The sequence below is a fragment of the Copidosoma floridanum genome, unplaced genomic scaffold (assembly GCF_036245765.1).
Source record: "Copidosoma floridanum isolate Cflo_tuat_1 unplaced genomic scaffold, Cflo_Japanese_pri ptg000012l, whole genome shotgun sequence".
NCBI classification, from domain to species: domain Eukaryota; kingdom Metazoa; phylum Arthropoda; class Insecta; order Hymenoptera; family Encyrtidae; genus Copidosoma; species Copidosoma floridanum.
In genome coordinates, this window is record NW_028321889.1 from 3,372,346 (window position 1) to 3,611,418 (window position 239,073).

At 37.5% G+C, this 239,073-nt stretch overlaps 6 protein-coding genes and 1 non-coding gene across 12 annotated transcripts; 3 read left to right on the forward strand and 4 right to left on the reverse strand.

Annotated features, from left to right (window-relative positions):
• Nucleotides 1-94,434: 94,434 nt before the first annotated feature.
• Nucleotides 94,435-100,246, forward strand: Non2 (upstream activation factor subunit spp27 homolog Non2). Its single transcript, XM_014361121.3, has 5 exons — nt 94,435-94,669; nt 97,226-97,316; nt 97,909-98,210; nt 98,495-98,739; nt 98,836-100,246. The coding sequence occupies exons 1-5, from the start codon at nt 94,627-94,629 to the stop codon at nt 98,950-98,952; spliced, it is 798 nt and encodes a 265-aa protein (XP_014216607.1). The 5' UTR covers nt 94,435-94,626; the 3' UTR covers nt 98,953-100,246.
• A 2,014-nt stretch (nt 100,247-102,260) lies between these two features.
• On the reverse strand, nt 102,261-110,165 carry LOC106645281 (cilia- and flagella-associated protein 206). Its single transcript, XM_089590396.1, has 14 exons — nt 110,073-110,165; nt 109,789-109,836; nt 109,611-109,734; nt 107,682-107,862; nt 106,592-106,761; nt 104,352-104,589; nt 104,151-104,280; nt 103,971-104,078; nt 103,795-103,897; nt 103,329-103,396; nt 103,057-103,205; nt 102,838-102,936; nt 102,615-102,750; nt 102,261-102,557 (listed from the first exon to the last, which is right to left on the reverse strand). Exons 1-14 carry the CDS (start codon nt 110,163-110,165, stop codon nt 102,342-102,344), a joined length of 1,863 nt encoding a protein of 620 aa, XP_089446522.1. The 3' UTR covers nt 102,261-102,341.
• A 1,369-nt stretch (nt 110,166-111,534) lies between these two features.
• On the forward strand, nt 111,535-221,607 carry Meltrin (disintegrin and metalloproteinase domain-containing protein meltrin). Of its 2 annotated transcripts, XM_089590624.1 has the most exons (14): nt 111,535-111,907; nt 112,086-112,225; nt 188,723-188,814; nt 202,767-202,922; nt 205,608-205,797; nt 209,699-209,778; nt 210,812-210,979; nt 212,175-212,344; nt 212,658-212,849; nt 213,473-214,069; nt 214,145-214,346; nt 214,579-214,786; nt 214,905-215,055; nt 217,628-221,607. In XM_089590624.1, the coding sequence occupies exons 2-14, from the start codon at nt 112,138-112,140 to the stop codon at nt 219,957-219,959; spliced, it is 4,626 nt and encodes a 1,541-aa protein (XP_089446750.1). In that variant the 5' UTR covers nt 111,535-111,907; nt 112,086-112,137; the 3' UTR covers nt 219,960-221,607. The 2 variants fall into 2 exon arrangements, with proteins under 2 accessions (XP_089446750.1, XP_089446749.1); XM_089590623.1 differs by having other exon boundaries at nt 111,535-112,225.
• TRNAI-GAU (transfer RNA isoleucine (anticodon GAU)) lies at nt 179,253-179,325 on the reverse strand. The gene has a single exon. It is a non-coding gene; the product is annotated as a tRNA-Ile (tRNA).
• Nucleotides 221,608-223,905: 2,298 nt separating the features above from the next.
• On the reverse strand, nt 223,906-226,803 carry LOC106645044 (mitotic spindle assembly checkpoint protein MAD2A). Of its 5 annotated transcripts, none has more exons than XM_089590117.1 (4): nt 226,493-226,803; nt 225,061-225,143; nt 224,610-224,972; nt 223,906-224,484 (listed from the first exon to the last, which is right to left on the reverse strand). In XM_089590117.1, exons 2-4 carry the CDS (start codon nt 225,128-225,130, stop codon nt 224,354-224,356), a joined length of 564 nt encoding a protein of 187 aa, XP_089446243.1. In that variant the 5' UTR covers nt 225,131-225,143; nt 226,493-226,803; the 3' UTR covers nt 223,906-224,353. The 5 variants fall into 5 exon arrangements, with proteins under 5 accessions (XP_089446243.1, XP_089446242.1, XP_089446244.1 ...); XM_089590116.1 differs by having other exon boundaries at nt 226,485-226,803; XM_089590118.1 differs by lacking the exon at nt 226,493-226,803 and adding an exon at nt 226,087-226,105.
• Nucleotides 226,265-232,914, forward strand: LOC106645037 (uncharacterized). The gene is made up of 4 exons (XM_014360788.2): nt 226,265-226,868; nt 227,912-229,256; nt 229,588-230,961; nt 231,038-232,914. The coding sequence occupies exons 1-4, from the start codon at nt 226,734-226,736 to the stop codon at nt 231,583-231,585; spliced, it is 3,402 nt and encodes a 1,133-aa protein (XP_014216274.2). The 5' UTR covers nt 226,265-226,733; the 3' UTR covers nt 231,586-232,914.
• Nucleotides 232,915-232,923: 9 nt separating this feature from the next.
• SNRPG (small nuclear ribonucleoprotein G) lies at nt 232,924-233,811 on the reverse strand. The gene is made up of 4 exons (XM_014360789.2): nt 233,612-233,811; nt 233,436-233,458; nt 233,225-233,349; nt 232,924-233,127 (listed from the first exon to the last, which is right to left on the reverse strand). Exons 1-4 carry the CDS (start codon nt 233,641-233,643, stop codon nt 233,077-233,079), a joined length of 231 nt encoding a protein of 76 aa, XP_014216275.1. The 5' UTR covers nt 233,644-233,811; the 3' UTR covers nt 232,924-233,076.
• Between the last annotated feature and the right edge of the window lie 5,262 nt (nt 233,812-239,073).

The window sequence follows — 239,073 nt, forward strand, 5'->3', positions numbered from 1 at the left end:
TTCGTGTGAAGATCACACAAGATTCTTTGACACAAAGTTTTCGGGTTATCCGATTGTCCCGGTTTCAGGCTAAACGAATAAAAGGGCATAAATATGGTCTATCAATTAAGTAGAAATCTTTGTAAGGGTCTGTCACCATACGATTCATTACTTGTGAGCCATCATTAACTTCCATCTCGTAACACCAAGCCCATTCTTTATTATTTTTCTTTCAATTGCACAATTTTGTCACCAACCAACTTTTTTTGAATAATCCATCAGTTGTGATAAAAAACCCAGTAGACTAATCTAATTTTTTTTTTTTTTTACTGTTTCCATGACTGCGTGGAACCTTGAGTCCCTAGTCGATCAAATCAATTTTATTCCCATTTCCTTTCCTATTAACACGTGGGTAGAGATAGACTTGGTACTGTTTTTTCATAATGTTTGCGAGCCGTCGGTATGAGGCGCAGCCACAGGTCCATCGTCAATCTGTGGAGAACCCTGTAGAGACTGTTTACAATCTTTATCATTTTAATATTTAAATCATATTAATAAATATGGTATCATAGGCTCCTGAAATATATATATATATTTGTTTGAAACAGATGACTGCTCAAGTTTTATTTTTAAACCCTCTGGTAAAGGGTTATTGGTTGTATTTCACCTCGAAACCCCCGAACAGTGAGCCATGTCACCCAGAGCAAAACTGTAAAAACATGTTTACGCAAATTTACAACTACTATTGTTGTCACAAAGAAGAGCAAAAACGCATATTCTCAAATGGAACCATCTCACACTTGGAAGAAAAATCAGTTGGTAGAAAAGTGTGACTGACTTGAGAGAGTAGGAGGCAATGGCAACATGAGCGAGAGCCCTGGGATTTGAGCTTCTGAGAGGATTGTCGAGGGCTCACTGAATATTTTTCTGGGTGGGAGTGAAGGAATGAGAGAGACAAAAATCACGACTGCAATAAAAGACAGAAAATGTCTCTGTGTGCCGGTGGATAGGATGCAAGAACGTGTGTATATTAAATATAAAAAAAAAAAAAAAAAAAAAAAAATGAAGAGGTCTACCTTTTTTTAATACACACGCGAGCCTTCTTCTCATTTCCATGAGGTTAGTGATGAGCCATACACGTAACACGTGCATACGTGCGATAGCAACGACGTATAGGCCTGTTCGTATATGCACTGAGGGAGAGGGTAAGCCAGAGGGAGAGAGATGCTCTGCACTGCATCGCCACTGGGTGGAGCAAAATCCACGCCCCCGTTGGCAGGCTCTGCAAAACATAGGCCTATACCGAGAAACTCACTTGAGGTGTTCACGTATAAGCAAGGGGATGCCGAGTTAGAGGGAAAGAAAGTGTGTGTGTACGTATGATACAGGGTGGGATGGGTAGGGAGGTTTTCATAAAACCTGGCCGTGCGTACGTGCGTGCGCGCGCGCCCACGTTTTCCTAGCCTATGGCCACCCCCGGCATGCTGACTCGAGAGTAGGCTCTTGCGGGGGCGTGCCACTGCGAGTGAAGGAAACGAGAGCTGCACGCGCACCTCTGCAGCGGAGAGGGAAGAGGGAGTGAGATTTTGGATTTTGCTTGCCACGTGTCCTGCTACACATTTATACACTGCTGCTAACCCCTTTTTTCTTCTCCTTATTGATCCTGGACTCTGGGATTCAGTCCCATTGGAGGGGCTTTTTCAAAAATAATTAGGCAACGTGTGCCGGTTGTACTGCGAAGAAATTGAACATTTATTGTTTGGTATATAAGTTACACCCTTCTCAGAAGTTTGCTGTTTTATCAGTATGACTCGGTAGGTTTTCTTAGAGATTATCCGTACTTGTTATGTGTACCTATATATGTCTGAAGGAAAAGTTGCCAACTGGCATGGAAAAATTGATGCCTCGATTTTTCAAATCATTGAACTTATACTATGAGGACAACCTAACTTATCATCCGAATGGTTTGTGAAGGTGAAGTTGTATAAAAGAACAGATTTTGAATGCTTCTTGGTTAAAATCTCAATATTGTTTGGTCGTGCGCTGAAAAAGTTTTCCAGTATAAAGTCAACTGTTTTTGATGAGATTTATTGTTCAGAGTGAAATGATATTGAAGTCAAGGGGAAAAAAAACCATTTGAAATTTACATTACAGATATTGAATCAATACATATTAAATTCTCAAAAAACATATATTGCGACGCATACCGTGTACTTCACTTTTCTTTGTCTTTTTAAAGAAAACTGCTCCACCACAAAATTAAAAACAATTTGTAATACCAAATACAGAGCTTGCTTCCCCAGACAGTTGCAGATAAACTCCGAAGAAAGTTACAACTCGATGCTTCGTTACCGGCGTGAATCTAGTAATTTAATCAAGCACCATTCGACTAACTACTGTCTCGTTCTCTCGTGTTAGTCAAATCAGTGTCGATCACGCATGAATAATTATTATTTCTCTGCTTCTGCAACGACTCGCCGAGACGATCAATTGCTCAGAGTTTTGATTTCAAGTCGATCCCATACGCATGGTGAGATTTTTTACCTTTTTGAATTAAATTAAGACAGTTTAGTCGATCAAAGGATAAAACAACATCAAAGAGAAATAGCTTTTGGTCAACGAAAATGGTCCCCCCCCCCGCGTATTTTTCAGCGTCATCTCTTCACCGTTTGTCCACCAGTTTCTTGTAGAACTCCGTCACCGCCCACTTCCTTCCACCACATTTGACTTCGCAACAGTTTACAACCAAACACGCCGACCGTAGTAGAAGCATCAGCCAAGAGAACCACTCATCCAAAGATGCACACGCGCGCGCGAGTCAACGCACCTCATAGTGTATACGTTGCGTGGCCAGTGCTTGTTATATTTTTATAAGCGTCGGCACGGTAGGTTAAATTCTTCCTCGACCGTATTTATGTACAGCACCATCATCCTCGGCGTTTTCCCTTTCTTTCATGGCTTGTTAACGCACGCGAAATTTCATGGCGTGGCGCCTACGGCGTTTTTCCTTTGACAACGCCAGCGCGCCCCGATGCAGGTGACTATATTTAAAATAAGGTAGCATCATACACGCTAAAGACCTGATATGTTTCCGCTTCTGTGGTGCGATAGACCCTCTCTGCCGGTGGCTACTTCCGCTGGAAAGAACATGTATGCGCTCGTTGTGGCTGTACGTTGTAGAACTGCGGATGATGATCGTGCTAGGCTGGTGGGATGGGCGAATGAAACGGGGAGGGGAGCCTATGAAAATGACACCGTTCGTTCGAGTGCCGCACTTGTGGTATTACTTGCCACGCGGTTGTTTTGTACCTTGAGTATTTTCCTGGTCCTTAATTTGTCCTCGATCCGTCTGTTTCTTTTGCTTTGCGCTTGCTGGCGTTTGTACCTCTTTCTGGTGACAATATCTGGGTACGGTGGGAATTAAGAGAGAAGGAAAAATATCAACAGTAGGTACAGGTGAGCATGATTTTTTTTTTATCTTTCATTATGGGATCGAGTGGATTTTGCAAGTATTTATTCAAATAAGCTCTCTTGGACCAATTTTGCGATAGATTTTAGACCACTTTTCGATGTCTTGTAAAAAATCTATAATTTTGTACACGACTTTGGTTTCAAAGATAATTTGATCCCAATGAACCAAACATTCTTTTAGATACTTCAAGCTTTGATTATACGTACCTGCTAACTGTTACTCATAAAAAATTACGTAGGTGATGGAGATTTCTAAATTTTGACGTTACCAAAGTTTCGTTACATTATAATAATAATTTATCTTGGTGCAATCGCAAAAGCCAATATTTTTTTTTTTTTTTTTAATAATTTGTCCAGCCACGTCTATTATTCTAAAAAACTGTATATTTAATGATTATTTTTAAATGTTCTTTATTTCAAAATCCAATAAGACTTTTTATAAAGCAATTTCAGTGAAAAAACTAATGATTGAATCATAAATTTTCTATGGCTAAATACAGCTTGCTTGAATACGGAACATCATAAAGACTATACGTATGTGAACAATGAAATTAAAATATTACATAATGGAATAAGAAAAGATAATATGGTATGGATTTTAATCATTTGGAAATCTTATCAATATCATTAAATTTTAGATTCGTACAAGAAACCCTGAAAGAGAAATGGAGGTATGATACGTTCGCGAAGATGCATATAACATAATGTCCAAATTTAACATGTGAGAGAGAAAACGAAAACGTGCAGGTTTGTATTATCAATAATTGGATAGCTCCAAGTAAGCTGAATCCGAGTTAGTCAATTATTCACCACATCGGGTCATGTATTCGGAGGATCTTATTGGGTCACATTCGTTTGTTTTAATAAAGTCTCGAGTTTCCGGTGTTGGCACACGTGTGTTCTTATTTTTGATGTGAAATTTTCGAATGGAATTGTAATCATATTTGAAATATTAAACAGGAAATGACTATCATAATTTTCATAAATGCATTGAATTATAATGAATTGAACGCAGTTAGACATACAATTAAAATCTACCGACCTAGCTTATATTATGTACGTACAAACTAAGGGAGAAGGAGCTAAAGAAAATACGAAAGTAAAGTAACGATTTTTTTTCTTTTGGACATTTACAGAACTATTTTTATAATAATAGTTCGAGCATCTCCTTTATTAATAAATGTTTATAATATCGTATAAAGTTAAAGGTAAGTGCATGAAAATAGAAATACAGTGCTAAAAATGTAAAAACGATATCTTTTTGATCAATGGTATCAGTGGAAATATACAAACGACATATTAAAGTTAGTCTTCAATAACATCTAGTTGGTGCGACGACATTGTAGTACTGTTCAGATTCATTTTTTCAGTACCCTCCCACTTCTATTTCACACTTTGACATCACATTTTTCTTCTAAGAAATTCTTCTGTTTGCATTCACGATCTTCTCAGCACGAGATGACCAAATTTTCATTTGATCAAAACGAGGGGCTGCGCAACTCTTAAAGTCATTAAAAAAGACTTGATATAAGTCACTCAAAGTCTTACAAAGACTGCAGAGTGCGCAGGCTCTTGGATTAAAAATCTGAATGTTGAAAAGTTGATACCCAAAAAAGAATCAAAGTACGAGTAATGAAATTTGACGTGAAAATTTGATAAAAGTCCTTGTATGGAGAACACCACTAGACATCTCTACCATAATCATAAACATAAAATTTGGTACCGTTATAAGGAAGAAAAAAAATTTTGTTCAACAGCACGCTGCGTATCGGTAGATTGTTTTTTTCGTAACATCGAGAAAAAAAAGCCTCTCATCTTCTGCTCACTACTGACAACATACAAAGAGCCCAGCCATCTAAAGTACATTACGACGTAACAAGTAACTCACATCGCAGCGATACACCTCGAAATCTCGCCAAGTCATAGTCGCACAGGCGATATTAAAGCCTCGGCTACACATAGGCGAAAAGCGCCCGAGGGAGCGAGTATCATACCGGCTTGCATTAGCCCCGGTCTAAGCAGTCGGTGGTTAATACACGCCGCGCACATACATGCGTAACCGCTCGCTTACTCGGGGCTCTTCCACCGAATGTTCGATTAGACACGAGCCGCTGACCATCTTGCCGCTCGTTATTAATCCAACGGTATCTCCGAGCACTTTTCTCTCCATCCAAGCCCCTTGTACCTCTTCCTCTCCTTCTTCTTCATTTTTTGCACCCGGAAATCGGTGCGGGTTTCGTTGTTGAATTCGCTCTCTCTCTCTCTCCCCCTCCATCTCGTTGCTGTTTTTTGCCAAGATTTCTCCGAGTTTGTTCTTCTCGTTGCCGGGAGGGAAATGGAAGGAAACTTGGGCTGCTGGTGCGTGATTCCTTAGATTGCTGGGTGGTTTTAGGGATTTTTACGTACCGAGGATAATGAGCCGGTGAGCATTTTGTGCACGATTGGATGGGTTTGAAATTATCGCTTACGTGTATACATACACTTGCACGTATCTCGTTTCGTGCTATGTTCATTTGTACAATGGGTCCATAAAATTGCGTCTAGCTTATTATCATTGCTGCATTGTAAGGTTCTGATGAATTGCGAGAAAATTCTAATTAAAAAGAAACATTAACTTTAATTTTCTGTCATAATACTATGCAATGATCTTGGGTATACTAAAATGTTAAAAATTACTGGCCTTTATGGATTATTATTCCAATTGTAGTGTAAGCAGACTATCAAAGTAAATTACAATTGTAGAAGACCGTTAGTGCAAAGATTTGTTCCGTTTTTAACAAATCAATGGAGTGACCTATTTGTTTCTACATACTTGATCATTTTTTAACAATATGCTCCTTTCGTTTGATTTCCATTGTCAACGTATGTTTCCAATCTCTTTGGTTTCAAATCTTTATTATTGTAGAGCTATGAGTCCTTTGATGGAATAAGTCATAAATAAAATAGAATCGTAACATAAAGAAGTGGTGATATGCGTATGGTCCAGTATCGAGGTATGTTCAGAGATCAGTACAGTTTTCTTGTACATGAATTATAAATTTCTTCACGACCAATAAACAGTGCTACACATAAATCTCAGCAGCTAATTCCTTTCATTCAATTTGCTACAAAATGAAAAAAAAAAAAAAAAAAAAAAAACTTTGTTTCATCCACTAGGAGCAGATCAAGTCCACAAGGTTTCTTCCTTTCCACCGAATCTACTTGCAGCTTTCACGTTTCGATAGCCTACCTCCCCATAGTATATCATTCCTGTAGTCCGTCAGTTCCAGTTGTCTTGAATTTCTTGCCCTCGACCCATCATCGTCGAACACGACGCTTCTCTCCCTCTCTCTCCTAATGGCTGGCCAGAAAGTTTAAGGCCGCGACCACAGCCACTTTAAAAATGGGAGTGTAGCTGCCACTTTGCCAAGGTAGTCATGCGTCTCTACCATCGGCAACAGTACGGTTGTAGTTGCAGCAGAAGCACGAGCAGTAGTGGTAATAGTACGGCCAACGACCATGTACTCTCTCTCTCTCTCTCTCTCTCCAGTGGTTGAAATAAAGAGAGAATGCACTCCCTACTGACCGGACACCTGGCCCTACGTATACGCACGTGCGTACATATGCATGTACGTTTCCTTTCCTGAGTCTTCAAGACTCGATTTCTAGAGGCTAGTGCACACACACACACACACACACACACACACACACACACACACACAACTTTGCCTACTGCAACGTGCATAAAGACTTTATCCAGCCCTCGGATCTCGAGGGATTGGGAAAAAATAAAGGCTCGTTTCCTTTTTGGCAGACGTGCGTGTGCGTACGAGAGTTCTGTACGGGAAATATCATAATGTTGTTCTTCGATGTACGAGCGAGCCTTGCCCGGGTATAGGGAACGCGATGGGAATTAATTTTGAATATTCTCTCTTTGAAAGAGAGCAATGGGAGGAAGGAGGGACAGGCGGCCATCCGCACCTGTCTTCCGCGACCTCTCAAATGGACGTTATCGAACGACGCGTACTTGGATACGCGAAATTTATTCCGCAAACGTAATTTGGTGCACTTGTTGGCACATTTATGTACTCTAATGAAATTCTTCACAGCGATCGTTGCGTGTGGTACCATTACAAATAAATTTCAGATCACCCGCACCATATCTTTGTACATACAAGCTTTGCATCAATAATTGTTTTAAACTCAACTAGGACATCGTTGCCTATATGGTTTTCCACAACCGAGGAGTATAGGTCATGGCTTTTAATAAAACTGTGGAGCATATGAGATCTCGTGCCGAAACTTAAAAAAAGCCACCGCCTATTCTGGCAAACTGTTATTAGGTACCGCTATTGTGCAGTTCTGAAAACCAAACTATTCCAGTAATTTTAACAAGAATTTGTTTAGGGTTGTTACAACATCGCAAACGGTCACAGGCACGAAAAACTCATACTAGCATAGTTGAATAAATGCTTATCTGGTTGTTTTTACTACAATCATTGCAACAGCCCTAACCATATTGGCTGATTTGTGTGGGCTCAAACATTTTGTTTTGAAAATCATAAACCACTATTCAAATACACAAAAATGTTTCAAATTTACTTCCGGTCTCTTACTTCCTAACGTAACCTAATTTTTCTTTTATTTCGAGGGTGTTACTTTAGCTTTCCTCCATGTCTTTCTAAAATATCATACAAATTCGGGTGGTTGAGGTGAAAGTGCTAAAAAAATAGGTATTACCACTATTTTTTAGACATTTTTACAACTTTATAATTGTTAGTAGGCAAGTGTCCCGTTTATGTGTTGCCTAGCATTGCTAAATTAGTAAAAAAAATTGTTGTAGGACTCAATTGTCTGTTGAAAATTTAATGAACAAATAAACGATTTGAAGACAAAAGACTCAAGTCTGTTGCTTCTCTTGATTTGAGAAAACTTATTCGAAAGATCCAATGAAATTCGTGACCCTAACCAAAGTAAATTTGATTCTGTTAACAGGTAGTACAGATAACGCACGCGTTCCAAAATCTTGGGAAATCAATACTTGCGTAATGACAGAGAAGAAAGGAGAAGCTCAAACTAAAGGGAAACGCCAAAGAGCCCGAAGCAACGAGCAAACCCGCAAGACCAAGTCCTAAGAAAATTGTCGAGGCGTGTGTTGCCAACGTGAACAGGTAAGCTCACCGTAGACGTTAAAAAATTTTTCCAATTGCGCCAATTCACCAAAAAAAAAAAAAAAAATAGGCCAACGAAACTGGCGTCCTCGCGAGCGCACGTTTGGAAAGACAGTACGAATGAAAGACGTCGCAAGATCGATAACTGATGTGATAGTGCCCGAGCTACCCTTGGGGCTGACTCTCGGTTCGTTCACCCCCACGAGCGCCAGTTCTCTAGCTCTCCGCTCTTCGTTTACGAGCCCCAAACGGCGCTCCCGAGGCCCCCCTTCATCCCTTCGTTTTTTAAACTCACCAGCGCTCCCGTCATTTTTTCTACCTTTTGCATTATTCCATCTACTATTGGCACAACGTGCGGTAAACTTTTGTTTTTCAATTCCTATTATTGGTAATCTATTTTGTAATTACTTTACCAATACCTCTAATACATCCTCATAGTTTTGTGTTCCATTCCACAGTTACTTACCATCATGCTCTGTGTGTATGTTGCCACGTAAATGAGTTAATTTCATACGCGTTAGTAGATCAGTAAGAGTAAATTTGATGAGGACAGTTGTATTTGTTATAGTAATTAAGTAACTCGTGCCTTTTTTTCATCATTCTACACTAGCAGTATATGTTATTAGATTCTATTTAAAAGTCAACAGACCATTTAAAAATAAGGATTGTTAAAATGGACACCACATCTTTAGACAAAAAAAGACATATACTACTAGGTACACTGTAAGTTGCGTTGATGAGAATTTTTAAAACAATTAAGTCTATGGTGCACCATCTACTGAAACAATTACACTGAATTTGATATTTTTAACGGGAAAATCAATGTAGAAAGGCTGTAGAGTTTAAAACTTGACCGTCACGCATATAATCCGCAGACAAGTGTATGAAATCTGTGATGAGAATCTTTTACTATCTGCAGACTTATTGTATCAATCGTTGAAGGAAAAAATTGTTTGGTTCATTAAAGTGAAATAATTTACAAAGTATCGATTTGTTTGGTTTTTTTTTTTTTTTTTTTTTATCTCTTATCAAATTGACACATCCAAAAAATGTCCATATTTACAAGTATAAGAGTCTACCATTTTCAGTTTAAATGGAAAGCTTTTTTCGAAGCTACACGACGTCTTCGTAGTCTTTTTACGTTGGTGATGATTTTTCTTAACAAAAAGTGCCCATGAAAATAAAGCTTGCAATTTTCCGTGTAAAAATTTTAAAAACAATGGGCACTTTTATTTATTTCATCTACACTTACCTCAAAACTGTTGAAACTTTTGGTTTTTGAGATCCAATGCCTTTACTACCTCAAGTTAAGTTGAATAATATCAGCTTCTTTGTTTTGCTCATTTTTCTTACTTTGGTAGTACAAAAACGATCGAATTCCTTTAATTTTCTACGCGCACACGTACCACTTATCTCTGTAACGTGTAAAGTTCCATCTAGCTTACGAGAGGATTTTTAATGCCTTTTTCCAATACTTGAGAAAAAAATTTCACGATGTATTTTTATTGCGCCCTTTTTACGACCCTTTTTTACCTTCGACGCAGGACATTTGATTTCTGTGCCTTTGAAGCTCGACTTGTCAACTTGAGGGTGCCATGGCTGACTTTTATATCCAGCTCGTGTATTCCATGAATTTTTATTTGAAAGGCATTTCTTTCCTTCATAAAATTGGAAGTAAAAAAAAAAAAAAAAAGAAAAATCTGCGTTCCATCGATGGATAAGCCCAAAGGACATGCCGCGATCATCATTTTCCTACAAATCTTCGTCCCAACTAAAACACCTGCGAGGTAAGCCGCACGTAAGAAGCGACGGGGTGCTTCCGCAAAAGTGGCCACTTTGCCCCTAAATGGTTCGCTCGCGGCAATTTTCCGCCTCTCTGCGCATTTCTCCGTCCCTGTCGTCCCGAAAAAGGACGCGTCAGCAAAGGTTACGTATAATAATCTATGGGTAGAAATTTTTCCGAACGCTCGGAAGGAAAAATCAAGAGGGTGCCGCTATTTTTCGAAATTGCAGCCGGGTATGGACGTGGGGTCGTGCGAAATGGGGGTCGAAGGGGGAAAAAAGATTAGGGGTAATAAAGGGGTGACTAGTAGCTGAAAGGAGCGCCGAACGAGGAGCCGGAGGGGGAGGAGGATCGGCAGGAATGGATGCGAGTTTACGGGCGAAAGACCGTTTTTTCGTCCGCATGTGCTAGCTTGATTGAAGTGACTCGTAAGTTTTAGCACGGGCAATGAGATTATCGGACGGTGGGTCGACGATGATGTATTGTGATGTAGTTTTTATCGAGGAATCCGATAAACTTCTCACTCGCTCATTTGTGGAAGGATCATTCGCTGGTCAAAAAAAAAAAAAAAAGAAAAAAAAAAAGAAAAGGAAAGTTTGTACCAATGAAATATTTTACGGAGCCACTTATACATCGTTGATTCAAGTATATCGTTTAAATGTTCACTTACCCAAAGTTGATTAACAGCAGGAAATATGGGGAAACAATTCGGTTGCGAAGAGAAATATTAGTTGCGCGGAGAAACTCCCCGAGTACAGCGAGCAGCCGCGTATATGCAAACTTACGCATCAGGAAGAGGAAAGAAAAGGGATCGGTCGCGCGTGAAATTTTCGCGAGTGGCACTGTTTTCTGTACATGCGCGCATATTTCTGCTAATGTGGCTGTGAACACAATGCGAGAAGTAGTAAGTATAGACACGGGTAAACGAAAGACTCGCGATTGGGTACGGCAGACGTGCTTACGTATAGATACACACACACACACATATATATGTACATATATGTAGAGGCATAGGCGAATAATATGGTGAGCGAGCATCTGCCATGTGTATATTATGCGCTCATATAAGTGTTACCGTGAGCACCGTGCGCTTACCCCTCTATGCACCCGATGTTATAAAAGTGCCTGGGCTACGGGTCCCATGTCGCCAAGTTTTTTTTTTTCGTTTTTTTTTTTTTTTTTCTCTCAACATCCACGAGCACACCTTTACATTTCTCCCCTACCCCAACCCTCTTGTTTTCTGTTTGCGAACGTGTGTAGAAGGAAAAAAAAAAAAAAATACATGTATTTCGAGACGCGCGACTCCTCTCGAGGCTCAGCCCTACCCCTTTCGACTCTTCGTCCTCGCTTCCTTTTTCCGGTCTCTTTATTTTTAGGCGCCACGAGACGTCTGCGCTGGATGGATTTTTCGAGGCCTCGCCCTTCTTTTCGTCGTTGGACTTCAGATGGTGTATTATTACTAAAGAGATGAAGAACGATTTTTCAGGCGGAAACGATTCCAACTCGAGAGGATGATTACTGCGCGATGGAGAAAAGACCGAGCTTTCACGTGGTTGTTAAAGAAGGTGGCGCGGAAGCCAGTTTTTTTTTTTTTTTTTTTTTTTTCGCCTGCTAGTCGGATTTTTGGGAATTAGCTTCTCGACGCCGGAATAATGCTGAGGATGGAAAAATTGGCGGAAATTTAATCTCGGGGCTCGTAATGAATTCCGAGGGCGGATTTTGAGATAGCGAGGGATTAGGCACGACTTAAACTGTATGGATTCTGGCTACGTTGCGTTTTTACATCCCGAAATGAATGGGGTGGTTGGCAAAAAAATTTTTTAATTAGATGTACGGAAAGTTACCAGTTACGTGGAGTCACAATGATAACTTCAACCTGATCGTCTTCTGCACCCGCAATCAGTATAATCAAACATCAAAATATTCCCAACTTATTATTTGATCGTCCAATAAATTATTCCAACAAGTGCCATACATCTATTTTGAGAACCAGCAGTGCTGAGGAAGAGCGAAATTCGTTGGAAACTTACAATCGATTCTTAAAAATTAGGGCTAGTACAATACGATGAATAAACGATGAATCTAAGGAATCGAACAAGCAAGGCAAACTAAAGCCAACCTCGAAGTAAAAAAAAAAGGCAGCTTTGCCTAAGATGCAAACGTATATATTTGTATATATGAGTAAATCCACAAAACACATCTCAATAATATCTTTCACTTTTTAAGAATAATAATTCATTACGAAAAAAAAATCGTCTATACGAACAGTCTACCTGAAATATTATTTTTAATTTTTTTTAAGAACAATTTACTACAATTTTTTTAAAGAAAGTTATAAGGTTATGCTTAAAAATCAAAAAGCTATGAAATTATATTTTTCGTTCAAAATAATCGTCGTAGCTTACTTCATCAAGGAAACCGATTTTAATCCAACAAACTTCAAGTAAAGCTTATTCAGGCCCTGTAATTTCCTTTTTGATGCTTTTCAACAGCTTATTTAGAAACAAAGTTATGGATAAAAGAAAAAGGTGTGATTTAATCTATCACTTTAGTCTTTAAAACCAATCATACATGGAATAAAATGAGACCGGTCCCGAAGGTGTGCGTCAAAAAAACATATGCTTGAAGAATGGGGTAGATTTTTGGGATATTTTGTGCGGATTCACTCGTATACACATAGTCCATATGCTCGATGCAGGGAAGAGGTCAATATACCATATATACACACCGCTACCGTGTGAGCGACGGATGAAGTGGGGTTTGTTGTAGGCAAGCGAAGTTGTACTAGAGCCACTGCCGCGGCGTGCCGTGCATCAGGAAAAACGCTTCGAGCGAATTTTTTACCTTGTTTCGAAAAGCACAGCTCATTGAACTTCGTCTTGTGTGCTTTCGAAGCACAAATGATCTTACTGTTTTTTACATCCCTTACTCCTTTTTTGGTGTACACATCTCAGTACGTGTACACAAGGGGAACGTAAGGGTCTGTTATGGAATATGATGAAATCGATTTGTTTTCTCTGAGAGCTTTCGAGTGCTCTTTCGTTAAAAATGGTGATGAAAAAGTGAAGTTCCACTTCAAAAAGTTATCCACCGTAAATTTACATTTTAAGTTTTGCATACACAACGAGAAGACAAGATCTTTGGGTAACGATTATTCATCGAACGATGAACACGAAATGGTAGACCATGACAATGGAAAAATGAAGTTTGATTTTAAATAATCCATGAAGTCGTTTTTAGTCTGAACCTCACAGTAGTTGGAACAAGTTATATCAAAAATCACAAAAAAAATTCAGCTTTTCTAACCTTTTTTTTTTTTTTTTTTTTAATTTTATCCAGCAAAAATCTTTGGTGCATACTAAAGTATATTTGTAGGGTGGGAGCGATAAATTTAGTTGGCTCATTAACCAAGTTAAACAAGCCTTGGACCGACACCAATGAAAAAGAGCGAAAGCTCGAGCTTGCCGTCCTTTCGGCCTTTAGTGGAATATTCAAATGAAGTTTTGACTCCGTAATGCACGCAACTTTTTGACTCTATTATTACGAACACGAAACTTTGATAAACTTCCAGAATTTTTCAGGCCAAAGCGAAGGGGCTAACTTTGAATGCTATTAACTCGGGGAAAAATCTTGGACGAGGAAAATATAAAAATTTTACCTTGACGTCGTTACTTTTACGAATCGTAGAGGAGTAATTACGGGAAGGTTGTTTCGTTGCTTGAAATGGGAATAATGTTGTTTGAAACGGCAACAAGCGAGTTTTACACTATTTTCACTCGCAAGTGCATAAACTTGTTCGTTTTGATTCCGGACAGTATACAGTCCTTTTTTAAAACACGAGCACTACGTGTAACATTGGATTACAATGCCAATTAATTATGCAAAAATTGTGCTTATCAACGAGTTCGATCGCGTAGTTCGCATGTAAAACAAAAGGGAAAAGCAAAGACGAAAGAGAAAGAGCGAGAAAGCGTAAAAAAACAAAAAGAAGCAGCAAAGAGGCAGAAGCAAGCAAGTATAGACAGACTGACACGTGTGTCACGAAGAATAAAGAAAAGTAAAGAAAAAGATGCGCGTGCGTGTACTTGAGTAACCCACACACAAGGGGCTCGCGCCGTGTGGGTGGGTGGATGTAGAAGGAGAGACACTTCCGGACTGTACATGCCTAAATTTAGGCGTAGTGGGGCTTCTTTGGCACACGCGTATACGCATCACGTACTTTTTTTTTTTTCAAGGCTCCAGACCTATCTCAATACTAAAGGCGCGTTTACACCGAACGCCAAAATGCGCGACCGTGACGTCACCCATGTTAAATTAAATGGTGTATGTGGAGGGGATGAAAAGCATCTCCTTGTTTGGCTGCTCCCCGCTGGTCCCGGCGTCACGCCAGAATTCGCCTTTATTGTTTCTTTGGCTCCTCTCCCCTTCTTCCCCACGTTCTTTTCAGACACGCACACACTCCGACTTCCCTACGTCAATTTGGTACTAACCCTCGCAACTTTTTACGCCACGCCACTGTTCCCCCTCTCCATTTCTTTGCTCGTCCGTACCCCTTGTAGGCCCCCCTTCTCCTTACATGCTCGCTCTCCCCCCCCCCTCACTTTGGCTCGCTTTTTCTGGCTGTACGTTTTCAACTCCCTCCGGTTTGCTGGTGTCTTTGGCTTTTATTTTACTGTGGCGGTAAGAAATTTTCATCATTAATTTTCATTATCCACAGCGAGTTTTTTCCTTGGATTTACACATTTTTACAAATATTTTTACAGCTTGAGATGTGATGTTTTTTACTCCTGAAGCTCAAGAGAAAAAAAAAAAAAAAACCATTGTAGTCATAGTTTTGATTTTAATTCAAGCTAAAGAATACTTCATATTGAATAAATTGTGTATAACGTGTGCTTTGCAGACGCATATAAGTGAAAATTGTTTATCATGATTCGATGCAGATCCAGTCAAGAATCAATAAATGATAGCATTAACTTGAATCAAAAATGTTTGCTGCTCGAAACCGGAAATTAATTACGTAAAAAAACATTACATATCGTATGTCAGCGAGGGTAACTTACTTATGATAGAGAATACTTTGTATCCTTGCAATTTTTTTTTTTTATCTTAGGTGGGTATGTATACGTGTACGACAGCAGCGAAACCCCATTTTCGTTAGATAGCTGCCTTTTCCCACCAAAAATTGAGATAGTTCTTGATTATCCTATCTTGGTCATGGGTGTATTGTTTCTCATATCTTCGTATACTCTACTCCATTATCCGAGAGCACATTCAGAAGTAGACATATAGAATACGGCCATCTCAGATCGGCCCTAATAGACAAAGCAGACGGGGGAGGAGAAAGAGAGCACATTGTACATATAAATATAATATACATCGTCCAGCAGCTCTGTATATATACGCATCGCGCTATCATATATATACGCGGGAGAGTCTCTCTCTTTCCATCTCTCGGCGCGTGCATGTGTACACAAACACGCGTGCGTGTGTCACCCCGCGTCCGCTTCTCGTGGTCCCTCACTCCCCCCGTGCACACATATATATGCAATGCGCCCTTCCCTCCTGCCTCTCCACGGCGGAGCCGTTGCCCCCGTCGTCGTCGTCGCCAGTCGCCTCTGCTGCCGGCGTTTTCTACCTCACTCCCCTCTACTGACTTGACTCTCTCTCTCTCTCTCTCTCTGTACAAATACACAAATGCATATATCTATATGTACGGGCGAATGCGAGGCACCACGAGGGGTAAACGAACCTACTAAATGACGGCCATGAAAACAGCCGAAGCTCGCTCCGAAAGAAAGAAAGAGAGGAGCAGCTCGCGAATACGTATATGCACGTGTATGTGTGTGTGCAGGTGGTAGCAAGGGCAGGGGGGGAGGAGGGACCCTCTTTTTTTTTTTTCCTTTCGCGGGCGCTCTCGCTCCCTCTCCCTCTTTGGGGGCCGGACCACACTGCAACTATGGCTTTTCAGGGCCTGGTGCATTGGTGCCGATGCTTGGCTTTTGCTTCTTCGCCGCGTAACGCGTGCGTTTGATTTTTTTTTTTTTTTTGCTTTTGCTTGAAAATGATTTTCATGTTTTACAATACTTTGCTAATGGGTGTAGGTCTTCCGGATTTTCTAAATTAATTGAAAAATAAAAGAAAATTATCACCTCTTTTTTACTTAAGATTGGACAGTTGTGCGATGTTTTTAACGATTAACTATAACTGTAACACCGAAATTTCAGGCTTACACGCCATCACAATATTTTTATTACATCAATAAAATACAATAATTTGAGATTATTCAAGCTTGGCAAAGGATATTGTAATCTTACTACTTTTTTTAGGAGTTAATAATTATTAAAAAATAATTTACACTACTTAAATTGACATTGTATATTTAAAGTTTTTTTGATTTATATAACATTTAGTTTTTCCTTATGGTTTGTGGACAAAAACTTTGTCAATAGATTTCTTATTAAAATTGAACGTCGAGTTCGATAGAATCAAACGAGCTTTGCGTTTTAACATTTTTTTTTTATTTCCACCAACCTTCAACGTGTTCGGTAAAAAAATTTCTATTAATTTTCCAGATGTAATTCAGCCGATAATCGTATTAGTGCAGCTTTCATTTAGTAAAATCGATGTAAGAATGAAAATATTAATCACACTTAGGATGTATACACATGATGCAAAAGAAGTTACCGTGACACCGTTGAACTGGAGTGCACTATTATATTCAAGAGAAAAATTTAAAAATCGATTCCACACTTCTGGTGACTTGTTTCATTACGAAATCTTTCACATGTCATTTCATACGCACTAGATCAATGACACACACGCGGAAAATCGACGAAACGGGTCATGAAATTGCATTATTTCAACAATAAAAGTCAACGTCCGATTATTTTGACGCGCGCGCAGCTCCCTATCTCATTCTTATCTGGCAGTCGCATCTCAATCTCCATCTCTTGCAATTAGGCATGTATGATGTACTTTCGAATATAGATAGAAAAAAAAAAAAAAAAAAAAAAAAAAAAGTAGAAAGAATGACGAAGATTACTACGTGTGCTGCAAGCTCTACTTGGACACGCGCACATGGACATCGCGCGAAGGAATCTGATTAAACGATACGATCTCAGCGGTGCTGCAGTCAATCACATTAAATCGTTCCCATTCCGTGCGCGCGTAATTTTTCTTTCTCCTTCGGTTTGTCATAATTTTCTTCGAGCCAAGGCCGACATCAAATTACTTCATTCTGCTGTTGCACACCCCACCCGTCGAATAAAAATAAATCCACACCAACCAAAGCTAAGAAGGTAGTAAATGTAGGTATTGATGATTAGGTGGAAATATAAAATAATATTAAAATGCAATTGGACTGTTTGCGACGACGTCACCGACTGTCACGCGAAAATCGATGAGTGCAGTTAGGACGCGCAATTTGCCATTTCAGCGTCATCATCAACAGACTGTACAGCAAAACGACGTAGGCACGTCACGTATATATATGCACGCCTCCGATAACATCTCTCTGTTTTACTTTCTCCCCTTGGCTCCGACTACAACTAATTCTACCTTTATTCCACGGTCTCTTTTCTCCTCTTTTATTCATTTCGCTCGATCGCGTGCTCTGTTTTTTTTTCCTCGCTCCCTTTTGTGTCCCTCTCTCTCTCTCTCTTGTTTTCTCGTCTGCCAAGACCGGAGGGCCTATCTTTCCTCCTTTTTTCTTCCATCGTCTTTATCCCTACCTTCATCTCTGCACCAAATATCGGTCCGCTTTCACTCTCCGGTTCAAAAGTTTGATCTGTTACAGAATGAAGAGATGCTGCCGCGATGGGATGCAAGTCGAAAATCACTCGTGTCATCGTACCTTCGGAAACAAGGTATTTCATTGGTTTTAATGACAATCAGTTTAATATGCTATCAACCTTATCTTCCCATTTTTACTTGAATTTTTCCTCCTAGATATTAAATTGTGATCTCTAATATATATAGATTATTATTAAAATTTGACCAAATTTTAGTAAAAAATGAGTACAAGATGTAAATATTGTACAAAAATATTTCTAAATAATTTTAATACTACTACAATATAAGTTTTATTTATAAATATTTCCACGAATATCAAATTTAGTCGCCTTCCTGTTGCTTTATAACGAATATCTATGGTTTCAATGATTCCAAAATTGAATGACAAGATCTCAAGACATGACCAAGACAATACAAGACTTCATGTGCCAAGACCAAGACAATAATTAATGTTGTTAAGATTTCTCAAGAACAATACAATAATTGTCCAAATATTGTCTTGTCTCGACTCTCGTAAAGCCTTAAATCAAATACTATGGACCGTTTGATGCCACTGAAATACTTTAATGGGTTCTTTGAGGGAGCTTCGAAGAATGTACTGTCGATGTCCCCGAAATTTGTCGTTGATAGACACTCAAAATGCCTAGTTTCCCTGGTATATGCAGTCAAAACTCCACCACACAATGTAATTTATAGATTCATACTCTTAAAGTATACTGATTACATCGCCAATGATTAATTGACTCCTACATGTAAAATTATCACTTCTATTGTCCCAGAGTCCGAAAAACCGAGCGAAAAACAGTGGTATGGAAGGTCCATGTCATTGAGCAGCAGGTCATATTTTAAAAGTATTTGCGTGCCCTTTGAGAAATCTATAAAAGACTTGCCAGTAACTCAGAGTTCGGATAAACCTGTTAATACGGGTGTCACTAAATTTTTTGCTTGGAGTCCAAATAAACCAGTTTGGATTAAAAAATACTTCCCAACATGGAATCCTGCCCAGAGAATTTGCATTTTATTTCCCTGCACATTATATTTAATTAGAAAGGGAATTCATTCTTAGGTTAATCCTACATTTATCAAGTTTTATGTATACAACTCTGAGGAGTTAGAGAATTTATGGGTACTTTTCGTGTATTGCTTATCCTACGTCACAGTTACACTAGCCTAGTCATTTTCATCAGAAACGTAAGTTTCTACTTGACAGATTAAATGGAAGAAACAAAAATTTTGCGAGTGCATACTTCAGAAAAATAATTTTTCTCTTGTAAATCCTTCAATTTCCTGTTTAAATAGCAAGTAACTCCCTTTTTCATTAGTGACCGCTCAAAACTACTCGGACCAAGCCAACACTTGTAAGAAAAAAGAAAAAAAATAACGTTTTTCATTTAAAACCATGTAGTACTTAATCTCTCTTCTGACGTGAAAAACTGTTGTTTGCATAAATTCATACAAACGCTAGTGCAAAACAAAAGCATACGAAACGCAAACCTGAACCCACGTTACATCACGGAGCAAAGAAGTCAAGTAGATGTGTACGCGGGGCCGATTCGGAGTAATGAAAGAAAAAATAAAGGAGCTGATTAAATATTTTCATTGCTCCATAAGGTCTGTTTGGATTCGCGTGCAAGCTCAATGTTTGTAGCTAGAAAGGAGGAAAAAAGGGCTTCCCCCGCGAGGGGCCGAGGATACATTAGTGCTCCAGCAATGTGCGCCTCTCCCTATCCTTCATGCACTTCTATGCGATATCCTACGTCTCTTTTTTTTTTTTTTTTTTTCTTTTTCCTATCTCCGATCTCAAGCCTTGCTTTTTCGTATTAATTATACCCGTGTTTGCGAACTCGGGGAAAAAATCTACGAGCGCGCCTTTCAAGGATGCGCGTTTTTTAGATTCGTGGAAAATTTTATAAAAGGAGATTACATTTTAATTAGCAGTCCAGAAAAATAATACGTTTTCTTTATGAAGCGATTATGTGAATCGCAAGATTTAGTTTTCACAAGGCAGTACAAACATTATACATTCCATAAAGTTATTCCCAGCTATGTAAAAGAAGTTGGATACCATACGAAAATAAAAATGTAACTATCATCCTTTAGTTCAATTCATGTGGACTATTTCATTCATCGATGAAATTTCAAAATTTATCTCAATCCATTATGTATTTCTTCTTTTATTCTAGTACAAATTGATTCGTACTAGGATAAAAACTATTTATTCAAATTCTGTTTTTGTCGTTTCTGTAACTGACAGTTTGAAATATAAAACTATTATTCATGAGCTATTTAACAATACTATATTGAATTTAAAAGTATGAAGAATGCGAATAAAGTGATGCTTAAATTCCAAAGTCAATGGCCAAGTTTCTCTCGTGCAGGCTTTAAAAGTACCAATAAAAAAATCAATCATCTTATATGAAATTATTGGTGACTCCGTGCTTACAGCTGCTTTGAAAGTCTGTCTGATTATGTTTTGTGAGCATTTGAACAGTCCCAAAACACTCAAGCATGTCTTCTGCATTTTTTAACTGCGAGGAGGACAAAAGTTTTACAGAAGTTTCAATGTCTGGTCCAACGCGGCCGACAAGGGTAAGGGGTTGCTATTCAGGTTTTGGGTAAACACATTCCACTCGGAGATGACAAAGGGCACTCGTTAAAGTATAACGTATGGGTAGGACAAATACAATTTTTTTTTTTTTTTTTTTAATACAGCGGAAATACAAAAAAAAGCTAATTGATAAAATTTTACAAAATTACCACGGTAATCCGGAAGGGCCTGCGTGATTCTGGAAGAATTTTCCATTAAAATACCATCCGGAACAGCAAAGGCCACGTAATTACGGGATTAGCAGTTAACGCGCGTTCCAATTCAACGTCGAGAGCGTTCGTTCCTTTTCTCTTCGCTCGTTCGCCAAACCGTTTTCAAATTCACACACACTCTTGGATAAAAGCCACGAAAAAGCCTCTCCCTCGGAAAAAAGAGCGAGTGAGCGAGAGAGACAAAAATTCTCACAGTGTTGGAGTGGGTGGTTATAAAACAAAGTACCTGCGCGAAGTGAGAAGGAAAAGAGAGCAGGCGAAAATGAGCGAAAGAGCTGGCGCCGGATGAGAGGACGGCGGGCATGTTTCCCTTCAGTTTTCCTATGCTCCTTTTTGCCCCCGGTTTTTTTTTTTTTTTTTTTTTCCTAGCTTTTCGGCGATTCAAAGCTCGCACGATTTTTCGACCCCGAGTTCCAACGACCGACCGAGTGTTAATTCAGACACGCCGAACCGTTCGTTCTCGGTTTTACTTGCTTTTATTCCTCGCTTTGTTACCACCATCACCGCTGCGATGAGCTGATTGCTGTTAGATCTCGGAAAAAGGGAGGCGCGGCTAATGCAAATAATGTTATTATACGATGGTAAGTAGCTCTAATTGTAAGTTGATTGAGCGCGCGTGCAGAGCGTAGTTTTAATTCACCATTCTGATTCAAAATTTACTGCACTTTTACCACCAATTTTACCCCACGGTGGTGGGCGTTGATGCTATTTCAATTTCAACCAGATCCGCGAAATTTAATTCGATCTTGCGTATGATTGCGCTTAACGTTACAACTTTGCCATTACTTTGTTTATTAATCATTTATCCCTTCCTCACAATTAGCCATGAAATGCTATTGTGTGCCATTTTCCACTCGAGAGAGGAAAAACCTAATTTTTGTTGCCACAGATGACCCATATCATCTTGGTCGGATTGTTTGAGGTACCATTGGCTGAAAGTATCGAGTAGTTGAAAATCTGTTGAACTGCGCTGCGTTCAATTTAACGCAAAATAGATCAAGTATTTACAAATTCCTTTGAGTCCTTCGACTAACAGATAAGTACGCATTGTCCTTAAACAAATGGTAAACTCGATAGATTAAAAAACTTACGAGTTCGACTCGTGATTTGTTTGTAGCGACATCATTCGATTTTATCAGCTTTTTTGTCTCACCATGATCACACTGCATCAAATCGTTTTTCAGAAACTACCGATTTTACACATTTGCTTAGTTTGCTTGGAATTGATTTTCTTCTCTTTTCTTTTACCACACATTACAATCGATTAAAAAATAAAAATACTTGCGTAATTATACACTCAACATTCGTATCTTGAATATTCCATCGAGAACCCACCAACAACAATAATAATAATAATGATATTTTCATGCTGACCTTAATTACGAAACACACATCACGCAGCGATTTGAGCCACACGCACAATGTGATGTTTGTGCATTTACAACATCTATCTTGAAAATGCAAATTTTTCCGGTCACGAGGCAAGTATTTTCGCTCGAGACCACCTCAACGTACCCACGATCTTTCGACAATCTAAAGGTATAGGCCCGCGAGCTATACGAAACGAAACAAAATTGGGTTAACGACTCGTCAGAAAGAGAGAGAGAGAGAGAGACGGAGCCTCGAGCCGCGAGCACCGCGAAAACCGATTAAACCGCGTGGCATAACTCAACAGCCCGCCTGCCGATCAATTATTTACGCTGATATTTTTCAGCAACCCCTTATTCCAGCCGCGCCTCTTAGCTTTTAGGCGTTCGTCAATCACCTCCTAATTAATCGCCCGCGTTTTTTCGCTCCTTCGCTTTTTAAAATCACTTTACATACCCTTTCGAGTAGGGATAATGGAAAAAAAAAATTTTTCATTATTTACGATCCGTTGGCGCACACAAGTGTGTACGTAGTTATACTTCATTCGAGCGTTGGGATCATGAAAGCCATAGCGGGTCGGCACGTGATGTGTAATTCATTGGATTTTAAGTCGGTGTTTCCACGCACGGGCATTCGGCCCATAAATTTTCATCCCATTCAATCATCCGCAATCGGTAATTATTTATACGATGACGCGTACGGCGATTCGTTGCGTTGTCATATTGTTAATCGAGATCGCACCCAACGCTTATTCGTATGTATACTCTAAACCCATCACGGCAATTTTAAAAAGGATGTGCAAGCATGTATTTCGGCCGAAAGGGAAAACAAAAAGTGTACCTCGAGAGGTCTCCGGACGCGCAGTGATTCAAGTGCCACGCGGATTCGGTCCCAACCGAAAGGAGGAGATACTCAAAAGATCGTAAAAATACACGGCGGCAGTGGAAACGTCGTACTTTATCTTGTGATCAATAAGTATCCGTATGCGCGCACACTGTGGCCACGATTCTCCGTATGTCCCTCGAACCGACGATAGCAACGAGCTATTAGCCTGTCACCTTGGGAGCACAGTCGCGCCGTTATTGTATGGATATACGCCTCCGCCGTCCCTCCATTGTCTTTCGTTCGTCTTCTCATGGTAACCCCCCTTGTTAACGGACCTGACGGCTCGTGTACCATGCACGCACGTTTGAACGTTCCTCATTCAGCGAGGAGTTGAAAAAAAAAAAAAAATCGGAGTCTCATTTCGAATCTTCAAAAGGATCGACTCAGAAGTGCGGAAATAAGGAGAAGAAACACCAGAGTGCAAAAATACGAGAAAATGTGGAAGAGGGTTGGGATAAAAGTCCTCGGCTCATCTTCGCGCGCCCGGGGGTACGTGTTTATTATACCTGATACACGTACCGTGCCATCAAGGTGGGATAACAAGCTCCGTACTTCTTTTCTCTCGGCGGGTGGTGGACGCGCTTCTACGGGATCACTCGAGATCAATACACGTGTGTACACTGTGGTAGCCATCCCCCCCCTACCCCGAGTCGGGGCAATTTCGAAGCGAAAAAATTTAGACACGTGCGCACTGGCTCTTGTATCTTTTATTTCCTCCTCTTGAAATGGGCCGGCTCTCGATTTTCAGGCGCTCAAGTGAGCCTTACTTTGCGACTTATCGCGTGCCAGAAAGACTGTACACGTGTATATTGAACTGTCTCGCGAGTGAAGGTGTATAAGATGGGGGTGGGATTTTTTTTTTTTTTTTTTTTTTTTTTTTCTCTTACTTTTGATGGAAAATTCGTTCCTTTGAGAAGTTGTCGGGATCGCAAGCAAATGGGTGATCCAATGAATTGAATTTGTTTCTCTTTGCATCTGATTGACCCGATACCTAATTCGAATGGGTGTAAGTTTCGCAATCACAAAGGGAATTCTCGTGTTCTCGCGTCGTAATGTATACTGCACAAGGACTCTTTTGTTGTCTATACGTGAGCGATACCAGAATGCATCAGCTTAACCATTCCTTTCGACTGTAGTTGATCTGCTGAGATTGAGATGCCGTTCCTTTGTTGGCTTGTGTTATAATCGTCCATTAATTTGACTGCATTCGTTGTACTTTGGTGTTGTATAATCTTCATGCATTAACGCGATTATTACAATTAATTTCTAACAATGGCGATTATTACTGCAGGGTACATATTTTGAAGTAGTTATACCTTTTTTTTTTTTTTTTTTTTTTTTTTTAATGTACGTCGTGCCGATTGCCATAATTTTTGGAGTATGTTTTTTTGGTAATCTCTTCAGGATGCAAGGTGCAAGTGGACAATATATTTTATGCTTTCATTGATTTACTAGCCTCAATTTAGTAGATTTTGAAACACATTTTTAAACGTCAGCAGTCGCAGTAGATAGTTACATATCCTTAGTTCACCGCGTTTTGGCTTTTTTTTTTATTCTTATACGTATTCATTATTTTGTTTAGAAAAGGATTTAAAAAGATCATATTTAACCTTTTCGTACGGATTAATCATTTTTTTTTTTTTTTCTACTCTTCAAATTCGGTAGTCATCGCACGTAAAAGTCAGCATAATCGACAAAAACTTCGCTTGGACCTTGTAGCAACCAGTTAACAATCATAATGTATTCACGCCCACAGCATCACAATACTTTATTTCGAAATGAAGATAAGTTAAGAAAAAAATTCCTACTGCACGTCGTCAACGTGATAATACATTCAAAGCAATTTTTTTTGGCCATTCGCGATAAACGGATAAGCCATCCAATCAATCAAGAATAATGAGAAAAAAGTAAAGAAAGTATAGAAAATAATTTCGTCACTTACACCGTCGAGATGGTTAACTAGCGCCAGTGCAGGAAAGAGAGAACGGAGTGTCTGCTGGCAGCGAGCCATCCCAAAAAGGCCTCCACGAAATTCCTCCCGAAAGTTTGCAGCGGCAACAACTTGCTGCCGACGACGGCGAAAATCGCTATCGCATCTAGGTCAATGGCAGCGGTGAAACAAGTGTCCCATTCATTACGCCGGCGAGCTTTCTCTCTTTTTACCCGCCGCGCAAAGAGTATATACCCACCAAGTGCAATTCAGGGAGCCGAGACTCGCGAGGGCAACGCTCGAATTGGCGGACGGCCATGGGTTTTCCTTTTTCTCCTTCCTTGAGTGTTGCGCGCTGCCAAGGCGCCAATGCAGTCGAGGTGCTTTGTTCAGATTTAGTACTTACTAGTTTACTTATCTGTTTCAGTTTTTTTTTTTTTTAGATCCATGGATTTTCAGGTATTGTTTATTTTTCTCTCAGAGTACTCGACGGAATTTCGCGATATTACTTCACATCGCTAGCTAGAACTAATTACATCACAAATAAATCGACGCCATTTGACATTACAATTTTTTTTCTTTTTTTTTCGTAGTTTCCACCCCTTCTTTTTTTTTGTAGTTCATATCGTCATATCTCAAAAAAGGAAAATAACTTCGAATGAAGCCTTTTGTTCATTACGTTCGTACAGTTCAAGGTGAGATCACGCGGTGATATGATTCAGGTGAAATTCGCGAGCTGTGAGAAAATAAAATATTTTTGAATCATCAAATTTAACGATATTACAGTTCCATTGAATTAATTATTTGTTTCGTGGCTTTGCTATTATGTCATAATAAATAAAAAATGTGAAAAATACGTTTATCGGGTCGAAACAGTAAGTGCAAGGATTCTTTGTCATTTGCTTTCCATAAGATAGACTTGCTTACATTTTAACCTTCAATATTTAGATTTCCATTTATTTTTGCAATTCAATCGATATTCTGAAATGATAAACACGTCCGCAAAAAGTCAATTTTCATTATAAACTAGCACACTCTAATCTTTAAATTCACGGGGCAAAAAAAAAAAAAAAAATTCTTCAAAATCGCGATATCGTCAATTGAAAAAACGTCCAGTGTCGCACCATCAGCTATACGCACTTGTGTACGCGTAACAAAATAATCGAGGCTCTGATTCGATATTCGTTGCTGTTGGCACCGCTCTCTTCCATCCTACACCGCACACCCAGTTGCGAGATGTATCCTACTTTGGATTTCTCTTTGAGGTAATAAATTACTTCCTGTCTCGTCGACGTACTCCAACTTCACGCGTTACGTGTCTGTATGGGTGTTACATCGACTACGTCATACCCACGTATATATATACATCGTTATCTCGCGTCAGCCACCGCACCGAGGCAATAAGTACGTATATGTGTAGGTACTTGGGGGCGAGTAAAATTGTACTGCGTCTTGCCGCCGGAAATCGGGGACCTGCTTATACCTCGCGCCTTTCGCATCGGGCAAGCGCGTATACATACATACTCTTTTCGCTGTACTATATTGCTGCTGCCGCTGTTCCTCCTTACTTACTATACTGCTCCTGCGCTACACACCTTCTCCCCAGCTTTTTCCTCGAAAGACGAGTTTTTATTACTTCAAGCAGTCCATCATTAGGGCGTTCGGAAAATCAGGACATATATTATTTACCTTTAATGTATTTGTGTACCACTTGATCATCAGGATATCACACATTGTTCGGCTCATTAGACAAGTTTTTAATTTGAGCATTAAAATATTTAAAAAAAAATATAGGTAATCAAGGAAAAACCCCCAAAATCAGATCATTTTTTAAAAGCAAGATCGTTGTATATCGTCAAGTTTAGACTTTCATCAAAATGTATCCTAAATAATTTTATTTGGAATCTTCATCAATTTTATGAGTAGGTATCTGACAAACTAATTCACATTAAAAAAAAAAAAAGAAAAAAGAGGCGTATCGGAACAAGAAGTAAAAAAGGCCCATCGGAGTAAAAAAAATCAATGGTGGTAGAAACTGCCACACTGTCACAAGTGTAGCCTTGCACACCTATACCGCTTCCTTCCTCATCGAAACAAAAGGGAAAAGAGCCGCGTGCGAATACACGTATGTATATAAACATAAATATACACATACACCGACAGGCGAAGTGGCGCGAGCCCACGGAAAGAGAAACACACGCGGTAAAAGAGAAGAGAGAGAGAAAGAGAGAAAGGAAGAAGGTCGTGACTCTCGTAGCCTACATCCGTGCATGTATATATACATATATTCCTCCTCCTCCTCCGCGAGCTATCTCCATGGCTATCTCTTCTCCTCTTCGACTCGTCTTGTGTGTGGCTACGTGTTGCATTTGTACCGCACTTGTGTGTGTGTGTGTCTATATGTTTTATAGGTACACCCGTTTTAGAGCTCTATACCTACAACGCTGGTGTCCAAGTATTAGAGAGGAAAGCGTCTCCTTATATACTTACTCACTTACCTTACTCTCTTCCTCTTTTGCTCTGTGTACACACATAATGACGTATACACGACTGTTACGTAAAATGCCTTATCTAAACTGCTCGAGTAAGCATCGTGTGCATAATGTAGGTTACCAGATGTCTCGCATACTATATATAAACACATTATACAGTCGCAACTGCGTTTGAGGACAATCAAAAGGACAAGTTGCGAGATGATTGTGATGATTTTATAGGTTCACTGTTGCTTTTCAATTCCTTCAATGAATCCTTCTTTTTCGTAACCTAATAACGGGAGATGGCAATCCATACGCGTCGTCTCTTTACATCCAACCAAAGCTCCGGATCGAGGTGTGCATACCACCCCCGCAACTCGCAACAATTTTTTCAGCATCGCATTCATTATATTAAACGAATATAGAATGAAATAAAATGAAAAAAAAAAAAAAAAAAAAAAAAACACTTGGTGTGCATTGACAGAGCCGACAGTCCCGTCGAAAAGTCTCTACGGGCTGTAGCACTTTGTATTCGTCTGTTCTAATCACGCCCACTAAAAAAAAAAAAAAATAAAAAAAAAGCAAGACGAGCGTGGCCACTAGAGACCCAAAAACCAGTCTGGCCCCTCCCGCTGTTAACCAATCGCGCGTACGGCTCCATGTCTCTTTTTGAAAGCCTCGTTTTCGTAGAGATCACGAGAAGTGGGGATGAAAACTAGTCTCTTCCTACACGACGGGAGGAGGGAGAGCGGGCCCTGCCTCTTTGGAGCAAGTATATATATGACTTTTTTCCCTCAATTTATAATGGAGAGACCACGTAAAAATGGCCATCTTGCGGACAACCGTTTGGGAAACAATAGATAATTACATTCATCGCATCGCACACGAGTGCGTGTTTTCCCGTTGGCAGTAACGCTTCCCATGATTTCTCGGAATCCTTGACCCCGTAAGGGTTTATCTCACACACAATACGCAAACACGAGATTATACGACTTCCTTCTCCCACGCGTGACTCTCCTCTTCTCTCTCTCTCTCTCGATATAGTTGATCGCTGCATATATTATTACATATTACTTGTATTGTATATACACGGTACAAAACGTTAAGTCGTTCGTCACACGTATATACGTATAGCCCAACTAAAGTACAACTCGATACTTCGAGCGTAATATATACGCGTTGGCTTTTTCATGCACGTAATATATATATCCTTCTCCTTCTTTCTTCCGTGTGCAATGTGTGCATATTATGTGTGGTACGCACACTCGAGCCAGCACGCATTTTGTGTCTATGGGTATAAGTATACTCTCTCCACGCGTACACGCATGAACGCACTAGAGAGAAAAAAAAAAAAAAAAAAAAAAAAAAAAAAAAAAAAATACACACACACACGGAGTCAAAGAAGGAAAAAAAGGGGCTGGGGGGACGGGAAGAATGAACGGACGAGGAGTGAAAGAGAGAACGAAATAAGGCATAGGCCTATACGCACACGTACGCGTGAAGCGACCACTTGCGCGTCTGGACTATATATATATATATACATAAATATGTATACGTATATGTACTGCTCTTATAATATACGTGTGTACGTATACAGAAGAGGAGGAGGAGGAGAAAAAAAAAATAGGAGGCATCGTAATACACTGCGTGCGTGCCCGAGGTCCGGGTGTACAGTATATATATATAATATACAGTACAGTGCACATACGACGAAGAGCAGAATATAAGGAGGAGGAGGAGGTTGATGCAGGTCCAGGGGCCGCGCCGGCACGGGGAATTCCCGGCCGGCCGGCGTGGAGGTCAGCGACCGCGCGCTAAATATCCCTGGCCTGCGCAAAAAAGCCACTGCCGGCTCTGTATGTGTGTAAACACCCCCCTTCCTTTCTTCTTTTCCGTATCCATATGTATATATGTGCATTATGCGTGTGTATGCGCTACTACTGCTACTATGCCCTTGGACGTTGATGGCTCGTTAGCTCCGAGCTTCCTCTCTCTCTCTCTCTCTCCCCCCTGTCTGCATGTGCGTGTGTTGTTACTTGCGGAGTAAGTATACTCGAGTACGGGGCTCTTTTTTTCCGCACATTCGTGCGATCGTCCATTCGATATTTCCCCCCCCCCTTCCCCCCTTCATGATGAATCGATCACGTGTATGCGCGTTGTTTCGTTAATCTTGTTTTTCGACTTTTCGACGATGATCGGGTTTTATTTTGAGCTGCCGCTTCGTACACCCGTTGATCTTATTGTGCCAATTTCAATGCGCGGCCTCATTCCGCTCGGTGGTTGCATTTTTTTTTTTTTCTTCTTTTTTTTACCTTTTTGCTTTCTTACCGTACTTAGAGCCTGTCTGGCTCTCTGAATTCGAGTTTTTTTGCCGAGATGGCTCGGCCGATCGTTAGAGATTGCGGTTTTCCGTTTCGAGATGATAGCTGCGCAATCACGGAGAAGGATATTTTCTTCCGATATACCAGGGAAGGGGATACACGCGTTTTATTTTTCTCCATTTCTTTTTTTGGTCGTCTCTCTTCCTCCTCCATCGGGAATATTCGAGACTATGGATTTTCGCCCTACGATACACCACTCGAAATCATTATACATATTGCTTTAAAATGCAAAATATACACCGTATAAGGTTATATATCGGAGCGGAGTTTTTGTTTTCGAGAAAAAAAAGAGGGTAGCCTGTTCAGCTTCGAAAAGCAATCTCTGCGTGGCGTGCCGTCAGCTTCGCGGTGGCAATTTTCGCAACGCGCCGCGTCGCAAATTTTTCACGGAAGCGCTTAAGTGCGCCTGTGTATACGCACCGGTGGAGGAAAAAGGGAAAAATAGGAGCCAAGCAGCACTGCCAGCAGCGGTGGTAGGAAAAAACGGGCGCACACGCGCACCAACTCCACGAGCTTTGTTTGCTCTTTGCGAGGCAGGCTTGATATATATGCAGGAGTAAAAAAAAAAAAAAAAAGTGGAACGGGCTATAGCGGAGGGCACGGGGTAAGGAAGGAACGAGTCTGCGAATCACGGGGCTTCGTATTTCATTGATTAGTATTGGCTGACTCGCTTCTTTTTTCAAAAGTAAGGGAGAGGGCGCCTTTTTGTGTACGTTTCATTTGTACGTGGCACTGGTTATATATTATACACACGTCATAATATACAGAATGACTGTCCCTTGAGTGTATATTTATATTTATAAGCAACCGACCGGGGGGTCTGTCTTTTGTATTATTCTGTTTGCTCTCGCTGTCTCTGTCTCATTCTTTCGCGCTTTTCTCTCTCCACAAGTTTTTCGTGAAATGTGGCTGTGGCTGGCAGTATGTGTACCAATATACTTTGCTCTTGTTGTTTCCGGTCTTTCAAGAATCGTATTTTTCTTTGCGACTGTTGTTTTCGTTTGATTGACTCACGAGCAAACCATGCGCGGGAAAAAAAGATTTTTTTAGGTTACAAATTGTAAAATACGTCGTGTTACTATGTATCTGTAAAATTAAAAAATTATAAGATTTCTTGTACGTAGTTAAGGGTAAAAAAAAAAGTAACGACCAAACGATCAGCCAAGTTAATCAAGATTTTATTTTCATATGAGGAAACTCTCCTAATTTCGACAAAATTTTTATGTCCTTGGAACAAATAATTAAAAGTGTAGTTTATGATTAATCCTCCGAAACGATGATTTACAATTTCAACAGAATCCATAATCAACTCATTTGATCAAAAAAATAATAGCTTTACACCTATTATTTGAAGTTATTGGAATATTGGGGCACTTAAAACCAAACTTTTGGAATTTACTTAATCAATGCAGTTTCAATGAGTAAATTTAATAATATACGATTTTGAGAAATAAGGAAAGAAAATTCGAATTTTCAGTTAAATAAATATTACGATATTATTATGAAATTTTTATTTCAATCTTTTACAAATTTTATTCGAATCATGTTCGCATGATCACTGCACTTAAAATTGATTACATTGCATCTACATATCACTTCTCTTTTTAACTTATTCTTCTCTTTGTATAAAAATAATTTTTTAGTTACATAAGCTTTAGTATGGTTTAAGTGAAACTAGAATATAAGGATATTTAAAACTTAATTTTAATGATGCAGCAGTTCTGTAATTAGAAAGAAAAGTGAAAATAACTGGTTATTTTTTTAACAAATAGTAAAAGTGCTTATTGGCATCATGAAATTTCTATTAAAAAAGCTAATTAAAAATTTCATATGCTTTAAAGTACGTTCCTAACAGTGTTGTAGTGGAAAATAATTTCAACAGAGAAATGATAATGAAAATTGAAAAACCATCACCACCATCAAAACCATCGCAAAATTGCAAAACGAAGGATTTAATATAAATATTTTTTGAATAACTTGCCAATACTGAGTTGAGTCATACCACGAGAGACGTATTCAAAGTTCGGTGGTTCTAAGTTGACCCTGCGAGACTTGAATAATTTAAACTCAACAAACCTCGCGCTTTTTTTCGGATCATCAAGTTCGTACTAGTATAATACCAAATTATTGAGTATAGCCTTAGATGCTTCCGATACCTGCTTGCGCAAAAGTTTTAAGACTTTTAATATTTTTTCCATGTGGTGAAAACGTAGAGTCTACATATGAATCGGTCGTGACGAACAAGTTTTTAACCGAGAACCCTGATACTATACTGTATTATTGAAAATCAGGCAGCATAACAACATAATATATTCTCTTGCCATTCCCGAATCTGCATGTCTCTTTCTCCTCACCTTCGGTAACAATTCTTGCTTCAGCGCAGTGGTGCGCTCATACATTATTTTTATCATCCTTTTTCCCGTCCATCCCTCTCTGCCAGCTGGCTCCTCTTTCGCTTTGATTTTCCTCCGCCCGCACCTCCTCGGGGACCGCAATATTCTTCCAGGGTAAATCTACTGGTATGTATAATATACGTACGACGCAGCGTGCACACGCGTACACAGTGGAACGTACGAGGTGCCATTACTACATGCGACCATATTTTGTGACAAATGCGAATTTCCAAGTTTTCCCTTTGTTCAAGCTTTCGTTTGGTTTCCATGTGTAGGTGTGTATCACTGCTTGTCTATAATTGACTTGCTTGTCACGCGGACTCACGTCCTCTAAGATTTTAATGGATACTGGGATAATATATTGTTTGTCTTAGGTGCTTTGTGCAACACTGTTTTTCAAATTAAATTGTTATTATGCTTCGGGTACAATTGATTGAAAATTTTTTTCAAGTTATTATCAAGCTGCTTTCGAAGTGTCCGAAGTGCCCTGTTGTGATGATTATTGTGTGTTTCGTGAAGTTTCGAGTTTTTCACCCAGGAATGGAAAAAAAAAAAAAAATTCCAAATGAGGTAACATCGACAAGTGAATTCCGAAATAGCTCGTTGAAAAACCCCACGAGGAAGAAAAACGGAGAAATACGATAGCAAAGGGCGAGTTTCGACAGCGAGAAAAAGCACGATAAAATCGAATGAAGCTTGGAACTGAGAAACTAAGAGCTTTTTCTATCGCGAAGAGCAACGCGTCCCGAGGGACGGATAGGAATTGCAGCTCCGTTGTTTCCGATACCAGAGTCGAAAAATTAAAGTAATTACCAAAATGCGGTGATACATATACAAAGTGACCGATGAATGGATGTAGATAATAAGTAAAAAAGTGTGTCGTCGTGCCGAATCGTAAAAAAGCCCAATCGAAGCAGTCAAAAAGTCATCGTATCGTCAAAGTAGCTCGCGCAGAAAGGGAAGAGGGAAGTGGTATAGCCGGGGCGGCAAGTGTAAGTCCGCAGCTTGGCCTAACCCTTGTGGACTTTTGTATCGATTACCCATCGGCTGGGCGAGGCCCTCTCTCTTCCCCTCCCCTACTTCTTCGTTTCTTTTTCTCCTCGCCCGCTCTTCCCGTCGTGGGCGAAAAAGCTCCCCCCCCTCCCCACCTCTCTCTCTCTCACCCCCGGCTGTTCTTTCTTTCGCTCCGCTTTAATTCCCATCCCGGGCTTTTCTTTCCGCTCCCACCCCTCTTCTGATGCTGCCCCCCTTCATTATTTTTACTTGATTGGCGGGATTTCGTGCGCACGCAGACCCCCCCCCCCCCACGCGACCGCCTCTCTGTCTTTTCGTTTTTCTATTTTCGCTGCTGTGTTCTGTTGGGGGACTTTTTTTCGAAAGGCGCGCACAAGAAGAGGGGGCGAAAAGGTGACCCCTTGCGTGATTGGAATCGGCGCTGGATAAATTAAAATGTCAAAAGAGCTGGTGCCGCCGCCAGGGGATTTGATTAAAGTCCAGGGGCGGACTGATGAGGAGACGCTTTCTTGCCCGAGGAATCGTTAATGAGCGCTATTGGCTTGGCCGGCGTTTTTCTTTATCCCACCGAGTCGCGAGCACGCGTTTATTGATTTTGATCTTTTTTTTTTTTTTTTTTTTTTTTTTTTTTTCCTCCATTTGTCTCTTCGTTTTGGTCCTTTGCTCGGTCCTTTGGACAAACTTTGGATTCATTGCGTAGGTAAAAAAATAATCTTAGTGTTCAACTGAAGGGTTTGTCCGGTCACTCGGGTATACATGGAACGGGTGACATGTAACGGCTTAAAAAAAACGAATATGGAAAAGTTGAAAGCGCGTTTTCGAGGGATTTGACGTTCTTTGATGTCAATTTGTCGCCGATGAGAAAATGCACGGGGGGGGGTAGCGGATGGACTTTTGAAATGAATATGCGTTTTGAAGATTCAAAGGAAGCGTGTTGCAGCTGAAGATGGTTTGCATCGATGTATAATTAATTAATGTTATATTTTTTGTGGGCATCGATGTTTTTCCAAAACTTTTCAAAATGGAAATGATACATTGTTAGATTTTTTATTTTTTCTTATTACTATACTTGTAACACAGTACAAGCGGAATTAATACGTTGTATTTTCAAGGGGGAAAAATATTGAGAAGAAAAAAGTGTGAAGTTTTTTTTTTTAATTTTCTCAATTATTATGTTACATGTAACGAACGAAAAAAAATTATTTTGAATTAAGAAGAACATCACGTTTTAAAAAAACAATTTAATTTCCATGTATTAATAAACAGTATTGATGGAAAATTACTGGACTAAGCAAACAAAGAAAACGTTTGCTCTTGACGTGGCTATACTCTATCATTATAAACCACGTAAAATATCGATCGACGATCAAAGTCAAGCTGCCTCTTTGAACCCATATACATTTCGTACAAAAAGGTGCGTCAAACAAATATGTATGTACATATACACACAGCTGCCTGTAATTTTTTTTCTCAACCTGTCCATACCAGGCTCGTATGTATCATATACGTGTCCCGTCAAGCGTGAAACTTTCCGAACTCGACCTCGAGAAAACGCCGCACAGCCGGCCAGTGAAACGCTCGCCTTGGACATCCCTGAAACGGAATAATTCAAATTTCCGCGCGAAAATAAAGAATCGAGTGTGCGCTCGAGTCCTTTATCCAATTTGCCTCTTCTATCTTGCCATTTTTTTGTTTTCCTCGATGTAAGCAAATTCGGTCTTACAACACATCACACTATCCGAGTTCTTTATCAAGGAGGTTGTTTCTTTCCTTCGTTGTTTCGTACATCACGATATCTCATTTTTTCACGACCACTCGTTGGAAATTAATTTTTTACGACGCTTTTTTTCCATTCTTTTTTAGTTGCCAGTGTTGAAATGAGTATAATCGTACACGAGGAGCTAAAAACTGTTTGCTTATCAATTGCAACACGAACAGTTTGGAGACGTGATTTACACTTTGTGAGTGCGCATTAATTTTCTTATCGACTCATCTAAACTGGGCCTCGTTTCAACGCACATGTAACTAATACTTGCTGGATTCTCGTGGAAAATCGGCCAACGTGTTATTCCGGCATGCGCATGTTATAATTTTCGCGTATGCTCGTGCTTGTATATTTTTCAAAAAGGGGCTTTAAAAAGTGTACCGAGGAACGAGCTTACTCGCGTGTGCCACGAAAAAGAGGCACGAAAGATTTTTGCATATTATACACGTACGTGTTACGCTATCGAAAAGAAGTCATCTTTGGTTGTTGCCGGAAAGCAAATTTTTTTTTTTCCTCGCATTTTCTCAAAAAGCAAAACAAATCGCTTACGAAATAAACTATTTCCATGCATGCTGTGGGTAGATTACACATATTTCAACCTTTTTATGGGTACGGTGCACTATTATTTCACATTTTGGACAATGTAAAGTCACTCCACCAAAAAGTATTAGGTCTCAGGTAGTGTCCGCAAACTAGTAAACAGTAAAAAAAAAAAAAAAAAAAAAATGTATCAATTCAACTTATTTTTGAAGTAACATTTAAAAAACAGAAACAACAAAGTATACACCCAACAATTACAAAAACAACAACCGCAAAGATCCAAAAATAAAAACAAAAACAAAAGTAACAGCTGAAGTTGCAAGCTCATGCAGCTGTCATTATGTACACATAGCAACACGCACTGCCCACAACCACTTCGATAAGAATCAATCGAGCGCGCTCACGCACACATTATTGCGCATCCCCGTAATTTTCATCGGGGCAATAAAAGCTCGCTTCGATTCCGCGAATCGCTTTTTATCAGGCAACATCGCTGCGGCTGAAATTTCGCGCCTGCCATGCACTTCCCAGTATTTACATGCACGTACATACAGCTCTCAATTGGCACCGATGCTCCGTAGTCTGCGAATTTTCGACGTCCTTGGAACGGTCGATGTCTTCGGCCTGAAATTGGTCATTTTCGCGAGAGGCCCTCTTTGCGCGTGTGGCTTCGCACATTTGTGGTGTGAACGCGTGTGAGTGCATTCGTATTCCATGTGCGCGCGTGCACGAGCTCGTGGTGTTCGACGGAGTGTAGCAGACGAGGCGGCCGGCTAAGCCGATTACGGGCCACCTAAATACGAAGCCAGAGACGTGCATCATGCTGGCTTAAAATTGATGCGCCTCTCTCTCTCTTTTTTTTTGTCTCCGTGTACTGCTGGGTTTTCCAACTTCTTTGAATCTTCACTTTTTTTCCGTCCCAACGTACCGATCGTCGCTTCAATACAACCTTTTTTTTTTTTTTTTTTTCAACTCGTAACATTTACTCGATTCACTTTATTTCGTTTTATTCTTGCGAAATGAAAAGTGTACTCCCAAATGATTGTTCGCGCGCATCGTCGATGGTGCACGTTTTAATAATGATTTTAAAACAATTTCTTCTCGGCCATTAAAAATCGAAAACATGCGTCCAAACCTCTGTACATTACCTTACCTTGCAATCGTAAAAGATCGACCGGTTACAGCAATGGTAAGTTTCTCATCGATTCGTATTAAAAATGAGTTAGTTTCCGTTCTCCCGGCTTCATCTATCTCTTCATCTCCTTACATCGGTATCGACAACGCCACGAAAATCGCGATTGCGATCGTGGATTGTGCATAGATATTAATAGAATTGTAAGAAAAGAGTGAAAATTTTTGTAATTCTGGTAAAATCTTGGAATCATGGACCAGGTGACAGAAGTATATAGTTATCCCTACGAGTTTTAAACTATTTTTACTCTCCCCGTGTTATATATCATTCTAAGCGACTCGAGGTAGCCGGTACCACGTCATCTACAGTAGAATCCTTGCAGGCCTCTCCGAGCCCCTCCTCCAGTTGTATATATAGATCTCCGAGCCAAGCCACAACGGCAGAGGGAACAGGTTTCAAAATCCCGCCTACGGAACAAAAAAGTCCTAGACCAGCGCGCACCTGCTCCTCCTCCTTTATTCCCCTAGCCAAAACCGCTTCTCCTTTTTCCTTTTCCTCCGTCCTCTTATCCTTTTCGCCTCGTAGGTAGGTATCTCCTTTTCCGTTCGGCCGGGTCTCCTTTTCTTTTTCCATACCTCGTCTTCCTCCCTACTGCGGTTACGTGCCTCTCTCTACATCTGTGCGCGTATATGCGCGTGTTAACGTCGAGATGCGGATGCCCTCGAGGCCGCGAATTTCCTATTCGCGGGCACGCACGGCTTTACGGGCAACCGGGCGCTGCAGGTTGCTGTTGGGCCGCTTTTTTACCTCCGCTATATGAACGGAGGCTGGGGAGCGTACATATACACGCGGTACTTAAATTGCACGTGCAGGGATGTGGTTTCATCCTTCCTTGATGTCCGTAGGCATCATGGAAATTCATCGGTCCTCTTTCCCCCCCCCCCCTTTTTCTTCTTTCGACTCGGACGAAGGAGCGATAGAGGCGCAACGGGTGTTAGTACAACTACTGTTCGAGATATCAATGACTCTCAAAGCACCGTATCGGCCATTCTATTTTTCATTATTTCTCATCTCGACTTCTCTGTGCGACTCGACATTGACCAAAAATATTCTGTAAAAACGGTATGTTGGGTCATACACCCCATGGTAGCAGAACACTATAGCATCGTGAAAAAATATATGCGTACTAGACTACTAGTGCCTCGCAGTGAGGTCGGCAATTGGGTCACGTGCTGTTCCACAGCTTGGGTGTATGGAGAAAAAAAAAAAAAAAAAAAAAAAAGTACACAGTGGCACTGGCAACGTCGGCCACGGCACACCTTAATTAAAACGCTTTTGAAGGAATGGGAGAGGGAGCGGGGGGCAGAGAGTACGAGCGTGCACGTTTCTTTTTATTTTCCAGACTCTCGGCAGTAGACCCCAACAATCGGCACTTGCTTCGAGGATAATTAGCCACCCGGGCTGCAGCGCGCGCCTCGAGAGATTTTCAAGAGGTGACTACTTTTCGCGCTTCGGCTGCCGCTGCGCTCGCGTGTATCATGGCTGTGCTGCTCGTTTTTCTTCTCTGCTGCTTCTTTTACCACACTCTCGTTTTCTTGGCTCGTGAAATTTTTTTTTCTTTCTTTTTTTCCTTTTTTTTTTCATGAAGGAGGCTGTCAGTGGAAATCTTTGTAGTAAAGGGAGTTGGCTGGGCTCTTGCGTATTCAGTTGGGAGGACGTGTGTGATGGGGGTGGCAAGGAACGATTTTTTTTGGGACTAAAAGTTGATTGTTCTTTATGCAAAAAAGCTTGACAATTCCTTCTTTTTCATGTACACCTCCTTCCTCCTCTCTTGAAAATAATATACAATTTCCTTGTTTTTCCTGATATTTTTAAAGAAATTATTTTTAGAATGGCCCCTCATCACCTTTATACACCATTACCTTCCACAGCCTTTTTTTTTTTTTTTTTTTTTTTTTTGGCTAAAATTTCCAAAACTTATTACGTTCTAGAGTTGTTGCTAGGCTTTTGGTTTAACTGTAACCCAAAAATCGATAGCATTTACGACATAACTGAATTTATTGATACAACCCCAGCCCCTAGACTTGCAAGTGGGAACGTAATGTAATATGTGATTTTATCAAGTTGTTAAATTTTTATTGCTTTACTGCTGATGAGATGCTGATAAAGTGTTGTCTCTGATCGAATTGAGGGACCAGAAGTTTTAGTTTTAGTTTTGTTTTAGTCACTGAAAAGATCATGTTTTTGCTTACCAAAGTACGAAACAACCATGATTTTGGTCCACGTTCGTCTCTAAGTCTCTATGTGACTCAGCATTTTGGTATGTTTATCTTTTAAGTTTATGACTGTGCATCTCCATGGCTTTGAGATTTTATCGTCTCTGTGCCTTTACGTATCTGTTTCCTTACCCTTGCACATGTGCTTATATTTTTTCCAAATCTTTGTATGACTTTCCAACAAAAACACAAACTCTCTGCCCTTTCATTCCCTTTTTTTTCTTTCTGTACTTGTTTGATTTCATTTCAAACATGTCTTTTTTTTGTACATCAAATTTCTTGTTTCTGTCAGTAAATATCTATTTCAGTCTTCATCTCTTCATTCCTTTGTACATAACTTTTTTTTTAAATCTTTTTTTTTTATATCGCTTTTACTTGTACTCCCAGGCACTAAATTATTGTTTCAAAGTATCTGTATTTGCGATTTTTCTTCCATATTATGCCTTTACACGAATAAATTTCTAAATTTCTTTTCCTTTTCATCTAACTTTGATACTCTGTTATATTTATTTTTTGAAACTCATACCATTTAACAAAATGTATTTTGGAATAATTCATGGCTTTGCCTTTCTATTGATATTTCTACTTGAGTAAATTATTATTTATATTAACATTTCTAGTTTATTACTTGGTATGTATCTCTACTTCAAAGTTATTTTTCTCGTCCGAGTTTATATGTCTCTGTTTCTTTGTATTTTTACTCATCAGTCTCTGTACACATAGTAAGGCTTTATTTCTTTATCGACGACCCTCTGTATTCCTGATCATCTCTCTACATTTGAGTTTCCGAATGCTATGTCTTTATCTCCATACACGTGCACCTCTTCATGTTTTTTCTATCTCTTAATCCTTGAATATTGCAGTTGCTCTTAATTTTCCGCAATTTGTACGTCCAAGCTCCCGTAAATGCCTTTGTCTCTTTTTCTTTTTTTGCTATCCTTTTCTCGCTCCTCTTTTAAAATACCATACGTCATTTTAGTGCTTTGATTTGTTTTTGTTGATAATTGTTTTTATGTTTCAACAATACACAGAGAGTCAGTAAGGTAAGTGGCCCAGTAGTTGGCCACCAAAAAACTGGTCCCAATACTTGGCCACTGTATAAAATGCACAGATAAATCTGGTCGCCAACTATTAGGCAATGCATGTGTCCCAATAGTTGGCCACCAGCTTTTGCATATATTTAACGTGGAGGTGGCCAAGTACTGGGATACAACAGCCTTAAGGTGGCCAACTACTGGGCCAATTTACTTTAGTATCACGCGAATGGTAAGATATTTGTTTGGCAGTGCAAAAAGGGCACGTGATACGACGGCAATGATGATAAATGATAATCAATAATTTTAAATTGAAAGAGTAACCATCCAACTCGGTAGAAAATATCAGCACACCCACGCCTTTCCCTTCCTTCTCGTGCGTAAGGAAGAAAGGAAGGAACAAAGCCGGCAAAGCTCACGAGCACCGCACAACACCGTGGCACGTAATTACATAAGCGAGCCGCCGAAAGGCCCATAAATCAGCAGGCTGGTATCGTACATCCTCCCTTCTGAAATGGAGTTCACGGCCTTTGCGCGCACTGGGCGTGGGTGATGGGGTGGGGTGGCAAATTCCAGATGCTGTGCATCTTTTTATTATTCCCCTCCTCACGGCTGAACTTCCGCGTGCAAGCCACGTGTCCGTTGAAGCAGTTTGTGTCGGGTCAGCGTCACAGACCCTATTGTGACATATATATCTCTCTTAAACTCTGATATCCCTCGTTTGATCTGCCGCTCTAGCTGTTCCCGTGCAACTCATCTACAGAAGGAAGTTGCGTCACGTACACTTTTATGAGATGATAGTTACGGGTATATACTTAATGGTCGTGTACCTCTCAATTTTCATACTTTGTGTCGTCTCATCGATTCGGGTACGTGTATGAGTAAGTCGTACAATCGAATGCAAAACTTGAGGTGGACGCGCAGAGGATTAATAAAGTCTCGATCGCCGACAAACAAGGGCCTTTGTTTATTTCAACAATACTAAAGGGTGGGCTCTCCCACGGGATCGAGCTCTCGCGCGTCTTTGTAAAATTGATGAAATTCCGCATTAAAATGTTAATCGAGCGTCCACGAAGAGGATACCCGCCACTCGAGGATAACTGCTAATTAAGTTAAAACAAAGCAATCATCGTCTTCTTCTTTTTTTTTTTTTTTTTTTTTCATTTCCCCCATCTACCCCTTTGTTTCCGTCTCTTCATCCGTATTGTACACCGTGTGTGCGCTATATGGCTTTATTATTGAAAACAATATAGAGGAAAAAAAGGGGGGAAAAGGAAGCAAACGAACGAGAGACATGTACAACGGACGGAGTACTGGTCTCTTGCAGTATATAGGAAAAAGATGTCGAAGCCTCGGACGGGCTGCGTTTTTTTTTTTTTTTTTTTTTTCCTTCAAATCGATAAGTTTAAAATTGTACGTGAAGCCACCCCGCGCGAGGAAAAGAAAGACGGAAATGCAGAGATGACGATGTGTAGTATTGACGACTCTGCAATTTATTGCGGAGCGTGCAATTTTTTTCCTCTCTCTCTCTCTCTCTCCTCGTCCCTCCAGCTTGTATACGCCCGAAGACTAATTAAGGGTTGCGCGGCGCACCCCTCCCCGTACCACTTCTTGAATACGTTATGCCGTAATTACAGGCCTTTAAGGTTTTAGCCTTGCGCTTGCATCTTTTCTTCATCTCTCTCTTTCTTGCCTCTGCTGTCTGTCTGTCTTGTTCTGCATACTTGTCTTCCTTGCAGTCTGTTTTCCCTCTTTACGCCCTTTACCACTCGTACGGAATTTTCTTTCTTCGGAATACAGGTGCCGAGAAAAAAGAATCAATACGATACCTGCGATGATAGAAACTGTGATATTTTTTTACCCATAGATTGGATACCTTACCCGCAAGTTTGGGAGGTAAGAGCTTGTATTAAGTGGCGCTGCAACTGACCTAGACCTTATTTCTCTAAGCAAGTGTACCGATTGTTATGGGCTAAAACTTGTGCAAACCCTAAGAACACATGGTTTTGCAACATAAGCTGTCATGTTTACTCAAGGTACTAGACATACGCTTCAATCATGTTCGGTATAATAAATACCGCAAAGGTGGTTTTGGCGAAAGAAAGTCTATTTGTCCTATTGAATAACGCTCCCAATAACAGGTTTACTTGTATTTGCTTCAAGATCAGTTGGTTGAGCCAAAGTACTCCTAATCCGAATTATTATTTTCTTCCAAAAACTGACACCGATCTCTGATCCAAAATCAATTGTACAGACGCGACTACACCCTAATTTTGGGTCACAAGAACAACCCCCCTTCGTATGGTACCGTCCCATTCACGTGCTTATTCGCCTGGCGAAAATTCGTGGGCGCACATTGTTCACTCAACCATGCTATGGTGACTACAATCGGGAACGCATAGATAGAGGGTACACCCCAAAACAGACACGAAACTACTCATCCAAATGGGAGACTGAGCCTTTTACCGATCGATGAAGTCAATCATCACAATATATGGTAAACTTAAATATTGATAAAATATTATGCCCAATAATTTTCAAACTTGCTCAACAATGAAACGTTTTCCCTTCATGAAAGAGCCACGATCTATGAAATCAAGAAACCCAGGCCCCATCACAAGATAGGCTCACGAAAATCATTTTTTCAAATTATCAATGTTACCCTTGTATTTTCCGACGCACAATATAGTACGTGCAGTTGAAACGTCGGCAAGAAATTAAAACAAATAAAATACTGTTATCTTAAAACCAGTATGTTTATTTATTGCATGGGACTACGCATCAGGTGTATGTTTTAAAGAAAACATTTTACGCTCAACCTTTCTGTACGTTTTTTTTCGCTTGTTTTTTTTTTTAAATTTAATGATTCAATTTTTAATGCAGTGGTTTTGAAATGCTAAAAGTTTCGGGGGAACCTTAAATTACAGCCTGTCGCGGGCGGCTTTGGAGGAAACCTCAGGGGAATACGTACCGATGGCAGCAGCAGAGGCACACGCTATAGCGAGCGTACGCGTATATTTTAAATTAATAGTCATTACTTTAAAAGGAGCTTGCATATTTATGCGATTTCTTGGGGTGGGCGCGTGTAACCGATGGTGTGTGTGTGCGTGTGCACGTGAGTGTCTGAGTGAAATCGCATTAAATAAATTTTAAAATTTACCCACGGCAAGCCACGGTGAAGTTTTAAAGTTTTAAATTGCACCTGTTTTCGCGATTACACGAGTTTGTTGTTAGACATTTTGTTCGGGAGTATTGAAATTAGAGTTGTTGCGGTTGCGTACGCAATAATCGCACTGATGTGCGGTAATTAAAAAAAAAAAACTTCAATTGATTTTAATTACTTCAACAAAATTATACTGAATGTTATTTTTTTTTCTTTTTCCATCGTTACTTTTATTTTAACCGACTAATTCGAAGGAAGTTTGATTAATTACTTTTATTTCGAATAAAAATTATAAATGATTTATTTATAACTGCACGGCGTTCGAGTAATTAAATACTCAATTGCAATTATTTGAATATAGTAGTTACTGAAACTCCATATGGTGGCAATCATCTCAATTAAACTAATATACGACGAAAACCACACCCTCGGGCTCGTAAGACGAAATCACATGAATATTGCATCGCACAGAAAAAAAACTATTATAAGTCTCAGTCATCACGCATCTCCAGTTCATAGATAAAACTACTTTTAGTTGAAAGTGGCACTAAATTTTATTTAAATTTTTGGTTTTACTACAACGCAAATTGGAATTTTGCTAATAGTTTAACATGTCCAAGCTTTTTTTCCATGTATTTTAAGTAGTTGGGGAATAAAGTGCTCAAAATACTCAAAGTAACCTAATGTTAAATAATTCATATGATTTGTTTTTAAATGAATTACTTCCAGATTTACTTTCAATTTATTATAAATAAGTCCCTCCAGAAATTTGTGTTACTTGACAATTATTTCAGCATTTGAAGAAAAGATACATTTCGACACAAATCTATTAATAAGCTTTGAATCCCTACCAAGTACCAATATAATTGCAATTTTCATGTTAATAATGACTGTATTAATTCAATTCATTTCAATAGTTTACAACTACGGTATCGTTTAATTTGAATTGCTATTGAATGTCAACGTCGAGAATTTCGCTCAATTATAGAAGGTACAGTTTTTCTCATCACTGTCATTATTTATTTTATCTTAAAGATGTTAATTAGACCAAAATGCGATACTCATCTCATATTGCAAGTACAGGCTGTTCCATTGAGGTGTAGAATTGAATATCTACGTTTTGTCAACAAAATGTGATAACCACCCAGAAAACTGTTTATTATTAAGGATTATTGATGCAATGTGACGATGCAATGGGTAATTTAAAAATTTAAATACTAATTTTTCATTTCTGCTGCTCTCACTGTTCTCTGCGTGCAAATAAAATTTCCACGTTTGTGCACGTGTATCGATTGCATTTGCATGCTAACGGATTCTTTATATAAATGAGTATGTAAATCTTGTTGAATTCATGGGTTATTTTTCATTTATTGTCGTCCACGAAAAATGAAAAATTTCGTAAAACGCATACATTTTTCCATTTGCTTTATTAACGTTGTGGCACGTTTTCCATTAAGTTTCACGGGCATGTATGTTTGAATGAAAAAAATATGAGCTAAATTTTATTTACTGCCAATGAGGCGTTAACAACACTATAATGCCTAATAATGATATTACGAAACGAATGGCGTGACAAATAAAGCAGACTATACTTTGCTTTTGCCTAATAAGCTCCCCTACTACATTTTGTTATCAAACAAGAGAAAAGTTGTCACGCAGTAGACAACATTTCGACTGAATATGATGAGCTGTACATAAGATGATTTTTGCGGTTTGAAAATCGTTGCGTGTTTCAGAGTATTAATTTTTTTTTTTTTTTTGTAATTTTTACTAACAAATACTGTTAAGTGAATTTATTAAAAAAGTATTTATACAATTTATGAATATGTATTAATCACGTGAAAAAAACTTGTATACTATTTTTAAAAAGTAATAAAGATCATTAGGTGAAAAATTGTAAAAGCGTGATATTTTTTTAGGAAAAAAGGATATGGATATCCCAATTTTTTCTCGGCTATACTTATTACAATGTTTTACCAAACTTAAATTACTACAATTTACTAGGAAAGCTAAAAGAGACGTAGAAAAAAAAAATTTTGAGTAAAGTCAGGGTTTTATTGAAATAATAATTTTAATTTTTAAAAAAACGAAAGAAGAGATGAGCGTATGATAAAATATCATACAAAGAAAAGAAGAGTAGATGCAAATAAAAAATAAGTGAAACAAGTCCAGTAGTCCATCTTGTCATTTGTGCCTCATCGTGTTCAAAGCAGAGAATCTCGTGCTACTCGATTTCGTTTAGTGTAAGTTAAAAAAAAAAAAATGAGATGCGAAGAATGGGAGTCTATTGAAATAGGCACTGATATTCATTACCTTTCTGAAGTTTTTAATCATGTGAAATAAAAATAATATGTTTATACGTAAACATACGATAATTTTTTGAAGAATTTTACGAAACACTGGTTGGTACGTTTTACACATGAAACTCTTTTGGGTAGGAAATAATATTTCGATGGACAAAAAATGATATTGAATACTTTATCTACTTTTATGCCATGTTTCTGTGGTACTTTCAGTTTTTGTTCTGATTGTACGTATACACTCGGATTGCGTTGTAGGACGACACTTTTTACCAACATCGCGGTGAATTTTAACGATCTCGTGGCTGCGAGTGTGAAATCCAGCTTTTCACGGGTGCTTATCAAATTAAAACTGAAAACCATTACTACAAGCTTTCAACTAAGAGCACAGGGAGGAACTTTCATAACTTGAAATGAATAAAAAAAAAAAAAGAAAAAAATTAAAAGCGTTTTGTATAATCGTCGGACCCTCAAAAGAGTTAATTATTTTGGAGCTCGTTATTTTACTACACTGCGAGGGTCGGCTTTTTGTGGACGAGCTTTTCTGATTTTGTCATCGCACAGTTTTTTTACATGGAGTTGGTTTTAATTAGCTATGGATTACTTGTTTGCACAGAATTGTTTTTTCTGTTTGCAGTCACTACTTTTTGTATCCTGTTCTGTGACGTGGTATACTCTTCAATTATCTAACGAATTTCCTCAAATTACTTAACTACGAATTTAAGTACGCAGATTTTCACTTTAAAGCGTGTAATAAGCGTGTTGACCTATTATAACCAAACACATAAAAGTATAATGTTGAAAAGCGTTTGAAAACATAAAAAAAAAATTTGCAGCACAAGCTTTAATTAATTATACTGAAACTTATTGATCATAGCAATCGTACTTTATAATAATTATATTCTCTGTAAATTCAATTTTTCTTTTAAAACCCAAGTTTTCCAAGCTATTATTTAAACTAACATATATATATATATACATATATATATCTTGGAAAAATGTAATATTTTATATTTTCTCTAGTTTATGATAAGCTTTCTTAACGATACAGATTTTTTAAACCTTCACAACTTATGGAAACAGTTTGTCGTCCTGATATGACATCCACATGGCACACAAGACAAACCCTTTGATTAATTATTACCAATATAAATTAATTGTATTATCTGCGTCGTGCCTTATAATTTTATATCCATGTTGAAGGGGTTATACAAAAAAGTCACTCTACATTTTGTGGTGTGGTCATTTAGGATCTACCACATTTACACAGCAATACCGTAATATTAAATACACTAATTGCCTTATTGTACAGTTTTTTTTTTTTTTATATGTAAAAAATGCTCTGTTTTACAGAATGAATTAATAATAGTCATTTTAGTTATTTTTCAAACGTTTTATCAGCAGTACCATTATATATTATGTTTTTTAAATCTAATAATACGCCAAAAAAAAAAAAAAAAAAAACTTGGTCATTAACGCTTGTTAAGCAAAAATAAATCAAAAGAATATTATCACCAAAATTTAATGACACGAACGTCTGACGTTGCATGCAAAAGAAAATAAGAAAAAGAAAAAAAAAATTCTTGTTCCAGACACGCACGGCAGAAACAACCTCGAGATTGCCTGAAAATCCAAAAGACACTCGAGCCCCGAGCTGAAAAACTCGCGCCCTCGTGCAACGCGTGTATCAGTAGAAATTCAAGTAAGCCCCTTAAAAAAAAACGAGACCCGTGCACACGCAGCTACGTCGCCGGTCGGTGCTCCCTCTCGTGCACGTAAAAAAGTAATTCAAGGCCGTCTCGCATCACCAAAAAAAAAAAAAAAAAAAAAAAAAAGAGAGAGAGAGAGAGATAGAAAGGGAGGGAAGGAGGTGACAGTGGAGGGTCGAAGTTAAGATGAGCGAGAGGGGAGAGAGAGAGAGATAAGTGGCGTGCCCTCAACCACATATATATATATATATACACCTCTGCTGCCCCCTCTCTTTGGAGCCCAGACCTACCCCAAAATACTTACGCTTGCGTGTGCTCGAAAGGCACGATCGAACTTTCGCGATATCCTAACCTACCTCACGCTATAGCGTGACATACGTATATACACGTCACCATAATCGGCTGTCCTTGGGTTCGGCGCACTCTTCCTCTATATCGTCGCTCATCACCTCGGTCCCCCGAACAATTACTGTACTTCCTCTCTCTCTCTCTCTCTCTCCCCTTTTGCACCACTTATCACTCGCTCTATCTATCTCTGCACTTAGCTCCTTAATAATAAGTTCAATTCAATTCAATTCTCTCTTTCTCTTGCTGTTTTTCGTGTATACGCAGTTACAAACCGAAGCATCACCATCGCTATCTCCGCGCAATCGCTTTTGGATTCGCTTTTATTTCGACTCCCTTTTTGTACATTTTCAGCTTGATGCTTCTCCTCCTCTCCCTTTGTTGCTCTCTTTCTCTCTCTCGCTCGCTTTTATTGGGCAAAAGAGCGACTGCCTTTGTTTTTTGTCACGTGCTCGAATTGTCGAAACTCTTTGTTCTCCGAATATTAGCTCGTGCTCGGCAGGAACTGCATCTCTCTTTCTCTTTTCCAGCCGTCTATGTGTGTGTGCTTTTTGTGTACCCCTACTTGCATTTGCCGTTGTGCTCTTAAGTGTCTTGAGTGCAATAATACCCTCCCGCTCTCTATATATTTTCTTCTTTTTTTTTCTCGATCGCGGACAAGTTGTCACTTTCCGTATGAAAAAAACACAAATATTTTTCACTCTCAAGTGTACAAAAAGCTTCTGCAACGTTTTTTCACGCGTATGATTTACTTATGTGAGGATGTTGGGGAAATAATTTTTATAGGAAAAAAAAAAAAAAAGAATAAGTACGCCCACCACGTTGCTTTCTCATGTTGTTCGGTGCTCCGTCTCTTTCAGAAAGCACGACGCAAAGGTGTATGGAGACCGACCCAAAAACTCTCCCACTCCTACCAGTTGCTCCTCTCTCTCCCCTTGCGTTCTCCCCTTCTTTCTTCTCTCTCTTCTTTTTCCCTCTCTCCTTTTTCGCTCTCCCCCTTTTTTTTTCGCATTTTGCTGAGCTGGTCGATGCCCCCTGCGAACGGCTTGCCTCTGCGACTCTGTATATATGTATACCATATACACGAGCGATATACCAACGACGACGGCGACGACGACGTTTTCGAGATTTACGCAGGGTTTCATCGACGGTTTTACGAGTCTTTTCGCGCTCGCTGGCACTGCCTTCCTGTTTTATTTATTCATTTTTTTCTTTTTTTTTTTGTTTCCTTTCCCAACACTCCCCATCCTGGCTGCCTCTCGTTTCGTCTGGTGTCTGCAGGCGTCCCTGCGGAGAGGAAATGAAAATTCGCGCAATTGATCGATGACGTCTCGCAAAGCGCGAAATATCGACTTTTACCGCCCGATATATAGTTTGCAAGATATTACTTCTTTCTCTGCACGTGAAAAATTTTCCTCGCCCACGGCGCACCCGATTATTATGATAGTTTATTGTAAAATCCATCAATTTAACTACGTCTTTATACAACAGTTTGATTTGTACTGGCGAAAAAGTAAGGCAGGCAAGTTGGAGGTAAAAAAAAGAAGCTCGCACGCACGGACTTGGCGAAAAATAGGCCAACGAACTCGACGCCTGAAACCGATCGAGCGAGCGACTTTGGCGAGTACACACCGCGCGCTCGTGCAAGTATACGCGTTTACAGTTTACATAAACGCGAGAAAAGCCGAAAAAACAAGACACGCCATCTCTTTCTATACCTTTCGTACGCAGAGTTGTGCAGGTATATATATGGAAGAGGCGGAAGCCTCGCGAAAAAGACACGAGCCAAAGACGGCGGATACACGGAGAGGCGCGGAGAGGGAACGAACGGTAAATTTTTGCAGCGGCCTAAGCCTCGGCACTCGGCATGGCATTTAGGCGGTGGAGTCGTGCGAGTATCCGATTATTATTAATCCAGGGGAGTGATTAGTCTTGCCCGCTCGAGTGCGTCTTTTTTTTTCGCGGTTCCGATGGTACGAACGAGTTGAAATTAACCAAGTTCCTCGAACGGCATGATTATATGGAATGTACCGACACGCCAGGGATGTGGTTTGATGTAGCTTTTGTCTGCGGAGGAATCGAGGCGGGTATCGATGGGAACATAATCTGTTAATCCGATTCAGTACTGCGGTGATGTTATTCGCTCTTTTTAGACCATCTACTTGATTTTGGGGTGTGCGCCAATGAGTTACTTAAATTAAATTAAATAATTAAACGTATACCACAGTTTGTCCGTGACAAAATATATTTTTTAAGATTTTCTCAATTCTATCGATTCTAAAAAGCACCCATAAGTTGGATTCTTTGCACACTGAGTGTCGAAATATTCGGAATTTCATTGATGTTAGCAGTACAATGTAAGGTTTGGAGGGAAAAAAACCCACTGTTTTTCATTGGCATAATTTATACACTCAATAATATATCTATGTTAATGAGTACGAATGTGTGTCGTTTGTCTTACCACAATTGGCTTGTTCTACTAGATTGACAATTTTGACAAATATTTCCCATCATCGTTTGTACACGGTGCGACGACTACTTTTGATTGCTCTGTCAAGGTAAAACATTGAAAATAAAGTTGGGTAATGCTCGCCGACGGATCAATTGCTTGTATTATCAGTTGATATTTCGACTTTCCCCGCTTTTGACATTATAAGTACACCGTGGCCAGCGAAGTATCGAACCGATCGGGTCTCGTTAACTCGCTACTCCCCGCACTAGCCTTTGGCACAAAAACACGCACTCGCAGAAAACCACACTGATCGAAAGCTATGAGACCCAGTAAGTCGCATCTTACTGAGAGTACGATTCGGCATGATGTTTTTGCCCTCGTACTTGCACACACGGATAACTGCGAGCCACGTGTTGTGTCGTGTATTCGCAAGAAAGTCACGTTGACAGTACGGGAAATGATTGATTTCGGCTTCGCTGAAAATTACTATCTTGACATTTAATTTTACTATCCGGGAAAAATATTTTACGAACCGATAGTCAAATCCCTATGCTGAGCATAGGTCTTTACTTTACCTATGCTGAGCATAGTGATTTTACTACAGCATTTTTTACAGTGTGCCCTTTCACAAAACCTCCTTACTGTACTTACTATATAAATTGAAAGAAAAAAAAAAAAAAAAAAAAAAAACGCACCTTGCAGAATTAACACACAAATATGCGCTTGAGAAAAAAAGTAATTTTTACTCCCACAGAATCTCACGCGGTAATTAATTCACAAAGCTATACGTGGTAACTTGTGAATTTTTCCGTGTTGTTGTTGTTGTTGTTGTTGTTGTTGTTGTTGTTTTTTCCACCTCGCACACAGGCCGAATAACCCGAGAGTATAGTTGCGCGCTCTCGAGGGTCGAAGAACGGAAAACAGGTGCACGTAATATTACAGCCGGACACCGCCAACTTTTGCGCTCGTATCTGTCGTTTGTGGGCTTATCGCGAGTCGATCTTACGTACGTATATATATATATATTGTGCATACGCTTGTATACCCATCACGAAGGCCCCCGTATTATGCGACCCCCTCCCGAGTTTGTGTGCGTTTCCATTTGCCGAGTACAAAACAACGTAGTGGGTTACAACACCAAAAAGTACCGTGGCGTGTGTGCGTCACTTACCGGCTGGCGTGCAGAGAGACGTGTATACACTACGTGAAATTTTCGAATGCCTGCATTATTCTTTTATCGTGGTGGGATGCGACTCTCTCGTTTTGTTTCGTTTCCGCGCGAGCCCGTTTCGTATACGGTGCCGGTCGATTCGGAGCTGGTTTATTGATGCTTTCTGGCTATATTTGCCGTTTCTAGCTCGCGCGAGTCGCGAACGAACGAGTTTTTCCATTGAAAAAGGAACAAAAAAAATCTTTTTTTTTTTTTTTTTTTTTTTTTTTTTTTCCCATACACGACTTTTGACAAGATCCAAGATGATCCGAGGGAATCGGATTCGGTTAATCTACGGCGCGCTAATCCGATGGCTCGTCGTGTCAAGGCGCAGCGGAGAATCGAGATCTGCTCCGAAAAATCGCAAGTGTCTTCAACAGCTCGCACATGCATGAGTTTAACCCAATGCTGCTTCCCCGCAGAAAAGGCGCGTGTGTGTATGCACAAACGAGTGCACATGCGTTTCGTACGTGTGTGTCTATAAGGTCATTGACGCGGTACACTTTTATCGTTAAATATAGCCGGGCCGGTCGTGCTTGACAGGCTTTACGTTTCAGCTGTACACACACACACACTGCAACGTGATGCAAGGCTTTGCGTGTGTGTACGTGCAAGCGTGTACGTATACGCACGAAAGACCTTCGTATACGATGGGAGCGATCGCGTATACGATGCTCTTTCTTCCTTCCTCCCCCACCCCCTCCGCGCGGCGGCTCTCTTTCTCGATTGCACGTTTGTCATACCGATACGTTTCGCGCATCATCGTCGATAGCGGCGACTTTTTTTCTTTCTTTTTTTTTTTTTTTTTTTATCGTATAATTATATAAGAGTGCGTACACGCACGTCTCCTCTGCTGTGGTATGGTTTTTTTTGGAACAAACTTGGAAGACAATTAATAACGAGCATACGACATATGATTTTTTTTTTTTTTTTTTCCTTACAGCAATACATACACTTGTGATTGTTCTTTGTTTTGCGTTGTGCATGAACTTTGGTCTACTAATATATATCTACGTGCAAATGACTTTAAGTCTTTACTTTACAATGTTTGGCTAGACACGTGTTAATAAATCTTTTTTAATACTCTGTATGACACGACTTCAAGTGCATACGTATGAGGCAACACTTTACAATATAATTGGTACGAGATACCCTTTACAAGTGTATTTTTTCGTAGTCGGTAAGAAAACAAACTTGACGTAGAAAACAGAAAATTGGGTATACTTAAGATTTTCATCCGTCAAAAGACTGTTTCCACGTGGCTTGTGGACAACGGATCGATTCGTCCAAGCTGTGAATATTTCTGCGAAAACGGCTATCATCTTTCCCTCGCGCTCTAAGAAAACCCGTCGTACAACCTAAGCACCTGCGCGACAAAATTATTTTCGGCGAAACCGCGTGCAAGGAAAAAACGATTCAGTATCCGGGGGATGCATCACACACACACATACACACACACAGGTATCCAACGCGAAGCGACGCTCGAGCTGGTAATTGCGCGGCAGTGCGCACATTTGCGGCTAATTGCGAGGAATCCTTTCGACTATATATACTTACACGATAACGACCACGACGATGGTGGTGACGATCAAAGTCGCGAAGTTTGATTAAATGTTAGCTGGCCTATGCCGGGATCATCTTTTCTTTAACCCCCCCCCCCTTTTTTTGGTCCCGTCATGAGAGATACTGGTAGGTAGGCCATAACACATTACCAAAGAATATACAAGTATGAATGTACCGATTGATAATGTAAAATATGTAATGGTGGCTCATTGTGATGTATTGTGCTTATACATAACGAATTGATCTTTCGTCGTTGCTCGTTGACCATCGGCAGTGATGAATCACGCAAAGAACTGCTCCTTAATTAGCCCCAGAGGCTTAATTGTGAAGCGAGAATGAGAGGGCGAGGGAGAAAGAGAGGGTACAGCTTTATTAATCGGTCTAAAATGCGGTGCAACTATCGATCGAGGTACGTCTATTTCAACCTTGATTCGTCAATGCCCGATATAACAATATTTGTGTGTATAACGTGTGCGTAAAAACACAAAAAATAACCCTACACCCTTCGACTTACGGTTATACCACTAATGACGAAATTACGTTAGTTCAGCCGTGTTTTTACTCTGAACCACCTGATGTGTGTGCGTGAACACTCGTGCACATAATATCATGATGCTTGTGCAAGTAATATGTACCACAGCAAAATAGAGTATGAATGATCGCGAGTGCCATAAGCATGGGAGAGACTCGATCGGTCGTGACAAGTAAGACTGTGTGCATCGTATACCTATATGGAATAAAGGAGGGGGCTATAGAAGATAGCGTACAAGTAGCGAAAGACAAAAGGAGCATAAGTAAGAAAGAGAACGAAAAAAAAAAAAAAAAAAAAAAAAAAAAGAGGGAGAGGAGAGCGCCAACTCCCCTTTCGGGCTCGTATATGCACTTGTGTGTATACAGACATATTCGGTGAGTGACCTGCAGCTCTCTTTCTCTCTTTTTACCGGACGACACGAGACCTAGCTAGCGCGGGGACCGCCAACCAAACATCCGCACATGAGTGTCTACGTTTATGCTTATCACATGTATATGTATACGCGGATGGGTACGTGGGTATACTACCGCCCGACCTGAAAATACGAGCCACTGTATGGCCCTTTCTTTGAGCAGAGCATTTGGATGGTTCTGTGAAAAAAAGTTTTGGATTGTAAACGAGAATAGAGATTTTCTTTTTTTTTTTTTTTTTTTTCTTTTTGTTATTTCAAGTTAACTTTTGCTGATAAAATGTATAAAAGACATTTTTCGATTACTCATGTGTGACCAATTACATAAGCTTCCAACACTCATGTCTCTAGTACAAGTCATAGTACAAGAGGTACAATTTTTATTTGAAATTTAATGCTGATATGCTTTGCTCAAACTTTAATTTTCAATTCCATATGCTTATAATCTGGTAATGTCTTTGTCTTCGTTTTTGCGTATTTACATTTCATTTCTAATTTAATATTCAGGTTTATGTTCCCATGCATTTGTTTGATTGTGCTTCAAATCTTCATATACGTCTTATTTTTGTCTGTAATGCTGTTTCGTCCAACATTTGTCAAATTTTGTTTATGTACGAAATTCTTATCAATTCCTTTCACTATCTGAAATGTCTGCAACTAGATTATTTAATATACGTGTTTTTATCATTATACGTCAGTTTTTAAGTCTGTACACTTACTTCCTTGTTGGGTTAAAAAAATTAATTTTATTTTTTTTTACCTCTGGGGACTCATTTTTCTCTTTCCTATATTATTATGAAATATACATAAAACAATAGATTACAGTTTATCTTTGGACCATATCATTGATGATTTTTTGTGGAGTCGCTCATATGTATTTGTGTTTGAAACCATATCAAAACGCATGAAATGTGCGTTGTACTTGTACGTAATTGCAGCGATTGAAGCATATATTTGCTCATTAAGTGATAAGTTTAGGATCCTGAACTTAAATGGATATGAGAAAATCAGTTGCATCATTGTATATTTTCTCGATCACCTACGCGTTACAACACGTACGTGATTTTCGATAAAACTGAAGCATATTATACAATACTTACATTGAACGGGCTAATTTGTGCAATTATAACGTATTGTGATCTGTTTACTACCAACCATTAGTAATAATAATCCTTAATTATGATTTCTCCTTCTTTACTAAGAAAATCAGTCCTCGAGCTATACGTAAGTAGGAAACGTAGAAAATGGCCATCTAATTGGAAATGTGCGAAGCTAAAGAGGGAGAGACAACCTCCGGATCCGGACGGAAGCCAGAAATTAACTCTCGACTCTCATTGGCGTCACGCTAGCGTTCCGGAACACATCGAAACAGAATTTGCCGAGGGGAAAAAGCTCCACAGCTTTTGTCGAAGTTTTTGATTGTACTTTACATAATTGTACCTTAAATTTTTTTTAAATCACAAGGACTGTTCGAAGGAGCTAATTTATAATTTTCAATCCAATGTAAACTATCGGCCCATTTTATACCAAAGACTTAACTGTTTTCCTCTCTTTTTTTCCCGCTCAAATAATTTATTGATAAAACCCTCTATACTCTTAAAGTCGCACAGTTTGAAGTTTGAAAAAGACATTTTATACCAAATAAAAAAAATTTTGTACTCGCAACGAGTCACACCACGTTTCGCGACACCTTGTGAAAACACAACAATTTCGTTCGCTGTTTGTCATCCTACGGAATCCCAAACGCGTGTCTCGGCACCGAGGCTTTGGCGCCCCATGTGTAGCAACTTCGTGCCTAAATTCAAATCCACTGGACAATGCCTGGTTATTTTATATTTAGACTACCGTGGCCGTGGCTTGCCGTGGCTCGCATGCGCTTGCGGGGATTCGCGAACGTATACCTGTTTTTCTTTTTTTTTTTTTTTTTTTTTTTCGTAACAAAGCAAACGGAGCAGCTTGGAGTTTGTGTACACTGGCTCCCGTCCTTGTTTGTTCGATTTTGCGTGGAAAAAAAAAATCGGTGATTAAAATCACAATCCATCCGTGTTCATACAACACTCTAGAGAAACACAGTCTCATGCGGTTTTCTCACAATTTCGCGCTTAATCTAATTTCAAGTGCTGATTAATTATGAATTAGTCTCCAAAAAGGGACATTGTTTTCCATGGCTTGAAAATTCTCTAGAGTAATGAGAAACAAAATAAAATTGACTGATGGGGCCAACGTTCTCGAATCTTGTAGCTGGCGACGGTGTCTAGAAATTTGACGGTCGGGGCAACAGCGGAAAGAGGGGCTTAGTAGTATAGGGTAAGTTGGGAAGGATTATCAGTGACTGTAGGGAACTTTTCCAAAAAGTGATGAAAAATGCTTTATTTTTTGGACATAGGATCCGTGAAGAAAGAAAAAAGGGTGAGTAGTAAAAAAAGAAATTGTTGTTGCCACTTGTTTGTTCAGCCTGGAGGGTCTCGGCAGTTTTCCTCGCTACAACAACAAAATCAAGAGATCCCTGCATGCGCTACTGTTACACCGTCGCAATCCGAAAGACACCCACCCACGTATCTCTCCCATAAATTAAGCGCGACTATATCTCGTAGCGTTTTTCTTTTCTCAGCTCGCGTATGGGTACATATTCTAATTGTTGCACTCCCCCCCTGTATAATGTTTGTACGTTCTAAGCCGTATTTTCGCACGCGGTGCACAAAACAATGGAATACAGAGGAGGGGGTATTTTAAAGGAAAGAAACATACGTATATATGCTCGCGTGCGCGGGAGATGGAAAAACCGTGACCCAAAGCGATGGACCCTCCCACCAAGTAAATGCAAAACTCAAACCCTGTGTATCGCGCACGAATATCTTTCTCTGCGACGCAACCTTGGCCAACTACGTGTGCATTCAACGTATGTAGCCTGTAGCTGAGAAAGAGAATGAATCGAGGAGGGAGGGGATTTAGACGGAAAAAAAAGAATCGATCTATCGATCAATCGGCACGAATAAGCGAAGAATGCGGACTGCCGATTGGTTCGGCTGATGGCCTTAATTTTTTTTTTTTTTTTTTTTTCAACTACACTTAATGTGATGGTATGCACCTCAAATTCTCTGTTCATTGAAGCTGATGATTCTTTTGGTATATTCCTTTGCGTATGCGCGTGTAGAAGATGAAACAAAAATTGCCCACCTCTTTTTCTTTGTTTTTTTACGAGTCATCAGCTTCATACAGATTTTTTAAATAGATTGGCACTCTATTCTACATATACCTATAGCTCTGTTACCCCTTTTTTCTCTTATGAAAACAATAGTTTTATTTGTACTCAACGTCAAAATATTTTTTTCATTAAATCGCAATGCTCGGTCTGAACCAACTACAGAACCAATGAAAGCTTCAGTCACGTGATATTCTTTTTTTTTTAAGTTAGGCTTTACCTAAATCATTCTTTTTTTTCCCCACTGCTCCAAATCTGAGAGTCCCAAGCACACCCAGACTAATTATCAGGTTATTGAAAGAGATTAACCATCTACCTCACCGTACCGACTATTAAAACTGATAGTAACCTTACTGACGATCTGTTCGGGTGTAGATTTTTTTCGCAAGAAAACCTTTGGAGGTCCACACGTCATCCGGAAAATGCAATAAAACACGTGCGTTTGCACGAAATTCAAACGACAAGTTTAATCAACATGTATGCAGAATGTAACGAGTAAATCTTTGATTGCCTTTGTTTATCAAAAAGGTGGTTACTGAATATTCTTACACGAGACAGCTTTGATACGAAATTCATGCGAGACGCGTGTTATCAAGACGCATTTTAATTGCTCACGAACGTAGGCATACCGTGCGAATGAGCCGTTCCTGTTGCGTCACAGTCCACGAGAAGGGAATTCTCGAGGCATGAAAAACTCCAAGCTTGCTAAAATTCATAAAGCCTCTACGTAACGCAGTATCACACAAAAATCATTAGACGCAAACTGTTTTCACATGACCTCTACATATAATATTTATGCATTTACATTAATTCACACGCGAAAAAGAAACGATCCACGCAGAGGACATTAATAATAATAATAATTTTTAAAAAATACGTTTGCTTGAGCTCGTTACGTATACACGCGAATAAACGACGCGCACATTTTTAGGCTTACGGATGCTCTAATTATAGCATATATCGAGCTTTTTTCAAATTTTATGTTTAGGCTGTACGCGTGCGAGTTTGATCTGACTCTCAGTTGAACGAATGGTGAACACTAGGAATTGGTGTGTACATGCATGTCACCGCAGGAGCTTCCAGCTGTTTATCGTTGCTTTTTATCTAGACGACTGGTTTTTTTTTTTTTTTTTATTGATCCTTCACCATGAATGGTCGAATGAAACAAAACAAGGGTCTTTCTTTGCAACAGTCACTCGAAAGGTTCATATAAAATTAATGAAACACCAATTGTAGGGGTTAATCGATCAATACTACCCAAAATATTCATGATTTTGATACGTTTCCTATAATTTTCGGTCAATCTTTTGCTGTAGTCGTATTGTGTACTTTCATAGTATATATTTGTTCTGGATGTGAAATTTTTGGGTTCGTCAGTTAGTTCTGCTCGTGCCTCGAACGCTGACACTCGACGTTAAAGAATTTAAGAAGTACAATTCGACGCATACTGGTTTACCGTTTTTATCGTCCATGTAATTTCATGCGATGATTATGGGCAATCTATTACTTTACACATGTCTCGTCTGGACATTCAGTTGTGTTTTACACATGCTTGGTATTTCGGAGGAGCCATGTTTTGTAGAGCACCTAAATGAAGACTTGCAGGAAAAGCATTTCAAATACGTAGATGAAGAAATTCTTGCCGAGGCTTTGCTCGATTACACGGATACACTCGAGCAGCTTGAAAAGAATTGGGTGACGGAGGTCACTATTGGCTTGAAAGATTTGCCGAGTGGGAAAAAGATGATGTATCAAAAGGTGATATAAACGCTGTGACGTGACGAAATTCGTATGGCACGAGTCAAACTACTGGTGATTATGAATCTTCTTGTCTCATGTTCCGCTTTGTGAACGACAGTTGTAGAACGTAAGGTCTATGTCCCAATAGTCGATCATGAGGCTGAATTTTCAAAACATAGATAAATCGGGTAGTTATTCAGACACTAAACAATTACTCTTTCAATAAAAATTAACGTGTATACCCAATTGAAAATATATCGAAGGCTTGCAAAAGAAAAAAAGTGTATAACCAAGTGGAAATGCTCGATAGAGTAATCAAAATAAATGTGTGTGAATTAAATTAGGATTTGTACCAGTTCGATGATTTACTAGTTATATGTTATCATAGTTGTTTTACTTTACCGTAAAAATTGTAATTCATTGCTTGTGACGATATTATTATGTGATAGTTTTTTAAGTGCCTTGAACAAAACATTTATGTATTACTAGTTTACGATCAGTAAAAATGTTGTAAAGTACAAATTTTTTTTTTCAAGACACCTAATTCAAACGGCTTTCTTTATTTCATTTACACTGATCACAAATTGAAGAAGAAAAAAAAATTCGTTCGTAATTCACCAGCTCCCTCGGTCTCACAAAAGAGTCCGATGAAAAATTCATAAATCCACCATGCCAACTCATACGAATCTGTTTTTTAAACGGAACAAAAAAGGGAACTCCTTTAAAAAATTGAACTTGGTAAATAAATTACATTAAGAGAGCACGGCAATTAAAAATAAAAACCACCTGCCTGGAGGAGTACATTGAAACGATCAAGTGGAGTACACAATTCTCCGGCGTCGTCTAAGTAGCCTAACCACAGGCGCCGACTGGTGCTCTTAGTACACAACGTAGGTATACTCGAATGGGTCGAGTTTCATTGAACTTCGAAAGCGTAAATTTCAGTCTCTTTTCGGTGCTTACCTCCATAAACGCGTTCCGCTTCAAGTGATGTACGAAGTACATCATGAAGATTCGATGAACTGCTGTATATTCGTATGGGGATACGTCTGTCAATCATATACTTAAAGTCTCCTTAATCACCCCTGTTTACGGTATTGAAGTACATAGTTAAAAATTAAAAAAATATAAATATATAAACATATGTAGCTGGTACAAAACTTAGCAACTAAGTATTAAATTATCATCATTTATCGCCACCCCTCACCCACACGTAAAAAGCGTCACGTGGCGACACAAGTCCAACTTCTCCGATATAACTTTGCAATTACCGCACTTGCCTATAACAAGAGATAAATTGCTCTTACAGGCCGTAGACTCTATTTTTTCCTATAGCATTTATCGGAATGCCGATTCATCTTTCATACCGAGACATTTTCATACAATATGCACAACAACCAACATAGATTACCATTTTTATAATTATTGTTATTTATTTATTTATTCATTCATTTAATTATTGAACCAAGTGTATTGGGTTACATTTTATATACGGGATTAAAATACATAAAATCTGCAAGAGGTATTCAAAGAATCTAATTAAACTTATAAAGTATAAATATAAAACTTAAAAATCAAAAAAAATCAAAATACGCAAGAAAAATTAATTTAACAACTCTTGGCTGGAATTCAGCGTGTGACATGCTAAGAAGTTATGCCAAAAAGTCTAAATAAGTATAAGTTACTTGTACTTTTACAACTAAATTACATCATTTGCTCCTAACAAATCAATATTTATTTGTATTATTACTTATCCAGATTCAAGTATTATTATAGTATAATTTTTCTTATTTTCTAGTGTTTTAGTATTGAGATTAAGGGCATTATAAATTTTAACGGCCATAACCTTGTTACTTTTAAGTTTTATGTTTTATTTATTTTTGGCAATGTTATTGTACTTTTTCTTATGTTCTTTGTAAATAGTAGACTCTTGTAGAATTGTTTTCAGTAAAAAACCTCCTTTAACAGATAATGTCATCTCAACATTTGAATTATTATTATTATAATTACTCAACTAATGTATCAATACCTCCCATAACCCAATATTCTACCCCACCATAGCACCACGTGTCTTGAATAACCCGTTCGCCTTTCAGTTTATCCCTCCCATTATTATTATTATTATTTTTTTCATCCCTCACACCCTTATCGTTAGCATACAACGTCTCTATCTCTAGCGACAGCTCCGGTAATTGGCCGCAATTATAACACACCAAAGGGTCACAGACCCCACCCCTCTGAAGTCGTTCCTTCTCATCGTCTTGATCGAGGGTATAGCAAGCCCGGGAGAATTTTTAATCGACGAGCAGAGGGGGAGGGAGCGAAGGAGCGCGGACGGGCCGTGCCGATATTTGCAATTTTCCCTCCCCACCCTCTAGATCTGCCTCGCGGCTTTTTCTCCTCTCTTTAACGCGCAAAATAAACCGTCAACCGCAGACCCGCGCGCACACGACACTCGAAGCTCTCCTCTTCGGGCTTCTTATTTTCTTCCGCCTCCAGCACCGTGTCGGGGCGCGATCGATGAGAAGCGAGAAAAATTCTATGTTCCTCTCCACCCCTCCCCTTTTTTTCCGGCTTTTCCCTCGCTTTGCTCCTTCCCTACTTTTTTTTTTTCTCTTCGTTCCTCCCTTTATTCTACTTCATTGCTAAATACCAAGCCACGACTGCCGTGCGGGCGCATTTTATACTCGTATAGCTGAGCTTTTTCCACCCCATCCTTACACTCTCTGAATCCTCGATATGTATATGTGTAGATTCATCTTTGGCAGGTGAAATTTTCTACTTCGCCTCATTTGCTTTTCCTATACCTTACCAAAAACACACGCTTATGGTGTTTGTTTATTTTAATTATCCTGTAGTCTTGCAGCCTGTGTATATACTAGAGCTTTTTTTTTTTTTTTTTTTTTTTTGCAAGCGAAGCTGCAGATTTTTCCACTCCTCCATGGACACAGCGCCAACTTTTCAACCACAGAAACAAGAAAAAGCCTTGCTCGACCCTCCCGAATAATAATTATTTACTATACTAATATACAATACGTGTAAGCTTTTACTATTGTACATTGAAACAATGTATAACTTACCGCTCAGATGTTTACATGAGATTTTTGTACCGTGAGGTAGTGAGATAGGAGTTAATAATTTTTTTTTTTTGTAATAAATGTTAAGACCACAGTAAAATAAAATCACGCAATGGGTTTAGTTGTTTGTAGTCTTGAACAAATGTTTTATTCGTCGGAGGAGTATACTTGAGCACTTCGCAGCTTTCGCTGCTCATCGGTTGCCTAACTTTCGTTTCCTGCGCTTGGAGGATTGAGATGAATTTGAAGATGTTAGGGATGGCCGAGAGCTTGGGGCGAGGTGGGGGAATATTTGGGAGAAGGTGTAGAGTAGTGGCACATTCGGATGTTGACGATGCTCGAGGGAAATATGCTTGACGAAAATGTGGGGCGGTTTTGAATAATTTCCGACAAAATCAAAAAGAGTTTTGGATATGATGGTGGACAACTGTATCGGGATGTATGCACACTTTTACACGAATAATTCTCGTGGTAATTCATGTGGTCAACTAGAAAAGTACGAGACGAAATTAGAAGGAAAGGAAAAAAAGCAAGATAGGGATGAAAAGTGGCCAGAGAAGAGTACGAACTTTCAAGAGAGGAAGAGAGAGAGAGGGAAGATGATGAACGCAGGTCCTAGGGGCATTCGATTTGCCGCTTACAGGAGGAAATTGGAATTAAAAAAAAAAAGAAAAAAAAATATGCTCCGACTGTTTCTCCGTTTCTTCTCCGTGATTCATTTTTCTCTTTTGTCTCCCCCAACCTGTAACGAAGGATGCATCGAGGAGCTATCGGGTGATCTCTTCGTTCTGAAATTAATGAAAAAAGTTAAAGATTTTTGTAGCCAACTGGTTACTGACCCACACAAAAAAAATTTGAGGGAATTTAAAGTTGAAGACGTGTTTTATGAAAGTTGCGAGAAAAAAAAGCAAAAATCGGTATTGAAGTGTCCAATCGATGATGATCTTTAATGATGCAATGCAGTAATATTTACTTAGCTCAACTTCCAGGCACATAAAACAATAGAGACATAAGCAGTTTCGAGAACTGAAGCATCGAATGGCAACATGAAAGGAAAATAACGCTGCAGTGTGTATTTCTTACCACCGTGTCTCGAGATCATCTCTTTTTCTCCGCGAGGCAATAAGTACGAGTTGGAGGAACGAAACTTCACCATCTCGTAAAATTCGATTACTGCCTTACTTTTGCGGACTGCCGAGCAGTACCACGTATTATACAGTGGGATGGAGAAAAAATGGAACTGCGTTGTCTCGCGAACTTGTCAAGGGCATGCGCGCGTGCGTAGGCGAGAAAAACCGAGAGCAAAGGGCACATACGGAAAATTAGCCTATGTATTACGTGCGAGAGTCGCCGCCTTGAGTTTCCCTTCCCTGTTTTCTCCCTTTTTTTCCTCTCACTAATATCCTTCTTTTTTTTCTTCTTGCTGCTCGATATTTTGACAGCTTGGAAAGGAAAAAAATACATTGCAGAATCTTGAATAATACCTGTGTATAAGTATTAATGAACAATTCATCGAAAGCTATGCATGAATGACAGATGTAAATAACTCACAATGCTCAATTTGTTTAAAAATCTTGACTTTTTGACATGTATTAAATGTTGTATAAAAAATAATTATCAGCTTTGCTATTAAATTTCTAAAATTTTTTTTTTTTTTTTTTATCACACGTAAAAAAATATTTGGTGATGTCATTAAATGAGTATTTATACTAATTATTGATAGCGTAGAGAATCTTCTTTTTGTTCGTGGTCTTAACTGAGGTGAAGAAAATCTCTACAGATATCGAATTTTTTCTAGAAATCCAATCACTTCGTAATATAAGTAGTCATGGATTACTTTCCACCAAATTTAAATATTCTCGAATAGTTAAGTAAATTTCAATAAAAAATTAAACCATACATTCGAGAATTTTAAATTTGTAAATATGTGATCGAAAATACAAAATCTTGTCCTCAATCATGCGTTCATTTATTCAGTTGTGTATTTATTCATGTAATATGGAACATTACTTTCGTATTACGTAAGAAACTTATGCTGAAGATGTCTGAGATAGAAGTATAGTGAGTAACTAGAATTGATACTAAAAATTTAGAGAAAAAAAATTTAAAGTCAATGAAAAATAAACTGTACAGTGTTGGTATCTTCTTTCACGTGATAATCCGAGATTTCTTCGTCCAAGCCAGCTGGAAGACTCTCTGCCTCGTGCCATGGGGGAGTAACCTTTTTTATTCAATAAAGTAATGTGTACTCTTTTCCTACATGGTAGATTTATTTATTATATCGAGATACCTCGAAATCGCGGACGCAACGATGAGTTGTACTACATTTTACAATCCACGCCGATTAACAATAGCACACGTTTATTCCCAAAGGAGCTTTCGTCATGCGAGAACAATATTTTAAAATTAAAAAGTCGGAAAATTTCGAAAGCGCAAGCAACGGGAAATTCCTCAATTGTAATTTAATTATCGGACAAACTAATTACATATTCGCTTGGAATGAAGAAACAAAGCTTTTTCTGAGTTGGAAAAAAATTCAAACCATTTTTCCTCCATCCCACTCCGCTGTTTCCAAACTTTGTACCGAGGCAGCCTTTGGGATGTACTACGGCGGACTCCTGGAAGCCAGAGTTACGAAAAAGAAAAAAAAAAAAATCGCTCTCTCTTTTTCTTCTCACAGAAGCCTTCAATTACTCCCTCTTTCTTTCTCCCTCTACAATCATACGCAGAGAAAGAAACACCAGCTTCGGACGAGAAAAAGTTCCCTCGCAACGTAGAGAAAAACACTGCTTGCCCGTTTTCGCGAAACTCAAGCCCCTCGGACGATTTTTTTTATTTTTTTTTTTTATTTCTTCTTCCCCCTCTCACGCCCCTTAACATGCTCCCTCTCTCTGTGTTTGAATTTTCCTTAAAATCCCCGGGCCTGCGGCTTTTAAATTACGCTACAAAGGGCTGCTGTTTCTGTTAGCCAGCAGCAACAGCTGGCCTTGTGAGCTTTTGGCTTGTTACATTAATTAAATACTTGGTGTTTTTCGACTGCGCTTCGTGTTTTTGTTTTCACGGCAAATCTTACCTGGAACTCCGCTGTAATTATTGTAACGAGCTACTGTGCAATTTTGTACAAACGAACGCGAGAACAACAATGATGATGATGATATAGACCCAGAAAAATGTACGAGTATAATACACTAAAAATTTTGAGTAGTTGTGATAGTATGTCTATTTAATGGGAGATTAATCGTGCGGATCGTTAAAACAAGCCATCAGCATTAAAAGTTGCCGGGCTCTGATTAAGACGTATCGTCCTGTCGCGTGACCCCGAAGAATTACCATCTTTGACAAAATACGGCCACGTTGCGTATGCTACATATAGTACCGGTGGTTCGCATATACACCCTGCACGTGAACGTAACTTTGTTGTGCTCAACATAATCTTGGTAATAACTTCACGTGTCCGAGTTGCTTAATGGTTTTATTAGGCACAAAATTTCACGAATAAAAAAATCTAGATCATTAAGTTTTTTTTCTTCGTTAGTAGTCTGATGTTGTGGGGAAAAAAAAAAAATCTACATTATCACCAGCAGTGTGATGGCCACCTTTTCCAAACACAAGGAGAATAGGAGGAAAAGAAAGAGCGGAAGGGAGAAGAAAAAAAAATCTCCCAACTCGTTCATAAATCAAACAAGGGACGAGACACTCCTTGTAGGTAAGGTACACGAAAGGAAGGGTAGGTCAGTGCCAAGGGGGTAGGACGGCTATACACGAGGGTGGGCTAAAACTTTCAGAGTGAAAGGGGACGAGAGGTCTCGAGACGCGCACGCGAATTTAGGGTCGTCGACGTCTGCGAGCTCTCCACCACTTTCTTCTCCCGCGACATGCGTTACGTGTGGTTGGAAGCAAGACGCGCACGAGACGCATACGAACCCTGTTCATCCGCATCACTTGTTTACCTATACTCCCCCTTCTGTGTGTGTGTTTTCCCCCACTTTCATGCGTGTCCTGTTTATCCGTGCGCTGACCTTTTTCACGTTGTCTTGTGACAATGCACTTGAGTTGATGTCGAGGGGTGGTCATCAAGGTGTTCGCGAATGCCAAAGTTTATTGATTTACATGATTCGTGTGTTAATGTCATGGAAACTGGATTCAACATTTTTTTAAAAGCATCCGTCTAAAGAAAGTACACCTATTGTTGTTGTTTACTATATTATCGTCACTGATCTACGGTGGCATTTGAAAATAAATTTTTTTTTTTTTTTATGGTTATTGCAACACTTTAATTAATTTTCAATGATAAGATATATTTTTTTAACTCGTTTTTCAGGGAAGAAATCGACGATTTGTCAAATTCGTTTTTATCTTTCGATAACACTAATTCGTATATTTTTCGTGGTACACTAAAAATATTTTGAACTTAACTCGAACACAAACAACAACTTAAACGAAGATAAAATGAGTAATATTTCCAATATAGTTTTGTTGGTCAATCTTCCATCGGATCAGTTTGAACTTTAGTCAGGTTCCATTGCTGTGAAACAATTCAATGTTTTAATAAATTAACTTAAAAATAAACAAATAGAAACATTTTCTTTCGGTAACAACCGTCAACACTTTACTATAAAGAGGTAGCATGGCAGTGTAAATCAAAAAGAGCTCCAAGAGAGTGTTTTCTCTTTCACTCGGTACGACACCACCACTGCTCTTCCTACACTTGTTTGAATATGCAAATGTGACCTAAAATACCCCCTTGTTATTCGCACCCAGATCGCAAGCTGAACTAAACCACTTGGAACTATTCAAACGCGATAAAATAATTTTATAGCTGGAAAGGAAGAGAAAGGGGGAGGGTGGGTTTTAGAGCTATCTTCAACTCGGTACGTCGATTAGTTGCGTAATTAGGAAGTATTAGTTGCGTAATGTGGTTTTTGCGATTCTTGCAGTTTGTATTAATGCCTTAAAACTTTTGCCAGAGCTACGAAAAAAAAAAAAAAAACAATTTGAAAAAAAAGACATAGTAGAGCAATCGTGCTTCGTATACATACAAGTTAAGTTTATTCGACAACAATTAATAAAAACAGGAGTTATAATAAAATGCTGGGTTTTTGGGATTCAAAAACGTACTTGCATATTTTTTTATGTGATGTAACGATGTTGGTGACTTGGATTTTTATTACAGGTGACAATAGCTAGTTCCTATTATACTTTTTTTATCGATATTTTACGTTTTTAAATTTAAATTTTCCATTCGATATGCGTCCTTTGAGGTTCTCTTGTTAGCACCAAACGACGAATCCACCTTAAATATATTTTTGTAAGGTAAATATCAGAGGCTTTATGAGTTGATAAAACAAAGTAATATTGAACGAACCCAAGTTTTTATTGAAAAAAATATGCTGACACACAACTCCTCATGGTTGTTTAAAAACACAGTGATTTGCACGATTTCACAATCCATTGTTAATATGCCAAGCACTGCACCCTGGAAAAAGGCGATAAAAAAATGAAGACATAAATCGATTAAACGAGACGAAGAAAAAAAATTAACTTGGGCATCACGAGAATGGCTGTTTTACAAAAAAAAAAAGGGAGAAACAACAAGATAATTTCCACTTCTTGCACCAGGGAAAAAAGCAAAGAGATAACGATTTTTCAGTGCACGAGTAATAAAAAAAAAAAAAAAAGATCTACTTGAAAAAAAAATAAAAAAATAAAAAACTATGAAAGGTGGAGCTATAGTCGATGAGGAAAAAGGACAGAAGAGGTGTACAGTCATTGGAGCGGCGCCTAATGCAAAATGATAGAGAGAAAGAGAAAGGATAAAAGACGCGCGTGGAACGTCCGTGTATCGGTCGATCGTCAGGGGGTTGTCCGGAAGTAAGAAGACAAACGCGGGCACACGGTACATCGTATGCTGCTCGTCGTTTTGCTGCCTGGTTTGATGCTAAGTCAGGCATCGCTTTTTAGTTAATAAAACCTCGAGCTTGCACACACATACACACACACTCTATCTCCATTAGGGGTGCCTCGGGATCATCACTTTGCCAAGCAGTGCAGCGTATGTAAGCGGCTGCCGATCCCCACGCTCGTATAGTGAGCTAACGTGCTATGACTCTATTTTTATTTTTAGTCACTCGCGTGTGCGTATAACGCGCTTACTTGCTGAACGCGTATGCGCTAGAGAAGCTACGACGACACATTCCGCGGTTCGTTTTTCCTTTTATCTTCTCTCGCTCATCCCTTACGTGTATACTTGACTTTTTTTTTTTTTTTGCCTTTTGGCCCTTTTGAGTTTTCTTGAGTAATTTGAGGAAGCGATGGTTATTCATTGTATTTACAAATTGATAAAGAAAATACAAAATAAAAGTATGAATAAACAATTCAAGTAAACTACAAAGTTTATCTTATCTTTGATAAAATTCGAAATTTTCTCACGTAACTTTGAAATTCCAACAAACAGGGTACTTTTTTTTTAATTTTCTTCAGTCATAAAAAAGTAGAAAAAGCTACGTGGTTTTGCACAATATCCCGGTAAATCGGAGAAAATAAAGAATTCAGTGCTCGAATCCGTCATTATAAAGCCACGTGAAGACGAAACGAGGGAAAAAAGAAAAATCTCGACACTTGGAAGTACAAAAAAGCTCGTACGCACGCATAATTTAGCTCGAACCGCAACATCGCAAGAGATACATGTACGCAGGGAAGAGGAAGAAAGAAAAAAAATAGAGGCGCTTGGCATAAGATAAAGGAAAAAATTCCCGATGTGATTCTCCGTCCCGTCCCCATCGGGACTCGCAAGAAAAATCCGCAGTACCACCCCCTTTCCCCTGGATAGTGTCATTTTCTTGATAATAAAAAACGACCCCTCATTGTTGCACTGTAGAAAAGAATTCTTCTCGCCCCCCCCTGCTCACACGCCCTTTCATGCATATATAAGACGCAAGGCAGAGCCGAGGGGTAAATCGCCAACGAGCTGGATCATCTTGCTCTCACGTGCGCGGACTCGAGTTCATTCAACTCCGGAATCGTCAAATTTTCTAACCAAGGTACATTGCAACACCTGTCCATCGGGAACCATTTCACTCCGAAAATCAAGAAAAGCGCAAGCCAGGTAATGAGAACGAAACCCCGAGCGCCGTCGTGTATAGTTTATTTTTCGCGGGTATACCTGAAAAGTGGCAGGGACAGGGGCGGGGGAAACTCGAAAGACACAAGGAAAAAAGAGACAAGAACGAATTGTTGGCACTCGGTGAAGAGGGGGGGGGGGGAGGAAATACCCAAGGAAAAAGCTCTTTTTTCAAAATAGAAAAAAGACGGCAAGCTCTATACTCCACCAGCGCGCATAGAGATTGGTGCGATGAAAAAGGACAGGTTTAAAAAAAAAAAAAAAAGGGGGGGGATGCCGGCGCGCCCCCATATCAGCGGTGGGAGAGTGAGCGCATAGTGGGTTACGTAGGTAGAGATAGGTAGGTAAGTAGGTAGGGTATGGGTGGAAGTCCAGAGCAGTAGCAATACTTTTGCCGGTACGTATATATACAAGCAAGGAGGAGTAAAGGCAGGAGGATGAGAGGGGTCGTGCATGGTGGGGGGGTTGGAGGGCGCAGGGGTGGTGTCGTCGGCCTTGAGGGTTATAGTTGCTTCGCTCGTCGCTCCGTTAAGAGAAAGAGGGAAGACCATAACGCGAGCGCAGAGGGCAGGGGTTGAGAGAGAGAGCGACAGCAGAGCGTGTGCGTAACACGCGGGTCAACGACCGTCGTGCCAGTGCGCGGCCCAAGGGGTGGCTTCCCTTCGCTCCGCACCTACGGTTCGCGACGACGACGACGACGATGTCAGTTTTCCCTCTTTATCTCCGATTCCTATACCTATACCTACTCCTGCCCAGTACACCGGTTGTGGTGGTTGCGAAAGATGGGGTTGGGGGGGGGGGGTGGCGACAAGCTGACTGTACTACCGTGCTCGAGTGTGCGTGTAAGTATGTTGGGGCAGGTTAGGGGCTCGATATCGGCCAAAGAGTGCGCACACACACACACACACACACACACACACACACACACACACACATATATATATATATATATATATATATATATATATATATATATATATATATATATATATATATATATATATATATATACGTTCAGCTTAACAGTCGGGGGGCCTTTTATTTGATCGTCCGGGTTCTTACCATTTTCCTCTCTCTCTCTCTCTCTCTCTCTCTTGCAAGAATATTTAAAAATGTGTACATATATATACACGTGTATAGTCTTGTTTCCCTCTTACCCCAATGCTCTCTCTGCGCGTACGTGCGCGATGTGTGCTCTCCCATCCGCTCCACATGGTTTCTATTTCGCTTTCGTTTCGGTTTCATTGCTCCCTCTCTCTGACATGCTCGCGTGTGTTTGTTCTCTCTCTCTCTCTCTCTATACTTTCTTTGTACTTGAGAGAGCAAATTCATGGGAGTTGGAGGGAAAAAAAGGGCGGAGAAGAAGGATAAAGTGTATGTGTATGAATGAGTAGCAACTGCCTTAGGATTGTGTCTTATGCAACAGATTTGCTGAGAATAAAGTGAAGGTTCGATTGCTGAATCGGGGGTGTGGTCCATTTTTTTGGACTCGCAATCTATGAATGTAGATCACAGTAAAATTTTTGCGAAGTGTGAATTATATTTGTGTATTTATTAATCATACTTTAAGTAAAAAAAATACCCAAAATTTATATAATTTTGACATTTAATTTGTGTAATTTATTCAATTTTTTTTCTTCAAATTTTTAACTACAATTATATAGAAAAAAAAAAAAAAAAAAAAAACATCCTGACGAAGTATCGAGTTTCAAGAACAAGTCATTACATGGATTCGTCCCAAAACTCATGGATAAAGTCTCAAAAAATTTAATTCTGAAAAATATACCATAAAAAAAAAAATATCATTCACGTTAAAAAAAGGTGCATCGACACAATTTTATTGATATATTGTATAAAAGCGACCGAAAAAGAGAAGAAATAAAACGTGGGCAAATAAAAAAAATCCTATGATATTTCAAACGCGTGCACATATATCTATGAGTGATAATTAAAAAGGGGGTGAGAGTCGAATCGCTGACTGATTGACTGACTGTTAGCCCTTGCTTTTCCACATACGCGGGCACGTGTGTTTGCTCGTGCTCACACACACACTCGCAGGTACATGAAGGGAGTGAGAGAAAAAAGGGAAACAGAGGGAGGAAAGAAAGCTTATGAAAAAAAAGCAAAGCGAAACGGAAAGCAGAAAGGATACGTAGATGAAATGCCCGGGCACACACAACCCTATTTCCGACCATTACAAGCTGATGGATATGTTTTTCCTCCCTGTTGGTACAACCCGTTGGAAAAAAAATCACTTTGCGCTTCTTTGCCTGAATTATACTCGCTGCTTTACTGGCACTCTACATTTCTCTCGGACCATGTGGATGAGTGGGAAATTTTGCTTTCCATGAATTTAATGTGCCCTTAAAAAGTGTACTTCACGGTGCTCGAATGTTTGCAAAATAAAATTAAAAAAAAAAAAAAAAAAAAAAATGTTTATCATTCGCCCTTAAAATGTGGTAAATTGTGTGTGAAACTACCTTGACTCCCGTGCGTGTGAAAAAAAGCATATTATAATCAGGTGATTCTGAAATCATAAAAAAAATTGTAGAACCATTAAATCCTTATGTAAGATAAGAGTTTTCTCGAGTAAAGTTTAGCTTGGTATGTGCATGTGTCTATTTACTCGCGTAGGTAATATTTAGGACTGTAGTTAATTATCCACATTATATACCTTGTGGTATCAAATATTTGATCACGATACCCAAAAAAACACGTAAATAACCAACTTCAATTAACATGAAGGTGATGAATAACATGAACGTCATGCATAAATACAGTACTCACGAAGTTCAACTATCGTGAGTACTGAACTAAATTTTCTTATTTTTTATTTTATTCGTTTTTCAAGTTTTTGAATCAGTGAACTACATGAATGCAGTACTTATTTATATAGAGCTTCGTTCTTCCTATGGGTCTGGCGACCCCCTTGTTACCTGAGAAATTGTGTGTCTTTATACTTATGTCATGTTTAAAGAACTTCGTTCTTACCGTGGGTCCCATGACTCATTTATACCTCCTGGTTTGTTTCTTTTAATTTGTTTTTTTTTTTTATTTCTTGTTTTATTTATTTTTTTTTCATTTCTTGTTTTATTAAAATACAAATACCCGATAATCTGTTGTGCTTTAACCAACCTGAAAAAATATAAATTTCCGATATGAATTTTTTAGTCTTAGATCAGCATGATTCTACCAGCCAACGACTTTATTTACCAACATAATAACTGACGATACATTAGGCTTTTTAAAAATGGTAACAGTACAAAGTAGTTTAAAGTTACACGTATTAAAAAATCGCATTTTGTTTTTCTTAACAACTCAAATCAAATCAGTACTGAATTATTGCATTTTTATGCAATTTACGCTGTAGCCAAGTTTAACGTGTTCCTTATTTTAAATATATATATATTTTTTTTTAAATACATGAGTGATCCCAAGTATAACACCAAATCGAATTAAAAAATAAATTTATTTGTTATAATAACGTAACAGGAGTATAATTCGCATTAATGAAAAAAAAAAAACTTTTTTTTTCACTAATCGAATATACCTACTCCCATCTTAATAAAAGTAGGCGAGTACAATGAGCAGTTAGATGTACAGGTAAAAAATATTATATTCTAAAAAAGTCACACCACGTTATCATCAGAGCCATTAACTTTATATGCTTCTACTCTCGCTTCTACTAACGTGATGTGCGTAATTTATACTGACTAATTTTTAAATAAGTTGTTTGTTATCTTTGTTACTTGGAGCTAGAAAAAATCCATTAAACGATATCAAAGTACCAGCTCAAAAACTTTTGATTCTGATTTTATAATATGATGGAATTTATAAAAACGAAACAAAAACTTAACGATCATCCAACACCAGTACAGTTTTGATTTGTAGAAATAAAATAATGTTCTTAGTCAAGTAGAAGGATCTTGTGTTAAAGAAACACCTATAAATAAACTAGTTTTTTAAATTATTTTTTAAATTTTTTATTTATTCTATTAAAAACATTAAACACATTCGTGGAAAACCCAAGTTTTTAAAACGAATATTAATAAATTATAATAATATTGTTTTATGATGATGTTAGGTATCGGTAGTTGTGGCGGTCGTTTTCAATAAAAAACCTAACATCACGGTCAAGGAGTATTTTCCTCTCACTGTTATCTGGTTACAATCATAATCACACTGCAGCTAGCTTTGATTAAAATTCTACTGTTTAATCTAATAAACAGCAACCTTATTGTAATAACTACGTAAATAAAATGACACTGCATTCTTCAAATACAATCGTATTATTTTCTAGGCCAGGAATAATGAAGCACATAAATAATAGAAGATGTCAATAAGGGATGACTCATCTGATAAATACCCACAAAGTTTAATGGTAATTCAATGTTGTATTACGCAAAATGTGCCAAAAGGAGGTGATTTTTATACCAGTGGGAATATTAACGAAGCCATGGGTAATGTTATGTCTGAAAATTGCTTTACTTGAGCTCTTTCTTTAATATTATTTGTTCAAAGATTTTAATGTATTCGAGTGCATCAGCGTAAAAAATACATTACTTCGTATACAGAGCTGTTAGAGTACTTCACACCATAGGTAGCACGAAAAGTTGGGTATATTTTATCACCCAGTAAGTGTATAAACGTCAATAGGTATTGACCCAGCCGGGCGTGTGTATTTAATAAATCTAAATATACAAATATATATACGTTTGTGGTTTAACATGTAATCAGTGGGTGAGTGGAAGAAGCGAAAAAAAAGAAACAAAGATCATATACATATATACATGCATCCTTCCCTCTGTGTGTATTTATGTGAGAAAGTGTGAATATGGACTCGTGAACCCGCACGAGGAGTAGGAAAAGCGGCCAGGGATAAAAAGGTGCTCCAGCGTGGAGGAGAAAGAAAAACTAAGTTCACTCGGGGAGGCCAAAAGGCACGGGGGTCGCGTATGATAACGAAACGAGAACGAGGGAGGGGTTAAAGGGTAGGTACACGCGTACAGGACGAAAAGAAGGTGGGAAGGCCTCTCACTTTTTTTTTTTTTTTTTTTTTTTCATTTTAACGCGATGCAGTTATCGATCCCCCTTCCTCGTACACATACCCCACGATCTATACGTGCGGGATGGATGCGAGTGTGAAAGAAAGAGGAGGAAGAGGAGGGGGAGGGGGGAAAAAAAAAGTTAGAACGCGTCTGGCTTTATAACTAGCTTATCAAAAAATGGGCGTTGCCTCTCCTCCTTTTCTTACGCAGCAGCCGAGGCTTGTCTTCGCGCGCGCACACCTGAGAGCTCCCTCTACCTATCCTCTTACAGGCTAGCTGCAGCAAAAAGGAGCCAGGGGTAGGGAGCGCATCGGCTCCCTCTCTCTCTCTCCATTTACTTCCGCCACAGCTTTTTCACCCCCTCCGAGCTTTTATATAACCCAGAGACATAGGAGGAGGAGGAGAGGGCTGCGAAAAGAGATATCGGTTGGTGGGTGGGTAGGGCTCGCGCCTCCACCCTTTCTTGCCTCTCTGTCATCTTCTCCCCGTATCTTTCCGCTTAAAAGAAAGAAACGGTGTTCACTCGATATATCTTTCTCTCTCTCTCTCTCTCTCTCTCTCTTGCTTTCTCTCGGATTCGGACCTGAAGGTATATAGGAAATAAGGACCAATTCGTGTCCTCCTCGTCGTCCGGCGTGACGCGCTGGACAGTTTTTCTCACTTGTGCACGCAAGGGACACTCCCGATCGATGTCTCCGGCTCCATGCCCCCACCTCCGTGGGTCCCTTAATTACGCGAGCGGAGCTGCCCGTATCTCCCCCTTTTTTTTTCGCGCACTATCCGATGCCTCCGTCGTCCTCTTTCTCTGGCCATCGTTTTTTTTTTTTTTTTTTTTTTTTTTTCGCTTCCCGGGTTCGTTCGGCAGGAGTGTGGGTGCGCGCGCGCTACGCTCACCCCCAGTTTTTCGTCTTTCTCGGGGTGAAGAAAAAGAGGGATACTTATTGGTGCGTTTTACGTGAAAATTTTTACGATTTTTTACTCGAACATTGAAGGTTTTTCGACTCCAAGTACAGAAACTTCGGGGCCATTGTGTGGAAATGACACGAGTGTGACAATTACCGAACGTACGAGTTGCCGTATGCTATTTTTCCGTGAATTTAAATGATTTTTTTTTTGTTTTTTTTTTTTACTAGTGTTGAAAGTCTGCATTTAGCGCACTAGTGGGCAAAACAGTTTGCGAAGTGTAACTTCTTGGGTCCATACAACGCCTGATGATAGTTTTTCATACACCGTGCGAAGTAGTTATTAGTGATTTGCTCACTGATTGTCAAAAAGTTCTCCAAGTTGGAATTTTCGCACACTGAGTGTCAAAAATAGCAGACATCATTAGATCACCCAGTAATCGTCACACTCATTGAGATCGGAAGAAATAATTTGCATTGGCTTGCGCAATTATCTCGAAATATAATATTTTAACTCATGGAGTGAAGTTCAACTTCTAGTGCCCGCTCAGAGTGTATCATATTACGTTTAATAAGGAGTTATCTAAAATTAACTGTTTCATGGATTCCAACTTAAATCAACAATCAAATTAAATTGTTGATTGAAATAAGATTTAATTGAGAATTGAATTTTATTTTTTATGATTTAAATAAAATATTGAATCTTTTTCAACCCTGTAAAAAAACTCACTGTTATTGGAGTTTCAAAATGATAATCACCTGCTCTAGGCAAAAAAATTTTCTTAGTTGCAAACTCAGGATGAAATTAGGGATGAGTTTTCTGTACAATGTACTCGTTAAAGTTAGAAGAGCTATACAATATGTACCAGCGATCGATTGATTTTTTTATGCTTTTGTCATCAAAATCTCGTCCCCGAAAATGTTTATCGTCAAACATGAACACGTGAAACTCGCGTTTTCATCGCGAATGGCTATTGCCATGGACTTCAAGAGTCTTTCGGGGAATTTTCAAAATTTAATATCCGATCCGACACTTCTGTCACGATCCGTGGAAGAAGATCCATTTTCTCAGCGAAAATTTCAGAGGGGCCAAGGCACTGTCTCGAGCGAAAACGAAGTGTAAAAAATAGAGTAGGAAAGTCAAAGTGCAAACAGCTCAGGACTCCGAAGACCAAGATAGGAAATAAGAGAGAGACAGTGGATGAAAAGCTACGCTGCACCCGCATCGCATCATCGAACTGCGCCTCTCTCTGGCGACGTTGTTACCAACGCGATGGGAAATTAGCCACCCGATACCCAAACAATTTTTTTGGTGCAATGTTAGGCCATGGGTGTACAGGAATCGCACAACTAAACGTGTCATAAACTTGTACACTGTATTTTGAATTCACTGATTAATTTAGTGACAACAATTATAATTGCATTCAATTTAATGTGTCTCAAGTGTCTAAGTGTAAAGATGTTCTAGCACAGGTCTATTAGTATTTCTCTCGCCAAATCGCTATTCTTGAAATTTGGACGTAGGGAAAAATCTCTTTATCAGATTTAGGGTATAGGTACACAATCAAATAGAACAGAGAAGTTTTACAAAAGTTCGTGTGCATTGAATGACATGGAATAATGCTGCCAAAGACTCGAACACCATACTTCATTTTTTCAACCAAGTTTGTCTACGTAACAGTATAAAACACTCAAGTTTAAAAAGCAAACATTTATGACCGCACATTATAATCATTTATCTACTTAATTTATTGTCCATGCAAACGCAAGCTTCATTGTAATTTTCACAAATCACAGTGAGTAAAACTGTACCTACAGATGAGTCTTAAAATTATCACGATAGCCAAGACAATAGAATAGCATTGCTATTCGGACATTGTGGTATTTAGAGCTTATAATTGCTTTCAGCAATGACAAAATAAACGAAATCGAAAGCTAAAGAGACAAACTTGACTAGAGCAAAGGAAACCGAAAGAGATGCGAGTGAATCTCTTGGTCGGATAGCAACAGGCATCTGTTGAAGCGCCCAAAAGGGATAAAAAAAATGAGGAAGATGCCTCTGCTATACGTACTACGGCTCTCCTTTCTTTGCTAGAACTCCCTTTTCTTTTGCACCCTCCATACCCCTTCTGGCTGTCTATTTTCTCCTTATAAGCTTTTCTCCTTCGCTTGGCTTCAATCCCTTAACCTTTTTTCTTTGGTCCTTTTGTGATAAAGGTCCTTGATCGTGGTAAGTGCAACATACTATTTTTCTTCGTCTGTTTTTTGTCTTTAGGGTTTGTTTACATTCCAAACTTAATCGGATGGGTGATTTAACTATGTATGTAGGTGTAAAATATAATTTCTTAAATTTGAACAACAACATTTCATCATCTTAGACACAATCAGACACAAAAGGGCCAACTCGGGCAATCAGGTGAAACAGGACAATTGGCTTCAAAATCAATAATAACGCTAATATTTTAATAACCACTTTAAAAACAAATGGTAAGTTTGACGGGTAGCCATTCGTAATGCGAAGCAATTTTTTCATTAATGAGTATTCAGGTGAGAGGGCCATACAACGAAATCGAGTCTACTTTGACGCAAAGCCAAAGACGTACCGAAGCATGTTTTCTTGGATAATAATCATGCTCAACCATTAATCGTTAAGGGTAGTATAAAAACGTTTATTACATCAAACGTTTCGTACCTCTGAAAGGGTACATGAAATTTTAAAAAGCTGAACTCAATATTTGGATGTAATGAGAAAAACTTCTAGGAACACGCGTTAAATACACGAATATTGTTTGCACAAGCAAAAAGCTTATAGAGCTATGTAAACTTCCGAATAGTGGGTACGTGCTCCAGGAAACGAGGAAACGGAGGATACGGGCTCGCACATCCCAATACGCATGTATGTTCAGCACCACTCATACACGAGGACGGGACACGACCGGCTGTACAGTTTGCTGAATTACGTCGCACGATTCGACACCCTACGTGCATGTGCCTATGCGCACACAGCTCGCTTCACTCGGCAAGTTTTTTTTTTTTTTTTTACTCATAGAGGTGGAGAATTTGCGACACGAGCTTTTTTCGGAGGGCGGTGAGAACCCTACACTTTTTGGGAGGAAGAGGAGAGATGTATGCATGTGTGTATGTGATGGTTGGGATTTTGGCAAGCGCACTGGGACACCTGTTGGAGCAAAGCGAAAAAAGAGAGGTAAATTGAATTTTTTCGTATCTGTTTTTTCAGGGTTTGCGGGGTGGATCTCTTTTAGGAATATTTCAAGTGAGTGAGAACTTGGGAGAGGGTCATGTTTTATTTGAGGAAAATTAACTTCATTGATGATGGAATTGCGCGGCCGATTACTATTTTTTTTTTTTTTTTTTTAATTTGATTCGAATTAACAAAGTCGAGTGGCGAAGATGACTTGTGGCAATGGAATTTTTTTTTGTTCCAATCGAGTTGATAAATTTTACGGTTGGAAAAAGTAATCAATTCAGAAAACGACTATCAAAATTCAAAAAAAAAGCGTGTGCCGGATTATCTTCGTAGATATCATGTTGATCTCACATCACATCGACACGTACATGTGAATGCAAACTAAATTACCATTGAATAACACACACGAAGCCAGAGTCGAATTTCCAGCTCAAGATCGTATGCGCAAACATATTATGTACATATGTGTGCCCAACTACAGCGTATGGGACACGCTTACACCCCATGAAAGCCCTCCTGCCCACCCATTTATACCCAATGATCATCTCCACACATGAACTTTCAATTAATCTTCCACGTGCATACGGACATAGTGAGTATATATGACGTGTATGATGCAAAGATGAGTGTTCTTGACTATCAAGAAACTCTTGGATAATGGCACTTGTTGATCCACGAAAATCTCAACGCCTAATCTTCCAAGTATAATGAGGTAGCAGCGGGAGCTAATATTTCTGAATTCGTAATCTCAATATTCCGTGGGTACATGAAAACAAAATTTTTGTTAACTACAAGACTGAACGTTTGTAGAGCAAGAACAATTCAATCATTTGAAACTGACTGATATTATCCAGGTTATTACTAATTCCTCCGTGGTAATGATTCGTGGAGCTTTGGGCATTCGTAACTTCTAAATTGTGAATAAGACATCCCCGCTAACTCTGGAGTCATCATAGGTTACACAAGAACGGTAGCAATAGATTTTTGAAAAAATATTTCCAAATTTTTTGGGAAGTTAATGCTCCAAAGATTAGAGGTATATCGTTACCAAATCTTTTTGTATATGTAGTAATTTTCTTTTATTTCTTTTAGCTCCGTCTCGTTGACCCAGTTGTCTTTACGGAAAGCTTTTATTTTTTTCTCTGATGAAAGTCTCAAGTGAAGATAAAAATTAGAATCGGATTTACGAAAATCGTTTTTTTTTCGTTTCAACTAAGTTTATAATATTTCTAGAACGTTGGCTCATAAAGTCGAAACCACTTTAAAAAACTTTTAATGTAAGCTCTTGTGAAATTCAGTATGTTGTTACGTATAATTTTAGTTTGGGTAAAAACCTAATAATTTCATCAGCCATTGAATAAAATGCAATATTTTTATTTAGTTTTCCAACTTATAAACAATTTAGGATTGCTATTCCATTTTCACTCGTGCGAAATTTTTTACTCTTTCAGAGTTCAAACTAGATTTTATTTCAATTGGTTTCAATTACTTTTAAAAAAAATATTCTAAGTTGAATTACAACGTGAAGTGTAGAACCATGATTTGATCCAAAAATAGTATTAATACAAATTTTGTTAATTTCTAGAGATACGTTTCTTGTTGCCATATCTTTTTCGTGGTTAACAATAAAGGACAGGAGGTGAGATAAATCTAATTGGCTTGACTAACCTTAGAGTAATGATGACGCATAGGATATAGAACTTTGAGTTTGACGATGTACATCACAACATTTTTTTCCAATTATGGTTACCTCTGTTTCACGATTTTATGAAAATTTGAAGATCTACTTAGAACATAATCTTAATAGCTAAGTTTGCAAGCTGTAAATATATACTTTTATTCTACTTTGACACCATAATGTCTCTCTAGAATGATTTTTTTTTCAATTGTAACATTCATACGAGTAAAGCGACAGTTTTTTAAACTGAGAAACATACATCACGCGACATTCTCGGTGTAGCCACATTTTTATTTTTCTTTATAAGTAACTGATACATCATTTAAAAACACATTAGGATAATGAACTGTTGCTACATGACAAAGAAACTAGTGTAAACTGCTTTTAACCTGCTTAACGTCAATTTACACACTTTGTGGCTCATGTACATACTGACATACATATATTATAGAGAAATAAACTTTGTTCAACATTAAAAAGTTTCAATAAGCTAATATATTTTAAAGTTATCAACAAAAAACTATTTTTCTAAAAAGATATATTTATTCGAAATTATGTAATACATCCGAATGAAATTCTCACCAGATTTTTTAACACCTAGCTATGTCAATGTCTAGGTAACTGTTAAAACAACTTTATTTTTTCAAGGACTAAAATAAAAAGAATAAGTGTGAGGCTACGATTAGAGCGTAGAGTCAATTTTAAAAAATGGATATTTCGAAACTATAGTATTAAATCTGAGAGTTCAAATTAATGTTTGACTAAAGAATCTTCTTGATTACTCCGCACGTCACATATCATCATTTGATTGTGCGTTCGTGTCATCACGTCTAATTTTTACAAGTTTCTTTTAAGTTCATCAAGCTTATAAACAGTTAATTGAAGCTACAGTTATGATTAGTGACAAAATTTCAATTAATTTTGCTATAAGTTTCACTGACTCCGAGGTTAAGAAAATTTTTTTTTAATAAGTAATGGTTTAATAATCATATTGATTTTGTCTTGATACATATTTGAACGTGTTACTTTTGATTCTAGAATGATTTAAAAAACGATTATTAATAAACATCCTAAAGTCTAGTTAGCAATTCTTAATTTTTATAGGAAGATTATTTACGTAGGTATTGACTAATTCGTACAGTTTAAATGTCTATGACATATATTTCAAAACATATCATGTGATCCTCTTTAAAATTTCATTAAGTTCATGTACGAATAATATACATACTGTAATTAAACAACTGTTTTAGCTTTTTTTTCGTTTACAATTAAAAAATCATAATACTAGTCTCTGTGGAAAAAATTGCTAAAATTATCGTTAGTTTTTTTACTGAAATTGGACCCTGAGTAGTAAGTCATTATTTCTCAACACATTCGGTCTTATTTAAATGAAAATCATTCAGGTTTTATCACCGATTATTGTAACGATACAAAGTACGTACACATAATTTTTTATATATTTGAGGGTTATACAGATCAATATTATTCCTGATTGGTAGAAATGTTGGTTGGATAGTCGTAGAAGTTAGTATTATTGAGTCTGACGAAATCGACTTGAAAACTGGACCAGAACTTCAACCAAAATCTTAAAAATTCACCTGTCTCTTTCCTAATTTAATTAAATTCCAATTCGTAAATATTTCTAGAATTTCTTTCACGAAGTTTCTCCTTGTCAAAGTAGAAGAAATGTTAAATAAAGGCCTGATTAAAAGTACTTTTTTGAAGATTTTCTGCAAAGATATCGTAACCAAACTTAGGGAAGTGATTGTTTGTCAAAAAAATAATCGGAAGAATCCAATCGTTATAAAAAAGGCTTTGATTTCAAAAAAGACTTTAATTCCTTAGGTGCGCGTTCCTTATTTTAACCTATCCCAACTGCTTATTCAATAAAATTATTATTTGGGGACGAATTATATTTTGCCGTTACAGCAGAACAGTGGTGTAGGCTGCGATTCTTGTAGCTCTGAGACTTGGTAATACTCGCTCACCAGTTTGAGATCCAGCCTTTATTCACTTGTCTCGCACCTCTGGGAAACTAATGTGCAGATTTTAACTATGGTCCTATAAAACAATGATTGTTAGTGTTCTGGATGAACTGATCATAGTATCTCTGGAAGAAAACCATTATATTTAATTATAGAACTAATTCGGAACAAAGTTTTTTTTATTACATTTTGAACCTTGTTCACAAAACTAAATATTATTATTTGTTAATCAAAGCATTTGTGGAAATAACTCATGATAAAAAACTCATTACTTATCTGTATCGAGCTCGAAAGAAGTAGATAATATATATCAAAATGAGGTTCTTATCGTGGAATGTTTAAGGAATGATATAGTAAGCCACGAAAACTTTATTTTTTAGTATTGCAAATCTATTTGAAAATAATTGTTCTAATAAACTGAACAGTGCAACATTAATACCCTACAAAGTAAGTAGTACCATGAATTTAAGTTTTTATCACATATTGAACTTTGTATGCCTTAGCGTAGAGTAATCACAACCTCCTCTTAATAATAAGGTTAATTTTTTTCATAGTAGATTGATGATTCACAATGATTTATGATTAATAATCGGTTATTTATTGTATTTGGAACGTTTTATTTATTTTTTGAAAATTCAAATTGAAATGATCTAAAATAATCGATAACTAGATCATAATTTGCCATCCAAATAGGATTGTACATGGAGGCTCTTGCAAGTTCTAATTTTTTCATAAGAGCCTATTCTCATGTGGCCCATGAGCTTATCAACAAAGTAAGTTAATGCATTTAGTATGAAAAAAACAGGTGAGATTAACACTAGTGCCTAAGCGCCACCTAGCCAACTACCACGGAGCTAGCTACGTGAGTTTATTTCTGGCTAGTTATAATCGTATTTTAAGTATATATACACATAGTAGACTAGGCGTAGGACGCAAAACAATCCACGTTTGCTTTTTTTTTGATATTTTTTTAGATGTACATCAATTTTTACGTGAAAACCCAATAATGCTGAACAAATAAATAATTTTGTCGTCAAACGATATATATATATCGTTGGTTTTCATGTAAAAATTGATGTACATCTTTAAAATTATAAAAAAAAAAAAAAAAAAAAAAAAAGCAAACGTGGATTTTTTTGCGTCCTGCGCTTGGTATTCTATGTATATATATACTTACAATATGATTATAGCTAGCCAGTAGCGTCCGTAGTAGTTGGCTAGGTGGCGCTTAAGTGCTTTCGTAGGTAGAGAATCATATCGAAGTAGTATTGATATTTCCTCTTGGACTTCTCTACTTAGTTATTACTTCTCACAGTTAAACGTTGGAGTGGAACATCAAAGTGTATCCTAGTATAATTATCGACACTAACTCAAACATTAACATTCAAGTTTGTGTTATCAAAATACAAGAAATTCACGGCACACTATTTCAGTGTGTGTTATCTTGCTTTCTCCATCCCTGTCCCACTAATACTTTCTTCTTTTTTGAATTTGTATAAATACCCGAGCCAGTGACTAGCACGTTTCATTATACTCAGAGAGTGCAGAGTGTTTTCAACAGTAGTAAGAGTCTTACTCAAAAAGCATCCACTAAGTCTAAGACGAATTTGAAATAGCAATTCTTTAACCATGAGTCATCATCAGTCAAATATATACAGCAATATATATCAGAGTAATAATGAAAGAGAAACAGGAGTTCATTCTACTTCCACTTCATATTATGGATCGAAGTCATCCCTACATTCACAAGTCACAACTATCAAGAAGACATTACAAGTAGTCGCTGCTGCAAGAGCTTTTTCAGTAAAGTCACATTCAAATAAATGTAGTTGCAGACAGTAAGAATTTTATTACTACTTTTTCTAAGTCACTCAATTGTTCATCATGTCGATTCTTTTCTACATCAAAAATCTTGAATAGTTTTATTCACAATGTTGTTCAACCTCACTCAATGTGTATGGAGTAATTTTAATTTACGTCTATTGTTGTAGAGAATCATATCGAAACAGTACTGATAGTTCCTCTTAGCCTTCGCTACCTAGTTTTTACTTCTCACAGCCAAACGTTGATGCAATGGCATCAAAATTTTTCCTATTAAAATCATGGACACTAACTTCAACATCAGCATTTAAGTTTGTGTTATAAAAACAGAGAAATTTACGAGGCACAATTTCGGTGTATGTTATTTCGCTGTTCCCGTCTTTGTCACACCAATATTTTCTTCTTTCAACGTGTACATACATTCCCGAGCCAATCCTAGCTTATTTCATTATACTCAGAGAGTGTAGAGTTTTTTTCAACTATCTTATGAAGAAATAACAGTCGTAAGAGTATTACTCGAAATGCATTCACTAAGTCCAATTAATTCGACAAATTTGAAAAACAAGTCTTTAACCATAAGTTATCATCAGTCAAATATATACAGCAACATATATTAGAGTAACAATGGAGGAAAAACAGGAGTTCATTCTATTTCCACTTCACATTGTGGATCGATGTCATCCCTACATTCACAAGTCACGACCATCAAGAAGACGATACATAATCGCAGCTGCAAGAGCCTTTTCAATAAAGTCACGTTTTAGTAAATGTAGTAGGTACATAGTATGAATTTTATGACTACGTTTTTAAGTCACTAAATTTTTTATCCCGTCTATTATTTTCTGTATCAAAAAGTGAAACACAACATTCTAAACGTAAATTAAAGTGATTCACTTTTTGATTATTACAGATGTTCATTTGTGACTGATTAAACATAATATAATATTTCCAAACATGTTATTTATATTTTATATCGATTACGTATTGAATTAGATTGTTGTAAACTACTAATGATATAAAACCATTGAATTACATTCAATACATTTAATTTTTGAATTTCTCAGAGCAATATACAAATTTATTTACTCCTTTGTATATAATTCACAATCACATTTAGTTATGATGAACGACGTATAGTTACGTTTAATCATTAAAAAATTCATACTATTTATATTGTAAATAGATTCAGAAATGTACTTGAACTTTGTTAACTAATAATAATATTAAACTATTAAATTGCGTTTAATATTTGAAATGATAGATTAAACTAACCGGTTAATAAACTACAAATTAGAAACTATAATGAAAAAGGCTTTGTAGTAAAATTTTGCGTCTATGGTCTTTTATGTTTATGTATGATATTTACAATCAAATGTAATTGTTTTTACTTTTTTTTCAAGCAGATTAAATTTTTTTATATGTGCTATAAGAAATTCTATACTATTGATTAAATTTTAAATGTTCTACTCTTTGATAAACTTAAAGCTCTGACTTATTGTTTTAGTATGACTTATTTTATAGAGCAGTTATATATGTCGAGATGGTTTGAATGCAATTATGACATGTTCATTTAAAACATTGGAAATATTATAATTAACTTTTGCTTTACACAAAATTTCTACACTTTCTTAACTTTACAAACTTGAAATATTTTTTAGAATGTATTTATTTGTAACATCACTGTGATTAATTATTTTGCCTTTGTTTTCGTAAAATAAACAAAAACTATAAGTTAACCTGTCTCGTATTTATTATTCCCTTCCTTGCAGACGATGTCTTGTTTGTATGACGTAACAAAAATGATCGCAAAGGTAGAATCTTACGGTTGGACTCCGTCAAAATGTTGATACTAAAAAATAAACTACAGAATCAGTGAAATGCAAAAAGCGATCGAATCTATATCCACAGTGACAAAGTTCAACTACAGTTAGTTTTAGCATATCGAGCATTTTACTTTCATAACTAAATTATTTCTAATTTATGAGTAGATTTACGTTGAGAAACACCAAAAAGTTTTATCTCACGTACAAAATATACATACTAGTACATACACCGAAAAAAAAGGGTAGTAAAAGACAAAAAGACTGAAAGAGGGAGAGGACGATAGCTCCTTGAGGTTATCTTTAAAGTTGTTATACGATGTATCGGTGAGTTTCGTTGGTCGGCGAAAAATAATAAAGCAGTGAAATCTCGTAAACCAAAGTTGTTTATATTGCAAGCAACGCTAGCTCGCAAGTTGGGATGTAAAGAATGAAAGAAGAAGAAGCAAAGGTAAAAGATAAGAGTAAAAAGTTTCAGTAGCGAGAATGAAAAGATTGGATGTTGGACGGTGGTGAAAGTATTGGATTTTTTTTTTTTCCCCCCGGAAACTATAATTATTTTGTTTCCCTTTTACCTCACTTTATCTCCCTCTCTTACAACTCTCGACCTTATAACATAGATTTAATGTTAAGAACTTAAACGTAAATCACGTGATTCTTAAACATGGTCACATTTTTGTACAAGATACATCGTGCCTTGTAAGATAATTAAAATACAAAGTGACACAGCCCTAATTTTAAAATATCGGCTGATTATAAAAAGTACATCAGCCATATAAGAGGACCCTACTTTACGTGACTTCATTTGAGGGTGAATGAGAACCTCTAGTGATTCTCAACCTGTTAATCACAATTTTGTTAGTGATTGCCATAAGTAAACATTTAAATATCTTTAGGAACTATTGCATTACACAGCTGCAAAATAATAATGTAAGAAAACTTAAATCAAATGCAAAAGGTTAGAACAACTTTGTATTTATGTAAGCATATCAAGAGTGTAGAAAATTATTTTAAAATTAGGATATTTTTGGAATGACACGCTATAGCATTCTAATATTTTTTGAGTGGTAGATAGTAATAAGTCACGCATCACAATCGTTTTTAAAACAGTTGTAGAAAAGTTTTCGAAGTTACTAAGAAAAAAAAAATGTTTTTGAGCTAAATAGCCCATAAGGCTGTGCGTTGAAATAATCAAGTACACGGACACTTAAATCTTGTACAACGTCCAATTGTCTAATTAAGTAGTAACTTATGTAGGTTTAGTTTAAACACGTTTGTAAGAAAACAATTTGGGTATGAACTATCTGAAATTTTCAATAGTAGAAATCATCACGAGGGCAAAGAAATTTTGAATTTTTTATAAGTAATGCACGAATTCGGAACAGAGGGGGTAGATATTATTTAAAAAAAGTAAAATTATGAAAGTTATCACAAAGTGTAGAAAAAACGTCCAATCATTTTTTTTCAAATATCCATCTAAATGTAATGAACATCGCGTAGTAAGATAACTACTCATTTCCAGTATGTTTATCGATGTAATGATTGCGGTAATGTGTTTTTACTATCTTACAAACCGTTGTGGCATAATGGTTTTCATCAAATCCACGCTTTAGACACGAAAAACCTTGATTACATTTAATTTTTGTTTCTAATTAAAAAAACGATACAACTAGCATGTATGTGTGTCTCTCAAAAACAACGAATTGCCGAAACTCAAAACAGTACTCAAAATATTATTTTAACATGAGCCACTCATTGTGCAAAGTTTCTACCAAACGTTATTTTTCTTCTCGAGCTTGAAAAATTTGTTTTTGTTGGCTCGTGGATTGATTTGCAGCTGCTGCTAATTCGTGAATTCATGTTACTCGAAAATTCGATTGAGGCACTATTTGGTCGCATCGAGCGTACAATTAGTGATTTATTAATATATTATGATTCCGTGGTTGTCAGACGGATTAAAACTGTTGTGCTAGAGTTGGTGAGCTATCAAGTATAAATGGAATCGTATTATACTAATGCACTGACCTTTGATTTTGATAATCATTTACATGCAGCGAACATTAAGCTACAAGCTAATGAAAAATTATTGAAATAGCAGTTCATTCGTGAGATATTTTTAATCGTAAATAATGGAGATAAAAAAAAATGGAAAATTTCAGGTATTCTAATTTGTGTGTTCTAATAACACGACGAAAAAAAACGTTTTTCTCCAAATGGTCAACCAAACTATATTGAAATATTTAAAACCAAAGCATAGCCTAGCTATCTGCGAAAACAAGTTTTAATAAAAAAAATTTTAATGCTGTCATCAATTTCGTGTCGCTCAGTATGTCTCGTCGTTCGCACGCATCACTTCCATTCATACACGTGAGAGTAACAAAAAATATACTTAGTCCGGGTCGTAATCTGGAATTCGTGGGAGAAATTATTTGGATAGGATTTTTTTGCATGATCTTACGCAAAATGATCACCTAAAAACGAATTTGCATGTTGCCAGGCTTCAAAGTTGTAGGAAAAATGTTTAAACAAAATTTTTTAAACAAATTAAAAATATTGTTTATTTTGCCCTGGAAAAAATTTTTTTAGCTTTTTTGGACAATTCTAAACAAAAAAGATGTCTTGCAAATTTTCTCTAAAATCAATACTTTTCGAGATATTAATTGTACAAAGTTTAAAAAACCGTGAAAATCGCCACTTTCAAGTATGAAAAACAACAATAAAAATTAAAAATTTTGATGTTGCCAAAGTTCTCAAATATTCTTCAAACATCCCTTGACAAAATCCTAAGGCGTTTCCGGATGTTATTTTATTGAAAACCCTTCATTTTAAATTTACAATCAAAGCCAAATTTTTCATTCTTTATCTCAAATACATGCTCACTGTGACGGTGAGAAATAAATTCTTAAAAATATTTATATGCTTATATATATAATACATACAATACTTACTTTACTTGTGGAAAGCCCGACAGCAAACAACTATTTGAAGTCAACGTATATACCCACAGGGGCACTTGCAACAGTATCATTCACGATGTGCCGGTACACATGAACCCGATTGTAAAAAAGGAGGTTGTGGTACATAGAAATAGTTAAACATCTATCTATTGTAATACTTGTTGATAATCACAGTAGCATTATTTTATTGGTGTAACTGTTATAATCGTGATGTTTTTTATAGCTATAAGTAATGCAATTACGTTGGGTGAATGACGATTTTTAAAAATTGTTTGTAACAGCAAAAAATAATCATAAGTTCACGTGTGACATTCGCAGAATTGATTTATTAAAAATCAGATGTTTTCATCGTGTTTGATGTTATTATCGAAACTCTATAAAACCGAGCTTTGTTTATCCAATGTAATAATTGTCGAGTCTGATGTGCACGGTGTTGAAAAACAATCGCTAAAAGTAGGTTAATGCGCCATCTTTTGGATTTAACAAGCATCTGGTAGCTGCAGAGCTTGCTTGGTACAGCAACAATTGACTACTTATAATAAAATTTTACCAGCGCACACTAAGAACTAATATGTTGAATTCTACATATGATATCTTATTCGAATATCGGTGCTTGAGCGATTATAAAGGTATCTTTTCGATCACGCGCCGTGCAAAGCGGGGTTGACGGGATTGACGAGCGGTGCTCTGCACTCTGTGTTAATAAGGAAAATTTCTTTAATTTTTTCTTTTTTTCTTTTTTTTTTCTTTAACTTTAAAAAACTTTTTAGTTGATAATCAATTTTTCGGAAATTACATTTCTATCACTGTAGATCGACTTCAATTTTATTTATTATTCCGTGATGTTTATGTTGTTAACGTAATAATCCTAAAATTTAAATTTTTATGCAACAAATAAGACTACGTTTCATTATAGAACCTAAAAAAATGCTGTATGCAGTACCTCTTTTTTTTAAACATCCGTAAAGGAACTACCTCACATCTGGAATTCAAACGCACGGCGACAATTCGAGTCAAGAGTGCGACTTATCTCCACGAATAATCTCCTCAACACTGCAATCAAAAATCATCAGCAAAAACTTTTTCGTGATTTTTTTAAACAAAAAAAAGATTAATCTTCTGAACAAAGTTTTCGTAAGGACTTGCTACATATCCATCCAAAAATTTCAGCCTCGTTTGATCCACTGAGGAAATTCGTAAATTTACGATCTCCGACAAACGCTTTCATCGTTTTTACCAAAAGCTCTCGATACACCATGTAGTACGAACCCTTAGTTCACGTGATTATTGATTATTTAATTCACCATGACTGAAGTACATCACGGAACTGCAAACCCCCATGATACGTCTCGAACACGTGCACTACCCACGCGCTCGGCTGAGCCGCCATGCCCCCGCACGTACCTTAAAACATCATGCAGAAGCACTTGAAACAACCGATTCACGGTTTTCGTGTTTTTCTTTTTTTTTTTTTATAAATTCGGTTCTACAATCACCAGCAGCTCGAAAAGCTCGTCCTGCGATCATCTCGACTTAAAAAACAAATCCCCGTAGCTTCGTACCTCGGAGCTGTGCATGCGCCCGAAACAAGCGTACATTAGGCTCCAAAAATCCCGACCGAAAGTAACTCGATGCCGAGCCAACAGCGCCCCAGCGACGAAAATTCGAGGGAGGGGCGTCTAAAAAAAATTGCAGATCTCGAAAAACTGACACGAATTCGTGAATACAGTTTCCCGATTGGTCCAGCCCTTCTCGACTTATCGGCCTCACAAGGTTCCCCGGGGAAGCTCGCCAAAGCGCTTATTTTCCAAAAGGACTGTACCCGCGCGCACTGCCCGATATACTTATACCTACGGGTGCGACTCTGCTTGGCGCGTCGTTTTGCCCATCTGATCAGCGCCACGCTCGAATCCACTGCTGATGCGACGTTGTTAACGTATTTCTACTTTCTTTGCGTACAGATTTCACACATGTATACAACACGCACCCAATTGCGCGAAAGCTGCTTGCCCCGACGACGAGCAATCGATCTGTAACATTTTTTTATTTTTTTTTTTATGTTTTTAAACATCTGCCGCCTTTATTGTGCAGGGGTTTGAAAAAAAAATTTCGTCCACTATTGATCAATGAATTGTTTGTTGATTTTCCTATCCGAAGAGGTTAATCATTTTAATACATTTTTCATTTTAAATATTATTTAATGCCCACAGTGGCAAGAAATGGTACGAAAATGTTCAGTGACTAATCAATACAAGATTAAGCCCGTCCACTGTTGCTGATATACGTAAGTATGTGTGTTGTATTGATATGCAATGCGAACCGAAGCTTAATGCACACAAAAACAGGCACCTCCAAAAAATGTAACAGAAATGTTTTTTTTTTTTTTTTTTTTTTTTCTAGAAAACTCGGTAACTACGTGTTTTTTTTGCATTTTTATCCAATAAAATGTAAAACGGTAAAAAATATTGGCACATTTATTTCGGAATAAGGAACGTTCAAGCGGCATAATAGAGAGACGAGAGATGAAAAAACAGGAGTCTGGTAAGTAGAGGTCCAAATGACGAAAAGCGAGATGGTGGCTCGTAGCGGCCTTGGGACTAAAAATTACGCAAAGGGGCATCACAAGAAAAACGTCGGGAGCGAAAAGTTGGACGGACTTTGTGAGTCCGGATTTTCAATCCCAAGCGACCTTACCGAGATATTTTCTTGCAAAGCTCGTTTTTTTTTCAGCCCTCGGGAGCCGGCTACAACGACGCCCGCCGACTCGTAGCTATAGGTATCGAGGTGTATCGTGTATAAACAAGCCCAAGCGATACGATACAGACAGGGGCAAAAACTTTGCTCAGCTTCGACACTCGGTCATGAAAATCTGAGGCAAAGGGGACAATATCAAGGCCGGCGCATCATAAGAAAATTGCAGATCTTCGAATTGTGGGAGGACTTTGCGACATTGATTTTTCGATTTGACCCGTGTTTTCGGAGATATGATTTTTTAGGAGGATCCGACTTAACCTCACTTTTCCGGTGCTTTTGGTTCGGACTGTACTTGTGTAGCAACGGCCGCGACGGGAGAGCGCGGCAACGGTCTCTCCTCGTGCTCGTGTACTCGCCTGGCTTAGGCTACCGTTCACAATCATGGATGATTCATTCATCCGATTTACCAAGGCATATAGGATTGTATCAATACATCGAACGGTGTAACCGATGCCTTGTACATACGTACGTTGGCTGTGAATTTTTTGATTCAAATATTTTTTCAATCAACATGCTTTTTTTCTGTTATTTTATATATTTCACTGGAGTTATAACTTTTTTTTATGGACAAATATGGATTGGTAAGTACACTTTTTAAAGTTCTTTGAACTTGCAATGATTAATGGAATGCGTATATGGATCGATTAAATCTTTTTTTTTTAATTTTTAATAATACACAGGAATTATCTATATGTTAATTTCCACTTTACTACAGGACGTAGAAACTTAACAATGACTTACTGTATTACCTTCGCAAAAAAAAAAAAAAAAACAATATATTTTTAATCCTTAGAATGATGATTTGGTGAGGTATTTAATAGATTTTTATGGTTCACATGTAGGAGTCAAATCAAAATAGTTTATTCGTTATACTTTTATTTTTTGTATGATTCAGTTCAAAGTTAGTGTTTTTCATGTTAAACCGATTGTTTAAAAAATCACTGAGACCCATAAGTTACAATTTTTACAAATATCCAAAACTTCCGTTCATGAATACGTCACAATCTATTTATTTTATTTTTCACCTCCACAAGTTAAAGGTACTTACACACTAATGTACTTTTAAAAGTCAATCGCTACATGTATGATCCTGTACAAAAGAATGCATTTGTTTTTATTTCAAGAAGGGTGTGATATAATTTCTCCAACATTTTATTCTAGCGCAAAAAACTATTACATTCCTATTAGGAATATTTTTTTTTAGTATTATTGGTATTGCATCAGAATAAATACCAAATAATATAGTAACACAAACCAAGGTTTAAAAAAAATTGTTGCTTATCATAGTAAGAAGTTGAAAATAATTTTTTTTTTTCGACCGAGTCACTATACGTGACTAAATAAAATTTAGAAACGCCTAGGCTTCAAATATTTGTGTTATAATATAAGTATTGTAAATTATGTAAGAATCGTTGGTGCCATTTATTTATATTATTAGGAATTAATTATAGCGTTTACGAGGTACTGCTTCAGAGTATTCAGAGAGTAATTCTGTTTTTTCCATTAGTGTGGTCTTGAGAGAGAAAAAATTATTTCAGAGTAATCGCTCGAAAACCATGTTACTACAGACCACTATTATAAACAACATTTTTGCATGTACTTTTAATCATTTAAAAACACTATTTTATATATCAAAATCTGAAATAACTCATGCTACTCAGACAAAAAATATCGTAAAGTTCATGAAGATGATAATTTGATTATTACTTTCAAATATTATTATAATCAATGTAATCTATAATGAGGAAATTTAGGTAATCGATTCATGCAAAGTGCATAAATAATATTAATAGCATTATGTTTATTCAGAAAAGCATATATCACGTCAGAAGGGTCGTGCATAGAAAATCATGCATCACATCACTGTTATAGGACTCAAACAAACAACTTGGTAATTTACATGTACGATACGTTGTATTTTTGAATAGATTTTTATTTGACCAAATAAGTATAACACGATTCTATTACCAATGTTCAAAATTCCAAACCAGAATTCATTATAAACTGCACTAAATCTTACGACCTTAAAGATTGTAAATGCTACGTGCGATTTCACGTTTTCTTCAAGCAACTAATCCAACTTTCCAAATCCAAATCCCAAACTGTGTTCAATTCTACCGAAAATCTCGTTTTCTTTCAGATATGATTTATCCCATGTAATAACAAAAGCCTGCAATGTAGGTTTCACCACTATCTCTAGGGTGTCATCAATAGGGCTTGGTGATCGCCCTGGACAGATACGCATCTGTGGCGAATGTTATTGTTTCAATTTATGCTACTATTACTATACTACAAACATTACCAGATTCAAAGCTTAACATACGAGAGAAAAAATGTAATTGCATTTTTTTGTTCAAGTGACTATTTACAATATTATACGGAGTGTTGAACATAGTACGTTTAACACTTTTGTGTGATTTAAGTTATTGGGACTTCTTCAATGTGCACTGATAAGTGTGTTTAAATTGATATTGTATTGTTTAGTAAGTATAGCTGCGCTATTATTTTTTTGCTTATTTTTTGTCTTTTCAAACTTACATAATCTCACCTATACAATTTTTACATTACCGTTAATCATGTATATGCCTTTTTTTCACAAATAATTTTAATTTTAATGTCAACTATATTTTCATTCAAATGTATGTATCCAGTGTCTGAGACATTATTAAATTACAAAACATTGCGTACAAATTATTTTCACATCAACTTGTATACAGCTTCTTGTATTTTCATTTCTTTGTGAAGGATAAACAAATAAAAAAATTACTACAAATTGCTTATGCATTAAAAACTTATTTTATTTCAAATACTAGAATTTTATTTTTCATTATCGTTGGCAAACAAATCACATATGTTTTAAAAAATCACACAACAAATAAAAAGAATTAGGTCACGTGTCAATCAATCATATAAAATTGAAAATAAAATATACCATCTAAACTTCTAACCGAAAAAGCTTCACCTTTGATGAAAATGCAAATTGATCTTTTACTATTTTTATTTTAACAAATTTTATCATCTGTGATTTAGTCAACAAACCAACTTAATTCTAAGCCACACACACATATATGTATATGTACGCATGAAATTTTCAAAAAATTAAAAACATTTTCCCTCTCAATAAGCATCGATTTAACGTGCGTTCATTCGGTTTTATCCATTCCAACACTTTGTGTGTGGATACCCTAATAACTGCAAAAACGATATAACATAGAGCGGGACGATTCGTGGCGCGCAGCTCAGTTGGCAGAGGACCGTCGACGGGAAAAGTTGGTACGGTACACATAGTCGCCGCTCGTATAAATACACACATATATATACACACCTACATGTATATTTTATAAATACATATATACGTTATATATACACTTGAGCCTCACAAGCAGAGCAGAGAGAACACGTATAGAAGTACAGAGAGAGAGAGAGAGAGAGTATAATATCCGACATGGCCGATATCAGCAAGGACGAGCTCCGCAAGGAGATCACCGGTGAGTACCGATTAACTCTGTATTTACGCCATTCGAGGGCCTTGGAGTAACGCACTCGTGAGACTAGGATGTCGAAAGCGCGTGTTCTCGGAGCCGCTTGGCTGGGCGTTGCTTTCATTACCTTCCAAAATCACTCGGCGTCGCCTCACTCTGTCCATACACTCCGCGTTATCCCTATCTCCCTGTCAGCCATTTCGGAGTTCATATCATCATATCTATTCGAAACGTTTCTCGCCATCTATTTTCCCCTAATTAACAGTCCATTACAAGCTATGCCGTGGCAGTAACAAACATTACGCTCAATGGAGTTGTACATATACGTGCACGGCTATTAGTACGAGAAAGCGCACGGCCGGCTTATCTCTCGCGCACGCGATCTAAAGCAAAAGACAATTTACTGTCTTTTTCTTTTTTTTTATCTGTACTCAAAGTCGTGTCTTCATTGTCCAGCGTGATTTTTCTTATCTCTAACATAACAAAGAACAATAAAAGCAGTAGTACGATGGTATATAATGTGTGTGTGCCTATCAAAACTCGCGCGGGCTCCCCATGCATTGGGCGTCTTTCTGTCTTTCGCGGCATCTGCATCCGTTTTCTACTCTTGTTTTTTTTTTTCCTTTTGTACACCTCCAACCCTTTAGGCCTCTTTCCGCATTGTTATCGTAATTTTGGGCTGTCGGTGAATTCTTTGGGAAAACGCGAAATCCAGCTTCATCCACAGTAGTTGTTTTTTTTTTTTTTTTTTTTTTTTTTTTTTTTTTTTTTTTTCAATACAACTTATGTGCATCGACACAACTTCATTCTACGTCGTAAACAAATGAATTCTCTTTGTCAAGTTGCCAGTATTTGGATGGGGGTGCCGGTGTTTGGGTATACACACACCGCATGACGCTGTAGCAACGCCCTCTATCCCGCGACGTTAGTACGCGTGTAACGCGGGCATCTCGATTTTTGGTGAAATCATGACTTAAAATTCAAACCGAATCGGGTCAGCGTATCACCGGATCGATCGTCGTGCTTCGAACTATGTGCGGTATAACGACAAACCGGATTCTTGAGCTTCATTTTTAAGGAATAAAGTACTTAATGTACAACGGGTTTGTTGTTGGAATCGTGTAAAGGATATTGGGGTCGCTGAGGACGTCCGGTGTACGATTCGACAAAAAAAATTTTTGCTTTCAAACGGTAAAAAATACTCGTTGATTCATAATGACTAGAACACTGCAGTCGTTGTGGACGAAGCTGAAGATACTTGATTTTCAGCTATGAAGTTTAATTTTCGGCAAAATCTCAAAGCCTTGGGAACGATGTACAGAGGGACGTAAGAATAAGAGGGATGGTTGGCTTAGTTACAAGAGACGGCGGTGGTGTACGGAAGAACGAAAGAGAAAAGGGGAACCATAAGAGAAAGGGTAAAGCTGCCTTCATAACGGTCTTCTGATCTAGTTGTTGATGATACATATACACAATTGAGAATTCACTTCGAATTATCACAATGTAATAAATAAATTACACTTTTTTTATAGTAGAATACATAATTAAAATCCTTTACACTTGCCAAATTACTGGAACAAAGAGACAACCTTGTGAACGCAGCTTTAAGGGCGAGTATTGGCCAAAACGGCCGTAAGTCGATGTGCTGGTTGCTTATGCCGTCGGTTGCAGCAGGCAGAAGGGCTCCCAGCTTTTTTTTTTCTATTTCACATTCAGGAGAGAGCAAGAAAAGGAATGCCTATCGGAGGGACCTTCGACATTATTGAACTCCGGTTGGGGGAAAGTTTTGTCTCCATTTGAGTTTCTATACATTCTCGAGAAAAACACGATCACTAGCACGGTTTTAGTAATTCAAATTGATTTTTCTGGTAATACAATTTGCTTCACAACAATACATCTGTTTTTTAAAGTCTCGGCAATGTTGGAAAGGTCCTTGATTTTTACTAATATTCATTAATAAAGATAACTAAATTACGTAAAATATGTACTATAAAACAGAGGATATGGATGTAGTTGACGTTGTTGGGATTTTATTTTGTTTTTTTGTTTAATTTTAATATTGTTTTTTGCTCATTGAAATGAGTATGTAATTATTGACATTAAACTTGTGCTCGAGCTGTACATCAAACATTCGATTTCACATCACACTCACGTGCCTGTGTTCACAAACACATTTCAAGTATTTTCATGTAAAGTGCGCCCCTTACCGCCATGCCGTCTTCCTGCAAATGAAATGAAAATCGATTTTTTCCATTTCTCGTCTTGACAATGTATCTTTTTTTCCGAGTGGTAATGATTGTAATCTATTAAAGACTCGCTAATAACCAATCGTAAAGATGGTAATTGATTTTTGGAAAATTTTATTTAGTAAAAATAATTCACAAGACCAATAAATTTGTGAGTTTTTCCTAAACTTTATTAAAATAAATTGCTAACATTGTGTAAGAACAAAAAGTAAAATTTGCAAAAAAAAACAAAAAAATATTACTCTAAGAGCTTTAACCAAATCGATTAGAGTTGGTTTGTAATAGAAATCAATCAAATATTATTCTATTATTGCAGGTATATTGAAAGGTGCCGATTTGACATCCATGTCAGCAAAGAAGGTCAGGCAACAACTGGAAGAGAAATTAGGAGCCGACCTTACAGAAAGGTAAAGACGATATGAATGCGTTGTTTCTAAAATTCTTTATTTTTTGTAAGTATTGATTTTCACGTGAAAAAATCTCTAGTTATACTACTTGATTTGTATATCTCCTTTAAAAAAACAAACAAATAAACAAAAGTATTCGATTAAAGTTAATGTACCATAATAGTGTCATCTTCAGTGTGTGCTTTTAGTTTGCCACACTATGGTAAATGCTTGAAAATAATTATTCATAAATATGATGGCGTTTAATTTGACAATTATGTGAAAAAAAACTTTGACAAAATTTGTAGCAATCAGATGGAGTATGAATGTAACGTATGACATAACTATTATTGAGAAATGAGTAAAGTCATAAAAACGTACCTAAAATTATATGGACACTAAGCAAGTACTTGTGCACAAAAAAAACAATGTGCCTGAGCAAGTTTTCTCTATGTCCAAGATCAAACCGAAGGGTCTCTGCGTGCCACTGTAAAATATTAAACTGGCACCTCGTTCCCCCTCCCACAAACCGACGTGTTGTACTACCTTACGGAAAAATTGGCGATGTGACCATTTTTTGGATGTACAATTTTTCTTTTCTTCGAATTTTCAGAAAGAAGGAAATTGACGAATTAGTCATGGAATGTTTACAAGAGAAGCAGGACAGTCCAAAAAAGAACAACAAGAAGTCGAAGGCCGCCAGCGAGGAGTCCGAGGATGGTGAGGAAGAGGAAGAAGAGGAGGAAGAAGAGGAAGAAAAGTCCTCCGAAGAGGAAGAGAAAAAACCCGCCAAACGTGCCCCTAAGAAGAGCGTGAGTAACAAGCGCAAGAAGGGCTCGTCCGAGGAAGAGGAAAGTGCAAGTGACGAGGACGCAAGTGACGAAGAATACAGTCCCAAAAAGAAGCCCAAGAAAGGTTATTAACATACTTTCTCATTTACTTGAATACGTACATCAATCAGTAGAACGGATACAAAACTGGCGCTCGTGCATGTTGCTGATACATCAATGTACACAGAAAAAGTACTAGAGCTAGTTTTCGTATATCCAAGATCAAGCGAAGGGTCTCTGCGTGCCTTTGCGTTTTTTCCTAAATCGGCACCTCGTTCCCCCTTCGACATCAACACGTGTAAAAATAATGAAAAATGGCAAATGTGGGCAATGCTGTAAAAAATAATGGCCAACATATTTTAATATCAGGCAAACCTGGTAAGAAGGGCAAGAAGGGTAAGGGCGGCTCGGACGATTCTGACTCCGACTGGGCCAACAAGAGCAAGAAGTCCAGCGGTGGTGGTGGTGGTGCCAAAAAAGGTGGCAAGGGCGGTGGCTACACCAAGGCCCACAAACTGAGTCCCGAGCTGGCCGCCGTGGTTGGCAGCAAAGAGATGCCCAGGTACGAGGTCGTCAGGAAGATCTGGAGCATCATCAAGGAAAAAAATCTTTACGTAAGCGTTTACTTTGGTTTTTCGGAAGGAATATTTAATGAAAAGTGTGAGCGTGAATTCACGTCGTTTAATGGTTTGTCTTGGCACAATTTTCAGGATCCGAAGAATAAGCAGTACGCCATCTGCGACGATGATCTACTGAAGGTCTTTGGAGTCAAGCGCTTCAGAACCTTTGGCATGATGAAGTACCTTAAGGACCACTTTGTAGAATAAAATGTCCCTCCTCCTCCTCCTCCTCCTTCGCTCTATGTCCTAACACAAAAGTGATGAATACACAACGTGTGCACACAAACGCGTCTTACCATCTTCGTACGGTATAAAAAGACAAAAAAAAAAAAATACTAATAAAATTTAAAAATAAACTAAATTGGTCGTAGATTAACAAATACGACGCCACCTGTACGTAATAAACGCGTACTTTCGCGTTATCTTACACACGAAATACAAAGTACACTTTTATTTATCATTTGACACGTATACAGCGCATTGGATACTCTCCTTTTTTTATGTGAGACTAATTGTACATTCACAACAACTGCTTTGCTTTGAAGTGATACATCGTCGTTTTGATGACATTTCATTTATAAAGGCATTATTCACGTAATGATCATATCTATCAGCTTTTTGTAGCTCATATTTTTTGTAATGTAAACTTTTTTTTGATTCCTATTATACAATAATCACAGGCGATAAATTTCGTTGAAAGTGATATGCTAATGTAAAATGAGCTATAATTACGATTTTTTATTTATTTTTTTTTTTTTAACTAAGTATGGAATTTACACATATTGAAGTACTGTGCTGTACTGTGCTTATTATTGCTCAAACGTATCTCAAGTGCAGTGAAAAATATTTTGTACAATATTACTTACAATGAATTTTCTTTTTTAATTAGAAATTTTTAACATATACTATTCTGCGATCACTTATTGATACAATATATGTATACATAAAATATAAAATTTATTTCTTTATAATTTTTTTGATCGTTCATGTTTAATCCCAAATCAAATTGAAATCAGGTTTTACAAGCAGACCGGTGACATTAAAAAAGAATTGTTTTAAAATTGAGCTAAATCGTTGAATATATAATTTTCAAGAATTCATTTAATAAAAATTATAAGAACTAATGTGAATAAATTGTCATCTTTTCTTTAAAACAGATGAAAATAAATTAATGTAAAGGAACAACGGAAGCAAGTTTCAAGCGTAAGAATAGATTTTTGGTGTGAAAATTAAAGTAACTGTAACTGAATTTAACTGAGGTAAAAATTGAAATAAAAATAATGATTGACAATGCACTGCATGATGCTTAAAAGGATAGTAAGATTTGAAAAAAACCGGAGCATTTTGAACGATTGAAGAAACTTTTAAAAATACATCGTATTAGCTATTGAAGGAAGATGATTAAGGAGAATTTACGAATGGTAAGCCGAATAATAAGAATGTTGGATAAAAATTATAGAATTGTGTATTTGAACGTGTCTGATTAAAAGTATTACTTTAATTTTTTTTATAAAAAAGAAACGATGTTCTACTTTTTTCATACCTTCGGTTCCTTTATCCTTCATGTAAACAATAATACAAACTTTTTACTTAACTGAACGTTTACTTATCTCCAGAGTGTTATCATCATGCTCTACGTTACAAAAAAATTTTTTTTAATAGCAAAAAGTAATTTGACAGCTTATAACTATTTAAAATGCAATATTGCAAAATGCAACTAAGAGGTTGAAACTGTTTTTCTCTACAGTGCTGTCTTGATATTGTATAAGATCTATTTTGAAATGATAAACCATTTTGTTTATGGCATCTTACTCTACTCATTGGCGTATAATTAGAAAATAGTGTAAGAAAAATTATAAATCTTGATGAATTTAATTTTAACATTTTTACATGGTAGGTGACTTAAAAGCTACGTTTGACAAAAATTATTTTTAGATCCTTAATAAATGAGTATACTATTTACCTTTTCTGATATCAAGGGTATGAGGTTTACAATTCGTTCATATTTATTTGTAGTTGAGTATGACTAGAAACAGACTTATTTAGTACTTGCTCCTTGGTTTTTGGCGAAATTTCTTGTAAAAAAATTTTCTTGGATTTTGATACCTCTAGTATTTAAACGTACTGAGTTTCATAGAACTTATTCATATTATTCTGATTCAGCTAATTATAAAAATTAGTTTTATTTTGGTATCAAATGATGCCCAGTTTTTTTTAAATAGTTATTTTAATTTATATTATCAACGCCTCCTTCGTAAACTCCAAAAATATTGTCTGTCAACGTGAAACTAGGGATAATCTACTAAATTATCAACCTATTTCTCAAGTTAGTATGAAAAATATTTTAAAATCAATTTTTTTTTTTTTTTCATTTTTATTGAACGATACTGAACCAGTTTGATTATAATTTTGAAAGAACTGCTCTACTCAAAATGAGGGCTCAATATAAATTTTTATTCATTATTTCTATGATTATATATTTTTTAAATAACTAGACGTATTTAATAACTTTTTTAATAATAACGGCTTATCATGGTAGTATGACAATTGTTTTGTTATAATATGTGGTGTTATCCTCATTACATAAAAATTAACAGTTTTTAAGTTTCTCTAGCATCTACATCTTTAATAGAGCTTATATCACAAGACTTTAATGTTTTTTAAATATTCATATTTAACTAAAAAAAAAAAACACTTTTCGAAAAATCAATTTTTAACTTTAAAATTCGAAAAAATGGATGAACCTAACCTCAAAATTTTCAAAAATATTTTTATTGTATTCAGCCGAAAAACTGCTATCGGAAACATATTTTTTTTTTTACCATCCCAATTTTTTCTCTAAAATTTACATGCTGGAGGTCAAAGAAAAATTTGAAACGTCTGACCATTACTGACGACAGTGGTAATGGTCAAAAATCTGAAAAAATAACACAAATGCCCTCATAGATTACTATACATACATACCCAAAGTTTGAAGAAAAAAAAATTATTTTTTGTCTCGGTTAACGTGAAATACCTGGCATATAGTACGAAGTTAAAAACTTGCTGTAGTACATCCTTATTAAATTTTTAAGCAAGTTTATAAACTATTCTCATATTATCATTTGTGGTAAGGGATTATGTTATTTTTACTTTTGGCTTTCTTTTTAATTTCGTATATAACTCAAACTACGCCGCCATCCATGTGTAGCTTGTCCAAGATAAGCTTATCCACAGCATATTACCGTGCGAAGTAACGTTTCTTTTGACATTTTATCCCTGTACTCGTGTCACTCACAAAGTTGGCTTCTCAAAAAAATTATACTTCTATTAGACACACAAATGCCTCCTGCAAAGACCAACGCAATTTCTAAGTTTTTTTTTTTAAATAAGGCGGGCACAATTGATCAATTTTCATCTGCCTTTGTACTTTGTGTTGTTTTTCTTTATTTTATTTTATTTTTTTTTTTTGCTCTAGTAGGTGTTTCCTTTTTTTAACCAGAAAGCCGAGAAGCAGAGGTGCATCAGACGGTTGTACAAAATTGCGTACGAAAGATCACAAATTATTTTATTGATCGATTTGCAAAAAAACATGTAGACCACAATCGGTATCGGTACTATTCGTTGTTGCAACCGCAGTTAATAAGCTCTTCCACATTTGGTCGGCCTCGCGAGCCGTACAAATACTTTTTCGCCGTGATCGTGTTAGTGCTACTATCTTTCTTCGTTTGGGCTTCCTTGTCCTTTGGCATCAGCGTTTGCAAGTTCACGCCTGCCCGGAAATGCGACTTGAATGTCTGCGTACTTCGCGTAACACTTCGACATATGTCCGCCTGTGAGATCAATCAATCAAATGCCCCGTAACAATCGTGATGTTATTATGCGCTTACCAAATGCAAAGCTTGTTCACGAAGTTGCCAAAGGCTCGCCGAGTAATCCTTGTCAATGAACGTCGGAACTACGTGAGTGTCGGTCTGAACTTCCTGATGTTGACGAACCAGAAAATATGGGCCCTCGTCGGACGAGCTGAACAACAAGTGAACGGAAATCGTTGACTCGAAGATAAAAAAGAATAATAAAATTAAAAACAACAATAAAAAATCAAGCCGTTACCTGTTGTAAGAATTTGTGCTTTGCAAATCGTTGAACATCTGAAACAGGTATATGTACTCTTGCTTTTTCCTCACGATGTCCAAAGCTAACGAAAAAAACCTGAAAAAAAAAAATGTGAGTTCGGCAGTCTCGTTCTTTCTGGGTGCATGTACATCCGTTAAACACACTACTACACATAAGATGGACGTGCAGTGGCGACAGCAGCAATTACTGGCGTACCTGTCTGGCTGCTCTCCAAACTTCTTGGCCGCCTCGACGGAGCTGAACACGAAGCACTTGCCTCGCCATTCGGCTACGCCGATATTTGGATTGCCTGGGATCAGCGCGCCTCTGCCTACGACGAAGCTCCAGGCACAGAATCCGAGAAACTGGAAAAAAAAATGGAAAAATCGGTTTGATTCGATTGCAAAGCTGCCCAAAGGATAATTGGCAAACACCATTGTGCAGCTGATTTTTTTTTTTTTTTACACTTTTCGGAGGGACGAGCTCACCTGCAAGTTTATTTTGTCGAAATTCGTGTCACAGTTTGGGTAGAAAATTGAGCATTCGCCGCAATCAACTGCAATACATTTATTTTTTTTACAAAAATTAACAAAAAAAAATGATAATATAAATATTTTTGACTAACGGATTGGAAGTTTTTATTATAAAATGTGTACAGAAATAATTTTAAGATTTATTAACGCTTAAAAATGTAATTGTTTTCCAAAAACACAAAGCGTTGTTGTGGCTAGAAAATTTTGTCTCATCAATGGTTATAATACTTGCAGTACTCAATAACAATTTTTCTAAAAAAAACCAAGTGCGATATGGTTAAAAGAAAAAAATTTTATTGTCATCTTTAAATTTTTTATTCATTCATTAAAGTCGCAAAAGGTCTTGGTATCTCAACACGATTCGCACATACAGATATAAGTGAAGCTCCACTAGTATAAGCCTACTTAATGACGGCCTTACCTATTGACTTTCCCATTGTTCGTTCGAGTCTTTCGGCATCAGTTAGTACCTCGACGTCTGACAACATGGCCTTAAGGGCACTTTGGTAGCGCGGATGTATGTGCTGGACGAGGAAACATTTCACAATGAAATGATGATAGTTTTTTTTTTCATCCATAAAACGAACAATCGTATACCTTAGGAAATATATCTTGCAGCTCGAAGAGCATTTCGTTGACGCTACTCAAAACTATGACCTCGTTTTGCAGCCTCAACCAAATCTCGGCGATTTCCTTGAACGACGGCTACGATAAACACAATAGCGAACATCAATTCTATACAGTTACCGATCAGCAGTGCTTTTGCACGATACGCACGTAAACTTTGTTCGTAGGTACGGCAGTTCTAAACTTCACCGTCTCGTGAAGTTGAAGGAACGAGTGTCGCAAGCGATTGATCAGCAACTTGGTTTCCACCTGACAGACCTCCAAGTCCGACAGCAGCTTTCTGTTGAAGAAACAAGGTATCATTTCCAAAAAGCGTAAACGCATCCTTTCAACGGCAAAACTGGTATGTACCTCACGTAAATCTCGTACTGTCGAGTGGCGACGAGTTTTTCGGTGAACCATGTGATTTCTCGGAATCTCCTCTGCTTGTCATGTTTGGTCGCGTCGTTGTCGTTGTCACCGAAAGACCCGCTTTTCAGGGCCGCCTCGATGGCCGCGGTGAAGTTGTACACGTATTCCATCTGCGTCTCCAGCAGTTGAACGATTGACGAGTGCGTCGTATTGACACCCTGCTGTAAGACACTCGGCACTTTCGACACACGTGCTTTTTTTTTAATTCTGGTTAACTTAGAAATCTGTCTGTTATATGAGTGAAAAATTTCATGCAATAGTTTTAACAAAAATCACTGAAAAAATAAAACAATTGTTTAGGTACACCACATTGGGATGGAAACTTTTTTTTTATACTGCGCTTTTAAAAGTACGAGTAAACTTACAAACATGCATAAAATGAGTTTAAATTAATTTGTCTAATAATTGTTTTGATTACTAGAGTAAAGCAGTTTTATTATATTTTTTTGTGCTAACAAAAAGAAAAAAAAATTTGTTTTTTCAAAGTATAAGAAAATTTTAAAATATGCACGAAACGGAACAAGATTTATTTATCTAACAAATGTTTAATTATTAAAATGGAACAATTTATATTAAAATTTTTTGTAGTAACGACGTAGAATCATTTGTTATTATTTTGGTTAATTTTATAGTTTTTTGAGAAAAACACTGAAAAAGGGATATAAAAATAAAAAAAAAATAAAAAACTCGAAACAAGTGTTATATTCTATTTATATTGATTATAAATTCCCTCATCCCTCAGTGTCGTGCGGAAGAAAACAGTGAATCTACTGAATAGAGTAAATAAAGTCTCGGATGATCCGCGTACTGTGGGACCGTTTAAACGGATGATCCGAGGCTTCTTCACTTGTTAACCGTGGCGTGTATACGATTTTACGTGCCACTGCGGAATTGCGGATAGGAAGCATTTGCTTCATTTCCCAAAGTAGACAGAAAGTCACTGCTTTCTTGCTACAGCCACGTAAAAATCTTTATACCGGAAGGAACAAGAAAAACATTTTAATCGGTGGTTTTTTCTTTCTCTAGTGCACTTGCTTACAATCATTGTGAAAATACAGCTATTTAACGGCAGAAAAAACAAATTATTGTAAGAACTTGCATGAAGAGTGTAATACGTCTCCTTAAAGTAGAGCAGTCACCAATTGGCGAGGGACACGCGTAATTGACAGGTTGCCTATGAGAAGGCGCTCGTATTTTTCGCTGACAATGCATCACTTATATGAATATAGGCAGTATACTCTGCACGCGTCAGCAAAATTCTAATTCAGTAAGCAGTTCTCGACAAGTCACGATGAATACAAAACGAGTGCATAGTTCGACCTATGCTAAAGACTATACCGTTGCGGAAATGGCACAATCGTTACGACCAAAAAAATTTTTTTTTCCATACACATACTTATACGTTCACAGGAAATGAAATTTGTTAATGCTACATCTTAAGTCTTTTTCATACATTATTAAAAAAAATTTTAGCATCATATAGTTTTATTAAAATTCAAATAAATTAGGTACATGCTGCCATTTTAAGACCATCGTTTAATCGATTTTAGATCGATTTTAGGGGGCAAGGATGTGTTGATTAAGTGATATAACTTGTTGATTTACCAAGTCTACTATCCGAATCAAAATTTTAGAAACCACATTAGGATCAATTGAAAATCGCCTGAAAAAATTTCGTTGTAATTAAAATATATAATTTTCGAGTATTTTTCCCTAAATATTAGAGTGTCCGTAAAAGGTAGCAAAAAAATTACTCAACTACTTAGGGTTATACATGAAACGTTACCATATAGTATTATCAGATAATTGTAATTTTTTTCCTATTACATCAATATTAGTCTCAGTAAAAGTAGTAGTAGGAAAAAAACACTTGATTAACTTTGCTAAAATGGAAAAACGTTGCAAAAAAATATTGTCGGACAACTAGGACTCGATAAGTTTGATTCGATTATTCCGTGACACTATCGTGTCTAGAACTAAATGTAGCTGTTCATATGAATTTCAAGTATACCCTTGTAACGATAACTCCATTCTTAAATTTGATGATTCATAGAGTCAGAAATACACGTAGTCGGAAACGCCTGACTCAGAAGGCGGATGAAACGTATGCATGAAAAAAAAAAAAAAAGCATGCAACAATTGACTGTTTCGGTATGTATGTACAGTAATGGTGTTCTTACGGTCGTCGATGCCTTCACCACCGCTTTGACGGTCGCGGTTGAAGAGACGAATGCCCGCTACGATAAGAGCCAGCTCCGCCAATTGTTCTTCCTTCTCGGGCTCCGATAAAGCGACGAAGCGCGGAAGCTCCGAGGGCTGGATCACGCTCTGCAAGCCGATAGCGACTTCCCTACGGACGTTACACACACATGCATACATGCACTGCCGTCGCGAGCAAAAAAAGTTGTCAAGCTTTTTATACTGTTTGAATCAGTTTCTATTTATGTAGGGGGAACATAGATAATGTATGGTCGAGTGTGTCTTAAATCGATACACGGAGCCAAGTAAAGTATGTAAAAAGCCAAGTAAAAACGCTCCGTGATTCGCAGGTGACGCATTTTTACTCATGACGGTAGTACACGCATATAATGTGGGAATGGGTCGTTTTACGACACTTCAAGTTTTTTATTTTGCTGAATACTTTCATCATTGATAAAAAATATAAAAAGTTTTGGGGCCTTAAAGTTCGATGGTTCAAGTTAAAATATTCTTTGTGTGGTTTTTTAAATTTATCTTTTCCATACAAGAAATTGGAACAGTTAATAATTTCGTTGATTTATACATGATACTGTGGTAAATAACGAAAAATGTATCATGAGCTTACAAAAAGATAGTCGTAGCTATATCAAAAGTTGACGTAATTAATGTATACTAATTAAAATAAGACCAAAAAATTTTGACAATGAAGAAAAACAGTTGAAAAAATTGAGAAACGTAATGACTACTATTTCTCGCTTTTAAATCGCGGGAGTGCAGTACCTTCAGGGATTTGATGGGCGTCGATAAAGATTTTCTCGGCGATTGTTTTCCTTTTTTTTTTTTTTTTCTATCTCGGTATCGTAACAATGGGTTCCTTATCAATCCAAGCGATGCGATATCACAACTACTTACACGTTACACCCATCTATTGGTGAAAAAACCCTCACGATAAGATCCCTTTACTCCTCGCAATGCCCAAAATTCCCCGTTTTCTCGATCAAAACAACCTAATGAAACTTTTAACAAAACACGCGCAAAGTTGTAGGTACAAGTACTGGATTCTACGCGTACCTTAGTACAGGCGGCAGTGTAGGATCCCCAAGGCCGCTCAGCAAGGTAATAAAAACGAGTATTTTCTGATAAAGTCTCTCCATTTCCCGCGTACTATCCAGCTTAACCGTGTCGCAAATTTCCTTCGATAGCGGCGCGGTCTTGTGCGCCAGCCGGCTCCTGCACTTCTTAACGGCGTGGCCTGTGTGAGCACACGTGTAGGTATACGTGGATTATGGTACATTACACATATATACACATATATATGTATTTAGAGTGCATTGGAGATTATCAACGGGGTTGCTTTTTTACGTGAGCTTGTATAGGTATGGATAATGGAATATCGGCAAAACTTTGTGAGTTTATAGGGGCATATAAAACGTGATAAGTTTTTTTTTTTTTTTTTTTTTTTTTCCAACAAACTACATTGTTGACGAAAAATGTGATAAATGAAAAAAGTTAAAAGAGCTTTGAATAAAACTTACTAGTCCAACGATAATATGCAGGTAGAGACAAATATACTTAACGCTTTAAATACATTAATTTTCATCCGAATTAACAAGATCTATAGCATAATTCTATCAATTAATTTTCTTTACAATTTTATTTCCAGGTGCTGTCAATATATTGCAGGGAAATATTTTTTATTTATCCTTACTTGTCAGGGCAAAGCTGCAATCAACGAAAATGTTATTTCGAATCATAAACCTACTTTTCTTCAACTTTTCAACAAATTCAACTGTCCAATTTAAGAAAAAAAAATTGATTTCACAATATTAAAACGTTCCGATACAGTAAGTTGCAGTAGTTTTGTAGGTCAATCACAATTTTATTTGAGATATGTGTAGTGGTCCAAAAAAATTAGATATGTTTTAAAAGTGCATGAAAAACTTCATTTTTATCACAAAAAATCTACCTTGATTTTTAACACTTGTAAACAAAATTTTAAAAGTAGTCTATAAAAATACCATGCAGAATAAATTTATTCGTTTATCAACTTTGGTCGTACACGACAATTAATTTGGAACAACCCTTAATAAAAAATGTCTGAAACTTAAGACTTATTTTAGAATTTTTTGAGTCCTACTTTTTTTCAAGTTCAACATTATTTTATTTAATGTAAATTATACTTGTGAATTTTTTAAATTTATTTCTTAACAGTTATTTTTCAATGTTAGTTAGTGTCGATTAAAATTTTATTACAGTGTTTGTTAATTATTTCTATCGAAAATTTGAATTTTCTACATTAAATAATTAAAATTTAATGCATTAAATGAATATAATATTAAGTAACGTTTGTAAAAAAAAATGCAAAAGATAAATGTATCCGAAACAAGTATCTGAACTTAAATATTTCAATATTGTAATATTTACTATCAAAAAATTTCTGTTTGCTATTATATTATTGTATAGTAATAATTAATAAAAATAAATGTACATACATATCTTTAAAAAATGTTACAAATTATTCATAAACTTAAAATTTTGTGTTATTTTTTTTAATTTATTTATTTATTTAACTATTTTATTAAATTTACGGGAAACTAGTCTCTTTATACAAATTTATAAAATAATATATAGTATAATAATATAAGAAAGAAAAAATATAAACTTAGTAAGATAAATTTTTGTGTAAATGTGCTTTAAAGAATCTAATTTTTGTTTAAAAATTAATAAACAAAAAACAAATTACTCTCAAAAATTAACAAATTTTTTTCACGTGATAATAAATTTTTTGTAGAAGTACTCGTATACACAGCTTGTTTAAATGTTAAGCCAGTGGCATAAAAAGTGTCAAGCTAAAAAAAAAGAAAAGAAAATCGCCCAATGAAAACAAAAGTCCAAATTTTAAATCTACATTATTCGAAACAAGTTCGTCTGTTCGTTCCATGTACGAGTTAAATGAAAGAAAATAAAAGATAAAGGGATATAGTAATGAAAACAAAAAACCTCTGTCACGATAGCGTTTCGCAAAGTGAAATTGAAGCTTAAGCGCGACGAAGCTTGGCCTGGACGGATCGAACAATTTTTCAATTACACCGTTGAGTATTTTCGTTTCGTTGCTCGCCGGCCCCTCCACCACCTCCTCTGACTCTTCTCCATCTTCTCCGAGACTCCTCACTGGTACTTCTGTCTCGTATCCTCGATTCGTCAGGCTTAGCGATACGAGCGAGACCTGAGAAATTTGCAAATTGTTTCGAAAGAGGAAGAAAGCACTTTAACCCCCTTCAAGATCCCAGTGTACCTAAGTATACTTGAAGGCAAGTATTTGTTTTTTTTTTTTTTCTTTTTTTTTTTTTTCATAAAGAGCCAAGTGTTTTTTTAACGCCAGAATATACGTACTGTGTCCGCTTTACGTAGTTTTTGCCATTCACCGTATACGAGAGAAAAAAAGGGGAAAAACTGACTCACCAAAAAGACGACAAAATCAGGTGACGCCTGGATGCCTTTATCCCTGCATTGTTTGGTAATTTCTTCAATCATATCATTAAAAGGAGTGTCCATCTTCGAAGCCGATGGTTTACTGGTGCAGTGTCGGGGTTTCTTGTACCATATGCCGCTCTAAATATGTTGTTTGATCGATAACCCACTGCGTACAATTGCCGGACGACGGAGAGGAAGATGGAAAATTTTTTCATTAAAGATGAAAAACATTTTATAATGAGACACTCTCGTGTGGGGTGGATTATTAAACTGATATGAAAGTATACATCTATTTATTGCAATGTGGTGTATGAGCGTACAATGTCTTAATTTCAACAAATAAGTAATCCAATTTTTTATCAAAGATCTCTTGTGTTATTACGTTTACATCTACATATTTCTATTGCAATTTATTGCTTCATAACTACTCCATTGAATGACATTACACCTAAAGGTAATACATTTTGGTTGGGGTTGTATGGAAAAGTTTAAATCTTTTTTAATCAGAATAACTTATGTGATGCTGAGGCATAAAAAGAGTTTAAAAGTAACTCTTTATTTTTTTTATTTTTATTTTTTACATGAATTATGAGTTTAAACGCTATAGAAAATGCATTGAACAAAAACTAACATTTCCATTATTACAAATAATCATCCTGTCCCCATTTTCAACGACGGTATATACCTAAGCTCTGTGATCTGTTTATTCCTATTATGATCAAAGTATGTTTGTATTCATCACTTCCATCGCAGTCTTACAAGTAAAGTCGATTATTGGTTATAGAAATAAGAATAAGCTAAACAAGAATCAATTTTACGTTAAACTGCAAGCGCTTGTAGTACAATTGTTTAATTTTTTTTTACATCTGTAGTAATTGGGACGTTCATCCCAATTTTGTTTTTTAACAGTTAGAATAGCACAGACGTCAATTTATTTATTTATTTTTTTCTAAACTGGATACCTAAAAAATGACAAACACTTTATTAGCGTCAATAACCAAGGCTAATAGAATACAGATGCCTATTTGACACCCTGTTCTGTCTCGGGACGGAACGAAAGATGGATTGCTAAAAAAGCTCGATTTCCGCAAGCTCAACCAAGCAGGTATAATTCAAATCACTCGCTCGAATGAAAAAAAAAAAAAAAAAAAAGAGAGAGAGAGAAGTCCCTCTTTGAAACCACCCATCCACCTTTTCGCCAAAATCGATTTTCCATCAATATGAAAAAAAAAGCTCTCATACCCACTTCAAAGGGCCGCCAATAATCGGCCCCCGGAGAGCTTCTCGAGCTTGTGCGCGCGCGCGACTTCCTCGTAAAAACTCCAGCGCCGAACAAACCTCACGCACATATAGGACAACCACGAAGAGAGAGGCGGTCCACGGTGTATAGGTATACCCCGGGTGTTGCGCTTTCGCGTACACGCTTGAGCGTCGTCAGTCTGGCACGGAACGTCGAGCGGCGCGCGGCTGTTGTTCCTGGCCTTCGCAGCTGTTGTGCGCGTCCTGCAGCCCCGCGGAGACGAAAACTCCACGTTTTTCGTTTCCACATTCGCAGGTTGAAGCGAAAACAAAACAATCGCCCGCGCGGGACGAAATTCGAGCGAACCCCGTTTTGACGCTGTGCTTGCGAGAAACGAACTTTCGGGAGGCGGGAATTTTCGGATGAAAACAAACAATAAAAAAAGCTCGCGAGCAGCTGACGAAAGTACCTAACCTCGCTGTCGACGAGCGTCGATATACGCAACACATAGATTTTTTATGGTCACAACAGTGTAGGCATATGTGTGTAGCGAAGTACGCGCTACCAGTGCTCCGTTGCCGATGTAACAATTGGTGTTTTGTTTGTTATTTGTTTATTTATTTATTTTTTTTTTTCTCAACAATTCTGTCTTTTTATTTTGATATAAACAAGTAACAAAGAGAGAGAGGGAGCGTTGAGAGCCATGCGTCGCCCGGTTTACTGATGTGAACAGATACAAATTAAAAAAAAAAAAAACAAAGTGTAAAAAAAAAAAAAAATAGTTGGTGGACGAAAGAATTTGACAGTGTAAGGATGGCCCTCCGGAGCTTCCTGGCGCTTCTGCTGACGCTGTCGTGCAGCGTCGTCGCGCACCAGCAACAGCACCAAGCTCGTATCCAAGGTGAGTCACCCATCCGCTTTATAAGTATTCTCTCTTTTTATTCGATACGCTTGTGTGGCGGGGAGGAACACATAGCGGTTCCGTTTCAGGACAACGCGCGTGCAACTGCACAACTGCGGGATTTTCCTCCTTTGTGCGGGTGCGCGCGCGCGGTCTTTTATTTTCTTTTTTCTTCCTTTTTTTTTTTTTTTTTTTTAACGTGCGCCTGTACCTACAGCTGTGGGTATGAGGAGGCGCACCAGCTGACCATCGATTGCGGGTCTTTCGATTTTCGCGGATTTTTCCGAGGACCTAGACATATGTCTATATTTAAGAGCCAGATGGCCACTTTTCTTTGGTACATTCTTTTCAGTCTTTCAAGCTATACCCTTGAAATTTGAAGTAGTAGTTTTTCCCTGTATCTCTTCAGCTTCGGATCGGTCGTTTTGTCATCGTAGAAATGTTTTTATTATTATTATTTTTTTTACTCAACCTTTTTATTATATATGTTTTTGATGGCACGTCAAGTGAGCTCGAAAAATAAATATGTATGTAAAATTATTTTAACTAACGAGTACTTTTTATCGAAAGCACTGAGCCTTGAGTGTTTTTATCGTTTTATTGATTGCCAATTACATTTTTAAAGCATTGAACTTTTGACTAAAACTGATGGTTGACCTCATAGACGTACATTACTTTCATGCGGAAAAAAAAGTACTACTGCAAACAAGACTTACTTCATTTTATCCATTTTTATACGATGAAAATACTATAAAGAGCATCGTTGACGATAAGCGTTCATTCATCGAGAAAAAAAATTAAAGCCCGTGATTTCATTTCGTGGTAACGGGTCCGAGTCTCGATCTTGTACCTTATCGTACGATTTTTAATAAGTAGGAAAGGAGTTTGAACACTAAAAAATACTAAATATATTCATAACAGCTTTATTAATGCAATATGTACAATTACTGTTCCAAAAACTTTTTTCTTTTTACAAGTAGGTAATAAATGTTATATATTTATGTTGTGAGCTTTTAATCGTAAATATATTATATTTTTAAACATTGCCTAAGAATAACAAAACAATTACAGTTGTGTTTTCTTATTTAAACTGTTGCATCCCCATCTGACAGGTACGTAAATGAAAACTCACCGGAAACAATATCCTTTTCCAGTAACTTTATTTTTTTTTTTTTGTTAGTATTATACGCAGAGCTGCGATTCATACACGTATTGCTGAGAAAACAATTTTTTCACATGTCCATACAATGGATAAAAATTTCGTATTTAATTAGAAAAATTGAATGTTTGCCCTATACGTAGAGCAGAAACCTTATTCTTTAATTACAATAAGTGCGCTTAGGATATCAAAACCTTCGTATCTCACATCACATTTTTACGCACGAAAGAAACCCCCCCCCCCAAAAAAAAAAAAAAAAAAAAAAGCTCAAAGCAACGTAGATAACGAAACTGTGCTCTTACAGCACACAGGTACGAAAAAAAAAAAAAAAAAATATCCAAAAATGCCACCTGTTTACATAATGCACGTACTCGCTGGCAAAGGCGACATAATAGGTTCCCTTTGACCGAGAGGGCAAAAGACGAACTTCTCGACGCGCGTGCACAGCGTCAGCAGGAAGACACAATGTCACCGTCGCTCGCGTATCTCGTTACACACGCTTCACCGGGTATATAGCTTTCTGTTATCTGTACTCGGAAAAAAACAACATCAGAGAGGCACCTGCAGCACATCGTCCGTAAACAACAAACCACACGTACCTTTTTTTTTTTTTTTGTTCACCTAATACGCAGATTTTCACACTCGTCGTATGGATTAAATCAAGGAGAGATGAGGAAAAAGAGGCTTCAATAATGAGGCTGATGGGTGTGGGTGGTATAGATAAGAATCTTATCCGAAGGGGTATACGTGCGCGCTGAAATCCCAAGAGCTCATCGTGCCCCTTATCGGCATCGGATTACCATCTCGGGTTGGCTCTTTCGCAGCCGATGTGCGTCGACTCGTGCCGACCGATTTCCAGGCTGGTGCAAGGGAGAACGCCTTGAACGTCTCAAAGATCGACCCTTCCGAGAGTCCCTGTTGCCCTCGAGTGCCTCTGCACAGCGTCGTCGGTATTACGATTCTCCGCCTTACATTTTTTTTTTTTTTTTTTTTTTCCATCGATGCTGTAGGTCGGGTGTGATTTCGTGACCTGTCGGAATAGACCGTGAAAATCGCCCGTAAATATATCGAAATACATACAATACTGTACGTCGGTGGCTCTCTTTTGTCGGGAGGGTAGATATGTAAAAAAGAGACAGGTGGTAGGCGGGAGGGTACAGGGCGGCTTTTACGGTTGTTCCGAACTTTGTCAATGGCTCGGAGCGTTGGCCTTTTTTTTTTTTTTTTTTTTTTTGTCGTGAAAATAGATTTTTATTGTTTTTTTTCATCGATTGTCGGAAAAATAGATTAATATTTTTTTTTCAATAATAAAATAATCCAACGGATTTACCAAAAAGACTGGGGATTTTGCTTGAAAGGTATGACTGATATGTTTATTCTGCCAAAACAGAGTGATTACAACGTACTGGATATTATTCGTACAAACATTGGTTTTTAACAAAAAGTTTTATTGTTTCAAGAAATATTTAGTCTGATTATAGAGTTAAATAGTTAATTGTTGATAAAGGACTTTTTAGCCTAATTAATTTGATACTATTTTTTTTTGTAGTATGCAGGAAACAATTTTTGTCTCTATTTTTGTACTTTTTTTTTTTTTTTTTTTATTTGTGCATTTCATCCGAAAAAAGAGGGTATGAACATAAATGATGAAAAATTTCCAGATCTACAATCTGAAACTTGCGAATTTTTTAGAGGCCAAAAACCAATTTTCTAACTATTTTAAAGCACTTTTTCCATCCTTAAATCTAGAATGTATGTTTGACTAAAAAATTGCAACATGCAAATTGTGTTTATCTCTTGCGTTTAACAGACTCGTTTATAATTATTAATTTGTAAAGTTCATCTTGAAAAACAAACTTATTCCTGTTAGGCTTCAATACTGGAGGTTTGAGAATTTTTTTTCCTTTTGACGTAACCTCTCCGATGGTAAGCCATGTCGTCCTTCTGGTACTTTGAAGACGAAATCATCCATGTATAACCAAGTAAAAGCTCAATAGTAAAAAAAATTACTCAAGTTAGCGTTAAACGATTAGCCTACACATATGTTAAGATTAAAATTTGTTTTGTTACCAAAAACACATGAAATTCATGTAAAGTTACACCTTCGTTCCCGTGAAAATGTAAGGCGTTCCTGTTAACGAGTCACGCCTGAAAATTTAATACAATAACCGTACGAAACGCGTTAGCTGCACGTAACACGGTGGTCGAGGCCTATTCTTTGTACCACGTACAGCAATGTCATCCAAAAAGTATCCTAAACATACAAAACTAGTAAAGGGTCATCAAAAATTCAAAAGATACAAGCAAGCAATCTTCGTTGGGTTGGCGGTAGGCGAGAGTGCACAATAAACAAGAAGAATGGGAAAAGGGCGAGGCCACACGTACAAAGGAACATACTGAGCGCGGGGAGCCTCGGAAGGTCCGTGCATGGCGGAGCCTAATCTTGGGCATCTCGAAAAAAAAAAGGAACCCAAGAATACGGCCCCTCCCGCCTTCGCACGCACTCGAGAGAAGTCTCTCCGAAAATTTACACCCGCCGCCGCTCCACAACGCAAACACGCCCGTATACATTTTTTTTTTTTCTCCTCCTCCTCGCGCGCCGCAGTCGATAGGCACGTGTGCATTGTTCCGACTTTCTCATATACACCCGGTTTTCCCTTGTGCACGTATATTGCATTTCTCCGTCATCTGTCCATCTCCATAATACTATAGCCCGGGATAGTTACAGCCTTGCACTCTCGGGGGGACTTTAACACGAGCAGCCGAAGCAGAAGGCACATAAGTAGTTGTTAAAGGGAAATGGTCATTTGGGGTGACGGAAAATCTCTTCACGTCCGGTTAATTTTACTTATAGATGAGCCCGAGATCTCGTTTGGATTAACACCAGGGAAGGGAGAATTATTGGAAATTTTCCTGGGAAAGTGCGGTTTTGGGTGTTTGATAGTATTGGTCGTTACTTCATGAAGATCCATGTCAGGTTAATTATTAAATTTAAACAATTGACTCTCGATTCAATAGTCGACCTTCACTTTTATTCGTTACAAAACGTTTCAGCTGTTTCGGTATCACAATACCTTCTTCATACGTATGTACATACGTTCAGTATTGAGCATATAACAAAGGAGTATTATGGACATCCTTTAATCTTAAAAAATGTAGAAATAATTTTATTAGATTTTATGTTATTTCTAATATATATTTTTTTTTTTTTTAACAAAGCAGTTTCTCATTACAAACAAAAATTAAAAGAGCTACATATAAATAAAGTGCCCATACTGCCCTACTCTCCCCCCTCGCTCCCCCTTATACGCCACACAAGTCATCGAGTCCCCTATCTTTTGTCGAAAAAAAAAATTGTTATAATTACAGAACAATACGTACCCCGAGAAACTAGAAAAAAAAAAAAAAAAAATTCTAAAAGAACAGAATCCCTTCAATTTTTTTTTCGATTCAGAAAAAGAGAGGCATAGGGCGGGCGCGACGTCGTTTGATCTCCCCTTCCCCTGTATGTGAGGCCTCGAAAAATGACTCAACGCACGTGCCCCCAGGTATTGTAATACACGTCGTGTATAAGCACCAACGGACTGCAGTATAAATATAGGACTCAGGTAAAAGCGAAACGCGAAGTGCAGTGGCTTTTGATAGCTAACGCGTATAGCTGCTCAACCGGAAGTGCGTGTGCGCACACATTCGTGGAGGTATACATGTACGCGTGACCGCCTTGCTGAAAGTTTAGGGTGAGGTACACTGTAGGGGAAGCCCTTCTCCGCTCTGCAGATTTTTTTTTTTCCTCCCCCTTTGCAGCTGTGCGCGTGCTGTGCTGAATTCAATTTCCTTTTTCACGTCTTTAATACTTTTTTTTTTTTTTTTTCACTTTTGATTGGCTCACAAAATTTTTGTCAATTTAAATTTTTCGGAGGATGAAAAATTGCGTTTTTTTAGAACAATTGTACGTTACATGATGGGATATTCTTGATCTTCGTTGAAAGCTACGCTAGTAAAAAACATAATAGGCAGTCAGTTGTTCCTTCCAATTCATAACTGAATATCTTTAATTATTTTGAACTGTGAGAAATTTTTTTTTTCGCGCAACTGAGAGTTTTTTATCTTGTTTCTTTTTTTTTTTTTTTTTTACTTTAAAAAAGCTACAGCAAGAGATGAACTTTCTTTTCAATACATTTTTCTAATTTTCATTCAAGTGCAATGTAATTTTGGCTTAAAATTAATTAAAAAAAAAAAAAAAAAAAAAAAAAAAAAAATACCTATGCAGTGAGAAAACTTCGTTTAAACTGAAACAAAATTGTACAATTCAGTGAGCATTAAATTGTCGGATTTTATGGAATAAATGAGTAGGTTGTACTTTATCTGAAATTTTTATTTTAAATTAAAATTAAAATTTTATTAAACTGAATATTCTTTATATCTAATAAAATAAATCAATTAAATAAATGAATACTTCTTTATAAATAATTTAATAAGAATCTCTACAATGTATTTAAAGTTGTTAATTAAATAATTAATGTTAGGAAAAAAGAAGTACCCCTTGCGTAGTCATGTAGACCACGCATTCAACTTTTTACAAGTTAAAAGGTATTTTGAAGAATTTCCTATCACAGCTCTATATTTGATCTTTCAAAAAGTAACACAAACCTTACACAATTAAAATACAATAACAAAACAATACATTGATAATCAACAATACCTAAGAATTTAGTGTTGCGAGTAAAAAAAAAAAAAAAAAAAAGACACAATTATAGATTGTAACCACTCCCTTTACCCGAGGCCTCTTTTTCAAGACAACCGCCATAAACGTAGAACATACCAGTACCTGATATGCCGAAATCACAACTTTCCCCTCCTCTCTTTATTCCCTCTCTTTTGTAAATGAATCATAGCGCATAATCTCGTGCGTAATACCACGACAGTGGTATGAAGTTTCACTCTTGGCACGTCGACGACAACTCAGGCATTGCAAAACAAAAACTCGATCATACAGTCGATACCATACTGCCAATGTAGGACCAGAGCCACTGCACGTACTTTGTTGCATCGCTTGGGTTCTCAATGTCGGTACATCCAAAGAAAAAAAGAAAAAAAAATTCTTAAAAACTCAAGAAAAAATGGTTAACGCCCAACGAATTGCACAGCGAGTACCGAGAAAGAGGAGGAGGAATATTCAAATCACGGAGGAGCTGCTGCTGCCAACTCGATTTTTCTCTAATCGAAAGAAAAAGAAGAAAAAAAAAAAAAAAAAAAATTGAAGAGAAAAGAGTTGACGCGGCTTTATTGCGTTGTTACGACCTAGCCCGGCAAAGAGACGGAAACTTTTTTAATCCACAGGATTTTCGAGGGAACTTAAAAGTTGGCCGTTTATTAAAAAACGTCAAAACTTCCTCCCTTTTTTTTCTCGTTGCTTTGCTTCATTCAAAAGAAAATGAAATGCTAATAAAGCATTGATATGTATGTCACGGCGTATATACGCTTTAGGAACTAAACGACAAAATTGAATATACTTTTCATGCAGACTCGATTCTTTTTTCTTTTTTTTTTTTCACGATGCGTTGGCCTAACTGTTTCTCCTCTTGTGGAAAAAAAAAAAAAAACTAAATATTGATTCAACGTATATATCACGCCGAGATAACGACGACGAGAGTACGAACGAGGGATAAGATAAACACAACGTCAACCTTCATTCCCACAGAACCAATCGTCACTTGTACGATACATGGTCGCGCGTATTTTTTTCACTCCACGCCAAGTGAACGGAACTTGAATTGTTTCACGTAAATAGAATATGTTGAACGAATTTCGCATTCAAAACAACATTACTAATCACGTTCGCTGCGTCATTAAAATACACCTCGTGCGCGGCAATATATATCGGGGAAAAATCAGCGTTTAATTGCCTCGTCCTTTCGCAATGGGACCTCGTAGATGAATTACGGACCACACGAGTATACTTTGTGCCTTGTACGTTAACATGACCGCGTCTGCCTCATTTTTCATAGAGCGTCGGATGATGAATGCATGGTATAAGTGTGCCGTTGGAGCTCGCCGACGACCATCTCTCGCGCGGACGATATTTTCACGCGTGAGAAAACAAAGGGTAAGACACGGCGTTGCTTTGTCGTCGATCGTGTGCACGAGAGAGTCGCTTCTGTCGCTTCTTGGAAACTTTGAGGGAAAATGCAGGTGGCTGGCAAGTGTGTCGGGAAAGTCTTTAACGAAAAGGGAAGTTGTGTGATATTTCAATTCTCTTTCGTTCCGTCGATGCGCTCGTGGTTTTGCTTTTAGTATAACCTTAGCAGGATGTTGTTGGAAATGCATCAGAAACCTCGAAACAATTAATACTGTATGGCCTATGAGATATGATTTGAAAATGACCTACTATCGTATTTCAAACAATGATTGAAGTGGTAATTTTATTTGAAAGCATAGGAATAAAATATTGTCTTTGTCTGAATAGTAGTAATACATGGCCATCATGAAAACATGTTTTTCCTGTAGCTAAAATTTCAAGATCTAATTGGCCAGTGATTTACAGTTACTTCTTTTCCCGACTACGTACAAGATTCATATTAAAAACTTAATATTAATTAAAAATAATGTATGTATAGGTAAATTAATTAAAGAATAGACTTCTGAATCGATAGATCGTATCATTATGTTGATAACAAAGTATTGTGACTCATTTTGTTTTCATCGTTTTTCGACGTATGTTCGTTTATTTATCTTTTTTTTTTAATCACACCAGACATGGCTTCAAAGCGCTGCGATGTACTTTTTCATTATTTTTGGAGAATAGAAAAATTTCGTTCTCAAATCGTTTTAAATTTACACACAAACAAGGTCTTTAACTTTTCTACATTTGAACGCGTAGAAAAGCAAAAAGGGAAACTGGAGCTTTTATTGTTTGAAACTCATGATTACTTGAATTTAATATCAAATTACAGGGGTCACCATTGTCACAACTTTATCGATAGAAGTCATTAACATTTACTCGGCGTTTCAAAACGTTTGTCCAATATCTTACGAAATATATGTGTTATCTAGTTGGTTACATCGTATTATGCTTTTATTTTTCATCAGCTTCAAAGTGTATATAATATCGTTCACGTCTTATCGTCAATTGACTCTCGGATTTATTATTTATTCATAAATTAGCTGATTTAAAAAAATCATTTTTACTGGGAGTGCTTTTAAAATAAACATTACTTTTGCAAGCATAAACATGTTTTGTCTCTAGGTATTTCCCACATGTTTCATTTGGATAACACTCACGTATCAGCTTTGAGACAATCATATTACAAATAAATAATGTTTATTCGACTTTGTTATTTATACTCATATAAAAAATATAAAAAAATTTTTGTGTGGACTTTCTGACAGTATGCACAAAACTGTATTTAATTGTCTAAATAATATTTGTCGATTTCTCGAGAAAGAAGTGATTAGCGCATGAACGATCGGACAAGATTTTCAAGCAAAAAACGACACTATTCGTACGTTCATTGGTAAGTTTCCGATGAGTCGACGTCTAACATCTTTGTCACTTTTGTCGTCACGTCGCGTAGATGATTCAGAGCCTCTCGAGCTCATATATATATATATATACATACTATTCGCACTTGCCAGTCGAGGTGAAAAAAATTTACGGCTTCACAGCTGCTTTTTGAAACAGGAAGTCCAGCCTGCTCGTCCCCGAAAAATTTTACTGTTCCATTGTCTGAACATGAGGTATATTCCACAAAAAATTTCCACCTAAGAGTTCCCAAAGCTTATGAGAAAATTGTTTTTTTAGGTGCACCTTTGCGACGAATACAAGAATATGAGCAGATTCATTAAACTGAACGTGACACTTGAGGGGGGAAGGGGTTCTTAGAAACTGTAGTAAATTTAGTTTTATTATAAGTCAAGTAAAATCTAAACATTCAAATGCCAATACCTAAACGTTACATCAAAAAATCGATGAGCATATTTTTCCACACTTTGCACTCATTATTGTAAATGACATTTTTATCAGGATTTTTGTGTTGAATTTCGTGTAGGTTTAAGAAAATACAAATTTTTTTTGTAAATTTTTTATAATAAACTAATTGCAAAAGCATTACTTCATTTTTTGACAAATAATTAAAATTTTGTATCAACTCAACATACTCATCGTATGTTTCTTGTAGTACACCGAAATTTGGGCACAATTATTATATGAATTTTAAAACACTTGAAAACCTTTTTTTCCTTAATAAAATGCTTTTTTTCTGAAAAATTTTATCATTCAGTACTATTTACGATACAATTTTCTACGAATCTTATTTTTCTAAGGTTTTTTTTCCAAATTGTATTGTATTGTTTTCGGTGGAAAAAAAAATTTTGTTGAGCACTGTGTTAATTAATAGAAAAGTGATAGTTGGACAAATAGTTTCCATCCAAAATAATGCATGAAAGTTTCAGCGAAAAATTGTATTTAAAAAAAAAAAAAAAAAAGGAAAATGTACTGTAAAAGGAGTTACACAAAATATTTGACTGTATAATGATGTATTTTTAAATATACTTATTGTTTTTATATAATTTTTAATGTCATTATTGACTCATCTATTCAGAGGTCTCGACATTATATTCATTGATCTGTTATTTATTTATTTTTTTGTAACATCTATTTTATAATGGATGTCATGAAACGTTTTCTCTTTTCTTTCGTTTGCACGAATGCACGATCCGCCTACATCGGTACATACACATAAGACTAAAGCAATGATTCACAATATGTATCTTTGAGGTGCGTGGCGTTTCATATACGCTTGGAGTAATTATCCCTCACTGATCGCCACTGATGGTATACTGTTTCGCATGAAAATGTTATCGCGTGAGAAAATTTTCCTTAAATGATCGACTTACTTTTACAAAGGCTCGTGAATGGTAAATTGAAAGTAGGTTTCGCACTTTTTCCCCCGACACTCTCATCGTTTGCGTTATTACACGGTGTGTGACCTATATACCATGTGCACGAAAGTATGGTATATACACCGTTCCAAGTACTTGTAAAAATTTATCGATAAATCACGCATGAAATATTGAAGCAATGGAGTCTCTCGTAAACTCATTTTTGTTGATGCTGCAGTGCACTGCCAATTTTTCAAATGCGTTATGGTTAAATTACAAGCCAAGTTTTCATTTGTTTCGTGGATGCCACGATCTTATGAGAGCATAGAAAAGATTTAAGAAAATAAAAGTGTCTTAAAAGGGTTTTTACACCCACTTCATCCCTCGAATTTAAATTACTTTGCATAATGCTGCACCTAAGGGTAACGTGTACGTATCATTACAACAGCATTGCGAGCAGCAGCAGCCGGTACACGAAATTCGCATTTATGGCTCGTAGCGGGGGGTGCATTATAATAAAGTTCGAACTTTATAGGAACCACGTGTGCGCGTCGCCGCACTGTTGCCCACAATTTACGCGATGCTAGAGTGCATCTATGATTTAAACGAGAAATGGTGATTTGAAAATTTTTTTTTTTTATTTACCTGTGACAAATAGGTTTTATTGTTTATGGATGAGAGTTTGAAAAAAAAAAAAATATTTAGAAAATAATGAAAAATAATATTATTCTATTACTTTTCGTGACCAATGCAACACAAAAAAGTTCTGCCTATATTTCAATTTTAGTTCTTCGGGAATGAGGTTGAAAAAACCTTTATTTTAATATTGTTACTTATTTTCTACACTTGTCTATCTTGACATTATTCATTTTGAAAATCATTAAAACCATTTTTAAAATTAATTGAAACCCAATGAAGTCTCTTGAAGTTATTTTGGAATCGTATTTTAGGTACCCCACTAGGGATCATATTTTGTATAAAATATCATTTCTAATAAAAAAAAAAAAAAAATGGTGATAAAAAAATAACGGAACCCTGATGTTTTTTTCTTTACTTATAGGTAGGTACAACTATTTTTTTTGTAATATCGCGTAAAAAACTACGGTATTTCATACGATTTTTTAGCTCAAAATAAAAAGACACGTATTAAAATATCGGTAAAGAGCTCGTGAAGCACGCCAAATATTTCTAGTAACCTTCAAACTTCAATATCCGACCCTAATGTCCTATAAAAATGATACTGACGCAAATTTTTTTGTAAAATAACCAGTTTCATTGAGTTTTTTTTTTTTTTTTTTTTTTTTAACTCTATACTGCCAAACTTGCACAAACTCCTTAAAATTAAAGTTTTTTTTTTAATTCGGAAGTTTTCAGGCTACGCGTGGCTCTAATCCAGTAGAAACACCATCGTGGCTCGAAGCACTAAAACGCAACTGTGGCCTCAAATGACCATTCGGGTATCGTGGATACACCCACTTAATAGCCTAGAGTATACGTATATACACAGGATGGTGAGTGAGAGGGGCAGCTGGTTCGACCGTCTAGCTCAGCTGCATCGGTAGGATTTCACAGGCTGCGTTCAGCGTTGGAAAATAGACCGGAGCACAATTTTTCGCGACGCGTTTTACCTCGCGTTGTATACCACTATACGTCCTGCATGTGCGCTTTCAAGGGATTTATGAAAGGTTTGTGTGTGTAAAGTGCTAGCCGAGCTGCGCACCTATATATATATATATATATATATATATATATATATATATATATATTTTTTTTTCGAAAAAGCAGGGAAAAATTGAAAATCAAATTTGAATTTCAAATTTATGAAAAATGCATTGTTTCCTTGACACGTGTGCAGAGCAAAAACCATTTTGGCCTCGTGTACATAGTCATGGAGCGACTCTTTGAGTAACGTTAGTCTGATAGGATGAAAGGAAACGATTGAAAAGTTTTTAATCCCTTGTGGCTCGCAATTTTTGTACAACAAACGTTTTTTTTTTTTTTTTTCGAGTTTTCCAATTTTCCGTCACTGCTTGAATTTTTACTTGGCGTGAAGAGTATACTATAACTTGTAAGTTGAATGGTACGAAATTATGAATCTTGTAATTTTACTTGAACATTACGTTGAGAGCGTTTGAAATAAATTTTGAAAGTTGAAACTTTTAGAGTCTGAAAATCTTGTTTCCGGAACTTTCCAAACCTTCGAGTCATACAATGGTATTGTTGGCGGATTTTCTTTATTAGTTAACTTTTTTTCACTGCTAGTAAGGTAATTTTTACTATTATGGATAATAATTTGTTTTTTTTTTTTCTAAGTACAGCATACAGTAGAAATTACTGTTTAGCAATGGTAAAAATTAGGTTGCAAAAAATAATAAGCCCCTTCACGCCGGAACAACATCGGATTATACTATTGAAGCACAGTAATTCTTATAACTTTCCTCTCTCAGTGCAGCTGTCGAACCAACTGGTAAGAAAAAAAAAAATAGTAAGAAAAAAGTTACTTTCAGAGCTAAAATTTTTGCACTGTTAGCGGCTTACTTAAATTCTACAATTTCACTAGATTCCTAAATGATTTAATATTGATTTCGTTAAGCATTGTTCAAGTGATTTCACAGCCTGTGCTTCGAGCGATGATTCTTCCAAACGCACTCGTTGACATCGTTTGTCCTCTAAATTTATGGAATGTGGGTCAAATATATAAAAATACATAAACACCGTGGCTCGCGATAAAACGCGTTGCATATATATATAAGCACCGCACGAGCTACGCCCATGGATTAATATATGCACATTGGTGGGCAATAGTTGCGCATATTATAATCAGCTCACGTCCTCCGCATCTTTGCACGGGCTCTCTCCTCTACACGCTCGATTGGACACATTATGTGTACTCCGTTAGACTCGCGATCGCAGTTAACTGTAAAAACACCTTCACTTTATACACGCATCCAACGTGTACGTGTGCACGGTATCGATTAAAAATCGTCTTGAATTATGGGACATTGTGTGCTCGCCGTTAACGCGTTTTTAAGAATCGGACGTTCTGAGAGCTTGGATGGCGACGAAGAGAGATAACGAAAATACAGATCGGCTTTATCGTGCATATATATTTACGTACTATCGAGAGAAGCTAACCATATATTTATATACACGTGATGGCTACATGAAAGCCAAGAGATACATGTCTATGAGATGGGACGTTGCATGCGCCTGACTCTTTTTCAGCTAGAAAACGAATTTATTGCCGCGCGTTTTCCTCACTCCACTCTCCCCTCTTCTTTTAAATGGCGATATTAACAGGTCGCCCCCTTGAAATGTAGAGCGCGCGCGATGAATAGGAAAAAAAAATTAAACCGTCGCGTAAGACGGCTTTGTGATGAGAACGGGAGGTTTTTTTCCTTCTTTTTTTTTTTAGAATAATTGATTACGTTTTTTGACCATTTGGGTGAATCAAATGAAGGGCCATTGTCTGGGATGAAAGATTCTGTTAAATGTTGCGTACGCCGTAACCGTTTGTTTTTTTCAGAAATTGGGAATGCTGATCTTCTGAAACAAAATTATATGCACTTCGTAAGAGGATGTCACTTGTGGCCATTAAATTTATTTTCACGCCAACCTGAGAAACTTTTGCACCGGAATTTTATTATTTTAGATAAGCTATTAGTGAATATTTTCCATTCCCAAAGTAACTATGGTGACGGATGCTCCGACAAAGTGCAAGTAAACTATAGGGTTTCGCTCAATTCGTTGTTTTTTCAATAAATTGTAAATAGCGCTATAAAGATCGGCAATAAGCAAAATGGCACTCTCTGCGCACATATGGGCGCATTTACAACATAATCTCCAAAGAGATAACTGACTAATGTTAATAAAACCTCGAACATAAATAACCATACCGACTTTCACACCATTCCGTGGAGACCAAAGGTGTAAAACGCTTTTCCCCGAAGCGAAGGTATTTGTTTTCAAACGATACAAGAAAAACACATAACCTAAAAGATAATCGAAAAGCGAGAGAGCAGAAAAAAACCGTTTCTCCTTGATCAGATTTAAATTGGAAGTAGGCTAATTGTATCGAGTAACTTATTTTTCATCCCTCCCTATCTTTTAATGGTCATTTTATTCAGAGCCCGTTGCACAAACAACACACACTCGGAAAGTGCTGTGAAGAATGCACACCCTAACCTACATAGTGTGCAAGTGCTGCAGAGTAAGAGTGTCTGCATGGGTATATGGCTCCAAGTTTTCGACTCTTTTCTCCGGGGACATGTAGTATTCATGAAGCTGGAGCTATAGACAAAGGACTTTGCGCGGCCAACTCGCAAAGTTAATTCGCTAAAAGAATAAAACAAGAGAGAGAGAGAGAGGGGGAGGTGGGGTGGGGGAAGGAGGGACTGCTGCCTTTTTGAATTTATGGCTGTATTTTTGTTTGCGTTTCCCGTTATTTATGGTGCATCCATATTTTATCATGATGTAAAGGAGTTCTTGGGCTGACTATGCTAAAGCGGTATTACGGGGAAAAAGTACGTGGGCCTACAGGGAAATAGATGATGATATTTAACAAACCTTTTAGTAAGATTTAGTGCAAAAATACATATAAAATCGTCTTTTTCTATGCTCGTAATTTTTTAAAGCTATACAAATTCGCACCAGTCGCCAGCATTTGAAATTACAATAATATCATAGGGGGGAGAGATACGCGATGATTATTTTATCTCCCGGTACATAAGTAACTGACATCATATCAAGTTCATTTGTATTTTGCCTCAGAAACGTCACATGTGTGTTCAGGTTGACTCGAGCAATGATTTCACGTAGAAACAACTATTTTAGCCGAAATTGTTGTGCAATGGGTATACTTTATTGATAAATAATTCACTACATGTATAAAATAATAGTTGCAACAACAAGATTAGAAACAGCTCGATGGAGTACGAGGAGGGGAAAAAAATGATTACAAGCCTCTGCGTCTGGAGCGACGACACATTAATTATGCATTTGACGGAGCGCTGAGAAGCAGCCAAGTGGTTATCCAAGGCTGGGTGTAGGTATGCGTGTATACGTAAGTGGGATGGGCGACTGCGACAACGACGACATTGATTCAGGCCCTAAATTGTGTTGGGAGGAGGACTTGATGGAGAAAGAAAGAGAAAAGACCATAGAAGCTCTCGACCGAGAGTTAATGGAAGGTTATTATCACGAGAAAAAAATATTCACGCTGGAGATTATTTCGTTCGTTTTTTTTGTCATCACCACAATCGAGTTTCGATATGAATTTATGCCCACCGCTTCGTATACGGTCGTTTTGGATTGAGCACGTTCATTATTGTGGAAAGGGTTTTCGTTGGTATGTTTTTTCGCCGACTGTATGGAAAATGCATAGGTAGTGTGCATCGAGTGATTTACTTTGAAATCATTTACGAATAGGAAACATTTTATTTTACTATTCCTATTTCGTTTTAATTTGGTGGGCTGGACATTTTTTCAATAACCAATGTAGGTACATGAATCGTAAAAAAGTGACGTTATTCTTTGATTACAACTTCATCCGATTGAAAACTATGTACGGAAAGTGGAAATCCAATAGCCGAATGACGCAGTGCTCGCTCAAGTGACATAAATCTGAATTAAGACGTCAATATTATTATTTGTTTCGTAAAAATCATACAGCAATTTGTTCCAGTCAAATTAGGCCATTAAAGCGTAGGGAATATTGTGCGAGAAGTACGAAGTAAAAATTTTTTAACGAAAGAGATTAATAATCGAAAGAACAGGGTAGCGTTTGTTTGGTCGAGAGAAAAACACAAAATGTAAACAAGTGGGTGCACCTTATCGTAACTTGAGATTGGGGATAAAAAATTATGAGGTGCGGATAGCCGAGGTGATTGTACAGAACGAAAGCTTCTTTGTCAAAGTATGTAGACCAAAACGCATAATTACGACGATATATAGAAAAGGGGCACAAAAACTTTCTTTGACAGCGTACAGAGTCCATTAAACTCAATCTTCGACCCCGTCGCTGTCGCTAATAACAATGAGGTCTTATTTCTCTCTCCAACTGTTCCGCCTTTCTTTTTTTCGTCTCCCTCTTTCCTTGGCTCCCTTTTTTTTTTTTTTTTTTTCTTTTTCAACCCAAAGTCGGATGCTGCAGCACTACTTCTAAAAATAAAAATGTCGACAATCCACCGGAATAAAGAAATCTCTCTTGCACGTGTGTGTGTATAAGTACATGTGAGGTTTGCGAGGAGGCTCTGCGGCTGCATGGAGAGACAACACGTTTGGGGATTTCGTATTTAGGGGAGTGTGGAGACATGAGGTGAAAAAGAAGAGCATATATAGAGGCGACAGCGACACAGAAGAGGAAAAAAGACGAGAGGCAAGAAACAGCAAGCCGGGCACTGGAAGCGTCGTCGACGGGGATTCTTTTCCGTACGTTGCAGGGGGGGGGGAGGAAATCGCTCGAAAAAGTACAAAAGTTTTTCCCATACACCGGGAGGAACTCGAGTTTGAATGCGATGCGACGCGACGCGACTCTATACGCTTGGCTTGGTTTGGCTTGCTTTCTGGTGAAAATTCGCTCGGGTTTTTGCAGATGTGTTTTCGAGTGTCTTTTTTTTTTTTTTTTTTTTTTTTTGTTGGTACATTTTTCGCTTCTGCTCTTTGCTTCTTCACTCTGGTGGCCATGTACATCCGCGTACCTGAGTATTGAATAAGTTTAAGTTCACATTTTTCGTTTCAAGTGTTGATAGTTTTTCGCAATATTTTGTGGGTTTGCTTTTTTTCAATTTTACACATTATTTGTCAGGTTGATGATTTTTATACGTACAAAACATATTTTTGACAATAAGAGAGTAATTGTGAAATAAAAATGTTAATATCTAAAATATCTAATAATTATGTTTATGACTATAGGATTTAAGTAAGAGATCGATGTAAGCTACCTCATGAAATATGTAATAAATAGAATTTTAATTAATATGGTTTTTTTGTTATTTTTGTTGCTTAATTTTTTTTTTTTTTTTTTATTTAATAACTTTATCATCTGAGGTTTTCAAAGTATTACAAAAGTACGTTTCAAGTGATTTTGGGCCAATTATAACTCAAGTTTAGCAAATCTACCGGCAAGATCTTAGTTAACGTAGAATAACTTACTTAAAATTATAACATTAGTATAAAAAACGTATAAAAATTTTTTTTATTTTGTTAAGTCAATTATGCATAATTTAAAAATCTGATTAAGATGTTCAACTGAAATTCTTTTTTATTTAACCACCGAATGATCAAAATTTCTTGTATTTCTCATATTTTTGTTGTTATATTTAATTAAGACAAAGTTAAAATATTCAAATTTAAAATGGTGGAACAAAATGTTGGTTATCGTCCAAAACTTACATATTCTTTTACGGAATATCAGGTTGTAATTATAATGTGCAAATCTGGGTATAAAATACATCATTTTATTTGTTAGTACTTTTACATTTAATCATCTATACATTTGCGTTTTCACGCATCTTATACATTCTAAAGTACTACGTATACGTATTTGACTTATAACAATTTAAAACGACTTATAACGTTTAAAAAAATGTTTTAAAATGTGTATGGTTACTTTGTGATTTTCGAAATATTTATTCGAATGCATTAGAAATAAAATACAGTTGTCAATTGAAAATTGTACAAGCATATCAAAAGGTGATTGCTCTCTCTCTCTCACGTAACTGTCTATCACGAAAATTCGACGATGTAGCAGCACTTGTGCGTATATTTTAATGGAAATTACAATTATTATCTTGACGCAGCAATTAAATTTAATAATACATTTAGAGTTTATTCGGAGTACCATTAATTACGTCAAATTCGTCGTTGCATAAATTACAGCCCAAATGACATTACTCGACCCTTTTACGTTACGCACGTTCGTTAACACCAATTACACGATCTTTGCTTTTCCACGTTGTAATTTTGTACCTTAATGAAAATACCATTCATTTGTGTTTGTCAATTTAAAAAAAAAAATCAAAGTACAACATCTCCCTTCGTTTAACAATAATTTATCAAGGTAATATGATTGTCAGCAGCGAGCGCACGCGAAGTATTACACCTTAATAGCATTTATGGATCCACTGTGTTTCCCGCGACGGTATCGGATTCCCGATAAGCTCGTACATAATATTTTTACAGCCGAATAAGCGTAATTTCCAATCCACGACCGGAGTCCTCGTAAAAACCAACGACCTTCATAAATAACGAGCAAAAAGCTTTTCCCTTCTATTTCTTTTTTTCTTTTTTTTTTTTTAATTTTTTTTTTTTTGGGTCGGGGGGCCAATATTAATCCAATATTAAATTATCGTCTCACGCACGTGCTCCCGACTACGCGCTAAAGTACTAAAAAAGAAAAGAACAAAATTACACGAGTTCGTTCTTGCGTTCTCTGTTATTGGAATCCCGTCGCAAATTCAGCCGACTCTGGGTTAATCGTAGAAGAATAATCGGCTTGTCTTACGTTAATTACACCATAATTGCATCGCTCTTCTGATCGCTCGGCGCAAAATAGAGAGAAAAAGCGTAACGGTACATTTATGGGCATTTTTTTTTCCATCGAAAATTCGTTTCCCATGGCGTTGAACGAAAGTCCCCTAGACCGCCACGATCTTTTCCTTTTTCGCGGTTTACATTTAGCCGCTGGGCTGACATTGTCGCTTCAAGGGTCGAAAATGAGGTTGAGGTATTCTAATGCGGCTGCAGGCAGAAATCTCCTGAAAAGTAATTTGAATAGTGGGTTTTTTTTTGGGTTGGGGGGGAGGGGATTGTGGTGGGATTTTTTGGCTGTGCGAATTCGACCATCGACGTTTCAAAAAAGGCGATGAAATGGAACAAAGAAAGTTTGACGAAAGAAAAAGGGAAAAAGTTTTTCTATTTTTTTTCAAAAGGCAAAAGCGTATTTTGCTTTTTAGTTGTGTTGGGTTACCTTTTGAGACGAGATTTAACCAATGGATCTGAATAAAGCTTCGTATTTTTTTTTTTTTTTTTGATGTGATATAAAATTTAAAAAGTAATGATTGAAAAAAGAGTTTCATCGTATCATTTTTTACTAACTGCGTATATTATAACCCAAGTTATTTATTTTTTTTTTTCCTTGAAGTAGCCTTGGTGATCAATTACATTATCTTCTCATTGTCATAAGATGCATTTCAAATCACTGGATACTTTTAAAACTACAAAAGTGTTTTTGATCCAAATAGTATAGAACGAGGTATAGAATATAATATTTTCACTATTAGATCAGATTACGAATTTTCCATATAACGAATTAACAAATTACTATACTGGCACTGGATTAATTACGAATATTGCGATTGATAAATTGCCCCTCCAAAATTCGATACACATTTCCAACAGTTAATCGAAGGCTGGCAATCCTATTTACCAGATTGATCACCAAAGCAAATACTCATTAACTAATTAAATCGATATCAAATATGCAAATAATTAATGCAACCAAAAAAAAAAAAAAAAAAAAAAAAACATTGGCACGTTTTTCACTGAAAAGGAAAAGAAAAAATGCATGTTTTTGCATTTATAACGAAATGTATTCAGCACGCGAGCATTGAATGAAAAAAAGGCGTCGCAGCTGCTCACGACAAATAAGCGCTGAGTTACAGGTGCCTTTCTCCATTCACGACGGCTGTGCCGTAGGTGGTGAAGCATAAAAAAAAAAAAAATTCCAGCAGGTAGAAAATCCTACAAACGCCTTTTTGCTCTTTAGATTTTTTTTCTTTCTCCCCCGTTTTTTCTCAATCTTCACCAGCGCTTAAGGCCCTCTTTTCGCATAACCAAGTTTATCGCTCAAATTTTTCCTCCTTTCGTGCTTTTCTTTTTGCCATTATTATTATTATTATTACTTTTTTTTCTCTCTTACCGCGTTAAAAAAAAAAAAAAGCTCCTATCGACCACTAATAAAAGGAGGCAACGCCGGTGGCTACACCTCCAACGACTTCAAGGCTCGAGAAGGCACGTTTTAGGCTCTTACAAACCTCGCGTTAACAACCGCCGCTGAACCGTATAATACAAGCCACAGCCAACAGCAGCCACCTTTTCTGTGTCAGTGGAGTGTATAACGTTGCAGCCGGGCAAAATCTCGGCGTTTCCTCTCTCTCTCTCGTTCCCTCCGTCCCATCGGGCATTCCCTTTTATTTTCTCTGCACACTCGCTTCCGTGTTTGCCACCGCCCGCGTGTGCACCGTTAGTTCCTCGTTATACACCAACTTGGCGCACTCCCCCTCTCATCTCCCTGTGCCCACTCTTTGGAACACGTTTGTTTGCACCAGCCGCGTAATGTTTGCGCACCTGCATTTCCATCTCGCGACTGCGGCGCGGCTTTTTAGCGCGCTCAGAGGCTTGGAGGGCTCTAGTATCTACTTGATCTGAAAATTTTAGCGAGTAGCGCGAAAATGCGAAAGAGAAACGAGCTAAAAAGGGAGAAAAGGAGTTTTTTTTTTTTTTCCCTCGAGTTGGAGCTTGGATAAGAGATGTTGAAGGTTGTGTTGTAGTTGTGTGCGATTGCAAAAGTCTTATTTAACAGTTTGCCTGCATGGCTATGAGGATCCTTTATGGGATTTTAATACGGCCAATCTATGTTAAAAAAAGGTTTAGATCTCTGGACGAGCTTTGAAGAAACCGAAGTAATTCTCTTTAGATTTTTTACTAAAAATTTTTCGTAACGATTTGTAACATTACGCACATAATTTTATTGTAAAATATTTTTACTTCACACATTTTCAAGAGTTTCTCAATTTTTTTTTTTTTTTTTTTTTTTCACTGGCAAGGTTTTTGTTTCAGCGTGTTTCAAAATTTGTTGGTCAAAAATTACGAAAAATTTACAACATCTTCAAATCATTTTGGAGTAAGAAATCATACTGTAAAAAAGTCTCAGAAGGATCCGTCTTAGAAAAATTATTTAGTAATATTTTTTCAACGTATCTTATGCAAGTATCTTTAGAGATATTGTGCTTTTTTGCAACTAAAAAAACTGTCAAAAGTTATAAAAAGCACAAAAGTTACACGTCTTTCGACACATTATAACGTCATAATTTGAAAACATCTTCTTTTCGAAAATGTTAATTATATTGGACTGTCTAACTACTGGTGCTATTTTTAATTTTGTCCAACTACTGGATACTTTACCTTAGATATGTCATATTCATCTGATCTTTTTCACGTAGTTGATCAATTATGATGCATTTAACATATTGAAGTACAGTACCTTACGAACATAAGCACTTTTGGTTTATTCAGAAACATATTTTGGACTGTCGAATAAGGAAAAATTTACGACTTTTTTTTTGCCACAGATTAAACAAATTTTCTTTAACAGCACACTCAATGAAATATTCGTTTTCTGTTTCAGGTACGTATATCCGATGACGAGAGTACAGTCCATTAGACAATTAATCTTCACTCGTAAGTACCCATTAAAAGTCCATTCGCCTTCATAATCCAGTGTATATAATACAACGCCAGTGGTAATTGGCCGAACTTTGTCGTGAAAAATGTCAATTAAAAAGTATCGGCTTGAAATGAAAAAAAAAAAAAAAAAAAAAAAAAAAAAAAACTTTAAACAGAGTCGAAAACTTTTCCCTTCTCCGCCTATTCTGTCCGCAGCTCTCCTTTTTAATGACCGTACAGCAAAAGTGCGCTCGCTCGCGATACCCTCACCATCGCTCTTTTATCTCAGCGAGAGAGAGCACTAACAAGCGCTGGCAATTAAACGAACACGGGAGGATTGAACAAAGAAGGAGAGAGGGTAAAAGAAAAAGTCGCCATGTATATTCCAGCTTGAAAACAAAATTACCATCATCTCGTATATGCTCGTGGTTGTGCACACAATACTCGCGACGGAACTAGCACGCGTACAGCGATATGCGCGTTTGTTCTTTGTAGCTCGGTATGGCGAGTGAAAGAGAAAAAAAAAACAATATATCAGTGACCTTGACTACATACCTATGCCCAAGTGCCGAGGACGACGACAGCGATTGTTTCGAAAGTCGTGCCAAAGAGATAATGAGGCATCTCATTATATGTGTGCATCGACTGAGATGGATATTATGATTTTTCTTTGTAGCGCTGCTGATTTTCAGCGTTGGTTGTTTCACATATACATGCTGGTGAATATATTTATATTTTTACATAATCTCATTGAATATCGATAACCGAACCTTTTACCTGTGGTTAATAAACACGCAAAGGAAACTGGAATCCATTTTACATAAATGAGTACGTTTAATTATTGCCTGCGTTTCATTAAATGATGTGTGTGTGGGTGGGTGGGTGTACGAGGTACTGCTGTGAAATTTTGTTGAAAAGACTCAATACGAAACTTTGAGTTTTATTTTGTTTGCGTAGTTGTGCATTAATATTTGCTGTGGAAAAACGAATATACTTTTTGATGCATCACGAAGTTTATTATTTACATTTTAAAGCGAAGCACGAAATAACGCATTTTAACTGTTTGTGCGTGGTCTTTAAACTTTGTTGAGGTACGTTTTCGAAAATCTCTTGTTTGCAATGACATGTATTTATTTACTAATTAATCTTCAAAATAAATTTACGGGAACGCGGTGCACTTAATTATGAGTTTTACAGCTACTTAGGTCGCTTATTTGTTTATTTATTCAGTAAATCCACCAGCTCGTTAGTTTAGTCCGTTGGATAATATCGAAATCCACACAGACTCGGGCCCAGTTATTTTATGATTTGTTAACGCTTTGAAATAAATTTTTTTTTTCTGTTTAAAGTGTACTATTTTTGCTGAAAGAAGTTTTTGACTTGATAATATTTCAAATTTGATGTTAAAAAAAATTTTTAAATCAAACATTTACATACTTTTTCATACTTGAACTAAGTTTTTTTTTTTCTCACCAAATTGGTTTTTCTTTTAAATTTTAATGTTTTGCGTTTGCTGAAAAAGTTTTAGTTGACCATTGTGATATAAACAGCAATTAAATACAATTTTTTTTAGGACAACTAGGCAAAAAATTGTACCTCTAAAAATTTGAAAAAGTGTGAACATTATGAGTTGTTTCTAATACATGGCAAATGTAGAATTTAATTTCTGCTTCTATTTAAACATGTGAAACCTTGTATAAAAGTAATGATGGATTTTAATTAATCACGCGATGACACAAACGAAAACTTCATTTAGATGAGTTCATACGAAAATGGTTATTTAAAAAAATAAATTAGAACTTTTGTATTATTTATCTTCGATGATTCTGGTCCTGTTTTTTGATTGCTAATTTGTTGAGTGTAACAACTTTAAAGGAAAACCCTTTTTCCTGGACTCATTCCGAAATAGTATCCAATAAAAAAGCACGATAAGTAAAATTTATCGATAACCCATCGTTACTAAAAAAAAAAAAAAAAAAACTCGTACGTATATTCATCACCCAAAAATAATAATAGTTCACGAGCACCTTAGCCACACCCCAATGACAGGCGCACAGCTCTAAAACAGACATCAGCCCCTATTCCCCGTGACTTCCACCACCCCCGCCATTTAGTTTCTGTGGGATGGAAACCAAGCGCGTGGACACACTGGACCGTGCAAACACATCCCATAAGTACTTACCTCGACGTATACTATGACCCCCGACGTAATAACGTCGCATAACACGCGAAAGAGAGAGATAGAGAGAAAGAGATAGTTATTAGCATGTCGTCCCTCCCACATTTCTCTCGGGATGTATAAGTATGTATATGCACGCAGGCGTCGGGGATATTGGACCCGGCACAGCACCTGTGTACACCTACCTACTACGTATTTTGGCGTGTGGTTTGCATAAACTATGATGGGTATATATATATATATATATATATGTATGTATGTAAGGCCGCCGAGAGGTGGAGAATAGCTTGCTCTGCCTGGAGATGACGCGAGCGCCCGCACAGTGTATATGAATACGTAATTTTGATTGTTTGGACTCTGGATGACGTATATACTCCAGTTTCTGGGCTCCCCGTGGTATTTGCCATGGGACGGCGATGGTATGTTGTTATGCGTGCGGGTCGTTGGTATTTGTTGCGGATGGAGGTGAGACGGCAATTGAAGTGGATTTCGGAATTCGAAGGGAACTCTGTATGTATATTGTTTCAAATTGATTCGTTGTGGTCGGTTACAACGGTAAGTATGTGTATACTGTAACTTTTATTGCGAGGGGGAAAGACTTTTGTTTTTAACAAATTAATCATTTGTATGATATACTTTAACGTTGAAATTTTTCGACGTTTTAGTGTGAAGCGAAATGTCAACGTTTGAAATTATTTTTCAATTGAAATTCTATTAATACTATATAGAGTAATGATGAGTTATTCATTTGATTCACGCGTGAGATACTTGGAATAAACGAATTCGGTTAGTGCGATCAATAAGCAGTTGCAAAATTCATCATCAAATTATTAGTAGAGCTAACAAATTAAATTTCGCTACTGTAACTAATTTTTTTCATTGTAAAAACAGTTAATTTAAGTATTATAAACAAGTCAATAGTTTATATGACCATATTATATAGACTATTTTCTACCATTTAAGTAACTTTTGTCTGTGCGAAAAATGATCGTTTCTTAAGAAAACATGAAAAGGAATGATTTGAAAAATTTTCATTTTGAGAGAGCTTGAATAAAATGTTTCTTATTTTTCAGTCACCATGTAAAAAAAACAACAAACTGTTGTTGTATTTATGGTTAAACTTGGGAAAGTATATTTCAATCTGCGAATAAAAGTAAACATGAAATCCCGACAACTTTTATACAAAATTTTTAATAAATAAATAAATAAAGTTGTCGTTTATTTGTTTGTGTGAACAAGAAATTCTTTTCAGTAAATACGCCTGAAATCACAATTTAATCATCATAATTAGATGTATAGCATGAAGGTACACACGAATTACGGTTTTGACAAGAACTTATCGTCGTGCGAAAATTTATTTGCAATCTTTTTTAAGCAAATGCTTTGTACAAAAAAGCCATATAACCTTACGCAATAATAGTCGAATTGATTTTTAATTAAAAATTATCATAGTAAAAAAAAAAAATAATTCCAAAATAAGTATAGTTTCCATGGAAAACCGTATACACTTGAAACAAAAAAAAAAAAACAAAAATTCAACGCCCTTCCAACCTCGTACGTGCCCATTGCCATCCAATGTAAATTATATCAAGATAATGTTTGTCGCGTGTGTCTCGTTCCGTGCTCGGCTCAATGGGTGTAACGGGTATAGGTATACCCCGCCGATGCGAAACAGAAAGAGACTGGCCTGGAAAACTCGCTCAATAATATACCTACTGTACAACATCCACACGTACATATATATATGCCCGCACAATGCGTATATATACATGGTACAGGAGCGTAGGCTTCACGCAAACAGACGGCGCGGAAGATCCCTTGCCCAGCTGCTGTACGTGGCAGCAAGCGGATAATAATGAAAACACATTCGGGACGTCCATCATCCCGACCACACGAAATTTGATTCGTTTGTCCCTCCCTTCGATCTTATATTATGATCATACACGTTCGTTCGTGTGCGCTTGATCGCTTCGGTGAATTGAAGCTTTCCTTCGGGGAAACGGCTGTGCGTTACTTCATTTGTCCAGTTATTATTTTTCATTATTCGTGTAAAAAAGCGTACCACCGTCTGCGCAATCAAACGTAACTCAAAAAATATCTCAGTCTCGGTCGTCGGCAACTAAAACCCAATGTTTACATCAAAGGATAGACGGTAAAGCAAACCCTCTAGAAATTTTAATTAGCTCGTTAACTTTTTTTTCTTCTTCATTCTTGTAATCAACGTCTGATTCCGTGTATCCAAACACCGGAAACTACCTATAACGGACCATTTTTTATATCTACGGTACAGGAAGTCTGGTTTAGGAAACTCAATGTAGTTCACGAAAATAACTAAAAGTATTAAAAGATAACTTTTTTTCTTTTTTCTTATTGCGGTAAAAAATACCGGTGTATTGGTACCTCATGATAAAGTGTTGAATTAAAAAACCAAATCCCCTTTTTTATCTTATCTGCAATATCACCCTCTTGATGCTATGAGTATAGAGTTTTTTTATTTACGAAAAATGTGTTTTACATTATCGAACTAGTCTCTTTGTGACTCTGGAATAAAATAACAAATATTACTTAACAATAGTTGTTGATTAACAAAAACAACTTTTACGTTCAAAAGGTGACGTGTGTGTTGTAACCAAACTTTTTTACTCTGGTAACGAACTGTGTCAGTCATGCGTCGAATGCAAAAGAAAATTGTTTTGTAACATCTGTCTTTTTTTGTACTTTTATGGCAAAACATTGAATGTAAAAGCTGTATGTATCCTATGTTACATTATTTTCACTCTAGCGATGCTCTTTCAAATAAAAATCCCTCGAAAAACCGAAAGGAAATGACAAACGACGTACAATTTCTGTAATTGCCATTTTGAAAGAAAATATACAATAATAAATTTGTTGACCTTAGTAAATTAAACGCTTTTATTGGTGGGAGTAAATTAAATGCCACCTGACATTGAAATCATTTTTATGAATGTCAAAAAATTTTTTGTGTGTTAAATCTTAATTAAGTAATTGATTATTAATTCCTTCTGAGATCGTCACTATCCTTTTATTGAACCCTAGCAAAAAGCAACTTAAAACTACTATAGCTCATTCAGTTTAAAAAAAAAGGGATGTAAAGTTTAAAATCAGCAGATGTATTTATGTCTACACATATTTTTACATCCCATTTAGCTGCATATAAGTTTTTCCAGTACCTATTGAAATATTTTTCCATAATTCCACAAAATCTTGCATCAATTGTTAAAAATAAAAACATACTATTAAACATCATGACATCACATTTATAATATTGTTTTTTGCTCTGTCATGTCTGTTGTACATTGATCGTGCCTCACGTGCAAAACAGTAGTAGATTTCATACATTTATCCACTAGTTGTTTGTTCGTTTCTTTCATGTCCGGACATACAAATCGAAAAAAACTACACTGCATACGGAGTGCATGTACTGCACTGCATGTAAAGAGCAGTATTCGCGTTGGAGCTTTCTCACGTAACGGCATTTATGGTAGTGTAGAAAAAAAAGAAAGAAAGAAAAACTGTAACGAGCTTACAGCTATGTTTAGCACAGAAAGCTGCAAAAGTACGAGCAAAAAGGGGGGATTATGAGAGCACAGAGTCTCCCTTGTTTGTATACCTGCCTCCCTTTTTTTTTTTTTTTTTTTTTTTATTTATTTATTCACGCCAAAGTATTACGTGTACGTGCATTTACGGGATTACGTATGACACATATGTATCTCAAGTCCAAGTAACTCTCAAAGCTAGCAAAACGACGTAACAAAAAAATGTATACTGATTTCTCTTGTTGGTCCATCTGGACGAGTAAAAGGAGAACGAGAGTATGCATGTGTGACGTGGAAAACAGAGATGAGCATTGCCGTTGAACTGGGTGTATATATATAACGTAAAACTGTACGCAAGAGAGGGAGCAGCGACCGACAACTTTACTTTTTTGTGCGCATGTGTGTATACATACATTGCGCGCCGTTTGTGTGTGTGTGTGTGTGTGTGTTCTGACGAAGGCTAAATATTTTCGCTTCGCTGCTCGGTTTTCTTCCTCGTCTCCAACGTCGTCATTACTCCTTCGTTTGGTTCTGCTCCCCTTTACGTTCGTTCTTTTTTTCTCCTCGATGCTTTGTTCCCTCCTTTTTTTTCCCTGTTCATTAGTTTATTTGTTTGTTTCTTCTTCTTTCACGTGACAGGTATAACAGAAATATTTACCAAGATTTGCTTCTAAATCTTTTTTTTTTTTTTTTTTTTTTTTTTCACCGAATAATCAAGATTTGCTTTGCCAGTGTTTTTTTTTTATCGTGTACCAGATTAAGTTTTGCCATACCCTGACTTGGGCACAATTATTTCATGATTTCTCAAACAATTTAAGAAGAACAGTAATTTTTTACAAATAATGTGCATTTTATACAAATACACGATACGTTTTTTTTTTTATTTTAAATTTTATTATTAAGTATTTGGAATCAAATGTTTCAGCACCTTTTTAAATACTTTGATTATTTTCTTTCCTCAATTAGGTTTTTCTTTAACATGCATGCATTATTTTTGCTAGAAAAAAATTGCTTTAGTTCCGTGTTGTGATGAAAAAAAAAAAAAATTCTTTTTGACCTTGAATAATGCCTTAAACTTGAAGAAAAAAATTATAATTCTGAAAACTAAAAAAGTATTCGTGCCCATAAGTTTGGACGCAAACCCCTTTTTTACGTACAAAGTCTAGTATCCAATATATTAATCATCACAGTAGGAGTAAGCCATTTGTCAAGCCTCCAAATGTCTTTTTCAATACTCCAAAGTGATGGTCGACTATATAATACATTTTCCATCACGTCTAAGGAAAACACAATAATCGTCCATTGAACGCGTGTAAACTATGACATTATATGTCTACTGACACTGAGCCTCCACTCGTCCTTCTTCTTGGTGCTGGCCCGCGGGTTTTCCCCGGAGGCAGGGGGCCCCATAGCTTCAAAAATATCCCCATTTCCCCGCGTACATCGCCTCCGTTCCCAGCTACTTTTTCCCTTTTTCGTTTTGCCGCTCTTCTTCGTTTTCTTTTATCTTCAAAGTCAGCTCCAAGATAAATCTTGGCGTGTGTATTTTGGTGTGCCGAAGTGCTGCCGGTGTGCTGTTTTGTCGCGGCTCTTTAAAACGCTCGACGGATTTTAGGCGATATATTTCTCAAAGTCTGCGCGCTCCCACTTTTTCTGGACATTCTTGTAATTAAATTACAGAATCATGTATGTGAAGGATTGATGAAGCCTCTTTATCTGAAAGTTCATTGGCTTGGACTAATCACGTGGTCTGTTGAATGAGTGCATGTAATTTCAAAGTGTTTCAATATTGATGTTCCATGAATCATAGTAATGATGATGCAAGTACAGGTTACACATTTTTTAATACCATTAGATTGTTGATTTGCATTTTTTTAAAACTCTTGTAAATTTTAAATAAAAAAAACTCGATCAAAATATTTGTACAACTAAACACTGTATAATAAAAAAACGTGTCGGTACTCCGTTTGAAACTGATAGATTTACAGTAGGTAAATTGATTAAATTAAATTTTGGCTTTAAAATTTTTTTTTTTTTTTTTTTTTGAAGTGTTTGAAGTGTTGTAATAAATTTAATCCACTTATTTATCTAGTAGCAAAAATGAATTTCATATAGTACACGAACATCGCGAATTATTTATGTAGTTACAAATTATTCAACGTTTATTTAGATATAGCTGATCTCACCAGACTATAGATCTTCATTATTAAAAATATTATATATAGTATCATACAACTACTCATACAACAATTAATATGTCATTATTGTAAGTACGTATGGTGTATTATTACTATTATCGAGACACGTTAAATGTTAGATGAGTATATAGTTGTCTAACAGAAAAAATATTTTTTATTAATGTAGATGAATGCTCTGATGAGGTCAGCTATACGTCTGATTCTGATGAACATTAGGCAAGTGATTGGGTTAACCAAATCGCAAGTTAAGTAAATTATTTTATTTGAGATTCTTGCAGTACCACACGGTTGGGAGATAGAGTCAAACATGCAAATATTATATCCTTTGATTATGCTCAACTCTGAAGTGGATTTCTTAGGTCCAGTGAATCGCACACTTGACTCTCGTCGAAAGCTCTTTTAACTTACTGAAAACATCCCTCCTTCGCCCTCCACTGCTCATTTAACAATTTATCTGGAAATTACGTGAAGAGTTAACGCTTCCACACTCCTCCAAATTTTCAATAATGTCCAATTCCTTGAGGTCCTATCTCAATGAATTTGTAATGAAACCCTTTTAGCTGGTACTTGATTGCACTGTGTTTGAGCGGACGCTGTTGCTAGTTGAACGTATATAATACCGAGGATGCTTCTGCTTGTTAAATCCATTGGGGTCGTTTCTACTTGACCTCCAAAGTTAAAGATGAGTCCGTACAATACGGCTGCAAATGCTTTTTACTCTGCTGGGATATTTGAACAAATGTTACTACAATTTTGGAACCTTAAATTGTATACGATTTCGTAGTTGCAACCGAATAAAAGGCTCAGATACGGGGGATATCGAATAACCTCTACGCACCGTAAATATTTGGTTTCACATCTTTTAATTTGGTCCAGACATTCGTTATTTTCCACATGAAAATTTATTCTAAATTAGACAAGCGTTTTTAACGCTCCTTTGCTAATCAACACCATCAAAGTTTTACCGTTCTTCGTGAGTGGTTGTGTTAAAAATTGTATTCCTAAACATCTTTGTTTAGTGATTTTACTACATCAGGCCAATGATGAGAAAATAAACTCTCGAGCACCAAACGTTCCCTGAGACGATGATTGCGCGACAACCTATACATTCATATATATTATTATTATACGTCGTAGCTTCGCAGACTTTTACTCGCGGTTTATGCTGTGCAAGAGGCCGAGATGTATATAAACGTGTGTGTACGTACACATGTGCATCATCAATTTGGTTGTATTTTACATGCGGATGCATATAGATACATCACGGTCTCGTTTTAGCATTTACTCGCACAGTCGCGAGGAGGGGGCGCGTGGCTTTTAATAAACTTGCTCCTCCCATGCGTGTGCGCTCCTGGTACGGATATCGAGCGTGCATTTAGTTTCGGGCCATTAATCTCGCCTCTATAAATCGTCGACTTTTCACTTCGTTTCGCCTTGCCTATATATGGACTTTCCCTTATCTCTTAATATGGACGCACGCGTTAACATGTATACATAACATTGCGTACGCGTTTGAGGTATAGCTCCGTCGGTTTTTTTTTTCAACCAAGTGCTTGCGTGTCGTGAAAATCGGTGATATTTTCATTTATTCTAGATTTAATTGCAAAAAAAAATTATAGGTAGGTTGACGACCTTATACTTACGGGGAAATCGCGTTTGGAAAATGTACATTTTAACGAGCTGGTTGTTACCGAATTTTACTTTAGAATGATTTATGTGGAAAAGTGAAGAACTGAATCATTGTGAATTCAAAGACGTAATTGTAGTTTTTTCCTTTTTTTCTAATAATTTTATTGGAATCATAAAATCAATATCTTGACGTCTTAAATTTCGTGAAAATTAATGAAGAAGACACCAAATCTTTTTCTCCCTTTTAATGCGCAATTTACAGTTTTTCTTTAAGCTACGCCACTTTTTTAATTAAAGATGTTAAGAGGAGAGTAATTAAAATTACGTATAGGTGGCACGTAATTACGTACAAATTGATTTCACTGTGTTGAATATAAGGTTCCTGAGTTGGTAACGGCACTAAATCAACGAAGCCACCTCAATCTAAGTGTTTCTCTATTAAATACACTCCGAGAGAAAAAAAGATTACTGTATTAGAATGGTAAAATAGTATTATTCTGCCAGTTGGGGACTTTTTACCATGAGCACACTATTTTTTATTGTTCGAATCGTATTGTACCGAACGGCCATTTAAATTCTGTGATATTTTTACTGCTCCCACAGCAGTAATTACTGCACGAGTGAAACCAGAGTCGCCGAAAGTAAAAAACGTCCCTGGACCGTACAACACCAGAGAATACCATTTCGTCACCGTAATTATTACAATTTTTACAATGACTATACCTTAGCACCCGAGAGTTTTGATCTCAACTGGTCATTGCTATATGACTGTTGTCATTGTTTGGCCCTGCACGGGCAGTTCATGATAAATTCTCAAGGACGCCGGTTCGACAGCCAAAAGATGAAACCAACAGGAGTAGAGTGGCAGAGAAGGGGAAAGAACTTGTTGTCCGTTTGTTTCGTCTGGTGGAAGCAGTAGACCATTCGCACCTGAATTAGTTTTCGGGAGCTCGGGGAACGGGCAGAGCGCCTCCCGATACAATGCTGCCGCAGCTATATATATGTACTCATATACCGTCGAGAGTTTTGGTGTATAATGAAGCCGAAGCGGGGCTCCCTCGGTAATTGCGGAAAATTTACTTTCGTAATTGCCGTTTTGCTCGTGTTGGCTTCCATGCGTGAGTACCATATACACACGTGTGCGTTGGCCACGGAGAGCTGTGCACCTTTGTGAAAATTAGTCGCATCGCAGTGGCCGCGTTTTGTTGTCCCGCTACACTGGCTGGGGGTAAACTACGGGGTTGCGCTTCGAACTTTGACTTGTACCGCTGTTGTTTCGATTTTTGGGTGCTCGTGGTTCCCTTGTAAGCCGTTAACTGCGGGTATTATATTAGTAACTCCTGATGGCGCGGTTTGGCCGATGCTGTTTTTGACAAAAGTTTCGGGGAGTTCAGGAATATATACATTTAAAGATAATTCTCGTTGTCCGAAAGCTCAACTGCACCGAACACAATTTGGCTGAAAAAATTGTACACCCAAGTGTAACCTCTAATTTACCCGGTACATAAATTTATCTTATATTTTTACAAGCGTCTTGATGCTTCGACAGTACAAAAATCATTTTGTTTCCGTAACTTTTGCAACTTAGTCTCATATTTTTCTCTGTAATGTTATTTTCATGGCTTACAAGGTAATCGTTCATTACAGTAAAAAATGACCCTTAAAATTTATGGTTGCTAAAGCTATCGATTTTCTAAAACAAATATAGATTTTTCAACCTTAAATGTGGCTGAAAACAAAAGATTCCAATGCTTAGAAAGTGTAACTCTATCGTGCTTTTGTTTCGTAAAAATCATTTTTACACCCCATACGGAGTGCAAAGGAAAAAAAAAAAATCGTTTAGCATGAGTTGCTGATGAAATATTTTGTATACATTGAGATCAATTTGTAAAAAATAACAGTACGTCTGATTATTATTATTATTTTTCGTGTCAAATGTATCACAAAAATTTGCTGTAGAAAAATCTCAGAGAATTCGCCGAATGGAAGGAAAAAAAAAAAAATGATACAGTTTTTCTTGTAAAAGGGAAGAGGGAGACAAAACTGCATTGTTCTGATCACACTGGCGTCGGGGATTGTACCACTGGAGCGATTTTTGCTCCGAAGAAATATCAGTATACAACCTACCAGAGAAAAGAGAGTCCGAGAAGGGCTGTAGGTTCGCTTTGGCGGGTTCGAGGGTAAGGGGGCCCACCTTTTGTACATTTCCGAGTAGATCATTATGCAGCTGGGCTGTGATTTGGAGCGGAGCGACGAGCCGGGCATTATAAATAGAGCCCACGTATTTCTGGAGTGTCGCGCGTATAATGTAACGCGTACCAGCCGCCGCTGCTCTGCATTTCTCTCTCCTCTTTCCGCTGCTCTGCGTACGAAATATTAAATTGGAACGAGAGACTCGGACGTGACGCGATGAATTACAAGTTTTCGCTCTTTGCGCTATTTGTACATGCCATGAGGTTTGACGAGTGGAAATTCAAAATTTTTAATACCAAGCTTTCGTCTCCGGAAAAATGTGAAAAAATGTGTTGTTCAATCGTTGTTCAATCCTAATGAAATTATAGGCGTGGATTCAGGGAAATGGGAAAAAAAATCATGTACTGGATCCAATTGCGTGCTTCGGTGTGCGCAATCGAATCGAGATTGATGGTTGTATAACCAACGCGGGGGACGTTTGTCACAATTTCGTCAAATTTGAGTATTTATGTGACAATCAATCTCGAACCGTATTGCGTGTATCGAAGCACGCAATTAGACCCCAAGAAGAAAAAAAGAAACAAACCAACCCCTACTGCGTTACGTATACACGTCAACGTCCACGTATATCTGTCAGTTCTTCTTTGTGAGCATATTGAATTTATCGAGTATATAGTATGACGAGAGCTCAAATTTCCTTCATGAGAAACTGATAGGAAGCTCTAATTGTGTACGTAGCGTAAAGCTTCCCTGAAGTTTCGCGTATACGTTTGTGAGCTTAGGCTTGCCTACATCTTTCTATATGTGTCTTAGTTATCAACTCCCGGTTAAGTTAGCGTGTGCTTAAGAGTTAACGGGCTCTTCGGCTCTAAATTTACCTCAACCATGGGGTACAATACTCGAACATGGGTTAGAGATAGCTACGTATGAGTGTGACGGTCTGTCGATACCTCGATAATTTTTTTTTGTATCGATACCGTTTCATCAAATGATTGGCAGCAGTTAAAATGTGCAGCTATTTTTTTTTTTTGACTCGACATCATTGATCGCTCAACGATGATTCGTGATCTCTCGGTGTATCGAAAATTACCATCTCGATGTCGATAATACTTGCTTTTGGGTGGTTTACGTTTATTTGTACTGGTATTTTATCCAGAATGTAAAATAAAAGCTAAAAAAATTAGGTGCCTCATCTTGATGTATATCGTCTCGGAAAATATTTTTTTTCCCCTCATTAGATTCCTGGCTGTCCAATAAAAAAAATAAAACAGACATTGTACATTTGTCTGATGCCCATATAGCGACGGTTGGTCGGTTGGTGGTGATGCTGGTGGTGTATAGGTAAGAGAAAACCACCAATTAAGTGGAGGAAAACACAAACGAATCGGTTCCGTGCCTTTTTCGTATAGTCAACAGTTGCGCCTCGTACCTTCATATACATGCCATGCGTACCACTCTAAAATCCGATACCTTACGAGGATAAGCACAAGCCACTGCGTATACGCGTGTCAGATTTCGATGAATCGGTAGTTTTTCTAGGCAAAGTTTTTTTTATTAATTTCTATTATCGTTTAAATAATATTGCAACAGTTCGACGACAACAATATCGGCGAGGTAAATCTAAAAAAATTCGCTATACCAAAATGGTTGTATTATTTCGCGTCTCTGTGATAAGTACTAGACGTTTACGAGAACACGAACGAGAGAGCGGGGTTCAGCGACCCCCACCAGCGCGCCCGATGGATTACAAAATCACGCTCGAAAATTAGAAATCCGCGCTTACCCAACATCCTACCTGTACCGCAGCTCTCTCGCACTTTCATCGGCAAAGTACAATATTAACGATGATAACAACAATCCTTGAAAAACAAATTTCTCACTTTGAATAGATCGTATTTAAAAAAAAAGGTAGAAATCGATCATCATCGCCAGCCAGCTGCTGTAGCAAAGGATCATCGCGATAATTCAATGGTATACCTGTACACCTTGTTATACAAAACTGGAAAACGGGAAAAGTGAAAAACGAATGTTCTCTTCCTGACTTTCATGTTTTCGGTCCCAATATTAGTACAGTGAGCCACACGCGTACAAGGAGCGCTTCCTTCCCTCGACCCATACACATATTTTCCGATCGCCATATGGCCCGAGAATAACTGGCTCTCAGGGGGTTAGCGCACGGTATAGGTATACATTATATAGTTATCCAGCGCGTGTGGCACAAGGTAGGTATATATATATATACACGAGGGAGGAGGGCATCACGTACGAGCACATCTCATCGATTATAGATACCCCACGCGCGCGCACGTCCATACACCGATCTTCCCTCCGCCTCCTTGACTTTAATTTTATATCCGAGCATGGGTACCTATGAGAAATACGATTATACGTGGGGAGGGGTGTATATATATATATATCGCGAAATTTGTGTGGGTGGGTGCAGAGCGTTTCCCATCGTGCGTGTGGAGGACGCAAAAGTGGCTCTTTCCGTGTATGACTTTATAGGGTAATACCGATGCTATGGTACGGTCAATAATGTACGGGATGCACAGCGTGGGCCATTTTCGTGAGTTGAAAGGACACTCGGATGTAAATAAAAGTTTTTTTTTTTTTCTTTAATTTTTTCATCTCTCGTACAAAAATATTTTGGTCAGGTCTCTGTCCTTTTCGAAGACTCCGTGCGTTTTTGTACGTACGTCGTTCGTTACGCGCGGCTCATTTAATTTTAAAGAGCCGCAGTTGTCGTTTTGTGCATACATACGCGCAAAGACTCTGAAAGATATATAAATACTATATATATGCGTTGCTGCAGGCTTTTAAAAGGTATACGCGTAAAGAGAGAGAGAGGGGGGGGTGGAAATTTAAGTGCTCTAATCACCAGACTGTGTACCGCGGAGGCCTTTCTCCAGTCTTCTGCAGCTAGCGCATAATGAAAAGCTTTTTGCCCCGCCTTTCCTTTCTCTCGCACTTTCGGTTTTTTCTTTATTTAATTTTTTTTTGATTTTTTTTCGTTTTCTCAGTGCGTGCACGCGTTGGACATACATAATACGCGGTTTTTTTAAAAAGCCGCGTTTTTCTCGAGGGCTCGGGTATGTTTTACCTCAGATCGTATGTATTGCGACTGATGCGATGATTTCTGGTTTTTGCGGGAAGTGTGTTTCTAATTGCATTTCATTTTTTCCTTTCAACTATGGTGAATAATCGAATCGTAACTTGAATAGAAAAAAAAAAGAAAAAAAAGTAAAAAGTAAAATAACAGTCCAGTAGACAGTTACGGCGTACAGTGAAATCGAGGTTACCTGTGCGTATATTTAATGAATTTTCAGATATTTTGTCAAGCGTCATCGAAGTACACAGTGTTACAATTGATATTTTTCATGGTGACGGATACTTTTTTACCGTGTCATTTTAATGAAAAAAAAAGGGAAATTTTTATCAACAGCGAAATATTACTAATTCAAAATCAAAATATTTTTACTATTTTCTCTGGTTATCGTATACTTGGAATTTCGAAAACAAATTCTCGTAAACAAGCATAAAAACAACGGTTTAAAGAACATGGCGTAATCGACTTCACCGTAGTTTTCTTGGCAAAAATTACTGCAGTTAATTTCTCTGTGCATTGATAGCTGTAGAATGTATCGCAAAATCGCTAAAAGTACGTCCAAATAAGTAGCTCACAATGAGTATATAGTTGCGCGTAGTATATACCATTGAAAATGGTATGGACTTGACAAAATATATACCTATATATATATATATATATATATATATGAAGTGATTGCGAAATGATGGGTGTACGTGCGCGTGTGTGCTACTCGGACATTGTTTCAAAGAGAGCGAGAGTAACGGGCGTGCGATCCGCGAGAGCCGGAAGCTGCGTGGCTATATACGATCTATGTATACGCCACTGCTTGCGCTACAACGTCAATTATGTAAATCACACGAATTACAGTTGAATTACGTGTCCGGGGTAGCGCTCTTTTGATTAGGTATACGTGCGCGAGTGGGTTTGCCGGCGCGTACTGTACATGTCTGGAAAATCGAGGGCAGAGGAAAGAGCTTGTCATTCGCAGGCATCTGATGCTGTATTCGGTTTTGAGTTTCAAATGTAGGCGTAAGGAGGCATATACATGCCGTATTCATTTTTAATAGACAAAGGTACCTTTTTTAGTGCACATCACAGCAAGAAAGTGGATTGTTTCAACTGTTACACATTTTAAAAATTCATGAAAAAAAGGTAACAGAACCCAACCTTTGCCAACGCAGGTTCTATTATTACTCTTTGTTTATTTTAATCATACGGATGGATTCAGTTTCATTATTCATTCGCCTGAACAAATTTTCACATGCCTAACCTACTGCTCCGCTTTTATAAACCGTAAAATTCATTTTACAGTGTCAATTGTTCCAGAAAATAAAAATCGTCCTCGTTCAAAATTTTCCATCCAACCTCTCAAGCGTCCTCAGCTGAGGCAGTATGATTCAAATCAATTTCAAGAAATACAAGGTTGGATGACAAAAACAATTAACTACTTCAATATTGTTTATTTCTAAATATAATCCTTAATTACTTACGATTCTCCGACACACATTTTACAAATTTTCGTGAGATTGTCATTATTTATATTTACTGCAACAACAACGTACCAAACATGTTGAAGTCTCGAGGACGTTTGCAAAAAAAAATGTTTTAACACTTTTTAACAGTATTCATACTGTTTGCGTAACAAACAATTGTTTTTTTTTTTTTTTTTTTTTTTTTTTTTCATTGTTCCAACTAATTATTAACTTGGTATGCGTAGTGTACGACTAGACGAACAAGCCATCGCCTTACAACGATTGATACAATATCTACATTGTAGGTCGAGACGTGCACCTATTGGAAACAGCCGAAATAGGATTTAACGCTATTGACGTCAAATCGTATAGCCTCTGCTTGATCTGCTTTGTACGTAATATACACAGCAACTCTCCATCCAACTGATCTTTTAATCCTGTCACCGTGTATAGGATCCTCGCCGTTCAGTAAACATTGAGATATAAATGTTCCGAGTATGGCAAAGCAGCGAGAGCACAATGACACTCTGTATACATCGTCCGCGTTAAACTGCAAACTATAAGAGTTTAAACAAACTCTCGCAAAAAAAAAAAAAAAAAAAAAAAAAAAAAAAAAAAAAAAAAAAAAAAAAAAAAAAAAAAATGCACCCCTACAAGTGCAAAAGTACGCAACTTTCAAACGGTGCGCACCACTCGAGAGAGTTGTCCGTAAAACCTCACCAAACAACGAGCGTTTGAACGAGAGCCCCTGCCACTGTAGGCGGAGAGGCCCATCGCTTATTGCTTCCGTCACACATCCCGAAGCGGGCAGTCCAAATCTATATATATGTTCTCGTGTATACCTCCGGCCTGCAGCAAGCGGGACACAATGGGCGCTCGGCTGGAGTTTTGGCGGGGCGCGCCGATGACCGTAACGAACGTTAGCTCGCTCGCGGGACTTTATGGATGCTCCTAAATTATACGATTTCCGCCTGCCGAGAACAAAGTGTGTGTATATACGCGGGACCAGGAGGAGGAGGGAGGGAACCGCTGTTGCAAGTGTCGGGGGTGGAAGGTTTTTTTCTTCTTTTTTTCAAGGGCTTCTTTACGAGGATTATCACGACTATTTCTTCGGGGAAGACACGAACAAGGTTCTTCGGGGCCGCGAAATTGAATGCTCTATCGTCTTTTGATGCTCGCGTGGGTGGTTGTTGGATGGGATCTCTTTGGATTTTTAGTGAACCATGTAAAAGTCGTAGTGCACTCGTATATATTGAAGAGTCATGAAATATACAAGTTTCACCAAGGATCTTTTGATCAAGAAGGATACTATAGTTCCCAAACTTGAAGTCTACTATAGAGGATGTTTAAAGTGGCAGCTACAATCATTTGGATTCCCCTTAACAAAGTCAATGCACAAACATACAGAAGTTGACGTCTCATGAAATCATATCATAATGACAAAATCAGTCTGGAATTGAAATCGAAATACATACCGTCAGCAAATAAATGCTCCAAACTTTAGTTGTAAAAAATAGTATCAGCATTCAAGTTAATCATTTCTACCCTTCTCATACAATTGACGAATATATGTATTATGTACTAAAACATGCGATTGTTTGATACAATTGTTTGTCGTTCTAATTATTTTAGATGGCGTAGCGAATGAAATCGTTGTGAAATCGTTTTGCAATCACTGTTGAATCATTCTGAAATCCTTGGATTGGAAAATGGAAAACTTATCCAGAACGTCCACCGTAACTACATACTTCACTGTTGAAACGAACAAAAGACCATTCGTGCTTATACTCCAAACTTCTCTCTCGTAGAACACACCTAGCATACAAAATCCGTTCGCGAGGGTAACACAGGCACGTTACCTCATTGTAAACGCGAGCGTAGCTTGTATGCATACAACACACACACACACGTACAATGGACGCAAAGTCTTTTAATATACTAGTATAGAAAGTGCAACTGGAGCGAGGATGAAGGAGCAGTTAAGCCACGAGAGAAATATCGATCAGAGGGCCTTTCTCTCTCCCTCTCGGGCTCAGTGTGAAAATTTTGCGTCATCCCGGAAGATGAAAGTCCCCGCTTTCTGGGTGACCCAATGCCCCCACGTTTCGGGAACGACCTTGTACTCTGTGACCTAAAAATGAAGAAGATCCGTCGAGGCTATATTACGTACTTTGGTAACAATATGGCTAGTGGTCGGGTCACAGATGTATCGCAGTTGAAAATTTGGTACAAGTTGCTGTTTTACACAAATCATTTGTCAAAACTAGGATACATAAAACTAATACAAAACAATACAAAATTTGTAAATTTTCAACAAGAAATTCGTGTAAAACGTACTTTTAGTTTTACTTTGGTTGGTTATTCATTGTAGTTTAATCGTGGCTGGGTCAGCATTTAGGCTTACACACGTACTTCTTCGGAGGAAGGAGCTCGAGTTTTATTCCTCATTTAATTATAGCAGCAGAGGAGATCAAGGCGTCAAAGGTATCCTGACGAACGTAACGCTATATTTTCCCCCATGTTACTTATGAGAAAATACGAGTCCAAGGAGTAATAATATTAAGGTTACATCAGCGTATCCTAAATTTGGGGTATCGCTCTTTTTTTTGCTTCCTCAATTTGAGGAAGAAGCCAGAGACATTTATCGCGCGCTCTCGTGATCCACGTGTGGCTGGAGAGAAAGAGAGTCAATGGGCTTCCTTGTCTCTCTCTCTTGGAGAAATACACACACAACGGGACGGGCACACAGTGGCTCGTTAACCGACTCCAAAAGAAACTTTATCCTTCGTAAAACGTGTTCTCACTCCAGGCGGGTTCGCTCAAATTTGCATACGCGTACATTTACACTCCTAGCGGGCTCACGTGTATATTTATACTGTAATGGTGAAATTTATGTAGAGTTGATTTTCTTCCTGCGGCTGTTATGTAAAATTGTGTTATATACGTTCCAGCTTAAAGGAGTTGGTAAGGAATTCTCATTGGATTACTTAATTCGTTATGTGTACACGTGTGCGGGCAAAGTCCTTTTACACGTACTACTCCCTCTCTCTCTAAACTTGAAGTGAAAAATACTCTACTTTGATACATGAACGGTTTCATTGTGTCTAATGATGAAAAATTTATGTTGAAGTGTCAAGCATAGTTTTATGTTTCGATTGAATCCGTAAAACTTACGATTGTTCCGTATTATTTTATGCCAATGAATATTGGGACTTTATTCGAAAGTTGAGGTATAACCACTATCTACTTCATCTAGTTGTTTACTTCAAATTTTGAATTAGTTTCTCGTATTATTTCAAACTCAAACAATAGTTTGCAAATTATCGACTATACAGTTAGATTCTATCGTTGCACTGGACTACAAGCCAATTGTTCTCTGTTATCCGAGGCTTCCCATCCAACCGATCATCCACTTTTTCCACTCAAAGTTTGTTTCGTTAGTTCGTTGTTTGTCCAACCATCCAAAGTAGGGGGTCGAAAATTCCGGGTTCATGCCGAGTAATCAGAAAATCATAGAGCACGTTGCGATCGTTTTAATGATTAAGGCTTGTTTGACAGGTTACGCAAACACGAAAAAAACTGCACTCATAATAACTGCATCAGTTGTGTCAGCGCTACAGTAACCAACAGCAGCTGACATTGATTCATACGCTTCGAGAAAATGTATAGATATTTTATTTGATGCAAAGTAGCATATGGCTGTGATACATCATAAAACGTATACATCATCGTGTATTTTAGTAAATATTTTGTATCCTGTATTGTTAATGTTCTGCAAGATATTATACATGTGACATATTATCATCATCACAGATGTCATATGTTGAAAGATTGATTGTCGAGTGACTTGAACTTTTTATTCGTTATGTGATTGGTTGGAACAGATCGCGTGGTGTGTTCGATGGTTTTTATTATATTTAGTTGCATTAGATTGTAAAAGTAATTAAAAACGAAATAAGTTTACCTTATGAAAATGAAACGGTTGAGTAAAAAAGTTAAAGTTAATATTAAATAAAATCGTTCGTAACGTGCTTTTAATTTTATAAATATTCCCACGCCCCATAATATGTTTTTATTAAACATTTTTTTTTCTTCATGTATATTCTGACGTTTAAAAGTGAAAAAGTATAAGCAAAGTTTTCATGTCATGGTGTTAAATACATAACAACACACTCACAATAAAAATTAGATCGTAGGAAGGGAGTTTTGTATTAAATTTTTTTATGATACTTCTGGTGTTGTGTAAGAGAATATAATTCCATTAAAAATGTATTCCTGTACGTATTTTTCTTGACTCCAAAAATCATTATCCTATAAAACTAGCTATTGTCACAAGAACACGTCGCAAAAAATATCTACCATCAACGAAGCGGCTCTCGGCAGCGTTTCTAAGCGCAGCCTAAACTTTTTCCTCCCCGAAAATCCCACTTTTAGTAAGAAAAATAGCCCCCCGTCAACAACGCCCACCTCGAGTAATAAATTAAGAAAGCCTCTCCCCGCTCTCCCTCCTTATTCGCGCGAACTTATCCAATTTATGACATCGAAAATACACCAACCCTCCTGCCCTGATATTACCCCGCGCGAAGACTTTTAAAAGGCCAAGTGTCAAACTTAGGGGCGAACTCCCGATTCTATTCTATCGACATTCAATCGATCCTCCTCCCCCCGCCCCCGACCCGACAGCGACGACAAGAAACTCTGCAGCGGAGCCAAGCTCTGCCCGAGACTTCGACAATCTTAAACTCATCCTTCCCCCCCACCCTAGCTTTCCCAACTGGGTAACATCGCAGTGAAGTACCTGGTGTAGCCCTCCGGCGAAGTGGCCGACGTGCAGCCTCCCAATCAATTACTCAACGAGGAAATACTCCAAGTGACTGTACGTCAAGTGTATAATAATATACGTATACCCTTCTACGTGTGGATGGATCAAACAGCTCCGGGGCTTCGTATTATCAGTTTGATCGATCCAATATTGTATAGTATATATTATACTTTCATTGGAAAATATCCGAAGTATCAGTATTGTTTTTTGTAACTTTAATAACATTGTATTGGTTTTTTTTTTAATTTGTATTTCTAATAATCGTTGACAAGACCAATATCTTGGAAACGTATGGTACATTCACGAAAAGACAAACTTGGTTAATCCAACAAACAATTGTTTAACCTATCGAAAAACAAAAATGGTGTTGGTTGCACGCATTACATCATCGAAATAATTAGAGTCGTTGTCCAACAATTTTTAATCTAACCATCAATGGTTTTGCAACTGTTGTATATGAGTGCAAATTTAGATATAAAATTATTTTCAAATGGACAAATAAATTTTCCGTTATCGAGGGAGCAGACATTCCTGGGTTTGGTTGGCACATGACTACTTTTTTCAACACTGGTTCTTGCGGAAGCACCCCTCCCGTTTCACCTCCTCGTACATAAAAACCATTGAACTGTCAAAGTAAGCTCGCAAACTAGTTGGAATTTTATTCCAAATTTTTACCGTTCTTATTCTAAGTGAGGCAGCGAGAAATAATGGAGGGTGTGTGTGTTTGCACCCAACTGAATTGCGGGCTTACCCCGTTCGGGGATACTCCGCTCAAGCCCCCATATCCCGTACGCATATCCGAAAAAAATTAGCCGCACCTCTAGAACCCTTTTTTTGTTCTTTCCCATTTTTCTCGAAAATTGTTAAGTACGGCAGAGACTGAGCGCGTTTTTCTTTTTTTTTGCTCGAAGCTTTGTATTACGTACACGTGTTGTTGCTGGGCGCTTGGATGCATTAGCCCTCGAGGATTCTCTTCGCGCGTTTCTACGTGTTTGTGTATACTTATACTTCACCCCCCATTTTCCCTCTACCAAAAAAGTGAAGGATGTACTCAAAAGTTTGTCTTTATAGTGCATATGATTGATATAGGTACACGCACATGATAATATCTGCAAAGTGCTTGCGGGTGTACATCATATTCATCGAAATATGCTCTGGTTGAAAAAAAAAAAAAAAAAGACAACACGATACATCGGACAATTCACTCGCTCAGAATCCCCAAAACATTTACTCCAAGCTCACAATATACGAAAGGCAAGCACTACATGCACTATCCCATCTCGCATTCCCGAGCTCACGTCTAGAGGGCAATATAACGTCCTTGCGTGCAGTGTAAGTATTTCCGAGCTCTCACCGTACAATATATGGCACCCAAGTCCAAAAGATCCCCGTCTTCCGCGCTTATCCGCGCACAATATTCCCCATCCCTCCCTTACATAGTTATATCCTCCATGTATGGCTTAGAAGGGGGCAATAATATACGCATACGTGACATTTTCTTCTTCTTCTCCGAGGCGTCGTATCGATCCCTGGCAATATCTCTGTGTGGCATATAATACCTACACATAGCAACACATGCACACGAGAGAGAGAGAGAGAGAGAGAGAGCGTGAAAGGAAAAGTGATGAGCAGCGTCTGGAGCCATCAAGCTGGTGGATGCTCTTATGTGTGCTTTAATCGGGTTAACCCTCTCCCACCTGCCGTATACGTCCTCCCCCTTTGCTGTCCCATCAACCGGTTGCCCCGACAACCACGACGGGGCCACCAACACACTACGTATTGCACACGTATGTACGAAGATACGAGTTCAGAGGTTTCATTACATAATGATAACTGCGTGCATACATCGTGCACATGTACACGAGGTTTGGCCATCACGTTGGCTCCATTAGCCCGAAGGGCCATTGGTGATATATCCGCTCTCGCTATACATCCATTAGGTTGGCTAACGTCGTATTTTGGTTTTTACCTCCAATGTAATCAATTGTGATTTGTTTGTGCGCTCTAGTCATCCATTTATACAGTTAATAGGTACGTCCTTCGTTGAAGAGTTAATGGGGGTGTCGGGGTTCTCGAGTTGTACGTCACGTGATTGGGTTACTTCATGGAGCACCTTTTATCGGAAAAGTGGGTAATTTTCTTGAAAAAAGTACCGAAGGAAGTTTCAAACAAAGGGAACATGATTTTTTTCTACGTGTATACTCGAGACTTTTGTTATCACTGATTATATGTCCTGATCAAGTTTGTGGGAGACAGTTTTTCGGTAATTAGTGAACATCTGTTTTAATTTTGGTTGTTTAATACTGACGACCAGGAATAAGTTGTTGACAATTAATTAAACATTAAAAAATAGAAATTCATGGAAACCAAGTTTTATTAAATGATTTAAAAAACGTTATGATAATTTGTTCCTCCGAGGTTATTGGATGGGGGTTGTAAAGTAAAAGGCAGTTCGACACGACATTTTGTGATTGCCGCCATATTGGATTAAACATGGCGTCACACAAATTATACACATTGTATTTTATTCATTATTATATATCCCCTAGTTGTACACACATGTCAAGAGGGTTACAACAAATAAACCCAACTGGATCCACCATAATATTCAACATACTGCGTTGTTTTGTCTTCAGAATCAACATAAAGGTTTGGAGCTCCAAATACTATTTCTAGATTTGTCTCCGAAAAACAAGCAGACAGAAAATAAGTATTTTCACGAGTTGGAAACTACAAAATTAGCCAATCTCCCCAATCTCTCGCGAGGGACGCGCCACAAGAAGTCGGCCTACATTACGATTGTTCCACTGTATTCATATCCCATGACTCGTCTAAAAATATCGAGGTGAAAAAAAAAAAAAAAAAGTGATGTCCCTAAATAACTCGGATATGCTCCCTCGTAATCGGCTGATAAAAAAGTATACATCCAAAACTGTACACGGCCCTAATCCCTCTCCGAGTGAAAACAAAAGAAAAACCAATCCACAAAATACGCACACAGTACCAGAAGAGGGAGCTCTTTCTCGTACACGCGCGCGATTAATTTCCCTTCTCGCGTGAGTTGTGCAGAAGAGGGGGCATGGCAGGAGACTGTTAGCGAGCCATAGAAGCTGCAGAGATCCGCTTTTTCTTCTTCTTCTCTCTCTCGGACGTGGAATCACTCGAGCGCCGCGTCCGGCCTCTGGCTTTGCTGCACACGCGACTCCAGCCCGTTATCTTTTTTTTTTTTTTTTTTTTTTTTTTTTGGTTCATTTACTCTTGAATGTGTATTATACTCGCGTTCCTTGCAAAAGTGTGTATTTGGTACGTGGCGTGCGTGGATGTTCTCGTTTATTTTTCCTTCTGTTCAACCATGAGCGTATTGTCAATCTTTTTTTTTTTTTTTTTTTTTTTCTAACGAGAGTGTTTCAAGAGATAAAAAAAAAAAAAAAAGAAGTGTACATTCGACAAAAGGACGAACGCTCTGCCTTTTAGAGTATCCGTTGCAACGTGAGAAAGGATTTTTACGCGTTTTTGCGAGTGAAAGGAGAGACGTGGCGCTGCGTATCGTTGAAAGCTCTCTTTGTGGCTGACGTGCTTTTGGTCTCGCGTATACTTGTAATGATGTTGGCGATGTTCGTGGTTGGTGTAAGAGCGTCTCGACTAAAATAGAGAAGAGTAATGCGAAGTGGAAAGAGGGGAAGGATGGATGCGTTGATTTGGCTTATTTTGGTAACAGATACATTTCGGGAGCACCTGATGTGTCTTCCTACAGTCATTCGAATCAAATGATAGTCGTTGCCAATTATTTGGCACAGAGTTTTTTTAAAAACGTTTAAACTTTTGTGTTGTAGAGTCATAAAAATGTGCGTTGTATGCGCTAAATTCAAAGAAAAGAGTAAAAAAAATTATATACCTCCAATCAACTTATAGTTACAACCCAGACAATCATAAAAAAATGTTTATATCTTAAAAAATATGTCTACTTTATATTATCGAAAATAAAATATTTCCAAGTTTCAATAAATTGACATATTGTGACAATTCATGGAAATGTATAGTTATTACGATTGAAAAGAAACGTTGTTTCGCAAAACATCAATTCCTTACAAAATAGTTGAATAAATTAATTCAAAATTCTATAAAAATACTTGTTATTGCAATTAAATGAGTTGATGACTCGTTTATTTATGTAACAGCCAATTCATAAATTTTTGGAAAATTTGTGCATCATTGAAACGAAAAAAGGGATGTACCATGCTCCACCAGGTACAACTATTATACAAATTAAACAAAATTTTACCAAAGAGAATAAAATTACATGTAATTGAAAAAAACAAATAAACGGAATTTCGATAATTTCAAAACTCACAAAAATGTTACCTTTTTTAAAGTCACATTTACGAATATTAGCTGCTGCCCTCATTAACGTTTCAAAACATTTTTTTCATTATTATACCGTCCAAACTTAAAATGAAAAAAAAAAAAAAAAAAAAAAAAACTTCCACGAGTACCATAAATAATCGAAATCAGGCTACATCCTTAAACGACCGAAACTCAAAAACCAACCCAATAAATTCCACATACCACAATCAATGAAAATGACAAAAAGTACCAACGCTTTCGACAATCCATCACCTATACTCACACCTAGCCAAAAACCTCGAATTCACCCGCGGTAATACCCCACAAAACTTTCCCGTTCGAAATTTTTTTTTTTTTAAAATCATAGAACTGCGATACATCACACATATTGGTACACGCAGCTACGTACATACATGTATGCATTGCCTCGGGCACATCCCATCCCATCGACAGCTCGTCTATATCCTCCCCCTTCCCTATCATCAACAATGTTTTCCTCGACGTATAGCCGCGAAATTCTCCACACAAAAATACGACACTCTCGCCAACGTAAATTTATTATACCTCCTCCCAGCGCAGCTCACAGCTTATAAACTATCTCCGAAAACCCGGCCGTTTTCGCCGCCGAGATAAATTCAGTGCAGGGTCCTACTAAAGCGGTGTACAAATAATTTAATCATTTTCTCCGGCTCCGCGTGTCTTCCGTGCCAGAGGCGAGCGCGTTTAACGAGTTCCCGGACCGCCTGTGTACGCTTTTATCTTCCCTCTTCTCTCCCTTTTGTGGGTATTATTTCCGACGTTTGTTGATTATTACCTCGGTTTGCATATAATATACACATATATGTATACGAATAGAGTCTTTCGGGTGAGTTAGGACGTCCCCCGCAGGTGTTGAAGTGTCAACGAGGATTTCCCGGTGACTTGACTTTCATCATTCCCGTCATGAAAAATGATAAGTAGAAAAGGTAAAGTCGAGTAGTGTTTTTTTTTTTTTTTTTTTTTTTTAATTCTATCAATTTCAGGGGAGAGCGGCGTTTTTCGCGTTTACAATGTTGTTACATCGGAGGATATTCGAGTTTTGATTGGAAAAAGGATGGGGAGGTTTGGAATTTTCCTCTCTTGAAAACAAAATTCCGAGGGAGCACGAACAATTCGACTGCAAAATTTCACAGATGGGTGTAAAAGAGGCAGAGTAGTCAGGAAAAAGCGCCTAAGGAAAATTAAACTTGTAAGTGTGGTTAAAAAAAAAAAACTAGTTTTGATTGAACCTATAGTGTAACTTATGATCAGTAAATTTAATTTAATTTGAAATAAAACTTAATCTTCAATTTTGTAAAATGGGTTATCATCTTTAAAAAAGTTGTGCATGAAAAAAATGTTGTTACTTGGATTTTTCCTTTACCGTTCATCTGATCATTGCTGGTTGGAATCAATAAGGAATCACTCGAGAATCACTATCGTAAAAGTGTATTGTATGCGTGGGAGAATCCATGCAACGAAAGCTCTGCAGCTGGTGGCGGTAACTAATATTTGTGGAACGTTTAGTACAGCTCAGGGCGATGACACATGCAAAAGGGCGTGTGTGCATGTGTTTTATACGTACACGGCCACGTACTATATGGCGTATACACGCAAGAAGAGCTCGAGGTCTTTATAGACGCTACACTGCACGCAGAACGTATATAATATAATACACAGTCTTTGACCTCCGCATACACTCTGTTGGGAAGTTCTGGGGCTATAAATACACATGTACATACAGCGTGCATGAACGTGTGCATCTGAGAAAAAAGCTCTATAAAGGAACAATCATTGACTCCCATCCTTCTCTTTCGTTTTTTTTTTTTTTTTTTTTTTTTTTTTTTTTTTTTTTTTTTCGAGAGCCAGTTCACATGTGTGCGAGAATCCACACGATATCCCATTGTACAATATTTTTGACAATTATATCAAAGCCAATATGATTTCGTCACGATTTCAATATGATTTTACAATGATTTCAGTGGCTATCTCGTGAAAAGATTGTACACTTTAAGGGAGAAGGAGTTTTCAACTAATGACAACTATTCAAGGATTTGCTGCGATAAAAATATATTTTGAAGAGTAATGGTTTAAACATCGTATTTAAAAAAAACTATATCCGTTTTTCAATGACAACAGGTTAAATTTTCTATATTATTGGAAATGATGAAGATTTCAATTAATCAGTAAATATACGAATAATCAAATGAACATATTTTCGATTTGATGTAGATTAATCACATTTTAAGCTTTGCGATCATTATTTAACAGACACAACCTCCTGAAGATTAAAGTCATTTGATCACATAGTTGTAATCAGCGAAACAGAACAACATTCACGCGGCTGTACTTTAATCATAATTCCGCAACGATCGATATTCATATTCCGAAAGAATGTACCTGCGCATTAAATTTACAAACGACTTGACGTGATTTCTGATCGATTCCATGAACGGCCCCTTTCACTCCCATACACTCCCGGTTCCGTCCCTTTGCGACCCGAAGCAAAATTAGCGGTCACCACGACGCACGTTACACGCGCGCAACATCGATCGAAAGCTCTACTCCCTTCCGCGGTGTATCGACAGCTGGTGGTGTGCCATACCTCAAACAGCCGACGACTGCCTTGGGCGATGCGCAAAATATACTCGCGAGTTATTAGATGGTGATTTAGGGTTCGTAAACATAAACCCTCGATTATTGCCACGCTCCTCTTTCCTCGCTGTGTATTCATGTACGCGCTGTTGGCGAATTTTCTTGCAAGGCTTGTTTGTATAGCGCAAGTAGGTACACATTCGTACTTTTTCCCCGCAGCGTATCCTGATACTGAAATTGATTTTTTTTTATTCCTTGCCGCTGAAAAGTATGCGTTTATCTCTCGGATATCGAAATAGAAAACTGCGCTGTTTGTTTGTTTTGTTTTGTTTTTTTTTGTTTTTCCTTTATGGAAGCACATTTCAGGCACGGCAATGTAAAAAAAGCATCGCGCACACAGGCTTGGTTGGTTTTAATCATCGTTTGATATTTTTTTTTTTTTTTTTCACCCTCGAAATGTATTTTCCAGACTCGTTTGACTTCGCACCGGAAAACGGAAAAATACATATACGTTTAACAAAATGAAAAAATAAGCACAATTATTTCCGATACAAGAATACCTCTCTTATACCCACAGTGAGCTGTGCAAGTATATTATAAGGTATACGCGTTATCTCTACAGTTTACACCCTCTGCACTCTGCATCAGGTATACACACGCGCGTATTTGTCGCGGCACGGTGTACATATAATAATAATGGGAGGCAATAGTTCCGATGAAACGTTGCACGGCGGCTTTTTCTCCGCGGCGAAGACGACGTGACGCGCATACGCGGTACAGAGCATCGACCGCTATGCATATAAATAACCAATCGATTTGCCGTGCACCGAGCAACTTCGACCCCCTCCCCACCCCCCTCTTTGCATTATCTTTTTTTTTTTTCTACTTTTTTTTGCGTCAAATGCAAGGAATTAAGCTAGCCCTGGGTGTGCGCGCGCAGTTCGAAATTTATGGTCGGACCGTGCGGTGGTCGGCTGCATTGTTTTCACGTCACAGAGAGTCAACCCGAGAGTATAATGCGTATATATAGGCGGTCGATCGATGCATGACCGTTGTATTGCACTGCTCTCCAGCCACTGTTGTCCTGCAGCCGGAACAATTGAGCCGCGCGTGGAAAAATAATTTATACAGGTGCGTGCACAATTGAATATGTATATATATATGTGTTCGTTTCGTACAGAGAACCGCGGGAGGTATAGGGTTCATATAGGTGTATCGGTTAAAAACTTTCTCGAAAATTGTGGTCCCACCTGCCCACGCGAATGATGTTTATATTTTTAACAAATTTAGGAGAAAATGTACGTAAATCACATTGGTGGTACAATTACGTTATGGATTTTTAAACGATTTCGAAAAATATCTGTACATTTTTTTTTTCTCAAAGTGTATTTTTTTTTTTTTTTTTTTTTTCATGAAAAAATGTACACCCATGGCTATTTCCAATGCAGTATTGAGAAAATTTTATTTCCCGGCAAAAAATTGTGATTTTAGGGATCAAAAAAGTTTATTGTAGAGTATTTCAAAGGCAACATTTACGTAATACATGTTGTCAAATAGTTTTTCCTTTCAAATGATGATGGATTGTTGCGGTGGAAAATATTTTGCAAGAAATGTGAAAAAATTTTTAAAAACATAATTAATGAATTACACTCATAGACAAAATTGTACTGCTCATTCGTATTGTAGTGCCTCCATTTAAATCATTGGAAAAATGAAAAAATTTTAATTACAAATGAAACAAAATTGAAATTGAAGTAGGTATGACTTCCTAATACAAAAGCACCACCTTTGCCTGCGATAACAAACTATATTTTTTCGTCTCCCTCTTCCGGAAATAACCATACCCTCGACCGCTTCCCTCCCACATCAACCGACCTGAACCTCGAATCACCCTCGCTGCACAATCGTAGTATACCTTTGCATATACATGGAAACGCAGACACTGACAAATAAACCAATTAACCCCATCAAAAGTTAATCAGCCCTGTTTTTTCGCCATCATCGTCCACTTCGTTATACTCCTCCACCGAAGCTAGCTGTTATTGTTATCAGCGTCGTGACCCAAGCAGCTTGACCCAATTACGCGCACCCTCTCCCTCTCTTTGTCATATCGCATTTAATTTCCGCGCGAAGGAGCCTCTTACTCTTCCCTGCGACCCACTATCTCTCTCCTCTCTCCTTTTCGCGACGAAACTACATTACGAACGCGGCGACGGCGAGAAAATAGCCAAAGGTCGTACCCATCGCCAACACGGACACTCGCACCTCATAGAAATAAACGCTCTCCTCTCGGGATCATCCGCACCCACACACATGCACATCCATACCACGTATAGAAAATATACACCGCGTGTTAAGGATCGTAAAAAGAAAAAGGACCATAGCGTGTGCGTCCGCATGGGCGGGAGAGACAACGAGCCGTGGTTGAGATATACGCTATCCGCGGCTCCTTCTCCCCCCCCCCTTGACCCCATCTGCTCTCTCGAATATACAAGCTGCCGCTGTACGTACATACAGATAAGCGCCGGATCTCCTTCTTCTTCGGCAGTGGGAGTTTCCTTCACATGTGCTGAGTTTTCTGTTCCGTCTGTTGATGGATACACGCGCGCGTTCAGTCGTTCGTGTTTGCTTTTTGTCCTCTCGATCCTCTTTGCAGATTAAAATTGCCGGAGATTTGTTTTTGTTAGTATATATTTGTGTACTGGTGTCGTTTCAACAAATACGGCGTCTAAAATAAATTACTTTACGCCCCCAATATCATAGGTTTCAGTTTTTTCAGTTTAATCGTTTCGTACCTGCCATTTCGTTAAATGATGATGAAACTTTAGATAGGAAAATGTAGAGCTATTTTGCGTTTTGTCCTGATGAATTATGAGCTTTTTTTTATAAATTTGAATGCAGTGAAAAGTCATTACAAGGGCACAACACGCGATAAATTTTTATTTATTGCACGAAAGCGCACAAAGGACTGATTACCGTGACGTGGCTGAAGATGTTTTATTATAGTTGTGGGATTGATTGAGACGTATTCGATGTTTGATATATATGTACGTCAAAAGCTAAAATTTTGAAAAATGTCAAATAAAGCGATTTAAAAGTTATAAAGTCATCTCTTTTGCGTACAACTGTTCTTTTCTGAAAAAAATTAAGTCCCTGTCGTTGTACGAGGTGATTTACAGAAAAAATAGATAGTTCCCACAACCTTGCGTTTCCCTTGAAAATAAAGAAGAAGAAAAAACACACACTCACACACCAATCGATCTTCCAAAGCTTCACTTCTTTTCTTGCCATCTCTTCAAGTCCCGATAAAAAAACTTGTTCATTAGCGACGGTTTTGTTAACATTTAATTAATCCCGGCACAAAAAAAAACCACGAACTTATTGCAGTCCGCTTACAATGCGCGACTTTTAATTAAATTCGTCTTGTTCTCTGTCACTCGCAAGTTGAACCGATATAGAATACGCGCTCGTGAAAAATGAGCCAAAGTTCGCGCACCCCCAGATCAAAAGGAGCGCAATCGAAGGCGGAAACGACTTGTTGTGGGGAAAAATTTTCCGCGAAACGAATGGTCCTATTAGCACGGTCTCGATGAAAAGGGAAGAACTTTCGGTTTGCAGCAAAAGAAAAGTCCCTTTAACGTGGCGCTTGTCTGAAAAAGCAGTTTTTAAAAGTCCCCCCCCTCCCCTTGGCCTCTCCCGGAGAAAGAGTAATTGGGAAAGAAGAAGCTGCTAATACACTGTGGGTCGGGATTTTTCAATCACTGCTAAAGCCCCTACATATATATATTGTACAATATGTGTATACCCTCTCGTGCATTCATCAGGTTACAGAAAGGATCGGAGGGAGCGGAAAAAGTTTCCCTCAATGTGCATATACATATATACACGTATAGGTACCGTGAATGAAAATCCGAGGGCTGCGATGTTTGATTTTATTATTTTTTCCTCTCGCGTCGATTGAAACTTGTCTCGGGTTATGCGCGAGCGGGTGTTCCGAAAAATCGCGGCAAATGTCAGGCTTTCTTCCGCGAAAATCTATCTCCCCCCCTGGTTTTTTCTCATTCGGAGTTCCCCCCCTTTTCTTTTTGCTATATACCCGTGCTTTCATTTCACGTATGCTGTGTACTTTTTTTTTTTCGGTACACACACACACCGACTGTTTCGCTCGTTCCCTTTCCTGAAACTTTATTCCGCAGCTATTTTCCGCTCTCCGTGTCTTCTTCGTATCGAAAACTTGAAATTACGAATTTCACCCGCTTCCGGAAGAAGAAAATCGCAGCCGAGCCGTCCTTCACGCGCAGAAACTCTTTCGCCGCTAGTTCCATTTTTCATAGGCAGCATGCGGGAGAAAAAGGGACCGGCAAGTTTCGCAAATAAATTTCCGCGGTGAAGGAAAAACTCATCCTCCCCGCTATACCAAAGTCCGGTGATGGATCGCAAATTTCCCGAATCTCGAGGCAATAGAGAAGGAGGAGGAGACGAGGAATAACGCGCACTGCCGGAGGAGGCGGAGGAATGCATCTACTTAAAAACCTGATTATTAAACCCATAACTCTCGAAAGGTACTTACTTCCTGCCCAAGAGTTTTCCCCCCATCGCGGGTGTTGGTGCTGGGAGTCGGAGATTTTAGGTTATGTATGCGCGCGCATCTTCTTCGTACTTTGGTGAAAATTGAATCACGGCAATTTTTTTATCATCAGCCACGTTTTTACTGATTAAATTCGTGTCCTAAAAGATTCTAAAGTCTTGAACTTGACAATGAAACCTGCCGTCAAATTATTATCATTTAAACTGAAAATATCCTTAGCCTTGGAAGCCTCCCTAACCTACGGGAATTACGAGAGAGAGAGAGAGTCATACGAGGGGAAAGATGTCTTTGCTCGTCATCGCACGAAAAATTTTTGTGTGCGAGCGTACCTATACGTTGTGCAGAAAGAGAAGGGGGAGTCAATTTGTTGGGAACGTCTCGTAAGGGCTTAATTGCTTTCTACTCGGAGAGACGAGGAAGAGGCTCTCTCGGGGATATTGACGTTTTTCCGTCTAGTTTGATTTCCCTGGGAGAAAGTAATGTAACGTCTACCGAGTTATTGGACCCGTCAATTATCTTTACTCTTTTTCTCCCTCGCGTTCGAGCTGCTCTTCTTTTTTACAATGTTGGTACACATACGTATAGGTTAGGTTGTACGTTTGTCAGCGAGTAATATACATGTATATGAATATAAGAGGTACTCAAGAGTTTTTCGTTTCACTCGCAGGGAGTTGTCTGTTACTGTAGTTTTCTTTTTGATGTTTGCTAATTGGATCATTTTTTTTTTTTTTTTTGACTGGTTTATTTGAATACATATATTAAACATTTAATGGTATCGATAGGAATTCTTTTTTTCCTCCAATTCAGTGCTCTTTTTTTTTAAAAAATTTTATACTTCTGCTTTTACGTAAAGATTAAATTTAGCTATTATTCTAACAAAAAAAAAAAAAACACACGACTAATGAATATGTCTCTTTCTGTTGCAGGTACGCATTTAAAAATCACCACATTGTACCACACGCGTAAGTAAAAACCTCTACAAAGAATACATTTCTTGGTCAAATATAATTATTAAAAAAGAAAACAAAAGGAAAGGCGCTCTATCGGTCTCCGATCCACGTCTCAATTATTACAACTCGAAACCCTCTGAATATACCCATACAAAAAGCATCTCATTCGAGAGCAAAAGTTAAGCACCGCCAAACGCCCATGAGAGCAATTAAGTCGCAGCTAAACTCGAGCCTTATGCGCTCGTTCGGTGGAAAACTCAAAATAAAGAGAACAAAAGAAAAGGAAAACGTCCCGTGTAACTTGAAAACTTTCTTGCTTCGGGTCAATAAGCAAGAGCCCCCTTTCTCCGAGTGTCCTTCGCAGCACAACTATCAACATTTCCGTAACCGAAAAACGTGCAAAAAATCCTCAAAGTTAGCCTAAAACCAACCCAGCTTTTCCGCTCAAAATAATCAAGGGCAGTAGTGACGGAAATTTTTTTAAAAGAGAGAGAGAGGAAAAAAAAACAAAGACTTGATATCACTCGAAAAAGGTCTGGTTTATTCCACCGTGCGCGAAGCTCAGCGCGTCCTTGCCATTTAATTTTTCCGGGTGACAGGCACGTCCCTCTAAACCATCCCTCTGTACTTTTTTTTTTTTTTTTTTCCTTTTGTTGCGTTACGAGCCTGACGTATAAAATACACGTGCGCGGGTGAAAAAGCTTTTCCCGTAATTACACGAGAGCGCTCTCAACTCGGTTTGTCGTTTCCGGGGGGGAAAAAAAGGGGAGATATCTCTGTCCGCGTCTTCTTCTCTTTCTAATTCGAGGATCAACAGTATATACTGGGGGCGGGGGGATAATCGTTCTGCAAAAAAGCGATGGAGTTTCGGACCATAGGGTCGAAAGATGCCCTGGTGGGATTTGAAAGTGGGGCTGGGGTACACAGGGTCTAAGCCGGGATAATGAGATTTGCATTGAATTATGTCACGTGTCTTCGGATTCCGGGACGCTGATGTGCCTGGTGGTGGACTTTTTTTTTTTTTTTTTTCATCCGTAGGTATCACGAAATAGTTTTTCCGTAGCCTCCCATTGTTTTTGTTTCGATGATTTTTTTTTTCGGCGAAACAATTCGTAGAGCTCGAACGTGAATTTATACGGGAAACGCCGGACGGAATCGTTCGTTTGGTCACCACGAGAGATATATGTGTCCGCTCGTCGAGCCAGAAACAGTCGAGAAATACGTCACTCGAATTGTCGTGGATCAATCAGTTTGTAAAAAAAAAAAAAAAAAAAAAAAAAAAAGTGTACGCGCGCGAGGAGGTACATCCCGGCGATTTCGCTAACCGGATGTTTCACGTTCCATGTATTTTATCGTTCCTGTTCTCTCGCGTGTTTGCGTGCGTTCAATGATGGGGAGGACAGGGTGAATTTGTAACGGGGTGAACTCGAATGATTTACAGCGTGATCGCGTCAATTTTTAGAACACGTTTCGCGTGAATCGCGGATTTAAATGAAATTTCGAGGTATGGCCCGTTGAGCTAGAAACATATAAATAGCCAAATCATTTAGAATAGCGGTTTTTTTTTTTTTACTGATCCTCATGACATGCAAAGATATAAAAAGTGTAGTGAAATCCTAAGGTTGAAAGAAAAAAAGAATTTTTTTTTGTTGGTTCGAAGCTTTCGTCCACAGTGAGAAGGAGGTAATCGGGAAACGCGCATTCAACATTGGTTTTAACACTCAATTTCAAACTCGCGCAACTTTCGAAGCTCCGAACTTTTTTAATTTCCAGGATTTCGCTTTAACTTTTGATAATGGACCAAGATAGGAATCGATTGGGTGAAAAAATTGCTTTTTTTATTCGGTCAGATCACAGGAAAATATCCGAAACGTGTTTGTATACTGTTTACGTGCAAACTAAAACTGTGTAATTATTTAACGTCTTTACATATGCTTTTTTCGGAGTATTCATTTTTTTAAGGTGAACATCTTAATTACTTAATGAGTCAAGCAGACAAAATGTCCCAGTCGCTTTGTTTTTCTTTTTATAGGCCTTACATGTATTTTTAATGAATAACAAAATGGAATTATTGTATCAAGAAAACAATTTTTTGGTGCCCTACAACATTTAATTCATTTTTGAAAAAATTTGTGTCAAGGTATTATTTAGCAAAATGATCGATGATTGGGACATTCACCTTAGAATTGAAAAAACATAATCCAACCATCGCTAATTGCCCACCCGTGATGCTTTTCTATACGATTTTTTTGTTTTTCTTTTTTTCATATACAATTCCACTTTTTTTCCCTATAGTCTACTCGTCATTAATGCCCATCACGCCCAAATAATCGAACAAAAATAAAATCGATCGTCCGCGTGTATGCAAACAAAATCAGTGTGGAGCTGCCTACGAGTCATCAAAATAACTCGAGCAGCCGTAGTTAAGAGCTCCTTTCCGCTCCTCTCTCGACTTCCTTGTCCTCCTCCGCTTTCGCAAAAGCTCCCCCCCCCCCTCGCGTGCATTAATCCGATCAGAGCGTGTATGTATACGAAACTAGCAGCTGCCGCCACTGTGCAAGTTTCCACGCCTTAAGTCACATCTTCCCAGGGCCCCTCTCGAAGTTGCTCCTCCTGCGGAGCCAAGCTTTCACTCTTACGTACGTCCATACGCGATCATAGAGTGCTACAGTTGCTTCTGGCGCCGTGGCGTTTGAGCTTTCTCGGGCCGTCGTCGTGTGTTTTGTGTTTGCTCCTCGGGTGTTGGTGGTTGCATCAACCACTTTGGTAACAGAGACGGCCTCTGGTGTGCATATACATATATATGCGAGATGAGAAGTTAGCTTTAGCCGCACTTGCGAGTCGGTGTGCTTGCGGCAGTACATGGGCACGGGAAACCGATTTTGCCCGGATTAATTTCTAATTTCGGGGGTGTATATGTATATATGGATGCCTCTGGGCGTGTTTGGTTGACGAGGTGAATACCGATCTGCGAGATTGGCAGGTGCTCGTTACCGATTGGTATTTTGTTAGGGGGGGGCTTTTTTTGAAAATTCGGCTAATCGAGTTGAAGAATAATAATGTTACGTGCCAGTCTTGGTTTATTTAACAGTTTTTGCCAAACCAGCCTAAATGTGATTCGTTTTTTTTTTTTTTTGTTTCGACGTTGTTACTATCGATACTGTTATATTACTACTATTTTTTATTTTTATTGCTATTTGACTCAGAAAATGTTTAAGATACCGTGAAAAAGCCTATGTATGATTCCCAGTGGAAGAATCTTTATCACAAATTCATACAACTGAAAAATCAATGTCGGGAAGCTTCCAGACAATAGGTTTTTCATGCAAAACCACTTGGTGTTTGTTATCATATCTTTTGACGAGTGGAATACTGTTGTAAAAGATCAAAACAATCGTAAAAATGGCTCTTTTTATGCTTAAATAGCTCAAAATCTTTTGGTATTACAAGAATTCTATAAATGATTTTTAAAAATGAAAACTCTGTCCTTTAAATTTTGTTCTGTATTTATTAGTTGGATGAATTGCTGTGTTTACACTTCAAAAGAAGTTTTGTGCGAAATCGTCGGTATCTCTAATCATGAGACAATTTCCAGAGGTACATAATATATATATTAGACAAGTACCCACCTTATTACGTTTTGTTTAATTATTACACTGTACAGTAGAATATCAAGGCAACAACCACGATTTTGCTTTGACTAAGTAAAAACTATGCCTTTACTTTCGTATAAAATCAGTTGAATCTTCATTTATTAGATGATTCCCACGAACAGTATCAAAAACGATCAGGGTACAAACGATTTTTTTCAACACAATATTTTAAATTGTTTTTAATATATTTTGTAGGTTAATTTCTTTACTTAAACGTCAGAGCTACCACTAGGATTATGGTATAAGAGAGTACATGGGACATCATTAGTGTCGAATAATTTGCATTGATAAATTCGGTGTTTTTTTTATATGGTAACCGAGTTTATCCGATGGATGTGGTAACGTCCACGCTGCTAGACGTATACCTGCCAATTTTAGTTCATGTTTCAGCGAACACTATAGACACGATTACTTATCGACAGCTTGTCCCGATCCAGTGATTTTTAATAGAGAACTATTATCTCTGTGTGTACGCGCGTAAATAGAGGAAATGAAGAAAAAAAGGGGCAATCTCCCCCCTAAATTTGTATTTGTATCCTCCCCCCCCCCTAAATTTTCGACCGCTGAGTTCAGTCGAACATTAGCACGCGGACGTTGATTAAATAAAGAGTCGAGGCAAACAAACAGCCGCATCGCGCGCACGTACGGGCTTTGTTAAATTATTTGGTTAACCCCCCGCTGAGGGGGAGGGGAAGGAAAACCCGTTTCACCGGGACGATGATTATTATCCTCGGGTCTGCGTGTTTTCTCGCTCGTGTACACATATCGTGTCTGCCGCTGAGTTTTCGCTTCTTTTTGAGCAGGATTTTTTTTTTTTTTTTTTTTTTTGTAAAATTGACACGTGCTTTGCCGAAAATAAAAGAGGTAGCATTTTTTACACATACAAGAAACAGTGTTGCAAAGAACAACAAACGACTATGGCTTTCTGACTTACGATGTATCGGAGGAACGTGGAATTCATTGGAACGACGTTTCAGCAACACCATACACAACGCTTTTGTTTGCATCCTCCCCGTGAGAGTACAAAAATATAAACATCTCCCGGTCGCGTGTTCTTTTACTGAGAAACGAATTCTGGGCAGGGGTAGAAGTAATGGCAATAATCGATACCACTTCTGCGTATTATTATTGTCACTCACTGAGGGAAAAGGAGCGAAACGCGAGGGTTTTTATGATTCGGTACGCCCAAAGAGTTGCGTGTCGAAAGGGAGGAAAGTTGCATACTTAGCGACAACCTTTGCCAGTAATGGGTTGTTCGTGTCGTTTTTTACCATCCGCAGATGGAAGAGTGTCGTCGACATCGTTACGAAGCGGACGTCGTTTAACCACTCTTGACATGGCAAGAAAAATTTTCTCGAATTCTCCATCCCAATGCTCTCATTTATCTTCCAAAAAAAAAGTAAATAAAACTAAATGAAAACTTGAGAAACAAAATTCTTTTCTTTATTGTCGGGTCCCTCGTTAAGATTCTGGGTAACCGTCTCTCGGGCGAAACGCGGACCAACAAACAATGAGGCGCCAACAGCAGCCACGCTCGTTAGTCGGAACCTCGAGGAATTTCGCCGAAACCCCGTGGACCTCTTACTCGCAATTTCAGCCCTCGAAGAGAAGAACGCGAGCTCCGCAGTATATACTTACTGTATAAAACAGCCGGGGGCGCGGCGAAAAATCTTGGAGGCGAGAAAAGAAAGGAAAATAACAATCAGAGGCCGAGCCGGAGGACCACTTTTTATGTTTTAAACGGGGCGGTTGGAAGATTTTTCAGTTTTATTTGGACGTGTGATGTGTCGCTGAGTCGTATGGTTTTTAGAAGTTATTTGCGCTGAAATCGGCGGAAAAGAGGTTAAGTTGACCACAAATTACGTTGACTTTTCAATGTTATAATGCACACTATCGTAAAACCCTACCGATCGAGGCCCTATTACACAACCTGCTGATATTTGATACGTTATATAAAATATCACCTAACGTATCCATGAATTGAAATTTGGAAAGAGGTTAGGTTTCCGGACAAACATGCGATGTATCGAATGGTATTCAATCGAGAGATACATACATATATATAGTAACATGATCGGACCGCTGCATCTTTTAATTAAAAAAGTTAACGTATCGTGAGGTTATTTAAACCTTTTCACCATCTACTCCAAAAAAAACGACGTTTTAAAACAATATTATGTTTGTATTTGCTAGATATCGCGTATCGTGATGAAGCCCCTGAAGTTTTATCGAAGCAGCTCGATGTATCGAAAAAAAAACCTAACTTTCTTCTCATGACTAAAACATGTGGGTAATGTCATAAAGTTATGCAATTTTGCGATGTATCGAACAGCCTTAATAAAGCTACTGCGAGTGCATAATAATGTTTTATGCATAGATCGTTGTATAGGCGCGATCGCGGAGATTAAATTTTCAAACACGTTAGTGCGGGAGATTACACATCCTCCCGAATGCTCGCGGTCTTTGAATAAGTGGATGAATACATGTATGTATATAGTTGGGTCTTATCGATTTTCACGTTGCTTTGCTCGTTGCGCTGGAGGTTAAGTATCTCTAACCCCCCCTTCCTGCCCCGTCGTAAGAGGCGAGGTTGTTAATTAGCAACCCACAGCGCCAACTGCGGCAGTGCATTGGTATATATATAGTGGTGTACATAGTATGGACGCCTTATCGAGCATGAGGTAGAGGTGGGGTGCTCCGTGCTGTTATTCATTGTTGTTGCGGGGGTGGTCGGGCGTGGAGGGGAAGGGGATCGAGTGCATTTGTAGCCCCGGGACGTGATTGAGATTAGAAACGTTTCTTTCTTTTTCCTTTTTTTTTTTTTTTTTTTTCAAGAGTTTGTCGGTCTCTTGGTTCGTTGGGTTTTGTACGACTGCTACTGGGCGCCTAATGATTCATATCCTTTTTTTTCTCCTTTCATTCAGGATTTTAATCAGCAAGCGATGGTGATGGCTGTAACAAATTTTTTCTTTTTTCCATTTTTCGTTAGAAAAATGTGGGTCACACGCGTACGTGTGGCTTGATTGTGATTACGTGGTTTTGATGTCCTCTTTATGATCTACAATATTTTTGAATTTTGACATTTACTATGGACTAATGTTGTTTATTCTCGTACTGTATCTGATTCAACATCATCTAATTTCTTTGAGTAAAAAAAGATAAAGTATATACAATAGCATGACAGTGTTTGATTAACGTAACGCTAATCAATGAGCCTTACTTATGAGTGTTGATTAAAATTCTCATGAAAAAAATATAATAAAGGCGACTCACAAAATAACGCGAATACAGGCACTCGAGAAGTTTTTATAATGTCGATGTTCACGAAACTTGTAAATGGTTTTTTGAAAAAGAGTAAACAAAATCGTTTTCAGTTTGTTTCTAAAATTGCGATTAAAATTTTATTTATTACGATAAACGATTATAATAAAAATAGCTGTAAGATAATATCTTAAAAAGTCGAAAAAAACTTTTTTTTTCACAATACGGTTGCAATTTTTTAAGGAGGACCTATAAGTAAAAGGTATAATTAAATTGAGCCGAGACTAGTCGCTTTTTCTGATGCATCACCACACATACGCGATCCCTTAATTAAATTTGACCAAGTTATTTTCAGTTGCAATAAAAATAAAAAATAATTCCATCCTCGAGTTTACTGCTACGCACGCGAGCCCGGAAAGTTAGCGGCGTAAATTACAGCTTTTTGAGCTATACGGTCCCGTTTATAATTGCATTCGAAAGAAATAATTCAATTCGCCCGAAACGCTTTTGCTTATGAATTTCACAATTGCTGCGCCCAACAATGCACAGGAACACTCATACACTCGAACGAGCAACCGAATGACTCAACTGAGTTTTACGTGCCCTCGTTCATGCATACATATGTACATATCGTCTTGTTAAGATTATCACCTTTAATTATGCAATCAATCGAGTTGATCAATTTTTTTCTTGTTAATTCTATGGCATGTTGGCTATTAAGAAAAAAAAAAAAAAAAAAATCACATTCTAACGTTTCATCCCCGGTAACGTTTAAAATATAAAATATCCTCGGCACGCGTGCAACAGTACATATCTACATACTTATAATATTTAAGAAGTTTATAGATCCAATATAATCAAGTTGTCATGGATTCTTTGAAATTTCAAGGAATGGTTGATAATCTTAAAATGCAACAAATGTCCTATCTTCAAACGAAGGTGACAAGATAAATATACATTTCAACGTAATAATTATACTAACAGGTTTTATACTTGCTGGTTATATACTTGAAATAATTGATAAACTGGCAGAGGGACAAGACATGACGATTATCCAGAATTATCATTCAATTGATAAATGAAACTTATACTTTACTCGCATTATTTGTACGCATGATAAGAATCGTTTCATTCTTATGATATGTATTATTATTCGCGTTATTTTTTCGTTATATTTGTTGGATGGTCCAAGTATAAGCTCGGGAGTCACACTATAACCTAACGCTGACGTAAAAAACGACAAGCTGCACGTATACAAACGTACCCGCGTTTCCCATCATCCGCTACTCAAACACATACGCACCCAAACGTGCACGCACTCGAAAGAGAGAGAGAAAAAAAAAGGTTAAAGTATTCCCAGGCGCCATCCTCGCGCGCACATGTGTCATTAATATCGGAGCACTTGCAACGACAATGACACTCTCTCACGTAAAGGCGCGAATCGCGCACACCACAAGTGCGTCCACGTACCTAAGTACAAATAAGTACGCACGTCAGAGCTCTCTCATTCTGTGAGAAACGAATCATCGGCAACTCCTTTTTTCACTTTGTAAAATAAGCTATACCTATACATATATACTCAATGGAATAAACGAAGAGGAGTGACGAGAGGCCGTGATTCACGCTGGAGTTCTTACGCCGAGTGTAAGTATGGCCAAACGAAAGCGTTCATCCGTTGTAGAGAATAACGGCTCGCGCTCGCGTTCTTTGGAATTTTTTTTTTTTTTTTTTTTTTTTTCCAATTGTAAGTCTATTTTCAAGAGCAAAACAAAACTGCTCGGGGCAAAACGGGCGTGTTTCCGATATTCAACGAGTCGGACGGAGCTTTTGATTCGAAATCAGAGAGACTTGCGGTTGGTCGTCTCTTTTATATCTTTTATAGTGTTTTTTATTTTTTTTTTATTTTTTTTTTTTTATTGTATAGTTTCATTTGACAGTCTGGTAGAAATATACGACAGAGGAGTTTTTTTTTGTTTAATATTACATTGATTTATTTGGCATTTATTTTGCATGACAAAAAAAAAGAAAATCATTATGTCGACTTTGACTCGTCATTGGATGATTTTACTCGTAGCCACTACTTGGATTCGAGTACGATGAATGGAAAAATAATTAAATTTCGTATCTACGATTCAATGATTAACCCGAAATTAATGTTTTTATAAAACTTGTGTAAACGCCCAACTGACAACGACGTCTCTTCAAACGATTTGCCTAAATCTATGCACGGTCATGGGTGAATACACAACTTAACATTATTTTTCCAAGTATGATGAACCTTTAAAACCTTCTTTTTTTCTTTTTTTTTTTTTTATAAATTATACTCATTAAGTACATGAATTTCGTTATTTTCCATAGATCATTCATATACAATACAAGATTAACAAAGTCTAGATTATTGGTAAAGTAGTTAAATGACAAATAGAAGAAAAAAAAAAAAAAAAAAAGATCGTAAATCCAGTGAACCCTCGCTTTATGTACCCACTAACGAAATCAGACGGTAAAAAAGTGTTCTCAAACAGTAATTCACGCTTAAAGCGCAAATAACGAAAATCCGACTCTGAAACGAGAAAAAAGAAGAAAAATCCGCTGCGTAATCGCCCAACCCCTCGAAACTATTCTCCCTCTGCCGGGGAGGGGGGGGCAAAAGAATCCCCTTAATTAGATCAAACGTAACTCTTCCTGTGTCACGGGATTTAGCATCCACCCCTTCCTTCCCCGTGACTTCAAAGCATTTCCTCGCCCACCAGCAACTATACTACCACGGTTTCACCCCCCCCCCCCCAGAAGAGCCCACATTTCCTCCTCGTGGAGTCCAAACTCTGCCGATCCCTCACGTGCAACGTCGCACAGCTTATGCTGCAGAGAGAGAGAGAGAGACTTTGCGGCGGCTACTGCTATCAAGCTTAATTGGCTAACAAGCGAACCAGAGAAAAAGGCCTTTGACTGCATACATTATTATTATTATATATACATATATATATATATATATATATATATATATATATATATATATATATATATATATATATATATACTTGTGCCTCTCCTTTTCCTTTTTCTCCCGTTGATTCGTCTATTCAGCAGCCCGAGCGCAGCGACAATTTGCGCTGCGCCTCCTTCACCACCCCCTCCGTCACCTTCGACTCGATAGTCCGCTCCCTCCTTGTCTCTTCTTTTGGCTTCCTATCCGTGGCTTGCTCTTATTACATGTCGATCCTTTGCTGTAACTATAATGTATCGTTGTGCTCATTCATGTAGGATAAGGGTGTTTTTAATCGTGCATCCTCGGTTTTTAACTCTGCTCTCGTGTAGTGTGCAAAACTGTTTGTCGTTGTGATCTTAAAAACAAAAAAAAAAAACAAAAAAAAAACAAAAAAAACAAAAAAAAATTGAAGCGGCAAGAGAGGCAAGGGTTCAAACTTATTTTGCATGGAAATAATTTAATACGTAATGTTTATTATCTTTGACAACATAAGTTTACTGTAAAGTGTACTGTGAATGAAAATTCGTTTATGTGTCATCCCGAGACATCAACAAGTACCTGTACATTATACGACACGTTGAAAAAATGTAGGATTACAGCTGAAATTCTCCCCTTTGCGGTGTATTACACGAACGCAGAATCAATGCTAAGACGTATAGTGAAAAGTCGAAGATCCTTCCAAAAACGAGCAATCATAAAAAAATCCTACAATTGGAAACGATTGATTAATCGTTCATTGCCTCCATACGAGAACTCGAGACGAAGCTTGTACTTGCATTATCCACGGTAATGTATCAAAATTGCTCAATCCCGCGGAATATACCCCTTACCTGGTATGTGAACTATAATAATTGACTGGAAACAAAGTCTCACGGAAAACTAAAGACTCGATGAGCGAATCTTTTTTCCTCTCAACTTCCCATCTTTTTCACCCTCACACATGTACCACTCAAAACCAACAACTATATGTATAAGTATTTTAACGGTGTACACACACATATACGTATATATATACACTTTCCCATCGCTCCCCTTTGTTCGCCGTTAATCGTTTGTCTTCTCCCCTGCCTCTACTTCTCCTCCTCTTCCTGCGGCGCAAGCTCGTCTCGAAAGTCACTTCCGAAATTAACGTATCGAACGAAGGGAGTGAGAAGGAGCGAGAACAAGCCATTACTATAGGCTATTCATCCATCTCCGTAGCCATTTATATATATATATTATATAGTCCCTTTAAACGGCCCTAATTATCCCTCTAAATGAGGCGACCTTAATGAAAGCCCGTCCCAAAGGGAAGATACCATACATATATACATATATTCATGCATACCCCTAACGACTGTCATTGTCATGTATTGAATTAATTGGACTTGCTCGCTCGCTGCATTCGCGTTACGCAAGGGATTGGTCAGATTTTCTCTGCATAGAGAGAGAAAGAGAGAGGGCAGGAGGAGGTGAACAACGTGACCGGGAAGTGCTTTTAATTAGAACGCGTTTGGTTATTAAATGAGGACGATTCATTTTGCATGACGCGCGACGACGTTGTTGATAAATATGTACCCTTTTTGGGCAAGGGTGTTGAGTTTTGGCCTCTACGTGCGACGAGTACTTTGGAAAGTACAGATAGGCCTTGGGCATTGTTTTTCATTCTCTCGTCGTGTTGCACGCTGCAGGTTTCATGTAGTTGCAGGATGAGGTGAAAAAAATATTTTGTATCAACACTTGCACACTTTGCAAAAGTTTTTTATACTAAATACGTCGTGCAAACAATGTGTCCATGAATTCGTACTTGACAATATTATTCAAGTCTATAATATGCTTGCGGGCGTGACAATGAAAACATGATCTTCGACCAATATCACAATGGAGTAATTCTCACGTGGAGCCATCGATGGTTTTTTTTTTAATACATATGGACATTAACAATTGTGTTTTTTGTACGTAGAAGAAAAAATTCTTACCCCTTGATGTTGTTGTTGATACTAACATATTTTTGATTCCAAAATATACAGATAGCAGAGCGTGGTTTCGATCCACGGACCTTCGGGATATCAGCCCAATGCGCTCCCACCTGCGCCACTCTGCTGATTAGTGTAATTAAAACACCAGAGTGCCTATTAATAACGTACCACAAACACTGCCACGACAAATAAATTACAAACTTTTCGTACCACGTGCAAAGAACTTAATACCTTGTGTGCTCTTATCTTGTTAATAGCGTTACTCGATCGAATGTTGTTGTTATTATCGTTATCCTCCACTACCGAATTAAATTTAAAAAAAAAAAACTACAAAAAACCCTCTAAAGATTATTGTTCCAAAAAAACCATCGTATCGTTATTTATATGTATATCGAGCTCTCCGGTGAGTCAAAAGAAGAAACTCCTCTCTCGTGATCATTAAATCCCGTCGCATGAAGGAGCACTTGAAACTAATTTTCTCCATTAGATTCTTGTTTTTTTTTTTGTTTTTTTTTTTTGTTTCTCCTCTTCTCAACCTAATACCGGGAAAGACACGAGGAAGCGAAACAAGGCGAGCACTCCGTTATGTCGCCGAGACCGCGCACGTGACTAATGACTGCGTTCTTACGTACACTCACGCACCCAACGCCACAGTCATTCCGACGAAGATTTTTTTCCTTTCTGATTATTAATAAAGATTCTGCGCAAGCAATTGTTCTCGTGTTACCTACTTGGAATTGTCTAGTTGAACACTCGCGTGTTGTCGTCAATTTTTTTCAACCATCCCTCTAACGTATACTGCTCCCAAAGCTCGACGAACGCCCTTGAATCTCTAACGAAAAATTTCAAACAGCTTCGCTCGTGTAAGACAAAAAAAAAAGGTCTCACCCAGTACCACGTGCGTGTCTTTTTTTTCTTTTTTTCGTGCCATTTGGGTTGTCGTTGGCGTATCTCTGCAAGAAATTTTGTTTCCGCTTTGTACCCCCTATACGACTATTAATCGTCGCTCTTTGCCATCGTGCGTCTCTAGAAAGGGACACAAGCAAAAAAAGTGTACAGTAGCCACGGGGACTGGCCGAGTTTATTTTCTCTTGAATTTCAAGGGGGGACCCTCCTCCGCCTTCGTTGCAGATATAAGCGCGTATGTTGGGTTTGGCTTACTACTCGTACGTAAGTGCAAGAACACGAGGGACAGAGAGTCGAAACGTACACGTCGTTGCCGAGCTAATAATAGTCTTGGTATGTTTTCTTTCGTTTGTTTTTTTTCTCGACGTGGGTGCTTGGCTGCCGGTGTTGACGGGATGTATCGATTCCTACCGTACAAAGGCAATTTCGGTAAATTTTTCTCGATTTTATCAAACAACATATTATCTTCGATGGCGTTGCTTGGAGTGACTTTTTTCAAACCGTTGGTTGACTTACTCTTTCAATGTAAAATAGTGAAAAATACATATACGGTTGGATAAAATGCGATTGAAACATTTCAAAATGATGTCTGGTACTGTACAACAAATAGCCGACGAGGTGACAATTTTACTTTCAGAGATCAGAGTTTTAGGGAAAGATCCTCGGATTTGATCAAACTCGCATACAACTCGATACAGACGAGTTGATGCTGCGTGACATCGCGTTAAAATCTCGCAGATCTTTTAACAACAAAAGTACCTATTTGGTTGTCCTACAAATCGTCAAAAATTATATTATAAAACATCGAAAATATCCACTGACAATCGATATTTGTAAAGACAATCTTTATATGTCATCGAACGGTATGGTATTAAATTCATTTGCTTCATACACGTTTAATTTGCGCCATTAACAAACTAAATCATGAAAACGACAAAGATACAGAGATCATCAAAATTTGAGAGTACAGGGGGGGTGTATGACCTCAGACCGTAGTGAATTCGACACGCAAATTGACAATGCTCCGACGTCACAAGCTCCTCGCTCCAAATCTTTGACACTGTCTATGCCTTCATCAATTTTTTTCCTTTTTTTTTTTCTTTCTGTATGGAAACAGAAAACAAAATACGTGCCACATATTTTTCAACGATCCATCCCACGGAGCTAATATTAAAACACTAGGTTGAAAAAACAAGAGTAACTAAAAATGCGTCCTTTTACAACCATAATCCCCAATACCGCATGTTTTTAACTACATGTCACAATAACCCAATTCCCTCCTCGCACCGCCTTCGCCACGAGATGCACATTACACGATATTACCTATAGTACAATTAAACATCGTTGTTGCCTACACACACATAGACGTATATCCTCGTATTATATCAAACCACGGCACATTCCCATATAATATATACATGCATCGACTCGAGGGGCATGATGAATTAATTTCCGACGCGCAAGAGCGAATGCAAATGCAAGTATACGCGCGGAGAGGGAGAAGAGGACAGGTGGAGGCAGCGAAGGAGGCGCAATTAAAGATAATGGTATTTGCGAGAGTAGGGAACAAGGCCTTCCCTCCCCCTCTCGGGGGAGCTCTCCATTGTTTTCCGCGCGAGGCCTGCCGTACTTGTTAGAGAGAGAAAAAGGGTGGAAGCAGGGGGTGGGGAAGAGGATCGTGGCGATGATTCTGTTTGAGTTGATAAGTGTGGATCGAGAATCTCGCAAAAGGCGTTTATTTGTGTTATCCCGAGCCCCTTCACCTCCACACACACGTTTTATTGGGCGGGTTAGCAGATGATTCCATTGAATTGTTACAAGGATTGCCGACCGAGGAGGAGAGCTTTTGCCGGGAATACGAGGATTTTCGTGCACGACTCGAAATAGGATTACGTTTTGGATGGACTCCAGATTGGCTCGGCTTTTCCTTGGGTTTGTTCGAGTGCAATTGTTGCTCGCGGGAATTTCCCCTACCGAACCCTCTGTTTTGACGATCGTGTATGCGATTTCCCGATGTATCCTGTCTTTGTATCGCGGATACGTTGAGTTTGTACATAAACGCGGAGTCGGACGAGAAAGTTTACAGTTTCCTGTACGTCCAATCGTTGCGTAATTAATTAAATGCATCGGAATACAAAATATACCACTGCTGGTGTAGATTTTTACTCAAGTTTTATCCTCGGTATGATCAAGTTTTTTTTTTTTTTTTTTAGATATTACATGAATTGCAAAAGTACAAAATACGTATTCATACATTAATTGTTCATATTTATCTTTTACAAGTTTAAAAAAGACATTTTCGCATCTCCCTATTCGTTGGAAAAATGTTAAATAAATAAAAGGTACAAGTCACTTGGTTTTTTTTTTTTTTTTTTTTTTTTTTTTTTCTTTCGGAAAACAATAAGTTGTCTTGAGAGTCAAAAAAAAAAAAAATTAATCTTACTCTTCCCGGGCTCAATTTACAGCAGCTCGAGTAAAGTAGGGAAGAAAAAAAGCATTTTTTTTTCCGGAAAACAATAAGTTGTCTTGAGAGTCGAAAAAAAAAAAAAAAATTAATCTTACTCTTCCCGGGCTCAATTTACAGCAACTCGAGCAAAGTAGGGAAGAAAAAAAGCATTTTTTTTTTTTTGTAGCAGAAAGTACACAGCACTTATATTAGTAAGCAAAAGTGACGTCGCGACGTCGTCTGTCGTCGGACGGAAGCAAGTATATATTACAGACTAGATGAATCATCCAAGTCTCTGTCTCTCTGGATTATCGATTCGTGGGTATACAAGTGTGTACCTTTAGACCAGGAGACTATAAAAAGCAGTAGAGCTTTGCAGACTCTATTTTTTTTCGAAGGATTGGACACGTTCTGTCATTAAGGGCGTTGTTAGGTGTAATTTTTTTTTTTATAATATAATAATAAGTACCCACGCACCTTGCAATTTTCAAAAAAAGTTCCCTTCAGTAATGCACGTATTATCTTATTCAGACACATCTTTCAAAAGGATAAAGAATTCAACTAAAAATACAAAGTTTAGTTCTAAAAATCATATTTAAATATTGCGCACATCCGAAAGCGTACGGACGTAGTTCATGATTTTTTTTTAATTTTAGCTCAGTCTTCATACACAGTACTTAAATTTAAAAAAAAATTGTTGGACAAAAAAAAAGATATTTTTTCAAATAGCTTGAACTGAAAATTTCTTTACTAGAAGAAAATATTTTTCCACCTCAAGAACATTAATTTTTTTCATTTGAAATAAATATTGTCTTGAAGTAAGGAAATTTTAATTTATTAAAGAAAACATTCTAGATTGAAACTGTTCTAGGAAACAATTTCTTGTATATATTTTGGATTGTTTGTCAGTGTTCTTTTTCAACATTAAAACTCAATATTTTATTTGCCAACAAGAAAAATCGTCCAATGCAACATCCTTATCGAACGAAAAAAGTTAAAAGCTCCACTCGAGCACACGACCTCTCCCACTTTTAATAACAAAATCGTAATGCAGCATCGAACGACATTTCCATTTCTTCCTCTCCGGGGGGGGGAAAAAAAGGCCAAGCCATCTATCAGTGAGTAACCTTTATCAAGTCATAAATATTCACGAGCTCGGAGCGCGATCCTCGAAAGAAACAAAAGTAAAAAGAAACAGCATAGGACAAAAGTTCCTCTCGGGGCTTCCACGTACACCCTACATATATACATACATACATAGACAAAACAACAAGCCAAAATCCGCGCAGACAGAATTTGCATCCACCTCGGGTATGCTGTAGGTATATACAGCCGGAAAGCAATAATCCATGGAAATCGAGACGCCCCGTCTCTGCTTCTCCCGTATAAATTTACCCCCCAACCCTGGGCGTCTATACTTATCGGTAGCTCTCGCTCCAGAGCTTATTTTGCAGTATAATGAGCCTACGATTATTTAACTTGGCCGGCAGCGTGCATTGAGCGAACAAAGAGCGTCTGGACCACATAATAATATGTATATACGTATACAACGTGTACATGCACCAGTTATTCGATCCGTGTGCAATTAATGAGGGAATCCGAGGGAGGGGAGGGCTTGTGTAACTTTGGAGTGTACGCGTGTATAATACACTCTCTTGTGGGCTTAGTGTGCAAACGCGGTATTTAGGGGAAACTTTGTATCTTAATTACGCGGCTTATACAAACACTTTGTTCCCCACGCGGTGCAGTATCATCTTTCATCTCGAGCTTAAAGCTTATTATTATTATTATTATTATTATAACTATTGTTGTTGTTTTTTTTTTTTTTTTTTTTTTTTTTACGATGATTAGTCGCGGTAAAGTAATAACGTGCCTTGCAACATTTTTTTCTGATTTTTATTGTTATGGGTCCAATCTCATGTTTGAGAGTTTCAATCTTCTTGTCTATGCTTACAATGACGTTTTTTGAAAAGCTTACCTATTAATTTTACGTCACGTGACTCAGCGAAAGCCAATCGAGTTTTTTACCTCGAGTTTGTGATTTTTTTTCTTCAACAGAAGCTTCGTGCGTTTTATTTATATTCTCATCGCAAAATTTTAATGTGGACTTGACCCATCGCGTACAATTTTTCCAATTAATACTGACCGATTGGTTTTATTTTTAATCTCAAATACAGTGAAGCTGACTTGATCCATCCGAAAGCTCGCCTTTTAATGCCACGTGAACCGGTATTAGCTAATCAAACAGCCGAACCTCATAGATTTTTTTACTCGAGGGAAAAAAAAAAAAAAAAAAAATACGATATGTAATTACGAAAAGTTCGGTGATTGTACTTAAAAATTCAATCAATAATCCATTACCGCGATAAGATGGACTGATGTTTAAAGTACGTCCACATCAGAAAAAAAATTCAACAAAGAGAGTAATTATATATGGGAGCACTGCACTTTTGTATATATAGCTGCTTGAATAATCAAACGAATCGGAAAGAGAAGGAAAAAGCCTGCAGACAGGATAGAAATAAAATTAAGTGGGGGGGGGACACGCGGGGATTCGGAGCCGAGGAAAAAAAGTGTTATAAATTATGAAAAGGAGGAGGAGAGCACGCGAGAAGTTGTTGCTGCGGGTGGGGTTTAAAATTCAAATTAAATTTAAAGGAAGTCCACGCAAGCCGAGAGAAAGAGATAGTGTAGATACGCACACCCGTACTTGTGTGCATTGTTTTTTTCTTTCCCTCCCGGGAAAACTTAAAACTGCCAAGGCGTCGCGTCCTGCATAATTTAACGACCCGAAGAGCCGATGCACATCACCTCTTATCCTCTTCTTTTTTTTACCCCTTCGTCTCCAGCTTCTTACTTTCTCCCCCTCAAGTGCAAGACTTAATTATACACTGTTTTAGGTACCAGCGTCATTATTTTTCCATAAAACCGTAGATGCTAGTATGGGTATGCATGAAGCGAAACGTCCTTGGTTACGTGGGTGTTTTTTTTTTTATTTTAGCGTGTGGGTATACGTCAAAAATCGTGCGCCTGCACGTCTCTATATGTACAGTTACGCGGGGGTACGATATATACCTGTACCAAGATCGAATGAAGTGGGCTCCCACCCGAGTGAAGAACACCATATAGTATGCGTTGGTTCTTTTGATGATGTACGTCGCGGAATTTTTTCATTTGCGACGCGGGGAACACGTGTACGTGCGTACATTTTTTTTTCCCTCCGCTCGCCTCGTCTCGCCTTTGAATCTTCTGTATGAGATTTTTTAAATTATTCTACGTGCTTTGCGCATGAAAAAAAAACTTTGTGATGATTTTTTTTTTTTTAAATTAAGTTATTGCTCTTTACATCATAAGTTGTGTTAACATAGAGTTATTGATACACAGCTAAAACTTTTTCATGCATATGTAGTAAATTGTATGTATTTGTTGTTAGGTGGTGAATGAATAAATAATAAAGACTTACAAAAAAAAATTTGTTTTAATCAAAATTTAAAATCGAAGCAAAAAATAAAAATTTCAACTATACGAGGTACATCGCCTTTTTCATGAGAAATTTTTAGAAGTAAAATCAATCAGAACAGATAAAAACTACCCTTAAAATACCTACATGTATACCTCGTGATGGATTATTTTAATTAAACAATATAAAAAATATACAGTATGCGCACTAAACCTTGAGCCTCGCATACACTGTCTTAGGATTTCCAAAAACATGTACACAATTTACTTAAAAAGATGACTTTGAGAATAACCCTATTACATTGTAATTTTCATAGTTTTTTTTATTACAAAAATTATGAGTTGTTTTTCAAATCAGCATGCATGAAAAACTGTTACTGAAAAATTTATAGTTTTAATCGTTAAAACCAGAGATGCAACATTTTTGGACGAAATAACTATGAGTTGTTTATTTTTTTCATTAGAAGCATATTTCACTTTGTTTTGTTTGAAAAGCTCTTATGAAAATAAGCCATTCACGTTTTTGAAAGTGAACGTAAGTGATGGTTCTTTTAGCCCTTAAAAGCGTGTATGGGCCGCTAAAACAACATACTTGTTATTATTTCTTAATTTTCCACAAAATGACAAATATCAATTGTTTATTCCATGCCCAATCACACACAATCGAATGATTATTGTAAATTAAAAAATAGAATCGGTGACAAACAGTTTGACAGGATATAGAATCCGCTAAATAAATTACGGTGCTGGTGAAGTTTTACTTCACTGCAAGGGCATTGTAATTTTTGTTTTAAGTGTGTACGTGTTCCAAAAATGTTATAAGCAAACTCTTTTTTTTTCCATCTTCAAAAATAGTTTAAAAAAAAAGAACAAATACACCACCACTACTTATTTTTCTTTTCCTTGTTTGAAAAGCCAATCTACAGCTGCAACACGAGAAGTTTCACTTCAATAATTTCTCTTCCATCCGCGCGTATCGATTAAATCAATTCTAAGTTCTAGATCGAAGGGAAAATTTCGTTACTTGATTGCCATTCGAGCGGCAAAATTCGATTCCAATCTAAACGGATTTCACACACGGATTTCAAGAACCGTTGCGCGGTTTTCGATATCCAACGATTTTTCAAAGCCAGCTGCAGTTGGCAGCGATGTATCGTTGTGTACAAAAACGACTACACCATAAACCATGCTCGCCATCAATCAATCAGTTTTTTAATTTCCATCGCACGGCGTATGTTTGTCGATATTTTTTCATTCCTTGTTTTTCTTCGACCATACTTTTGTGAATATTTGAAAAAAAAAGGAAAAAACACATCACCATCGTCGACCCCCTGGCTTTTCGAATGGACAAAAATAGAAGCTCCCGTTTGTCGTGCAACCATGTATCCCCGTGAATTTTTTCACGTCAAAACATCACGTTCAACTCGAACGAAAGTCACATGATTTTTCAAATTCTGTTCGCCGCGAGCAAAATATGTTTGGCACGCAGAAGAGACGACAAGCGCGCTCGACATTTTCCATCATACCCTACCTCTCGAAATTGCAGTGACGAATTCCCGGGCTTCCGTCCCGCACCCACCCAATACATATACAGAGGCAAATAACATCGCCGTAACTTACACCACGTATATATTATACGCGTACACGCAATATTTCCAACCCTCCTACATTGTTGCAATATGTAGTTGCGCGTGGTAGGTGTGCGTGTGTGTGTGTATCTTTGCTTTTAGCGCGTTAATCAGCCAGTGACATCGTATCGCGTTGCGCGAACTACTTTACGGTGCGGACTCTTGTTCTCCAGGGGGGGGGGTGTGTTTTAAGTAAAAGGACTCTAATGCAATTTCCCCCGCGGGAAGAACATTGTTATCATTTTGTGCTGCCTTTGTTGGGACATTGCGCTCCGCGTGCTTAATGGAACGAAACGGACATTTAGGTGTATGTATAGTCGAGTTGCAGTTTTTGAGATTTTAATTGGTTCTTCGTTACAGTGAGGCAAAATTGTATCACATTTCGGGTTTAGTATGGCGCGGGTGGATGGTTTGATGAACAGTGCGATGTTTCGTTACCAATGGTAAAAAGGGAATTTTTTTATTTAGCACGTAGTTTTAGATGGGAATACAAACAGGCTGGTAAACTTTGGACTTGATTCTGTTGCCATTTTCAAAAAAACTCATCACGTGAATTAACAAAGTCACAATTCTTTGACACAGCCATTTCAATGCATGGACCATTTTTTTCAATAAAATTCAGGCATGTCAAAAATGAAAAATTTTTTCTTTTACCGTATAAAAATACACCCTCGTACACAACGCACGTATAGTCTTATTCTTCCAATAAAGTACTGTGTACAGTTCACTGAACTCAATGGGCTCGATGGAGTCGAGGGAAAAAAAAGAAAAAAAAAAAAAAAAATACAAAAATAAAGCGTTCGAACATTAAAAGCATTGAATAACTTTTCCAGCTCACAGGAGTACATCGCTTCTACGACGCTGTGAAGCGCGTACGTCTTCCTTTATTCACGCGTAGAGCATAAAAATGGCATAATTCAAGAACGCACGAGTTGCATTGCATTTGCCCATCAGCTCGAGTGAAAATTCTCCTCCCCTCGCACACCCATCCGACCTTACGATTCTCCCCCAACAGTATATCCAAAGAAAACGTACCACCGTACAGCCGTAATTTTTCATGTATTCTTCTTTTTCCGTTTGCAGGTCCGTCCCGAGACTTCAGCACACACGAGGTCGTCAGGCCAAGGACCTACCATGGCAGGAGCAAGCGACTGATCACCTCCACCAAAGAGGGCGTAAGTACCTACCACTTCGAAGTACTGGTCGTGGAATTTCCCATGAAAATATTACGTGATTTCCAATTGCACGTGGGATCCAAATGTTATCTGTGGTGAATCCACTTAGAAATCTCACGGATCATTTCGAGCAAACGATTTTTTTTTTTTTTTTTTTACCTCATTACATTTAGCTTGTTATAGAAAGTAAACAATTTTTGTGACAAAAAAAGACAATGTCTAGCATTTGATGAAGTAAATGGTTGAATGATACAAAAACTTGAAGTTTAGTCTTAGACGTAAAAAATTTCTAAAAATAAAGAAAAAAAAAACTTGAATGATTAGCAAGTTCTGCAATATAATGGCATGCCCCTGTTGTAAAGAACAAATTTACCAGTAAATTTATTACGCGCGTAAAATTGGTTTCTTTGTCTAAAACAGCAACTCAAAGTCCGATCGGCTTACGTGGCCGATCCTTTGCATTTTCGTCTTCTCGTTGGACCAGCGATCCTGGCAAGTTAGTCACTTACGGTGCGGTCATAGTAATATACCGATTATGTGCGCAGCAGGTATCAAAGTTGGCGAATTTTCCCTTCACCTTCAGCTGTGTGGCGCTCATTATTGTAGAGAGTTTGCCCACGTGAATATACAAACGAAAACTTTGGCAAAGAATTTTCTCCCTGTGTGCTCGCTCATGTTGACTCTTCGAGTCGGTTTTCTAACAAGGTGAATTTTTAACGATCTCGAGAAGAAGAAAAAACAAACAAAAGAACGAAAAAGTTGTTCTGCCGCTGCAAGAATCCGTCTAACGAGCACGTATACTTACATATTTTTTTCCCGGGTGAGAAATCACCGGGGCTCTTATCCTGTATTTCTAATGCCACCATTCCTATAGGGTTGTACACGAAATAACCCTTCACAGGCAGAATCCAATTTTCGTTGATTTTCACATGGAGAATAACGCTCACTTTAACAATACGGAATGAAGGGCTGACACAAATTAACGTAAGCGCAAGCCCTTGAGGAGCGTAATTTTTATTGAAAATCCAGCTATTGTGACATAACCTCAAAACCCGTCCACAAATAAGAGCCACACAAGGGCAGTGTTGTGTTGTATTTCGGAGGAAAGCGAGAAAGATGCGCTTTTTTCCCTGTGGTTTTATCCACGAGCTGCAACAACGTTTTCAATGCAAATACCACAACTGCTGCAGAACTCGCGCGCCTTTACATCATAAATATGGGTAAAAAAGTGTATGACTGTGGGCGTAGAGCTAACAGCGTTTTGAAAATCGAGGCTCCAAAAAAGTTCGCTCTGCCGCACGATTCTTCAAATTCCGTATTCTATGCGCAGAAAGCGTGTGCTGGCCGAGAAAGTCGAGCTGATCGTTTATCCTCTCTCTGTAGCGCTCTCGCGCTCTGACGCGATTTTGAATGAGTTACCGTAGGGATGATGAGGGTTTGTTTCTTTTTTTTTTTTTTTTTTGTTGCGCAAAGGATGTTTGCTTCTTGAACGTTTGTCAGGACCAACGAGGCGCCTTGGTGATTTTTGTAGATGAGCGAGAGTAGAATGGACCCTGATTTTGCAATGGTGAGCTATTCATCGAGTTTTGTAATCGTACTTTGGTGTACAGAACGGTAGTGTTTTTTTTTTTTTTTTTTATGGGAACGCTGATGTTTTGGTTGATGTTTGGCTGCAATCTTTCGTATGAAAATAAACAATCATCACAATTGTAACTCAAACTGCTTTTTCATTGATAATAAAGATAAACTCTAAAATTGGGATTCCCTCGTTATTTGGGAATAAACGAAAAAAGGTCAAACAAATTAAACTTATTTGAGATGTATAAGCCTTTTGGCGCTTACTTCTTTGTTTAAAAATTCAAGGGAAAAAGTAATCCAAATGAAAACTTTGTTAGTAAGAAAAGATTAAATAAATCTGCATGATACGCTCTCACTTGGTTCATCGGTCTACTTAATTAATTTTGATCAGTCGCAATGTGTAATTATATTACTTGAAATGGCTACTGATGAAACGTTTATCATGTTTTGAAATAATTTGAAAAGAAAGTATAATTTTCCTCAGTTTGAACAAAAGTTTTGCAATGATAGTATCGACTCTCATCATGTGTCACGAATTGTACATTCTCACACATAAAAAAATCTACCATTAAAACGCGTCAACTGAATAAAATACTTGTCAAATAAGAAGCCACTTTTTCAATGTAGGTACATTCAAGACTAAGGGTCAATATTCATCAAGTGTTTACTTCCATTAGAACCATTATGTGATTGAACCTAAAAGACGTGACAATAACTCAGTAAGGTAATGGCTCTTCCCGCTGGTTTGAGAGGCCCATGCAGAAAAAAAAAAAAAGAGTCATTCAAACTTTTTTTTTCCTTTAAAAAAGCAATAAAAGTTGATTGATGAGCGAAAGGCATCAAGAAAACAAAGAGAAAAAGATAGGGAAATGCAAATTGGCCCGATCGATAAAACATCGTTGGTATACGTATATACATATAGATACGGGAGGTCGTAAGGAGCAAAGTGCGGACTTTTCCTCTGATGGTTATTGGCTCTGGATTGCCCAAAGGCGTATCCAACCTACATGTATACAGTGTACAGAGAGAGACAAGGGAAAAGGAACAAATAGGAAAAATCGAGTTTGCGACGTATCGGAAATCTATATAGATCGGGTCTCCGTATACGTATACGTACATCTCGGAGTTCGATGTTCCGGTGTACACGGACGCGAAGAAGAACAACAGAGTGTATATAGTATATGACCGTCGGACGTAAATATACACACCCGCACGGTGCAACAGAGAAAAAAAAAACGGAAAACGAAAGGGGAGATGAAGAAAATATCGATCCCTCGTCCGTAAACGATTTTCCATATACCCATGCATGTGTATGTACGTATACTACAGACGATTTGGCTTGAGCTCCAGATATATTGTATTTGCCTCTTGGTTACTTGTATACATATATTCATGCGCAACGTCGACCTATAATGTAATCAGAGTGTGAAAAGCCGATGCCAAAACATTGGCTCACATGACAATGACGACAACGGCCGGTTGTCACTGACCCTATACCACTCGAGTCCGTGCACACATAAATATATATATGGGTCATTTCACGAAAACCTAAAAGGCATTTTTAAATTTTCGCAATAAGTATTTTTTTTAGAATTATTTGTGACTTCAATAACCAAGTGCCACTATCGTAATATTATTTTCGAGAGAGACTGACCGTATCAAAACTAAATGTATCATTTTTTATGATTTAAAGCTTACCGTTCATCAGAAAAGTTTTCTATGACGTTTCCATCAATTGGGAGATGGAAAATTTAATTTTTCGTTAAATGACCCGTGTGTCATAGTTACGTATACACGTGAGTATATATTTATTCACGCATAGATACACAGGACAAAGGGACATTAACGCGCGCAAATGTTGGCATTGATTTATGACACCGATTTTGGGAACGTAATAGACGCATGTGCAAAGGTATGTGCCTACGTGCGAACATGGTACGTGTATTTATGTTTGTAGAAGCAAATAGGGCATGTAACGATACGCTAACGATGTGGGCAAACGGATGGTTCTAGGCTGGTCTTTATTGAATGTGTGCACTTGTGACATTAACGAGAAAAGAGTCAAGTGTGGAAAACGGATCGAGGCCAAAATTTTGGACGGGTTCCTTTTTTTTCTAGTACACTTAAAAATAACAAAGACCCTTGTTGTGTTTAATTAAACAAGCCTCGGTTCAAATGATGATTATATCTAGTATCGTGTGTACACTTTTTTTTAAACGTATAAGCTTAGTCCAATGGTGAATATTTTTAATAATTTGTTATAAATACATCCATATAAATCGTTGGATGATGCGGGGAGACTCAAAATGGGATGGGGAAACGGGGGGGGGGTTGTTTGGGGAGGTGGGGGGGGGCTCGACCAAAATTTTGTTGGATTAATACGGAGAAATTAAATAAACTTTACAATCTTATTTTGTGGGGGGGCTAGTGAGGGGCTGTGGGGGGCTCATGGCCTGGACAACCTAAATATCTACATGATATTGGATGATATGCGTGAAACCTCATTGTATCATTTTAACGTATGTGTATCATGATAAAAAATATTCTCCACATACTTACACATTATATCGAGATGAAGATGAAAGCGCACTCTAAGTTTTAAATACGATTTCCAAAAAAAATAGGGGCTGAGGGAAACCACACGCCAAAATCCGATACGAGAGAGAGTGTCGTGTGTCGTTACCACCGCTAAAGCACAACAGACGCCGACAACTCTAAAGCGTTGCAAAGAACATATATGTATATGTATAATGTACAGCTGCATCGTTACGTGAAACAATGGCTTTCCGTCCCCGCTACTGTTGCTCTACCGCTGCAAAATATATTATAGAGTAGCTTGACAAAACATCTAGGATCCCTCTCTATCTCTTTCTGCGGTTTATCGAGTGACACGACACTCGAGCTCTTGGCCATTTATTCGAGAAAGTGCGTGTGTCGGCGGAATACGTATATAGAAAGCACTTTAGAGACGGAGAATACCACGGATAATATATATGTTGTATGTGGGTTACGGGGGTTACTGCACGCACGCGGGTCATATAGACAGCACCCGCATGCTGGGCGTGTATATTCTGCTGCTACACTGTGGTGGTTTTTTTTCTTCTGGTTTTCGTTTTTTTCCGTCTGATGGCTATATTTCAGGCGCAAAAAGAGAGTGCACGGTAGAGGGTTTTTGGGAGGATCGATAGATTTTTTTAACGGCGTGGTTTGTACATTGGTTGATTAAAATGTAGAGTTGAAGATGGAGCAATCGATAACGATTCGGGAAGATAATGAAAAATGGCATTTTTTTGATATGATGACAATTGTGCGGGTGGCGAGGGTATATTGTTGGGTTTTTAAAAACGCATTGTTTTCTCCTGGTTTTTAATATTTTGTGCTATTATGAAATTAGTGATTGTAAAGAAAAAAATGTTTAGTTCAAAAAAGGCAAGTAAGACAACTGGATGATGGATACTAATTTTTTTAAACGAGTAAAGGTGATTTTCGTCTCTTTTAGCGTTAGAATGACATTGTAAATGAAAAAACTTGGAGTACAAAAAAAAAGAGTTTCATTTACTTTTCACAACTTTTGCAATTAACACGTTATATTTCAAATGATTTTATTTTTTTCATTCGGTTCAGTTGTTTAACTTTAAAAAATGTGCAAACTGTACTTGTATGTACAAAAATTGTTTTTCAACTTCTTTTCGGAATAACCAACATCGGCCAAAATTTGAGCTCGATTGGATGTCAACTACTTTTGTTACCATGAAAATTCGATTGTACAAACACATGCTTCGCGCATGTAGATTTATCATCATCCAACATCTCTCGAAAATAACTCCGTATTTTTTTTTCTATTTTTTTCACAATAAATCCTCCCGAAAAACCATTTTATTCTTTGCGAAACAGAATCCCCTCTGTTTACCTCCGCCGAAACGCGCACACAAAAAACCATCCCCTAATATCCCATTACGAAAAAAAAAAAAAAAAAAAAAATCCGTCGTCCAGCGCAAACTAATCAGCGTCTACCTTCTATTCAACCCGTGCGTTGTCTGTTTAAAAAAAAGAGACCTAAATTTCAGAACACAGCAAAATCAGCTGCCATGCACACACGCTAGAGCACGTAAAACATATAAGTCAGAGCAGCAGAGTAGGCGACGGGCATTTTTCGCGCTGGCATTTCATATGCATGTGTGTGTGTACATGTACATGCAACAGCGGCTAAATCGTAAAGGCGGGGCAGTCGCGCCCGTCTGGCGCACAACAAAAGCCCTTTACTCGCCGTATATACATGCGTGCGCTGCTCTGCTGCCTTGTATATGTGTGTATATATAACGTGTGTATGCGTTACATGGCGGTGGCGGTGAACTTTCAAAGTTTGCAGGCTTGCACAGCAGCTCACACCTGCGTGGCTATATGCATGTGTGTGTGTGCCCACGTATAATAAACGCCACCCCTTTAGGCTCTTTTAACTTGTACAAATGCCCAAAGTCGCGGTTATACGTGTTTGTTTGGCTTTTTTTCCTTTTTAGAGGGGCAAAGGAGGATTATTATGTTCAGAGCAATTTTAAGAAGTGAAAAAGTCGGCCGTGGCAGAACAATGGGGGCGGGAGAAGGCTGCTTTTTGTCAAGGGGATTTATTGTTCATTTTTAATTCGATTTGTCAAAGATTGCAGGATGTACAATGAAAAAGAAAAAAAAAAATCAAACGAAGAATGCACGATTATTCATGGTAGAGGCATATCACGAGTGTCGTAATTTTTTTTTAAACAAAAACATACACGTTTGACCGCCAACGATAGTCAACTATTGAATGGTAATTAATTTCTGCAAACAATGAATTACTGAGTCATAAACTGCATGATGTGCTTGACTATTAATTTTGCATTCCTTGCATGACTGAAAATAGCTAGTCATTATAAAATGTACGATACTGCGATTTGATGTTGAACCGTATACAGGGACGTTATTTGTCGACAGTATATTGCTGAATAACGATATTTACCAATTTTCGCGAGGTAGTTCGTTATTTTAACGTTATGGCGAAATATTTCGATTACTGGGATGTATGCAAAGCTTCATTGAATCTAAATTCATTTGAAAACGATGTTAATGATGAATTTTATAAGATATTTTTAGGATTATCCAAAATACACTCCTAAAACTATGTCTTTTTTAAACTGTTTTTCATTACTGTAATAATGACAAAGACAATTTTTTAAAAGACATGTTTCCGTCATTTTAATGTAAAATACAATAAACAGTAAAAATACAACGAATAAATGTGCTTTTCCTTGTAGCAATTTTATACCAAACAAACTAATGTATGAATATTTAATCTTGAGTTATTTTAACTAAATTAATCATCATTGGATTTTATGTAAGATATTATATCGACAGAATAATGTATCATGAGGTTTTTAAAAAAATGATTTCAACATACAAACAAAACTGTTATCCAAATGAATGGAACAAAAAATTATGACATATTTTGTTCGATCCAAATAGTGTTTTCTTGGATGGATGAAAATAGGGTATCATTTTTGTGCACATCAAATATTCCACAAAGTGAGAATAATAATAATAACGAGAACAGCACCGTTGGTTATAACCAAGAGAGCCCCTCTGTACACAATACGTACAGACAATGAAGTTTCATTGCTATTTGGAGAACACCAGCCGACAGTCAGCATCAGTCAGTTTATATTATAACCGAGATCAAAACTAATTCGCGTTAGGTTATTATTATTGCGCTGGCTTTTCTGTGGTTTTTACGGATGTACGTGTGTACGTATTTTTTAAAGAAATGAATTGCCTGGAGCTCAATTATAAATGGAGTTTCCCTTTGCGCTGCAATACTCGGAAATGTGTTGGATCATTTTTTATTTCCTCAAATTAAACTTTTATTAATTCGTACCATCTATCAATTTCTTTTTTGTTTAAAAAAAGAACTTCTGCCTTGCAAAATTCACCATTTTAAAGCTAGTGCATACCTCCAAGAGAAAATTTACTGTCGTTTAAATTTGATATAAAACAAAAATACAAAAACAATTTTTCTTCAAACTTTTTCAATTTTCGGAGTACTCTTTGAGCATGGTATTTTTCACAAACATTTTTATCTTAACCTAAAAAATTCTGAGCCTTGGAAATAAAACATTGTTACACGTGCAGTTTGTTATTTGTTTCGGTAGGTAAAATTAAAAAAAAAAAGTTAAATTTGGGAAGCAGTAACCATCGGAAAATTAGAAAAAAAACCTTATTCCCTCGCGTATCCCCTTCCAGAAACCCCCTAACCCATACTCATCACTAGTTCCATCGAAAAAAGTTTGGCAAACTCATGTGCCTACCTACTCTTGCTTGATTCTCAGTCTCCATTAATAACACCTCGATGAAAATTTCGACACGAGGACGTTGAGTAATACGTTACCCGGGACGAACGGGCGAAATTAATAGTTGGAGGGCGCATTATCTAAACGAGGTTAGAAGTCAGATACCGATAACTTGCCCTCCTCCTCCCGCCTCCCCTTTTCTGCTCTCGACGAGAGATGCGGGATCGTTAATCAAAATCAGAGCTATAGTTGGGCATGTCTATACGTATGATTTTAACGTATCACAGACGCGCGTACTGTGCATCTACAAGGAAAACGTCTATAGACAAGCGCGTAACCTTGGCACCGTCTTGTTAAAACCATCACATATAACACGTGGCTTCTTTTACTAGTGAGCTCTCGAACCGGTCGACTTTTTTTTTTTTTTTTTTTTCCTGTAACAAAGTATACGCGACACGTTCGGTCCATCACAAGAACAAATATCGAGGGAGACCAAACCTGTATTGGGAAATCAGCTAAACAGTCGAAAAGTAGCCCAAAAGAGGCCTCGGGACCATCGATTAATCCACATTTCTCGGGAGCAACGATTCCCGTACACACACACACACACACACACGTTTACTCGAGAGGCATATCAATCAACCCACCCCCGCCTCCATTCTGACCCTCTAGAAATTCGCTCTTCTCTTCTCGCGCGCTACGTACAGTGTGTACGTACATATAGGTATGCTTCATCAATCTCCTGGCAGTAACAGTAGTGGCACAACCGTTGGAGACCACTATACGCCATTTCACCACTCTGTGTGCCCTGTAACGTATACAGCAGCACGCAACTCAAACTACGTGTACAGGTATATGTATACGAATGTATTTGCAGTTTCCCAGGAGAACCCCCAACACAAAACTGCACTAGCGAAATTCATCAAAGTCGTGCAGGAAATCGAAGTCCTGTATATATACATATAATATATGTGTGTGCCCACATTCGCATTTTTATCTCCTTCTGCGGAAATTATATTGGATGTGTGTGTGTGTGTGCAGTGCTATCGTTCTCGAGAGATTCTTCCCCACTTCGTCCTTCCTCACATGCTGTCAAGGACGCGTCTGGCAATCGGCCATGTTTTCCCTTCCCACCCCCGCCCCCCCCCCCCGCCCTCACCCATATTCCACTCGACTTTGCGCTTGAGTGTGCGATGAATACTAGCTGTTTCTTCTTTTCCACCCGTCACCCCCACCCCCTCATCCTCCTATGCCCCTGTAGGATGCTCGCAATGCTTGCACGTATCTAGAATCCGATATGTTTACCGATTTATCGAACGCGTGTGTGTTTATGTGTGTATTTTTAAGGTGAGTTACAGAGAGATACGTATGGAATATGATACGTAATGACCCGAGTTCAAGGAAATCAGTTTTTAATTTTATTGGGTATGATTTCAACTTTTTTTCTATCCATAGTGAAGTTGCACTTCATTGGCTAAATAACTCCATCTCACATCTGTTTTAAAGATTTCCCCTATTACTGGTGTATAGCGTTATTAGTAAACGGTTCGACGTCCAAGGAATAAAGCTCATATGTAACGTAATTTATCATGGGCTCGCGTCCACGGAAAAAACCCCTTTGAATTTTATTGGGTTTGATTTTAACTCGTTTTGTATCCGTAGTGAAGTTTCACTTCATAGAATAATAATTGGGTTTATTTAACGTTGTAAGAGTTTGAAACTCGCGTAAAAATCAATGTTTTATTTTTTAACTCCATCCCACACATAGGTTTTTGTGATTGTTCCTGTTACTGGTATTACTAAACAATTCCACATCCAAGGAAAAATACAACTGTACCGAATTTTATAAAATTTTCACGATGTGTCTACGTAAGTGAACCACAGCCCATTGCGCAAGCCTTTACCAACTAGTTAAGTTTCAAATAAAAGTGGCGGAGCCCAGCATATGTATACACTGAATTCAATTTTCAGAGCTGAAAATAAAATTGATTTCCTGCAGATTGTGGTGTAGAATCTCCTTCCCCCCCCCTGCACCACATACCCTCTCTCGGAAGTAATAAAAAAGCGGGTCTCCTGCCAAAAGTCAGGCTGCGTTCGTATTTCATACGGGCACGCGACCGAAATTCTAAATTCAAATCGGACGAAGAGGAGCTACCGCTGCAGTCGGTCGGTTGGCCGGTGCTGAGCTTCCGGTCCGCCTGTCCGAGAGCTGAATTGTTATGGGCCGCGCAGGATGGAGTGTACGTTTGCCCCCCCTACCTCCTCTCCTCATCTTTTTTTTACCAGTAATCGAATGTCCGCTCTGTACCTTCGTTTCCCCTCGATTTTGGATAAATCCTTTCTTTCAGGATCGGATCCTCCATCTCCATACCAGCATCACAAAAATTTAAACAATCTGAGCGTTAATATTATAGACATAACTAATGATCCCCATTTTCTTGAAATTAAGGTTTCCCAATGTGGTGTTTCGGTATCAAACGGATAATAAAGAAATGTCCTGTCAAGCATAGATGGCATTTTCAGGTGGACAATTTTTTTTTTAATGGTTTTTATGGCAGTTATTATATAAATCTGTAGAAATCTGTACCTTGGCTCGGATCGACCGTCCAGAGAGCAACCCCTACCGCGCGATCCTGGAGTCGAGTCCAGCCAAGGAAAATTCAGACAAAAGTTTGTGACACGTTATTACACCCCTGGTATACAAGACATCTGACAATATCACCGAAGCCGATTTTTTTTTTTGTAAGACGTTTTACCTAACTCATGCATATGCATGCGTGGTTTTAACAGCTGAAGGAGCGCCAATTTGCAAACGCCACATGCTACCGTACCTAATAAAAAATACGGCACGCGCTCAAAAGAGAGCACCTGCCACGCGGTATTGCAACAACTCGTATACCTGTATTATAGAGTCAGTGGCGCTTCGTTTTCATTTTTCATTACACGCGGCACAGCTGTACAGGTAATACCCGCATAAGATTCACCGAGTGCACATACTGGCGTCCTCATTACCAATATTGGGGAAGGTGACTCGCTTTTGGCGCCCGAGGCCTATTTTCGCGTCTTTTCATCGTAACACCCTCTTTTGTCTTTTCTGCAACTCAACACCCCCGTACATTACATCCATGGTATTTTATCAACACCCGTGGGCGAAGAAAGGAAAGGAAGGGGCAATATGATGAGTTTTCACTTAATACCTGCACCTTTGATTTCATCCCGGAAGTGCGCGCCTCTAAATTAATTACTCAGGATCTCGAAAGGACAAACGGCGGCGGGAGGGACAAGGGGTGGGTGGAAAATTGCGCTGGTGCTGCAACTCTAATTAGGTTAAGCCCCTGCAGCGTGAGTTATGCGGTGAGGGCCGTGAAACTGAAGCCACCGCTGCTATGGCTTTTGTTGTATTTGCGCGTACACGTATTTATATATAATACACGTATCTTCAGATGAAGCGAAAATTAATGTACACATTTGTAGCTTCCGAAACAGTTATTAGGGGGTTCGCGTTGCAGTTACGGTGAAATCTTTGCTCTGACTTTGCCACGGGTGCCCGCGTGGAGGGCGTTTTCGTGTGATGTAATTTATACGTGTCGTGTAGTACCAACGTGATGGGATTATTTTACAACCTAGATTTTTGTTTAAACTATGATATACAATTTTTTGTTCCCAAAATGTATCGCGTTGCTCGTGCTGGGAATGTTTTTCTTCTCTTGAACTCACGATATGATGGGGCAAACATTTTACAGTTTTATATTCTTAAAGGGCAAAGTTGATAGTCAAGTGCTTTCATCGTGCATATGTACGGGTATGTATAAAAAATATATAAATATACGGGCGACAAATGCTTCCGAATATGATTTTGGTCGAGCAGAACCATCAAGGGTAAAAGTCACGCGAGTATATGAATGGCAATCACCTGGGGAAGGTCCGAAATATCGACAGTGCACTTCAATTTCACAGTGCAGTGGAGATGGAGAGTCAAAGTGAACCGCCTCGCGCTGAAATAAAGAGCAGTCGCTGTTATCGAAATCAAACGTCGCTGGAACGAACATTCGAAATTTCACTACGAGAATGTGAGGTGCACCGTCTATGTCCCGGACCTCATTCCCCCCCCCCCCCGTATTTGTACACATTATGCGTGGATACAAAAAAATTTTAAGTATAGGTTATTACGTAACGAGTGGGCAAAGTCGATATAACATATGTACAATACATCGTTAGAATTGTCTTGTAGTTCTACTGGTGGACCAACAAGTTTTATTTGGGAATTGTTCACTCGAGTTTTTGAAACGATTTCAAATAATCTCGGCGTGATCGTTAAATTCGATGCAATGCGAGGACAAGCTATATTTTGCAAATAGAATAAATTCATCGCCATTAAAGTGTTGCATTACCTCACTATACAACTTGCCTCAAGAGCTCCGAAAGCGACAAAAAAAAAAAAAAGGCAGCAGTAGCCGGTCACCCTTTCTCTCATTAAATATTCAGCTTAGCGCGAATAAAGTGTACATTTACTTCTCGCTGCGCTCGGTCGTGAGCGAATTTTTCATCGTACATATAGGCAACAAACTAAATTTTGCTTAAAGCTCGTGCGTAGTTTGAAAAAAAAAAAAAAATCTTTGTAAATTTCAATAACCGCGTCTCCAAAATACCAAGTTGCCCACTGGATATGTATAATCTTGAAAATTTAACAAATAGGACTTTGTACTTGCTTCTCGTCTTCTCGCGCTCATCTTCTCTCATCCTCAGCCTCTGTGTGTGTCTTCAATTAACAAAAAAACACACAAACATCCATCCTTTTGTCAGGAAATTCGGATGCAACAGATAATTAGTCAACTCATCTTCTACCCTCGAGCACTTGGCCATGGCAGTGGTGGACAATGGTTTCTTTGTTTTGGCCTTCTCTTTTTTAGGCCTCTACGTAAATGTTCATTCACCCTCATCTGGACTTGATTACCTAAACGCCGAAATTAAATTAACTCCTCTTCGTCTATACGTATAAGATATATTATGTTTCCTCTCTGTCGTTAACATAAAGAACAAAGGTACACTGCAAGTAGAAAAAATTTAGACCTGATGACATAAATATAGAAGATAGAGATTTACAACGGACAATGCTCTCGGTGGTTGTGTAGTAACTCTATACTTAAAGCTGTCTTTTTTCTCTTAATACTTGCCGGTAAAGTTTCAAAAACGTTGTTTTTCGCGATTGTAAATTTTTTTTCTTTTTTTTTTTTTAATTTTCACTATTTGATGCTTCATTATCTTGCGCAATTCGACAGTATGGTTTTTCGAATGTTTAATTAACGATAACATCGATTGGGGTCATTGTTGTCCATACTCGACGCGTTTTTTTTTTTTTGTTTTTTTTATCCATCCTTCAAAGCGATCGCATTACAATTGCAACGTACATCGCATGTAATCCATGCTCGAGAGTCAAAGCCAAAATGTGTACTAATGGATGGTAGGAAATTAATTTGTTCGCAAAAACGAGACGTCCGATAAATTTTGGCCATCGAGATCGCACGGATTAACAAAACTAGCCTTACCCCCGGGGGTGTATAATTTCCCCTTTGCGCTAAAATCAATCGTATACCTCTCCGTTGAATTAATCACGTTTACGTACGCGCATCAGAGAATACTTCAACAAGCGTATGTATACCTATATACCTTACTTTGCCAAAGTGTAGCATAATACACGAGTTTCGTATATCGCGTGTCCAAACCCCGTATTCTGTTTGACAAAAGCTTCGAATCGTTATCACCCGTTCGATACTAATCTGCTCCAATATATGCATAATGGCGTGAAAATTTTCAACCGACCAACCGTCGGGGCTTAGGAACGATTATTCGGTTGATTCGGCTGAAACGAGTTTGCGCGCATTAAATCAACGTCACAGTGGCCGCACATCAATGCAATTATACTGCCCTCTCATCCCCGCGGACACCAACTATAGGGACTTGGGTCCGAATAGCGCGTAGTTGTGAATATACGATTGTAAAAGTAACGAGTGACTATAAATGGGGTGTATTGTAAAAAAAAGTGTTGATTTTGGTTTTCAGGACACCGAGCACGCGGCCGAGCTCAGAGTGGCTCTGGAGTTGAACGGCGAGATGCGCGTCCTTGAGCTGAGGCTCAACACGGATCTCGTTCCCTACGGGTACAAGGAGAGACATCAGCACCGCGGCGACTTCGAGACCAACGTACCGGACAAAGTGGTGAGTTCGGCTGTACTTTACTCTTTTTCAACTTTTCCCTTTTTTTTCTGTTTATTTTTTTCGCGTCCAAGTTGTACGTGAAAAGTGGATCACGTCCATTGAAATACAAGTATATGTAATTTAATTTTTTTTATCATTGATACAACTAACGACTAGCCGTGCCGCAAAAAGTTTACATCAGGGTAAATTTAATGAATTTGAGATTGATGCAAAAAAGAAACCACGGGATGTATCATCGATTTCGTTTTCTAATGAAACATTTTTTTAAGAAGTGATCCATAGCACAGTGTGCACATTAAAAATCGAAAACTGACACGTCCATCTCGCGTTTATAACAAAAAACAAATTTTTAATAAAGCTGTGGAAGAATAAATACGTTTAAAATTGTTCTCTCAGCAAACGAATTTCAATTGAACCCACATGTTCTACCAACGATACGTGGGAACGTAATATTCTTTTTTAACGCTCAGAGCACAATCGACGGGCCGGTTCATATTAAAAGTATAATAATACAATAGAAAGCGAGTTTCGAATTTGTCGGTATATCACACAGTCTGCGTCGTCACAGGCCCGTTATTTCGAACAAAAAAGAGCGTAGGCACGGAAATAACGGCCTAATTTGAATCTTTCTCTTTTATCACTAATATCGTCCGGTCATCATCATCCGCTGTAATTTGAAAAATAATAGTACAGAAAGGGCAAATGGAAAAGTTAGTACGTTAAAACAGAAGTGCCGATTGAAATTCGAAAAATAGAAAACGACGTTCCATCCGCCTTTACGTTTGAATACACGTGCAGCAGATCTACAACAATAGCCATACGTGCATTGCATGGGGAGATAAAAAAGCTTGTAAAAAAGCGATAGTAAAAACACATTAACTATAGAAACGAATAAACTCTATCTCTCTGATATCGCTCTCTGCAAAAGAGAGAGGAAACACTGGAAAGGTCGTTATACTCTCTCTTTGCCACTGTCCACTCTGTATAAACCTACGTGCGGTTCAGTCAATTGGACATATCAGGAACACGCGTTTAACCAGCGTACACACACATACGATAAATATACAACAGGAGTGAACGTACGCGTGTCCTGATATATATTCGTAATTGCCATCAGCAATGGGCGTTATAGAGCAAACGAACGCGGGTGGTGCTTGCGTGTGGAGGTATACACACGTCCCCAGGAAATCTCGGTGCTGACCATACTCTCGAAATAACCGCCAATTTGTGACTGTATTGTGTAATGGTTGTTGCAAGCGTGACATCGGCGCGGTTGGACAATCAGGCATCGGGTGTGTGTGTGTGTGTGTTTGTGTGCGTGTGTACTTTTGGTTAATACACAGCATATTGTACAATAGTTGTCAATTATTGTACTTTGATGTTACATTTACGGTTCGATTGGGTATTATAGTTTATTGATTTGAGAAGTATATATGTATATTAATAACAATAACAATAACAATAATAATAACGATTACAATAACAATGATATTAATAAGTCTATTCAGATCTAATAATAATAATAATAATAATAATAATAAATAATAAATCTAACATCTAGTTCTGATTGGGATCGAATTCAATACATATAACTTAACTTTATAATATGATAGTTATCAATAATATGCATTTTATCAAAGAAAAAATTTACTAGTACAGTAAAATTTCATAGTTTAATGTAAAAAAAAAAAAATAGTTTTTTTTTCCGTATAACTTTATAACTTGGTATTTTAAGGACTTTCTGAATCAAAGTTTAACCTTTAAAGTAAAAGTTTACATTTGTTTGAACGCCTAGTAACGTAATGAATAGCAGGTTGAATGTACTTTGTGTGTCAGTAGCTTTCTTATTCAAAGTACAGTTAGAAATTTTTTGCATTATTAAATAAGCATGATGTTTGTTACCTTTTGCTTTAAAATAATCACTCTTAAAAGCAAAAAAAATTTTTATATATTTTTAAAAATATCGAATGTTCAGTAGACACTAGACTTGAGTTACATATTTTTTAAATAAAGAACATCACATAATATTATTTTTCGCTCTGATGATAAACGTAACAATCGAGCTTTAAATCTAAAATTATTATTTTTTTGTTTTTTTCATAAACTAACCCGTTTATTTTTTGTTCGTTGTACACTACACTATTTTGTACAAAAATGTGTCTGCAAATACATATAAATAAAATAACGGCATTATCCCACGGCTACACGTATACTATGCGCTGTGTACTGTTAATTACTATCGTTCCTTGCATGCACGTTTGAACGAAAGAGTAATAAAAAGGAATTAGAATTTATCTCTCTAAAATAACTGGAGTGAAATAAAAATCGATGGGTTTTGCAATGTACACATCTGTCTCCGGTCTTTTTTTTTTTTTTTTTTTTTTTTTTTTTCTTTTTTTACGGTATTTTAGTCTTATTTTTACTTCTTCATCGCGGATAAATTCGTTTGGTTTTATTTTTCGACGAAGCCTCTCGTATGCGGTAAACACAATTATCGATCGTGGTTGTGTAGTGGACACTTGTTGCTCCCATCTATAACAGTTACTTTAAGCGAAAAACGTATTAAATGTTTGAAGAAAAAAAATCTGTTGCCGAGAATCACGTTAAAAAATTCTCGCGCCTTTTTTTTTCAAAGTTTGTACGCGTGAAAATTTTTTTTATCAATTTTCCTCTTCATTTTTACAGGAATTGTGTCACTACAGGGGCAGCGTCCAGGGCCTTCCGGGCTCATGGGTGGCACTGTCGACGTGCCACGGGCTCAGTGGAGTAATATTCGACGGTGAAAATCACCATTATATTCATCCCGAGACGGAGTCCCTGGATTCACGGCATTACCTCTACAAGCACACCGATCTTGTGACTAATCATACGTGCGGTGAGTTATAATATTTTTTTTTTTTTATCAGACGCGTGCGCACAAGCTTGTTTTTTCTTTGCGTCTTTCTTTTGTTTTATAAAACTATCATAACAGCGTCACAGATTATTTCCTTTCAAATGTAAAACCTTTGCGAGTAATAAACTTAAATTTAGTTTTATGCCATCACACACGACTTGAAACTATTTTAACAGTTTCAATCAAGGTGAGAAATAAAATTTGTTTACAAAAATTAATTATCCTTTCCATAAGGTTTTATAGTCAAAGTAATATTTTTTTGCGTGATTATATACCTATCTTCACCCTGATTACACCTACAAAAAAATTAAATAGAAATTTTTTTCAACCCCCCTATTTATAATAAAAATACTCTTTGTTTTCCTTATTAATCCTCATCAATAATATTTCGTTTTTGTTTAACTTGACAAGTAAACTAATCAACTCGAAAATCAACAAAAATAAAAATTTTCCTCAAAAATACCCATTTTAACACTCCACAAATAGCTTTACTCACTTGAAGAGTATAAAAAAAGTAAATATCAATTTATTTCATTCGATACCACAACATGATCGTTCAGAACAAAGATAATCCTCCAATCAACAAAATCAGCTTCCCGACTCCCCCATTCGCTCGCAAAACCCGTAGCCCGCTCGTCTTTCCAACTTCATTTCCCTACCGCCGCATAGGCATTCCATTTAAATACCCCTCCAGCTGAAAATCACCTCTGTAATCCTCTTTGAATTCCATCTCCATTCCGTCACAGTGGCCAAAAAAAAAAAAAAAAAAAAAGGAACAAAGACCAGTACGCCGAATGAAGCCTTACGCAATATCGCGCTCCTTTCGCGCTGCACAGGCCGCTAATTCGATTCCCAACACTGCACGCAATCCGCTTTACTCCCCGTTTTCATTCCCTAGCTGCAACGAGGAAGAGGAGTTGAACTTGCTCTCTCTCTCGCTCCGATGTGATAAAAAAAAAAAAAAAAAAAAAAGATGCAAGGCCGTGCTCTTGCCCTTTTGCGACGACGCACCGGTCTTTACCTTATTGGGTGGTACAGTACCCCCCCCCCCTAGAGCCTGTTTTCTCTCACGCGATCATGGGAGTTTTATAGGAGTTTCTCTGGAAGGAGGGGTTCAATTCGGCTCAATCGACACAAAAACGTGAAATTTTTTTTTTTTTTGTAAACGTATTTTTCTTTTTTCATTCAAACCAAAAAATGACCAAGACAGAGCAGGTTGAATTTCGGGAGTGATAAGCTTTATTTTTGATCAATTTTTTACATCCAATCCAATCCAATACACATTTTCTGATTACCCACTTGCCGAACCTAATAGATTTTTTCACGAGAAATTCCAATTCGTATAGAAATGGGTAGTTTCAAGTTGGCGCATTCACGAGAGATCGATGAATATGTGACGTTTCAAATTGGAGTACTGCCGTTTATACATGTAGGTACACGAATTCAGCCGAACTGGGTTCCCTTATTTTCTCTCTTCTCAGCACCTCGAGCGTAGAAATCGTCGGGCGGCAATTGACCTTTTTATAATGGCGAAAGTTTACTCGGCAGCACATTGCTGTACTCTCGACTCTGGGTATTGAAACTTTGACCTTTTACTGTACCTGCTATTCGAAATGGGCTGTTTGGAATTTTTTTTTTTTTTTTTTTTTTCAATTGGGTGCTAATTTTAGGTGTTATGGAATTTTATAAATTGACAAGTAGGGGAGCTAAGGGCTAGTTTTAACAGGGGTAAATATTAACAAACAAGTTTTCGAACAAGTTTTACTAGTGTAAAAAGTAAGCTTTATGATAAATATTTTTCGCTTGATTTAATTTATACATTGTGCCGCACAAGCTCATCACAGTACATTTCCTGACAGACAATGCAGCGGCTACGTATATGTATTTAAATTTATTATTGTTAAATTACGTAAAAAATTGACTTTGTAAAATTTTTGATTTCATGTAAATGATTTGTTACTTTACAAATTTTTGTTTTGTATATAGTTGCGGTATAGATTTAGTTTAAAATTTTTTTTTTCCTTTTTCAATAAATGGAATTTATGTTAAGTATGAACCCTATGTTGAGGGGCTAGTTCTTACAGGGCGCGTTGCACCATATTAAAAACTAATCAAGTTAAGAATCCTTATAATTTATACCTGTTCTTTATGATTTTACATATTTTTTGTCATAAAATATTATAATTATAAGTCAAAAATAACAATAACTTGGGCACAAAATAGTATGCTTTGTAGAAATGAAATTAAAAATGACATTGTTCATGTGCAAAATTAATTTTGTTTTGAGATGAGACATTTTTCAAATTCAGCAGTGGCATAATTGGGTTTTCCATTCAACCTGATTCCACCGACGGTATTGTAAGGAGCAAGCTGATGTTTCGCGATTCAATTAATAACCAATCCATCATGCAGTATGCTTATGCATATACATTCTTTTCATTAAAATTCAATCAACAGTGCTATGGTATCAATACGGATATTTCGAAACTTAATTTCCCATTTTTCAGTACAGTTGTAAAAAACAATTATACTTTCCGTGCTTTTTTTTTAAATTGACGTCGTCAACCTTTTATGTTAATAAAGGCAAGAAACTCCTAAAAATTTAATTATTGTTATAAATATTAAATTTGTGATTTTTTCGTAGAAATTTTTTGTAAAAACGATATAAATAACACCAGTATCATTACACATTGGGCGTATTTTATCAACGTAATACTGAAATTTCAGAGACTCGTGTCCCGTAATTTTAAAACACCATAGCCATTTCAAAATACATTATATACTTAAATGTACAAAAACGAAAATCATGTGTACAATAACTTTGTGCGTAAAATCACTTTGCAATACCGAGCATTTGCCCCGATAAAAGAGCCCACGGAGCGCAAACAGCACGCCCATGCATATCCTTTGTATAGCCACATAGTTGTAAATCGACCACACACGCGTGCCAGAACGTATACAAACCGCCAAAAGAAGTAAATCTCATCCGCCCCGCGAATTAAAAAATTCAATCCCCCCGAAACCCCCTACATCGCCTCGTGACAGTTCAAAGAAGAAGAAGCTTTCGAAAAATAGGATAAAGAAAGGAGGGGGGGAGGAGGATACACAGACCATCCACCCTGCAAGTATCTCTTCCCTACTTTTTTGCGGAACTAATCTTATCCGGCCATACACTCGCCCACAGCCCGAAGGCGAAGAAAGAAACTCCGCTGGCCAGGAGTTTCGGACGCCCCCCTTTTTTTCTTTGAACGGCCCCCCGCCTGTATCTTCTTTTATCAGGTGGAGTGGGGGGAGGTATTTGTTCTATTTTTTTTTTTTTTTTTTTAAACCTCTTTGTCGGGGTGTGTTTTTTGGCAATAGAGCGGTATCTTCTGTACTGTCTTCTTCCCCTTCGTTGAGCTTCTTTTCTCTCCATCGAGTCTCTCGCGAGAGTGAAAAGCAAAACATTTATGTCGAATAAGTGTCTTCGCTGCAGTGAGGGACTCGCGAGCAATGAAAGAAAAATGCGAGAATTACAACCTTTTTTTGTCTTATTCATCCTTATATATAATATGTATGCACACCAAGTGTTTTTGTTTTTCAGTCAAATAGGTCTTTTCACATTTGATTTCAACGGGAAATCGATGGGTGTTGGTACTTATAGGGATAACCGAATTTCTTTAAAAAAAAAGTAAAAATCACAGAATCGTCAAAATGTCCCTGCATGACCGAATGTCACCAGTTTACAGTGACAGCGTTGTAATGTTTATTTCCCTCGGTATATGCACCTATAAACATTCACGGAATTGTTTATTGTTTAGTGGCAAACGCGACGTCCTGGATGTTGAAGTTAAAAAGAACGGAAGCGTCGAAATAACGAATTTTAAATTAAATTTTATTGCAGGTTACAAAGGAACGCCGCGCAAAGTCACGGAGAAGTTTGCCGCCGTGGATGGTAGCAATAAACTCGACGGATTCTCGAGGGTAAGTGAGACAATGGTCGCTCGAACGAGCAAAGAAACTTCAATCGACGACATCAAACTAACGTCGTTTCTGTTTCGTTTTTTTTTTTTTCTTTGTATAAAAATTGCACTTTGCTGTTGCTATCACGCCAAGAAGACTTTTTTAAAAGCAATTACTTTAGAATGAAATTTTTTTTTGAAAATATAAATTTTGTTTTAAAGATTTTTTATTTGTTTAAACTGTTAATAACAAACATTATTTTCAAATCAAAGTGCATTTTCAGGAAAAAAATTTATTTTAAAGAATTTGAGCCAATGTTGAAATACTTTGAGACCAAATGGTTCACTTTTATAAAATATAATTTATTATTTTGTCTAAAAGATATTTTCTTGAACATAGTATTATTATTATAAGTACAATGGAAAAAAATTACATTTAAAAATGTACCCATGCCAAAGACTCTTGATTATGAACAAACAAGGTGTCTATTATTTTCCAAATTTTAATTGTTTTTTAAAATCGTTAAAAATCTCATGATATTTAAACAAGAAATCAAAGTGCATCTGATCTCACGTATTGATTTAACCTTTATTCAGGTTTTATAATTGAAATTTTTATTTAAAGCAACAATAAAGAGAATTCAGTCAATGTATGTTTAAAAAATAAAATTTGTGAAGTACGGATACCCAAATATTAAAAAATTTATTGGAAAGTACGCAACAGCTTGGGTAAACTCAACAATTTTTATCTGAAACGATTAACGTAAAAAAAACATTTACGTTAATTTAAGACAACTTCAAGCGTACCAAGATGTTTCACTTTCCGTATCTTACAGCTTTCCTACATTAATTTTTTATTAAAAATTTAATATTCAACAAAACTCGTGAAACGTTTCATAATAATACCTTTATTGATCTGATGCATTTTGCAGATGAGTAAATAAACTTGGATTCACATAAACTTAAAAAAATTTCTCATTCATTTTCTTTACCCACAAAAAAAGAGCATCCCATTCAGAACACCGTTTCTATAAATTCATGAAAAATCCCAACAGCGCAAGAAACGAGCAGTCGAGGAGATACGCGGCCCCTACAACGCAAACTGGCAATCGCGATACGTCGAACTGGCTCTGGTGATCGACAAAAATGAGTACGTGGCCTTAGGAGAAAATCTCACCCGAGTCTACCACCATTGCAAAGACATCGCCAACATCATCAATGCTGTAAGTAACTCCTTTTCCTCGAGAGCGAGATTTTTTTTTTTTTTTTTTTTTTTTTGCGACGACACAGTGTGTAAATACATATAAGGACGCACTTGGCTTGACGAGTTCGTCGACTTAGTTTTTTGCTCTGCGTGTATGTATACTTGCACTTGCGTGCAGTGTCTTCTGTCCGATTTCGGTTCTTGCAGACGAGAGCGAAGCTTGCGCGTGAGTTGGTTGAGACTGTAACATTGTACGTTGTAAGGTCATTGGCCCAAACATTGTGCTTGTTTCGTTAGTATTGTTATTTTTTTTTTTAACTATAATTTTGTATTTATACAATTATTTTTCCATTTTACGGTGATTATGGTAACTTTTCAAATTTTTGACGTCAAATTAACTGCTCTCAAATTAGTGCACGAACAGTATTATAAAAATGTACCTATCATTTACAGTTTACGGTTTGAAAATGAATTTAATTTTGCATACATTCTTAGAACCGGTCTTTATGTCGTTAGAGATGAAAAAAATTGCGGTCAATGTAAAAAATTTAAATAACAATTAAAAAAATTTTTTTAATGATTTTTTCTACCAATATTAAATGGATTTTACGATTACATGGAAGCAAGTCATTAAACATCACTCGATTTCTGTTGAAATTGAAAAACTTCAACTGGAGCAGTATTTAATTAATTTCAGACATTGACATTTTTCAATTCTTCTGACAACTCTCTTATTTTCAAACACTTTGGTGAAATTTTTTTGCAAGTTACATTTTCTTTCCAATAGCTCTTGAACTGAACTACAGAAGTAAACTACAGCAAAAAATTTTTGTAATGAAAAAACTAACCAGTTTTAGAAAATTATAAAACGCTCCAAAAAGTGTATGACTCATTCGCTTTTTAGATACAATTGTTTTATTGATGACGTGACCAAATGACTAAATTCAAAAGTTGTAAAAAAAATTAACAAGTAGATGATTCGGAAAAACTTTTTTCCGATTAGGTATTAGCAGTAGTATTGTAATTTTATTTATTAATGAAATTAACTCAACAAATCATTTTTTTCCGCCCTAAACCGTTGAGCAGCTAATTGTTTTTCCAAATTAAAACTTTTTTTTTCGTAACGGCACATGTTAATGTAATTCGTCTCAATCCATACAAAACAAAACAAAAAATATTTTATGCTCAAAACTTAAAATTCCCGTATTTTCCAGCTGTACGCGCCTCTGAACATTTTCATCGCCCTCGTCGGAGTCGAAGTGTGGAGAGAAGTCGACGAGATACACCTCGGAAGCAACGGCGATGCGACCCTCAGTAATTTTCTGCAATATCGCCGAGAGAAACTCGTCAAAAATATTCCCAACGATAACGCTCAATTGCTCACGTGAGTCTTGCCTTGTTCATTTAATTCAGTATCACCTATCGCAACTAATATTCTTTTTTTCCTCGTATTACAATTATGCGTTTTGTATCGGTAAATGGCCAAAAATGTACCATTAAAAAAAATGAAAAAAAAAAAAAAAAAAAATCACTTGACAAATTTTTGTAAAAAGGATAACGTTGTCGATGATAAATTTTTTCTCGACGAGAGTATTCACTCCGTGCCTTATAAAAATTGAATTCGAATCGAGAGCTCCATGAAAATATCATTTCTCGTGAAATTCATGCATAATTTTTTTGCTTCTATCGTAAAACAGGAGGATGAAATTCGACGACGGAGTCGTCGGTAAAGCGCTGAAGGGTCCGATTTGCACGAACAAGTTCTCGGGCGGCGTCTCTGTCGATCACTCGAACATCGTCGCTCTGGTGGCAGCGACAGTAGCCCACGAAATGGGCCACAACTTTGGCATGGAACACGATACCCCAGACTGCAAGTGTCAGGAAGAAAGGTACGGGTCTTTTGTTACTATTTTTTTTTTTTTTTTTTTTTTTTTTTTTTCGTCCTCCATCACGACAACGGCGATGACCAAACACTTTTCTCGAGCCAATAGGTAATTATCACTGAAAATTTGTACAGTCAAATGCTGGGCTTTTAGCTTGCACTTGAACTGCCTCGAGCCTTACTTTGATTAAAACCAATTGTCGGTGCGCTTGGATTTCTGATTGTATTATTTTTCCTCCGGCGCGCATTCGATTGGCAATAGAACTCCATCGAGTTAATTTGAGCCCGGAAATCGATAATGGATGAAATTTCACCAAACTGATCCTACAGCCGATTTGAATCACGCTCTATAGCTGTAAGGCTCCCATCCGTCAAAATATGATACCTATACGAGATGGTTGCCCTCCCTTTCACCGTCGTTAATTGGAAATCCTTTGTAATTCCAAACGAGTAATCACTGCGAGAATATCAGGTGCTGCCCTCGTTTTGACCATTTAAGTGGAGTAAAATTGGTTAAGCTCACGTGAAATTACGCATTAAAATTACAGCGAGCCTGCACCTTCCCATCCACGATAAAAAAAAAAAAAAAGAAAGAAAAGAAAATAACCTTTCACCTCGTCTTTGTTCCAGATGTATAATGTCACCGTCGAGCGGCTCCTCAGGCCCGAGGCACTGGTCCTCCTGTTCGGTGGAATACCTCGCAGTGGCCTTCGAGCACGGCATGGACTACTGTTTGCGAAACAAGCCAAAACGCTTGTTCGGCAGCCCAATATGCGGAAACGGTTTCGTTGAACCGGGGGAACAATGCGACTGCGGACTGTCGGAAAAGTGCGACAATCCGTGCTGCGACGCGAGCAGTTGCATGCTCCACGCTAATGCGAGCTGTGCGACGGGCGAATGCTGCGACCTAACCACCTGCAAGCCCAAAAGAGCCGGCACCGAGTGCCGAGTTGCCGACCAAGAGTGCGACTTGCCCGAGTACTGCACCGGACAGAGCGAGTACTGTCCTGCCGACGTGTTCAAAATGGCCGGTGAGCCTTGCAAGCACGGACAGGCGTATTGTTACCAGGGCAATTGTAGGACCCACAGCGACCAGTGTAAGCTGCTCTGGGGACCGACGGGATCGAGTTCCGATGATATGTGCTACAAGATGAACAGCAAGGGCACTGCGCATGGAAATTGTGGATTCAATCATTCGGCCAACGATTACGTCAAGTGCCAGGAACAGTGAGTTTTTTTTTTCTCAATCATTTTTGTATATTATCTTGTGCTATTGTATAACTTACGGTCACTGTGATGCAGGAACGTCTTCTGCGGCATGCTGCACTGCAAACATCTGAACGAGAAACTCGAGTTCGGCATGGATTCGATCGCAACGTTGAGCCACTCGTTCTTGAACAGCGAAGGGAAGATCATAGCCTGCCGATCGGCAATCGTCGATCTGGGGCTCAATCAGATTGATCCAGGTCTCGCGCCAGATGGCGCAAAGTGCGGCCATGGCAAGGTTAGGAAGACCAAATTAGGAGTCCCCTATAGGAAGACGATGAAAATCATTGGTTTTCGATATTTTCGTATCAAAAACATTGGTGAATGGGAGATGTTTTTTACCACAGTCTATCTCGAAATAAAGTTTTAATCGCAAAAGTATCGAGATTCAATGTGTTTTTCGTCCCAAATATGATGCATAAAAATAAACATTTTGTTAAAAATGAAAACCATTTACATTGTATCCTTAGATATGCGTGAACCAGAAGTGCATGCCGGTCTCGGAGTTACAACGAGTCACGTCCCAGAGCGACAGAGCCTGCTCTAGCGACTGCAACGGGAACGGGGTTTGCAACAGTTTGGGCCACTGCCACTGCACTCAAGGCTATTTGCCACCAGATTGCACCGAGGCTGGGGTCGGTGGTTCCGTCGACAGTGGACCTGCCGGAGATCCAAATGGTAATTTTTATCGGCAAAATAAGTCGTTGATGGTTCATGCCAATTTATGTTGTTTACCAAAAAATACATAAATAATAATAATAATAATAATAATTTAACTTTTGATGTCCCATTGCAGCAAGAAGCGAGTACATCATGTTCCTGTACATCACCTTCCTGGGCATCGTGCCCGTCTGCTCCCTGATCTGGGTGGCGATCTGGCTCGCGCGTCACAAGAGCAAGGACATGAAGCACTGGACAAAGACCGGACCCGGCAATCCGATTTCGACGTACGTATGCGACAGCAAAGCCAACTGCTTGCGGTCTCGATGGCCGAGAAAAAAGAGTCTCTTCTTCTTCTCCTACTCTTCACCCCGTAGTTTAATGCCGGGCTGCAAAAAAGCAAAAAAATCCACCACCACCACCACCACCACCGCGACTACTGCCAAACCAGTGTATTCTATTAGCGGGACCTTGCCCCGCGACAAAATCCACATAGTCAAACGCGACCTTGTCTCTACGACGAATCCCGACGTGATCAACCAGAGCAGTGAAATCGAATACAGGCGGCGCTCGGGCGATAACTCGAACAATTTTACTACCGGTGTTGCCAGCGCCGCTACCGTCAATGTAGCGCGTGATCCCACAAAACGACGGAGTCCCTTGAAGACCGAATTGGGCATTAAACTGGCCGAGTACGTGGCACAGCTGCAGAACGATGGTACCCTACCCGCCGATTTCAAGGGACTCTCGTCGAAGCAGCAGAACCGCGAGTTCGGCCAGCTACAACGAGGTGCCGGTCCGATGCCGATTAAGCCGCCGGCTCCGTTTTACCATAAGCCGCCACCTCCGCCACCGTTACCTTGACGCTTTGAACCAAATAATCGCTAAGTACACGAGATCGTCGTTTAGATTACCATAAAAAGAGAAAATGTGTGGAGTATTCTCAGATGGTTGATCCATCTGATCGTGAAGGACGTGTTTTTTCGGTACTATCGTTGCAGCCGAGACAGATGGGTGTGACAAAGTCATTATTAAATGATACAAATAGTTGATTAATGAAAAAATTGACATTTAATATAAGACTGTATACTGTTGTTAATACTTGTCGGGGTTCATAGAGATTATACAAAACGAACAAAATAAAAGAGACGAGAAGATGACTAACTAAATAGTATACGCACAGAGTACCTCAAATTGGAATGTTTTAGACGAGAATAAAATCACAGAAAAATTTGCTCTAAGAAAAAAAAAAAAAAAAAAAAAAAAAAAAAAAAGTTGTTTTAGTACTTCAACTGTTCAAATATAAATTTTAAGCTATTACTTTGCCAAATGTGCTAACAGTCTGTGATCTGACTTAACTTATACGCATATTATTAATAATTGATCAAACTACTTACGTTATACATACGCATGTAATTTAATTTAGATTAAAAAAACAAAAAGCTTTAAGTCATTATTACATAATTATTATATATTCTATATAATTTGTTCTCTTTTAGTTAAACAACTATGTTAGTGGACTAGATACTGTTGTAATATATATATAATCGTAGATCACTTATTTTAATAGCGTAAAACATCAAAGAAACAATCTAGTTTATTAATGGCGACACAATTCGCATAAACACAACTTTATGCAACAATAACTAAATCATATATATATATATATATAATAAGAGGATAACATGCAAGCGAGCATGACATTAGTTTTATAAGTGCATGAGTAGTTTGTGCTACGTTTGTGTTGTATCAAAGAGAGCATTCTCTTTGCATGCACGTGTGCTCTTCTCTTCGAATCATTTACAGTAGTGTATTTATTAACTCTTAAGGACTGCTCTTCATCTTTACTTTTTTTTTAATTTATCTTTTTTAGTCTTTGTTATTTTTTTATATTTTTTTATATTAATGATTACACTTATTATTGCCTTGTTGAACTGGTTTTTTGTGAGAACCAGTATTATGTATTTATTAATTTAACATATGCATGAACTGATTGAGAATAATATTTTATAAATGAATCGAATGATATGTAACAAGTAATGGCTAGATAAATAGTATTGTGCTCAACTATAGGTTTCAATAAAAAAAATATAAATACGCAATATTTTGGAAACTATTGTTTAGTAACAGCAAAGCGTTTGAAGAGCGCATATCTCGCCAAAACGTCTAAAAACAGAGTTTTACCTTGTATAATTTGTTTTTCCATTCTCTTTTTATTTTCCAATAAATGTGATGAAAAAACAATTCATAAAATTGAATTTTCGTGTTGGTCTCGTTTCTTTCCAATGTACCTTTATTACTGATTCTAATTTTAAAAAATTATCGTATCTTTACACGTTTTTGTTGTGGCTTGCTACTAACTTTTTTTCCATTAACAAACAAACCTGCACTATTTTATTGAAATGCTAGCTATGCGTGTTTTGCATGTCAATTGGGGTTAAATTTGTTAATTCTTGTACGACCAAAACTTACAATTTTAGTAAACTATATACGTTTCTAAATTGAACGTTTTCTTTGCAAGAATTTTCTTCGCATGGTATTGAATAAAAGTAACAAATACATTTGAATTTCAAAAACTTACTTCAATAAATAAAATTATTACGTATCTTAAGAAACAAACAACAGCCCAAAATCTTTTTCAAATTCATTAAAGTTAAATGTAAAGGAGATTTCATTAGAAATGTTCAAGCATCAATTCGCATTTTTTGGTTCTATACAATTTATAAAATAGGTTCAGCAATTATAGTGCCGTTCGTACATGTAATAGAAAACGTGTCAGTGTGTAAATGTGGCTTGCACCTCACCCTTCACCAACCATCCTCCAACCGCTTAACCGATCGCCTCTATATCTCTTTGCAGGTTGACCCGCAATTTTGGCTACCACCATCATTCATCAACCAATCACCACCCACGAACCGGCAACGGCAGCCTACCGATCAAAACGATCGAGCGTGGGCAACGCCCTCTTGGAATCGACAGCATAGATTCCAGCATCGCTGCCCAAGACCCTCTACTGCCCAAGTGCGACACCGACGAGCGATTCAACAACAATTTTTTCGGTCAATTCAAGGGCTTCAGCATCACGCCACTGTCACGATCGGTGCCTGCAGCTGATCCCGCGCAACTAGCTGCACCCCTTCAAGCACCAATCACGCGGCCAGCTCCACCACCGCCCTCGTGGAACGAGCCCTCTATCGTGCCAATTAAAACGAACTGTATGCCAGCTTCGCAGCGTGTCAACAGCCTACCCCAGAGACCGGCCCCCGAGGAGCCACAACCGGCATCGGAGAACCCACCCATGTTGCCACCACCGAACGCCGGCAGTACGGCCCGGCCGTTGATCAGCAGTCCCGTACTCGCTGCCACCACCTGCACGAACTTGGACCTAAAGCTGCCCACGAGGCCGGCCCCTGAAGTCCCATGCAAGTTTCAGGCAGAACGGCCGGTAAGCGCGAGTCCTGAAACACCGGTGGAAAACGATCGTCGGCGCGGCTCAGCCGAAAAGATGCCGGCCGGCAGCAACAGTACCCTCACCAGGATTGCCTCGATGCTCTACCCAGGTGGCAAAAGCGACACGACGACTGGACCCTCGCGTTACAGCGCCAACTCGCTGCCTAGGAGCCACCATCTGAAGGCGAGCAAGGTTATGGACAAAGAAATCTTACGCAGCCTCAAGATCTCAGCTCCCATACCGCAGCGCGAGATCGAGATACCCGTACCAGCGATACCGGTCAAGCCCGAACCCAACGGTGACACCGAAGCCACTTTGCCATCGCGAAAAGTTGCGCGCACCCAGTCGATGCGCGACACCAGCAAGGAGCAGCGTTCCAGGCCGACTATACACTCGTTCGGATCGATGAGGCATCCGAACGGCAAGAGGCCCACCAGCATACCAGCCAGGGTAAGGCCGACCTCTCCACCACCGGGACCACCGCCAGCGAAGCTTGATGTTTCGCCAACCAAGATACCAGGAGTCCCAGGGTACCAAAACCCGGCCGCGCTCAGGCTTGCGGGGAAACCTAAGGAAACTTACGAAGATTGCATGAACCTAACCTCCTCGGGAGAAACGGCCAATCTGGGAAAGATAGTCGAGGAGTTACCCTCTAACGACAACATATACGCTGTCATAGAGGAGGCTGTGCCCGAGAAGAAGCTTAAGAGACCGACAACTGTAACTACGGACAATGAGTACAAAACGCCCAAAGTTGTAAGGCCGGTGTTCGTGGCAAACACGGGCGCAGACGAGGTTGATAGCAGAACATCGTCCGGCTCAGATTCAATGGGTCTGCTCAGTGAGATCGTCTCGGAAATTTCGAACAGAAACTTTGACTCTATCTACTCGACTGACAAACTGAGCCCCAAGCACCAGAAGCCGGAGGAGGCTTTTTCTCTGAGCAGCAGCAATACCGATGTTTCAACGCTGCACTACAAATCCCCGAGCAGTGTGTGCTCGACCACGAGCTTGGGATACGTGCACCCATCTGCCATCAATGTCCACGACAAGCGACCCGAGACAACAGCTAAAACTTCTGCCACGCACGAAAGCGCACCAGTAGTAGTCAACCCAGCGATTGTTGACAAAGTGTCAGATAAGAAAAAGGATGATTCGCAACAAACGACTACAGCAACGACACTACCAACCAAACCAACGTTTAGTCGTACGAAAACTCCGCCCAGTATAAGTAGGCAGAAATCGCCAAGGCAAAACAGCAACGAACTTGTTATGACAAGTGGCGGTAGTAGGCCGACCAGCCGGCAAAATTCAGACTCCAGTCTGAAGAGCTCAAAAAGCGACGCGTCCAAGGATGGAAAAACGAGCAGCAACAGCAGTAATAGTCCTGATATTGTGTCGAGTTGCAATCAAACTGCCCAAAAGACGCCGGACGTCTTGAGCAGCAAACCACGCACAACGACAACGCCGCGCCAGAAGAGCGTGAAAATGCCACCGAAACCATCGAATCTACTTACCAAGGCAGCTAGCTTCGCCGAGCAGAGGATTGATACAGCGAAAACGACCACGAAGGAGACCAAAACGGCGGCCGGTGTGCCGCAAAAAGTGCCGGCCGGCAAGTCGAACGTAGCGTCATTGCAGCAGAAATTCGAGCAATCAGAGAAGGTTATTGGTACGGGCTCGGGTACTTTGACGAAAAAGAAGCCGCAAACAACTACGAACTCTGGAGCGAAGAAATAAATTGGAACACCACTTTTTATGTTTTTCGTACAGTCATAAAACAAACAAACGGCTTTGTTTTTTTTTTTTGTATACATTCGTCCTTTTTTTTACACCGTAGAGGTAAGTTAATTTTATTAGTCGTTTGTTGCGAGTTTGAAAGGCAGCTATTATAAAAAAAAAAACCTACTTAAATGATAGATCGTTTTTAACTTTAAGTGTGCAGGAATTTTTCCTCTTTAAATGTCACAATTGTGCAGCTGGAAATATTTGTATTTTTGTACAGTATTGCGTTGTGCACAAGAAACGATCTTTCCTTAAGAACCAGTTTATGTTGAATGTTATAAATCGATAAGTAAATATTAAAAAAAAAAAAAGCAGTAATCAATAAATATTGATTTTACAGACAATAGCGTAACTATACGTCGTTTCGTACAATACAATATGCCGTACGATGTAATTAAAAAAGAGCTAGAACCACTGTCAATGTCGAATATAAAATAATTCTAGTCTTTGACTAAAATTTAAGAGAAACGACTGCTTTAAGACAATTTATTTTCCAAGCTGGAAATTCACGATTATAGGCAATACCAAATCGTTCGGTGCTCGACTGACGCTGATATATATTTTTGTCAGTTGTTCGATACACAAAGAGATAACTATGTAAATAGATAAAAAAAGATGAAAACATAAAGGTGCATCCAATTGTACATAGAAATCAATACATTTTTTTCCGCAAAGCAAATTGTGTGAATCAATAATTGTTAATTTTATGGAATAAAATGGGCGTCACAGATAATAAGGCTTTTTCAAACAAGAAATCGTGTATAGTAATTGTACTATAAAAGGACATATTTTTATGCTGCGCAAAATATAAAAATTAATAAATGAAAAAACTAAAGTTTCTGTGATATATGCGTGCAAGTATATATGTGTAAAAGGATTGAGTGTAGCATTTCAGCTGATCGAGAAAAAGATCTGATTAATCATATTGTGCGATTATTTTATTTTATTCGCCATTTACTGTTCATGCAAAACCTATTGTCCTGTAAATTTACTTTAAGGCTATTTTTCTTCTCCGATACTGGTCTTTCAATGTAAGACTTAGCAACATTATTTTGACTGATGTGTGAAATTTGTGTACATATGTTTATATACTCACGTTTGTTTTTCACGACTTACTGTAAAATGCGCGGGCAACGTTTACTGAACTTTTTTTTTGACACGATTTTTCTCGTTGTAGATATGAATTTGACGTTCCGTGGAAACCCGAGAAAAGGAAAAGAAGTTTTGTCACCTACGTTTACGATAAGTTCAAAGCATTTACATTTTGAAATCAATGACTGCTAAATAAAGATCCATCGAAAATCTGAGTTAAACACATGGTATTTTACGTAAATCTAGTTCCTACGTGAAAAGGATCACTGTTGCATTTGACAAAACTTTTTTTTCTCGTGTACGTATTTAGCGTTAGCTGTCAGCGTTGTAAGTTTCTTCTTATCTTTTTTCGTCTCGTAGTTGCATTCGACGTTATTCATACCGACAATCATCAAAACGAGTCACCTACTGTAAATATATTTCAAGGCAGCTTACGAAAACAAGTTTTGCTTATGTATCGCTATGAAAAAAATGACTAGCAAATGAAGCGAATACTAGTATATTCTGCAGCTGATGTAAAAAAAAATTTATACATCAAAAGATTTTTCAATAAAATTTCGTGTTCTATATTTAATACATCCTCCCACTTGTATTATTTTATGTATTCCTAAATATCATAACCCAGTTTGCATTAAAAACTATCATTTTCTATGCTAGATTTAATTTATTTGTGCCAATAAAATATGGTAAAAAAAAACTTTCTTATTCAATGTGGGGTTGCATTGAATTTTAAATACAAATTTTATATAGACAATAACACGCAAAAAAAATTTTCCTACTGTAAATAATACAAATACCTTCTACAAAAAATAAATACTACAAAATACCTTCAGAACTAGACAGCAGTAATGAACAAATACTTTAATTTATTTGTACCTACTTAACATATTCTGTCTTTGACTACTCGTATAGCTCCTAAATCATAGTAGAGAACAGATTCTTGTGCAAGTTTTTTTTTTTTTTTTTCAAAATAAGGGCTCTGAAAGTGTGGCGCTCTCTTTCAGTTTTCATCTTTCAAATTTTTTTCTACGTCTACTCTTACTAAACCTTTTTAGCATATATGTATACCAATACAGGTTCAATAAGCGATGCTGATTTCTACATTTAGTCTGAGAAATTCCCATGGTGTACTTTAACAAGTGCACTGCATTCATTGAAACCATTGCTAATTATTTTGTTTACAAAAAAACTTGTCCAACAAGTAATAGTCGTTTTGTATTTTGAATTTGTTTAAAATAACCGTTGTTTAAATAATTGTTACAAAATTTTATCAAAAATAAGCTTTTATTTGACGAGAAAAGAGATTACTTTTGGTGTTCCCAAACACAAAAATTAGAAAAAAATTAAGTACTAGCTAGAATCAATATTCATTACAATAGTATTCAAAGTTTGATGACTTTAAATTACTTACTTGTTTCATGACCAAACTTGAGTTTTTAACTATCTTGATAACAAACTTATGTATTTATTTTATGTACAGATGTAAAGAAAGATCTAAGATCTAACTTTTGATTTGTCTTTTGAAGCCTTTTCTTTTTAGTCTTATTTTTAGAGCAGCAACATCCTTCCAGTACACATCCGAATCTTGCTCCTGCAGTCACTTTGAAACCTAAGTTATTCTCTAACATGGGCAGAATTGCTGAAGCTCCAGAAAAAAATTTGTTTCAAGTAACATGTGGATGTGAATAACATTTTTGAACTCGATTGCTCACCTAAAATTTGGCGCAACACCACGCATATTTCTTTTTTAATTTTATTGACATTTTTAGTTCCATTATCAACAGCACCACTAGCTGTTGTTTCATATTATATCTTGAACTTCCATTTTTCAATAACTTCTCCACTGTCCTGATTGAATAAGGCTAGATTTATTCTTTTGACCGATTTATCTTGGAGACATTTTTCTAACTTGTCGAGTGATTTTTTCATACTCTTAATTATTGAGTTTTTACATATATAAAGATCCAAGTCGTAATACGTAGATTTTTCCCAGTCTCTAGATGGTAAGACGCCCCTTTGGTGCAGGATACTGTTCATTGCGTACCCTGTATATATTATGTAAAGAGGCACCAAAAAGTGTGACGGATTGAGTAACTTTTAAAATAATGAAGTTGTGCGTTGCACACATGACTATAAGATCCAAGAGGCACACAAAACTTACAGAGGTAAGTACTCTACTAAAATACTGTTTACTTACAAAACGATCACTTAAATAGTTGATAACTCAATAAGTATAGGTCCATAATGATCGATAAACTTCGAAACTTCAGCAGACTTTGGTCTGATCAGGCAAATCGTATACAAAACATGCTGGTGCAGGCCGGTAAATAAAGGTGCATTTCCATGAACGCTATAGTTTTCCGCGTCTACCATCAGGGTCCGTACCATATAACTATTTTTCTGTACAGAAAAATAGTACAGGGGCATCAAGTAACAAAAAACAACTGTTGGTAAGGTAGTTTGCTTTTGACTTTCCTTGAAAAAACACCTCCGTTGGTATATGTAAAACAACTGTTGTTTCGTGTTGTTTGTGTCACGAAGCCAAAAGACGCTGAAAACATCATGAAAACTACAACGTCCATGAAAATGGACCTTAAAACGAATAGCATCGAAAGCGGCTGTCTGCTTGTTTATGCAGTGTACTACTGTACCAGTACTGGGCATATTACTGCCGTTACTAGAACTGGATAGTCTACAAGTATTTGTGCCATGGAGACAACCCGTACGAATCGTATGATACGATGTCAATGCAGCCAAATGTAATAACGAATAACAAAATCAATTATAAGTTGGTCATTTAACATCTTATATTTAACAATAAAAAGTGTACGGTTTATATATAATGTGTGATTTTTCTGCAGCCTTACAACTGTTTACTTAAGAGTAATATTTTATTTAGTTTAACACATATATTTTCACATTATACTTCTTGTAATGACTCACGAAAAGATTAAATACAACTTACACATACTACTTATCTTGATAGGATTGATACAGTTTTTATTGAAAATAGAGGATTAAAAAAAATTATTGAAAAGTAAACACAAATAAAATAATCACACAATTGTTTGTATGGCGCCATGATGATTTTTTTTTTTTTTTTCTTTAAAACGTACTAAATTGGGTACAAAAAAATCTCATGTTTAAAAAATTGTACAGCATGTATATAATATATTATTGCCTGAAGTTATCAGCATAGTTCATCCAACCTACGTGCTCAGATTCAATCAAACAGAAAGATTCTTGAGAATAAATATTTACAATAATTTGAGGGTCCTCAGCAGTGTCCATTGTTTATATCTATCCAACGAAAATTTTACCTTAATTTTGGCCTCGATGTCAAAAGCACAGTTATCACAATCCAATATTGGTAAAACGTTAACAGATTCTGCGTACGACAAATCAATAAATTATTAGAAATAAACCTCTATGTGCATGTGCTAAATTTCCTTCTTTTATAGGCAACGATTTATACCACGTATAAGTTGCGTGTATGGAAAAAAAAAATTTTACCTAAAATTTGACGATAAAGTGAGAGAATTTTCCTCTGTATAATCCTCTCGTCTTCCGCATCCGCAAATATGCCTCTCCCCTCGTTATTCCAGACTTCCTTTGACGTTTCCGCTTTGTCATAATCAATTTCAAAATGCCACTCTTCGTAGATTCTTCTAGTCTCTTGATCCAAAAGTATAAGAGTGACCTTTTCCACTACTTTTTCGGTCAAAAATTTCTTCAACTCTTCGCGCTGACGATTAAAATAATCCGTGTCGTATTTATCTTTCAATATCAACGGTTTCAAGCCGTAAAAATAGCTATTTTTGAAATCGTTCAAACGATCAACCCCATTAATGTACAAAATCTGATTTGTTGCGAAAACTGTAATGAATATCGACGAAAATCCAATCATCTCACAAGATTTTTACACTATTAAAAAAAAAAAAAACAGTCGATCACTTATACTCACGTATGTAGTCTGCCATCAACACTGTTGATCCAGTTATCGTAATGTTTACGATTTTCGGTTTCTGATCCATAACTCTCTGTCATCTAAAAAAAAAAGATATCTGACGTTACACTAGCGGTCAATTAAAAAAAAATAAATAAAATAAACAATATTAAATAGGCGCAAAATCAATTGTCGACAATTACAGTATTTATATATTTATTGCTTCCAGCCCTACCCTCATGAATACTGTGGCTGAAGAGAGGCTTTTGGAATCGAGTAACACGTACTTATGTGTAGAATGTATATAAATAAATTAAAAATCTCCCTTCCTTCTCCCGCATCCGCAGGTAGACAGAGAGAGAGAGAGAGGCGCGCACCGCGCACTTTTCATATTTCTCTCTTTCTCTTTTTATCAAACATATATAACATATTGTATGTATACACAATTGCGAATATTTATTATATATAATATACAGTTTGCAGAGAGAGAGAGATAGACTGACCTCCCCTCTTTTTGAGTTTACTCCCGGGGGGAGAGGGGACAAGTCAGGGAGAGAGAGGACGACTGCCCCCGGCTTACGATTTTCATACTCTCGCGGTTGTATATTTTCTCACTCTTTCTCTCTCTCTCTCTTTATGTAGCGAGACCCTAATCTATGTAGCGCGACGAATAGTACTTATAGATTAGGTTTATGTCGATTCAGCTGCGGGTTTATATACGCGGTGATAATAAACTACTACACTTACTATCAGAAATCTGCATGCAGAGACAATGATTTTTACCTGGGCAGCTCACACACACACACACACACTATCACCAGTTAAATATACATACGCAACAGCGAGTATATTATGTGTACAATGTATATAGGTATAGGAAGCAGCGCGCGCGCGAGCGCGAGAGAGCAGAGAGGGTGGGTTGGAGAGAGAGAAGGGATAAAATGTATATATAATATATATTAAATGTATCGCGGGGGAAGAGAAGGGAGGAGGGCAGGTGGCAGGGGCACTCTTTGACAGGGCTCGGCGAGGCCGCGAGAGTACCTTATAGTCCTCCTCGTCCTCTTCTCCGGGGAAGGGACGAGCCGTAAACCATAATCTCGCAGACAATATCTATCTTCAACTTTCTGTCATGACCTAACCTATAGCTCTTTAAAATTATACACGTACATTTTTGATGTTGGCTGTCAACTTTCTTTTCTTTTTTTTTTTTTTTTTTTTTTTTTTAATCAGTGGGGCCTCGTGGCCAGAATATCTAAGTAGATAGGTGCATTCATTATTCAGTGCTTTTTCTGTTGTACAGTAGGTATAATTACTTTACTTCCTGTTACACAATCGAACTATTTGTGATATTCATTTTTACTTGAGTAATTAACACTCGCTCGACTGAACGTGAGAGAGAAAGAGATATTTACATAATTAAAGTAAGTAAGTGTATATACGTGTGTACTTAAGTGTTCATTAAAGTCGGCGATTTCTTCTCGGGTGAACCGTCATCAGTATAAGTAGTAATAACTATGGTGCTAGTGAACAAAACTTGTTCCTTCTCGAGTATCAGTATTCACGCGAAGAACATTTTTTACGGTCACTCTGCATGCACGAGTAGGTGCTTCAGAGAGTTCGAAAGATTGTAGCTCAAATACAAAGTAAGTACAAGTGCGCAGTGTGTTTCAAATGAAAGGCGGCTAGGTATGTTAATAATGGCCACCGTCTCGAATAGCCTCCAGCAGGCCTCTTACAATCATAATAACAGTAACAGTAGTCCGACCATTGCCTGTCCAACTGGTGCTGTTGCTACTGTTCCGGCAAGCCCCAAGCTCAACCAGGTTGGTAAAATGCTCACAATGTTAGTGTTAATAATGCTTGTTTGTTAATTTTTTTCGCCCGTTGAACTCGAGCAGTGCGCACACGAGAGTTTTGTTATGTTGTGTGCGTGTGTGCGCGAGCGGGTTGTTCGAACTGTTCGAAGTGTTCGAACGGGTTTATCCGCGCAATTTTGATGCATAGATCACGCATAATGTATATAATAAGCGTATGGATCGAGCAATTTTTCTCTCTTTTTTTTTGTTGTTCGGTCGTATGTTTTTTCCGAAAACGTGTGTCCCTTTTTTTCATAAATACGCAACGTCGTGACGGTTGAATTTTTTCCCATTTAATTTATAGCTCTTGTAAATAATAGCGTTTATTTGTCAAATTTTTTTAGTTTTAAATAATTTGCACAGAGAAAAATAAAAAAAAAATGCTCAAATTTTTTAATAATTCAATGCAGCGTAATTGCGTGATAGATGGCAGTGTCGGTCTGTTTTTATCGAGACGAATTTTTTTTTTTTTCTTTTTTTTTTATGTTTCTTACAAATTGATTATTTAATGAATGATTGCGTAAATTTATTAAGACACAAGTTTCGCATGAAAGCTAACATGTATAGTATGTAGGTTGCCACTTTTTGAGAAGTAATAATAGAAAGCATAATTTAATTACCAGCTAAATCCACTGTTACAGTATTGATTTTTTCAGACAAACTTCCTGTATTTTTTCTGTTACTTGCCTCAGCCTCGTACTATATATATTTTATCACCTATCTCCTTTTTTGCTCGGTTGATTTTTTTTTTTTTTTTTTTTTTTTTTTTTATATCCATACATCGTTTTTGTAAACTAGCCAATTGTTTGTCTTTTTTTCACAATTATTACTTACAGGATAAAATTATGCACAAAAAAATTGTAAACAACTCATCACAATACATAAAAGATTAGGTTTCCGTATTTTTCCAATGTCACACATAAAATAATTCTCTGATGGAACAACTGCCGTTCTCAAAGTCACATACTCACGTTCCTTAAACAAACAATATAAAAGACCACTGTTTACAGGTCCTAAAGTCAGAGTCGGTGCGGCGACTCTTCAACCAGCCAAACATCGTCATCCATGCCATCCCAAGGACGAATTCGCCTACAGCCTTTAAAATGGTCCGATCGAGCGACTGCAACAACAGCAACAGCTCAACCTACACTGCCGACAAGACCAACAGTAGCAGCAGCAATGCACCCCACGACAAAGACCATCAGCAGGACAGCCTAGCAGCATCATCAGCAAAGCCAGAGGTGTCCATTCGCGTAATCGAGTCGACAAACGAGACGGAGAATCTTTTACCCTCAAAGAACAATGGCAAGTCCGAGATCCTACTCGTGCCTGTAGTCCGCCAGCGAAAGGAATGCGGACACTTTGAGCCCTGTGAGAGCTTGTTATGTCTTGTAAACGTTGAAGAGTTCAAAGATGTGGATGGACTGGTTACTCCGTTAGTGGCTCTCAACATTGACGAATGCGAGGATATCAATACCAAGGTGGACAAGCACTGTGGGAACAACGAGTGCGATGCTTTAAGCATAGACCACGATAAAGGCAAGGTAACTTCGGTCGAGATGCATTGTTGGGAGAAGTCGAGCTTGTGCGACGTCTGTGGTATCGCTTTTTTGGGCGATGAGATCAGACTAGACCACAGAAAATGCCGGCGAAAACACGTGTACCAACACAACACAGCCACTCCTACCGAGGTGTTCAAGTATAGGATGCGCCAGAAGGAGTTGCAAATGATCGAAGCGGCGAAGACGAAGCGGAGTAGCGACTATCTTGATCCAGTGGTGGGTTTAACAAAAACCATGGAAGCTCTGTCCAAAAACGACGAGCTGATCATCATACCCAAGATGCCACCTTTTCCGCCTAAGATTGTCAAGCCGTGTTTGTTGCCTCTCAGCAGTAGTCACAAAGATTTTTACATCGGTAACAACGGTTTCATCAATAAAAGCACCATTAATCGTAACAACAACAACAACAACAACAACACCAACAAACACAAAAGTCAGAAAATTATCAAGAGACGCAGGAGAAGGAGGAGGAAGAAAACCGACGATAAGGATATGACCAGCGAAAAGATATGTAATATCATAGAGTCCTGCAAGCAGCGCATCGAACTTGAGAGCAAGCAGCACAACAGCGAAACTAATAGTAACAACAGCGTGGAAGGATCACGGAGCGTTGATCAAGCTCAGATCGATGTGTCGAATCGCAACTCGATCAATCATAAATCTGCAAACGTTTCGATCAAGGAAAAGTCCGTTGATTTGCGTAACTCTAATTTCACAGCTCAAGAGGAGTTTATGGTTAATGCAGGGTTACAACTGGCTAGTGTTAACAATGTTAAATCAACAGATATTTCAGGTATATCAAACATGACTTTTTTTTTTCAATTATACATAATAATCTATTTTTGAGACAGAAATTGACCTCCTAGATTAAATATCAATGTTATTTGAGTTGATATTTTAAAAAGTACTGGAAAGAGACTTAATTTACCCTTAGTTTAAGTTTAGAGAACATTTTTCGTTAGCAAATTGAAATGTTGTTGGTCTGAAAGTGATTTAGAGTGTGTGTTGGGAGTTTGGTGAAATCGACTCAAGTAACATTGATGACACACAATTTGTCGATAAAGTGATTACTGTTAAATAAGTCGATCATACAACTTTGTTACACTGATATTTTGGGCTTTTAGAATTGAATCCGGAGAATGAAGTCAAAGCCGAGCTGAAGAAAATTAATGACATGAGCCTACCAGACAAAACTTATAAAGTTGTGCCGATACTCCAGCTAAAATCCATACCGTCCTTACTGCATGAAAAGCAGGACTCACCAACGTTCTGTGCAGAAAATAGACCAGAAGATAATTCGCCAGAGAAAACCGTTGTAACGGAGTTAAAGAAACCCAATGTTTTGAAGATAAAAATGAAAAACGAGGAGACTAAAAACAATGAAAACGAGTCGAAGAAGAGCCCAGAGGAAGAGAAAAGTCCAAAGGAGAAAAATGCTCACAGCGAAAAAAGAAACAAGGAGGATAAGGAGCTTGGAACCCCCGCCAAAGACGAAACATGCATGGAAAGAGAGAAAGAAAGATCAACAGCTAGTTTACTACTACCACTACCACTTTCGCCCAAATTCTCTGGCCTGGTGAAGTCAAACAAGCATCCAGCTAAAAAACTTTTGCTCAACAGCGACAACTCCATTGACATCAGTACGAGCAACTTCGACCGTAGACAGGTATCTCTGCTGAAAAAGGCAAAAGGCACGAAGAAGCCAATGAAACGTCTTAGGTTCCGTTGCACGCACTGTTCCAAATGCTTCACGTCACTGGAGTACTGTCGCCAGCACATCGCGCAGCACGAAAACAAGCCCGATTTCTTCTGTCGCCTGTGCGGTCGGGGCTTCGTGAGTAAGTTCGCAATGAAGAAACACCAAAACTCCGAGCACACTGCTGGCGAAGTCAGATGCGAGATGTGTAACAAAGTACTGTCAAGTTTGAGCAAGCTTGCAGAGCACCTGAAGCGCCCCAACAGCAAGGAACGACAAAAGTGCACCGACTGCCAGGAAAACTTTGATTCCTGCGGTAGTTTGGACCTTCACATGCGCAAAGAGCACGGATTTCTGATTTGTGTGATGTGCAAGCGTCAGATAACGAAATCGAAAATGATGAGGCACCTGATGCTGGAACACGGTATATCAAAACGACGTTCCGAGTCTGGCTTTGAAAAGATGACTCTGCGACCTGGTGAAAATGATCCCATTAAAGATTTTGACCTATCAAAGAACGAAGCGGCGACAGAGAGTAATAATAATAATAACAATAGTAGTGGCAAGCAAGAAGAGATGGCGAGGAGGAGCTCGTCGCGAAGACGAAGTTCCAAAGAGTTTTTTGTGTGCCAGGTGTGCGAGAGGCGCTTCGATAGCGAGAAACAGTACCAGATACACGTGGCCAACTACCCTATGAGGTTTACACCCTGTCTCGACTGTGGTAAAAAGTTTCATCGCAAGATCGAGTACACTGAGCACAGCAAAACTTGTAATCCGTCTAGGTTTAACGAATTTAATAAAGGTATGATCAAGTGTACGTTAAGCCGTTTGTTGCAATAATATTGTGAATGTTTGATGATTATTTTTTTATTTTACAGCGGAGTCTATGCGTAAAAAGAGAAAATCGAATTTACCAAGCGGTGATATCGTCTCGGCGAGTGATAATTTATCTCGAAACAGTATTGACCAAAAACAAAACAAATCTTCAGAAATTAGTGATTGTAAGAAATTTAAAGAAAAAGAAAACGTTACAGAGGAAATTATTGTACAGGAAGATGATGAAAAAGTTGAGGATGAAGAGCTTGAGACGAGCAACGAGTTTGAAGGTTTTGAAGAATACGTGGAGCCCGTCAGGGAAGACGATGATGACGCCACGGAAGATTTTGTAGAAGATAAAGCAAGCGACTCGAAGATTGTTATCGAAACGAAAATTGTGAACGGTTTGGAGAGAAATTCTAGGGACTGTTTAGAAACTTTAGACGTTGTTGAAGCGAAACATTATGTTCAAATTAAAAATAATGATGAAAGAGCTTCACTGTTGAATGATAAGCAATTGAAAACGAGTTCGGCCAAAACAGTAGCATTTAATACATCGGCGGCACTGTCGAGCATCATTCAAGATCACAATTACCAAGTATTAAAATAAATCGCAGGACTATAACAAGAACATTTTTTTCTACTTTTTCTATTTGATCGTATTTGCAACAGCTAACGTTTTTTTTTTAGAAGAAACTGGCATAATCCTTTTTTAATATACCTAATACATAATCGACGTGGATAAATGAGAGGAAGCATACAAACTTGGTCGTTACACGTTTTATAAAACAAAGTTTTTTTCGTTTTTTAAGTGTTGCGTGAATTCAATTTTAAAGATGTAAAAAAATATTTGATATACATTCTCTGTGATAGAGTTGATATTTGCTGGTAATGTTTAGTATGTAGTTTAAATAATTTATAAAAGTTTTTATTACAAAAATGACGAAAAAAACAAGTTGAAAGCGGAATGAATTGTGTTAAATTTGGAAAAAATTGATTGAATGGATCAACAATGAAGATGACTAAAGAAGAAAAGATTTGTGAAGTAGTTTTCTTTTGATTCGAGAATACGCACTTGGATACTACAACTCCTCATAGCTCCAAGCCTTTTTTAGGGGCATATTATTTTCCATGATGTTTAAATATTCAATGAAATATTACTAATAACGTACATTTGATTTTATTAAAATAAAAAAATAAAAAATTTTAACATAACTTCAGTACAAATACCTTATCTCAAATGATTTCATGATGTTTGTACTCAAGTTTTAGAACCTTTGAAGCCTCGGATAAGACTGTTTTATTTTTTATTTTTAGCCTTGGCATTTTAGAGAGGTTTACCTGATCAGACCTTTATAATAATACTAGTTGTTACTGCCCCTGAAAAGGTTAATATTGTACTAAATATTTTGTAATACTATGATGTGATACAATCTAAAACACCTTCATTATACAAATATAAAAAAACACTTCACTGTATGATGAAACATTCAATTAAAATATCCGTTTTTAACTTAAAAAATACTATTTATTTATATCAGAAAAATTGCTTGAACACACATGAGTGCCTTGTAAGTTATCGACATTCTTTGGAATTGTTGATATTGATTTCTGGTCATTTAGTTGATCCACCATTAATACCATTGATTGCACAAATATTTTCTGTAGCTAGTGTTTTTTCCGATGTATACATATATGAATAGAGATTCAAATGTGATAATATATTGAGCAAATATATCTATTTACATAAATAGATAATTTTTCATATATCTTTGTCAATAAAAATAAGAAAGATTACTATTACTCAAATGTCAGACTAGTAACATTGTACAGGAGGTAATAGTCTCAAATATTAGAGTAAGAATAATTTTTTCTAAAATCTAATATAAGTACGTAACTGTAATCACAGAAACAAGAATCGAACGAAGTAATAAATAAGAACAAGAAATTTTTTAAGTTGAAAAAAAGATAGAGTTTTATTATCATATTATGATTGGCAGCAAATCAAGTGGAATGATCCAGGAATAAGTTTAACTAAAATTAAATAGTACACATAGCTTAAAGCTCCCGTAAACGCTTCAATAATTAATGATGAAACTAATCATATTCGATCTAGTGCCTCTATCATGATAATACTATTGCCCCGAATCACCTAAAAGAAAAACCGACAGTTTTTTTAGACATGACTGTACAATAGACTAAACTACTGTTTTTTTACATTTAAATCAGATTATGCAAAAGAAACTCACCACCATGCCGATGCTGTTTTTAGTGCCGTCTTTGCATTCCTCTATGCTTTCATCCACTACCATATTCATGAAAGGGTCGAAGCCTCGCAAAATACCAATGACGTGCCGACCACCATTCAATTTTACTGCACAACAACAAAGTGGTTAATAATCAATGAGTATTTTAAAGGATTTATCTACAAATGATTAGAAAATAAAAAAATATACTCACGTGACAGTTTTTTGTCCATATACCTATGAATAACAAAAAGCGTGTTATTATTTTGCAAAAGGAGGTTAAACTTAACCTAGTTTTTGTTGTTGGAGGCAAAGAATATAGAAACACGTCCCTTCATGTATAGAAGGAAGTACCTGTGATTGTATAGATGGAAATGTAAAATTACTCACTTTTTCAGCTCTGGAGGATGTGCTTTACTCATTTTGGTGATATTTTTTTACGCTGTGTCTATTCGCACCAAATCCACGTAATTACGTGGATATAAAGTTAGGAATTTTAAAGAAAAACGCTACTTTTTCAAATGAAGTATGTCCACGTGAAGTGAAGTTCGCACCCTTAGAGAATATATATACATGGAGGAAGCATTGTTACATTGTATGCTCCTACCGCGAGACGAGATGAGAGAGACAAAAGACAAATAGCAGTACAACCTTTCTCTCTCTTACACGCCTCTGATTGGTTGGCCCCCTTCCGTATATATAGGTATAGTCGTATGCACGAGTGGCGGTCGTGGGGGAACAGAGTAGATTCAGTAGATACTATACCTAGGGTGTTTTCCGCAATCGTCACCAGCAAGTAATTTAAGGTTGCGCTCTAAGCTACCATCAGGTCGGTAAGTCAACTACCTTGAATTAACTGGCGCTCTGTTCCGTAATCTGGCCAGTTAAAATAGCAGATGACAGTCAACAGCGATGAAATCTTCACTTTTTTCTCGACTTTCACGTCGTCTACTGTTTTAACTTGCAGATTACGGAATATATTTGATGACTTACTGACCTGACGGTATAACGTATATAGAGCGCAAATTTAAATTACTTGCTGGTGACGACGATTGCGGAAAACACCCCAAGCGGCGTTACCACCACGACCTACGTAACTTTATTACTTTACAGCCTCTGATTTTATCATTCTGGTAAAGAGAGCACGGTGTAAGATGTACGTGAAGTTATGTGTAGTAATTAAAGAAATTACTACTAAGTAATGCCATATGGTCGATTTTATTAAACCATATGAATATCTCTATTTTTAGAGGTCGACTTTTGAGTAAAAAATAGATTGTAAACTTGCCGCGAACAGCACAAACCACGTCAAATTTTTATTATCTATCTATAAGATTAGTTGCGGCTGGTTTGTAATTATCAAAATGACTTTGCTGTAAATAGCAATAGTTATTTGGATCAGCGCCATCTAGCGGTCTTAATTTTTTGGCCAAAAGTGGCTCCTAAAATTCTCAATCAGGGCATTCAGGATTAGAGCCATTTAGTCAATTATAAACCAGCCGCAACTCATGATGAAGCTATACAATGAAAAAATAACAATACGTGTGTTTTTGGCGGCAAGTTAACAATCTATTTTTTACCAAAAAATCGACCTCCTATGTGTTTGTACTTTTGAAGATAAATTTTCAAGCATAAGATGGATTGTTAACTTGCCGCCAAAAACACACGTATCGTTATTTTTTTATTTTATAGCTTCATCACGAGTTGCGGCTGGTTTATAATTGACTAAATGGCTCTAATCCTGAATGCTCTGATTGAGAATTTTAGGAGCCACTTTTGACCAAAAAATAAAGACCGCTAGATGGCGCTGATCCAAAATAATTATTGCTGCTTACAGTAAAGTCACTTCATTAGTTATAAACCAGCCGCAAATAATCTTAGAAGTAGACAATAAATAGTTGACATTTTTTGTGCTACTTGCGGCAAGTTTACAATATGTCTTTTACCTGTAAATAGACCCTAAAATGTATAAATATTCCACTTATCTTATACGGCTCATAAAATCTACCATATTTACAAAATTAAAATACTTTAGACCTTTTATCATTATATCCACGTAATTACGTGGATTTGGTGCGAATAGACACAGCGTTTTTTTTACTTTGTAATTAGTATAAAAAACGAAAGATTCACCTCTCGAAAGGTAAAAGCACTGTGACGCGAAAAAAAACAGACGACGCTCGTGCCGGTTTCAAACTCCTCTTACGCCTACATATAGAGGGTCGTGAGAGACAGTGTGGCTGGCAGATGAGCAGTAGTGGGTAAATACAGTAAATGTGTATTTATTACATGACATAAGTATGTAATTAAGGTAGTAATTGGTATTAAATGTATTGAATGTAAGAATGCAGAGGACCGATGTCGGCGATGTCTGAAATGCATTAGATGCTCTAATAAGACAATTGAAATATTATATGACACAAATGAATTCTAAACTTTGTAATAAATTAATAACAAATTCACTTCAGATCTTGGACACATACAAAAATCAAGTTAAGTTGTTTCGGAACCAAATATAATTTGTTTATACATCCAGATACCAATTTGTCATGTATTTAAAATTGTAACAAAATAGCTCTGAGAATTAATTACATTAATTACACGCCGTGTCATAAATACACATTACCTTACATAAATTAATTACCTGTAGAAAATGTATTAATTATACGGTGTCAAATACATACCCACCACTGCAGATGAGTCGCCATGTTCAGGACTCCACAATCCACAAAGAAACTGAATATCTATATATATTATTCACACTATCGAGTGCTATCGATGTGTGTCACTCAACTTATTTACTTATGACTTATGATGTTATGATTCTTATGAAGCTCACAGACGACACAGACCGTGAGATTCCGACCCACTGATGCACTGATTGATTGATGAGGGTTGTGTGCGTGTTGGTCCGGAAAATGGCAGAGCCAATCAGGAGAAGCCCCGCATCTGCCACACTGTCGCCTTGGCGTTGGTAGTGCTGAGTTGAAAAAAAAATTGTCTTTTTCTCAGTTGGTGGTTCTGAAAAATGTTCTGGCACAACTTTTCGAATGTGATTGGTGCATCATTTACTACTTTTGCCAAATAATCCGTTAATGTACCACAAATCTCATTATACATCGTAATAAAAATTTCATTCAAATAAATTTGTGATCGAACAGTTTGATAGACCAACATTTGTTATTTTTTCTTCATTCGCAACATTAATTAATTTTAATACATTTGACTTAAGCTTAGCAAAAGCTATTGAAGAAAAGAAATGTTTAGTTTATCAGGACTTTAAAGTTTTTTTTTTTTTTTTTGCAATAGAAAGGTTAAAGAAAATCATCGATATACGGTTTGAAATATATTTATTTCGTAGGAAGAATTCTTTTTTCACGCCTTCGTTTTTTCTTTTATTTCTATCGACTAGTATAAGTACACGTATAAGAAATAATACAATAAAATTCAACATCACAATATTTTTTCTTACAGCTGTCACAAATCGACAATTTTTAACTCAAAGTTTTCACCAAATGTACTCAAAGTAAAAAATACGTCATTTTCTTTGTTTTCGTAGATGCATAAAAATATGTAAATGTGTAAGTATAGAATAGCAACATCAATTTTTATTGATGGAAAAATTTTTGTCACAACTTATTTCATCTATGTACTGTGGAAAGATATGCCATTTGACTGTAGTACAGCTTTGGAAGAGAAACAGACTGAAGTTTCTTCGATTTAATAAATTAACTTTTTCTAACACACGTCATTATACATATACATACCTAAGACAACGACTTTTACTGATACTATTTTTTTTTTTTTTTTTTTTTGTGTGTTTCTTTTTTCTTTTTCATCACCTACAAAGTTTAGCACGACTTTTTAACAATTATTGTAAGTTCACGATTTGATGATCCTTTTTTTCTCTTTTATACGTGCACGTCATGTGTAGAAATTTAGTGAAAAATACACGTAAGTTCTGGAAGTGCACGTTTTCCAAAACGAGATTACAAACGAGATCCTTATTCATTAATAAATATCTTTATAGGTACTCGTGTGTACTTTACGAAAACACACAGGAATGACTTTTTATATTATTCTGAACCATACATCAATGAACAATTGGCATACAGTTATATGGTTCGACAACAACAATATCGCATCTGAATGAATCTCCTCTGAATGTATAATTCATGTAAATTTTTTTATTACCTTCGGACGCAAGTCTTATGATTTTGTAGTAGATAGAATAGTTACGCTATTTCACGTAAGTACATACACGTTTTTACTATTTTAATTTTATAACTATTGTTTTACATTTCAATAAAAAAAAAATTTTTCTAAACCATGGAGTTTAACGATTTAAAAAGACGCTTTTTTTAGAAACAAAGTATCTTTTTTTTGTATGTTTATATGGTTCAACAACAACAACAGCAACAGCAACATTTAAATACTATGTGTGTGTACATAAATTAAAAAAAAATTTTTTTTAGAAATTCTTTCATGTACATTAAGCTCATAAATTTAATAATTATTTTGCGTGAATGAGAGACCAATATTTATCGAAGTATTTTTTTCCACAAAGCAAATAACCCAATGAACATGTATAACATAACTTTTTAGCCTACTCGTTTTATTACACTGATAGTTTTTAATTGAACGAAATTGTGTAATGCTGTGCAAATTATTAATTTTTATGCTTTTGTATTGCGAATCGAAATAATTAATTTATAACTCCAATATTTAGACACCAATGACACTTACTTGTTTGACTAACATAAACACCCATATCTTCGAGATATTTTAGAGCATGCTTACACGTATATAATAATTAGTATTCTTTCACAAATTATTTGTTGCGTGGAAATTCATTAACTTTTGACTATATGAAAAAAAATATATATTTTGTACAATAAGCATGCTTACTGCAGTACACACCTTTACATTAAATATAACCAAGCGGAAATAATCTCTTTCATTAAATTATGATTAATTATTGATAAAAAAAGGTAATCAGTACAAATTAATAATAATAATTAGTAAAGTCCAAATTTAAGCGACGGTAATAACCATCATTGATCTGTTATTATGGCTATTAGTAAATTTTTCCATCGGTTTTTTTTAAAATTTTTTTTTATTGTGAAACTGAACTGAAAAAAATAGTTGAACTCCATTATTTAATAGCAATAATAAATAACTTTTACACAAAATCAGTTAAAACTTATAAAAATCATCATAGTTACTCAGAAATACTCATAATACTAAAAAAATAAAAAAAATATTATTAAATAAAAAATAAGAAATAATACAAGCTAAGAATTTTAATGAGTTACAAGTTGAAGCAGATGCTATCAATTTTTATTTTTATTAAACTTCCTGAGATTTTATTTAGGACGAAAATAAAGAAAAGTAACAATTGATATTAATTGAAATTAACAATCATTAAATTTCATTCGCAGTCTCAAATCTGGATCTAATTAATTATTATTATCGCTCATTTTTACTTACGGTTAGTTATTTACTAAGATGATTTTCACTTCGGTAGTAACTAAACTAATTTTACTTTCATTTAATAAAATTTAAGTACTTAATTATAATTTTAAATATTGTCTTAATAAAACTAATTTAATCTTCATTGAAAGAAATGTACTGAATTATTGGACTAGTACGCAACAATATCATATGACACCTTTTTTTTCTTCTTTTTTTCTTTTTTTTAATATTGTATTCATATTGCAACAATCATGTCTCCTTCACGTTGATGGTATGTTACCTGTATGTATAAGTATAATATGTATTGACCGACGTTTTGTACAAAAAGTTTAAAAATAGCAACAATAAGCTTTAATGGTTCATATCAAATATTACGC

Bases quoted from the DNA above. Each gene is read 5' to 3' on its own strand.
- LOC106645281 (XM_089590396.1), bottom strand. From the start codon at position 110,165: ATGGACACTCCTTTTAATGATATGATTGAAGAAATTACCAAACAATGC. The intron at 103,206-103,328 runs GTGAGCTCGTCC...TTTTTTTTCCAG, and splicing joins TCGACAAAATAAACTTGCAG to TTTCTCGGATTCTGTGCCTG. The intron at 102,751-102,837 runs GTAACGGCTTGA...CTTGTTGTTCAG, and splicing joins AGCACAAATTCTTACAACAG to CTCGTCCGACGAGGGCCCAT.
- SNRPG (XM_014360789.2), bottom strand. From the start codon at position 233,643: ATGAGTAAAGCACATCCTCCAGAGCTGAAAAA. The intron at 233,459-233,611 runs GTGAGTAATTTT...TGTTATTCATAG, and splicing joins CATCCTCCAGAGCTGAAAAA to GTATATGGACAAAAAACTGT. The intron at 233,128-233,224 runs GTGAGTTTCTTT...TTTTTCTTTTAG, and splicing joins AAAACAGCATCGGCATGGTG to GTGATTCGGGGCAATAGTAT.
- Meltrin (XM_089590623.1), top strand. From the start codon at position 112,138: ATGGCCCTCCGGAGCTTCCTGGCGCTTCTGCTGACGCTGTCGTGCAGC. The intron at 205,798-209,698 runs GTGAGTTATAAT...ATTTTATTGCAG, and splicing joins TGTGACTAATCATACGTGCG to GTTACAAAGGAACGCCGCGC. The intron at 212,345-212,657 runs GTGAGTCTTGCC...ATCGTAAAACAG, and splicing joins GATAACGCTCAATTGCTCAC to GAGGATGAAATTCGACGACG.
- LOC106645037 (XM_014360788.2), top strand. From the start codon at position 226,734: ATGTTAATAATGGCCACCGTCTCGAATAGCCTCCAGCAGGCCTCTTAC. The intron at 229,257-229,587 runs GTATATCAAACA...TTGGGCTTTTAG, and splicing joins TAAATCAACAGATATTTCAG to AATTGAATCCGGAGAATGAA. The intron at 230,962-231,037 runs GTATGATCAAGT...TTTATTTTACAG, and splicing joins GTTTAACGAATTTAATAAAG to CGGAGTCTATGCGTAAAAAG.
- LOC106645044 (XM_089590117.1), bottom strand. From the start codon at position 225,130: ATGGATCAGAAACCGAAAATCGTAAACATTACGATAACTGGATCAACA. The intron at 224,973-225,060 runs GTGAGTATAAGT...TATTCATTACAG, and splicing joins GTTGATGGCAGACTACATAC to TTTTCGCAACAAATCAGATT. The intron at 224,485-224,609 runs GTAAAATTTTTT...TGTCGTACGCAG, and splicing joins ACTTTATCGTCAAATTTTAG to AATCTGTTAACGTTTTACCA.
- Non2 (XM_014361121.3), top strand. From the start codon at position 94,627: ATGGCCGATATCAGCAAGGACGAGCTCCGCAAGGAGATCACCG. The intron at 94,670-97,225 runs GTGAGTACCGAT...CTATTATTGCAG, and splicing joins GCTCCGCAAGGAGATCACCG to GTATATTGAAAGGTGCCGAT. The intron at 98,740-98,835 runs GTAAGCGTTTAC...CACAATTTTCAG, and splicing joins TCAAGGAAAAAAATCTTTAC to GATCCGAAGAATAAGCAGTA.